General features: G+C 45.6%; 3 protein-coding genes across 15 annotated transcripts; 1 reads left to right on the top strand and 2 right to left on the bottom strand.

The window, feature by feature from the left end:
• The first annotated feature begins 40,575 nt into the window (after positions 1 to 40,575).
• Positions 40,576 to 50,464, top strand: LOC309654406 (uncharacterized protein). Its single transcript, XM_082448310.1, has 2 exons — positions 40,576 to 40,843; positions 46,164 to 50,464. The coding sequence occupies exon 2, from the start codon at positions 47,597 to 47,599 to the stop codon at positions 48,473 to 48,475; it is 879 nt and encodes a 292-aa protein (XP_082304436.1). The 5' UTR covers positions 40,576 to 40,843; positions 46,164 to 47,596; the 3' UTR covers positions 48,476 to 50,464.
• A 13,983-nt stretch (positions 50,465 to 64,447) lies between these two features.
• Positions 64,448 to 138,375, bottom strand: DICER1 (dicer 1, ribonuclease III). Of its 11 annotated transcripts, none has more exons than XM_082448295.1 (30): positions 131,823 to 131,937; positions 116,329 to 116,454; positions 113,433 to 113,496; positions 112,348 to 112,448; positions 108,266 to 108,454; positions 107,454 to 107,616; positions 106,339 to 106,469; positions 105,267 to 105,401; positions 104,646 to 104,806; positions 102,607 to 102,775; positions 100,843 to 101,315; positions 94,981 to 95,113; positions 93,504 to 93,746; positions 92,760 to 92,914; positions 90,029 to 90,161; positions 88,983 to 89,058; positions 87,840 to 87,979; positions 85,948 to 86,127; positions 85,507 to 85,720; positions 85,151 to 85,304; positions 83,973 to 84,155; positions 83,589 to 83,694; positions 82,976 to 83,151; positions 81,201 to 81,981; positions 78,248 to 78,403; positions 74,364 to 75,252; positions 72,145 to 72,413; positions 69,495 to 69,657; positions 69,328 to 69,403; positions 64,448 to 68,973 (listed from the first exon to the last, which is right to left on the bottom strand). In XM_082448295.1, exons 5-30 carry the CDS (start codon positions 108,407 to 108,409, stop codon positions 68,808 to 68,810), a joined length of 5,769 nt encoding a protein of 1,922 aa, XP_082304421.1. In that variant the 5' UTR covers positions 108,410 to 108,454; positions 112,348 to 112,448; positions 113,433 to 113,496; positions 116,329 to 116,454; positions 131,823 to 131,937; the 3' UTR covers positions 64,448 to 68,807. The 11 variants fall into 11 exon arrangements, with proteins under 11 accessions (XP_082304421.1, XP_082304419.1, XP_082304422.1 ...); XM_082448293.1 differs by lacking the exon at positions 131,823 to 131,937 and adding an exon at positions 131,662 to 131,784; XM_082448296.1 differs by lacking the exon at positions 131,823 to 131,937 and adding an exon at positions 131,662 to 131,784 and having other exon boundaries at positions 112,348 to 112,443.
• A 23,782-nt stretch (positions 138,376 to 162,157) lies between these two features.
• CLMN (calmin) lies at positions 162,158 to 285,961 on the bottom strand. 3 transcript variants are annotated; one of them, XM_082448301.1, is made up of 15 exons: positions 285,491 to 285,961; positions 206,960 to 207,021; positions 203,425 to 203,520; positions 200,632 to 200,715; positions 194,652 to 194,744; positions 192,711 to 192,901; positions 190,710 to 190,903; positions 188,661 to 188,743; positions 181,957 to 183,579; positions 178,623 to 178,819; positions 174,404 to 174,464; positions 173,722 to 173,792; positions 173,213 to 173,309; positions 171,543 to 171,710; positions 162,158 to 167,155 (listed from the first exon to the last, which is right to left on the bottom strand). In XM_082448301.1, exons 1-14 carry the CDS (start codon positions 285,570 to 285,572, stop codon positions 171,546 to 171,548), a joined length of 3,099 nt encoding a protein of 1,032 aa, XP_082304427.1. In that variant the 5' UTR covers positions 285,573 to 285,961; the 3' UTR covers positions 162,158 to 167,155; positions 171,543 to 171,545. The 3 variants fall into 3 exon arrangements, with proteins under 3 accessions (XP_082304427.1, XP_082304426.1, XP_082304428.1); XM_082448300.1 differs by lacking the exon at positions 162,158 to 167,155 and having other exon boundaries at positions 168,960 to 171,710; positions 285,491 to 285,960; XM_082448302.1 differs by lacking the exons at positions 162,158 to 167,155; positions 173,213 to 173,309 and having other exon boundaries at positions 168,960 to 171,714; positions 285,491 to 285,959.
• Between the last annotated feature and the right edge of the window lie 2,397 nt (positions 285,962 to 288,358).

Genomic DNA, 288,358 nt, shown 5'->3' with positions numbered 1-288,358 from the left:
TTATTGATGGCCTGGTATGTGTCAAGCACTCAGCTAAGATCTGGATACAAAGTCATCCATTTACTTAGTCATTCATTGAATATATATATTTTTGAAAGCTTCCTAGTCAGGCAGTACAGTAGGAAGAAGGAAGCAAAATTGCATGTTAGTAAATAATACCAATGTGTAAAAAAAGGCTGGAAGGAAAACACACTAAAATGTTCATAGTGATTAACCCTTGGAGTGGGATTCTGAATAATTTTTATTTTATTGTTTATATTGTCCGAATTTTCTGCAATGGATATTTGTTACTCTTGAAATCAGAAAAAAAAAAAAATGATGAATAGAAGGAAATTTAAAATCAGAAGTAGGGCATAGTTGTGAACATGAGTTTGCAGAGAGTTTTGCATGGGGGACAATGAACTCAGATGCAAACATTGTCCCCTGGCTCCAAAACAAGTTCCTGCCCATCTCTGCTTCCTTCTGACACCAATGGCATTTGTTTTCTTAATGAATGGGGTTTAACTGTCCTTCCATGTCGCAGCTAGTTTTCTCTTTGAAACAGAAAAATCACAGAACTTTTCAACAGATCTGAATTTGGGCCCTAGCTCTGTCACCTACTAGTCAGGAGACCTGGAAAGAAAATTGTTTAAGCTCTCCGGGCCCCTACTTCTGGATCTGTAAAATGGGATGATAATAGTTCCTCCTTAGCTGTGCATGCTGGGTAAGTATGTAACGCACCTGGTGCATAACTGAGAGATGTTCATCACATCTTATTTACCTCCCCGAAATATCCCCCATCCTCCATCCATTCTGGAAAATACCAGGAATTCTGATATGGTATTCTAAAATATATTCAAGAATAATAGACTTATGAGAAATATCCCAGGAGTCCAGAGATAGCTTCCAGGGTGGATACACCATTTCTGTGATGTCCTCATGGCCAGGATCTTTCTCCCTGCCAGCTAAATGGGTGGCTCCCATCCTCTTGGTCTCAAAACCACTCCTTTTGAAGCCAGAAAGCAATAGTTTTCCCAGTAATCTGAAGTTACAAGCTGCTGTTTTCTCCTTATTGAGTCAAAGGGCAATGCCAGCTGCAAGGGAGTCTGGGAAAGTAATTTTAAACTGAGAACATTGCTACCCTGAACAGTATCCGAGGTTCTGTTTATAAGGAATAAGGGAAGAGGGTAATGAGTAGGCAACTGTGTCTGCTGTGGTTTAATATCCTTTACCAGGAATGTGGCTCTGGGACTCTGTTCACAAGAAGTAATCCAAAAAGACTTGATGTATAAAGACATTTATCGCTGAATTATTTTTAATAGTAAAAAGTTGAAAGCAAATTAAGTATCTAAAAGAAGGGATTGGTTAATCAAGTTATAAGGTACATTCACTCGATAAAATATTATGCAGCCACTAAAATTATTCTTAAGGAGACTAGGAGGCAACTGGAAAAATGCTTATGCTATTATGTTAAGTGAAAAAGCAGAATATAACATCATCTCTACTCATGTCTAAAACTATGTAAAATATCTACACACAAAGAAAAACACTGAAGGGAACCACAGAAAATGATAGCAGCCCGGACCAGGTGACGGTGTTGTGTATGGACAATTTTTTTTCTTTATTTCAAAGTTTTCTGCAATGTTACTCGATTATTTTTTCCAATAAAAAAGTTACCCATCAAAAATCAAATTATCCGAAAAGCCTAGCAGAAAATACAATCAAATATTTGTCAGACTCCAGGAAGGGTGGTGATTTTCTAAGCTTTGAAGCCAAAGAAAAAACTTGCAAAGGAAAAGACATGCAAGTCTGATGAAACAAAATATAAACATTCTGCCAAATGCAAGCTTTAACCGATACACTTTATTTAGCAAAAGAAATTATTTTAACAGTACACACACTACTGGCAATGTTACGTTGTAACCCTGGGCTGGCTGGCAGGGGAAAATGGCATGATGTTTTTGGAAGGCAATTTGGCAACATAAATCAAGAGCTGTAAATACCATCACAGATTTTGTCTTGGCATGACCACCCTGGAAACAGTATGCTGAAGACACAGTTCAGTAGAAGATAAAGCTACATGCAGGTAGATTTTCCTTGCAATGTTGTCTATAAATGCCACTCTTGTAAAGCTCTTCGTGACATGCCAGTGGCTTAGAAGAGCATACATGACACTTCCTGCAATACTCTTCAGCCTTATAGTATGAAGACAGTGCCGTAAACTGGAAACGTGTTTTGCTATAACAACAGATGTTAAAGAGTAGAGTGGACAGGGCCGCAGAGGCCACTTATTCAAGAAGCATTTATTGAGCACCTACTGAGTACTAGATGCTGAAGCTAAGCACAGGACTTTGGGAGGGTGAGTGGAGGGGAAAAGTGCAGAACTTCACCTAGTCTGGTGTGCAGCCATGTGACTGTGTGTAGGTGTGTGCACATGTGTGTGAGGTGTGATGCACTGTGATGTGGAAGGTGTGTACAGGGCTGCATGGGAATGTGCAAGGTAAGATTATGGGTGATTTGTTTTCTCTGTTCAGAGTTTTATTATAGTTGTTATATTACTTTTAAAATAAAATTTTTAACTTCTAAGCCCAAGAAATTGAGAAAGGGCATGTGTCTGAGTCATTTAAAAATGCAATCTTCATCCCCAAAGTTGGATACTTAGACAATTGAGAGCAAAGTTTCAGCCACCACCGTTTAGAAATGTAACAAGTTAAGCAACAAGGACCTACTGTATAGCACAGGGAACTATACTCAATACTTTGTAATATCCTATAAGGGAAAAATATCTGAAATAATATATGTAACTGAATCACTTGGCTGTACACCTGAAACTAACACAACATTGTAAATCCACTACACTTCAGTTTTCAAAAAAATTTTAAAAAAGAAATGTAACTAGTGCTGCTAAGGACCTGAATTTTTAATTTTATTTAATTTTAATTAAATTAAAAAACTGAAGCAGTATAAAATATTTTCTGGTAAACACTCTGCTATATTCATTACCTATCATTATCATTAATTAAAACGAATTTTACCTGTTTGCCTTTCCTTTTCTATTATGGCTACCAAAAATTATAAAACTCATACATACCTTCCATTATATTTCTATTGGACAGTGCTGTTCTAGATGTTAATCTTTGGCAATTATGTTTTACAAAAATCTATTCTAGTTTGGAACTTGTCTTTACACTGTTCATAGTATCTTTGAGTAATCAGAATTCTCTACCTCTATCACTTTTAGGTAGGGAAAGATTTCTTAAAGATGACCCCCAAAATCACAGGCCTTAAAAGAAAAGATTGATAACTTTGACTTCATCAAAATTTTATCTTAAATTTTATTACAAAACTTCAGAATTTTTGCCTGTCACTTTGAAATCCTTGATCCATCTGGGATTAATTTTAATTCACGGCGTGAGGTAGGGATCCATTTCTTTTTTTCCAATATAAATTGCCATTTGTTTCAGTCCCATTTATTGACCAGTCCAACTTTTCTTTCCCTCAATCTGTCAGCCTCTCCCATACCAGGTCTGCACAATGTGCTAGTCTGTTCCTACATATCTCCTCTGTTCCTTTGGTCTATTTGTCCTTGTTCATACACACCGCTGTCTTAATCACAATCATTTAATACTCCTAACACCTGCCAGGGTAAGCTACCCTGACTGCTCTTTCTTCTTCAGGAGGGTCTTTGTTATTCTTGGCCTTTGGATCTTTTGTATAAAATTTAAAATCACCTGTCAAATTTCTTCAAAAAAATAGTGGGGAAAACCCCTGGGAGTTTGATAGAAATGGCATTGGATCAATCAATCAATTTGGAAAGAACTGATGTCTATCAAATAATAAGTCTTCCTGTCCATGCAGATGTACATCCTTTCATTTATTTAGATATTTTTCATACCTCTCGACACATTTTTACAGTTTCTGACTTTGTCTTGATCTATTTGGATTGTTCTATTTATTCCAAGATACCTTAATTTTTGTTGCTGCTGCAAATGATAACCTCTTAATGCATTTTCTAACTGTTCATTGTTGATATGTAGAAATGCAATTAATATATGCATATATTGCTTTTATATCTAGTTTATTATTCTGCTCAGGCTGCCATAACAATACCACAGATTGGATGGCTTAAACAACAGAAATTTATTTTTTCACAGTTCTGGAGACTGAAGTCTGAGATCAAGGTGCTGCCAGAGATAGTTTCTGGTGAAGCCTCTTTCCTTGGATTGTAGACAGTTGCCTTCTTGCCATGTCCTCAAATTACCTTTCTTTTGGACACACATGGAGAAAAATCCCTGGTGCCTTTTTCTCTTCTTAGAAGGACACTAGATTAGGACCCCACCCTTATGACCTCATTTAACCTTAATTATCTCCTTAAATGATCCGTCTCCAAATATAGTTACATTGTGGGTTAGGGCTTCAACATATGAATCGGGGGCTGGGGAGCACAGTTCAGTCTATAACATCCAGCAAACTCATAAAATCCCCTTATCAGGTCTGATAAATTTTCTATAGATTCTTTTAGATTTAGGACAAGAATATCATCTATGAATAAGGACACTTCTGTTTCTTTCTTTCCACTATTTACATCCTTTATTTCTTTTCTTATTTTCTGTTTTGACTAGGACCTCCAGCCAAGTGTTAAACAGAAGCAATGACAGAAATTTTTGTCTTATTCTTGATTTTAAAGGGAAAGACTTTAACATTTCACTATTGAGTAGGATATTTGGTAGAGGTTTTTGGCAGATACTTTTTGCCAACTTAAGGAAATTCCCTTCATAGCTGCTAAGAGTTTCTACCATAACTTGAATTTAATCAAATGCTTTTTCTGGAAATACTGAGGTAATCCAATGGTTTGTCTCCTTCAAGCTGTTAACATGGTGAATTTTCCTAATATACTTTCTAATGTTAATTCAGCCTTGCCTATCTGGCAGACATCTAATTTCATCATAATTTGTTTTCTTTTTTTAAACATTTCTGGATCCAGTTCACCAATATTTTGTTTAGGATATTTGCATTTCTGTTCATGAATGATATTGACCTGTAACTTTCCAAAACTTAGCAGCTTAAAACAATAAACATTTATTATCTCACAGTTTCTGTGGGTCAGGAATCTGAGCATGGCCGTAGCTTCAGTCTTATCTGATGGCTCAAGTGAGGAAGATATGCTTCCAAAGAGATCTTAGTGAATTGGATCCGGAAACGTATCTGATCACAAGGAGGAAATGATCATGATCAATGGCTACTCCTTCTCTCCACGGAGTGAGTTCACCAACAGCAGGGTCCCCCATTCCTCTCCCTCCCCTGCTCTCAGCCACAAAGCAGGGATCCTGGGTTTTATTATCCCAACAGCATTCACTAGCTATGTGACTTTGGGAAAATCATTTAAACTCACTCTCTTTTCTAGGTGGAAAATACCTTGGTCTTTTGAAGAAGCACTTGAACGTGACAGATCAGCCTCAGATCAGGTCTGAAAAGAAAAGGCAGAAGAAAGGGATAACAAAATGACTCTGCATAAAGAAACGGCCTGGGGGTTTTGTCCCTGAGAAGTAGAGGAAAGACAAGGGCTCTTATCAACAAGAATAACTAGTATTTAATTTTATGCTCTTTATTATATAAGCAAATCTGACTCAATAAAGTCTGACACCCTCAAAGGCCTAAGGACTCTGTGTGTGTGTGTGTGTGTGTGTGTGTGTGTGTGTGTGTGTGTGTAAACCAAGGAAAGGAGATGAGGCCCACAAGGGAGCCGGGTGCACATACAGAAGAGAGACAGTCTCTGAACTGGGTCAACTCAGTCAAGGCAGCAGCTCCGAGCTTGAAGGCAATATGGAAGCATAGCCAGCTGGAGCCCCCAGAAACCTGGAAGGGGGACTGAGTCCACACAGAACACGGAAGGAAATCTTGAGTCCATCTTTGTGGTTCTTTAGCGGCATGCAGTCCCAGCTGTCATGGCGACTGGGGGGACCTGACAATGCTTCCCTGAAGCAGGTGGCTTCCTGGTGGCTCTTCCAGCTTGTCCCCTGTTCAACAGCCTTTCTGCAGTGAAAAGGGAAAGATGGTGTCTCTCCGTATGTGCAAAGAAGTGTCCTTCTCCCTGAGAAACAGGACTTGGGACCATAAAAGTTTTGGGGAAGAAAGCACAGGGTCTGGAGGGTGAGGAGGCCTCCTGGTCATCAGGGGGAAACTGGGTTCCCGACAGCTCCACACAGCCTGCTTCTGGAGTCTTCTCTCCTCTCTTCTGGCTTTGGAGGTCTGAGCAGTCCTGGAGCCCCGTCTCTCCCTTCCTCTGGACAAAGGTGGCCTGGGCTGGCAGCCATCGAGTGGGACAGGGACCTCAAGTTAAGGCCCATACACACAGCCCTGGAAATCTTAAGCTGCTGTCTACAGGGGAGCAGCTGCCCCATGGTTGGAAGCCTCGGTCCGGGCTCCCCGAGAAGGGCTGATGCAATCATGGTGGTTGGGAACATTCTTGGAACATCTCTGTTCCATCAGAGTCCTCAATTATGGCTGCTGGGGCTTTGTCTGAAGCTGTTCCAGGAGATGGCCTGCTCCGTAATTGCCCCGTTTTATCTCAGGATGCAGATCTGGAGGCTGATCTCCCAGACTTATGAAGTTACAACCAACGCAATGCTTTTTCCATTTGCATAAAGCAAATCTGAAACATGCACATACATACATTTTTGTCTTGAACTTGTGAAGATGTACAAACCCCAGCAACTCCAAGAGGACTAAACTCCTGACCATTTTATTAATCCAGGTTGTGCATCCCAGACCATCTGGGGTGGCGACGGACCTGTTTCAGTATTCCAGCAATTTCATGGGAATGTCTTTCATGGATCATGTTGGGTTTTCCCTGCTCCAGCCACACACATTAGTGGATGGCGGGCGTCCCTGAGGGACAGCCGAACCGTGCCCAAACCATGCCACCACTATTCCACAGAGTCCTGTGAACTGGCTTGTCACGTTCACAGTGTCCCCCTCCAGTCTAGGACCTTGATATTTTGTCTTCCTGCTCCACAACCTTGAAAGATTCACATATGTGAACACACGGTGCCTGGAAGCATTGCCATGTAGCCCAGCACTTCCCAATCCTATTCCAAAATTGTGGTTCATAGGAAGCTGACTAGTGAGCTTCAAAACAAAACAAAATGAAAGTGTTTATTAAATGCTGGGTTAAATTTTTTAAGAGTTCTTATCCTTTTTCTGCAGGACTTCTCAGAGCCTTTAGTATGCCAAGGTGCCTTGTGAATTTCTAAGAGGGGGATACAGTATGTAGCATTTCCCAAACTAAGGACCACAAAGCCCTTTTGTGGCAGGTGCAATGGGAAATTCCTGGCTTTGCTTTCCCAGCATCCCTTCCCTCTTTCAGCAACAGATTATTCTTGTTTCCATGGTGGTTTGAAGGGGCTGAATCTGAACCTCTGCCATTTCCTTCATCACAAAAGTAAACAGGTGATTCAGGGCTGGTCTAAAAGAGTCCTCCTTGGAAATTCTCTGCTAGCTCTATTTGTGAAGAAGTTTTTTTTTTTGTCGGAGTTACTGACCTGATAGGATCAACTATCAGTGGGACTTAAAGCGAAGAGGCACAACATGGTCAGGGTCTTTGGATCCAGCCATGCCTGAAGCCTTCTCTTCCTCAGACTCAGGATTGGGTTTTGTCCCAAGGAGCAGGAAAAGCCCTAGCTGGCACAGAGAATAAGCTAAGGGACAATATTGGTACACACTTCAGAGAATGCCTGTGTTGGTCAGGATGCTTCCAGCTGCAAGGAACAGTCGCACCCGCTCAAAATGGCTTCACCAATACAGAACATCGATTTTCTTATCCAACCAGAAGCCCCTGTAGGGTGGCCCCTGGTTTGGTGAATCCAGATGCTCAGTGTTGCATCAAACAACTGGTTCCTTCACAGTTTCCATCCAGGATGTGGTCCCTTTAAGAAGTGCCACTTATACTGGTGCCTTCACATTTCCAAGCCTCAGTTTCCTCATTTTTCAGGCTAAAACCTTGGAGTTATCCTTGATTTCTACCTCTTTCCCCTTCTCATCTGCATCCAACCCATCAGCAAATGCTTGGAAACAGCTGTCTAAACTGCCTTCTTCCCACAACTGTGATCCAAACCACCCTCATCTCTACCCTGGAATTTTTTTAAACAGCTTTATTGAGATGTAATTTACATACATTTCATCCATTAAAGTGTATCATTCAGTTTAGTGTACAAACATCACCACAATCTAATGTTAGAACATTTTCATCACTCAAAAAAGAAACTCCCTACCTGTTAGCAGTATCCAGCACCCCTATCCACCACCAGCAGCTCCAGGTAACCACTAACTGGTTTCTGTCTCTATAGAGTTGCCTATTCTGGACATTTCATATAAATGGCATCATACAATATGAGGTCTTTTGTGACTGGCTTCTTTCACTTAGCATAGTGTTTCCAAGGTTCATCCACATTGTAGCATGTGTCAGCACTTCATTCCTTTTTATTGAATAATAATATAACTAATAATATAAATAGACCACATTTTGTTTATTCATTCATCAGTCGATGGACATTTAGGTTGTTTCCACTTTTTGACTTAATGGAATAAAGCTGCTATGAACATTCACATATAGGTTTTTTTGTGGACGTATATTTTTACTTCTCTTGGGTATATACCTAGGAGTAGAATTGCTGGGTTGCAAGGTAACTCTGTTTAACCATCTGAGGAACTACCAGATTGTTTTTCAAAGCAGCTACACCATTTTTCAATCTTCTTAACAATGTATGAGTGTTTCATTCTAATGAGTGTGAGGCAGTATCTTCACTATGGTTTTGATTTGTATTTCCCTGAGGATTAATGATCTTGAGCATATTTTCATGTGCTTATTGGCTATTTGTATATCTTCTTTGGAGACATGTCTATTTAAATTCTTGGCCCACTTTTTAATTGAGTTCTTTGTCTTTTTTAAATTATTGAGTTATGAGAGTTCCTTATATATACTAGATACAAGACCTTTGCCAAATCTGATTTGCAAATATTATCTCCCACCCTATGGGTTGCCTTTTTATTTGCCTTTCCTTATCCTTTGAAGCACAAAATGTTTTAATTTTGAGGAGATCCAGTTTATCGGGTTTTTTCTGAGGTTACTTGTGCTTTTGCTATTGTATCTAAGAAGGCTTTGCCTAATCCTAGTTCACAATAATTTATTCCTATATTTTCTTCTCAAGTTTATAATTTTACTTCCTGCATTTAAATCTTTTATCCATTTTGAGTTAATTTCTATATAAGGTGTGAGGTGAGGGCCTGACTTCATTCTTTTGCATGTGGATTTCAAGTTGGCCCGATACTGTTCATTGAAGACACTATTCTTTCCCCCATTGAATTGTCTTGGTATCTTTGTTGACAATCGATTGACTATATAGTTGAGAGTTTATTTCTGGACTCTCAATTCTATTCCATTGTTCAATATATCTATCCTTCTGTCAATGCCACACTATGTTGATTACTGCAGCTTTGAAGTAAGTTTTGAAATTGAGAAGTGTGAGTCTTCCAACTTTGTACTTCTTTTTCAAGATTGTTTTGGCTATTATGGGTCCCTTGAATTTCAACATGGATTTTAGGATCAGCTTGCCAATTTCTGAAAAACACCAGCAGGGATTTTGATAGGGATTGTATGGAATCCATAGATCAATATGTATAGTATTGCCATCTTAACAATATTAAGTCTTCTGCTCCATGAATGTGGGATATTTTTCCATTTATTTGAGTCTTCTTTAATTTCTTCAACAATGTTTTGTGCCTTTCAGAGTATATATTTTATACTTTTTAATTAAACTTCTCCCTATTTTACTTTTGTGATGCTATTGTAAATTGAATTGTTTTTTTAGTTTCATTTTCAGGTTATTCACTGCTAATTTATAGAAATACAATTGACTTTTGTATATTGATCTTTTACCTGCAATGTGGCTGGACTTGTTAAAGAGTCTTAATAAATTTTCAAAGGATTAGTTAGGATTTTTATATACAAGATCATGTCATTTGCAAATACTGATAGTTTTACATCTTCCTTTCTAATCTGGATGACTTTTATTTCATTTTCTTGCCTAATTGCCCTGGCTAGTACTTTCAATATAATGGTAGATAGAATTGGCAAGAGAAGATATCCTTGTCTTCTTCCTGATCTTAGGGAGAAAACATTTAGTCTTTCACCATTAAATATGATGTTAACTGTGAGATTTTCATAGATGCTTTTGTCAAGTTAAGGAAGTTCCTTTCTATTCCTAGTTTGTTGAGAGTTTTTATCATAAAAGAGTATTGGATTTTGTCAATGCTTTTTCTGCACTTATTGAGATATTCATGTAGGTTTTTGTCCTTTATTCCATTGATATAACAATTGATTTTGGATGTTGAACCAACCTTGCATTCCTAAGATAAGTCCCACATGGTCATAGTATATAATCCTTTTTATATACTGCTAGATTTGGTTAGCTATTATTTTGCTGAGGATTTTCCATCCATATTTATAAGAGATATTAATCTATAGTTTTCCTGTAATATCTGTGTTTAGTTTGGTATCAGGCTAATAGTGCCCTCACAGAATGAGTTGGGAAGTGTTCCCTCCTCTTCTTTTTTAGAAGATTTTGTGAAGATTTGTTATCAACTCTTCTTTAAGTGTTTGGTGGAATTCACCATGGATCCTGAGTTTTTCTTTGTGAGAAGTTTTTAAATTAGTAATTCAATCTCATTACCTATTATAGCTCTCTTCAGATTTTCTACTTCTTCATGACTCAGTTTTGATAGACTGTTTCCTGGAATCTGTCCATTTCACCTAAGTTATCTAGTTTGTTGGCATAGTTATTCATAGTATTCCACTGTAATCCTTTTTATTGCTGTAAAGTTGGTTGTGGTGTCCTTCTTTCATTCCTGATTTTAGAAATTCAAGTCCTTTTTCTTTTTCTTTTTTTTTTTGGTCAGTCGAGCAAAATATTTGTCAATTTTGTTGATCATTTCAAAGACCCAAGTTTTGACTGCATTGATGTTTTTCTATTATTGTTCTAGTCTCTATTTCACTTATTTCCTTTCTAATATTTATTATTTTCTTCCTTCTTCTTGTTTTAGATTTAGTTTGCTCTTCTTTTTCCAGCATCATAGGTAGGAAGGTTAGGTTATTGATTTAAGATCTTTCTTTTTAAAATATAGACACTTACACCTATAAATTTCCATCTAAACACTACTTTAGCTGCATTCCTATGTTTTAGTATGTTGTATCTTCAATTTCATTAGTCTCAAGGTATTTTCTAATTTCCCTTGTGATATATTCTTTGACCCATTGGTTATTTAGGAATATGTTGTTTAATTTCCACATATTTATGAATTCCTCTAATTTCCTTCTATTATTGATTCTAATGTCATTCCACTGTGGTTGGAGAACATACTTTGTATTATTCCAACCATTTAAAAATTTATCAAAGCTTGTTTTATGACCTAGCATATGGTCTATTCTAGGGAATATTCCATGCGCAGTGAGAGGAATGTGTATTCTGCTGCTGTTGGGTTTTATGGATGTTTGTTAGATCTAGTTGGTTTATAGTGTTGTTCAAGCCTTCTAATTTCTTGTGGGTCTTCTGCTACTGGAACTTCCACCTTAAGAGTAAGCTGGTGACTGGAGCCCCGGTAATCTCGTCCTGCTTTTAGCCTCAACTGGGAGCAAGGGGGTGAGGGATCGATCCTATATTCTTCACTCCACTCACCCAGAGTAGAGCTTTTGTCATGTTAAGCTGGGAGTAGAAAGGAGGGGGTGGATTGTACATCCATTGTCACAGATTTAATAGCTTTTATTGAATAAATGTCTCTTTATTTGTTGTATGCCCTTAGAGCAATTTCCAGAGATTTTAATGGTTGTGTTTTTATGATTTTTCACTAGTTATCATTATTTCACTAGGGAGGGGGTTTGCAGAGCTTCTCACACTGCCATTCAGGAAGCCATTTCCTCTGCCATGAATTTTTGCAACAACCTGGTAACTGGGCTCCCCATTTGCACCCTTATTCCCCTACACCCATTCTCTACCACCAGCCAGATTGATTCTCAAAAAGCATAAATCAGGTCATGTTACTCCCTTACTTATCACTTTCCAAAGTCTTCCCATCAATTTTAGAGTATCAGTGGCCTCTTTATTCCAGAATATTCCAGCTACTGTCTATCCCTCTAACCTCACAATGCATCATTTCTCCCCTCATTCTGACCATACGAGCTTTCTTTCTGATCTCAGAATATGCCAGACTGTTTCCCATCTCAGGGCTTTGCACTTGCTCTTCCTTCTGCCAGGAACACTTTTCCCTCCAACTGTCACATCACTGGCTGCTTTGTTATTCAGGTCTCAGCTGAGATGTCACCTCCCCAAAGAGGTGACCATCCATTCTATCAAAGTTGCTCTCCCTCCACCCAGAGCTGCATGTCACTTCGCTTCATCATATTGTCCTGGTCCATTTTCTCCATGTCTCCTCCCACTCCCTGAACTTATCTTGTTCATGTATCTTTTCACTTTCTCATTATCAGTTTTCCACCAGTAGAGAATCCGAAGCCCTGCTATCCTATTTCCCACTTTTTCTCCAGTACTTGAAACAATGCTGGGCATGTTGGAGGGGCTTGGCAACCAGCCAAATTCAGCACTGGATTTTATACTCCTTTTAGGTAGTTTGATAGGTGTGACAGTTAATTTTACACATCAGCTTGTCGAAGCTATGGTGCCCAACTGTTTATTCAAACATCAGTTTTGATGTTGCTGTGAAGGTACTTTTTAGATGTGATTAATCCTTAAACAAGTAGACTTTGGGTAAAGATTAACTTTTAAATCAGTAGACTTTGAGTATAGCAGATTACCCTCCATAATATTGGTGGGCATCATCCAATCAGTTGAAGACATTAAGTACAAAGACAGGTTTCCTGAGGAGGAGGAATTCTGCCTCTAGACTGCCTTTGGACTTGAGAATGGTAATATTAACTCCTGCTGGAATTTCCAGCTTGCTGGCCTGACTTGCAGATTTCAGACTATCAATCCCCACAATCACATGAGCCAATTTCTTAAAATAAATCTCTCAATAGAGAGATAGAAAGAGAGAGAGAGAAATACACACACATATATACATATATACACACATACATCTTATTGGTCTGTTTCTCTGGAGAACTCAGACTAATATGATAAGAGTCGGTCCTACTTTAGGAGAAGGACTGAGATTCCTCAAAGGCAGGAACAATAACATACCACACTTTCCATTTCTCCATGTCTCCCCAGCACCCAGAGTGACACCAAGCGTACAAGAGCTCCTCCATGAGGCCTTGATGACTTGACTAATAAATCAACAAATATCTCTGGGTCTTCTTGCATATGGACCCTTCACAGCTGTGCAAGAAAGGGAAAAAGAAAACCTATCTGTGCCCCAGGTTTCCAATCTGTTTCCTTTAAAACCAATGAAGTTTATATTATACGGGAGCCTCTTAAAGACAGCAGGCTTTAGCCCATTGAAATTGAGTCTGTAAATGCAAAACATTAAGAAAATAACGAATTGGTATTTGATATTCCTATATTTCAATATTCCTTTGATATTCCAATATGAAATTGAAACTGCTGGGGTTTTATGCATTCTTTGTCTTTCCTTTGATTTGGCAAACTCATTGCTTTGAATATGTTTGCTTTAATCACTGGACCATGGAGCAGGAGGGATGTGCATCTTGTTTGGGTAGGGGCTGGACCGGGGGGTGGTGCAGCCATCTGGGCGCAGAAAATGACTGCCTTCTGCGATTCACTGCATCTTCCTGCTGGAACGCGGCTGGTGGGGATTGCCAGGCCCATGGGGAGGGGCGGACTTCCCTGGCCTTGCTCCAAGGGGGACACTTGAACCTCTACCTTACAGTTCAAAGGCGGAAAAGCAGAAAGAGCAGCTGCGGCAGGGTCCCTGGCAGGTGTCAGGACTGGGGACAAGCTCCTGGGACATCTGATTGGCCACGAGTGTGCCAAGTGCACGCTGCCAAGGTTCTGTGCAGGGGAGTTGGGGGTTGGGGGGTGTGTGGAAATATGGGGGAATCTCTCCTCATTAATCAGGCAGGCTTCTCCTAAAGAGAAGACCTGACTTTGATGATCACGGGGTGGTGATGGTAACAGTGTTGATGATGTAACAGGGGAATGATATAGCTACGCTGGCCCACGCTTATTAAGCCTTAACTACATGCCAGGGATGGTGCTAAGCTCTTGAGATGGACTGCCTCATTTTACCCTCAAAATAACGGTTTCCATTTGCATTCCCTAAAAGCAGACCCTGAGACCAGGACTTGGGTGAGGTTGTTTATTTGGAGGCTGTCCCAGGAAGAGTAAGTAAGGGGTGGAGGAGCCCAGCAGGGCAGGAAGTGTGTGCTAATGCATTGGTCGCCTCTACAGGCACTGGGGCTCCACCTGGATGGGAACCCTCTCGGGAATTATAGAATGCACCTCAGAATTGTCCCATTGGAGGACGTGGAGGCTGGTGCATTTATCCACGGACCCCCCCACTCCCATTGGTGGAGGGTTTCTCTGAGGGCAAGAACTTCCCTGCAATTCTGGAGTTGCAGTAGCCAGCTGGGGACAACCCTCATGGTGACCGGAGCCAGACAACGCCCGCAGGCAGGGCAGCAGAGCGACCCAGCCTCTTGAGAAGGCTGGACCCAATCCTCCGCCAGAAACAGTCCACCACAACTCAGCTGAACTTGGAGACGGGCCGAGGAGATACAGGACCTGGCATCAACAGAATCTGCTACAGCACTTTCTGCGTAAGTATTTTTATTAACCCCATTTGCCACAGATGAAACTGAGGTTTAGAGAGGAGACCAGCCCTTGCCCAGGTTTGTCTGGCTACAAAAAGTACATAAACCTCAGCAAATATTTACTCACCACCTACTGTGTGTCTGACAGGGTCTGAAGGCTGGGAAACAGATATGAAGACAGTCCATGTCCCCAAGGATGTCGTGCAGGACGTAAGCAAGCAAACCCCCAGTCCTGAGTGACACATACCACCTGAAGGTAAGTACAGAAGTAACATGGGGGAAGGGGGGCTCCTACTCGGCAGGTGGGAGCTGGAAAAGCCCCCTGGAAGAGGTGACAGCTGTTATGAGGGTGGATTTTGCTGTATATAGTTTAATTATATGTCAAACCATCCCGTTTGTTAAAGAACAATTGAGAAATATCTATAAGCAAAACAAAGCTGGGAGACTTGTGCCTGGGCCTGGCTGAGGTCCCGGCACCCTCCCAGCCCTGGGCCTTGGTAACCCTACCCGCCTTCTGCCAAGAGGAGCCGAGGATGGCCGGGGCCCTCACCCCCCTGACAGCCAGGCTGCCCCCTTTCTAAGCACTGGTTTCTCTTCAGAGGGACCCCAAGCAGCCTGACGGGCTAGCATGGAGTTGCCCTGAAGGGGGACAAACGAAGGAAGAGTAAGGACTCCGAGAGCGGAGCCCTGATTTCCAGGGCTGGTTCCACCATGTGACCAGCCACGTGACCCAACTTTCTTCGCACCGAGCCTGACCGCCCAGCGGATCCACTCTGCAAGAAAGAGCCCCAAGGCCGGGTGCCGTCTAAGTCCCCATTGTACACTTGGGATGCCCTTGGGTGCAAAGGATAGAACCCAACCCAAACTGATTTGGGCCAAAAGAGGGTTGATGGGTACCTGTAGGGGAGTTCAAGGGTGGCTCCGGTACCGGGCACAGGCTCCCTGGGAGCCCCAGGGTGTCAGAGGAACACGGCCCTCGGGCTGGACCCTGCATCCCCCGTGTGGGTTCACCCCACGCAGCTCTGGGTCCTCAGTCCACCAGCGCAGCCAAGGGGACGTCCTCCTTCCGGAAGGTTCCAGCCAAAGGCTCCCACTGGCCGAGCTGGGTCATGTGCCAGAAGGAGGCTGGCCTCTGCTTTGTCTGACCTGGCTCACTGTCTGGGGTCCACGGTGGGCCCAGCCCCAGCTGAACCCTGTGTACTGAGACCGGAGAGAGGCAGGTCACCAAAGAAACAGGCTGCTGACGCCAGGAGGACCGACATGTGCGGGGTAGAGGAGGGAAGTGGGCTCACAGGCAAAATGATGATGCTTCCAGAAGGGGACACCCACCCTCACTCTCCCGTGGGGAGGAAAAGAGTGAGAGGTGTCCTTGTGGAGGTGTGTGTGTGTGTGTGTGTGTGTGTGTGTGTGTGTGTGTTTGAAAGGACATGTGTGGGCGTAGTATGGGATGGGGGTGAGCACCGGGGCGTGGGGGCGGGGGACGGGGGAGGGGGAGGGGTCTGAGGGTGGCCGCAGGTGCCCATGGTGGCAGGAGTCTGGCCAGCCAGGAGGACACGCAGCGGGGTCCTGCCACTCCCCCGCCTTTCCCTGAGGCTTCCAGATGGCCCCGAGGACGCAGAGCCTCAAGTGGACACAACAGGCCACCCACATGCCTCCTCGCTAGCCAGACAGGATGGGCCACGCTGGCCAAGGCTACATCTAGGAAAGGTCGGCACCATGGCCGGGCAAGGGGCTTGAAGACAGAGCTGCAGTCCTGTTCGGCCCTGGGCCACCCTGTGGCCCTGTGTCCTCACGCCCGGGAGGGGACTGGGCCATCACACGTCCCGTCCCAGAAGAGGGGCCCCGAGAGCAGGCGGCCCAGCGCTAGATCTCAGGCTCCCAGGCCGGGTCCAGCCCAGGACCCCTGGTCAGTCAGCTCCGCCACTTTCCTACGCCCAGACCCCTCACTTTTTCCACTGAGGGTTTCAGCCTCTGCTGGAAAGACCAGCTCCAGCCTAAATCCACCCCTGAGCTGGAGACTTACCCTTTGCTTCTCTTTAAACAGTACCAACCATGCCCTCGGGCTCTCCAGGTGTTTACAGGACAGAAGAAAAACCAAACAAACATTCTAGAAAAGGAATGTGGCCCAGGCTTGAGCAGGGGTCCCCAAGCCTTTGGTCTCCCAGATAGTTTGGGCAAAGGTAGGGGGAGCGTTTGTGCTCCCGGGAGGGGTGCTGTGTGCCTGTGTGCGTGTCAGGATATGTGGCAGTACGTGGAGGGGTGGAGAATGCCGGGTCGGTGGTCTCGGGACCATCCCACACCCTCTCGCCTCCTGACTTACCACTCATAGCCCTGGACCTTGACCCTAAGGATGAGAGTGACACAGAGAGCATAGAAGCGAACACTGTTAGTCAATTTATCGTGCCTGGCTCAACACCAAACAGGATTTGGAGCAGCATGAAAAGATGCATAACATGTAATATAAAAATGCTGTGAAGAAATCAGCCAAAGGGAACCAGAACAGGAGGAACAAGACGAAGCCCAGAGTCAGATCAGGAAATAAAGATGAAACTGAGGTCCCGAGCACTTGGGCCGTGGTGGCCTGCAAGTTGGACTTGCACCTTCCAAAGAGCAAAGTTCTCTACAAGTCCTGTCTCCAGGAGCCACAGTATTTAAAACAGATGGAAGTGGGTCTGCTCTGAGTGGGGGAGGGGAGCACTCAGGAGCCCAAGCTCCACCCCCTCCGCTCCCACTGCCCTCACAGCTGCCCTGAGCCACCCCTCAGACCCCCAGTCTCCAGATCCCACCATCTGGAAACCTCTACACTGGTTGGCTCTGTCTCCTGTGCGCTCACAGCAAACCCCTGGGGCTGGAGCAACCCAAGCTCTGCCTGGGACTAAAGGAAGAGAGAAATGTCCCCCTTGGGTCCTCACGGGACATGCTGCCATGAGCCGATCCTGACAACGTAGAAGTGGGTTCTAGGTCTACTTCCCTGTCCTGTGAGGCCCTTGCCGTGCCAGGCACCTCCCCATCCCTTGAGATGGGCCCTGTCCTCCCCCCGTCAGAGAGGAGCACATGAAGAGTGACAGCCCGGGACTCAGACCCACGCCTGGCACTGCCCCCTCTCTGAGGGTTGTCCTTGGGAAAAAAGAGAGGCTGGCCCAGTGGGTCCTCAAGCCCCAGAACTGAGACCAGGAGGGCCAGCCTCACGGCCAGCCATGTTCACAGTCAGGACCACCCACAGCCGGGTGTCCAGCACCACTGACCTAGAGCAGCACAGGGGACCAGAGGCCACAGGGTCAGGGGCTCCCACCCACCCCGAAGCCCTGTGCACCCAGAACCCAGAGGTTTTCTCCCTCCAGCATCCCTTCACCTCCCCTTCTACCCCACACATCTCGACACCCAAACAGGAGCTTGTGCCCTTGTTGACCTGGATGCTGACCTCTCTCGGAGGTCATCTGGACCCCGCCCTGTTCATTAAAGCACAGCCATGACTCTCCACCACCAGGGGACAGGGTGCAAGGGAGTTAGTTTCCTCTGACTGGTCGCCTGGCAACGGGCATCTCTTTTATGCCCTCTCTGCGGTGCACATGTCATTGACGGGAATTCCTCTCCTTTAACAGTTTGCGTTGTCAGAGGGCAAAATCTGATGAGTAGCAAATGTCTCTGAGTTCATCAGTAATAACCCCCAGGAGATCACGCTGAGGAAGTTATCTGCTACCAAATAATAAAATATCTCCATCTACTTTCAGAAGCTTTGGACGGCAAAGAGAGACCGCCAGGGGACTCCGAAAACCTTCAGACAGGATCTGTCTGGCTCATCCAGCCTAATTCACAGTGACTTAATACATCATGGGGAAGGGGTGGCGGGGCCAGGAAGCCTAGCACAGCCAGATTTCCTCGATATAAAATACCATTAACTGAAAGATTTAACAACCGTTCAGCGAGGGGCTGGGGGGTGAGTAGCCACACAGATGCAAGATGAACCCTGACTTCAAAAACGCTGCAAAGTAGGAGGAAAGAGAAAGATCATCCACTTCAAATGAAGGAAATATGGTAGATTGCTGCCTCTTTAGACCTGCAAAGTCTTTGTTTCCGGCCCCTTTCCCTGGGTCATGCTTTTTAGAGGTCCCGTAGCCAACGTGTAGTATGAATCACACACTCTAAAAATTAAAGAGAGAATGTTCCAGGCCCAACACATTAAAGGGTCCCAGGCAGTCCAATCCATCCCCTCAGCCCCCTGTACTGCCACCCCCATGCCTCACAGCCACCCAGCACTGTCCATGTGTCCCCGGACAAGGAGACTCTCAAGGAAATTCAAGGAAAGGGAAGAAATGAACAAGCCTTTATGGAGCACCTGCCCCGGGTCAGGCACTTGCTGGATGCTGGCGTGACCAGGCTAAATGAGACCCAATTCCTGCCCTCAAAGAGAGGAGATGAGAAGATGATGAGAACCCACTGAGTGCCTGCTTCATCAGCCACCGTGCTTGGTACCACGCACAGCATCCCATTTGGTCCTCGCAACAGCTCCTGTAGGTAACGATTATACCCATTTTACTGCTGAGAAAATAAAGGCTGAGTGAAGCTAAGTCACTTCAAGCACAGGTCACCAATAGAAGGTGTAGCCAGAATCTGGACTGAGCCACTGTCCCCAGAGCTTGTCTGCGTTCTTTCTACCACCCCAGGTAGCCTTTTCTCCATAGCCTCAAGCCCAGAGCGGCGTCGCTTAGCCCAAGATAGTGTCAGGCCCTGAGGTAGCTCCACACACAGATCACATCTCTTCCACCTCCTGACTATCATCAGCCTCTCCAAGCTGTCCACCTGTCTTAACTTCCACTGCCAAAGACTTAGACCAGACCCCCATGGTCATGGTCTCAGGAGGCCACCATTACCTCCCAAAGAGTCTCCTGGCTTCCCTTCTCACCGCTGTGGTCCAATATCCACACCCCAGCAAGCACGGTGTTTGTAAGACACAAACCATACAACATGTCTCCTCTGCTTAAATGCTCTGAAGCCTTCCCCTTGCCCTGGAGATAAAATGCTCCACCTACGAGGTCTCACATGACCCAGCCCAACCTGACCTCCACCCCCTGGATCATGCTTCAGCACCTCTGCGTTCCTTCTGCTCTTCCAAAATGTGCACTTCTTTCCAGCCTTTGAGCCTTCGCACATGCTGTTCCCGGGCCTGGAATGCCATTCCCCTCCATGAACCGACACCTCTTCATCTTGCTGGGAAAAAACTGAGGCATCCACGCTACCCGAAGTTATCTTCTCTCCCAGATCCTGGCTCTTTTCCTTAAAGGCCTTATCACAAGGTATAACTATCTATTTTCCTGTTTATTGATTAAGTATCGTCTCCTTCACTGAGCCATAAGTTCACTGGCCTCTGGAATTGGGTCTCTTCTTCACCGTTGAGTTGCTGACAACGCACAGAGTCGGTGCCGAATAAATGCACTGATTGAATGTGCGAATTAGTGAATAGGAAGAGTGTTGCCAGTCACCGTGGTATGTCCTCTGCTGACCGGCACGCGGCTTGGCCATTCCTTGTCCCCGTGTCTCAGGCAGCTACCACCAACTGGGCAGGCTCAACAGTTTTGATGGGATGCAGATGAAACAGACCATGGTATGTCCACCCCATGGACTACGCCTCGGTCATAAAAAAAGAACTGGCTTGAATGGATCTCAAGGGCATTGTGCTAAGTGAAAAAAGCCAGTCTCAAAAGGTTACATACCATATGGCTCCCTGATATGACATCCTCGAGGTGACCAAATCATAGAGATGCAGAAAAGATAAGAGGTACTGGGGGGTCCAGCGCGGGGAAGGTGGGTGTCACTCTCCCAGGGAAGCAGGAGAGAGTTCCTTGAGGCACACGGTCTAGATCTTGATCTTGGTGGTGGTTACATGAATCTACAAATGGGATAAAATGCCATAGAATGATACACAAAGACACACAAAAGTAAAACCACGTGAACACATGTAAAAACCGGGGAAATCCAAGCAAAGCTTCGAGTCCTGGTCCCTGCAATGTGCCGAATGATGTGCTGGGTTTGATATCGCACGTGAGTTGTCACCACTGGTAGAAGCTGGGAGAAGGGTACACAGGACCTCTTGGGACTATTTTTGCAACTTCTTGTGGGTCTGTAATTATTTCAAAATAGAGAGTAAAATAAAAATTAAAATTAAAAAAGATAGGGGCTTCTCTGGTGGTGCAGTGGTTGAGAATCTGCCTGCTGATGCAGGGGACACGGGTTCGAGCCCTGGTCTGGGAAGATCCCACATGCCGCGGAGCAGCTGGGCCCGTGAGCCACCACTACTGAGCCTGCGCGTCTGGAGCCCGTGCTCCGCAACAAGAGAGGCCGCGATAGTGAGAGGCCCGCGCACTGCGATGAAGAGTGGCCCCCGCTCACCGCAACTAGAGAAAGCCCTCGCACAGCAACGAAGACCCAACACAGACAAAAGTAAATAAATAAATAATAATAATTTAAAAAAAAAAAAGGAAGACTTTGAGCTGTCATTTAAAAAAAAAAAGATAAATTGACGTGTGACCCCAGACTCAGACTCTCCATACCCACGTTTCTCCCCCTTCCTTCCTTGGGACACCAGGTGACACCTGCCCCAGGTGGTTGCCTCCCAGCCAGGAACTTGCAGACAACCCAGGGCCGTGGACCAGGCTCCCACAGGAGGAAGGGACTGGACCCCTCAGGCCCACCCCCCGGTGTGGTTGGACAACATGTACGTAAGTCGGGCACCCTACACAGTGTCTCTTTTTTTTTTTAAAGTATTTGTTTATTTATTTATTTATGGCTGTGTTGGGTCTTCGTTTCTGTGCGAGGGCTTCCTCTAGTTGTGGCAAGCGGGGACCACTGTTCATCGCGGTGCGCAGGCCTCTCACTATCGCGGCCTCTTTTGTTGCGGAGCACAGGCTCCAGACGCACAGGCTCAGTAGTTGTGGCTCACGGGCCCAGCTGCTCCGCGGCACGTGGGATCTTCCCAGACCAGGGCTCGAACCCGCGTCCCCTGCATCGACAGGCAGACTCTCAACCACTGTGCCACCAGGGAAGCCCCAGTGTCTCATTTTTGCACCAGATTCTGAGGGAGGATCCCATATGTTTCTGGTGTGATCTGAGGTCCAGTAAGAGAAAATGCTCCTCTGATTATTTGTTGCTCACACCCGAAGCCCTGCCTCTACGTCTCAGAAGCAGCATTTGGGGAAATGGCCACATGCAAACCCCACACTGGAAACCTTCCCTGTAGATCCCTCCCCAACAATCTAGAAATGAGGAGTCTTTAACTGAACCGCTTTGTCCCAAAGAGGCCAAAGCTTTTATCTATCAACTGTGTCACAGGCCACAGGCAGAAAAGCTGCTGGCTTTTGTTGAGGGTGAACCGTTGCCTGTGCTGGCTGCGTTAGACCATAAGAGAGATGCACACAGAGGCCTGCTTGAGTTTGTGGCTCAGAGATGGCGGGTCTGGTTTGAGTTTGGTCCAGGTTCTAGTGGGGAAAACTGAAAAAGTAAAAGTAAGTTCCCGGCTTGTGGCCACACAGAGAGCAGGGGCTGCGTCTACACTGACACAGGGCTGTGGGCACAGTGTTGCCTTAACCCTTGGCTAGACTGAGCACTGATGTCTACACAGGCAAAGTGCGGGCAGAGACGGGGGTCTCCGGGGTGAAGCAAGTGACTGAGCTGGCCTGGAGTAGGAGAATGCTCACCGGATAAGGACTCCATGGGGTCCTAGCCCCGGCTCTGCCCCTAATTCACCATGTTACCCTCCATAAGCCCCTTCCCCACCCTGGGCCTCAGTTTCCCCATCTTCAAAGTGCCCTGACTTCTGAGGTCCTCTTCAGAGCTAAACATCTACCTGCCCCAGGGTTTCTCAATCTTCACACTAAGGACACTTTGAGCCAGAACATTCTTTGTTGGGGGGTGGGGGGAGAAACAGTGAGCCCTGGAGGATGTTTAACAGCATCCCTGGCTTCTGCCCACTAGATGCCAGGAAATATGCCCCTCTCCCCCTACAGTGTGATGACCAAAAATGTCTCCAGACATTGTCAAATGTCCCCTGGGGGTAAAATCGTCCCTGGTGGAGAACCACTGCCCTAGACTCACGGACACTCAAATCAAGGAGGATTGGAGAGTCCAGACCTGCCTGAGGGTGGAGCCTGTATACCTCCTCCATCGGACCATCTTCCTTCCATCTCGGCTCCAACATCCTCTGCTCTGGGAATTCTGGAGCAAAGTCCTTCCCTCCAGGACAACATTCCCCAGTGAAAAGGGCTCTTTGAATTGAACTGTAGTGTCCATCACTGTTTAGGACCATCCAGAAGTGGTCTGTGCAATCCCTTGTGTTCCAGGCCACTGTCTATTTGAAGAGAACCATGATTTCCCTTCTCTTGTCCAATGCCACACTTGGGAGAGGGCAGGCACATGCTGGTGGGAGGATGGATGTAGAGGGGAAGAGGTGACCCCACTGGGCTCCGGGAAGGTGAGCCCGCCCCACTGCTCCAGAGCCTGACAACCAGAAATGGCACCCGCCTAATGTGAAGGATCTGCTGCCTCACTGCTAGGTTAACAACCGACCTTGGAGGGTCACTAACAGCCTCCCTAGGTACAGTGTCCTTACCTGCCCTGACCTCTACATGGGTCGATGTGAAGTCCTAGAAACGAGTATAAACCAAAAACACTGTAGAAATGGGTGTGATTCTTTCAGGGCTTTCCTCTTTCCCCACAGACTTTTTTTTTTTTTTTTTTTTTTCCCCACAGACTTTTTATTGCATCTAAAATGCCCTGATCTGGGACAAGAAATAGTCACAAACTACCCAGGACGGATGACCCAAGAAATCCTTTATGTCAGCAGGAACAAAGCCTTATTAGAGGCGCTCTGCTTGAACACTCCCAGCCTGAACTTTATCCTAAACTCTGTCCTCTCGCCCTGCTCCATCTTTCTCCTTGGCACTCACTGTCCCCTGGCAGGGAGTACACATCACATTTCTGTATCTCATTCCCCCTTCAATGTCAGCTCCATGAGGCGGGGTCTTTGTCTTGTTCACGGCCGTCTCCCCAGTACCTCGAGTAGATGTGCAATACACTCTTTTTTTTCGGTATTTATTTTCTTTATTCCCATCATGAGAATTCGTTTGTGTTTCCCTTGGTGAATTTTATTTTATTTTTTAAAAATTTTTATTGGATTATAGTTGATTTACAATGTTGTGTTAGTTTCTGCTGTACAGCAAAGTGGATCAGTTATACATATGCATGTACCCACTCTTTTTTAGATTCTTTTCCCATATAGGTCATTACAGAGTATTGAGTAGAGTTCCCTGTGCTCTACAGTAGGTCCTTATTAGTTATCTATTTTATATATAGTAGTGTGTATACATCAATCCCAATCTCCCAATTTATCCCTCCCCCCACTTCCCCCCTGGTAACCATAAGTTTGTTTTCTACGTCTGTGACTGTATTTTTGTTTTGTAAATATGTTCATTTGTACCGGTTTTTTTAGAGTCCACATATAAGCGGTATCGTATGATATTTGTCTGTCTCTGACTTACTTCACTCAGTATGACAATCTCTAGGTCCCTCCATGTTGCTGCAAATGGCATTATTTCATTCTTTTTTATGGCTGAGTAGTATTTCATTGTATATATGTACCATTCTTGTTACATGAATACAGAGACACTGAGTGAGTTTTCATTGGGGAAATGGCCAGTGGAAGGTGGCCAAGTGAAGATGAAGGACCCAGCCTGAAGCTACCAATGAGCTGGGGTGGTGAGGATTGGGGTGAATAGGGTGACATTTAGAACATCGGTGCTTGGGGCTTGAGACACACAGGGACAGAAGAAGAAAACATAGAATGCTAGGGTTGGCAGCAAACTTAGAGGCTCCAGCAGCCACTGTTATGCACACGGGATTATATATGTGTCAACTACTATGGCAACATACATTAGTACATGAATCAATATATAAATACAACTTTGAAAAGCATTTAATTTATTTTAATATATGTGTGTGTATGTACACAAACCAGATGATATTAATTATAGTAGAAATGGCTCAACAAATCATTCTAACAATTACTCAATGGACGGTTGATTCTTTTTAATTTTTTTAATTGAAGTATAGTTGATTTACAATGTTAATTTCTGCTGTACAACAAAGTGACTCAGTTATACATATATATACATTCTTTTTTAAATATTCTTTTCCATTATGGTTTATTAGGAATGGACGGTTGATTTTTAACAATTGTTGAATGATCCTTTGACCTGGCTGTTACTAACTAAATGACAGCCCTGTCCAAGCCATGGTTTGACATGGGGAACCCCTGTCAAACTAAGGCCTTAGTCAGCCCTGGCTGCAATCATGAAATACCCCTGACTGGGTGGCTTAAATGACAGATACTTATTTCACACAGCTCTGGAGGCTGCAAGTCCAAGGTGCTGGTAGATTTGGTTCCTGGTGAGGCCTCTCTTCCTGGCTTGGGTGTCCGTGTACATTGTGTGCTCACAGGACCTCTCTGTGTTTGAGCAGAGAGCGAGCTCTGGTGACTCTTCTTAAAAGGGCACTAATCCCATCCTGCAAGTTCCACCCTCATGAGCACATCTAAACCTAATCACACCTCAAAGGCCCCACCTCTTAACACCATCACATTGGGAATTAGGGCTTCAATATACCAATTTGGTGGGGGGACACAAACAGTCAGTTTATAACACCCCCAAACTCTCCCAGGGGCCTGCCATCAAGAGACATTAGGACCCTGGTGCCAAGCAGGTGGACAGTAGCACCATCTGTGTGACCGGACCACACACCCACCTGGACACCTGACCCCACGTGACCCCACCATGTCCCTGACCTCGTGCCCATCACTGTCCCCTCACCCCACCCCTGCCTGCACCGTCCCTTGACCTTTGCCTCCGCTGCTTCCCCTGCCTGAGGTCCTCTTCTCCCAAGTACATACATGTACTCTTACGTGGAAAACTAGGTGGGTTTTCACTCCAAGGTTAACTTCCCAGTTAAACCTGCCTTGGCCACCCTTCCTGACGCTTTAGCATCCCCACTGCCGACAGCCCCTCTGCCTCGTGTTCTCCCTGCATGGGGCCCCAGCTGGCCTTCCATGCTTTGTGAGTTGGGAAGGAAGGAACAGAGGGTGAGGTCCTCCTTTGGGGAGCCAAGTGGATGCCATAAAGTGGCCTATGGCCGCCACAAGAAGGCTGTTCCCCAAGGACTACCAGGTCCTCCGTAACGAAAATAGAACAGGATTTTAAAGGAAAGGGGAGGCCAAAGGAAAGGAACGCTCCCGAGGGCCCAGCGCCTTCTGTCTATTATCTCTTTCATTCCTCCCAGGAACCTATGAGACAGGTGTTTTCACTCCCACGTTCCAGAGGTGAAATCCCAGGCTCAGAGGGTTGAAGCTCAAGGTCACAGAGTCATTAAGCAGAGTCAGGACCAACCCCAGGTCAGCCCAGCTCTGAAGCCCGGGTCCCCTCTCTGCACAGCCTCTGCATCTGTGAAGCAACGAACACACAAGACAGAAACCAAACCCTTTCGGCAAGGAAGCCTTCCTCTATTCATGTCCAACCCGGGGATCCAAACGGCCTGGATCTCAGAGTCTTCAGAGGGATGTTGGCGGCAAAGACCTGACACTTTGGAGCCACAAGCTTGCGTCCTCCCACCGAAAGGAACCCAGACCCTGTGCCCTGCTCTGTGTTCCTGCCCGTCAAAGCTGTCTGCTCCCATCAGGACAGGGCCCCTGACGTACAAAACCCAGGCCCTGCCTCGGGCTGGTTTCAGGTTTCTACAACACAGTAAATCGGCATGTTTTTATTTCTCCATCTGTAAACATCTCTCCATCTAATACAGTAACTGCTGTTTATACAGAGCTATAAAAACAGAGGTCAGAGCACAATAAGATTATAGTCTTACTTCAATACATCCAGCCCATAATAAAATAAAATCTTACAAACCATCCAGAGGACCCGTCGAGGCATTCTTTAAGAATTAACGTCTGTCGTCTGTAAGGATTCTAGTTGGGCATAATATTTTCCACAGCTGTCAGGACCTATTTAAAAGGCAATATCCTTTTGCTGGCATTTGATTTAGACTCTGTTTATACCATGTGGAGGATTGTTAATTCTGCGACATCTGACTCGGGTGTTTGATTACACTGAGGCCACCGCCAAGGGGACGACGCATGATGTGGTGTGAGGTCGCGCCGCAGGACCGCGGCCCCCTTGCTGATGAGGTGCACCTGGGGGGATGGGACCCAGCAGCGGGGAAATGAGACAGCCTGCTTTCCAGGCAGCGTGGGCGGGTGGCTAGAGGAGATTTGGAGCGGGATGGGCAGGATGCAATCCAGTCACATGCCGGTGACAAGCCTTGGGCGAGGTCATTCGCCACTTGGAGAGTCAGTTTCCCAGTTAGTAAGTGGGGAACAAGCCTGTACCTTACAAAGGGTTATGGGCTGAATTGTGTCCACCCCAAATTCATATATGGAAGTCCCAACCCCCAGTGCTTCCGAATGTGACTGTGCTTAGAGATAGGGCCTTTAAAGAGGTGGTTGAGTTAAAATGAGGCCATATGGGTGGGCCCTAAGCCAGGCTGGCAGGTGTCTTATAAGAAGAGGACATAGATACACATGGAGGAGAGACCAGGTGAGGACACAGGAAGAAGACAACCATCTACAAGCCAACAAGAGAGGTCTCAGAGGAAACCAATTTATGCATGTGTTTCCTACTGCTGCTGTAATAACAAATGAGCACAAAAATAGTGATTTAAAACAATACACATTTATTCTCTTACAGTTCTGGAAGTCGGAAGTCCAAGATGGGTCTTACAGGATTCAGAGCGAGGTGTAAGCAGGGCTGGTTCGTGCTGGAGACTGTAGAGAGAATCCATTGTCTTGCCTTTTCCAGCTTCTAGGGGCCACCCACATTCCTTGGCTTGTGTCCCCTTCCTCCGTCTTCAAAGCCGGGAGTGGGGCAAGTTCTAATCTCGCCCTCCCTCTGACTCTGCTTCCTTAGGCCAGCGCCCGGCTTTCCACTGACTCTGCTTCCATTTTTGCCCCTCACAGTCTCTCCCACTAAGCAGCCCAGTGACCCTTATAATATGCATTTGGATCCTGACCCTCCACTCTCCAGGGGTTCGACTCCTGGGAACTGAGATGGCCTGGGGTGGCCTAACAGCCTCTCAGCCTCCAGCTCCCGATGCCTCTGGCCTCCTCCCCTGCCAGCCACCCCTTGCTAATGCTGTTCTCCTCACGCTGGCCTCCTGGTTCTTTCTGGATCATGCCAAGCAAGTTCCACCTCAGGGCCTGTGCCCTCTGCACATTTCACCCAGAGACCCTCACTGCCTGCGGAGTTTGCGGAAATGCCCCTTTATCAGAGAGCTCCTCCCTGACCCTACTACCTAAATAACAACCCAATCCCCCCAGCTCCCATCCCCCCACAAATCTCTCCATCCTCCTCCCTGACCACATGCTTCTGCATAGGATTTATCATTGTCTGTCGCACATTTATTTGCTGATTGTCTTCCCCACGAGGGTGTAAGCTCCATGGGAACAGGACGTAGTCTGGCTGCATCCCCACAGCTGGCTGGCACAGGAGGCCAGGTACACACAGTCAGGGTTGAATAGACACCTTTGAGTGATCTGTGGTTGACGTTGAAACATGAGGAAAATCATTAAGTGGTTCTTGAACCAGCGAATGTCTGAGCTGGAAGGCCGTTCAGGATCGCCCTGTCCTGCCTTGCCCCGCCTTGCCCACCCAGAAACCCCCTCAGCGCTGTGTACAGCAGGTGGTTCACCTGGCCTCAGGTTGAAGAGCTGAATTTCCCCGGCTCTCCTAGGATTCCCTCAGTGACAAGGACAGCATGGTCATCTTTTGAATGTCAGGATTCCAATAAAGAGCTTGATATAGATTGGGCTCTCGTGCACGTTTGAAGGATAGATAGATGGATAGTTGGGTAGATAGAAGGGTAGATGAATGGAAGAAAGATAGTTTGGTGAATGGATAGATGGATGTGTTAGATGGTTGGATGGATAGATGGGTGTGATGCAGAAGATAGATGGGACCCAGGCTGAGCAGCAGAAATTTGTCCCCTGTGGACAGATCCTCCAAGATGAAGAGGAGAAGAAGCTGAGCCCTGCCCGGATAAAAGATAGAGACCACGTATTTCTCATTCTCGAGGTCAAGGAGACCTTCCTGACTATATGTGAACAGAAAGGCTCCTTGGACGTCAAAAACGGAGTAATGTCAACCTACCCATAGACATCTTCGCTGGAATCCAGCTTGGCTAAGAGATGCGTGTGCACACATGGAAAGACCCTGAGATAAACCAAATACAGACTCAGAACCAGGCAAAGCAAGATGATTGGCCAAAGGAAACCTGGAAGAAATGTCCCACATAAGTGATTCAAACTACCACGAGGGCACGACTCTCTCTCTGAGCCCACCAGTGTGTCTATCCACACGTACTCTTTTTCACCCTAATAAGCACTTTATTTGCTTCACTACTTCCGTTTCTTTGTGGAAATTCACTTTCTACAAAGCTGACAGGCCAAGGGTCTTGTCACTGGCCACCGGTCTAGTGGCTAGGATTCAGCACTCTCACTGCCGCAGCCTGACTTCAATCTCTGGCTGGAGAACCGAAATCCTGCTTCAAGCCGCTGCAGGCCAAGGCCACCTGGGATCAGGTGGATGGATAAATGGTTGGTTAGATGGATGAATGGATAGACATATGGTTGGATGATTGGATGAATGGATGGATGGATGGATGGATGGATGGATGGAAGGATAGGTGGGTAGATACATGGATGCATGGACCAAAGGATGGATGTTTAGATAGATTGATGCATGGATAGGTAGATGGGTAGATGGATGGAGGGATGGATGGATGGATAGATTGATGCATGGATACATGGAGGGATAGGTGGGTTGATGGATGGATGGATGGATAAAAAGATGGATGCTTGGATAGATGGATGTGTGGTGGATAGATGGAAGGATGGATGGATGGGTGGTTGGATGGATGGATAGATGGGTAGAATGATGGCTGCTTGGATGGATTGATGAATGCATGGATGGAGAGGTGGGTGGATGGATGGCAGGTTAGAGGGTAACAGGCATGGTTGGATAAATGAATGAAAATCAGTGACATAGAGCTCATCACCTCCGAGGCAGCCCTTGTCCATTGGAGAGAAGTGATGGACACAAAGCCCTTCCCTGAGTTGCACTGGAGCCCATTTCCCTGTGTTGCACTGGAGCCCATTTCCCTGTGTGCCACACTGCTGTTGTTCCAAGAGCTGTCTTCTTTTCATTTTCAATGGATTCTGGGGCAGAAAAAGAGAGTGGCAAGGTTTGTTATCCCTCCTCTGCTCCCAGCTAACACCTCTGGCAGAGCACCACCTACTGGGCCGTGGCCCGTTAGGTGCATTTCCTCCAGGCACCATGGGCTCTCAAGGTCCAGCACAAAACTCAGGACATCATGCTGCAGTCACGTAGGACAGCAAGATCCCACCCCATACCTGCCCTGCTCGTTCATCCTGTGGTGACTCCATTCTGAAGGAAGTGCCCCCACAGGGCCATAGGGAGCCAAGGGAAGATGGAGCTTGTGAGCCTATAAGAGGAAAGCAAGGTCAGATACTTCACATCTGCCCATTCCAGGAGATCAGCAAGAATCACTGGTGTGTTTTTTTACAAATGTATAGTAAATATCAGGCCCACAATCTCACCCACTTAACCTTCAGAACAAACTAGTGAGGTGGCATCACTGCCCCATCCTGTAGACTGGGGAAATGGATGCTGAGTTTAAACTGCTCTGCCCAAGGCCACACAGCTAGTACAAGGTGGAGCAGGACCTGAACCCGGCTCTCCTGCCAACCCTGTCTCCACAGCTCCACACCGTGGGGAGGGAGGGGCGGGTCACTAGCTGGGGCCTGTAGAAGGAGCTGCAGGCAGGACAATGTGGGCTTTCGTGGGGTCCTGATTTCTGCTCTGTTCCTCTGGAGATCTTTGAATATTCCAGACAGGGAGATTCCCAAAGACCACCTGGTACACAGGGAGACCAGCACAGATGGGGAAACTGAGGCATGTAGCAGGAAAATGCCTTGGCCGTGGTCACAGAGCAAGAACGTGGCAGAGGTGGGCCTAATCTCGGGCGTTTTGCCCTCTCCCTGCCCAGACACCACCCGTTTTCCTGCTCTGTTCCTACTTGCTCTGGAACCTATTTCACCCCTCACAGCTCCCTGGCTTGACCCCCTTCCTGGGCCATGCAGGATGCCAAGAAGCCTCCATTTGAGTCCATTTCAGGGTGCCCAGTCCTAGGCTCTTACTCCTATTGTGACTTCACTCCCGAGAAGATGTCTTAGTTAGGGTTTTTCAGATAAACAGAACCAATAAGATATCAATATATAAATATGTATATATATGTGAATTAACTTGCACAATTATGGAGACTGGCAAGTCCAACATCTGCAGGGTGGGCTGGCAGGCTGGAGAACCAAGGATGCCGATGTGCAGCTCAAGTCCAATGGCAGTCTGCTGCAGAATTCCCTCTTGCTGGGGGAGGTCAGTCTTTTGTTCTAGGCAGGCCTTCAACTGATTGGATGAGGTCAGTCTTTTGTTCTAGGCAGGCCTCCACATTAGGGAGGGCAATCTGCTTTACTCAGAGTTCACCAATTCAAACGTTAATCTCATCCCAAAATACCCTCACAGAAACATCTAGAATAATGTTTGGTCACATATCTGGACACCGTGGCCCAGCCCAGCTGACGCACAGAGTAACCATCACAAAAGGTGCAATCATCCCTGCAACAAGCAGCTGACCCTCACACAACAAGCAGCTCGAGCTAAGGGTCCACCTGCAGCGCCACTCCTCGCCCGCAGTGGGACCTTGGAGAAGTCATCTCGTGTGTCCACTGAAGATGGGCGTAAGAGTCCTGTACCTTGAGGCCGGGGCGGATTGAATGTGACGGTGTTGGTAAGAGCTCGGCGGGTGGCCAGCACACAGGGACATCCAGGAGGCGCTGTTTCTCTGCAGCAGCCTCATGGCCCCCTTGGCTACTGTGCCGAGGGTCTGCCCTCCACCCTCCACGCCCCTACTCCTCGTCTGCTGGCCCTCTTTGCGTCTCACACCTGACCTTTGCTGAGCCTTTAGCTTGACCCCCTGCCCTCCTCCTTGGGGGCTGATCCGTCACTGCTGACCTTCTCCACTCAGTTCTGGGTGCTTCAACCACTAGCTTCTGATTCAGCCAAGCCCTTTGGACCCCTCCCTGGCGTCTGTCCATGTGGCCACCAACACAGCCCACCCTGGAGCTGATCCCCATTCCCCCATCACACACATACACAGCCAACACATACACACATAGGACATGTACACAGAGGCACCTAAACACACACATGGGCACATGACCCAACACACACACACACACACACACACACACACACACACACACATAAGCACACACAGTCCAGAACTGGGCAGCTCTCCTCTCCTGATTTCTAAAAGAAAGCGTTTGGTGTGTGAAATCCCCTTTTATCTCCAGGTTGACATGCGAGCCAGTCACATCCAGCCCTCTTAGAGGGCTGTCATCCTGGACTAAATGGTTCTAAATATTATACAGTTTCGTTCAAAAGTTGTTTACAGAGGCCTCCTGTGTGCCCGGGCCAGCGCGGCATTCTGGGTGTATAGACCCAACAGTGAGAATGCGGGACGTAATCTTCTCAGCGTCATGATGTTACTTTCAGGGATGATGTGCGAGGAGCAGACGGACGCTTAGCACAGAAAAGGGGCCGATGGCCAAGGCACTTTCCTTCATCCCGCGGTGACTGAGCCCCTACCCACGTCCTGGGGGCTTGACTGACCCCTCTGAAATTTCCCACCTGAGGATGTCATGGTCCCAGCCATGAGCTGCCCCCTGGACAGGGCCCATGGGCTGTCCTGCCCCCAGCGTTGCAGGAGCCCCAGCTCCAGGCATGGTCCGTGACCGCCTCCCTCCTCTGCCCTGGGAATGCTTCTCTGCAGAGCCATCGCCCAGAGAGCGGCAGGACCCTCTATCAACGTCATCTATGACTAAGCATCATGAGTGGCAAATCTGTACCAGGCCCAGGGACACTGAGATGCATCACCGTGGCCCTGTCCCCAGGGAGGAAGATGGTAAACAAACCCCCTTGGATTATAGGAGGTGATCTTCAAGGCCACTCTGGCTCTATTAGTCCTATACACAGGGAATGTTCTACATTCTTTCCAGACTGGCAGCAAGCTGTAGGTTATGAAACTTTTACAGGTAACTTCATCCTAGAAAACTGCTAGAAACCATAGTGACACAAAAAATGTTGACAGAAGAACCCAGGGTTTGTCCCAGGCATGAATTAGGGCCTCAGATGGGCACCACAGTGTGTAAGAACCCAGCCTCTGAAGTCAGACAGACCTGGCTTCTAATCCTGGCTCTGTTCCTAGCAGGCTGTGTGACCTTAGGGAAGTCACTTGACCTCTCTGGGCCTCATTTCCTTCATCTGCAAAATGAAACTGATGACAATCACACTGACCACAGAAAGAGAGGTGAGGGCGAAAACATCACACAAGAACTTACTGGCAAACTGCCAGACAAATAATAAGTGCTTCCTACATGCTTGTTGTTGTTATTATTATTGAAATGTGTTCCTGGACATATTTCACATACGAAACCCCATCCACTGCAGCCAGCCAGCCACAGGGCCGAGCAGCACACGGCAGCATTTTGCCTATAAAAACATTTTGGTGCAATTTTCTGACCCGCAAAAATATTTTTACAGTGAAAACGCACGTCTGGCTTGGACTGCTTAGTCTCACTGGCTTGCGTAGCTTCTCAGGAAAATAAACAAAAGTGAATTTGCGGACACCAGGGGATGGACTCAAGTCAAACAAACGTGGCCCTGGACAGCCCCCAGCGTGGCCCCTGCCTGACCCGGCTGAGCAGAGGAATCTCAGACCAGGTCGCCCGACCCAGTCTCCTGAGAGGCCACGGGACGCAGAACCTCACAGCCTGATGGCGGCTGGGACCCCAGGGCAGAGCCCACCTCTGGCTTCTCAGAGGAGGTGACAAAGCCCAGAGCAGGAAGGGGACCTGCCCAAGATCACACAACAAGATTGAGTCTGCTCTTTTCTTCATTTATTTGGAGATTTGATATTACTTATTGAAGACACAATGATTTTTTAAATTAATTAATCAATTAATTTTAATTGAAGTATAGTTGATTTATAATGCTTCAAGTGTACAGCAAAGTGATTCAGTTATACATATATATATATTCTTTTTCAGATTTTTTTCCATTAAAGGTTATTACAAGATATTGAATATAGTTCCCTGCACTATACAGTAGGTCCTTTCTGTTTATCTATTTTATATATAATCATGTGTATCTGTTAATCCCCTACTCCCAATTTATCTCTCTCCGCCCTTTTCCCCTTTGGTAACCATAAGTTTGTTTTCTATGTCTGTGAGTCTGTTTCCGTTTTGTAAATAAGTTCATTTGTGTCATATTTTAGATTCCACATATAAGTGGTATCATATGGTATTTGTCTTTCTCTGTCTGACTTACTTCACTTAGTATGATAATCTCTACGTCCATCCATGTTGCTGCAAATGGCACGGTTTCATTCTTTTTTATGGCTAATATTCCATTGTATATATGTACCACATCTTCTTTATCCATTCATCTGTTGATGGACATTTAGGTTGCTTCCATGCCTTGGCTATTGTGAATAGTGCTGCTATGAACACAGAGGTGCATGTATCTTTTCGAATAAGGTTTTCCGCACACCAGTTTCTTAAGGAGGCCGTCAGATCACTGTAGGGAAGGAAATGCAGTTTGGGGAGATGGCCTGATGTCCCCAGGGTCATCATGTCCAGGGTCCAAGCTTCCTTCCTTCTCTCTGCACTTGGGGAGCCTCTGCCTTGCCCTGGATGACTGTTTCCCAATCAACCTACTTTGTCCAGAAAGACAGTGGGAAGGTGAGGAATAAGCACAAGTTAGGACAGAAAACAGTTTCCAGCAACACAGTTTATTAAATGTGTGGCCGCAGACATGCTAGTAAATGCCTCTGCGTTCCACCTTTGTCCTTTGTAAGATGCCAGGGACAGACAAACAAGCAGTGACAGCTCTGTACAGTGGAATACTACACAGCCACGAAAAAGAACAAACCGCCCCCCCACAACACACACACACCCCCGACGTGCTGAACCTCCCAGACATGGGTGGAGTGAAGGAGGCCAGGCAGAGAAGCCTGCTCCGTTTTGTGAAACTCAAGAACAGACAGAACTCTGGGGGTGATAGGGGCCAGAACAGTGGTTGCCTCTGGGTTGGGGCAGGGGCTGAGAGGATGCCCACAGGGGGTGGGCCTGAAATACCCCATATCTGGGTCTGGGTGCTGGTTCCCTGGCTGTTACATGTGTAACAATGCGCCCAGCTCTGCCCTGAAGTTTCCTGCACTTTAGTATTTGTAAACCAGGCCTCAACACAAACAATTAAAACAAAATGACAACGACAGAAGCGGCTGCTGTGGAGAGGTCAGTGGCACTGCTGACACGCTGTGGGGTATTTCATTTATTGTCTTGATCACTACCTCGAAATCGCACATTTTTCTCCTGCGTAGATTCCTTCGTGACTCAATTGTTCATTCATCCACTCAGTGGCCCTTGGGCTCCGCAAGGGAATTTGGTGCAAGGCACAGCGCGATCGGGCTGGCACCTCAGCCAAACCACTCTGGCGCCAGTGGAGAGGGGTTGCTGGAGGAGCCAGAGGGGAGGCTGCAGTGCCGACGGTGCCAGGCAGGGGATGCAGGAGACAGGCACACCTGGCCTCTGCCCCCCTGGCATATGCCAGTCTCCAGCAGGTGCACACGGCACTGCAATCAGCACCGTGACAAGTGCTGCAGGGGAAAAGCAGGGACGCAGGACGCGAAGGTCAGGAAGGCCTGGTCTTGTCTGGGGTGCAGGAAGGCCTCCCGGAGGAGGTGGCATCTCAAGGATGAGATAGCAATTGACCAGAGGAAAAGGGGAGTGGGGGAAGGTGCGCCAGGTGGAGGAAACTGCATGGACAAAGGCCCTGCACGGGTAAGGGGTGCGCAGGGAGCACTGGCGGATGAGAGGGGTGTGGTGCCTGCCAGCGGGGAGTGTGGGCAGAGCAGCACGAGATGAGGCAGGGCCAGCTCAGGCCTGGCCTCCAGGCCCCGGCAAGGATTTGGGTCCTTCTTTGAAGATGGGCCAAGGGGCTGGGTCTCTGAGAATTAAGCAGGAGCCTGACTCGGTGGGAACTAGAGTTTTTAGCATCATTCTGCCCACCACGTGGAGAGTGGCCTAGAGGAGGTAGGTCTACACAGGACAGGAGAACTTTAGGGCCTATAAGAGTCGTCCAGGCAAGAAGGAGAGGCTGACCATGGAGATGGAGAGAGAACAGACCTCCTTTACAATCCCCAGGGCTTGGTGACCAGGCTGGGTGGAGGGTCAAGAGAAGGAAGGATTCCGGGTGACACCCAGGTTTCTGCTTGGAGCACCTGGGTGGAAGCAGCGGAGGAAGACAAGTTTGGGGCCCATGAAGACCAGAATATTCTCCTCCTGACATCAGCCCTTGCAGACCCCCGTTTGGATCGGTCACCCCAATTCCTGTGGAAAACCCAACTGAGCTAAGAGGCACTGGAGAAGCAAGTCCATCCATCCTGCTACCCTCCCCGTCCCAGGCCCAGAGCCTCTGCAACACCACATGCCTGCAAGTCACCGGACATCTTGGTAAAATGCAGGTTCTTGTTAGGTAGGTCTGGGCTGAGCCCGAGAACCTGAGGTCAAACAGCCACTGCTCTCGGTCGGCGACCTCACCCAGTAGCGAGGCATTTGCAAACCCCGCCTGGGCTGAGCGGCAGGCTGGCCGGCCCCCGCCAGGAGCACAGTTACCACCAAACAGTTTTCCTCTTGCCTGTCCCCACCCTCAGAGACAGGCCTTCCTCCTCTCTCTCCCACCCCCATCCTTGGCTGCCCCCGGGAGTCCCAGTAGGTTGGCAGTGACATGCTCAGGACCACGCCCTCTTGGCCACTGGGTGTCTGCTAATTTCCTGCTCACCTGCTCCAGGAGCCCGGAGCCACCACAGGAACACGACCGGGTCCTGCTGCAGGGAAGTTGAGCTGCGGGGCCCGGGGATCATCCAGGTAGACACAGCCAAGTGGTACTAAGGTAGGTGTGCGTGGCGGGTGTGAGCCGTGAAGGGACCCTAGCGCAGGCCTGGAGGTGGATGTGTGCATCAGTGTCCTAGGGCGGCCGTAACAAAGAACCCACACGCCAGGAGGCTTAAAACAGCAGAAGTGTATTCTCTCTCATTTCTGGAGGCAGGAAGTTCAACATCAAGGTGTCGGCAGTGCCATGCTTTCTCTGAGGGCTCTTGGGAAGAATCCTTCCTCGCTTCCTCCATCTTCTGGTGGCTCCTGGCAATCCGTGGTAGTCCTCGGCTTGTGACAGCCCAACTCTAATCCTCGTCCCTGTCTTCACTGTGTCTCTGTGTCTTGGCCTGGCCTTCTCATCAGAACACCAGTCACGGGACTTAGGGCCCATCCTACTCCGGCGTGACCTTGTTCTAACTCAATTACATTTGCATAGATCCTACTTCCAAATAGGGTCACATTATCACGTATCTGATGTTAGGACTTCAACACATTTTTGAAGGGACACATTCAGCCCACATCAGTGGGAGGACCCCAGAGACTGTGTCAAGCCGGGCAGGAGCCAGGGGCCTCCCGGAGATGCCCAGCCAGGCGGCCCCAGCGGCAAGCACGTCCCTAAAGTGTGCGGGCCGGCTAGAAATCTGCTCTCTCCGCAGCCCCTCAGGGCCACCAGGCAGTGAAGTCCTGGCCTGTCAACTCTGCTCCGTTGGCTGTAAACTGTTTGTAAGGTTTTAAATAAACAGCCACAGTCCCGACGCCACTCATCAGGGCTCTGGCAGTTGTCAGCAAACTCCACAGTCCCAGACCCTGAAAACTAACCAACGGGCAGAGCCACCCACAGAGGCCAGTGAGGGGTGCCCGCGGCGGCCGCCCAAACCGGGCACCTCCCACGGCCCTGCCGGGGCCAAACCAGCAGTGGGGATGCCACCAAGGAGACCGGGGACGGTGGGTTCCTCTCTGGTTCAGACGCTGCGTGCAGGGTGGCAACTCGGCACCTCCTTGCCCCGCCGGCCTCGGTTTCCCGGGCTGCACAGGGAGGTCCCGTTCAGCCCACATGGGGGTACCAGCAAAAGGCTCCATCCCTCAGGCGGCTGGTCCAGGAACGGGTCCCTCCCTTCTCCGTGACGGAAGTCGGGGGGCCTCGGAAACAGAGATGCCTGTTTATCCTCGTAGCCCTGGGGCTGATGGCATGTCTCAGCCAGGGTCACCCGCTGGTGGGTCCTGGGCAAAATTCAGCCCCCAGATGGGGTTATTTGGGCTACTAAATGGTGGATTTTAAGCATTTGTAGATAGTGGCCAATATTTTAAGGTGAGGAAATTTCATATGGAAATCTGGATTTCAAGTTTTTCATAAAATATCCCATCTGGCCGAGTGGAGCCAGCATCACCTCCCAAAAGGCCACAAGCATCCGCCCTTGTGCTGGGGTTTCCTTCCAGCAAGCTGAGAAGACGGTGGGATGGTTCTCGTGCCCTGTGCCTGTATCAAGTGGGAAGGGAAGACATCAGTTAGAAAGGCAATGTTTCCTCCTGGGTGTATATCCGGAAAAGAGGAAAGCTCTAATTAGAAAAGATACATGCACGCCAATGTTCATAGCAGCACTATTTACAATAGCCAAGACATGGAAGCAGCCTAAGTGTCCATCAACAGATGAATGGATAAAGAAGATGTGGTACATATATACAATGGAATATTACTCAGCCATAAGAAAGAATGAAATAATGCCATGTGCAGCAACATGGATGGACCTGGAGATCATCATATGTGAAATAAGTCAGACAAAGAAAGACAAATATCATATGATATCGCTTATATGTGGAATCGAAAAAAAATGATACAAATGAACATATTTGCAAAACAGAAACAGACTCACAGACATTGAAAACAAACTTATAGTTACCAAAGGGGAAAGGTGGGGGAGTAGGGATAAATTGGGAGTATGGGATTAACAGATACGCACTACTATATATAAAGTAAACAACAAGGACCTACTGTATAGTACAGGGAACTATATTCAATATCGTGTAATAACATATAACAGAAAAGGATCAAAAAAAGGATATAGGTATATACATATATATATGTATAACCGAATCACTTTGCTGTACACCTGAAACTAACACAGTATTGTAAATCAACTATACTTCAATTAAAATAAAAAAGAAAGACAGTGTTTCAAAAAGAGTAGTGGGATGGGAGGGACGGCCTACGGATTTTCTGGGCTCGTAGGGCTCCTTTTCAACAGCCGCAGGTGTGCCCCGCATCCACGTGGAGACTTCCTGGATTACAGCCCACCAGCACTTTCCCCGGCAATGCGCTTTCCAGACAGTTCCACCAAGGGCACCAGTCAAAGTGTCTGTTTGCCTAGAGGTTGCAACGTGGGCTCTGACTCTGTAGGAGCTGGAATACCAGCTCCACTCTCACGGGCTGTGAGGCCTCGGGCAAGCGTGTGACCTAAACCTCAGCATCTTCGTCTGTAAATAGCACCTACTGCCGGGAAACGAGAGTAAGTGAAGACGATGCATGGAAAACGGGGAGCGGGCTAATTGGCAGCTATTTTTATTGTTGTTACGGTGTTTTTCTTGCTGTTGCTGTTGGTAGGCATCCCAGGTCTCAGTTTCATTCTCCCAGAAGCAGACTCTGAGATCAGGAGGCAGATGGTTGGTGGGAAGGAAAGATCCCAAGACACACCATGAAGGGGTGGTAAGAGGAGACAGGGAGGCCAAGGCAGCCAAGAAGGGGTGCATGATTAAGCCCTGTATCATTGTGGGCAACTGCCCCACAATCTTGCTGGGGGCTCCGGGACCAATGCAGCCCACAGAGCTCACAGTGTCCACCCTTCTCCCCACCACCCGTGTGAGCCTGGGAGCTGTGGTGTTGACACACCCATGCCTGTTGTTCATAGGTTGAGCCTATCCCCAGAGACTGCTCATCTCCTGGCCTGCATGGGGGTGGGTGGGGTGGGCTTCTGCAGCCAGAGAAATGCCGGTGCCAACATTTGGGAGTTGAGTGGTCAGACCCGAAGGACTAAAGGTGAGGAGATCTGGGCAGGACACCAACCGCATCTGCTAGAGCTCATGTTACTCTTTTACGTGGATGCAAGATTTGTATTCAATTCCATAATAGGTCCGTGTTTATTTTAATATAAAAATATTTGGGAAAATGTATATATTGGGCCCCAAGAATTGAGCAAAACTGGCATTATTAAAAAGTGCTTCATTTTACCCTGCAACTCTTTGGACTCCCTGGCACACGGATAAACACACACACACACCCCAAGATATCCATGACCCAGTTTGTGAAAATAGGACCAACCTCACCTCGTGTGAACCTCACACCAATCTTGTGCATTAGGCATATTTTATCCCCACAGATGTGGAAATGGAGACCGAGGGTTTGGGGTGACTGATTTGCTTAGACCTCAGCTAGAAAGTAGGTGAAAACCTCTGGAAGGTGGCCCTGCAGCTGCAAGACCGTCTGTCACACAGGCTACAGAGGGGGGCTGCCGAGACAGGTGCCCCAGCTAGGCTCAGAAAGAGGACCAACACCAAGAGCTCTAACAAAGAATTGGCAGGATCGGGGCTCACCGGATTGGGGGGAGGGGAGGGGGGGAGGAGGGGGGAGGAGGGGGGAGGAGGAGGGAGGGAAGGAGCATGCCTCCCAGGTTTCCAATTTGGAGTACCGGCTGGACAGGGGTGCCCTTAGTTACGACAGGAAGCCCAGGAGGAGCGGCTTTGGAGGGTCTGAGAAGACAATGGGGCTTCATGAGCTGATGCTGAGGGCCATCTGAGGGGAGAGTCCAGGAGATGGATGGATAGATGGGTCTGGAAGTGGGAAGACTGGTGGGACTGGGGACTCAGACCTGGGAAGCCCTTGCCACTGAGAGTAATTATGACCGTGAGGGTAGAAGACATCACCCAGAGCAACAGTCAGCTCTACCCACCACCAGAGCCTACCATCAAGCCTCTTAGATAGCCTCAACCACCAGAGGGCAGAGAGCAGAAGCAAGAAAAACTACAATCCTGCAGCCTGCGGACCAAAAACCACAGTTACAGAAAGATAGAGAAGATGAAAAGGCAGAGGGCTATATACCAGATGAAGGAACAAGAAAAAACCCCAGAAAAACAACTAAACGAAGTGGAGATAGTCAACCTTCCAGAGAAAGAATTCAGAATAATGATAGTGAAGATGATCCAGGACATCGGAATAAGAATGGAGGCAAAGATTGAGAAGATGCAAGAAATGATTAACAAAGACCTAGAAGAATTAAAGAACAAACAAACAGAGATGACCAATACAATAACTGAAATGAAAACTACACTAGAAGGAATCAATAGCAGAATAACTGAGGCAGAAGAACGGATAAGTGACCTGGAAGACAGAATGGTGGAATTCACTGCTGCGGAACAGACTAAAGAAAAAAGAATGAAAAGAAATGAAGACAGCCTAAGAGACCTCTGGGACAACATTAAACGCAACAACATTCGCATTATAGGGGTCCCAGAAGGAGAAGAGAGAGAGAAAGGACCAGAGAAAATATTTGAAGAGATTATAGTCGAAAACTTCCCTAACATGGGAAAGGAGATAGCCACCCAAGTCCAGGAAGCGCAGAGAGTCCCATACAGAATAAACCCAAGGAGAAACACGCCGAGACACATAGTAATCAAAGTGGCAAAAATTAAAGACAAAGAAAAATTATTGAAAGCAGCAAGGGAAAAACGACAAATAACATACAAGGGAACTCCCATAAGGTTAACAGCTGATTTCTCAGCAGAAACTCTGCAAGCCAGAAGGGAGTGGCATGATATACTTAAAGTGATGAAAGGGAAGAACCTACAACCAAGATTACTCTACCCGGCAAGGATCTCATTTACATTTGATGGAGAAATCAAAAGCTTTACAGACAAGCAAAAGCTAAGAGAATTCAGCACCACCAAACCAGCTCTACAACAAATGCTAAAGGAACTTCTCTAAGTGGGAAACACAAGAGAAGAAAAGGACCTACAAAAACAAACCCAAAACAATTAAGAAAATGGTCATAGGAACATACATATCGATAATTACCTTAAACGTGAATGGATTAAACGCCCCAACCAAAAGACATAGACTGGCTGAATGGATACAAAAACAGGATCCATATATATGCTGTCTACAAGAGACCCACTTTAGACCTAGGGACACATACAGACTGAAAGTTAGGGGATGGAAAAAGATATTCCATGCAAATGGAAATCAAAAGAAAGCTGGAGTAGCTATACTCATATCAGATAAAATAGACTTTAAAATAAAGAATGTTACAAGAGACAAGGAAGGACACTACATAATGATCCAGGGATCAATCCAAGAAGAAGATATAACAATTATAAATATATATGCACCCAACATAGGAGCACCTCAATACATAAGGCAACTGCTAACAGCTATAAAAGAGGAAATCGACAGTAACACAATAATAGTGGGGGACTTTAACACTTCACTTACACCAATGGACAGATCATCCAAAATGAAAATAAATAAGGAAACAGAAGCTTTAAATGACACAATAGACCAGATAGATTTAATTGATATATATAGGACATTCCATCCAAAAACAGCAGATTACACATTCTTCTCAAGTGCGCACGGAACATTCTCCAGGATAGATCACATCTTGGGTCACAAATCAAGCCTCAGTAAATTTAAGAAAATTGAAATCATAACAAGCATCTTTTCTGACCACAACGCTATGAGATTAGAAATGAATTACAGGGAAAAAAACGTAAAAAAGACAAACACATGGAGGCTAAACAATACGTTACTAAATAACCAAAAGATCACTGAAGAAATCAAAGAGGAAATAAAAAAATACCTAGAGACAAATGACAATGAAAACACGACGACCCAAAACCTATGGGATACAGCAAAAGCGGTTCTAAGAGGGAAGTTTATAGCTATACAAGCCTACCTAAAGAAACAAGAAAAATCTCAAGTAAACAATCTAACCTTACACCTAAAGAAACTAGAGAAAGAAGAACAAACAAAACCCAAAGTTAGCAGAAGGAAAGAAATCATAAAGATCAGAGCAGAAATAAATGAGATAGAAACAAAGAAAACAATAGCAAAGATCAATAAAACTAAAAGTTGGTTCTTTGAGAAGATAAACAAAATTGATAAGCCATTAGCCAGACTCATCAAGAAAAAGAGGGAGAGGACTCAAATCAATAAAATCAGAAATGAAAAAGGAGAAGTTACAACAGACACCACAGAAATACAAAGCATCCTAAGAGACTACTATAAGCAACTTTATGCCAATAAAATGGACAACCTGGAAGAAATGGACAAATTCTTAGAAAGGTATAACCTTCCAAGACTGAATCAGGAAGAAACAGAAAATATGAACAGACCAATCACAAGTAATGAAATTGAAACTGTGATTAAAAATCTTCCAACAAACAAAAGTCCAGGACCAGATGGCTTCACAGGTGAATTCTATCAAACATTTAGAGAAGAGCTAACACCCATCCTTCTCAAACTCTTCCAAAAAATTGCAGAGGAAGGAACACTCCCAAACTCATTCTATGAGGCCACCATCACCCTGATACCAAAACCAGACAAAGACACTACAAAAAAAGAAAATTACAGACCAATATCACTGATGAATATAGATGCAAAAATCCTCAACAAAATACTAGCAAACAGAATCCAACAACACATTAAAAGGATCATACACCACGATCAAGTGGGATTTATCCCAGGGATGCAAGGATTCTTCAATATACGCAAATCAATCAATGTGATACACCATATTAACAAACTGAAGAATAAAAACCATATGATCATCTCAATAGATGCAGAAAAAGCTTTTGACAAAATTCAACACCCATTTATGATAAAAACTCTCCAGAAAGTGGGCATAGAGGGAACCTACCTCAACATAATAAAGGCCATATATGACAAACCCACAGCAAACATCATTCTCAATGGTGAAAAACTGAAAGCATTTCCTCTAAGATCAGGAACGAGACAAGGATGTCCACTCTCACCACTATTATTCAACATAGTTCTGGAAGTCCTAGCCACGGCAATCAGAGAAGAAAAAGAAATAAAAGGAATACAAATTGGAAAAGAGGAAGTAAAACTGTCACTGTTTGCGGATGACATGATACTATACATAGAGAATCCTAAAACTGCCACCAGAAAACTGCTAGAGCTAATTAATGAATATGGTAAAGTTGCAGGATACAAAATTAATGCACAGAAATCTCTTGCATTCCTATACACTAATGATGAAAAATCTGAAAGAGAAATTATGGAAACACTCCCATTTACCATTGCAACAAAAAGAATAAAATACCTAGGAATAAACCTACCTAGGGAGACAAAAGACCTGTATGCAGAAAACTATAAGACACTGATGAAAGAAATTAAAGATGATACCAACAGATGGAGAGATATACCATGTTCTTGGATTGGAAGAATCAACATTGTGAAAATGAGTATACTACCCAAAGCAATCTACAGATTCAATGCAATCCCTATCAAATTACCAATGGCATTTTTTACGGAGCTAGAACAAATCATCTTAAAATTTGTATGGAGACACAAAAGACCCCGAATAGCCAAAGCAGTCTTGAGGCAAAAAAATGGAGCTGGAGGAATCAGACTCCCTGACTTCAGACTATACTACAAAGCTACAGTAATCAAGACAATATGGTACTGGCACAAAAACAGAAACATAGATCAATGGAACAAGATAGAAAGCCCAGAGATTAACCCACGCACCTATGGTCAACTAATCTATGACAAAGGAGGCAAAGATATACAATGGAGAAAAGACAGTCTCTTCAATAAGTGGTGCTGGGAAAACTGGACAGCTACATGTAAAAGAATGAAATTAGAATACTCCCTAACACCATACACAAAAATAAACTCAAAATGGATTAGAGACCTAAATATAAGACTGGACACTATAAAACTCTTAGAGGAAAACATAGGAAGAACACTCTTTGACATAAATCACAGCAAGATCTTTTTTGATCCACCTCCTAGAGTAATGGAAATAAAAACAAAAATAAACAAGTGGGACCTAATGAAACTTCAAAGCTTTTGCACAGCAAAGGAAACCATAAACAAGACGAAAAGACAACCCTCAGAATGGGAGAAAATATTTGCAAATGAATCAACGGACAAAGGATTAATCTCCAAAATATATAAACAGCTCATTCAGCTCAATATCAAAGAAACAAACACCCCAATCCAAAAATAGGCAGAAGACCTAAATAGACATTTCTCCAAAGAAGACATACAGACGGCCACGAAGCACATGAAAAGCTGCTCAACATCACTAATTATTAGAGAAATGCAAATCAAAACTACAATGAGGTATCACCTCACTCCTGTTAGAATGGGGATCATCAGAAAATCTACAAACAACAAATGCTGGAGAGGGTGTGGAGAAAAGGGAACCCTCTTGCACTGTTGGTGGGAATGTAAATTGATACAGCCACTCTGGAGAACAATATGGAGGTTCCTTAAAAAACTAAAAATAGAATTACCATATGACCCAGCAATCCCACTACTGGGCATATACCCAGAGAAAACCGTAATTCAAAAAGACACATGCACCCGAATGTTCATTGCAGCACTATTTACAATAGCCAGGTCATGGAAGCAACCTAAATGCCCATCAACAGACGAATGGATAAAGAAGTTGTGGTACATATATACAATGGAATATTACTCAGCCATAAAAAGGAACGAAATTGAGTCATTTGTTGAGACGTGGATGGATCTAGAGACTGTCATACAGAGTGAAGTAAGTCAGAAAGAGAAAAACAAATATCGTATATTAATGCATGTATGTGGAACCTAGAAAAATGGTACAGATGAGCCAGTTTGCAGGGCAGAAGTTGAGACACAGATGTAGAGAATGGACATATGGACACCAAGGGGGGAAAACTGCGGTGAGGTGGGGATGGTGGTGTGCTGAATTGGGCGATTGGGATTGACATGTATACACTGATATGTATAAAATTGATGCCTAATAAGAACCTGCAGTATAAAAAAACAAACAAAACAACTAATACTAAACTTTCATTGGGTTATTTGTATGGAAATATGTTAATATAAATGTTTCAGACATTACATGAAATTCCTAAAAATCTTATATTTGTATTTGTATGGAAATATGTATGGAAATATGTTAATATAAATGTTTCAGACATTAAAAAAAAAAAAAAAAAAAAAAGAAGACATCACCCAGGGAGAAGGAGGAGAGGGCAGGGGAGAGCAGACCCCAGGGCAGAGGAGCTCCCACATTCAAGGCCAGGCAGAGGATGAGCCAGTATGATGACTAAGGGTGGTCACAGTGGCCAAGGGACAACCTGGATCAAAAAGGACAAGGTGGCCGAGGGCAGAATGTTAGGGTCCCCAGAGCCTCCCTGGGGCTGGCACACAGTCTTGCTCTAAGATGACTTTTTTTTTTATTGAATGAAAAATTCTTTAAATTCTGTAGTGCTTCACAATTTTCAAGAGTTTCACACACATGGTTTCATATAATCCCATAATTACCCTTTGTTCCCCCTACCCCTGTCTTGCCCCTCCCCTTTCCCTCTCCCCACTGACAACCACTAGTTTGTTCTCTGTATCTGTGAGTCTGCTTCTTTTTTGTTTTATTCACTAGTTTGTTGTATTTTTTAGATTCCCCATATAAGTGATATCATACAGTATTTGTCTTTCTCTGTAAGACGACTTTTTTGATTGAAAAAGTGCGCGAATGAATTGCATTTCCTTAGTGCTTTGCAGCTTGCAAAGTTCCGCCGTAGCTCTGGGCCCATTTGACCCTTGGAGGGGGCAAGCAAGACTGACCCCAGGGCTCCAAAAACTTTCTGTTGGTGGCAAACTGAACTTATAGGTGCTTCATGGGGTAATTTCTCCTGCCTTCAGCTGGGCCAGACACTTGGGCCCTTCCCTGGCTCCCCAAGGCTCTGTCTGGCCCTGAGGGCAACTAATCGGTGCCCTGGGCTTAAGCGCTTTCCCAGAGCCCCCGTCTGCCCCCCTCTCACGCCCCTAAACCCCAGGCTGGTTACTTGCACCGAGCGGGGCTATTTGGTGTGTGAGAGCTGATTGGTTTTTGACAAATCCAGTCTGGCCTCTTTTTAGCACCTACTCATCCCCCAGGGGCAGGAAACCTGATATTTTAATGATTTACTCCAGACCCTTTGGGGCGTGGGGTGGTGATTGTGTGAAGCCAAATTCCCTGCGGAGGCAGGCCTGGGAGATGTAATTAGCAGGTGAGGACTCTCTGGGTTGGGAAATCAGGTGCTGTCAGCGCACAGTGGGCTGTGCCGTTGTTACCCCACTTCCATTCCAGCCGGAGCAACTCTTCATCTCCCAGAAGCACAGGGACAGCCTTCCCGGTCCCGGAAGGAGAGAGGCTTTCAGGAGAGGGGGCTCTTTTGTGCCATGACTGCACAAACGTTTCCTCTCTGTTTCTGTTTGTTTGACCCCCATTTGCCTGTTTTCCCCCAACCCTTTTTCTTTCTTCCCTAAAAGATTTTCCTACATTTTGCTGATCCTTTCTTTGGATAACAGAAGCTCAGAGGAAAAAAGAGGCAGAAGTTCAACCTCTTTGTTTCATACATGGAGAAACTGAGGCCCAGTGAGGATAAAAGACTTACCCAAGGTCCTACAGTGAGTTAATATGATCAGTATCATCGCCACCACCATCATCACCATCATCCCTACCATCGGCCTCACCATCGTCATCATCAACATCATCACCATCATCACCACCACCACCACCATCATCATCATCATCATCACCATCAGCAGCAGCAGCATCACCATCATCAACAAGATCACCACCACCATCATCATCATCATCACCACCATCATCATCAGCTCTACCACCACCACCACCATCATCATCACCATCATCATCATCAAAATCACTGCCATCATTATCACTACCTCCACCACTGCCATGGTCATCATCAGCATCAACACCACCATCATCACCACCACCATCAGCAGCAGCATCATCACCATCATCAACAAGATTACCACCACCATCATCATCATCATCACCACCATCATCATCACCTCTACCACCACCACCATCATCAACATCATCACCATCATCATCACCTCTACCACCACCACCACCATCATCATCACCATCATCATCATCAAAATCACTACCATCATTATCACTACCTCCACCACTGCCATAGTCATCATCAGCATCAACACCACCATCATCACCACCACCATCAGCAGCAGCAGCATCACCATCATCAACAAGATCACCACCACCATCATCATCATCATCATCACCACCATCATCATCACCTCTACCACCACCACCACCACCATCATCATCACCATCATCATCATCAAAATCACTGCCATCATTATCACTACCTCCACCACTGCCATGGTCATCATCGCCATCATCACTACCATCATCATCATCACCACCACCACCACCACCACCACCATCATCATCACCATCACTATCACTATCACCATCACCATCATTTATTTGTTTATACCCAACATTATTTCAAAAAGGATCTAGGGCACCTTAGCCACCATGATCTTGGGTCTAGAGACTCCTTCCTTGGGGGTCCTCCTTCCCCCATCTTATCCCCCTCTCTCTTTCTGCAGGTCTTACACTGCCTCTTCCTCCCCATCCTCCCTTCCCCACACCAGGAGATGCCTTCTGTCTGTCATCTAGGAACTTCCCTCCAGTTCTCTTACCCCCTTTCCAGTTATTTCACATGTATGACCTTCTTTTCAAATCCCCTCTGTCTCTACTTCTTCCTTTTGCTTCGGGGATGCCGAAATAGAAGGATCCTGGAGAAGAAACATATAAAACACAGAGGATGGGGGCTGGAGTGGAAATGAAGAAAGTAGCACGTGGTGTAAAGTGAAAGGGTCCCAGGCAAGCTGCTTCTTCAGCTCCACAGCCAGGTAGGTGGGGACGCGGACGAGCCACTTCCCATCTCTGCGCCTCAGTCTCCTCGTTCAGAAAATGGTCTGAGGAGAAGGAAGGAAGGACTTTGCTGGAAGATCTGCAAGCCCCATGCAGTTTTCACATTGCACGACTCCAACAGCATGAGAAGGAGGGAGGAGAGAGGGGGCCCCTAGTCTGGGCGTTCCTTGAAGAGGGCAGAGGAAACTGTCATCACAGCCCCCAGCCTCTAAAATCTGGGCTGCATCTCCACACCCCACTGGGGGATTAGGGTTTCAGCTCCCAGCTCTCCTGACAGGCCATTCCTTTCTCTGGACGCCTCTCACTGGAGCCTCCTTATGCGGGGCCCCGCAGGCCCACTTGTGAAGGCATCAGTGCCCTGATCTGTGCAGGAACAGCCACCCCGGCAGGGTCACCCTCTAGGCTGTGCCCTTCTGGGCCAGCTCCTGAGTGCAGAAATCTCCAGCCTGTATTCTTCCTGCCTCCACCCTCTCCACGTCCTCTTCCCTACACTCCACCCTCCCAGCCTTGCTCTCTGCAGCCTGACACTTCAAAATGCAGGGTCCAACTTCAGCTGGATTTGGCCAGAAAATATGCATCCATCACAGCTGCGTCTTTGGAAGGAGAATGAAATTCACAAACTGTCCTCCAGGAGCCTCCCAGCCGGGAGGAAGGCGGCTCCACTCTCCTCCCCAGAGTGATGAGCGAAGGGACAGATGACTTCAATCTGCCTGGGGGGCCCCCTTGAGCCCAGGGCAAGGGGCCCAGCCAAGGCCTGAGTTATGCCGGGCAGAGCAAGTCTGACAGGCCGGCCAGGCCGCCTTTCCCGAGGCGGCCTAATGAGGCGCTTCCAGTGAACGGCTGCAAGGAGAGGAGGCCAAAGCGCTGAGGATACCGGGGGACCAACTCAGTCCTGGAACAACTGACCTGGCCATGCCTCGTTCCAGCAATCCATCCCCAGCTCAGCCTGGCAGCTCCAGTCTGCTTGGACGTTCATGGCTCCCAAGGGCTGCGCCCTTTCGGAAAGAAGAATGCAAGGTGGCCCCAAAATAAATGGAGGTGCAGCTAAGAGCAGCGCCCTTCCCCTCACTTGGGGATGATGGAAAGGGATGCATAGTCGTCTTCCAGACACAGATGAGACTTCAGGAAGGATAGGCACCTTTACTGCACACGCACTGTACCAGGCCCTGTGCTGGGCACTAGAACTCCTGCTATGGTGCGGTCATGGTCACTTTCGTGTGGTGAGGTCAGACAGCTGCTAAGCAGAACAATCTGGGTTCGAACCCAGCCCCGCCTGAGTCCAAAGCTATGCTTCTCCCTATCATGTCATGTCGACTCCAACTCCGACCATTCGCTCCAAACAACCCACTCATCACAGCGATGCAAAAACCGAAGTCGGGGGTAAGTGGCTTCCACAGATCAAATGGATGGGGCCTAGTCCCGTGTGGTCCACGTGAAGGCGGGTGGATGGAGAGGAGGTGAAGGAGGAAGGCTGGAGCCAGGCAACGGCGGTGATGGGCCAGCTGAGGAGTGAGCCAGGAGGCCAGGGGGCCGGGGTAGGTGGGGTCGGCGCAGGAAGAAGAGAGAGCAGGCGGAAGACGTTTGAGGAGGGCTGGATGTGATCTGAGCTGTTTCTGTCCAGAAATTTTGCCAGCTGCACGGGACAGGGATGGCCGGAGAGGAAGACTGAAGACGGGGCTGTGGCTTAGGAGCCATGAGGAGGGCCCAGGTGGGCCCGAGGGGAGGGCAGAGCCCGGAATGGTCATGGAGGGAGGGCGAGGCTAGGCATTTCGAGGGAGAGGTGAGGACAGGAGCAGGGCAAGGTGGCCTGATGTTTCTGGAGATGGAGAAAAGCAGGTCCATCAACCCAGAAAAGAAAAGCAGAGGAAAAATGGGTCACCCGGGCACAGGCTGGGTTTGGGGAAAGCTGGGGAGGCGTTGGGAAAATCAACCTGGGGCTTAAAGTCAGGGCGGGAATGTGGATTTAGGAGCCACTCTGCACTTTCAACATTCCTTCCTTCATTCATTAAATATGCATTGAAAAACCTCCTGTTTCAGGCTCTGGACTAGACGATGAGGGAGACAAAGATGACTTTGTAATGGTCCTTGCACTGCAGGAGCTCAGACGTCCCCATGCCCGCAGCAGGGAGGACAGCTCAGAGTCCTCACCTTCTCCTTCCTCTGAGACAAGACCCAGGACGTCCTCATCTCAACACCCCCCAGCTCGGTCCGTCCCCCTCTCCATCACCCCATAGCCATAACCCCCATATCCATTATCCCATCTCCATCATCGCCTTCTCCATCACTCCCATCTCCACCTATCCCCGTCTCTATTCACCCTCCATCTCCATCACCCCCACCTTCACCTACCCCCCAACCTCCATCACCCCCTTCTCCATCCATCCCCATCCCCATCACCCCCATCTCCATCCATCTCCCATCTAGACTCCTCCATCTCCATCTACCCCTTTCCCCATCCATCCTCTTCTCCATTCACCTCCATCTCTCTCATCCTCATCTCCCTCATCCCCATCTCCATCCATCCTCCATCTCTACCCATTCCCATCTCCATCCACCTCCATCAGCCCCCATCACCCTGTCTCCACCTATCTCCCATCTCCACCACCCCTGTCTCTATTCCTCCCCCATCTCCATCCACTTCCATCTCCATCACCTTCATCTCCCTGGTCCGGGTATGGGTTTCGTTTCACTGCATCACCCTCTGGTTGCCTCTGTGCATCACCTCCCCAACTGGACTGGCGTCATCTCTGTGGCAGGAGCCACCCCCCCACCAACACACACACACACACACACACACAGGGCCCATCGCACAGTAGAAGTGCAGCAACCAAATAAGATAACCTTGATTACTATGCTTCTTTGTTCCCTAATAAAGATCCCCACTGACAAATAATCATTGAACTGTTCCAAGTTTTGTTTTTTTTAAAAGCAATGTAACTTCCCAAATTTGTGGCTGAAGATAGCTCTTTGGGATCAGCTCCCCCATTTTGTTTTCACATTCATTCAGCAACAGACGTGGCCACCCTGAGTACAGATACAGAAATGAATCTGCCCCCAAGTGGCTGCCAGGGGGATCCAGGAATGCAAAGAGTAAGACTGATAACATGTGATAGGTGTGTGTGGCAGGCATACACAAGGAATGGTTCTGCCAAGAGGAGGAATCCAGGAAGGCTTCCTGGTGGTGGTGGTGTGTGCGTTGCGGGGGGGGGGAGGGTTCCTTGAGAGCTGGGTAGGGCCAGCCAGGTGGAGAGAGAAAGTTGTTCTGCAGAGCAGAAGCCAGGAAGTTGAGGCTGTGACCGTGGCGTGTGTGGGGAGGCTGAAGAGTATGGATTTGCTTGTTTGGGGGGTGGGTTGGGGCATCTGCCAATCTGTTCATAACATATGGACCAAGCTAGGCTATTAGCCTTATTGGATTCTGGAGTTTCCTAATCACATTGTCATTCCAAATCAGTTCTTCTGGGCAACATTCCCAGCCCTTAAACCGTCTGGCACGGATGCCCAATTGACTTCCGGAGTCTGAGCTTCCTGGAAAGCCCGCTCCTACCACTGCCCCAGGGTCCTGCCAGCATCCACCTCCCTTCCCAGGTGCCCCCCGATTCCGCCTCCACCCACCTTCCCCACAATCCATCACTCCCTTCTAACTCTGGGACCCCTTTGGTACCTCCCTTGGGGTGCAAACTGTGTTCTGGTTGGTTAGTCGGATGTTCAAATATTTCCTTACCCCTTTGTAGGAGGCAGCACAGCATAGTGGACGAGAGTGCAGGCTCTGGAGTCAGAACGCTCCAGTGGGAGGGCAAGGGAGGAGTTGGAAAGCTTCCTGGAGGAGGTGACCAAACTATGTCTTGAAGGGTGAATAGGAGTTTGCAAGATGAAGAAGGAGGGAGGAGGGAAGAAAATTCAGGCAGAGAAAGTTCCAAAAGCAAAGGGTAGAGGTATGAGAATATTTGGCGTATTCAGATCCTGGTAAGAAGTTGGGTGAGGCGAAGTATAAGATGTTTGGCTGACTAGGACACGGAGTTCCTAGGGGCTGGATCAGATGAACTGCCCATAGAGTATCTAAGAAGGCAGCCACATCCGAGGCCCCCAGCAGATGCTGGCCGTGCAGCCACCTGGATGACACGATACCTTTAAATGTCTCGACCCTCCAAAAAACCAAGGCATCTCCTAAAGAGTTTTCTAACTGACCCTACCAGTGAGGAGCGTTCTGGCTGGACCCCGCCTAGCCCTCCTTCTCCCCTCCTTTCCCAGCGCTCCAAGTCTGCAATCCTATCTGTCATCTTTTTTTTTTTTTCATTCATTCACTCAGTGATCATTATCCTCCACCCTTCCGACGCTTCAGACAGGCCGTCCATTTAATTTTGTAAAACTAAACAGCATGCTGAGTTCTTTCAGGACGCATTCGGAGTGTGATATGTTCTGGGGAATGTTTTTCCGAGCAGTGAAAAATTTAATTTTTTCCCCCAGCATCAAGATGTGTCAAACATAATTTATGCCTGGACATAATTCATCCCTAAAGATAAATATTGAAACCCAAGAGAGGAGAGACGGCTGCAGAATTTCCAGGGGCAGGGGGTAGGAAAGGGGGTCTCCCTTCCTGATCCCACCACTGAAGGGGTGAAAAAGTGTAAACTAAACGCAAGCAAGTAGCTAACTCCAGGTCTGGTCCCAGTCTCCTTCTACAACTGCTGCAGACTTTTTTTTTTTTTACCAGCCTCTTTTGTGTCTGTTGAACTGTTGCTCTGTCTTGCATAAAATCTCTTGCCATAGAAGTCTTCAATTAAAGTCACCTGCTGGTCTTTGTCAGCTGAGCTTGATGCTGTCAAATCAGGCAGAGCTCCTTAAGCCAATACAAGTCATTAAGGAGGAGGTGAATTAGAGATCCGACACGGCAGACAGGAGCCATCCATAATCAATTGATATCTTCCTCTGCTGGAGGCGGGGTCTCGGTGAGCCCCCTCCCCATTCGCCTCATCCACCGGGGCCTCTGCCCCTGGATCTAATTAGGCTGAGGCTCAGCAGGTCCGAGGCTGTGCTGAAAGGCCATCAGTAGGCGAGCCCATTAATAACTCGCCGGTGCCCTGCGTATTGTACTTGTCAGGCTGCAATTTACAGTAATCCTCCGATGCAAAAGCCTACATGGCCGCAGCTGATTGGAAATTCATACACCCATCTGAAAGAGAAAAACGCAAGATGCATGGGTTAAAAGGCCAAAGCATGCAAGTGTGTGTGTTGAGTGACAGACATTTTAGTACTAGCCTGGGACCATATTTTAAAAGGTCACTGAAAACTCTTGGCTTGGGCCCTCTGACAAACAATGAACGTTCCATATATTTATTTGCCATCTCTTTGTTTTTACAGCAAGCAGAATAAATGAGTTAAATGACGTTGTGCGGGCCTGCATATTGTCAGCACAGGTTATAAGTCATTATTAAACTCCATCAAATCAAACCAAACCCGGTCAAGGCAATGAGACTAAAAGTTATTTGCATTCCTTCTGTCATAAAAAATCATATCCCCTTACTCAAGACTTTCGTTTCTTTATTAAATGCAGCCACAAGAGTATTTCAGGTCTGGCAATATAAGCTCAGGGAAACCTTCTCGGTATAACTCAGTGTAACTGCTTAGACCCGATTCCACTAAAAAGTCCCAGTTGAGTGTATCTGGGCACTCAATCAAGACATACATATTACTTTTAAATAAGATTAGCCTTTATATTTTGCTGCTTAAGTTAAAACTTTTCATGTCATTCTCTACTTTTATGTAAACTCCAACATAATTCTGTTTTAGCAAAATACTTCAAACAAATTAAAAACCTCAAGTCGAGCGTGTCCTTAACAAAAACTTTCTTAATGGCATCACAGTGTGTTTGCTGACACTAAAACACTTTTAAATAAGATGGATTTTCCCTCCATTTCCCTGCATTTGTAATTACTGCCGTGCAGAGCCAGGTTGCAATGGCAAAAGCAGTTATCTGTACTGCAAGTATTATTTGACCAATAACTTAACCAGTGACCTGCAGCAACTGTGTAAAAATTCGTCTGTCCCTTTCTGTCTCCAATTGGGTTCTACATTAGCTGTGAAATGGAAAGTGATGGACAGGGACCATTTTGGGGAGGGGTACCAGGAAGCCAGAGGGTAGGTAGGTGGGGAGGAGGGGCAAATGCGTCCCACTGAATGGCCCTCATGTGGCAAATCACAGGGTTGTTGATCATGGTGTCTTTCTGAACCTGGTGAATGGTTGGGAGGAGATTAGGGGGTCAAAGTAAACAACGGGACACTGCAACCATTCCCAATCCAGAAAAGATGTCAGTGGTCATTATTAAGAGTGTGAGGATTTGGAAAAGCAACTGTTTTGAAAAGCGAACTATAAGCAACTTCAGTGCCCATTCAGGTCACTGATCAAATGAAAAGGAACTGAAGATGTGTCCATGGTGTCTTCATTTTTACATCCACTCAGTGTATTCAGTGGTACCTGCAGCCCAAAGCAGGTAATACTCCCCACATCTTATACTTCCACTCAGGCACCTCTGCCTGCCCGTGGCATGCAGCACACTGCCTGTGCACCGCACCAGGGGCTGCCCAGTTTACCTACTGATTTCCTACACATTAGCTCATTGAGGCTGCCAACGTCCCTCCAAGACAGGTAGGAGTTACCATCCCCATTTGACAGTCCATCAAAAGGAAAGCTAAAGAGGCGAAGAGACTTGTGTAGGGTCACATCTGTGGTGTGGCAGGCAGAATTCTAAGGTGCCCCCGGGATTCCCACCCCTTGGTATACACACCTTCTGTAATGCCCTCGTCTTGAGCGTGGGCGAGACCTGGGAATACGATGGGACGTCGCTGTCATGGTCAGGTTATGTCACATGGCAAAGGTGCAAGGATTTTGCAGATGTAATTGAGGTCCTTAATCCGTTGACTCTGAGTCAGTTGATGTTCTCCTAGGTGGGTCCAAGCCTTCCCCGAAAAGAAGGACTGACGTGGGAGAGAAGTTCTCCTGCTGGCCTTGAAGCTGCAAGCTGCCAGGAGCTCTGCATCTGCAAGAAAATGAACTTTGCCAACAACCACGTGAGCCTGGAAGCACCCCGAGCCCAGATAAGACCTCAGCCCAGCCAGCACCTTGATTGCAGCCTCACAAGACCTGAGCGGAGGACCTAGCTAAGCTGGTGCCCAGACTCCCGACGCACAGAACCTGATAATGAATGTGCATGTTTTTAAAAAACAATTAATTAATTAGGTTGTGCTGGGTCTTGGTTGCTGCGGGCAGGCTCCTTAGTTGTGGCTCGTGGGCTCCTCAGTTGAGGCATGTGTGTGGGATCTAGTTCCCTGACCAGAGATCAAACCTGGGCCCCCTGCATGGGGAGCGTGGAGTCTTACCCACTGCGCCACCAGGGAAGTCCCAAATGCATGTTGTTTTGACCCATCAAATGCATGGTTATTTGTAGCAGTAGAAAACAAACATGCGTGACTAGTAATGAACTCAGGGCCTCCCGCCCACCAACCTGGTAGACTTGCCCCAACATCTAGGCTGTGGCCGTATTTCCACCCCAGATGTGTACTCCTTCCTCATATTTACAGTCTACACATCAAATATAAACTTACTTTTAAGTTGCTCTTATTCAGCCATTTTCTTATCCTAAAATATACTCTGAAGTATACTAAAATCCACTTCTTGATTTGGCTATTACTGTGAATATTACCGAAGAGCTTTCTTATAATTCAAAAAAAAAAACTACAATACCTTTGTCTTTTTTCATTTCAAAGGCCCGCAAACAGCAGCCTTCTTGACACCAATATGAAATTTGCTTGTTAAGCCCATAAAAATTAGTACCTTATGAGTAAAATCACACCTTTAAAAACACCTGACTAAATATTTCATAAATGCAACACACACCAAATTCCTACAGTAGATTCACTGGATTTACAACCATCAAACTATATTAAACTTACAATATCAAGATTTATCACCTATTAAATGGAGCCTCATTTTAGTAATATCTCACATTTGATCCCAAAGGATTTCAAATACCTTTGACCCTTCACCAGGGCACTGTGCTGTAATTCACAACGAGGTAATCAAAACTCTCATTGTAATGCAGCCGCTGCCACATTTGGGAATTAGCTCACCTATCAAGGCAAGGTAGCCAGATCTGGGAGAGAAGGCAGCTGCTCTACAGAGTGCAGAAATGGTACCAAGATCCAGCCCTCGGGGGAAAATCCCCCAGAGAACCACAGATGTAGAGTCAGAGGGTCCGAGCAGGCTTCTGGGCCAATGGTGTTCAAACATGAGTTTTGGCAGTAGGGCCCTTTCTTTCCACACAATGTTCTAAGAAAGCTCAGTGAATAGAGCAGAGCCAACTGGAATGGTTCTGGCCGAGGAAAGAAGCAGGGACCTCACCAGCGTTCCGCAGCACACCGGGGAGACCCTGCTTCCGCTCCCGTGGCCCCTCACCTTGGCTACACATTAGGATCATCTGGGCAACTTTCTTTTAAATGCAGATGCCCGGGCCTCACCCCAGACATTCTGATTTCGGTGTGATACTAACTCAGAATCACTGGTTTGGCTGAATACCGCCCCCAGCCCCGCGACCTTACCTCTGAGGAACCTAAGACCGTGAGATTTGCTGAAAGAAGTACAGGTTTAAAGCTCCCACCCAGAAAAATATAGCCTGCTCTCAGAACGTCTGCAGGAATGTCATTAGCCACATCGACATTATAAATCTGGGTTAAAATATGTGAGTTAATTTTGAAGACTTACAGTGATCACTCCCTTTAAATAATTCCTCAAAAATATTCAGGGCTTTATGAAATGGCCATATAACATGACCCACGTCTCAGGAGCCCCCCTGGATCCATCATGCCAAAGAATTACGTGGCCTATTAAAGAGCCTGCAAATATCCACGGTGCCACGGACCAACAGCTCCCACAGGGAGACATTCTGTGAGAACTTCTACTCATCCCTCAAAACCCAGCTCAAGTATCGCCCCTTCCTTCCGTAAAGGTTCCATTCATCCTCCAGCTTTTTTCCACTTTGCCCTGGTCAGTGCTTCATCGGAGAGGACACGGGATTGAAGTTATTTGGTTACACACAATTGTCCCCACCATAAGCTGAGCCCTGAATGCAGCGTCTTGTGTTTTACTCCTTTTCAAGGACGTCAGCAGCATCTCTGCATATCTTTACTCATCTGTAAACTGGTGGTCGAACCTCCTCTTGTATGAGCCACAGGGACAGTGCTTAGACCAGTAAGCACTCAATACACGTTATCTATCTTGTAATCTAACCTTGGCCACACCACTCCACATGCCACTCGCTTCCACTACCTCGTTTCACTGTCTTCCAGGCAATTATTCTCCAAAACTATCAGATTTCTTTCACATCTGTCTTTCCTCCCACCCCTACCCGACTGGAATATGAGAGACCTAACTGGCTGAATCCCATTGACTTCGGGCACCCGGACAGGGCTTTACCGTAGTGGATGGTGAAGCGACATTCGCGGATGATTGCACAGCTGATGAGTCGAGTGAAAGAACAAGAACATGGCCTGGGCTTCTAGGAATTCATGATCTTGACCAGCCATGATTCAGATATCTATTACTTCTGCATTTACAAGTTCAAGTTTTGTGGCTTTATCAGCTGTTGGATCCTTTACTGTATAGAGAGGAGCCAGAGGCCTTGGGAGGCCAACGACCTGGCCACAGTGCAGGCCCCCGAGCACCAGCTGACTGGCTCCTGTCAGCATCCTCGGTACAGGAGGGTTAAAGCTGGATCACCCTGGGGGCGTGTCTGGGACCCAGGAATCCCCGATGCCTAGAAATGCTCAGACCACTAGCTGACAGTACCTCCCCTTTGTCAACAGAATTGGTTTTAGTGAGCTTAAGCTTTAGTTCTGGAAAGCCTCGATTTTCTATTTATAAACACAGCCTCAAGCTGGAATTCTGGCTTGTTAAGAGGACTGATTCAGCCCTTTATTCCAAAATAGGTAAATGTAAGTAAAAATAACTAACCACCAAACAAAACCCAAAGTGGCCTTACGGCTCTTAAGAGAACTTAAAGCTCAAACACACTTTCCCATAAAATCAACTTGTGTCCCACTGTGTCTGCCCACATTTGAGCCTGGGCTCGGGAGCCGGGGGAACACCGAGAGCACGACGCCCCCTGTCGTGGGAGAACACGGCTGGCCGTCGCCTTGCTTGTCTTCACAAAACAGCGTGTGGGCTGCGGCTGTACCCATTTAACAGGCCGGCCCACTGGGACGTCACAGCAAAACCAGAACAAAGTTCAAAGCTGTGACTCTACTGGGCTACCGGCCTTCTCAAGAACTACCTTAACTCATTTAGGTCAGCTTCATGCCGAATACTTAGTAGCTGCTTAATGCATATCCTGGACCAAGGCGTATCGATATGCTTGTTACAGCCCATCTTATTCCCAAGATCTGTGGCAACGACTGAAGAGATGCTGTAACAGGATAGGATGGAGACTTAGGGGGATGAGGGCAAAGGGAAATGAGAAACTAATACAAACACAGGGTTTTATTCCCAGAAAGCAACTACCCGTTGGTTTGGCCGTGGAATGTGACAGCCTGTGATGAGGACGAGGCCTTCGTGCCCCTCACAGCTCTGTCCTCAGTACCTGGAAGAGTGCCACACACAGACTGTGCCCACAAATGTTTCAGTGAACGGGTGACCCATAGGCCTGCTGCAAATCTGGCTCTGAGTTGCCGAGTAGTCAAAGCAAAAAGAGAAAAAAGATCAGTTACAAGATCAGTGTCCATTCAAACCAGATCTTCAGGAAAAGCACAGGTTCTTCCAGACATTTCTCGGCTGGGTTTTCAGCTCTGCATGAACCAACTGTGTCCGATGGACCAGAAGGCCCACTCTTCACCCCAGACTAAGACACGACAGTCAGGAGGACCCAGGTCCCATTCCCCTCAGTGAAGACATTGTGCAAAGCAGGGATTCTCCCCACTCTCTTCTCTGCTGCCTCCACCCTCACCCCTCTCCTGACCCTGCCCTTCCTCCGTCTCTTGAAGAATCATTAACACCTGCAGATAGAGGGCACACAGCACTGGGCTGAGATCAGCACATACTGAGGCTCTCCTGTGGTCCAGTGGCATCTGGGACCCAGAACACATGGTGGTGGTGGTTAGGACACGGTCCTTTCATTCCAGAGGCTCGCAGACGTGTGGAGAGGGGGGGCAGCGGTGTGAGATGTGCTGTGAGAAGGGTAGTGGGCTGTGGTGGGGACCTGGGCTGAGGGTGGGCTGGGTATGGGAAGATGTCCCAGGGGGCCAGGGGCCCGGCTCTGTCTGCAAGGAAGGGTCGCACTGGATGAATAAAAAAGGTGGGGAGAGGGCCAGGAGAGCTTTAGGCAGAGTCAACAGCACACAGAAAGGCCTCCCTGAAAGCTGCAGACTTGGGACGATAGGGAAGACAACATCCATCACCCTGAGATGGCCAAGGTGCAGCCCTCAGCAGGAGGCAAATGTCCTGAAGTGTGTCCTGCTCTAGGACTGTCAGGGACCAACCCCTGCACGAGCAAAACTCGCTTTAACAGAAAACACATCCAACAGGAGCGTGACTTCGTGACTGCCAACGGCAAGTCACATGTCGCCAGGACAACAGGACTTGGACTCACCTATGCCTGGGGAGCCAAAGTGACGCAGTGAATAAACCCTTAGGGTCCCGCACGGGCTGCCTGTCACCTTCATGTGACGCTGGCTGACCGACCACAGGCTGCTGGGTTCCTGGGCACTGTCAGAGACACGGTTCACCAAACGCCCGCATGCTTGGCAGGACAAGTCTTCAAGTGTGTTGCTCAGGATGCTGGTACCTAAGATCTACTGTGAAGGTGTCTGTGGTCTAATAAGTTTGGGAAATGCAGCCCTCTCTCAGGCCCAAGGCACTTCAGCATAATAAAGGACCTGAGAAGCCCTGCAAAGAATCCTGTTCAACTATGTTGAACCCATAAGTGCCCAAACTTAGCGAACCATGCAACTTTTTTTTGCCATATCACATCTACGAACATCCCTGGGATCTACTCAAGTCTCCATCGCAAAGGCAGATTCAGGCACTGATAGGAAAGTGGGGGTGGGTAGGGAGTGTTACGAATGAAAGGCAATGTTCAGAACAAAAAACCCAGCAACACTCAGCACTAGTAAGCGGCTCATCAAAAATTATTCCCTAAAACTGTTAGAAAAAAATTTCAAGACACACATAGCACTCTAGTACTGCTTCATCACCTGATCACTTCCTAGTTATAGATTCGAGGTTGTGCACACATCAACCACCACACTCGACCCCCCAACCACGGAAAACTGGGAGGAGGTCACCAAGATCAGGGAACATCCCCTTCACTTTGCACGGCATAAACGCCATCATGGGCCACACTTCTGTTGCAAGGGTGTGTGTGTGTGTGTGTGTGTGTGTGTGTGTGTGTGTGTGTGTGTGTGTGTGTGTGTGTGTGTGTGTGTGTGTGTGTGTGTGTGTGTGTGTGTGTGCGCGCGCGCGCGCACAAAGAACACACACTTTGGACTGCAGTTCAACTTCACTCACTCACTTTGGTCCTGTTTTAATGGCACCTTACAGCATAACGGGAGTGGCTTTACTGAGGTAAAAGGGCTTTCCTTTCTTTTCAAAATACAGTGAATGCAAAAGCAGGAGGGAAAAAAGCAAAGAGGTTAAAATAAACGCTTATTTCTTGTTGGACCAGGAAGAGTGTTATTTAAAACGGGGAACCAATGGCTTCTCTTACCAAGACTACTGGCCTCATGCACAGCCCTTAAACAGCCACTGGGCACATCCCTAGTTTTTCAGACTAATGTGAGTTGGGTAACAGAGTAATGGTAGGTTTTAACTTGGGCTCTCTAACAAAGACCATGAATTTCTCCTCAGGAGCTACTAGGGTTACATACAAAACAAAGAAAGAAATCCCACAACTGCCGCCCATGTTCATTATGAGTCACCATCTGGTTTTCTTCTCAACGTGAAAAATCTATGACACACATACACATACATTCACATATTTTAATTTCACCTTTATCTTAAAGGAGACACATAAATCAGGGAATTGTTGAATGATGGTTAAACACTCCTTTTGATTTAGGTAGATGGGTGTTCAAGGGCCAGCCCTGACTTGCTGTGACCTCAGGCAAGTTACTTCCCTTCTCTATGCCTCATTTTTCCCATCTGTAAAATGGGGATTATAGTAACAAGGAGCGTTCATTACGGGCTTAGGATGTGTGGGGCCCTGAGCCCAGCGTTTTACACCAACCCTCACTGAAGCCAAATGACTCTCCCTCATTGTAAAGGCAAGGACGTGGGGCTAAGGGTGGCTTAACAACTTGCCTGAAGTTGCACAGTGCCGGAAGCCAGACATCGTGACCCCAGTTCTCAGTGTGATGCACTATGCTCTACTTCCCTCCAAAGGCTGCCATTTCTGTAATCGTGGTGAGGAGTAAATGGCATAAAATGTGTAAAACATTTAGGACAGATCAGGCACCTCGTCCGTGTTCAATAAATCTTAGTTATTACAGGTCCGAGAGCCCTTATAATCCTTGAGGCCAACGTGTCTTGCAATTCAGAATTTTTCAAGACAGAATTTTCAAGGGAGTAAAAAGGCAACCCACAGAATGGAAAAATGTATTTGTAAATCACGAACTTGATAAAGGTTTAATATCCAAAATATATAAAGAACTCCTTACAACTCAACAACAAAAAACAACCCAATTCAGAAATGGGCAAAGGACTTGAAGAGATATTTCTACAAAGATATACACATGGCCAATAAGCACAAAACTACAATAAGATACCACCTCACACCCACTGGGATAGCTATTATCAAAAATAAAAATAAAGAGTTGGTGAGGATGTGATGAAATTGGGATCCTTGTGCACTGGTGGCGAGAATGTAAAATGGTGCAACGCTGTGAAAACAGTATGGAAGCTTCTCAAAAAATCAAACAGAGAATTGTGATCTAGCAATTCCATTCCTGGATACATACGTTAAAGAACTGAAAGCAGGGATTCAAACAGGTAAATGTACACCAATGTTCACGGCAGCAATATTCACAACAGCCAAAAAGCGGAAGCGTGAAAGCAACCCAACGCCCATTGGCAAATGAATGGATAAACAAAATGTGGTCTATATATTACACATACAACGAAATGTTACTCAGCCCTAAAGAGGAAGGTAATTCTGACACATGCTACAACATGGCTGGACCCTAACAAACAAGCCAGACGCCAAAGGACAAATCCTGTCTGATTCCACTTATCTGTAAGTACCTAAAACAGTCAAATTCAGAGACAGAAAGCAGAATGGTGGATACCAGGACTGGGGGACGGAGCAGATGGGAGTTAGTGTTTAACGGGGACAGCGTTTCAGTTTGGGATGAAGAAAAGTCCTGGAACTAGATGGTGGTGATGGTTGCAGAACAATGTGAATGTATTTAATGCCATTAAATGCTATAATTAAAAATGGCTCTGTGGTGAGTTTTCTGTATAATTTACCACAAAAAGAAAAAAGAGAAATAAAAAAGATCTACGAGCTGTCCCCACATTGCCTCGCACACGGGTCGGGAACGCCCCTGGCCGCGCGTCTACCGCGAGGGCACTCCCTTGCCCCTGGTGTCTCCGCGGGGACCACAGCTCAGTCCACGGCGAAGCGGGCTGCTACCAGCACCCACCGTTCCATCCAGTACCTACATGATACACTTATGGATCCGCAAAAAGAAAAAAGTTCACTTCCGTCCGGATCCTTTTCATGCACATCACAACCTGCAAGCTGATCTGCCTGGCCTGGCCTGCCTGTGTTCCCTGTTCCAGCCACAGGAAGGGAGGGCGAGGCGGCGGGAAAGGGCTGTGGCTCTCAGGCTTGGCCTGAACCACGCAGTGAATTCTGGGCAGTAACACCAACGAACGCAAGCACGTAGAACTCAACCAGATTCCTCAGGATTAAAATACGTATACTTTTTCCTCCTTCAGTTTAGAGAAGTCAGAGTGAGGGGAAAGGAAGAGATTAATTTAAACTCTTATAAAGGAAAACTGAATTTTTTTTCTCATTCTAAGAAACTTATACTCACCATCTTGTTCCTACAGCAAAGGCATTCCTTTCAGTGCTTGGTTTACTGAGTTACAAAAAGATTAGGTCAAAGATTGAAATAATGGAATTCTTTCTTAACCAATACTATATTGGAAGTGTGTCCTAAAAACCTGGAAGCCGAACATTCTGTCCACTTGACTTCAGAATAACCAAATTCACTTAAGGAATGTGTCAAATGTGTCATAGATAATCCAGGACCTGGAAAACATCAGTCAATGTGGCAGAATTTCAGGCAAACACACTGGTATTATTTAAATCAGAAAAGAACAAGGCAATTGTTAGTAGATAACTCCACCACTAGATGCGAAGCATAACTTGGTAAAAAACATTTTATCATATTAAAGTATGCATTTTCAGATGACCATGGAATTAAAACATTTTAAAGACATTTCTGCTACAACTATTTAAACTTGACCTGAATCAAAACAAGAAACGAAAAAGACAAAAGGACACAAAGTGAACTGACCATAACTTTATTGGAGATTTACTTGGCTACAATTATTACAAAAAAAAAAAAACGACTAAAGGTAATTGTGACCCATAAGGTGCAGACTGCAAATTTCTGCAGCATGATTACTGTATGAATGAATTACATCATGTTCCTTAAAAACAGCTGCAGCATGTGATGGTAAATATTTTTTTGTCAATCAAATTATATATGTGTTAGTTTTACTTGATTTTAGTCATTCTCCTTCACTCTATTTACAGCAGAAAAGCCAGAAATTTCACTTCCTGTTCACCTTTGCATTTTTGCTATGTAACCTGCTGCTGCAGTGAATTCTGAGTGCATCTATAAAATTTAAATTGTGGGTGATGTCCAAATAAAAATGGACTAGAGAAAAAAAAACAATTAACGATTAAAATATATTTACAAGTTAGCTTCAAAAGATCATTTTCACTGCTAGTGGAAAATACAATAGTCTCAATGCAAATTCCCTAGATATTGCTACTGGCGAATCCAACAACTTTTAAAATCATTTCAATATTCTTGGTCTTAAAACATATCTTAAAAACTTCTCATGTACAATATAAAATAAAGAAATTTATTTGGAAATAATTAGGTTCCTGAAAAGTAATCAGTGGTTGAAAAAATATACCTATTTAAATGTAATTAAAATAACCATATAGGTAATAAACAAGACATGAGTTTCAGTTCCGCAGCTAACACAAACTGGTTCGGGGCACTAAAAGAACTTCAGATGCAGTTGAAATGAAGACATCAAGGTCTCCGTTTGGTGGCTTAAATTTTGTGTAAAAGGATTAGACACCCTAACAGAGGAAGACAGAAAGTTTTAAATCAACTGGGCCTTAAGACTGAACTGTGGTAGGTCTGGGTCTCGATTAGTCTCTGCACTCTGCAGTTACACAGGCTGATGTCAGGTAATGACTAAAAGAGCCGACTGCTGGGTGAATAATTGTATTTATGAACTGAACCAACAGAACCAAAGTAGCCTCCAGTCTCTTGCTATTTAGGCAGGGCAATTTGAATCTTTCTGAGGGCAAGCTATTATTAAGAGAGGAAAAATATTAGTATTTTAAAAGATAATTACAGGAGTGTTAGAGGTCATTCTAAATTTAATCACTTCACATAATGTAAAAGAGAAAAGAAAAAAAAAGTAACAAACATCTTTAAAACATAATTAAGAGTTCAGTTAACAAATCTTCGTCATACTTTCACAAACAGTAAAAATGCCACAGACAAAAATGACCTATTTAAGTTGTGCAAGTATATGACACATTGCAGGCATTATAATTATCTTTTTCAAATTCGGTAAATCAAAACAGCAGCGAGGCCAAACCACATTTTTTCCTCTCAGTTAAGCATATTTTCCTTGAAATGAGGTAAAGCATGGTACCAAGTGCAATGCTTATCTGTGCTACATGAACAGAACAGAGGGGAAAAAAGCTATTACAAAACGCAGCATAGTCAGGACTGCTGAAAGTGTATTATAAAAAAAAAAAAAATCAAAAAACATTTACAATGAAGGTTCATGCCAACTAACCTCCACACAATCATCGTAAGGAATTTCTGCAGTTGCTTTTCAAAACGCGCCTGCCCAGTCCTTCCCGCATGTGCTGGCCGCACAACCACACCAGGGGGGTTTCCAAATCACACTCAGTCTCACATGGCAATCACAGGAACAGAAGGATGACAGACAAGGTGGTAAAGTGGAGCGACAAGAGTGATTTTTTTCCTTAATTAATGGATGGGAAACATTGCAATAAACGAAACTAGGGGAAAGTTTACGGCATTAAAAATCAGCAGCACAAAAGCGTTCATAACCATTTCATATGTCTAACTCATAGTTTTTATTTTTTAACTTAGTAACCAGGGGATCACAGATTGCTTCAAAGCGTGAGTCACAAATTAAAATCAGCTATTGTCCTCCAACCAAAAAAATTTAAAAAGCAATAGCTAAAGTTTGCCGTTGATAAAACATTTTGAATGGTAGCAGGAAATCTGAACCCCTGAGACTGTGTGACCTAATCTCATCCAAGTCTGAACTTTTTAGTATTAACAAAAAATACTCGTCTTAAGGTTACAAAATATATTGAGGCATTTTTCTCCCCACGGGAATTGTAACTGTGAAACAATCTGATTTTGGTGCCAGGAGGCCAGTGAATCCCTTAACACTGGGATTAGTGCATTAGACACAATGCAAGGCCCTAAGCTCCTGGCATCAGGTAGTTTATAAATTATCAAGAGATTTGTGATACAACTTTATCACAAATCACCCTCACAAGTGAAATTCACATCCAGCCTTACTTGTTAATTGTATACATTTACAGTTACATAATCCAACAACTGCTTGGTTTTAAATTGCCAGGAGATCTTACATGGAGGTTTCTTAAAAAAACCAAACAGAAATCTAAGGTTCCAAATCAGAATTAAATATTTTAAAAACATGTCCACCCAAACTGATTTGCTCTCAAGCGCATTTAATAATTTAGATCTCAACTGAAGTTTAAGATTGGAGACAACAAATCATGCTGGAGAAGCTTAATGCCCCCTTCACTCAGGTCTCCTTGGAAAGCAGAGCTGACGGTTTTCCGTGTGCACTCGCGCAGAGGTGCTTCTCTGGGGGTGGGTGGTGCAGATAAAGCAAGAAGTACAGTATTCAACTGCAATTTCAAACATAAAGGCAGCATTACATGAGGCATCACGTTCAGAATGATGTGCTGGAAATTACTTAGACACCTCTGCTCAGCTTCTTGAATTTCAAGCATAATTAATGGGGCAAATTGCAGCAAAACTCTACTGGTATGTTGGTGGGAGTGCAAGACTGACCCACAGCTTTTAAAAAGGTAAATTAAGAGGTATTATAGTTACAGTGCAAAAAAAAAAAAAAAAAATTAAAATTTCAAGCATAATACATAAACATAGCACCAAACAGGGGAAAAAATGCATGCAAAAGAAAAGAACTGAGGTATTTAAATGAAGAGTGCCTACAAGTCTAATTAAAGAAACTTAGGCAAATGCCTAAAAATGCCTTTTTTCTTCCTTTTCCAAAGATGGAAACAATGAGCTAGTTTATCTAAATTAATGGCCTAAATCACAGATGTATCAAAATTACGGCAGTTTATCACAAACGTTAAACTTTCATGGCATTGACAGCACAGCTTTGGTAGGTGAAATATGCATGCAACACTCTGAAAAGTACAGTAAGAAATGTATGTGAGAAGAGTAAGGGTAAGGTGCTCTGTTTTGCTTCTTTAAATAAGTAACCAATCCATTATAAAATCTGCAGCATATTTTAGGTGTGATATGTCTAAAGTTTATTTTGTTAGAGCAACAGCCTACAGGGCAAAATTATTTGCCACAAACAATTTCCATCAGCGGAACTACCTAGCAGGAGGTTTTCAGTAAAATTGGGTATTTAGCCAACGACTATTTTTATGATGGTATTTTAAAAACTCCATAGACTACCTATTCCGGTTTTGAAAACGTCTTCAGTACACATATGACAGAAATTCTCATATAATCCCGTCATAAGTTAGGTTACAACTATACTAGTGGGTTTTAAGTATCACGCTCTCTCAAGGTCTAATGCATAATAACACAATGAAGGGAATGTAAAACAGTTTGTTCCAAAAAGATCAGAAATGAAAGAATATCCATGAGGGTTTTACTCTTAAGGCAAGAACCTCTTTTATGCAAGACAACATGGCATGAGAAAACTAAAATGTGATTTGCCAACATGCCAGCCAATGTTAATTAAAAATCTGTCCCTTACTGTTAAGTGCAACAGCGACCAGGAAACATCATCTTACACGCTATAATGTGGAAAGGAAAGACAACACTGGCACACTTCTCTCGCAAACTGCATCGCTCTACTCAGCTTATCAACTATGCAGGACTGGCACTTCCACACACACCGTCGGGTGTCAAGAGCTCTCAACAGAACCCTGGGGGCTATTCCAGGTTTAAGCTCCTTGGCCTCCGAACACTAAGCAAAGCTGACAGAATTAAACTAAAACAAAACAAAACAAAACAAAAACTCTCAATAATTTCTTTGAACACTTGCTAAATGTCATCAGTAAAGCACTCTTGTGATTTAAACAAAGCAGAAGTGAGGAAAGAAGACAAGATTGTGTTTGCGCAAAAAACTAAAACTACAGTTAGTTCCAAAACTTTTATACATATGTTAAATGTTTTATTCTGTAACCTATCTTGTTATCAAACTTTAAATTCTGCCTTCAATTCATTCCACTCACTATCAGTTTTAAATCATCCTTTCCAACTTAAATATTTTCCACCTTAATTCTGCTTTTTTTTGTTGTTTTTTTTTTTTTTTTTTTAATTTTAAAAAGGGGTTTCAGCTGTTGGGAACCTGAGGTTGATTAGCTTTGAGGCTTCGTAGGGCTCTTCTTGCTGCTGCAGATTTGGCAATCCTGTAACTTCGGCCAACACCTTTGAATTTCCCCTTTCCTACTACTTCCACGGTGACTCTGACCTTGCCATCATAAGTTCTCTCAGCCGGGCTGTAACAAAGCCAAACAGCTTGAGTTAGAAGTCAGAAGTATTTGTTGTTATAGTCAGTCAGCACCAAGGATGTACTCTCAGGCTGAGAGTCCCCGATACAAGCTGACACGGCACGAGGCAAACACGCGTTGTGACTGCTGCATGCTACCAACAGGCACGGCTGCCGCTCCTTCTCTAACTCAGCGCTACTTTACAAAACAGAAAGAGAAGTCAATCAGGCTACAAACAGCAACTGCATAAGAGCATGTCCCAGGGGAAATATTTTTCAAAATCATTAGTTTACGGCATCTTTGAGAACTCTTCCCCCTTGTTTTTCAGTAAGTTAATTGTTTTCCCTGCGTATTTTTGCTTACCTAAATTTGGCGGTTTCTGGTTCCATTTCAAGCAATTCTCGCACAGGGGAACGGGGCACATTTGCAGAAAATTTTTCTGTAATCAAAATGAAAGAATGATGTGATTAATACCCTTGAGGTTGTTTTTAATTGTGATTCTGCTTCTTTCGAAGGGGAGCCAACTGTACCTATCAGCGGCCGCATCATAGGATAGTACACCTGCCAAACCATCTCCAGCGACATCCCGCTATCCATGTAAATGGCACCAGCAAGCGACTCAAAAATATCCCCCATGGCCTTTGGAACTTCAATATCCTCTTCCTTCTCTTCATCCTCCTCAGATCTCCTAAGCTATTATAGGGAGAAAAGTGACTTGTAAGCAAAAAGGCCACTTTGAAAGGCAGTCTACAGAGATGTGTTTCTTTTCTTGGATACGACTCTTACTATATCTTTAACAAGGGTAACAACATCAAACATTTATGACATGCCAATTATACTGTAATAGGTTCTTCACAAACATTATCTTACCTTAAAAAAAAAGAAAAAAAGAAAAAAAGCCCTTCCCTATTTAGTATTCTATATTCAACAAAGGAAAAAAGATTACTTCCAAATAAAAACAAAAATAACCCTAACACAAACTGGCAATAGTCAATAAATTGATGAAAAAAATTTTCAAATTTCACTCATAATCATAGAACTGCACACTGAAACAGGTCTACCCCCTGGCGGCTTGGCAAGGAGCAGGCAGAATACTCAGTGCAGTGCAAGCAAGGGTGTACACTGCTTTGGGGAGTGTAAACTGCCACTTTTTTCACAGGGAAATTCTATTTGGAAGATATTTTCCTCCAAGCTCCCCTTTTACTAAACCACTTACTAAACCATGTTCACTATGACAGAGATCCTGACACAGAGTAGGTATTCAAATTAATAGAATAAAAACTCACATATGTATCAAACGCCTTTTAAAAGTTCATAATTCTTTGATGTGGCAATTCCGTCTCTAGGAATTCATCTTAAGGAGGTAACTGGATATTTAAGTATATTTACCGCATCCATGTTTATTACAAACCCTAACAAAAAATACCTTAACCGTCCAGTCGCAAAGGATTGTTTAAACATATTACATTATAGCCATGTACTCACTAGCGTGCAGCTACTGAAAGCTGTAATCCCAATTATTAATGATCGGGAAAAGTCATCCACAATATATTAAGTGAAAAGAATAGGGTATGGTACACTATGCATGCTATAATTTCATTTTATATTGTACATAACTTTATGTCTATGTACATTAGCAATAAAACATCACAAAATGTTAATTTCGGTTATTTGTATTTTCTAAAATACACACACATTTCTTGTGAAAGAGAAATAAAAAGGAGGGGGGATAGTAATTTCTAAATGGATGGTTTAGCCACACAAAGTTCTATATAATAGATGCTGACTACTGGAAAAAAATCAGATACTTACTGTTGTAGATGGGAATTTTTAAACTTATCAAGTTTAATTCTCTCCTTTTACAAATGAGGAAACCGGGGCCCAGAGAGGTGGAGAGACTTTCTTAAAATCAAACAGTAAGTTAGAGAAGCCAGACCATGACATTCCCAATCAGTTTTTGTAACTTCTATCCATATGTTTATATAAACAAAGGGAAGGAAAAGAATGAACAAAAACTAACAAAGCCAGTATGTCCAACTGTCATCAAAAGAGAACTTCAGGTTTAGCTAATTCCTCAACTTCTAAGCTTAAATATTTCTACAGAATGAGACTGGAAATAACACTGACTATATCTGAGACGGTTCTGATTCCTGGTCTCACTGCTCGCTGTGCTCCAACTCAGACCACTAATCTTGGGAGAGTGTGCAAGGGTGAAAGGGGAGAGGAAGGGCACTGCCTACTGATTCCCCTTCAGCACATCCTCCATCCCGTGCAACGTGCTCGACCCTTCTGCCCTGTGGCTACACCTCAAAACCCAGGCTCTTCATTTCTCTCACAGGAAGCCAAGGAAATGCACTACTCCCTAACGACGGTGTGTGCGATTAAAAAACAGGAAGGTACAAATTAAAGAAAGAATAATTAAAATGGCTACCAGAGTTATGAATGAATTCTATGACTTACAAGAAATCCACAGAAAGAAGAACAAAGGAATCAGAATGAGGAGAAGAAGAAATGAAAGTGCTCTCCTGGGTACCCAGGTATGTGGATGGATGTTAGTGAAGGATTAGAGGAGATTAGAAAGATCTCAGCAAAATCCTTTCCTACAAAATTTCAAAATAGTTCACAAACACATTAGAATTAGCTCCATCACCAGAGAACCTTTGGCTGAACTTACAGTAGAAACCTCTCAAATTCCAGTCCTTAAAAATCTAGAAGTTTTGTTTTTAAATGAGATTTTCCCATCTCAAGTAGAAGCAGAATATACATTTGTGATGCTTATCTGAGATATTAGCAAATACTTCTGACCTATTTTAAACAGAAAGAAAGACAGAACCAACCAGGCCGAGCTTGCACTGAGGTTAAAGCTTCTCTGGGGGCAGGGGGAGGGCTGCACCTCTCCGGCGTGCCTAAATGCCGGGAGCCCGAATCAAGGACTGGGGGTGGTGAGGCAGCTGAAAGCCCCTTGGCTCCCTCTCCTCGCCAGAATGACCACAGCATGAGTGCTCAAGTTGAAAAGGCCTCCCTGAAGACTGCGACCCGTTCAGTTTTCCCTGGAAAATGCAGAGCGCGCTGGGGACCACAGCCCTGGCCTTCGGCTGGCTCTCCAGACAGCTACGTCGAGAACCCGTCGGAAGGCTTATTTTAAACACTGAATTCAACATATCTTAAAATGGCACTAACCTCAGAATCCATCCCTTGCATTTCATTCTTCTCGAGTTGAAACTGCACAAAATCATCGATGACGTGGAAGAGCTCAGGAGAAACTGCTTTAAAGTACTTGTGGTAGTCATACTTCACAGCCAACGATGCAAAGATGGTGTTGTTGACCAGAGCCGAGCGCAGGTCAGTCAGGACCCCTGGGGAGTGCTGCCGTGGGTCTTCATAAAGGTGCTTGGTTATGAGGTAGTCCAAAATTGCATCTCCCAGGAATTCTAAGCGCTGGTAACAATCTGAGGGAAGATCCAAAGTGAAGCCCTGAGCTCCGGCAAAAACATTTACACAATTTTCAAATAATAACTCAGATAAAGAACTGATTCCCCCAGACCCACTGAAAAGACTTTTATTGGGATTCACTTTCATATATATTCTTCAGTGACAAAATTATTTGACGTCATATGGAAGCCTCTGGAAATTAAATTCTGATGACAAATTAAGCATATTTCTTACATAGAAATTGGGGTCATAAAATCTTTAAGTGGCCAAAAGACTAATGCTCGTTAAGAAAAAAGCATTTCCCAAGTGACATCATCACTGAACCCTCTTCCTTCGGCACTGTGCTGGCCAGGCAGGTGCTGGGGCACCATTCTAAAGGCTCCATCACACATCGTCACCTAGCAACGAACGCCAGACCCTGCACACAGCCCTTCCCCACGCTCTGCTGTCACCCCTGCACACTGTCCACTCACACTCTGGAAAGTGTGGGAGTGATGCCATGCCTCGCCACTCCTGGGTTACATTTGCTACACGAGATGACAGTTAGTACAAGACAGTTTTCTTCTCAACTTGAATGAAAAATGTTCAATTTGACACAAACCAAGAGGCTGAGAAAGGAGAGTCATGGAGGCGAGCAAAGACCTTTAGCAAAAATGATCGATGTCAAAATGTGAGAAGTTATCGACGCTGATCAACACCTCTATCTTCTCACAGTGATTAAAAAGAAGCTGTTCAGGTGGGATGAACTGGGAGATTGGGACTGACACATATACACTATTGATACTGCTATAAATATAGATAGCTAGCGAGAACACACTGCATAGCACAGGGAACTCTACTTAATGCACTGTGGTGACCTAACTGGGAAGGAAACCCAAAAAAGAGGGGAGATACATACATATATATATGTGTGTGTGTGTATGTATAGCTGATTCACTTTGCTGTACAGTAGAAAGTAATACAGCATCGTAAAGCAATAAAAATTTAAAAAAGAAGCCGTTCAACTGTGGAAACTGAGGCGGGAACAGAGATAGTGAGCTGCCCCCGCACAGCCGATGAGCTCAGAAGCAGGGGCCGAGGCAGACTAGAACCCAGGGCCCCTGCCAGCAGAGCGTGGTAGAAAAGGAGGCCTCGTTTCTTCTCCACAAAGAAAAACAGGTTTTAGTTTCACCAGTCTTTCTAGTCCAGAGTCAGATAGTTTTTCACTTCTGGTTTTACATTTTTCTGATCATCTTAACCTACACTGTTTTTCTTATACAAACTTTATACTCGGCTTTGGTTTTCTGAATTCAAGCGCTTATTACTCTGACACAGAAAAAAAATACAGACTTTAGCTGTTTCGAAACCTGAAGCCGATTTTGGTTTTAGGCGCCTATTCTCCCTTCTAATCGAATGGATTGGGAGCCTATTAAATAAAGGAGGGAAAAAACACGGAGCACGGCGCAAAGCAGGAGGTGACAGCAGAGTCAGAGCGATGAAACCTTCCTGTGAAAGAGTTTCTTTTAATCGGTTCATCTTTAGATTTTAAAAGACCTTAAAGGGAGGGGCCTTTTTGTTCAGGAAGAACAATAAAAAGATGTGGAAAGACATCCAGAATATACGAATAAATTATTCAAGAACCAAAAGCAGCAGTGACCGGGTATCAGAAGGACAAGGGGGTAGCAAAAAAATGGCAAAAACACAGCAAAATACTAAGGCCCGAATCTGCCTCACTGTGCTGCATGTAAAATGCCAGAGACACGAGTAGCGAAGATAGCTCTGCTCCCAACTGTCAAAGTTAAGGAACAGTGCCTGCTCCCAAAAAGAAAGGCTTCTTTCACTTTCTTGTGCTTCCTCCCCGCACCATGCGTACTAAGCTCTAAGGCTGTGCACGCACAGATTATTCTTTTTACATCTTTCTACAGAACAATCCAATTAACACAAGGTCTCATTTTCAGAGCAGTGAGCTTCGGTCTGGGGCTCCTTACCAGTGATAGTGTTGTAGTGGTAGGAGGCGTGTGTAAAAGCCTGTAGTAGGTAAGCCTTATTCTTGAATCTGTAGTTGATTTTCTTTTCGAAATTTTCAAAACCCGAGATAAGGTGACTCAGTGTCCTATCTGCATCTGGGTGATCAAACATGCATCTCGGTGGGATCTCCAAACACCCATACTCCAAGTCTTTCAACACAGAGGAGCGGGAGCCAGCTCCAGAGGCGGCAGCGCGGCTCCCTGAAAGGTTCTTTTGTTGGCTGGTGAAATTCTCCCTGGTCGGGCACATGGCCTTTTCCCGATCAGTCCTCTTAATTACCGGGAGCACCTTCAGCCCCAGCGAACAGAGGAAAAGCTGAGCAGCCCTCTCGCCACAGCTGGTTAAATAGCAGCCCAGCAGGGCTTCCACACAGTCGGCTATGCTTTTGTCAGCAATGCACTGCTCGGTGTGCAGGTCGTAAGAAATGGACTGTTTCCCTGTGTCAACACCACAGTTTTCTTCTGATGGATTCCAGAACCCCACCACAAAGTCATCCTCTTCAACAGCTTTGCTAGGATCCAGATAGCACATTGCATCCCAAGAGCTATAGTCAAAATCCTCAAAATCTGATGAAAATGGTATACTACCTAAGGAGGACTTTTTGGGCATTTTCCATTCATAGGCAGAATCAGTGGCTGAGAAAGCAGAAAGCGAGATCTTCTTTACAAAGGCTCCTGACCCCATCAGCATGTTGTCTATGAACTGGATGTGCTCCTGATCGTACTCCAGGAAGTCATCTTCGTCATCCGCGTCCTCCTTTGGAGCCCTCCACATCAGGTCCTCCTCCTCCTCCTCCTCCTCCTCCAAGTCCGCGTCCAGTTTGCCATTAGCCAACATGCAGTCTTTTGTCTGAAAGAGGGAGAATGGGGAAGGAGGGGAGACATAGCTGCTGTTTTTAAAAGGGCTTGAGACTCAATAAAAGCAAGGGTTATGGATAATTTCAAATGACAACCACAAATACTAAAAGGCAACTTTCAAATCATGGCCATTTGTTTTCAATTAACATAAAATAAGTTATTTAATCATATAAACAAAGTAAAACACGTTCTCTGAATGTTCATTTTCTAAGTTATAAAATGACCTTTATCCAGTATGAAGCTTTAAGTCAAGGATTTTATACATGGATATAAAGTTTAAAATTAACCTCCACAAGGCAAAACTTCAGCTAAGAATTCTAACTGTAGCAGGAGACACAAGGAAAGCTCTCATATGCTGATCACAGAGAGCTTCAAGTTGGCTGACAAAGTTCTAAAATGTTTTTTAAAAGGTTTTCAAATTAATAAAATTAAATTCCAGATGTAGAAAAAGCATTATCTTTGCAATTAAATAAGAGAATAATATGTAAACAGATAAAATTATTTTCTTTATAACATTAAAAATGGACAGTGGGGTTTCATAATAAAGTTTTGGTCCCTATTTCCACTTCAAAGCTCATTCGCTACAATGTAAAACTAAACTACTTTGCTTGGAAACTAAAAGTGATCACTATGAACTAAGCGATGAATTTGAGAAATTATGCTTTTCCCTTCCGGTGAGCTAGAGTAATCAGGGGAACAGATTATAGCATAACTGACAAAAACAGAAGACAATTTAGACTAACATGAAACACAACAATCCAATTTCTGTCAGAAGATCTTTGCTAATTCCAATTTCTTTGGCAAAAGCTTATTTGTGAATGACAACCTTAATAATGGGCCAGGATTCAGTAATGATGTAACTTTTTTGCAATGCTAGAAAGATACCAAATGTCTGTTGTGCAATACAAAAATAAATAAACAAGACTTTACTTGGGGGGGGGGAAAGGCGGGAGGGAGTGCTTCAATGAGGGTGTGGTTCAATTTCGATAGTGACAACTTTGCAGAGTATTCTGATAAAAAGGTTTTCAAACTTTGTCAACCATTTTTTTAAATACTGCAAATATTCTCATTTTAAGCCAGACTCAAAAGAGATACAAACGGTGCATCTGTCTGAAAAGAAATAAGTGGAATGAGCCAAGCCATCCATATATCTACAACTATCTGTCTGTATATTTTAATTAAAAAGTTTACAAATTTTTTTCAAGAATAAGGAAGAAAACCAAAAGAAAAACCTAAAATGGTGGACGCCTCTAGGAACTATTACGTAATAAAAATTACATTTTCCCAAGGTAACGTGAGATGTTTTTGACTATCTGGTCCTTAAGAAAAAAAGGCCAGATTTCAATTAAAAAAAAAAAAAAAAGACTAAATAATATTTTTAATTTTAAAAAATCCTTATCTATCTTTAGTAAGATGCTACCATAACCAGACACTGGCAAAACACACAGCAAGGGCTGGGTTTTTATCAACAAATAAGCTGTGTGATTTTGGGCAAAGTTCATTAATGCCTTTGGGTTTCGGGGTTTTTTTATCTGCAAAATAGTGGGATTCTACCTCACTAAATGGTTTCCAAGAGCACTTCAACCTCTCCAAAAAACAAAAAAACAAGAAAAACAAACACAAACAAAAAAACAAAACCACCAGCATGAAACTCCTTTTACAGTTCAAGTTCACTTTCCACCTGAGTTATTCCCACCTTCGGCGTTTGTATGCAAAGTTTTCACTTAAACCTATTTGCTGAGGAGCGAGGCAGGTAGAATAGGAATGGATCTAGCATATGCTTTCCAATATCATATAATGGTCCATTTCAAGAAGTAGAAATTATTAAATGAAAATATAAACAGTATTTAATGTATTCTAAGAACCAAAGTGCCAGGTCATTTGAAATGTTAAGGAAAATAAGAACTTTGTATCTTAAAATTAAAAAAATTTTTTAAATTAAAAGGACACGTTAACATCACCTTTATGCTAAATTTTTTTTTTAAAGCAACAATGATATTATGAAACAGGACTTATAAGGCAGGATATGTGTTACTGGAATGTTTTTCATAGAAATGCAGTATTTTCTCTAAAGTTCTCAAAATCTTACACATCTTCCTCTAAGGTTCTATCTACTTCTAAATTAATAACATAAATAATTTTTCTAACCCAACTTGCATTGAAATATTCTAATGATTTTCCAGATAAGTTCAATTTCTGTAGTAAGTCAAATACTGCATGAGTTAAAAATATACTCAATGAATAAGTAAAAATCAAAATAGAGTCACAGAGCATGCTACCTGGAAATGAAGTAACAACAAGCCAGTTTATCATTAATGCAAAATAAATGTCTGAAAAATGAAACTGCCTGCGAGATGGCCTCCCAGCCAACCACACTGGACAGACTGCTTCCACAGCTCTCCGGCTCGCAAGGCCCTCCAAGGTGCCCTCTGGTGGCCTCTGAGACAGGACAAAATGAAGCAGCTGCAGCTAACGTTTGGAGACTTAAAGTCATTGGCAAGATTTAAACTATTTCCAGAAAACTACAACCTTTATGTATTTTTTTTTTTTAAGGTCACAAGAGGAGAAATAGTCCTGAGAAAGCCCTGAGCTGCAAAAGCAAGATTTTACTGAAATTATTTCACATACAGATTGGAGATCATAGGTCACTGAAAAGTCATTTCACTGAACAGAGCTAAGGATCTACAATAAATCGTAATATGTAATATTAAAGTGAAATGTTACAGAGCTTTGCTTTTTTTTTTTTTTTGAGTCACAGCATCAGATACCCTTTTGCCTTTGGAAAAGGAAGATCACAGAAATTGTTCTCTATCAAAATTACAACACTGTTCTAAATTCAATGAAAAGACATCTGTTTAAAGGAATTAATTCAATATATTGAATTTCTACTCTATTATAAACACACCAGGGAAAAGAAACAAAAAATTAATAGAACAAGACTCTGCCCTTCACCAAAAAATAAATCCATCCAGTTACCAAAAACTTACTATTTCATCTTTTTCCCATTTCTCTGTGTTACTTTTGTCTTGATTTACTACATAACCAGGAGGAAGCCAATTCACAGGGGGATCAAATATTGACACCACCATGCGGCTGGGCAGCCCCTTCTTTTTTCCAAGCCGATACAGATTACAGTTGCTGACCTTTAGCAGAAAAAATTTATAAGACACTTATCCATCAACAGTCACTGCTGAAATTCATATAAGGCATTAACATAATTTTTAGCTAAATATTCTTCATATTCCATGACTGGTCATCAATTATTCAGACTGTATAGTTTCTCTACCTCTTCATGATAGGAAATGTTAAATTCTCATGTAATCTGATGATATAAAATTCAAATTGTTAATTGGGACTATCAAAATAGAAAAGAATACAAATCCACATAAGTCTAAGATGTCACAATATTTTCAATGAAATAAAAGGAGGAAATACCATAAACTCTAGCTATAAAGTGAAAACTGGCACTGAACTGAGCTAAAATAATTTTATGTTCCTAGGGCCTAAGCTATAAATATGATTTCGACTGCAATGCTTTCTCAAATATTATTCCTTAGTTTTGGATGGCATTTCAAGATATTTTGTTCAACCATTTTAAAATAGAGCAAAAGGCAATAAAGAAAAACTCCGTGTTTACTGTCATCAATAAAACAGCTTTACTGTCTACCCTCTAGTCTGTTTTTCCTAAGGCCTCCATCTCCTCCTTAATTTACTCAAATCCATACATTTTTACTTGGAAACCAAGGTCTAGAATGGTCAATCTCATTTTCATTTTCTAAAAACTGGGTTCCTTTTTATTTAAGTACTTCACGAGCCTTTTTTCCACGTAACTCAATACCCCTGAACAAGCACCCATGTCGGAGAGGCGCTGCTGGGCAGCGAGACAGAGGAGCGGTCCCTGGAGCCCGCAGGCTGGGCTGGGAGCCCCCCGTGACGCTCACTCTGGGCCGAAGCCCTTTCCCACGCCGCCTGCACGGCTTAAGTACACGCTGGCTCCCCTTTCCACACCACGGGAACACAGCATCACAGATGCCAACCAGAGGATAAAGTGCGACAGGGACGTGAAAGGGATAGAAATCACATTCGAAGTCGGCAGAAATGGTCCACCGGATGGAAAAGGAAGAAAGAGCTCAGCAAGGGCCCATGTGAGGCACAGGGTGGGGCAGGCCGAGCTCAGCCCGCAGAAACGGGGCGAGCAGCGGGGAAGGGGCAACAGCAGGTGTGTGCGCGGGTCCCGGGAAGGACGGCCAGGGGCACCAGCCCCGCCGGGACACTTGGGGGCGGGGGGCACCCTGAAAGGGCCTTCACCACCGTGCTGCGGGAGTGACAGCGATTTCTGCAGCACGTAAGGAGTCAGAGCTTTCTGAGCAGACAATGGATGAACTTTCAAAAAGGAAAAATAATTTCTTTCTTACCTAAGAGTATGCTGTTACTTTATGCTCATTCTCAGCCTCTGATACTTTCTTCCTGCAACCACCCCTGGGAAATCTCATTGGTTCTCAATTATCACTCTTACGAAGACTGTTTGCCCAGACTGCATCTAAGTCCTAAATTCTTAATTACCTGAACATTCCACTTCCTAGTCCATGAGGTCTAAAAACGCTAACCCCAACTCCCACTCCTATACTTCTGTCTTCCTCAGCACCAGCCCCGTCATCGCCCCAGCTGCTATGGCCGTTAGTACTGCATCACCCTCTCTACCAGGAGGCAGCAGGGAAGAGTGGGCAAGGCTATGCGCTCCGGCCTCAGCCACGCTCCTGACCATCCCAGACCAGCTGGATGACCTGCACGAGCCAATGAAACTCCCCAGGCAAGAGTTTTCTCAACTGCAAAATGGGGACATGTCATCTACCGCTGAGGGGCACGTAGAGAAGACTGGAGAGAGCAGGTGTGTAGAACACTCAGTGCAGTGCCTAGTGTCACAGAGAACTTCGGAGGGAGGTCAGTGTAATGGTCAAGAGTGAGGTCTCTAAAGCCAGACTGTCTAGGCCGTGCCACGTACTTGCCATGTTAACCTGAACCAGGTAATCTCTCCTGCCTCAGTATCCTCAGCTATAAAATGGGGATGATTAAAGTATACACAATTACAAAAAAAAATAAAATAAATAGAAGTATACAGAATTAAATTAGGCAATTAATATATGTAAGGTGACAAGGGTAGTGTCTGGCTAGAGTAAGCACTCGTAAGCGTCGGCTAAAATGCTTCTTGCCTCTGAATCTCACTCCCCTCAGTGCTCTCCTTGCTGCCAGACTCTACATCTGTCTCATTTTCTGCTTAAGCTTAGACTTCTTCAAAGGCCCAAATGATCACTCAGCTTGGTTTGGTTTTGCTTTTCAACTCATGCCGCATTCTGCTTCCAGCCTGACCATTTAAAACTACCGCTTTATTAATATTAATAGTCCCTTACACAAGAAGTACCCTCAACATGCACCTCGTTCAAAACAGTGCCGACTCTTCAGCCTGGCACTGAAGATCCTCCATAATACAGCTTCAGCCCACCCGCCTCTTTAAGTCTTTTCTCGGATCTCTCCACAGTTTATTCACCGAGTCCTGACATGCTCTGCCATGTGTTCCCTGTTTACACACTACAAACGCACCTCTTCTGTTCATGCCTCCCCTGATCACAAGTGATATTCCTTCCTTCTGAGCGCTTAGCAGTTTTGTGTGTTACCTGTCAAGCAGGTGCATGGCGCCTTGTGACACCTCTTTTATCATCATTTAAATATTTATCTTCGTTGCCTTTCTTCCCTCAATCTTACTTCCACACTAAATTTAGTGTCACTCCCACGCGGGTACACAGGAGGCTCCAGCTGCCCTGTCGGGTGTGGCAATCCCTGCGGCAACACTTTCCTCCGCCTCTGAAATTTATCCGATGCTTGAAACCACTTTTATGCACGCTGAATAATATAACTGCTCAAAATCAAAGGACGCTTTCTTACCTTTTTGCTTCTCATATAGGAAAGGCGGCCCTCGTGAGCATCGGGATAAGTGCAAAAGAGATACGTGGTGATGGCATGCTTTAGAAAGGAGTCGCCAAGCATTTCGAGCCGCTCCAGGTTAAATCCATCACTAGCATTTGAAAGGGTCAAAGCCTGAAGAATAAGTCCAGGGTTTGGGCCAAGCGTTCTCGAGGAGTACCCGGGAGAAGGGCTCTGCTCAGAAGCCGTCCTGTCCGTGAGCGCCGTACCAGTCTCTGTAGTACCAGGCACGGCGGCCGTCGCGGGACTTCCATCTGAGGTAGATTTGTTAGCATTTCCATCAAGGTATTTATTACTCAGTAGAGTACATTCATCGCTGGGCTTGGGCTGGTTCTCATAATTGTATAAATTCTGAATGGGATATGAGGTAGTTGGTTGTACAGGTATTTCCTGCTTGTAGTAATTCAGATGGTTTCCTTGGCAAAAGTCTCTGTTAGCTAAATCGTAACTGCCATTGGCAAGATTTTTATTGTAAGAAAGACCATTAATTGCTGTAAGATCTGCTGAAACTTCAATTTGGAGCTTACCCGGTGACTCGAACAACGTTCTGCAGTTCACAGACATTTGGTCGTGATTTTCTAGACAGGAGGTTCTGTTAGCACCTTGATGTGCAGCATTTTCAGGGACGACAATTGTGCTGTGCTTACAGTAATTCTCATTTTCAGCTGAAGAGGAGTTAGCAACTGAGATGAAAGATTTGCTATCAATAGATTTTTTCCACCCGAAGTCTAAGTTGGGGTATCTGAAAGACATTTTTATAACTTTTCATCAGATCCTTCAAAAAGGCTAGGCTTAGAGCAAGAGCAATTTGAGTAAAAGTTAAATACATGAAGATCCTTATAAATATATTCCTACCTTAGAAGACAAATAAGTTTCCAAGGCAGGAATCAACACAACTGGAACTCTGCACAGTGTAACCATCAAGTGGGACATGGGTCTCTGCACAGTGTGGGGCTTAGCTCATGAAGCCTGGGGCCAGCCTACGGGACCTAGAGCCACCGACTGCGAGGGCTCGGACCCCAGGCCAGCCAGGTAACTAGCTGGGTAACCTGGGACAACTTACTTCACGTCTCTGTACCTCAGCTTCCACACCTGGAAGAGGAACTAACACCTCTTACGCCACAGGATCCTAACAATGAAATCATCTGACATGAGCTACAGCATTTAAGCCAGTGTCTGACGCTGTAGTAAGTACTCAATAAATGTAGGTGTGATCATTGCTATTATTAAGTTCCTCATTTCCTGAACCATCTTGGTCTTGCCAACTGGATAACCAAAATAAATCTTGAGTGATTAAACCAATAATTTCTTTAGAATGCAGAGACCTGACAGGTGAGAAGAAAATAATGAAGACAAAGACCACACAGAGGCAACTGCTCTTTCATGTACATTTGATTTCATAAAAAAGGAAGCATCTTAAAATGTCAGCAGTGGGCAACAACTGTTCTCATTTTCACTTTAACTGCCATCTCTGAAGGGGGAATGACTGTTTTTGACCTCAGGCTCTCCTCTCCAGCTGTAACTTCCCAAGAACGTTAGACTCATTGACCCAATGTATAGATTTTCACTTATGAGTCAAACGATGCATTTATTTCACATATTAGATAGGCATCCACGTTTTCTTTCTGATCTTTTAAAAATTATTCTACATACAATTAAAATGTGAACTTAATTCCACTCCTCTGCCAGCAGGACCTCAGGAGCCGAGCTCTTCCTGGCCCACAGCACAGGCGTACCTAAAATCCGCAGGCAGTGACCTCACTCCCACACCAGCGTCGCCAGCTGTCTGCGCTCTTAGCTCCTCTGCGGTCAAAAGGCAGTGAAGGCGATAAAGTATGCTGGGGAGACAAACCGCTTTTCTCCACAGTGATGCTGGAATTGGATGTATAGCACAAAGTTCTGGAACCAGTATCTTTGAGTAAGCAAAAATGTGGATAAATATACATTGTGGATAGACAAATAGAAAGCAAACACACAAGAGAAGAAAAAATAAAACTTAAGACCAATTTCACTAATGAAGAAAGACAAAAACCATAAACAGTAGCAAAAAATCTAAAAAATATTTTTTAAAATAATCCTTTAAGGAAAATGGGATTTATCCTAGGATTTACATGGATAATTTCATGATATAATTGCTATCAGTGGATCAAGTATAAAAGCCAAACCTCTCACACTTACCAAAAAGACATTCAAATGGAAGTCAGTACATCATATTAATTAAAGCCAAACAAAACGTAAGGGCTGGGCAACTTCCAAAAACCTCACGAATCACTCAATTCACTTGATAAAATAAAATTCAAACTTATCTTTCAAAACATTAAGTTATGCTAGTAGCAATTAACTCACTACCTGTTTATTCTGCAGACTTTCCCACTTGGCTTTCCTCTTTTCAGCACTGCTCAGAGGAAGAGCCTTCCCCTTCTGATTCAAATGGCGAGGTGTCAAAAGATTCAGTCTATAAAAATTTCAAAATAATTTTATCAAACAGACAAAAACAAGTACACTCTCACAGTGGTTCTAAAACTTCAGTGTGCCTACAAGTCACCTGAAGAGCTCATTTCAACTGCAGACCGCTGGGCCACACTCTGGGCAACTCTGTGTGCAAAGGACCTCCTGAGTTCACAGCCCACATACAGGTGGGCTGCGCGGACTGTGAACCTCCACACCTGCCTACTGACCTCTGGAAATAATGCCACAAGTAAAATCAAAATGTCATTTCTAGAGCTCCTTTACCTTGAAGATGTGTGGTCCACATCCAGCAGCGGCTGGTTGAGATTGGTCAGGTCAAGGTTATACTTTGTTTTATAATATTCTGCAAAAGTTTCATATTCAGGGGAAGGAAATTTACTCAGGGGGGTAAGATCAGTGTACACATCAGCTACATAAAATCGATGAGGCTGATCAAAATTGCGATATCTAAAAAAGAAAAACAATCAGTGACTTTCTGGCTTAAATCAACTATTCTCAAAACACAACTGCTTTTAATATGGAAATGCAAATTATTTGATTTTAAAGGTTTAAAAACCTTTTAAAGGTTAAAAATAAGTAACATTAATGAAACTTCAATTCTAAATAATACGTTTCAAGTGGATTTAAGATGAGAAGAACTATATTTATATCAAGTAAAAACTGACTCCGCATTTTCCCCTATTTTACTACTGTCCTTGTGCTAAATATCTATACTTTGATAACACATGAAAGCTAAATGGCACCTTTAAATATCTCTTAATTTCATCAGTATAAATAGTATAGAAAACTTTCAATATCCAAACAACCAAGTAAATACTTTGTATATTACTAACGCTAAACATGAAAGACACTTGCCACATAAAATGTATTACTGTGCCATTTATGATATTGATAGGTTGGTGTTAGCTAACATTTAAAATATGGCTTTGAAGTACACAAAGAAAAAAGAAAACAAAAACAAAAACCAAAGACTGAATTGCAGCCAGTACTTTAATTCTTTAAAAAGTGCAATGTTTAATTTTATTGCTCAAAAACTCCATCCCCTAAATTTTTACAAAATAAGAAACAAAGCATAGTAATTTACTGTTTTCACTGCACTTAATAACACTATGCCTTTTAACAATTCTAATAAACTATTATTTACACCCAAATTCTTTTAAGACTTTGGGGATTAAAAGGATGGAGGTTTTAAGAAGAAAGCCTATCAAACTCATTCAGATGATCTGACCTTCACAAAGTAAAATCCCTTCATCAACAGTGTTTTAGGTTTTGTTTTTTAAGTAAGTAAACTGGAGAGAACAGGTCCACCATGAAGAGATACCTATATTTCCTATTAGTAACATCAGTGCCAAAGTCACAGGTCACTTACGTTCCCCATATGAACAAGGGAATCTTCTGAAACGAAGTATCACCACCACTTAGCCTTCCACTTAAAATCTTACCTTGGAATGATAACTGCATCTTGGTAATCTTCTAATTTAAAAACAAAGGGAGTTTCTTTTGAATACTTTGTACTGGGAATGCCTATGCGAGCTTCAGATTTCTCGATATCTTCCATGAATTTAAAGTCAATGTCCAAAGTGCTGGAGTCATTAACTTAGGGAAGAAAAAGACCCTTTAGCTTGTTAAAATACAACAATACAGGTAAGATCTTTACTCAAGCTATATATTCATTATATGTGTCTAATTCAGAGTTATCAAAGATATTTCTGTAGTATACACAATAAGCTCATTGTTAAGCAACAGTTTGATTTTTTAGCTAGTATACAGAAACACTTCAGAGTCTCTGGGTCCTTACCAACATTAAGAGGTAGAACACAGTATGCTGAGTCAGCGTCTGTGGGTTTAAATTCTAGTGCAGGTTTTTCAAGCCGAAGAATATGTGAGAATATATACTGGTGAAGTCTTGTAATCAACTCAAGCATTTGTAGAGATAACGTGAAACCAGACTTCTTCAACTCAATAGATATGGTAACCTCTCCAGAGCGTGTGTACACAGGAAAGTGCGGAATCTTAACAAAAGAAAAATAATGCACCTCCAAGGTTAGCAAATGTTTCAGTCCATTACAAACATTTAACTTCAGAAAAGGAATGGTGCTTTGTATCAGGGGAACAGAAGAGATACCTTAATTTTAAAATATTAAACATTCTGAGGTAACAAAAGATAGTTAAAGTAGCTTTTCCTTTTTTAAAAAAGAACAAGACAGTTCAACATAAACAGTCATTATGAAATGTCTACCTGAGGTATGGGTTTGGCTGTCAGTATTCCAAAGCATCTTGTGGTATCCTCAGGGGGATAAAGCTTCCGCCTTCTAAAGTTGAGTTCATCAGGTAAAGGTGTCGTTAGAACCATTCCTATCACATACAGGTAACAAGGCTGATCGGGCTTGGGGTAGCTATCCCTCAAACATTCTGGAATCTGGGATTGGAAAGAAAAATTAAGCATCAAGTTCAAGTGTATTAACCTCTTTTCCAGATGTTGGCAAGACAACAAATTTATTCCTGGCTTTACTTAAAGCTGATGAGAGAAAACTGAGAAAATATCCAAGGCAGGAGACCTCCTAATTTCTTAACCTCACTGGAAAGTCGGCACTTCTGGGTCTGCAAAAGTATATAAAACCATCAAACACTGTAGGGCCTTTCAACACAATACTGTGCATTTGATCTGTTTCTTTTGACTAGAGAACAAACTCTTTTCTTTCTTGGGTTTCTTAGTCTTTACTAGCTTGTAGAATACCAGAAAATAAAGGTAGCCAAATTTTTTAAATCCCATGTAATCCTGAAACCCAAAGATAACCTTTATTAACACCGTGATATACTGTATCATCTTCCAGACTTTTTCTGGAATAAATGTATACATTCCAGAATAAATGTATATAAACATATACACATATGTATTTTTCATTACAAATGGAATCACAAAACAAAGACTGTATCATAACCGGATTTTTATCTCCAGTTACTACAATGAGAACATCTTTCAGGGTCAATACAAATCAGTATCATTTTTAATGGCCATCTCATTGAAGGAGTAAACCATGACTTAAACTAAGATTGCTTCTAAACTTTCAATATTCATACAACCTCACCCAATAGTCTTGCAGTTTCTGAGGCTCAATAATATAAATAATTATGTCCACAGTTAAAAGGTACAGAAATGCTGGCTATGGGATAGTTATAGTTAATAGAATATCAGATAATACAGAATGCACCTATTAATTAGACAGGATGCAAAGCAGTACTATGCTTCTCAAAACACTTATTAGTGATAACATGTCATATGAAACTCGTCCAGTAATCTCTAGGATAAATGTTAGAGCAGGAAAATTGGATATGAGGAAATAAGCATTTCAGAAAATCGGATAACTTAATTCATGATTTTTGAAAAACTGACATGATTTTGAATCTTGAAAACGCTTAGCTGGGTGCAAACTTTTTAAAAAAGTAAAAACTCAATAAAACTGCAAAAATAAAACAAAAAAATCATACATTTAGGCCAAGATGAAAGCACACAGCAAATTTTTGCTTCTGTTTGGGGTTTTTATAAGGTAAAAATATTGACAAATATTTTTTAAATAAGTACTTCAGCCCAGTATGGTTACAGCTAGAACTACGCCACAGATCCCGCTAGACACAATACGTTGAAAAAACTAATTTTAACTCCAGTCAAGCCACATCCTAACTCCCGACAAGTAACTGTGCTTGCACCTGCTGGTGTGCACCTCATCTGGATGGGCACTTGCCTCTTTTATCATACACACCCTCTATGTTTTAGCTCCAAACATAAGGTAAAGCAAGAACCTTGACACTAAAGTGAATGAAACAAAGAACGTCTCTTTAAATGAAATTAACGCACTCTGGATAGAATCTGATAGATGAGTCCAGGAGGAATCCTTTTGAGAAGAAAAACAAAAGCAATGTCTGAAATGAGAAAGAGTACACAGTGTACACATCACAGCGAAGGGGCTGATCTGAGAGAAGCTGTGAACGAGGGAGGGAAACAAGCTGAGATCCACAGAGTGGGCTAAATTACAAGGGTTTTGGGAAGCCAAGCAAAGGAATGTGGACTTGATATAGCAAGAAATAAAGTCAGAAAGGCTAGATTTTTACTCGGTTCTAACCAATACTAACTGCTTTTGGGTAGCACTGTCTTCGTTTTGTGGAGCCTGGTCTCCCTGGAACACTTGTCTCTTCTTCATCATGTAAATCAAGCTCTTCTTCGTATTTAACAGTCTCTTTCCCAACTGGCATCAAATGGTCATCCAGTTCGCCTAAGAAATTTAAAGAGAATTAACAAACAATCCTGATTTTGCCTCTCTAACTCATCAGTGAATAATCCAGAACAGCACTATGTTAGGAAGCAACCGGAAAAGTCATGAAAACTAAAGCATCTGTGCTTTTAAAAATACAAGGGCTTCCCTGGTGGCGCAGTGGTTGAGAGTCTGCCTGCCAATGCAGGGGACACGGGTTCGAGCCCTGGTCCGGGAAGATCCCACATGCCGCGGAGCAACTAGGCCCGTGAGCCACAATTACTGAGCCTGCGCGTCTGGAGCCTGTCCTCCGCAACAAGAGAGGCCGCAATAATGAGAGGTCCGCGCACCGCGATGAAGAGTGGCCCCCACTTGCCGCAACTAGAGAAAGCCCTCGCACAGAAACGAAGACCCAACACAGCCAGAAATAAATAAATACATAAATAAATAAATAAATAAATAAAATTTTAAAATGTTCAAAAAAAAATACAGAAGTAATCAGATGTGATACTTAAAGCCAAGTCTATTTTGACATTTGTATATTCAATATGATCAGGATTATAAATTCTGTTCTAAGATTAAAAAATAAAAACATGAACAGGAAAATAGCACATGTCATCCCTTTACAAATGCCACTGGAAAACGAGTCTTCCCATTAAAAAAAAAGTTTTAATTTGTACACTAACATAGACTAATTTGAGAGACCAATACATTAAAACACAAAACACAAATGTTCATGATTCAACAGTTACTAGAAGACCTTTATGTATTTATATATTTAAAAGAGGTCAGGAAATGGGAGCAAATAAATTGTAGCTGTTAAGCTGTGGGAAACAGAGCTCCTCCATCTTACACAAGATCTTCAGTTACATCATACTTACATCTATCTTCACCAAAGCACACCAAGAGCAACAAGTTCACAGCCCGCAATATCCTTAGGCACCTATAAAGCCCTTGATGTGCTTTTGTTTTACAGCGTTTTTAACTTTATTTTTATTTACTTGTGCCTTTCAAACACTCTTACCAATTTTGTGCAGTTTTTCACAGCAAATGAGAGCTACGACTCTTTCAGCCAATCGTATACAGCTCATTGGGGGACCCTGAAAGTAACAAAAAATGTGCCCATTATATATGCATGAAGCTGTATTATCATTAGTGCGTAAAACATATATGAAACCTTCAATCTTTAAAGTTGAAATTTACCAGAACAAAGTTTCATTTTGAAAAACGTCAGCAAGTTTTAAAAAATCCTAATCTCCATATTTGAAGAGCCATCTTTAAAAATCCAGCCCAGGGCTTCCCAGTGGCGCAGTGGTTAAGAATCCGCCTGCCAATGCAGGGGCCAAGGGTTCGAGCCCTGGGCCAGGAAGATCCCACATGCCACGGAGCAACTAAGCCCATGCGCCACAACTATTGAGCCTGTGCTCTACAGCCTGCGAGCCACAACTTCTGAGCCTGCGTGCCACAACTACTGAAGCCCATGCGCCTAGAGCCCGTGCTCCGCAACAAGAGAAGCCCCCGCTTGCCACAACTAGAGAAAGCCCGTGCGCAGCAACGAAGACCCAACGCAGACAAAAATAAATAATTAAAAGAAAAAAAAAGCCTGCCCAGTAAAACCTACATAGTTATAACTAAGATTTTACAATTTTGATGAATTTAAATTTTAGTAAGAATTTCATATATCCGTATTGAGACTAAGGATAGCAGTTACACAAAGGCTGATTTTCAAGTCAACAACGAAATAACTAGAGCAACCCAACTGCATTTAATGAATTCTGTGTCACTGTAAGTATCTAAGCCACAGCTGAATGATTCTGCCAGAAATGTTTACAGTAGTAAGATCTTACAGGAAATTTCAGAGGTCATCTAATCTAATCCTGGGAGTCTACGACTTATACAGTCTATTGAAGATTTGAACATATAGTTGACTACAAAAGAGATTTACAAATTTACTTTTTAAAGTAGATTTAAAGCCAAATTTACCTGTAACTTGCATAGCCTTAGAGAAGCTGAAAACAAATCCATTAATGACATATTTTAAGGCACAATCATTTCTTTGTCTAAACTTACAACAATGGAGGCTCGAAGAGGTGAGTTAATTGGCAGATAAAGAGTTGAATAAAATGTACCATCAGGCAACTCTCGGGTTCTACATTTAGGAGCCAGGTGAGTAAACGGATCACTTGGTAATCTAGCACAGTATCTGTGAAGAAAAAGAAATTCTGATGCTGAGTCTACAACTGAGAAACAGAGGAAAGAATTTCTACTGATATTCACATTCTAAAGTTTGATTTTTTTTATGCCCCTCTTCCCCTCTACTGGATTGGTAGTTATATGTGGAGTCTGAGCTTCACTGCTTCAAACTTTCAATAAGATGGAACAGTACGTTTACATACATAATGGAACGTTCTGCAATGATGTTCTTTCTGTATCTGTGCTGTCTGACAGGGAGGCCACTGAGCACGTGCAATGCGGCAAGGGCAGCTAAGGAACTAAATCTCTCACTTTACGTACTTTTCACTAAAATTGAAATTTGACTGTAAATAGCCATATGCGTCTAGTGCTGTGACTGGACTGTGCAGAGGGTGTTGTTCAGGATCCGTTAAGGGAATAAATTGCCAGTGTTTGTTCCTTAAGGATCTTACATTTGCCGACAACTACTGGGGTCTATGCAAGGAAGGCATCAGAAGCGGGCCCAGTGTTCACACAAAGGAGGGCAGCAGAACAAGACGACCACCCAGCAGCAGCACAAGGAGAGCAGTGCAAGCAGGGCAAGAAGCCAGCCTCGAGGGAGCCGGGGCCCAAGTCAGGAGGGCGCTGGGACAGGAAGCCAAGCCAGCGGGGGCCAGGACGCATGCAAGGAGGGCACTGGAATGGGCAGCAACCCTGCAAGGTCAGGACCTGTGCAATGAGGGCACCTAAACATGGTGGCAGCCCTGCAGACTGCCACATACAGGGAGACTGAACAGCCAAGTAATTATTCTGAGGACAACGGGAATTAGATTCCTCACTATTAAAAAAGCCAGGAAAAAAGATGGAAAAAAGGGAAGCTGGAATAAACCCTCTGGTGTCCTACTAAAAAATGGAGTTAACAACAGACACGTAGTCAGATACAGAAATAACTACAAACGTGTATTTATATAAATGTTTATATAAATATAAACGTGTATGTGAATAGGTATAAACATTTTCTAGCTCCATCTACTAAACAGCCTGGTAGCAGTAATACTCCAGAGGCAATGAACTCACCTAGCGTGCAGATCTTGGTTTCTAAACACAACTCATTCTCCACTAAAAGGAACCAGGACCTTTTGGAGAAATAGCCAATATCTAGGCTGGGGCAGGGAAATTATGAGTCTAGAACATCTTAGTTGCCATAAAATACAGAAATGGTCAAAGAATAATGGTGACATGTTAAAAAGACATAGAAGCTAGAATGAAGGGGCCCCCACCAGCCAAATTTTACACAATTTTAACAACAAAATAAATGATAGTAAAAGACTATAAATGACTGAATAAAACAGGAGCCCATTAGTTCACATTGGATAAAAAAAAATAAAAGGAACAAATAAACGGAGAGAAGAGAAAGCTCTTCCTCACAGTAAAATGACAACTAATAAATACAGAAAGAATAATGCAATCGGAAAATCACCAATTTGCAGACATCACAGAAATAATCAATTCAGGCAAGAAATATCAATTGAGTACTTACACTGATGGGTGAAACTGGGAAGAGGGATAAATTTCATATAACCTCAAAATATCTCCCCATGAAATAGTCACTAATTATAAAGGGGAAAAAGGCAACTTTACAGTAGAGAAAGCTGGCAGACCTTACGTAAGTGATCAAACTCACCACCATAATAAGAGGACAAATAAACACCGAGTGACCCCATTAGAGAGAATGAAAGGAACGCAGCATCACTTCCATGATATGCTGGCCAAAAACACATAACCTGGGTCTAATCATGAGAAAATATCAAATAAATCCAAATTGAGAAATGACTGGCCTGTCATCTTCCAAAGTTGCAAGGTCATTAAAGTCAAGGAAAGACTGCAGAATGGTTCCAGGTTGAAGGAGACCAGAGAGATGAGGAAAATGGGTACAACCCACGATCCTGGACTGGACCCTTTCACTCCAAGAACATTCTGGTGAAACTTGAATGGGTCTCTCTGGGTGAAGGGTATATGTGAGTTCTTTGTAGTACTCTTGCAATATTTTAAAGTCTAAAATTGTTTCAAAATAAAAAGTTAAAAAGAAAATCTTATGTTTTCTGCTCCTTTATTTTGCCTCTGCACAAAATTTATCCTGATACATAATCTAGCTATGTATCTGCTTTTCTTAGTTCTTAGAAATGTTACCACCGACTCAGGACAAAGTAAAACAGAACATACTCCAAAAAAAAAAAAAAAGTTAATTTATCATAATCTTCCATTACTGCTAATGGAAAATTCAACATCCACCAACATTCATGACACAAAACAAGTTTCAAGATTTATAAAAGAGTGAGTGTTGCAAAATTAATTTCAATCTAATTAAAATATGCATGCCTTCATTATGTCAGCCTTGCCAATGAGAACTAAACATTTATTACTACGCAACACTGGTTTTGCCTTCTGACAAAAAAGAACAATGAACAAAAAAAAGCAACTTCTTTTCCTTCTCTCATCAAAGTATCACAAGCCATAAGTAGAAAGACTGGTGATTGTTTGCAAAAGGTAAACAACACAATACTCATAGGTTTAGACTTTAATCTCGCAATTCTCACAGGCTTTCCATGCAAATGATTTGATGCCATACCTATTGATGTGTCCAATGGCCGTGTTGATTGTGACTCGTGGACCACCATCATCGGGCCTCAACACGTATGGTGGGAAAACATCATCATCATCCACAACAGGCTCAATGTCAGTCTCACCGCTATCAACTGACTTGGAACATTTGTTTCTCAAGATCTGAACATTTTAAAAACAGAATTTATGAGAACAAATGCTTTTTCTGCCATTAGTTGTCTGCCTCTGTACCTACAGAAAAAGCTCTCTTGACATGAAACATCTCTCCTAAATACACTTCAATACTCCATAGTTGCCTGCTGCTGAAAATTTCTCCTAATTAGTCCTTTCCAGCTCCAGTCATGTGGAGAAGTTCCCCATACAGGTAACAAGGCTTAAAAGGCACTGTACCTACCTACCTACCTACCTACACACACACACACACACACACACACACACACACACACACACGTGATCCCCAGCCTTTCATGAGTATAGGGGCTATGTCATCACTCTCAAATCACTCTGCATCTCAAACAATCAACTGTGACTACACTGTCCACACAAACAGGACACTTTCCAGGTCTTCTTCCCCAATAATCCATATGACCATTTTCACTGCTATTTTATTGTAAAATACTGCTGGCTCTGTGTAATTACTCTCAACTTTCTAATAGTGTACACACTGCACACCTCTGTTGAGACTATTCTCTGAAGATAAAACTATTTCTATACACATAAACACAACTTAAAGATAACACATGAATCTTACCTTTTCAATAGCTTTGTATGTTTTAAGGTCTTCTTCAAAACTTTTTATTTTGTCTGTATCTGCTAACATTACATAATTAGAGATCGGTGCCCTGGCTCTTCCCTTAGATTGAACATAGGATCGATACTCTGTGGGCAGATCAAAACGAACCACCAAGTTGCATTTCGGTATGTCAACACCCTCCTCCACGATACTTGTTGCAATAAGCAGGTTGGTTTCATGTGCTCGAAATTTCCTAAGTACCTGAAAAAAATCCACCAAGGATAGCAATTCTAAGAAATTTTCCAAAGAAAACAATGTAGTAAAATTAAGGGACAACTGTCATTTCTGACAATACTCTGAGCACGCTTAAACCAGGCCAGGCTAAAGATGATGACAACATCACACAAAACTCGAGACGTATGAACACGTGACATTTTCAACTGAATATGACTTGAAAAATCAAAGTGCCTTTCTATTTTACAGAAGCATCCACGTACAAATCACAGCCTTCAAGATGAAGGCGCTGGCTTCTTTAATAACCAAAGTGACCAAACGAATCCACTTCTGGAGTCCCGTTGCTATTCTGAGCCTCTGTAATGGGATATTATGGCTGTGAGTTTGTGCCAACATCCCTCCAAAGATGTCAAAACTCTTTCACTAAAATCCCTAAATCACTTGGAATTAAAAATTACAAGCAAAGCATTACTTATTTTCTGGCATCCTGGGACACATTTAAGGGATCAGAAATGATTTTTTCTTAAAGTGAAAAATTTTTTCATACTAGATTTAAGGTAACATCATTTCCCAATCCAGAATAAGTTAAATACGAAAGTAAGTTGGGTTTTAGACTGATCTGTCAGACTCTGGCTATTAGACTCCCCAAACTTGGAATATTATCAAAGAGCTATCACATAGAAATGACTTCAACGTGAATTATTCTGCTACTTTTAAGTTAAATAACAAATTTTAAATAAAAAGTTTTTATTTGCAAGCTGGAACACTATATTAAGTTTTAGCATCTTTACAATGCTATTTCCTATATCAAAATCTTAAAAAGCATGAAAAAAATTAGGCCAAAATCTTTAAAATATATTGTTATTTTTAAAGGACTCAACCAAGGCAGGACTTTAAGTAGAAAACAAAACACTCTCTAGGAAAAAATTTCAGTTTGTTGCTTCAGAGTCATTTGGAGTCAAAAGGAGTTAAGTTTACGCAAGCTTTCTTTTTCTATAAAATGTAGTTGTGTGCCATCAGCCCAATAAAGGAAAACAAAATGGGTGATGGCAATTAAGACACAGAACTGATTTTCCAGATAGATTCTCAACGTATGAATCACTATACAGCTACCTCAAAGGAGACGGCTAGTTTCTAGATGAACAAGTACTCTACATTACCAAAAAAATGCAGAGGAACTACAAAGAAAGGAAGTTCCTATGGGCAGAGTTTGTATATGTTCTGAAAATTGTTATTGTACAATTATTTGAACTTAGGTTACCTCTTCCTGTTTTCGGAATTCTGCTTCCATCTGTTTGTTACGAGGCTGATTCTTTCCAATGCCATGTCCAGTTATAAAATTGCTGCTGATGTAAGCCAGCTCTGGATCTTGTTTGCCAGCTTCCTTTATCAATCTAAGAAAATTATATACATTTGGAAGTTAAGCACTGCTGAGGGAAAAAAATTTAAACTTTTGTTTGTAAGGTCTCCCTTAAAATGGAAATACATATCCTTTTGCCAACATACCTAACAAAATAGTCTTGGTATTTTTTTTTTCAACTAGCTTAAAAAGAAATCACTGTCGCTCTTCTCTGCGTCGATCTGTGGACCAAATACTTATAACACCAAGTACAAGGCTGATTTACACTGATGAATGAAATGGTCACAGTACCTCAAACTTTCTAATTTGGCAGTGACGACCTTCACAGAAATGTGGCCCAGCAGGGGACAGCGCTGGGCAAAGAGAAACATGGATTCCTCATGTATTTTGGCTTTAGTCCAAGTCTTATAATGAAAAAACCACACACACTCTTTCTCAACGCACTTCCCTAAGCACACACAGAACTTGCAGCAGTGGTCATGCCCTCGTCTCCACGGCCAAACTTAGGCAAAGTACCAAATACCCCAAAGGAATACTTCATTCTCCTCTGCATGTAGTAAGAGGGTTCCAGCTGTGCATGAAGAGAAGTGCGTTATTTCTTGTAGTTTTACCCCAGCACCCGGTACCACTGGAAGCACGGCTCTCGGGAAAGGGATCCCTCCATCCGCTGCTAAGCACCTCCATTCCCAACACTCACGTCCCTGGGCAGGCCGCTGACCACAGTTCTGCACAAAAGGCCACTGAGCTTCGGCGCTGCAAGGCCAAGAGAGCTCCCACCCCAGCCTGTCAGGAAAGAGGACATACTCCCGAGCTCATCCCCCTTTCTGCCTGCACCTCTGTTATTAGCCCAGAAAGCCTGTCCCCTCCGACGGGCCCTCCACTAAGAAACGGAAAAGAGCTACGGGACGGGCTCACGTTACATGGGTGCAGAAGGTTAACAGTTAGTGTTGCCATTACAGCTATTTTGGAAATACCCACATTCAAAAACTCAGCACACAGGATAAATGGTTCCACACCTGACCTAAGCGATTCCATATGGTTCTTCTGAAGTCATACAACATAGTATAAATTCCTAATAGAAAATTGCATTTTTAAGTCAAACCATTCTTTTTTTTTTTCCCCAATAAGTACATGAAACAGGCTAATATCAAAGCCCTGGAAGAAACCTTGAAGGGCCATCTAGAATATCTTCCTGCCTCCAAATCAGTAAAACACTTGTGTGTCTAGGTTAGTTTGAGAGTCTGCTCTATAGTTTAAGTACTTAAAAAGTTCAAAATCAGAAACTTCTTTAATATGTTCCAAGATTCGTTTAGTTATTATAAACTTATGATGTCAGTAACAGAAAACAGTGCTACATGCCAACAGCATGCCCCAAAATCTAAAATATGAAATTAATTATCTTAGAAATAATATGTACTTCCAAATTTTAGTTTATGTAAATTAGCATCAATTTGAACATAACAGAGGTTTAAAAAAATGCATTTCAAGTTACTCCTAATTAGGTAAAGAGTGTATTTTAATTTGCCTAAAAAAATAAATCTGGTAGACTTCAACTGGCTGAGAAGCAGAAGCACTACAAGTGCATTTACTTCTCCTTAACGAGACTCTCATCAGTGCTGCCGGGAAGAGCAGAAACAATGTGCACATTAATAAAAAAAAAAAAATCTCTTGTAAGCAATAATTGAATTCTATATACCTATGCTGATAACGTTTAAAGAGAAAAATTTCTCTATCAGATAAATTTAAGGAATCCCTGCAAAGTTATGGGCTTCCAGAGAAACAAAACAAGGTCTACTGTTGTCAGGGAGCTTGTTACTGAGTAACACACACTGCCTAGAGATTTCACAGTACCACAGAATTGCTGGGACAGAGTCTTATTTGTTTCTTCTAATTTTATACTGAGTTTATGTGAGTTGTTCCGCAAGCAAGCTGTTTGATAAAGAATGCTGTTCTCTAGTGCACAGAGCTTCTCAAACAATGTATAGCAAAGAACTGGTTATTTTTTTCCTAATTTCAAACTCACCTGAAACCAAAATTTTTGTAAAATTCCACGAAAATTAACTACTAAGAAAATGTAACTTTAAAAGCATTAAAATTCAACGGCCAATTGTATAACATTCAGCAGACATAAAAAACTAAGAGTTTATGAATATAACTGTATTACATTCAGCAGACATAACTTACTCTTAAAACTAAGAGTTTATGCTTACCCTCAATCTCTGTATCTTACTCAACGCCGCTGGAACAGACCCAAAGGTCACAGTGCATGTGTGTGCATACAGCCTCCCCAAGTACAATGTCAGGTGGTAAGGCTGTCATTTTTATATACAGTGTCTCTTATTAACAACCCAGTAAGAGAGGGAGGTATTATTACTCTTTTACAGATGAAGATGCTGAGGCTTTAAAAAGTTAAATAACTTGCACAAAACATACACCTAAAAAGTGAGTAGAAATAAAAGGAACCAGGGCTCCTTGGAGAAATGGCTGATCCTATGCAAGAAAAATCCAAGATGAGCCTGGAACATCTTGTAGTGCCAGAAAGTAAGGAAGTGTTCAAAAAACAAAAGGATGAGGGCATGTCAAAGGGACCCAGGAGCTAACCTCAAACAGCCCCCAATGGCCCAGGGTGGAACAACTTGTACAAAAAACAAAAAACAAAAAACTAGTATCAGATTATAACTGAAGTATAAAATAAACAAACACGAGTTCATAATGATAAAAGAACATGATTCAACAAATATAAACAGATAAATCAGATAAAAGAGACACACTTTCCTTACAGAAGAATTTCTGTAACATACATATATATATGCCCCTCTCCAGGAATGAAGTTGAATCCCTCCTTCCCCAGGATAAACTAGATTTGGTGACTTGCTTCCAAAGAATTAAGTAAGAAAAGAGAAAAACAATAACTTTACAGTGGAGAAAACTGGCAAACGCAATCATAATCACATGATGAAGTTTAACATCACCAGTGATGTTCCGTGTTAATACCATGAGTCCCTCTGAGACGAAGTGACCAGAAGGGCACTTCACATCTGCAGTTTCTTCCAAATCCTAAAACTCAGTCTAATCCTGAGAAAAACATCAGACAAATTCAAACTGAGAGGCATGCTACAAAATATCTGACCAGTACTCCTCAAGAGTGTCAAAGTCATCAAAAACAAGGAAAGAAGAAGCTGTAACAGACCAAAGGAAATTAGGGAAATATAACAACTAAATGAACTCTGGTACACCTTGAATTAAAAAGAGGACATTAATAGGGATTTCCCTGGTGGTCCAGTGGGTAAGACTCTGCGCTCCCAATGCAGGGGCCTGGGTTCAATCCCTGGTCAGGGAACTAGATCCCACACGCATGCCGCAACTAAAGATCCTGCATGCCGCAACAAAGATCCCGTGTGCCGCAGCTAAGACCCAGTGCAGCCAAAATAAGTAAATAAATAAATACATAATTTTTTTTTTTTTAAAAGAGGACATTAATGGAAAAACTGGTGAAAGTCACACAATACTAGTAAATTACACAGTGAAAAGAGCTCTAGACTTGGAGAGTGGAAACCACTTTCTGCCACTTGATACTTGCATTATTTTAGGAGGTCACAAACTGAGTGTTATTTTCCTCATCTATGATATAGTAAAAACATCTACCTTCTTCCCTCATGGAGTGTTCTGAAATTTTAAAAAATATATAAAGGTAAATTATAAATGATAAAGCCCTAAACACAAAAGGCAAAAGAAAAACTATAAACAGAGACTGTACACATACTACATTATATATAGAAGTAGCTGTGATTTATTTTTTTAATTAGGAGAGTAGAAAACTGCCTGTGTATTACAATAGCTTGTACTCCCATGAAACTGTTCACTGAAGAAGGGTTTTTCCTCCCATTAAACTGATGGAAGGAAAGAATCTGGATTTCAGGAAGTTTTTCAAAGCTTATTAAAAAGCTTACTGGAACAAGACCTCTATTGTATATTTAATTAGCTGTCCATAAAGCCAACCCTCAAACCGCTCCTGATTCATCGTCCAACACTAAATTCCAGCCACACTTTATGAAAGTTGATCACAACTAATCTGATCCTCAAAGTCAATAGGAAGTAACATTGACTTCTGATAAACCTTTTCAGGCTAATATTCCTGCAGTGAAAGCGGATACATCTCTACACTTAAAAACGCATGCAGAAAAGAGAGGAAAGGAAGAAAATGAACCCCGACTTCTCTCCAAGCCCCAGAAAATTTATTTAATTCTTAAACCATCCTGTATGGGGGCAGGGAGTACGTCTATTACTCGGCTTACAACTGTGCCAACACTAAACTTTTCTGACCCCCAAAATGCCTTTCCCCCATTCTAAGAAATAACCCGAACAGATATGCACTCCCTGGACTGCCTCCTGGCAGTCTTCCCACTGGAAAGCACTGGTTTTTAGTGTTCTGCCATACCCAAGGGCATTATGATTATACAAAAAACTGGAAACTAGGAGGTAGAATATCAGGATTCTAGAGTTGTCTCTGCCACTGACTGGCAATTTAACTCAGAGCAAATCACTTTTCCTCCTGAGGCCTTTCTCTTTTTTATAAAAGTGGGTTGGATTAGATAGTCAGTGAAGTCCCTTTCCAACCTTAAACTTCTGATTCCAATGTAATTCACTACCTAAAGTTATTTTACTTCATATTCATCATAAGGATCAGGCCCAATGACTATGAAAATTACCAGACTGAAAACCGCCAGATGACTACCCCAGAGTCCAATTTCTCGTTACTCAAGTAAGTTCTCAAGGCCCCCAAACAGTCAGAAGCAGTTTGAAAAAAAAAATCCCAAATTACCTCAGGAAACAAAGCTTAATTTCTCCTCAGAGATCAATACTTGCAGAAAAGGCTCTTAGGGATCAACTTTGACCAATTAATGGATCTTGTAGAAAAGTAGATTGAAGTGCAAAATAAGGACCCTTTTTGGCCCTTATAAATAGTAGAGCATCCATCCACAAGTCAAAAGAACCATACATTAAGTGACCATTTGACACAAATCTGAAGTGTAGCTCCTTGGCTGGCTGGGTCTATATTCAGGAAAAATACACTTCTATTGAAGAAGGGAGTAGGGTGGGAATTCACAACCTAACTGGCATTCGCTGTCACCTTTGCCAATATCCTCTGAATTCCTCCCTAACATTTTTATTTTCTTCTGATTCAGAAAATTTTAATATGTAGTCTATGAACCAATCCAAATTTCAAATCCAGTTGTTAAAAACTTTTCACTGCAAACGTGCCAACCTGAATCGACATCTGGTAAGGAAAAAAGCTAACACAGAAAAATTAGCCACAGTAATACCCTGATAAAATTTATCTTTAAGATTACCTGAAGGAGAAAGCTTGGTGTGAAAAGCTCAACACAATGCCTAACACATCACAGTCACAGGTTAATAAATATCTAACTGAATCTAACAATTAATGTAAAACAAGGAATGCTTTACTTTAATGTAACAATTTTCCTACACTTGCACTCTATTTTAATGGATTAGAAAAGATTAGCATCCTTTAGGGGAAAAGACCTCAGTCATGTCAAATCTAGCCTTTGGGGAAAGCTATTGTATATATAAACATCCTGTCAATCCCAGTGTAGCATAACACATGAGTTATGATGATGGTGCCAAGTACAGGACACTTACATAAGCCTTCTGGTAGCTCTTAAAGCTATTACAACATATCACTTCACAAAACAAAAAGCTGCCTGTTCTACTATGGAAAAAATGTTAATCTTAGAGATTTACCTGTTTAAGACAACTGCTGTATATCTTCTTTCCACAAAAATAATTCCACACAAAATATTGGTAAATGGAGAAGGAAAATTTGTCTCTGGCTTTTCTTTTTCTTCAATTTCTTCGTCCTCCTCATCATCCTCAGAATCACTCCAAGACACGTAATTATCCTGATTCCTATTATTATACCACTCAACGCTTTCAAACTGCTGTCGCTCATACGGTTTATATTTGCGTAAGATTTCAAGCAGTTTTATTACTTTAGGAGTTACAAATTTCAGGTCAAGTGAGGCAGGTGAGAAGTGCTCTTCACATAGTGCATGGATTTTCCTTAGGAAAGTGTCTGTAAACAATAGAAATTTCCTGTGCAGCTCCTCTTGCTCGTGTTTGATGTATTTCTGTAGTTCTCTTACCATCATTCCAGCGACTTTATCCGCACACCAGGGTCCCAGAACTACCAGTACCGCACGACAGTCTGAGAGTATCTACAAAACAATGTAAAGGCCCAAATGCTAAACAATAATCATGTAGTTATTTTCATATGTAGTTTAACTGGGATTTAAGTTGTCTTTAGTCTGCCCCTTCAAAATAAATTTACCCCTCTAATATAAACACTGAGGTTAATTCCCCAAGGTTAGGGGGAAGGGCCAATGGTCTCTTCAAGCTCTACTTTTTCATATATATGCCCAGAACCATCCTTTTGTTTTCCCCAGTGAAAATAATCAAATAAGAGAAATTAAAAGATGCAATTGTATACAATTAATAAAGCAATTTTAGAACTGTGATTAGTTAGAAGTACAACTGAGTCATTTACTTCTAGGTAAATATGCAAAGAACTATGTAGCAGAATATACATATAAATGTATATGCAACAGAGTATGTAATTTTATTTTAGGTATCAAAGAAAAGCAAAACAATTTTCCTTGAACTTTATCTATGCCCAGAGTGCCACATCTTACAACCCTAGCTCAGAGCAGAATATAAATCCATAGTAAGGCTATAAACTAAGGAACTGCCAGTTCTGCAGGCAAATAAAAGACACACTGGGTTGAACATGGACTTAATGAGAAGACAAGTGCTGAGCAGAGCCTGGGCACTGCTGCTCCAGAAAAAAATCAGCAGGAGAGAATTAAGACTTAGATTCAATACAGTGTCAACATTCACAACTGGCTGCAAAGTCCTGGGACAATGGTTCTCAAGTTTTAATGGCATCGGGATAACTGAAGGGCTTGTCAAATCTCAGACAGCTGGACCCCACCCACAGAGCTTCAGATTCAGCAGGTCAAGGGTGGGGCCTGTCATCTGCATGTCTAAAAAGTTCCAGAGGGAAGCTGCTCATCTAGGGCCCACACTTTGAAGACCACTGTCCTGAGGAATTGCTTCTCAAAGCTGCACTATTCAGGGATGACGAGCTCATATCCAGTTACATACAAAGAAAGAGCAGAAGAATTCATTCAGCCCAGGGGTTTGATCAGGAACTAATTCATCTGACCAAGAAAAAAAAAAAAAAAAAACTGGACTCACTTCTTATACTTAAATAATCATGACATCTCCTTAAACCAGGGAGGTCTATATTTAATAATATAAATGTCTGTCAGGTAATAGTAAACTCAACCCAATGCGATACATTCAATGAAAAATGTCCAGAGATAAGAAGGTAAGGCCTTAAACTAAAATGTATATAAAACAGCCTCATTAGAAGAATATTCATTTCAACATTAAAAATAAATAGAAGCCTTTTATTATACTCCCCATACTTACTTTGTATATGCTTACCTGTTTAGAAATTAAAGTAGAATCTCTTTCTTTTGAATGTACAGATATGTTACAGTCATTGATAAAATTAAGTGCTTCTTCTAATTCCATCAGCAGTCTTTCATAAAGCCCACTTCTGTCAGTAAATGGTCCACAGTCTACCACAATCTCACATGGCTGAGAAGTATATCTTTAATATCCGAAACAAAAGTTGTCAATACACAATACACAATAAATTCACTACAGCATTACGATCCATTATATATTTAAACCAAAAAAGAAACTTCCTATTTCCATCTGGAATAACAAAACAAGCAGGCTCACAACAAGCATTCCTAAAGTGGTACTCCTTCTATCCGCACTATGTTTGCCTGTTAGGTCTCAATATGAATTTTGTTACTGCATTATTATCCCAGGTTTTTCATTTTGTTTTTTAGGTTTAGCCTTTCATCTTTTGCCCCCTTAGGCATCATCCAGAATGAGAAACAATGTTAGTCAAAATACTCAAGAAACTCAATAATGATTATTTCTCAGAAGCAGAAATAGGGAAGGGGGAGGGGAGAAGATCATAGGGAGGAAGTGTTATCATTAAATTTATCCATTTCCATACTATTTGAAAACTTTTAGCATTCGCAAGCGTCAATTTTATATTTAAGGTGTTTTTAACATATCTTCATGAGGAAAGCTCCCCCAAATTTCCGTCAATTACAGTATCATTCCTTGGATCTTCCATGACTTTCATAATACGACAACCAGAACAACACATAAAATCCTAAAAGCATATAATAATTCATTAAGGAAAAGAAATACAATAAAGATATTTACATACTACAGTTTTCATTATTCCCAAAGAGAATTTTTAAGAGTCACATTTTGAGAATTAGGGAATGCCAGACTCAATAGATTACTTACCAGTTTTACCCAAACACTCTAATACCACTGCTTCTCCTAAAGACTTCATGTAGTACAGGCCTACCAATCTAATTCAGGTCAGGTAAAAGCAAAAGTACAGCCTTTCACTTCTACATCACAGACTGTCTTAGCTCAGGAAAATCAGAAACAGCATGTCCTTAAGGCCGTGAGATTTGTATTTCACCTTACATTTGGATTCGTAAGTTTCATGAATCTACAAGTTACCTTTTCACCTCACTCCACAGAGAACTCTTTCCAAAATCCTACTAAATGACAGGTATACCGCAAGGTGTTTTCCTTCCATGTCAATGTAACTGACCATCAAAGAATCCCTTGAAACCACTAATGCCATTTTACAGGCTCAGGAACAATAAATGACTCACTTGAAGTCACATGGCTTACAATTAGTGGAGCCAGTACTCAAAACCCACGTGTGACTTAATTTCATAACCTGAGAAATAAGCCATCTCTACTATAACTGTTCTAAGAACCACCGCTTGGTAATCTTTAACCTTGTTAAAGGCTATATCTAATAAGGGTATTTTAATATGAACTGAATTAGTTATACTTATTTAAAAACCTCATGTATATAGGCTCACTTCCACCAACTTAGATCAAAAAGGCTGTTTGTGTCTGCACGTTTTAATGAAACTCGAAATAGCAACCCCTTCGAAAAGAGACAAACCTCAAAGTCATAAACATCTTCTTAGAAATTCACACCCACTTTCAAAACTAGAGGGTGTTTCCTATTATTTTAAAGCAGGTTGTAAAATATTGAATCCTGTAAATAAATAATGCCCTTTCAAGCATCATGTGGGACACGTGGGTGAGAACAACGAAGTGTACACACTGACAGAAAAAGACACCGATTTCCTGAGTTCCCAGTCCTCGTCAACATCAGCAAATAGGATGGGCCCATGCTTATGCAACATTTCCTCTTAAGGCAGAAACACCTCCGTTACTCTCTGTGGAAATAACGTTCGATTCTTGCATTCGAAGATGACTGTCCTGATAAGGAATTCTTAGTCTTGCTCTTTCCTTTTAACAGCCATTTGTTCTCTTAGAGACTATCTGCAAGGCACTGAGACTGAAGGCCTAAAACTGTCATAGCAGGTCTCATTAAAGCCAAGTCAATACTAAGTGCATACCTGTCTAAGACCACCAAGTCAGTTGCAGTTTCAGCATTACTCTTAAGAATTTTCTCCAGTTTCTGAATCTTTTCTTCCAATTCCTCTGGATCACATTTCCCATTTAAAATGGAAGCAGTTAGTCCCAAAATACGAGGACATGATGGACAATTTTCACAGAGCTAACATAACAAAAGATACTGACAGTAAGGAATTCATTTTGCAAGGCCCTAACCAAAGAGACAGCATCCTAATAAAACATGTCAAGAAGACCTAACAAATACTAAAATTATCACTTATAGAATTACTGTAGCTTGTTTAAAAGCTCAGTTTATCAAAAAGGAACATTTAAATATGCTATGATGGATTATGTAATTCACTTATGATAGATCATATAATTTATTGATTTATATTATGTTTAAATTTTTATTATAGATTTAGAACTTGTTATAAATTTATTACAGTTTAATGTTATAGGTTATAGATTTAAATGAACATTAATTTAATATTCATTCATTCATTTCTACACTGGAACCAAGTTCCCAAAACTGGTAACTAACACTGCTTTTGATCTATAAAAACATTGCTTATACTCAGTAATTTGACCTGCATTATTAAGACTGATAAAATCTAAAAACTTACCTTCATAATTTCTCGGTAGGGGTGGTCTAGGATTGCAAGATGACACTCATCAAACACCAAAAGGTTAATGTCTGATAGTGATAAGTAACCATTTTTCAAAACATTCAAGGCGACATAGCAAGTCATAACGAGAACCTAAAATAAAACTGCTATCAGTATACAACACATGCCATTCACCTGCCTGGACACACTTCTATGAAATCAGATTATGGAACCACTGTATTTTAGGTGAAGATTAAGAAACTCATCAGTAAAAATTAAAACCCAAATCCTCAATGTATGGAAGCTGGTACTTGAGAACCAAGATGTAAAATTAGGAAAACATGGAAAGAGACAAGAAAAAAATTTTTGATAATGGAGACCATGTTTTTATGATAAATCTACTAAATCTACTTCAGGTTTTTAGGTTCCTACAGCCATAATTTTGAATGATAAGACCTATCAGTTTTATCAGGTCACAAAACAATTCGCACAGTTTTTCCCCATCAAACTGACAAGGTTTTCTGGAAGAAGATAGGGACTTATCATTCTGTGGATTTTACATGCTTTATTAATGAGGGCTTAACCCAATATGTAAGACATTCTAGCAAACTGGGGACTGCTTGAGGTTAGTTAGGAAGCATCTCTTAACCACTTCAGATCCAACACACGAAAGGCCCTCAACACAAGCTGGCTACATGGAAACGTCTATGAGGAAGTCTTCCATCAAAGACGCTAAGATCTCAACCAAGAAATGTCTTCAGTTTCAAGACATTTAACTCAAGAGTAAACTTTCTGAAAGCAAGTTATCTGCAAGATGGAAACAGGTCATAGGAATTTGTGTTTTTCAAGCAAGTAAATCATACTGTAAAAGCTGTTTCTTTTCTATCGAATAAGAGCAATACATGTTAGCAATTTATTTGGCTTTAGGATGAGATTATAGTAAGAAAATGCATGAGGGCTAGCTTCTAGGCTGACAAAGTACAGAAAAGTAGAGTTTTCAAACCTAATTCAGACAACCAAGGCTACAGATCATCTTACAAACCAAGGACTTGTACAGATTTATTAAGTGAAAATTCTCTACAAGTCTTACCTGGTGCTTAGTAAACTCTTGGTTCCATTTCTCTTTTGTCCAAGATGCACTTACTTCCAGGTTTGAGTATTCCCCAACCTTGAGATCTGAGTGAGTTCTGACAGCTGACACTTGTTGAGCAACCTGGTTGGCTAATTACAAATATAATATGCCATGTAAATATGAGAACTCTTCCCTAAATGGCTCTCTGGACTACTAACAATTAAACAGTTAAGGAAATCCTTATTATTATATATTACACCTAACCACCAATTTTTTAGATAGCCAATTTAAAATCATATTTTCACAGTTATCTCCAAAACACACTTATTAGACTCACCACCCCACCCTCTGTCATTCACTTCAGAGAGCCTTATACCACCTTTCTTCTTTAAAGGTGATTTTCCCCAATCTAAGAATATAATTTCTAGGTTGGAATGGCAACTACTCCACATCCACCCTTCCTGTTTTCTTCAATAAAATCAGATTGTATCACCAAGAAATAAGACAGACTAATATGTATTTAAAGCACATGAGAACATCACATGCTGAGACAATCTAAAAAAAAAAAAAAAGAAGAGGAGTGACATGGTTATATTAGTACCTGAGCAGTTTATGTTCACATTTTATACTTTTTATTTTAATACCTAATCCCAAACACATAAAAACCAGTACTTTAAACTCTTACTGAATATCTAACTTTTAAGTTAAGCATCTAACTTTCTTTCTACAACTGGTATAGCAAGACCATAAATCAAAGTTACCTATTTCATAATCAAGCACCTTTTGATACACTTTGTGAAGCTAAAACATCAAAAACAAAAATAACCACTTAGATCAGATTATATTCCGAAAGTAATCCTTCAAAAGAAATGCAGAATGAGAATTAAACGCAATTACGTTTTAGAAAAAAGCTGAAGTTTAACACCTATGAAGTAAGATGACTAACATTTAAGAGAAATACTATAAAGTTAAGAAATAAGACAGAATGATATTTCTGCTTCAACAAACACATTATTCATCAACCTCTCTATACTTTCAAGAGTTTAACTTAATACCCACAGAAAAAATCTGCTTAACCATAAAATCTCATCCAATTTTCCTCCACACAATTTGATAAAATAATTTTTTATTACCAGAGTTGACCAAGAACACCGTCCTTTTGCCATTTCTGTTGAAGTCTCCCCTGATCTGATAGGACAGCTCTTTAGTGAGTAGTACTGCAATAAACGTCTTCCCTGAGCCAGTGTTTAAACAGACTATGGTATTATGATCCAGAGCTGCTTCAAGCAGTTCAACCTAGAAATACAGTGGGGAAAAAAAGATTATATACACTTCTTACCTAAGTATAGAATTTAGAAAATTGGATTTGTTTTAATTCAGAAAATTTCAGTTTTCTAAAATCTTCCTCCAACAAATCTGTCCCTTCAAAAAGCATACGTTCTACATCTTTATATAAGAATAATAATCAGAGGCATTAAAATACCGGTTACACATAGCTGTGCTGCGTAAATGTGCCTAAATGGCATTTACAATTTCTTTCAGAATTATTTTCACAGGGACAGAAAACTTCTCTAGAACAATATGAACTGAAATGACTATAACCATGGTTCTTCTGCCAGTCCAAGGTTGTTCAAACCAATCTCAATTCCTACCCAGATCATGAGGACAGACACACCCAAATAGATACTAAGGAACAGTGAGGTTTTCACAGGGAAAAAAAAAAAAGAAAAAGAAATTTCACCAATGAAACTATCAAATAAATCAATTACCCAGCAGATGTTAGAAAAGAAAAGGACTATTAAGAAAAAAAGTATCTGGAATGAGAAAATTAATCAGAAGAGGAAAGCTTGAAAAGGTAAAGGAGTTTTATATAAGTTGTGTCAACTATATGCTAATTTATTCCATTTTAGTGAAAATGCTCCAGTATTAGTGTTCTCATTAGTACCTGATATTTTCTTGGCGTATAAATGTTATCATGAATTGCTTCTTGTTGCCATGGCAGTCCAAAGAAAGGACCCATTGGTGAGGAAGCAGGGGTCATGAGCTGCAGGCCTGCCATGCTGAGGGGTTGCAAAGCAGGGCTTTTCATTCATCCAGTGTTTCTTTCATTGCATTTTTGTTCTAGCACAGCTTACTACAAAAGGGAAAAAGAATACCATTACACAACCATGCAGGGTTAAAAACAAAAGAAAGCACGGAAACAAGAGAAACATCAGAATATCATTCCTATGGGCCTTTTCAAACTCTTCATAATTGTTTTAGCTTTTTCGTGATCTAAGAGGATCGTTTTAAAAGTCAAGCATTCTGTACTCGCCAACCCAGCAATTCTACACCTAGAAACCTGTCTAAAAGAATTAGGCAGCTGCACAAAGAGGTAAACACATGAATATTTACTGCTGCAATATTACTTAAGAACAAGAAATAACCTTAAAATGAATTAATCAAAAATTAGCTAAGTAAATTATGGTCTAGTCTTAAAATAGAATACTATGAATCCATAAGATAATACAGATCTGTATTTACTGACATAGAACTGTGTCCATAATATATCTTTAAGAGAAAATATGTACAGTATTGATGTCCTTTAAAATACATGTGTATATATACAAAACATGTAAATACATACGTAAACATATTTCAAACATTCTTTGTAAATTCTAAGATGCTACTATTGATAAAATAATGAGAAAACTGTATGGAAGGCACTTCGCACTGTGCCTGCACACAGGAAGGATTCAAACGCCTGCCAACATCTGGTCATTTTATCAAAGGACCATAAACACAGAAGGTCATTCTTCTCAATTGACAACCTATCACAACTGCACAGCTGATCAACTATTTACATATGTATCTTTAAAATTATTCATATCCTAGATAAATTAAAACAAGGCAACACCATTCTGTGAAATAAAAGTTATTTCATGGTATCTAAGCACCCTTCTATATTGCATATATTCTTCCCCAAAGATAAAAATGATTATGTAAAATGAGAAAATAATAATTCAGTCTTTTTAAAATTCCTAACCTGCAGATAGAGGGTTAGGGTTTCAAATCTCTACGTGAAAGTCCATCACCAGCAGAATTTACTTGCCTTGTAGAAGGGAATTTTCTCCCTTGTACTGCTTTGCAGTGTTCATTGTTATTACTCTATGACACTGGAAAGAAAGAATCCCCACTCTTTGTTCCTTGACAACAAAAACTCTGAATCTCTTGACATGTTAAATTTATAACCATTGTACAACACAGTGACTTAAATTGTTGCAGCTAATCCAACAAGAAGTCTCAAGAGTAGTCTCTTTTATGCATAGGTATAATACCAAAGTCTGATTTCAGAGCTCAATTCAGTTGACGAGAATTCAACATCCAGCTAATACAAGTAGGATCTCAAGTAAATGGTACAGGGGCAAATGGCTGCAGGGCCAAGGACCTCAGCAAGGCAGGCGTGTCCGTGGACCAGACAGCAAAACCATTCTCATTATCCCTCTCAGAGGAAGATGGCAAGCACAGCATTCCAGAGTACATTATGAAAAACTATCAAGTCATTATTTTGCCTGGGTCAAGCAGAACTATGTCTTTCATGTGCTCACTCTCTACTGAATCAAAGTCCCAACAGCCTTTCCTTTTACCCCTTTTACACTCAGCATTCACTTCTCTCAATTCTACAGGCCCACAGGATAAACACCCTCAGGCTGATCATTCAAGCTTCTTAACACCGCTGCAGAGAACCTGAAGCGGAAGGCTGTTTTACCTAACTTCCTAAGATCCAGAAGGTCACGCTGAAGGCCCAAGAGATTTGCAGGCACTTCCCACCTGCCTACCGTTCTTGGGATAGCTCTACGGCCTCCTTATCCGCGGGCTCCACACCCGCAGGTCGAATCTATCGTTGGTTGGATGAATCCAAAGATACGGAGGGCCAACTGTACTATGCAAGGGACGTGAGCCTCCATGGATTTTGGCATCTGCAGGGGACCTGGAACCGATTCCCGTGGGTACTGAAGGACAACTGTACTTCTCCTTCATTACTCCAGGCTGCTTACTGGTAGGATGACTTATCATTGTTAAGCCTGACACCTCACTTTTCACCCAACCCAAATGTTAATCCAAGACCAAACAAAGACATGGTGGAAGGGATCAGGAAAGGAGCCTAAATCCTGCTAGTGGATGGAAATTTTAAAAGGAGAAAAGAGCGCAGCAATGTAAATCCCCCAACACACTTCTTCCACCTCCAGAAACCAAGTACAGCGGGAACCCTCCTTCTTACCACTGTCATCATTTCTTTTCACGTAGACAACATTCATAATAATGACAGTGCCAGAAAATAGTCTAAAAAGTAAATGAATGTTCTATTTTTAGAACAGTCTAAAAAATAAAGTCTAAAAAAATACTCTATAAATATTTAAATACTTAGTTAAAACTTCATTATAGACTATATAAAGTAGTTTAAAAATAAAGTCTATTTTTAGAATAGTCTAAAAAAATAGAAGAATGTTCCTTTTTTTGTTGTTGTTGTTCCGTTTTCTTAAGGGGGAACTATATTCTTCAAAATTATCAGTATCAGTACAAAGAAAAACTATGAAAGTGTTCCCGATTAAAGAAGACTCTAGAGACATGACAACTAAACGCAGTAACTGACCTCAGACTGGATCCTTTCCTGAGAGCAATGCCATAAAGACCATTACAGAGTCCACTGATAAGGCTGTAGATACAGCAACGTTACGTTCACTGAGTTGATAACCGCACCATGACTATGTAGGGGAGCTTCCTTCTTCTTGACAAACAGACAGTGAAATATTCAGGAGTAAAAGGGTCATGACGTATGCAACTTATTCTCAAGTGGTTCAGAAGAAGAAACTACACGCAGATATACAGAGAGAGAATGGCTGCAACTGATAAAGCAAATGGGGCAAAATAGGTAAAGCACATATTCTTCGTCCTAATCTTATTTTCTGTCAGGTTGAAATTAATTACTTCCAAATAAAGAGTTTTAAAAAGTAAATAAATAAATACGACCCATTAGACTAGGATCTCCTTGAGTACAAGAGCTGTATGTCTCACACATATTTCTACCACCTACCGAACCAAATCACACCCCAGACATGGCAAACAAAAAATACAGGTTTGTAAAATGCAAATATTGTCCACGTGCGTGACATAAAAACCTTCAGTTTCTATTTGCCTTTCATAACTTATATCACATTGCATATATTCACAGAGACACATACATACACGACTTATTCTTTTACTGGCACACTGGCAAACATGCTCCACGAGAACAAGATGTGTGTCTCATTCTTTGCAGCTCTTAAATTTCCTGGTATAATGTACCATATGTACATTTAAATAAATATCTGATGAACTGAATCAGAGATTCATGAATGTCCACACAATACCATACAGAACTGAATCATAGTTCAAAAGATATTTCTACAGTATTTGGTTTGGAAACCCATACCCGCCCCACTCCTACTCACCCTGAAGGGTGGATACAAGAGAGAAAATTTGCAGGGAAATGGAGGACGGCAATTGAACCCTCCCCATTACATTTCCAGAAGGTCACAATATTTAAATTAATTTTCATTCACTTTGTACACAGTGACTGGCCCCAGCGATACACTATCTATTTGAAGAAAGCAAATCCAACATTAAAAACTCAACAAGTAATCCAATAATATGAAAACTGAAAAACCTATAATTTTGCCAATTTTTACTTTCTTTGGCATGTTTAAATAGATTTTTTTTTTTCTTAACTTGGTCTTAATGAAAAGCTCTGAATCCCTGCTGGTAAGTGAAAGTTCTATAGTTTCACAGATTAACTGACTAAGGTTAACTGCTTCAGCAGAGCCAACAGAGTAATCCACATGACTATTTTCCAATCACAGATTTCAAATTTCTGGTCAAACAATTAACACTCATGAAAGCAGTGAGGTTGTTTCATAGCTTTCGTATGATTCATTTAGAAATAACTTAGCAAAACACATGAATAAAAACTCTCTTCCTCTTTCCACATACGATAAAGCCCAGATTTACCGTCTTAATGTTTGAGATCTCTGTGTTGCTGTTGTCTGAACTGCATTTTGACATTGTGATAGCAGTTTATTGGAAAATCACAGCATACCCAAGCTTCTGCTCTAAAAATAAATGCAAAAATAGCCAAGTTTAAGACTCCTGTACTTAAACTAAATATAAACGCATCTACAAGAAAGCCTTATGGACATGAAAAGCTGAATAAAAGGCCATTACTTTGTATTAAAATTTAAACAAAAGACATTTGGGTTATTTTAGGATACTAAGTCTTATTCTAAAACAAAGAACAAGAGAATGAGCTATAACAATAGCATGCCTAATTCCCAGAGACTGGGGTGGGCGTGGGCTGCCTTGAGAAAAGTTAGAGGAAAGATTTAAAAATGAATACAAGGAAATCAAACAAAGTACATAAATTCTAAAGATAGTGATTAGGGAAATGGAAAAAATAAATAAATAAAAGGATAGAGATGTGTTATTTCCTAAATTCATATATACAAAAGAAGTAAAGAAGATGACCAGAAGAGGTACTTGGCTGAGTAATCCAAATCACCTGGCAGTAAGTTTTCACTACAAGTATGAAATCTATCAGCAATTTCAATTTCTCAAAGGAAATTAAAAATACAAACTCAAAGAACAATTTAACGATAAACTCTTTTATAAAATTCATTTATGAATAAAAATTTAAGAAAACAGTTCAACAATGTCAATACTGTGGAGAAATTTAAATTTAGGGGAGGTCCTAAATAATCCTAAGAGATTATAAATCAAAATCAAAATTATAAGTCAAAAAGTAAGGAAGCGTAAAGTACTGAGATGAAAAGCTTGATTTACTCAACAAATGTTGCTTTTTTTAGATTTGATACCGGATTTCATTTATGCTCCTTAACTGCAATGCCTCTACTACCACAAGCTCAGGAAAAACAAATTGGCAGTGGTTTCTTTTCACTTATTTGTGTCTAGTCTAGTCTAGTCTATAGTGCGTGCGTGGAGGTTAAACTTTCTCATTTCATACACAAATTGGTTTTGCTAATAAGTTAACAAAGCAGAATGGGGAAACCTTAACACTACTTTAGTATGTATATATTTACCTCAAAATGCTGATTCTAAGTTCTTTCAGTTTCCAAGTCTGTATTAATTCATACCCTAGGTAACCTAAAAGCAATCAGAGAGAATATTTTAGAACATACAACTCATTTTTAAAAAACAGCTTTAAGAAATTTCCTACTTGACAAAATTTTCTGATATTTATCTTATCAGAATAAGATCTCTGATAAAAACAATTTTTGTATTTATCTATTGGGAATCAAGAAAACAGTATATGTATGAAAGGGCTGCCCTTTAAAAATTAGTATTTATTATGTTCTATTACAATTGGGAATTTTTAAAAGTTGTTAGTACAATCAATCCAATTAGATACAAGGAGAATTCCTGGAAGTAAATTACATTTTCCCCCCAGTAAAATCTGGCTTTAAAAATACTAAAAGACTACAGTAAGTCAGTATCATGCTTTACATGAACTTATAACCCTTTACTCTCCTAATGATTAAGTTCGTGTTTTCAAAAACTACCTCATGCTTTGACTTTTAATTCCATTCTGTACTGCCACCTAGTATGATGCAAATGCAATACACCAACTTGGCCTGATGTGTCACACTCGACATCTGTCCAATTCATATTCCCCTCTTTTCTAGAAACACCGTAGCCAAAATAATAAGCTGATAATCCTTTAAAATTTAATGCAACTCCACTATTACAAAATTATTGTTGAGTTATCCAACTTACTTCCCTAGACAATTCTGTATAGAGATAAATTAGAAAGTTAACATGCCAAGTACAATGACAACTTATGTTCATACTACGGAGCCAATAGGTCAAGTTTTCTAATTTTAATTGATGACTACGATTTAAATTACATACATGAAAACTCATGTTTGATAGGTCCCTTTAAGATAACTCTGAAAAAGACATGCCACATACCAGATGCTCGGTCAAGTTCTAGTATAAACCAACAAACTTAACCTAATTAGCATCTAAATCCCGTATGTGGCTGTACTCTTTCAAAGGCTTGTAACAACAGACAGCTAACCCTCCTAGTCTGAAGTCTAAAGGCATCTAGAGCTTCCTCGTGCATATTTTCAAAATTGGTAACAGAAAACTTCCAACTCATTCATTGTATTATGTGTCACAGATTCTGATACTACTAACTTTACAAATATTACTGTCCAGATTTCATTCCTACTCTCATGAAGCCCAAAATGCACAACTACCATGAAGTTCCATAGTGAACAAAAGAACACACCCACACAACATCAATGTTGTGACATTAAAACACTTTCAAAAATACTCCTGGAAGCTAACAGATAAAACTAAAAAAGTCTGAAGAACTTTTAGTCTCTAATACAGTAACAAATACGCTATGGAGATCCAAGACATTAATTTAAACTCCAACCAAAGCCTAAATGCTAAGAGCATCCTTGGCTATGGATATAAAATAACAGGTTTATAATACAGGTTGCTGACGCGAGGGCAAATTAAAAATAAGCGGTTCAATTCTCCCGCTTGAAAATAAAGGAAAGAGACTCCTTCCCCTCCTTTTTTTTTTTTTCAGAACTTCTTTTCCAGTCCTTTTCTGCTGTACTTGAATCTTTATAAAAGCCAAATAAGCCTCTAGCCAGTCTCACTTCTCAGGAATGTTTCCTTAAGATATGTCATCACCAAGAAAGATAATGCCCAATCTCCCAGTTTCCTAGGATGGCCTAATTTGGCAACTGACTCCAAATTGCAAAACCTACCACCAGTCATAAAGATACGAGAAAATTAGCAATTTTATCTTGAAAACATGGATGTAAAGTGTTGTAACCACTTAGCTATACAAAAGAATAAGATTTCTGTCTTTGCAATCTCTTTAGTGGATAGCCTGAGATACACATCACATTCTGGTTTAATGCTGACTCAATAAAATTCTTCCTTCCCTTCTACTTTTTTGGAGAGATTTTCTGGGTTGGGAGGAGATTTTGTTTTTAATTATATTTCCCCAACATTAGCTTTAAAAAAAAAAAAAAAAGTCCAATTCTCAAAAAGTATTCACGCCAAATAACAAAATCCACTTCTTGAAACTTAAAACAGTTGAGAAATCCTAAAATATACTGCTCAACTGCACTGGAGAGAGCAGTTTTAAAAATGAAGACAGAGCTTAAGTGCGCAAACACCCCCTCCTGTTCCTAAAAAGGAATCTGCACACAAGAAGGATCCAAGGTATTTACAAATAACTCCCACCAACCTCCCTTTTCTAAATTAAAGTTAGAGGAGAAAGAGAGGCGGCTGTTCTAAGTTAATTCCTAAGTCAAGCCGATGCTCTCACCTCTTAATACTTTGGAATATAGTCATTCCCTCCTCACCGAGGCCCTCTGATGTGGGAGGGACACTGGGTACGGCCACTGGGGATGGAGAAAGCAGACTTTTCTTTCTCTTTCTTTCCTTTTAAGTATCTTTCATTTAAAATAATCCGAATGCTAGCAGAGTCCAGTGTCAGGAAGACCAAGGTTTATCAGACTCCACTACCTCTCTCTAAGGTTGTTTCCTTGCCTATAAAATAGAGAACTATTACGAGGATTAAGTAATTAAACGCACATTAACCTTGGTAGAGCAAAAGTGCTTGCACAGAAAATGTTCAATATACGGTAGTTTTAAAGAAACCACACTACCATCTCTATCTACAACCACTGTTGTCATACAATTCTTAAGACTTTAAGGAACTCCTTAAAGAACCTAAAATGTTGTATCAATCCTAAGATTCAATATAAAAAAAGTATTCTCATACAAAGTTAAAGTACTATACAAGATTTTATACAGTATTTTTAATCAGATGAACCTGAAAAACCACAAACTCCAAACTACCTAGTCATTATGAATTTACAGTACAATGAAAATCAAACAAATTTAAATCACAAAACATGGTATATAATGTAAAATGAAATTAAACACCTTTGTGTCCACTAGTTCTCTTTAAAAGCAAAACCCAAAAAATACTACGTGCTACTTCTGTTCGGCTCCCCAGACATCACTGCAAACATGACTGAACTGTTTCTTAGGCAATGAAATGGTACACAGCTGGGCAAGTAACCGTCATCGTCATCATCATCATCATCAGACAAGTTTTGAAAATATAAAATGCAAGAAAAGAGAAAACAAAAAGATAGGAAATATCCAAAATACCCATTGTACATAAAATAAATATTTCAAGGATTTATCAACTATTATTTGGTGAATATAGATTATGAAAAGACTAAGGTCAAACCAAAGAGTGACAGACCAAAGAGAAAAGGGATTAATAATTTCAAGAATTTAAACACTGGAATTTTTAGTCTTAGGTAGTTAAATACACAGCACAAGAGAAATATTTCCATTTTCACTTTTGTCATATCTGTCATTATTAATTAGAAATCCCTGCATATAAATCTAGCTTACAACATTAACACAAACTACATTCAGATATGCACCCTTCAGCATTACCATTTATAATAGCAAAAAATGTCCCTCCCACCTCCCCAAAAAACTCTAAATGTCTAACAATGAATGAGGGAATGGTTTGGTAAACCAAGGATGGCTCACTTTATATGAACTACAGTTCAACTGAGCTATTAAAATGATGACAGTTTATAATAAACAAAAATGCTTATGTTATGGGATTCAATGAAAAATCTTTTATTTACAGCAAGATCTGATTGTGTCCTCAAGTTAAAAACTAAAGAAAAGAAGAAAGGGAGGAAGGGAGGAATGGAGGGAAAGAAAATTCCACCCAAAATTGAGGCTGGGATTACTACCATAAGTAATTTCTTTCTCCTTAAAACTTTTCTGCATTTTAAAATCCCCTACAATTTGAACGCTTTATTACTTTCAGAATTAAACACACTCTTAAACTGAGGATGAAGACAATAAAGATATATGACTCTGTCTTAAGTATTGGGGGAAAAAACTCCCTTCTTAAGCCACTGAATGTGGTAAAATTTACCCCAGTTTCTATAACTTAAACCACAAATTCACCAGCCTTCTTTTCCTGCACTACTCTATGAACCAAACAAATTTCTGCATTTCTCTAAAATCTGTAACATAAACATATTATATTTACATTTCAATGTAATTATGCCTAAAATGAGATTTGTCCAAAATTGAAGTTGAATACAGGTCAAATACCATTTTAACAAATTCCATCCACCCAAATCTCCATATAGAAAGTAACTCTAGGCTGCCAGCCAATGGCCCACTTACTTGGAATGCTTCTTAAAAAGACAACATTCCAACACATCAAAATGGCACAGATACCCGCCCCTGCCCTTCAAGTTACCTATAATGACCCTCACTTTTCAATTTTGTTTTCAGAAAGGTAAATATTTAATACATCACTAGCTTTCAAGGTGAGTTTTAAGGTTAATGTTTGATTCCAAGTTTCTGTACTTCACTCAAAAATATTGTTCAACAAGTGCTAGAATGTTACCCAATTCTACCTTTTACAACACATAAGAAACATCCATGAGGGAAAAGGGCCCACAATTCTCTATGTCAAGCTGCTTTAAGATGCTACAATGCGAACATTTCACTACTAAAGAGAGGTCAGTTCTGAGACAAAATGAGCCTAAGAAACGTATGATGACTATGGATGGACGCTTAGTCAATGCCGAGTCAGGAAGCAAACATATCAAAGTTCCGGGTGAGAGGCAGAGCCTACACCACAGACACGTGCAACCACTCATGCTCTCTGCTTTTCCTGTAACTCCACGACGAGTGTACCACAGTTTCCACAGATGAGTAGTACAAAAAGTGATATTTAAAGTGGTTTTCCCCACTTAAAAAACTCTCATTGCACCTCCTGCCCCTTAAATTATCTGTTCATTCATTCAACATGTATTTATTAAGCAAGACATCCCTAATGCAAACTTGTATTCTGGAGAATGTGAGAACTTGAGCTCAGTTTTGAAGAATGTGTAGTAATAGCACTGGTTAGGGAGAAGATAACAAAGGACCTCATGGGGACGAGGAGACAGCATGTGAAGCAGCATTTAAACAGAAACCAGGCAAGTCGAGTGGAGGGGGTTACAAGCTGTGTGCTGCAGCGCCGTGTCCCACAGGAGAAGAGCAAGACCATGAAAGTGGTAGGATAAGCAGGGGCGAGACCATAAAGGGCCTTATACACAGCTCTAAAGGGATTAGAATCTCGTCCTGTGGGCCTTTTTAGTCTCAGCATACACCAAGGGTTGTCACGTACTTAATCTCAGCCTAAGAATGACTCTCTATCAAGGCCCATAGACAAGAACATCTGAACATAACAAAGTAAGAGACTCCTGAACTTTACTCTTTCCTTCACAGGGGACATTCCTTTTCCTGGTTACGATCGTTGCCTCTATGAATACAGGTTTGGCTGGAGCTGTCCCTGTTGCTGCACTGAAATCCCTTGTCCCAGGAACCACCCACCCACCTAGTCCAACCACGGAAGAACCAAGATGGCTGGTCACCCCATCTCTAGCTCCAATGCACTATCCCCGACTGCCTACAGCACATTTCCACTTGGAGATCCGCACTTGCCTCTCAAAGGAACTTCTCCAAAAATTCCAAAAATTCAATTAATCTAAAAAGAAAGATGAAGATCTGCTACTGCTAAATACAATTAAAAACACACCCCCTCACACAACCATTCTTACAGGAATTCCAGAGATGCTTCAAGAAAGAGAAGCAGCATCAACATAAACGCAGTCTCCTAAGGTAACAACTCTTATTTCACTCAATTATGTTACAATTAAACCCAATATACATATATTATAGAAAGAATCCAGATAAGAGAGGAAAGGAAGTAGGCTCCAAAGTCAGAGTGGTGAATGAACCGTTAGCTCTAAGACTGCGGGCAAATGACCTCATCACCTCTCACTCGCAGCCTCATTTCTATAATGGGACCTACACAGAGGGCAGCCCCTTGGCTCCTCTTTCTCCCCTACATAATCCCCAACACATACATTTAACTCATTAGCTTAAGTCAACTATGCAAATCACTAAAAAAAAATAGGTAAGATGTTTGTTGTGGAAAAAGGAATTGCACATACTGGGGAGAAGAGGTGAGAGACTGCGGGAACCATGCTCAAAAAGACTCTCAGAGCCTCTCCTTGAGGGTCAATTAAGAGTATGCTACATGGTTCACAAATTCTGGGACTACTGAGAATGGGAAGAAGAGCAAGAACCAAAACTGTAACTGGTCCCACCTTCCAGAATTTTTAGAGTCCTCTTTAAAAAAACAGGCAAGTACCCACATTGGACCAAAGGACAAAACTGGCGGCTACCGTATCCTGCAAGCTAGTGCTTTTAATCCTACACTGTCTGAACATGAGCAAAGCCACCAGGATACCCCATATATATCTGCTTACACATGATTGCAAAGATAAAGTCTGGAACCTCTAAGGGGCCTACTCAGTAAGTAAACTGTCTGAATGGCAAATAGACAATGTGACTGAGACACAGTATCCAACACTAAGAGCAGAAGAAGTAGCTGTCATTTGCCAAACTCAACCTCTTGCCAAGGACTACCGACAAGCATCAGTCCCAGAAAAAAAACAAAGGGATTAAAATCAGAAGTAGAGTACTCATGGAGCGTAAAGCTCCAGGTGACTCAGGGTACGAGGAACGTGATGAATCAAACCAGGACAGCAAGACAGCTCGAAACCTTCAACGAATTCCCCTTGCACTTAGGATAAAATCTAAAACCCTTACTACGTGTGACCCTGCCTCTCCCTCTCCCTGACTGGGGCTGGGTAACTCCCCCGTCTCCCACCAGTCACAGGGCCTTAGGCCCTCCACCAAGCTCTTTCCTACCCCAGAGCCTTCGCACACACCATCCCCTGGCCATCTGCTCCTCGATCTTCAAGTCTCAGCTCCAGTGTCACATTTTCACAAAGTTAACAATATCAGTTAAAAGACAGTAATGTAATATATATAATCCATATATCCAGAACCAATCCGAGTACCAGGCACAAGCAGGATCTATCTGAATAAATGAAGAAAGGCTGACAAGTCTCACCACTAATAGGCAACTCTTAGGTAGAGGCCATTTGAATACTGATTGCCCCCCACCTCCCGGAAACTTTTTAAAATACTACTGTTTCATACCTTAACTACTTATTTTTGTTTACTATCACTTAGAAACAATCCTTCCAAGACCAACAAAGAATATGTTAAATTATAATTCATTAGTCAAGTTTATCCAGAGTGAACTTTGGCCAAAGATTAAAAATTTAGCTTCCAATCTAATTACAGATGTCACATACCAACAGCTTTTGAATATCATTTTCATGAAACTAACTCTGTTAGTTTTCAGGGAACTAAATTTGTCCATATAAATCATACTTGTGCCTAAATTCTAAGGACATAAAAAACCTAATTTCAGTGACATTAAACACTTCTATTCTTCCATACACCACAACAAAGAGTATTTTTTTTTAATATTAAATCATTAAATGACTCTTAAAAAGTTGTAATTTTTTCCACATAGAGCAAAGTTTTATCTGGTTATGTTTTAATATCAATTATATCTTACTCTGAAGAATACTTTGGATGATACGGACAAATTCCTTGAAAAATACAATTTACCAAAATTAACATCTAAGAAAGAGAAAATGTGAGGAAGGCTATAGCTTTTAAAGAAATTGAATTGAAAACTGATTATGAAATACTCCAAGCCCATTTGTCTTCACTAGTAAATTCTTCAAAACATTTAAAGAATAACCCCAATCTCAAAGACACACTCTTCAGGAAGACAGAAATAAGAAGGAATACTTCCCAACTCTTTACATGAGACCAGCATGAACTTGACACCAAAACCTGAGTACAGTACAGGAAAGTAAAATTACAGACCTGTCTCTCAAACAAAAAACGTAACAACACTAAATAAAATATTAACAAATTGAATTCAGAAATATATACAAAGGATAATGCATCGTGAACAGCTATGGTTTATCACAGGAATGCAAAGATGGCTTAATATTCAAAAATCAATCAGTTTGGGGCTTCCCTGGTGGCGCAGTGGTTGAGAATCTGCCTGCTAATGCAGGGGACACGGGTTCAAGCCCTGGTCTGGGAAGATCCCACATGCCGCAGAGCAACTAGGCCCGTGAGCCACAACTACTGAGCCTGCGCGTCTGGAGCCTGTGCTCCGCAACAAGAGAGGCCGCGATAGTGAGAGGCCCGCGCACCGCGATGAAGAGTGGACCCGCTTGCCGCAACTAAACTAGAGAAAGCCCTCGCACAGAAACGAAGACCCAACACAGCCAATCAATCAATCAATCAATCAATCAATAAATAAATATCAGTTTATTAAAACAGCATGGGTACTGGCACAAGAACAGACAATGCAACAGAACAGAATGTAAAAACAGACCCACACCCATAAGGTTACTTAATTAATGGCAAAAACAATACTGTAGCACAGTAGGGAAAAAAGATGGTCTTTTCAAATAAAAGCTAGGCTAATTATGTAGCTAGGTGGAAAAAGGGTTTTTGTTTTTGTTTTTTTTGGAAAAAGTGTATCTTGACTCCTGCCTCACATCATACACAAAATCAATGCCAGCTGGATATCTAAATGTATAAAGTAAAATAAATTGATTAGAAAAAAATAGAAGAATACTTTCCTGTTCTTGGAGTGAGCAAAAATTTATTATAAGGAAAGAAATTAACAAGCTGGACTACATTAAAATTAAGAACATCTGTTTAGAAAGTGAACTGATTAAGAGAGTGAAAAGCCAAGCCAGAACAGGAGATATATAATCAACTGCTACAAAGCAATAAGAAAAAGGCAGACAAGCAAACACAGAGCAGGCAAAGGTCTTCAAAGCACAGGATACCAAAATGGTCAATAAACTTCATCAGCAATTAGAGTAATGCAAATTAAACCACCAAGAGCTACTACCACACACCCATCAGAAGAGCTAAAATGAAGACAGACAGCATCAAATGATGGGGAGAACGTGGAGCTTAGAGAACTTTCACACACTACTGGCAGCACTGTACACTGGAAGTGTCTGCTACGGCTGAATATACACGTACCCCCCAGTAACTCCATTCCTAAGTGTATGCCCAACTGAAATATGTACAAATATTCTCCAAAAGACATGCACGAGAATGTTCATAACTGCACTATTCATGATAGCCAAAGCTGAAAACAAGCCAAATCTCCATCAACAATATAACAGATAAGTAAATGCTGACATATCACATAACTAAGTGCTATAACTCAATGATGCAACACAGAATGAATCTCACACTTAAAATATTAAGTAAAAAAGCCAAACACAAAACCTTACCATATAATTTCACTACATAAAATTAAAAATAAGGAAAAGTAATTAAGTCAGAATGGTGTTTACTCTTTTTGGTGGGGGCTGGAGGGGAGAGAGGGAAGTGCCTGGGAGGGGGAATTGAGAAGACCTTATAAAACACAGGTCAGGGCTTCCCAGGTGGCGCAGTGGTTGAGAGTCTGCCTGCCAATGCAGGGGACACGGGTTCGAGCCCTGGTCTGGGAAGATCCCACATGCCGCGGAGCAGCTAAGCCCGTGAGCCACAATTACTGAGCCTGCGCGTCTGGAGCTTGTGCTCCGCAGCAGGAGAGGCCGCAATAGTGAGAGGCCCGCGCACCGCGATGAAGATGAAGAGTGGCCCCCACTTGCCGTAACTGGAGAAAGCCGTCGCACAGAAACGAAGACCCAACACAGCCATAAATAAATAAATTAATTAAAAAAAAAAAAAAAAAAAAAAAAAAACACAGGTCATACCTGTTCCTTGATCTGGGCACTGGTTACCGGTACGTTCACTTTGTGTGCCCCTGCGATATATGTACTTTCCTGTATATCAATTGAAACTGATTTCACTTAAAGTTTATTTTAAAAGAGAAGTAAACAATCCTTAATACAATGTGTAAAAATTCTTCATATACCATGGCAAGTATGAAATATCAAAAGCTCCCAGAGTAAGGAAGGAAAGGGAGAAAATTTACCTTTATTGAGCACTTATATTCTATTATCTGGTTTAATCCACAAAGCAACACTAAAACAAGTTGTCATCTCCATTTTAAAGGGATTTGAAATAACTTGCCCAAGGCCATTTGACTAATGAATGGGAGAGGTAGAATTCTGCTTAAAATTTTGTCTGGTTCCTATTTTTATTTCCACAATACACAAAACACTATGGTCTCAAAGGAAGTGTCTATTTACACTGATCTGCCGGTCAAAATATGTATCTGCATATGTTCCTTTTGATCTCCTCAGGGGGTTGAAAAAGAATGGACCCATTTTAAGATTAACAGATGCCCACTGAATATTTTACTTTTAACTGAATCTGCATAAACACATATAAGTAAATATTGCTTTAATTATAAAGCCTTAGCAACTGAAATCAGCCCTGACTACGGATATTTCTCTTGGCCTTTTTAGTCTAGGTGCTCAATAAATACACAATAACAGACTATATATCTCACCATTTTTTTCAGTACCTTTATTACATTTAGCTGAAGACTAAACGTGATTTACTGCTTGACACAGAAACTACATAATGACTTCCTTCTCTAGTGAAATGAATTAAGTGCTACCTTAAGACAGATTATTATAAAGGAGGTTCAGGCATAGTGAAATAAACTAGATAAATGAATATTATAGAAACTACAATGTACCATGTAACTTTTTCTTCACTCAATATAGAAAACACAGGTAAGCATTTTGCCAGAGCATTTGCTGCTGAGGCAAAACACAGATTTCATACATGTATATATGTATGTATAAGTGTATGCTTTGCATGTGTACATGTATGTGTGGGTGCATGCGTGCATGTCCACATGTATAAGCGTGTGCATGCTAAAGAGACCTTAGGAAAATTATTTATTTCCCTACTCCTGGCCAAAATATGGACCCAATTCATATGTAAAAAAACTTCCCGGAATTCTCCTAATGTTCAGCAACAGAAAAGCTAGAGATGTACAAAGATTGATTTTAAATAATAACAATAAATATTCTCCTTCAGAATTCTGTCATATGTCAACAAAATTTTTTTTTTACAAATTATCCCCAAAAGAAAGCACCCTTTGACAATGCTTCATTTCACATATTTTATTGAAGAAGGGTTGGAAACTAAAGTCCATGTATTATATAAGCAATAAAGAATTACTCTTTTTAAGCACTAATAGCATTTGGAAATTATAGCTTTCCTTAACTCCAGTAGAATGTACACACTACATTTAAATGCCTAATATAGGTTGTTCTATTATTTGTTCGTATGTTTTTAATCAACAAAATTCTGCATTTTCCTCTGAACACCAAAATTATGTTTGGTCTAAGATAAATAAATTACTTGAGTTTATTATATGTAACAGGTACAAATAAAGATTTTAAAATTAGGGTTTTTTTTCTTTTTAATGTTTAGCTATACAATATACAAGACCCTTGGAAAAGGTAGGTAATCCCGGTAGTGTTATATACAAAATATAATAAGCGCTTTTTTTTTTTAAGATTTTTTTTTTTAATGTGGACCACTTTTAAAGTCTTTATTGAATTTGTTACAACATTGCTTCTGCTTTATGTTTTGGCCTTTTGGACGTGAGGCATGTGGGATCTTAGCTCCCCGACCAGGGGTGGAACCGGCACCCCCTGCACTGGAACGCATAATCTTAACCACTGAAACGCCAGGGAAGTCCCGTACAAAATATAATAAGCTTTTAAAATAAAAATACGAAGGTGCCTATCAAACACTTTTTTCCTCTTTAATAGTACCAGAGGCCTCTCAGTGGGGTACTTGCTCTTCGTCATATTGATCAGATCAAGAGTTTAAACAGTTCCTATCAGACTCTCATTCATTCACAATCATTCACTAAGCTGTACTAGATGCAGAGATAAAAGATGAAAAGACTCAACTGTCTCTGAAAGATCTGGCCGTCCTTTCAAGGCACAATCCGACTTGACCTACTTTCCAAGCCTTACTTCCCATGGTTTTCACCTTACCTTTCCTGCTCAGAACAGCTCACAATTCCATCACCTACTTTCTCCTAGTCACTACATACAAACCTCAGTAAATGCAGCCTCTCTTTCCCAAGTCTCACATGTAGTTTAGATTCAGCTTGAAATGGAGAAGTCCCTGAACTGTACAGGTGCTTCAAAGATTACCGACTATAAGATACCCTGGAGCCTTACAAATGTTCTCATTTTAAAAGTGAGAAAACCAAAACTAAGTCTAGAAAGGCCAGGGTGACCTGCCCTTAACGTATCTAGTTATTTAGAAGCAAAGCCAAACTAGAACACAGGTTTCCTAACCACTCGTTATTTTACATTGTTCATTCGTTCCACCAATCATGTCTGCTTCAATTGTCTGAAATTTTTTTACCCTTGGTTAACCTATTACTTGTCTTTATTTGTGTTCACATAGCCTACATCAGCATGTGAGGATGGGGCTCAGCAGGGGTCCCTGCACCTCCTATAACTGTATATAAAATTCTGAATATGCACATGCACATTTTTCTGGGGATAAGAGTCATATCTTTTGTCAAATCAGGAGTCTCCAAAGAATAAGAATCACTGGACTATATCAAGTACATATGATATATATATAAAAAGTTTATGCTGCTTCAAAATATAGATTCAAGGATGATGCATTTATTCATACATAATAGAAGAATGATAGTTATATAGGGAAATTTAGCAATACTTAAAGCACTATTATGCCTGGTCACTATTACAGGGACCCAACTAAGGTAGCTGAACCATTTGATCCAATACAGACAATCCTCATATAGAATACTTGTCTGTGAAATATTGCACTCAAGCCCTCTTTTCTTTTTCATCTTCCATTATAAAGCTAAGCATAACATCTCAATATTCCTAATTCTGGGGGAAATCACAATATCATCAAATCACATAAAGAATAGAGCAAAATTTCCCCTAATGTACATATCTGAAGCAAAATAATATCAGCTAAATTTTATGAAATGGTGATTATGTGATAGAACTGGGTTAAGAGTTTAAGAAACTCATTTTTTCCTCACAACCTCAAGAAGTAGGTACTATTATTATGACGGGATTTCAGATGAGGGAGCTGACTCAGAAAGGGTGCCAGACACCCTGTGCTCCTCAGCTATAAACTGGAGGAATCAGAATTTGAACCCTGGTCTCCCTGACACCAAAGACTTGCTCTTAAACATCCTTATAATGCTTTGATAAAATACTAATATTTAATTCTGCAAAATGGAAAAAGCTTAAAATACCGCTAATCAGAGCTACCCACGAGTGATGGCAGCGTAGCAGGATGGGCAAGAGGAGAGGCCACGCAAAGCTCTGGGCTCAGCATGTTAAAGTCGCCCTCTCAAAAAAAAATCTCAAAATATCTCAAAGTCTACTGCCTTTCTCTTTCCCTTCAAACAGGGTTACTGATCTAACTCCTTAATCAAAGAGCCTTTCTACATCACGTCAAAGATCAGTTCTTATATTGAGATCCTTCTCTCATTATCTGAGTTCTTTAAGCACATTATTTTTAAAATTCTGAACTGGTTTGCTGACATATTCTAATCAAAAAAGAATTTCCAAATGTGTTTTCTAAATTCTTACTTTATTGCACACATTGAGCTGTCACCTGAAAAAGAACAACCACAACAGCTATCAGGGTTCGCCAGCTTCAGCAATGAGAAAGCCTACAATACCAGGAAAACTCCCAATTTCATAGCCATTTTCTTCTATGAAATTCTTACTTCTCTCCATCCACAATGTCTCTAAGTACCTAGTAAGTCGTCACTAATGAAGAATGAGGCAGCATGATTTGCCCAAAATCGGAATAGTAATGATCTTTTTAAAAGCCTTAATATACAAGCAATATTATTTTCCATAAAACTGTTAGCTTCTAAGTCCTTTAAAAACTAATATAACTTATTCACTCAACAAATATGAGGACCCCTTCATGCCAGCACCGTTCTATTCTACGCTTACTAATCCTTACCATTCCATGAACCTTAACACAGCACATTTAGTGTCACTATGAGCTTCAAAAATCAGAACAGTAAGGCCAAAATTCAAGTCTTTCGTGTCTTATTTCTAGTAAGTCTTACTGACAGCCTCAGACGATGTTTTCTTGTGGCATCTTCTTAGCCACCTACTTAAAATGTATAGCAAATTTGCATATTAAAGGAGAACCAACAGTTCACTGACAATTCTAGGAAAACAGGAAAGCCATTTTGTACTCAAAATTTATCTTAACAAAGGCCTTCTTACATGACTGAAAATTTCAATTTCATCAGCTGGACCTCAAAAATAAGGCTATACCACCATACAAGCAATCCTACTTTTTAGACCAACACACATTCCTAAAGACTGGCAGACAGAATCTGGAAAATCCTGACTGCCTATACTATCCAGAAAAGAGTACATTGTGAATGGATTATTACTCGGCATCTGTCAAAAGCCTGAATGAGACAACTGATATATGACGGACATCGTCTGAAAGAGAAATTAACTAAACTCTAATGAATCAAATCACCAGAACATGTATACCTACATTACTAAAGCTTTTCCATTATGCCTGAGGCCTTTATCCAGTTTCTCTAAAATGGCATGTGAAAAATATTTCTCCATCATTTATAAAATGTAAAACGTTTTCTCCATATATTGTTAATGTCATTTTACATAAGAATTCAAATGCTTATTCATCATACAAGAGAAAAGTCTGCTTTTCCTGATTAACTGCTATACTTCCTTTCATTAATCAATACCAACTATAATTAGTCCTGCTTCCTCTTTTGCTTTGACTAATAAAATAGTAAAAAAAAAAAAAACCTTAGTGACATGCAGACGCTAATTATCCTTGCGCAGAGCTTCTCATCTAATTCCCTCCACACTCTACCCCTCAACCTTCACCACTATTTTCACTGTCCTCTCAAACATCTGTCTATCATAAGACCATCTCAAATCCTTTCTCAAAGGAGACAAATAATAAAACATATACATCCATCGGGCTTTGAGAATGAGCTGAACTCTTGAGTGTCCAAAATGCAGAGCACAAGGATAAATCACTTGACTCCAACTTACTATTTACACAAGTTAAACAGGGACCTGACCAGTACCTTCCTCTGGCATCCAACAGAGCAGAACATGGCTCCATGATGGATCAACTGAATGAATTCAGTTACTTGCCAAACACTGGTAGGAACCGAGATCATAAAAACAAGTAAATCCTGGGCCTCAAAAAGATTAAAGTCTTCTATTAACAAAAAGTTCCTATTTGTAGGGAAGTATAACCACCTGGAAAAACCCTGAGAAAACTCATACTGCAATAAGTTCTGAGTCCAGTGTTCTGATGATCTAGAAACAATCCGACCACTTCCAGGTATACCCAAAAGCAGCGGAAGCTGGGGCTCAAGCAAGTATTTGTATAACTATGTTCATAACAACATCACTCACAAGGCCAAAAAAGTACCAGCAACCCAAGCGTCCATCAAGGGATTAATGGATAAGCAAAATGTGGTGCATACGTATAGAATGAAACAGTATTCAGCCTTAAAAAGGAAAGATATTCTGACACATGCTACAACACGGATGGATCTGGAAGATGCTATGCTAAGTGAAACAAGCCAGTCACAAAAGGACAAATGTTGTATGATTCCGCTTCAATTAGGTTCCAACAGTAGCAGATTCATACAGACAGAAAACAGAATGGTGGTTGCCTGGGCCTGGGGAGGAGGGTGGAATGGGGAGTTAGTGTTTAATGGGTACAGAGTTTCAGTTGAGAAAGATGAAAAAGTTCTGGAGATGTATGGTGGTGATGGTAGGCAAACAATGTGAACGTAATTAATGCCACAGAACTGTACACTTAAAAATGGTTAAAGTGGTACATTTTGTTATATTTTACCACCACAAAGGTAAAAAAATCTTAATTATTCAGATAACCAAAGGTCACCTGAACATTTAAGACAGAGTTCCATTCACTTAACAAGTATTAACTAAAAACTTACCTGCAAGTTACACAGGTTTTTCCCCTAAAATCCACTTGGAACAGCAATGCAACGTAAGGAAGACAGCCCACATGCAAAGATTTTGAAATCAAACCATGATTCAATCCTGGCTCTGCCACTTCTAGATTCATAACTCTCTGAGTCTTAGCTTCCTTGCACATAAAATAAGACAATACTAAGTCTGTCTCAGGGTCACAGTGAGGATTAAGTAAGAACACATATAAAAGCACCTGAAACATCTTGGCACACAGTAAGGAGGAAGTTCTTATGAACAAATGTTTTCCCTTCTCTCCTTTGCCACAAGTAATGACCACAGGATGTTAGGGTCACAAGGGAGAGAATGTTGATGAAATACCTATTTTCTCAAACGAAACAAGCCATCTCACACATCAGACAGTGGCAGGGAATAAATCTCTCAATGCCATAAAAGTCATCCTTCTTTGAAGGCAGCACTACACTCAAAAGTACTACCCACTATAGAATCATGAGCCACATCAAAATAAAATGTCTTCTAAATCAAGACAATAAAATTCAGCAATGGCAAAACCACCTCACTTTACAACACACACACGGTGCCACAGATACATAATACAGTAGACAGAACTTAACCTTTAATCATGAGATGACAGCATAAAAAGTAAAACAAGCCCTTATTAAAATAACTACAGGAAAAGAAGGTCTTTTCTCCCCAAATTAAATGTGCACATCTTTTCTTAAAACAGCGTTTTGATGCCTTGAGTAAATCCATTAACCAACACTGCCATTTAAATGTTCATAAAGATCATATTAAAAGCAATCTTTGTAGTGTTTCTAATCTTTAAAGTTTTATAAACTATGTCCTAAAATAAAATTTTGAAATAATTATATATGTAAGTATATACAGCATATATTACATATAATATACATATGCCACAGATAGCTACTAGCTAGCTTTAAAGACAACACTTTGCAAAATAAACTGATTACAGCAACCTAGTTCCCAAAGATATTAACACTAAAATTACTATTCACTAGCAGCCTCAATCAGCATCTTGTACCATCATCCACCCTCTAATAAATTATTGGAGCTCTGGGTTAAGATGGGTATTTTTATTTCAAAAATTTAATGTTTACGCCACTATATTTGCAATGGAGTTAACCTTTTATTGAAGCACATTTTTAAAAAGTATTTTCCGAGTGACTCCTAATTTGTACCCTTTTCCATTCACTGAGTGTGCTGCATTTGAAAAAGAAGCAACACGAAGACAACTGAAAATCAGGATTGTGAAGATTCAGAAAAGTCAAAGACCAAAGCACGTCAAGAAGCAAAGACTTCAAAGTAATATTCTTTAATCAGATGAATGTTTTTTAAACCGTGATAGTCACAACAATAGACTTATCATCTGGGTAAGTAACGTGTCCCCGTAAGCATGACTTTCTTCACAAAAGCACTGACTAAACACTCTACAGCAAAGAGCCCCACTCATCTCAGTCTTTGCAAATCTTCAGGCCATTAAAGATACATTAAGTGGTCTGTTAGTTCTGTACTGCGGGCAAAGCCATGGGGCAGCTCAGCTTTTCTGGAAAATCTACAAAAAATCTGCCGTGCCAACTTAAAACATACACTGATTTCCCCAAAGATTGAAAACCCTCAAGAAAGCCTCCTTTGCAGAGTCCAGGCGTGCTGGCACAAAAACACCGGAGAGGAGGGGCTTAAAGATGGCCTCGGCCACCCATCCCTGGGGACCCAGATCTGGTCACCTGCCAATAAACACGAACAATCCTCGCCGGGCGCGCCCCTAAGTCTCGCGCTTTCCTGCCAGCGCGGACGGCCCGGCTTCCTTTCCTCCCGCCCCCTCGAAGGTGTCCACCCAGGAGGCCCAGCGCGGCCACCGCCACCAAGCAGGCTCCCGAGGATGCTCCCGAGACGCGGCGGCTGACTCCGTACCACCGTCGTGTGCGTAACCGGACCTGTCAAACCCCCGCTCTCCGCGGGCCGGGAGCGAGCTGCGAGGACCCGCTCCACTCCGGGAGCGGAGGCGCCCGCGTCCCCGTCCGGTGCCAGGGCGACCACACAAAGTCCCTGGGAAGCACCGACTCAGGATGGGCGCTGGGGTCGGGGAGGCGCAAAGCCCGGCGGCGTGGACGCCCGGCCCGCAGGCCGCGCCGCCCGGGACCAGGCGAGGCCGCGCCATCTGCCCGCGCGAGTCTCGCCACCGCAGGCCCCGGGCCGGGCGCCCACGCGGGCCTCGGAGCCCAGGCAGGCGCGGGGCCAGGCGGGGCCGCTCCCCGCCCCGGACACAAAGCGGCTCCGCGGGAGCCCGCCTCACCTGCAGCACGGGGCGCCGCGGGCCTTCGAGAACCATCGGACCCCGCTCCGGCGCGCGCGTCACAGCCCAGGCCTCCCGGTGCCGCCCGGCGCCGCCACCGCCGCCGCCATTTCCTCCCGCTCGCCGTCGCCTCGTCCCCGCTGTCAGGTTACTCCATTCACCTGGGCCTGAAGCAGCCTGCGCCGCGCTGCGCCGCGCCTCCGCCGCGACCCCTCCCGCCGGCGCTTGCGGAGACTGCGCAGCGCCCTGCTCGCCCGCAGCCCGCGCACGGCCTGCGGCAACGGCGCACAGCGGCTTGGAGAATACCACGGGCGCCCGCACCGCCCCCTCCGCGCCCCCACGCTCCACTCGCCCCGCGCCGGCATGAGAGCGAGCCTGTGATTGGACAGAGCGCGGCGGTGAAAGGTTAATCCCGGCCCCCCAGCCACTCAGGAGCCGGGAGACAGTGGACGCGAGCGGCGGAGGCCCAGGCGGTGTTTGCGGCCCAGAGCCGGGACGGGATCCGGACATTCCACGGCCCGCTGCTCGGCACCTTCGCCACCATCCCGGGCCCGCGCGCGGGGGTTGCGGACGCTCGCTTGAGTCGGCAGAATCTGCTGGCTCTCGGAATTCGTCCGCCTCCATTGTTGCCCTTTCTGGCACCCACGGCCCCCTAAACGAGGCCCTTCCCCATGGTCGTAATTGTTGTGCGCAGGGCTGGGCTTTCCTTTCGCCGCCCCCGCACCTTTTTTAAAGGACCGTCCCCCTCGCCTGCTTTTCCCCTGCGTTAGTGGTCCAGGGCCCTCCGCATCTGGGGAGACAACTAATCCCACCCCCCAGCCCCACCCCGGAACGGGGACAACCAGAAAATGAGATGGGGGCAGCGGCCCCATTTATGTAAATTGTTCATTTGCATAGGTCGGAGCCGTGTAGTTTATCTTGCAGCTGTGAATTAAAATACAGAGATCCAGTAAGTGACTGGCTAAAAGAAAGTTCTATTAATTTATCCCCAAATGTAGGCCTGTCTTCCGGATGACTCACCTGATAGATTGCTTTGCTCCAGACGACGTGTGGTGGCAGCAGCCATGCTTCTGCTAAGAGTTAGCCCTTAGCACATGCTACGTGCGAGACATGTCTAGGGCGGCGCTGGTCCATACAGCAGCCGCCAGTTCCATGTGGCTACTGAGCCCTTCAAATATGGCTAGACCTAATCGAGATATGATAGCTGGAAATCAGATGTATGTGTTCTTTACCAAAAAAGAATGTAAACCATCTCAATATTTATTATATTGATTACGTGTTGAAGTCATAGTATTTTTGACCTATTGGTTTCATTTTTTTTTTTCAATGTAAATACTAGAAAGTGTTTAATGTCTTCTGTGGCTCGTATATATTGCTATTGGACAGGCTGTTCTAAGCTTGGATTGTTATGTGGACCCTGTGAGTAGATGCTGTGATTGCCCCCCATTTTAACAGATGAAGATAATTCATAACCTCCAGCAAGTAAGCTGCTAATAAGTGAACAACTGAGATTTGAACCCAGGCGGTCTGGCTTCAGGGCTGGTATATTCAATCACTACGATGCTCACATTTTGGTCATATATTTACTGGGAATTGGCAAGACGTTTCACATAAACAGAATGTTCGTGGGCAAAATTAGGAAGTAGTCAGAATGCACTTGGCGGACCTCCATAAAAATAACTTTTCTTATGTATATCCAGCGCTTATATTGAACTGTAGGCAGAAGACCTCCCCAGTAATATAAATAAAGCCTTTCTGGAGATAATCCTTTATGAGAAGGATGGCATCTTAGGGTGGGAATAGGCACTGGGGTTCACTACAGTGGAAATTTGTGGGCAGGTAAAATTTCCATCCCCTCCTAGAGTCCTCTCAGTCTGTCAAGACTAGCTGAGCTACTCCATCAGCAGGTTTGTCTGATTTTCATCCATTTTTTGAATTTTTAAAAAGAGGTATATATGTATGGTTCATTAATTAGAAAGCATAAAAAAGGTATATAGTAAAAACAATTCTCCCCACACCTGTCCCTATGCTCCAAACAGGTAACCACTGTTTCTTGCTCATTCTCCTAGAGAATTTCTTTATGCAGTACAAGCCAAGACATTCCTCATTTACAAAAGTGATAGTGTGCCATACACATTTACTATACCTTGCTATTTTTTTAACTTAGTATATCAAGAATAGATGTCTATAGCAATATATACAGAACTCCTCACTGTTTTTTTCAGTCCCCATAACATTTAATGGCAGGGATATGCCTATAATTTATTTAACCAGTTCTCTATTGATGGACATTTTGACTTCCAGTCTTTTGCAGTTAAACATTGATCCTCTTGGACCTGATTCAGTATATGGCGTGAGGTATAATCCAAATTTTTTTTTTCCAGATGGCTACATAGTTTGCCGTTTATTGGCCATTTGTTGAAGAGTTCACTTCTAGATTCTGTGTTTTCTTCCAGTGGTCTATCTATTCATGCTCCAGTTGCTGGTTTGTTTTAAATCTGTAGACATAAAATCTTGTAAGGGATAGTGTTTCACACTTTGTTTGGATCACAGGAAATCTTAGAGCTAATATTTCAGCGCATGTTAAGCAACAGTACAGTACCATGTGGTATGCGTTTTCTGTGGGCTAATTTTTTATTTTCCCTTTTCCCTGATTATTTCCACAATTTGTTTTATTTTTTGTAGAACAAGCCAGGATATAAATATACCTTTGTTTAAGATATAAATATACCTTTGTTTAATATACCTCTGTTTGCATGTAACAGAAACCAACCTGAAGTAGCTTAACCAAAAGGGAAGAATTTATCATAAGGATGTAGGAGCTTCTCACAAAAGCTGCGAGCAGGCATACAGCTGCATCTTAGCAAAAGGCTAGAACCAGGAGTTGGAAAGCTTCCAGGAACCCAGAAGGTACTCTCTGTGTCCTTCTTCTGTGATTATTTTCTGTGTGCCTGTCTCATCTGTGCATCTCTCTCTAGTGACTGGTTCTCTCTACTCTTCCATCTACATAGGAGAGTATAGGCACCCCCATATTCAGCTAGGAAGTCAGCTCAGTGTGAGGGTCAGAGCCCAAACAGGAGGCGGAGTCGGTCCTGCAAAATCAGGTGACTTATCATGTACAGGGAGACTTCGCAAAGAAAAACTGTGTTAAGAATAAGGCGAGCCAGATTTCTCACTGTTGGAGAAGGGCATTAAAATACAGAAAGGGGAACAGCAAGAAGGCTTGAGTGATTGGATCAGAATTGTAAGTATTGATGTGAATTCAAAGTTTTCAATATATATAGATATAAAAATAAATATACATGTGAAAGCATCATATATAAATAAGCCTGGAACACCTTATTGTGCTAGAAACTATGAAAATGCTCAAGGAATGATGGAGAATTTCAAAAGGACAAAGCAATCAGCTTGAAGGGGCTCCCGCTGGCCAAATATGGGACAATTTTAGCATCAAAATTAATTATGATAGTAAGAGATTCTATCCCATGGAATAATATAGAAGCCGTGAGTCCACACTGATGTTTTTTAAATGAATAACCAAATAGGGGGGAAAGATAACTCTTGCTTAAAGTAGATCGCAACTAATAAATTTAGCAGGAATAATAGAATTAGAAAATCATCATCTGGCAATCATCAGACAAGAAATATCAGTGTTTGCTAAATTTAGTGGGTAAAAGTTGAACAAAGACTGAGATATTTACATAGGTTCAAAGCATCTCCCCATAAAATTCTTATTTAAAAAATGAGAACTTTACAAAAGAGAATCTAGCAGACACCACCTTACTCAAGTATTCAAAGTTAACTGACATACGAGGAGTCGCAGACACACACCCCCACTAGTGCCGTGTGGTGCAGCTGTAACATGGGGCTTATTGAGGGAAACTTACATGCAGACAAGGGTCAGGATGCACACAATCCCCTGAACTTTCCTTACGACACAACATAGTCCAGGCATAGCTGTTATGTGTGTACCATGGTCAAGTTTGCAGGCCACAGTTCCAGCAGGACGAGGCCTGCCTTAGCCAGCAGCCAGACGGACAGACAGAGCCAGAGCCCCAAACAGAAAGCGTGCCCCACGCCCACACTGCATTAATATTTATATGTTAGCCTAACTGGGGTTAGGGAATTCCTAGTTTCTCTAAATAGCAAGGAATACATCAAGGGAAACCCCGTGTCCAGTGCTAGGAAATAAGCATACCAAGGGCAAAGGTCTGCTCAGAGGGTCCTAGGAACAGCTTGGCCTACCCAGCCCAATGTCTTGTCTCCCCACAGCCCTGCTCAGTGCAGCTCAGCCAGCTCTCACCTCTGCTATGAAAAGAGGGAAGGAAACGAGTCTCCAGAGACATCCAGATTAGTCTCTGAGCATTAATGTCACAGGGATGGGACAAATCGACACCTGGTGCTATAGCATCACTTCTGCAGTATTTCTGCCAAAAATGCATATCTTGAATCTTAATAGGAAACATCAAACTCAAATTGAGAGATAGTTTACAAAATGACTGGCCTATAATCTTCAAAAATTTTAGATTATGAAGGTCAAAAAAGGACTAAAAAACAGTTTTAGAATGAAGGAAATTGAAGATACATGACAAGTAAGTACAAAGTGTAATCCTGGTTTGGCACTTTTTGCACTGAAAGATATTATTGGCATCACCGGTGAAAGGTGAATGGAGTCTCTGGGTGAAGGGCATATATGAGAGTTCTTTGTTCTTATGTATTAGTCAGAGTTCCCCAGAGAAACAGAACCAATAGGATATAGAATAATAGATGGATGGATGGATGGATAGATCAACTGATCAATTGACAGGTAGATAGATAGACAGACATAAGAGGAGATTTATTCTAGGAACTGGCTCCATAATGCAGTTATGGAGATGGAAAACTCCCACAATCTGCTGTCTGAAGCTGGAGAACCAACAAAGCTAGGGGTATAATTCAGCCTGAGTCCAAAAGCCTGAGAACCAGGGGGCTGTTTGTGTAAGTCCCAGAGTCCAAAGGCCCAAGAACTAGGAGCTCCAGTGTCTAGGGCAGAAGGTAGGCGTCCCAGCTCAAGAAAAGAGAGGGAATTTGCCTTTCCTTTGTCTTTTTGTTCCATCCGGGCCCCCAACAGATTGGATAATGTCTATGCACATTGGTAAGGGTGAGGGGTCTCTTTACTCAGTCTACTGAATCAAATGCTAATCTCTTCCAGAAACACCCTCACAGACACACCCAGAAATATTGTTTTATCAGCTCTCCGGGCATCCCTTAGGCCAGTCTAGTTAACACATAAAATTAAACATCACAAATTTTTTGCATCTTTTATGTTTGGAATTATTTTCAAATAAAAAGTGAAAATTAAAAGCAAGGAAAACTGTAGAAAGTTCTAAATAATTAGCAAAAGACCTTCTAGAACTAATACATGAGTTCACCAAGATCACTGGATACAAGGTTAATATGCAAAAATCACTTGTATTTCTATATAGCATCAGTAAAGAATTGGAAATTGAAATTTTAAAATATCACAGTGATCAAACACATGAAGTATTTGGGGATCAATCTAACAAAATATGCACAAGTTTTACATTGAAAAATACAAAACATTGATGAGAGAAGATAATGAAGGCCTAAATAATTAGAGATACCATGTTCATGGACTCAGTATTATGAAAATGTCAGTTCTACCCAAATTGATCTATAGATTCCAATCAAAATCCCATCAGGCTTTTTTCGGGTAGGAGTTTACAAGTTGACAAGTTGGAAGATGCAACTACCTGATTTCAAGACTTAACTATGAAGCTGCGGTAATCAAGGTAGTATGGTACTAATGTAAGGACAAACATCTGGATCAATGAAAAATAACAGAACATCACACACACACACACATAAAAAAGACCCATACATATATAGTCAATTGATTTTTCCCAAAGATGGCAAGGCAACTCAATGAAGAAAGGACAGTCTTTTCAACAAATAGTGCTGTGACAATAGACATTAAAAGACAAAGAAGAAAGAGAGGGAAGAGTAGGGGGATTGGAGAGGGTAAAGAGGAGGAGGAGGAACTCAAATAGATCATTGGCTTAAATGTAAAGCCTAAAAGGGTAAGACCTCTAGAACAAACCATGGGAGAAAATCTTTGTAACCTTGGGTTAGACAAAGGTTTCTTTGATACGAAAAAACGGTAAACCAGAAAAGTTTTTAAATTGATAAATTAGACTTCTCAGAATTTTAAACTTCTGCTCTTTGGAAGATGCTGCTAAGAAAATGAAAGGCAAGCACGGACTGGGAAAGATAACTCTGAAGTATGTACCAGATAAATTATTTGTATCCAGAATATATAAAGAATTCTTACAACTCAATAATAAAAAAGACAACTCAACTAAAAAAAAATGGGCAAAATATTTGAACAGAAGCATTATCTGTGAAAATATACAAATAGCAAAAACATAAAAAGTTCCTCAACATCATTAGTCATTAGAAAAATGTAAGTTAAAACTCCATCGCATACCTACTAGAATGGCTAAAAAAACTAACCTTATGGCTAAAAAGACTGACCAGAATAAAGAACAATTAGAACTCTCATACATTGCTGATGGGAATTCAAATAACCCCTTTGGAAGACAGTTTGGCGATTTCTTATAAATTTAAATATATACTTTCCACATAACCTAGCAATCTCACTCCTAGATGTTTACCTTAAAGAAATAAAAACAAATGTCCACGTAAAGACCTGTATGTGAAAACTGGAAACAACCCAAATGTCTGTCAGTTGGCAAATAGAGAAACAGATTGTGGTTCATCCAGAGAACGAAAGACTATGCAACAGTAAAAAAAGGAATGAGCTATTGATATAGGCAGTGACACTGTTGAATCACAAAAGTATTATGCCAAGTGAAAGAAACCAGACACAAAAGGTTACATCCTATAGAATTCCATTTATACGACATTCTGGAAAAGGCAAAACTATAGGGAAAGAAATCACATCTGTGGCTGCTGGGGGCAAAAGGTGAGGAGGAGGGGATTGAGTACAAAAGGGCTCCAGGGAACTGAAGTACTTAGTAGCCAGGTAAAGGATAGGGAACAGTCCAGGTAGAAGGAACAGGATGCCCAAAACCCAAAGACAAGGAGTTACGGCTCATTCAAGGAATTGAAAAGCCCAGTATTGACCCAAACAGAGAGCAAGAGGTGAGAGATAGGAAAATGGCACCAGAACACAAAGGGACGTGTGTATCATGTTAAGGATTTACTGTTTCATAGAAACCATAGAAAAGTTTTTAAGCCAAAGGTGACGTGATCAGATATACACTTGAAAAAGTTAACTTCATTCAGCCAGTGTAGAAAATGGAGAAGAACAAAACTGAAGTGTTCGTTTGCAATAGTGTGAAAGATGTGGTGGCTTTGATGAGGTTAGGCTTAATGGGAGAGAGATGTAGCTGAATTAGACATATTTGGTAGGTAAAAATGTAAGTGTTTTACTCTCCCTTTTTATAGTTGTGGTTTCAAGACCACCAAGGCTCTATTTTCTAGGAAGTTGAAGGTGCAATTAGAACATTGCCAGGCAGTAGAGTTTTTCTACCTGACCAAAAAGCCTTGCTAACTGTGATTAAGATTAGCAGTCTTAAGAAGATACACAGATTGCCAACAAACACATGAAAGAATGCTCAACATCATTAATCATTAGAGAAATGCAAATCAAAACTACAATGAGATATCATCTCACACCGGTCAGAATGGCCATCATCACAAAATCTAGAAACAATAAATGCTGGAGAGGGTGTGGAGAAAAGGGAACACTCTTGCACTGTTGGTGGGAATGTAAATTGATACAGCCACTAGGGAGAACAGTATGGAGGGTCCTTAAAAAACTAAAAATAGAACTACCATACGACCCAGCAATCCCACTACTGGGCATATACCCTGAGAAAACCATAATTCAAAAAGAGTCATGTACCAAAATGTTCATTGCAGCCCTATTTACAATAGCCAGGACATGGAAGCAACCTAAATGTCCATCATCAGATGAATGGATAAAGAAGATGTGGCACATATATACAATGGAATATTACTCAGCCATAAAAAGAAACGAAATGGAGTTATTTATAGTGAGGAGGATGGACCTAGAGTCTGTCATACAGAGTGAAGTAAGTCAGAAAGAGAAAAACAAATACAGTATGCTAACACATATATATGGAATCTAAGGAAAAAAAAAAAGTCATGAAGAACCTAGTGGCAAGACGGGAATAAAGACACAGACCTACTAGAGAACGGACTTGAGGATATGGGGAGGGGGAAGGGTAAGATGTGACAAAGTGAGAGAGTGTCATGGACATATATACACTACCAAACGTAAGATAGATAGCTAGTGGGAAGCAACCGCATAACACAGGGAGATCAGCTCTGTGCTTTGTGACCACCTAGAGGGGTGGGATAGGGAGGGTGGGAGGGAGGGAGATGCAAGAGGGAAGAGTTATGGGAACATATGTATATGTATAACTGATTCACTTTGTTATAAAGCAGAAACTAACACACCATTGTAAAGCAATTATATTCCAATAAAGATGTTAAAAAAAAAAAGATTAGCAGTCTTTGTCACAGGATTAAAATTTTGTTGTTATTTTGCTTTGTTTTTAACAAAATACTTAAAACAGCTAAACATGAAACTTAATCTACTCAAATAGAATCTTCAGTTAGAATAAAATGTGGGAAAAAAATATACCAGTTGGGGCACATTCAATATGTTTTTCATTGCCCCAGATCATAATTATATCATGCCTCTCTTTAGACTTAAGTGAAATTAACTCAGTATTTCTTGGCATCTCCTTTTTCAGGTTGACTTTTACTTCAATGATGTCTTTTGCCTTCACATCAATACTGAATCCCTGAGGCTTAATTTAGAACTGAAGAACCTTGACCTTCAGAGTATGCAATCTTTTGCCAGGAAGTTATCTAAAACTACTTTCTGCTTTTCCCAGTACCTTGAATAGCTCTCCTACAGAGTTTCAGTATCTTTTCACTCCTACAGGGGAAAATAAAACAACCGAAAAATTACAGCCATGGGTACTCACATCAGTGTCACAGCATTTGATTGACTTTTCCCACCAACTGGAATAAAACAATTTTCCTCTACCTTAGCATCAGCTCTTTTTCATTTGGAAAACACGTAATCTTAATTTATATTGCATTTTACTTAGTAAACAACATTCACGCGGTGTTAGTACTTCTGATAAACGATTTTCCGGAGGAGCTAAGAATTACAAAATCAAGTTTGCCCAGATTTTTTTAATGTGGTTAAACAAAACTACAGACCTTAAAATTGATTTTAAATAACTTTATCATTCTTTCTCGCTTCACTACCCCTCACCAACCTATTTTCTTAGACAAATTAAATTTATTATGGGTTTTCCTCTTAGTTCTCATCCTCACAGATTTTCTTCCCCGTGTGACATGAGCCAAGCAAATCAGAATAAAAACACTACCAGGGTAGTTACCTGCTGTGATCTGAATGTTTGTGTCCCCCAAAATTTATGTGTTGAAATCCCAAGTTGATGGGTTTTAGGAGGTGGGCCTATACAGGTGATTAGGTCACGAGGGTGGAGCCCTCATGAATGAGATGAGTGCCCCGATAAAAGGAGCCCCAGAGAGCTTGCTCTCACCTTCTACCATGTGAGGACACAGTGAGAAATCGGCAGTCTACAACCTAGAAGAGGGCTCTCACCAGAACCTGGCCAGGCTAACACCATGATTTTGGATTTCCAGCCTCCAGAACTGTGAGAAATAAATCTCTGTCATTCATACGAGCCTGTGGTATTTTGTTATAGTAGTCCAAACAGACTAAGACTCTCCTATGTACATCCAGTATCTGGGAGAATTTTGACATACTGTATGTATTAGCTTGCTAGGGCTGCCATGACAAAATACTACAGACTGGGAGGCTTAAACAACAGAAACGTATTTCCCAAAGTTTTGGAGGCTGGAAGTCCAAGATCAAGATGTTAGGAGGTTTCGTTTCTTCTGAGGCCTCTCTCCTTGGCTTGGAGGTGGTCACCTTCTCCCTGTGTCTTCACATGGTCTTTCCTCCGTGTACCCACACCCTTGGTGTCTCTTTTTGTATGTCTAATTTCCTCTTCTTGTGATGGCACCACTCATTGAATTAGGGCCCACCATTATTTACCCATTTTACCTTAGTCACCTCCTTAAAGGCCCTATCTTCAATACAGTCACATTCTGAAGTACTGAGGGTTAGGGCTTCAACATACAAAGTTTGTGGGGACACAGTCCAGCCCATAACACTATACAATGCTTCTGCCATCAATAAGGTCTCAGGATGCACATAACTGACCCCTGGAATGCCATCCCGACCTGAACACTGGCGGCAGCCACCTCCTTTGCTTGTTCAGTGTCCTGTTATAATCTTCTCTCTTACCTAATAATTCAGAAGAAAAAGAGAGGCTATTAGGTGTGAATTCCCTGAAATCTCTGGCACCTAAAAACTCATTTCTTTCCAGATCTAGGGGCACCTCTCTCTATGTCATATACCACATTGCTTCTAGACCAGTTTTTTTCTGACACAGAGATCTGATTGGCTCGTCTCACTGCTCAAACTCTTCAGTTGCACCCCATCCAAATTTTTGAGCATGGCACTCAAGCCCCCCATGACCCAGCTTCGATCTGGGTTTCTGGCCTCCCATCCTGCTCCCTGATCTCCTTGTTGCCTAGGTTCCAGCAACACTGACCTCTTCGTGCTGCTGGGAAAACACTCTCCTTTCCAAAGGCAGGGTGTTTGGGTCCCTGTGTTTTGACTTATTAACGGAGTTATTCTCTAGGTACTTGCTGGAAAACCTTCTCTTCTCTCTGTCTGCAGAGCTCCTTGTTCTTCAAAACTTTGCTTGAGTATCACCTCATCACGTCACTTCCCTGACTCCTCTCCTCCAAAGCGAGTTCATGCTTCCTCCTTGGTCCCCCAGCCCACTTTCCCGCTAAGCCGAGCTCCTCAAGGACACAAATAGTGGTTCTTGTGTCTTACTCATCCCTGTATCTCCAAAGTCCACACACAGCAAAAGTAAAAAGAAAGAAACAGAGAAGGGGAGCGAAGAGGGAGAGAGAGAGAAGAGAATTCAAGTCTTTGCATGAGTGGCACTCACCACTCCCTTTGCGCTGTGTCTCCCCGCCTGAGCTGGCAGCCCCTTGGGAGCAGGAAATGTGTCACATTCCTCTGTGTACCTCATGCACGTTGCACCATTCCAGGCACAAAGCAACAGCTCAGTAAAATCCTGCTGAACGAATGAACCCTGAAGGCAAAGACATCTGTCCTTTCAAAGTGACCGTCACTGAACCAGCTTTTGAACAGATACCAAAGAATATAGACTAGGCTGGAAGCAGAAACAAATGCATTTCCACAGACTTCATCCATGGCCGCCTCTCGTGAAGCCCCAGGTTTCAGCTGCAGGCTTCCTTCCTGAAGTAGACCCACTTTGCAGAGCTCCACTGCATGCGCTGTGGAACCATGAGTTTTTAGGGTGGTGAAACTATCCACGTCTTGTCTTTCCTGTGAGGTTTGGCGACTGAGCAGTGGAAATGTTTCTCCAATTTCCCACCCACGGTCTCTCAGCAAAAATCCAGTAGCGTCTCAAGAATGTGCATCTTGACTCAAATTGACATTTCCTTGAGGCCTGCCCCCAAAATGAGCTGCACCAGGTCCCCTTTGACTGTGCCAGGCCAAGGTGAGCTACTTCCTCAGCAGTCCAGCATTGTTAGGAGTTTTGCTTTGGGAATGGCATTGCAGCTCAGATGTGCTGCAGAGCGGCTTCTGGCGGGAACCGTTGCTGTCTGCTTTAAAGCCACAGAAGCCTGAACTGGTGCTGCCAGAAAGGCTGCAGCCCAGTGATTTGTTGCAGACACGCTGTTTTCTTAGTTGATTGTTCATTACAGCTTGTCTGTATCAATCAATTTTGGGAGGTGGCAACTAATAAAAACCAAAACTTGCTACCTTAATTGACAAAGGGATTTTGTTGGAAGGATACTGTTAAATCCCACAATATATCCCTGTTGTATCCGAAGGATTGCTGAATAATCTGGGGGGAGGGCAGGAAGCAGGACAGGTATGAGAAGCTTGGCCGCAGAAGTTCGCACACCATCTCTCTGGCATTCTGCCGTGTATGTGACTTAACACCCACAAGTCCCAGCTCAAAATTCCACAAACCTGGGAGAAAGAATGTGATTGGCCCAGCTTAAGTCATGTGTCCACTCTTAGACCAAGTGAAAGAAACAAGGCTGTTGAGTCTCCCACTATGGGTGGGTGTCTTAGTTTCCTATTGCTGCTGTAACAGGTTACTGCAAATTCAGTGGCTTCAAACAGCAGAAATGTATTCTTTTACAAGTCTGGAGGTCGGAAGTCTGAAATCAGTTTCATCGGACTAAAGCCAATGTGTTGGCAGGGCTGGTTCCTTCTGGAACCTCTGAGGGGAGAATCCATCTCCTTGCCTTTTTCCCCTTCTAGTGGCCACCTGTATTCTTTGGTTCGTGGCCCCTTCATTTATCTTCAAAGTGCATCATTCTGTTCCCAACATTACATAGCCTTCTCCTCTTCTGTAGTCAAATCTCTTTCTGCCTCCCTCTTGTAAGGACACTTATAATTACCTTTAGCATTGACCCAGATAATCCAGGATAATCTCTCCATCTCAGGATCCTTAACTTAACCTCATCGGCAAAGTGCCTTTTGCCACATAAGGTAACATTCATAGGTTCCAGGGATTCAGACTTGAATATCTTTGGAGGTCATTATTCAGCCTACCACAGTGAGGTAGGAGGTTTTCAGAGAATGACAGGTGGACAAACCATCCCAAAGATACCCACTACTGTGGTATCAGCTGATGAAATCAAGTGATGGCTATGCCCCAAGCATTATGCCGAATACCTTACATGCATTAATTTATTTGACCTTCAGTGCTGCTTTTAGAGTGGCCGTTATTGTTACCCCAATTCTGCAAATAAATTGGCTCATAGACAAAGACACAGATTATCAATAGAAGATTCGGTAATTAAGGACATAGACGCCAGTTAGTAGTGGACTTGGCATTTAAACCCAAGACTGACTTCATGGGCTGAGTCACTAGACTTTTTACCCCTAGGCTATGCTCTCCCGAAGCCAATCCATAATGTTTCCGGGTTCATTGACATATGGGAGACACTGGGAGATTTGTAAGGAAAATTCTAAAGTGGACAAAGTTGTCTTCAACACTCTTTATGGCATTTTTTCCTCCCCAACAACATTTTCCCAATACTTCATGCTGCTCCTTGGTAAATTCAATCCTTCCTCCAGATTTCCCCTCCCCAAATAAAAACACATGCTCCTGACTCATCCCACTTCGTCAAGGTGACTATTTAATTTATTGTCAAAACCTGGGCAATAGTGAAATAGGACACTATTAAAAATAACGTCAGAACAATACTTGTAAACTGGCACTGTCCTAGGCAAGCTGGGTGTATAGTCAACACACACTTGTGTGTTCTGTGATTTGTCTCCTCAGGGCCCCATTTGCAGACAGCTCAATGAAAGCAAGAAGGAACTAGGACACTGCAAACTTTTAATAGATAATGAGGGGTTATTATCCCTCTCAGGGGTAGGTATTAGTATTCTGAAAGAGATTTCTGGAATCACAATGATTTTCACTCCAAAAGGGAAAATCACAAATGATAGTATTTCCAGTATTGAGAGAGCCTGGGGGCTAGGTGTGTGTTTGGGGTGGAGGAATGATGACACAGGGGAACCGAAGAAGGAAAGAATATTTTAGGTGGAGGTATTTCTATACATCTCATAAAAAACCACAACAGTAGAAACTCCTCTGCATTCCCTAAGGCTAGTCTTAGTCTTAGAGCTTCCCACCTTTGCAGTTGGCTATCTGATGCCCTTAATGGCAAGTCATCATGGGTCTCAGCAGTGGACCAACGGGAAAAGGCAGAGAGTAGGAACTGGATGGGGGTCGGGGTTTGTGAGAGTAGGGCACCTGTAAACTGGAGTCAGTGAGGTTCCCAGGATGCAAAAGATGTTGACAGGTCTGGGCTTGGTCCAAGAGGACTTAAATGTGTTGCGTGGGGCCCAGTAGCAGATAAGATTCTCAGACAGCATCACGACTTCTCATAATTTCCTAGTTTGTGATTAGATTCCAACTGGTAAGTGAGGATACTTAGATAATAGTATGGGGCTCCAAGGAATGAGATAGAAAAGTCTGGGCAAAGTATCCAAGTTCTAGCCTAGTTGGCAGGATCCAGGGCTGTTTTTGAACCTTTGCTTAGAGAACCAGGAGACAAACTAAGAACTTGGGCAGAAGCCCAGAACCATAGATTGGGGGCAAACAAGGCTGGAATATGGAGCAAATTTTCAAATTGGTGATCAAACAAGGACTACTGGCAAGCCATCCAGCTTAGAGCATTACCAGTTACAGCAAGGCAGGCAGGGCCCCCAGCTCCCAGCTCTCCCAGTGCCCAGCCTTGCAGCTGTAGGGGAGGAAAAATAATTTTCTTTCTACCTTCTGAGTTCTTGGCTGAGACCCCTGTACTAAAAGGCAGATTAACAAGAGAAAACAAATAGTTTGTTAAAACATGCAGCACACATCACGTGGGAGAAACCTAAACCAAAAGTAACTCAAAGTGGTGATTTAGAATTCCAAAGATATGGCATCTTCAATAAAAAATAATAAATTTGTAGAGAAATGACAGGACAAAGGAAAGCAGTTTCAGGCTCCCAAGGAAGGCAAACTTGGAAGGTGGGAGGGTAAATACATAGGAGGAAATGAATGGACTGATGTTCATTTGCAGATTCCTCTGGTGCTACCTCTGCGCTGATAAGAATGTCTTCTTTCCTCCTCATCCAGGGAGGGTACCTTTCACATAGGAGTTTTATCTCCTGCTTTTAGGAAGAAAAAAGGAGGGTCAGAGTGTCCTTATACTTGCCGTTTCTTGAATGCTTGTAATTCAAAATAATCCATATGCCAAAGTGACATATTTTGGGGAGACACGTTCTGGTTTCCTTCACAGTGTAAGAAGCTTTCCCAGAGCCTGGCTTCTGCAGGGCACAGTGGTCAGCAGCGCCTAGCACCTAGCACCCAGCACCTTCCACTGGTGGTTTCATAGTGCCTCCGTGAGGTACCTCTCCAAGAACAGCTTTCCCAAGCACCTAGAAGATGGATTTCCAGCAAGTTCTGCCAGCGTGACACCACAGCAGCTACTCTGACATCCAGTAAGCCTGCCTTGCCCTCTGACAATTTCCAGATATCAGCTCTCACCCCTTTTTATACCTGCAATTCGTCTATCCTTTAGCGTTCTCTTCTTAATAGTCAATCCCTCGTGACACCAGTCCCTGTAATAGTTAATAATTCTTTATATTAAAATTTCCCTTTCAGGGACTTCCCTGGTGGCACAGTGGTTAAGAGTCCACCTGCCAATGCAGGGGACACAGTTTCGATCCCTGGTCCGGGAAGATCCAACATGTTGCAGAGCAACTGAACCCGTGTGCCACGACTCCTGAGCCTGTGCTCTAGAGCCCGCGAGTCACAACTTCTGAGCCCGCGTGCCACAAGTACTGAAGCCCGCGCGCCTAGAGTCCGTGCTCTGCTACAAGAGATGCCACCACAATGAGAAGCCCGCGCACCACAACAAAGAGTAGCCCCCACTCACCGCAGCTAGAGAAAGTCCGCGCTCAGCAATGAAAACCCAACGCAGCCCAAAATAAATAGACAAATAAATAAACTTACAAAACTAAAAAAAATAAAAATTAAAAAAAAATTTCCCTTTCAAATTCCTCTGTGGTTTCTGTCTCCTCATTGAACCCTCATTAATACAGAGAGTATTGATCACAGAGCCCGGGCATGTACTGAAATGGGACTTGTGGCGCACTCTGTTAACGCCATCCAGTCTCCATTCTCTTATTCTGTTAGTGAGGGTCCTTAAACTAGGTTAACAAACCCCAAAAAGCCTTTGAGTAGAATTCAGGGTGTCCATGCACCAGGCTGAGAAAAAAATCACATCTTTGTTTTGACTACCCTCTAACTGAAATTTAGCATTTCCTTCAGTTATGAATGTAGGTGATGGCCACGGTAGGATTAATACCGCCTGTGACTTTGTCACCAGAAGGAATCACAGATATTTTTATATCACATTACGATCGCAGATACCTTGAAGTTCTGTTTATGCTCATCATGACTTTGAAGTTATCGTGGTGATTAAACCTGCTGCCGTATTTGTTATCAATGCAATAATAAGAAGCACGGTTGCAACTACTTTCACAATTATTTTTAATGCAAATATTTTAAACGTTTTTTAATTTAAAATTTTGTTTGAGAATTCTGTGAAGCAGTTTCATCAGACTGACAAAGGGGTCCATGGCATAAGAAAGGCTAACAACCCCTGCTCTAGAATGATAGAAGTTTTAGGGAGGCACATGGATAGCCAACTAAATGCTTCATTTCCCAGCATCCCTGGTAGCTAGTTGTGGCCATGTGACCAAGTTTTGGTTAACGAGATGTGAACAGAAATAATGTGTGCAACTTCTGGGTCAAACCTTTAGGTATGACCTCCTCTTTTCTCCCTTTTTTGGGACTAAAATAGGGTAGGGCATACAGTGGTAGGGAACCAGATCTGTCGTTTTAGACAAGACGGTAGAAGCTGCATGTTGAAGATGACAGAGCTTCAAGATGGAAAGAGCTTGGAATCCCAGTATCTTGGAGCCACCGTTGAGTCTAAACTTCGGTGAGAAACATAACCTTGTACCTTGTTTAGATCACTGGCATTTGGGGTTTTATTCTGGTAGAGGTATCAATATCCCAACACAAAAATTCTGTGAAGTCTGCAGAAAAATCTGAACAATATTAGAAACTGAATCTAAATTATTTGGGCTAAAACCTGCCCTCTTTGATGAATCTTGCTAGCTGAGAAAACTGTTCTGGAGATGGGGGATGTAGGTGGCTTTACTTCAGCTGCTCCTGGGTGGGCAGCTGACTGGCCCTTGTTCACTGTGGGGTCCAGTGTGTCTGGCAAGGATTCATTCCACTCCTCCCTCGGCTGAATCGTTTGACCAATTTCAAGTATGACACACATTATATTTAATCCAAAAGAAGGGATTTTTTTTCAAGGATTTAATTTTTTTATTGTTCCATCCATCCATCCATCCATCCATCCATCCATTTATTTATTCATTCATTCTTCAACAAAAGTCTTTGGAGCACTGGCCGTATTCTAATATTCCCCTAAAGACTGGGGACACAATGGCAAATAAGTCCTAGTGTCTGACTTTGAGAAGCTCTCAGTCCAGTGTGAGGGCAGGAGATGAAGGTAAACTAGGTGTAGTATTACCCTAATGCTTTGCAGTTGCCTTATGGGGCAACATTGAATAGACTAAGTTACCAAGGCTCTGATTTAAGGTTTAATGATCTTGTATGCAATAAAACAGGTTTTCTAGTGATCTCTGTGATTCTAGTGATTGTATTTTGCTTAATATAAAGAAAGCCAGTTATATAACTTTCCTACAAAGTATCTATGAAAATGAGTATCTGAAAAAATCAACAAAAGATGACTTAGTTTTTGAGATAAATAAGAATAGTAATAATAGCGGTAATAATAATAGATTACGTGGATAGAACACTTTTTATGTGCCGTTTACTGTGCCAACAGGTGGATCATAATCAAATACCTGATCACTCCTTCTCTGAACATCCTGTCCTGTTTAAGATGTCACCCAAGTCCAGTTAGTGGCCTAGTGCCATCCATTGCAGAGGTGAATTTGAACTCCTTCTGAGATTCTGTTTCGTCCTCTTTATACTGTCACTGCCCTGGTTCTAATCCTCTCTTTCTCTACTGAACTCGTTATAATAGCTTCCCAACCAGTCTCTCTGACCTCTAGTCTTAACCTGCTACAGTCTACCTCCACTTTGCTTCCAGATGACTGTTCTCTTGTCTCTGCCCTGCTGGGAAGTTCTCAGTGCTCCCCAGTGTTTACAAACTTATCACCCTGGAGTTCCAGGTCCTGCAGAAGCTGGTCCCTGCTTATGTATCTTCTTGCCCCACCATCTTACTAAGCTTCAGCCAAGCAGCCTACCCTGTTTTCTAAACGCATGATGAAATTTCACACCTCTGTGCAGTACTTCATGCTGTTCCTCTTGCCTGAAATGCCCTTCCTCTCTTCCTGTGCCCTTACAAAGCCTCCTGAGGTCACCCCATTCCAAGACCTGATGCCTCTCTGCTCCAGCCCCTACTCCCTGCAGCAGAACGAAGTCTTCCTTCTCTCTCCTTTCAAGGCACATCGCATATACTTTTATTCTAGCACTTATTACAGGGTGTGGTGACCTGGCCCTGCATGGAACCATCACCTCTGACCATGTCCTTTTGTTACCCTGAAATGCTGGTCAGCTGAGGGTAACTGAGAACACCATTGGCCTCGCCTTACCCTCACCCCTAGATTTCCATTTCCCTCTCCTCTCCAGCACTTTCCAAAAGTCCTTTCCCCTCTCGAGGGTCATTTAATTTCATCCCATCCCAATGACTGTGGCTTTAGGGAAAGCAGAGTAATTCCTTTTATATCTTCAAACCTCAGCCCTTCTTGGGCAACACAGGATCGGCAGATCACCGAATGTCAGCCTGGGCTGGAGGCCGCCTTAAAACTGTTCAACTGTTCAGAGTTCCTGAGGGCAGCATCCTCGTGTTAATTATGTTTATATCTCTCAGAGTCTTGCAAAATGCTCAGAGCATGAAATCATTTACAAAACTCCTAAATGAAATTCATCATGAAAGCAAACTAAGATCCATAAAGTACAAAACTCAGAGATATCCAATTCAAAGTATTTACAGTAGATGGAGCTATATATTTCCACTGTGATCTACTCTGTACTTCATATATCATGTGAAATTTTTAACATTTCGGCAGTTACTCATCAGTTCTTTTTGCTTAAATAAATTAAAAGCCATGGGACTCACTTGCCCTGTTTATCCATGTTAGCTATAAATTGTTAGAAAATGTTATTGAAGAGTTTCCCTAAAAACTGTACTCTGATTAAAAGCATTTGGAACAAGTAATAGACATTATTAAAAGCCACTGATAAACCCTAATGTAAACTATGGACTTTGGGTGGTCATGATGTGTCATCAGTTGTAACAAATGTACCTCTCTGGTATAGGATGTTGGTAACGGGAAAGGCTGAACGTAGCTGCAAGGAAGGCTGGAAAATTGTCTTTACTAAGAGGCGAGGTGCTGAGCTAAATACCTACAACAGATAGTAAGGTACTGCTAATAGTATGCCACAGTAGGATGTTTTAAAACTTTTTATTATGGAAAATTTCAAGCATATAAAAGATGTATAATGAATTTCAAGGTGCCCATCATAAATCTTCAACTGTTAGCCAACCTTGCTTCATCCTGCTCACTTCCCCACAACCTACAGTTTTTTTCTGGATTTAAAAAACAATTGTGGTAAAATACAGTCCCGTGGTATCTACTGGGGATTGGTTCCAGGATCCCCATGGATACAAAACTTCACAGGTGCTCAAGTCCCTTGTATAAAATAGCATAGTTCACTAGTGGCAAGACGGGAATAAAGACACAGACCCACTAGAGAATGGACTTGAGGATATGGGGAGGGGGAAGGGTAAGCTGTGACAAAGTGAGAGAGTGGCATGGACATATATACACTACCAAACGTAAAATAGGTAGCTAGTGGGAAGCAGCCGCATAGCACAGGGAGATCAACTCTGTGCTTTGTGACCACCTAGAGGGGTGGGATAGGGAGGGCGGGAGGGAGGGAGATGCAAGAGGGAAGAGATATGGGGACATATGTATATGTATAACTGATTCACTTTGTTATAAAGCAGAAACTAACACGCCATTGTAAAGCAATTATACTCCAATAAAGATGTTAAAAAATAAAATAAAATAAAATAGCATAGTTCAGTGGTCCTTTGTATCCGTGGATTCTGCATCTGTGGATACAACCAACCGCAGATGGAATTCAGTCTGCAGTTGGTTGAATCTGCAGATACAGAAGGCCAACTGTGTATGTACATAAAAGCTGGATTATCTTTAGCATGACATCTTACCCATAAATACTTCACAATGCCTCTCTGGTAATGACTTTTAAAAACATAATCATCTGCCATTTTTATACATTACAATATTAATAATTTGTTAATATCATCTAATTTCCAGTCCATATTAAAGTTACCCCAGATACCAAAAACGAACAAACAAAAAAACCCCATCAGGCTTTTTATAGTTGTTCATTCAAATCAGAGTCCAAAGTCCATACACTGCATTTTGTTGTTATAAGTCTCCTTTATCCTGTAACATCTCCCCAACACCTGCTTTTTAAAATGTCATCAATTTATTAGGGAGACAAGGCCATTTTTCCTGAGTATAATATCCCACAATAAGTTGATAACGTCTGTTGAATTAGGTCCTCAGGAAACGTTCTTTAGAATAAACCTCTAGAATTTTCTGGTCCAAGGGCATGAACCTCTGTGTGGCTCTTGCTCACCACACTTACAAGCAGAAGTGTTTCTTCAGTACCTACCTAACTGCCACTGGTTAGGTATTATTATCCTGTCACATTCCTCACAGCTTGGTGAACACCAGGGCGCATTTGAAACTGTATGCTAATTTAGCACGTGTAAAATAATACCTTTATTTACATTTTATAAATTTAACACGCTTAAAGTAGCACTTGTAAGTTACGTTTCTTTGGTTGCCCTTTCCACCCGCGTATCTATTTACAGTTCATGCTCTCTCTTATGTGACTTGATTGTTCGACTCCTCTAATCCTCTAATGCTGCACTCCTCTAACCCCTCTAGGTAATTCTGTAGTAACTCCCTGTTATAATCATGGCTGTTCCTCATCTTTTGTTTTTAATTAAATTTTTTTAAAAGTTAGTACACTTTTTATTTTGTAGAGCAGTTCTTGGGTTAGGGAAAAATTGAGGAGAAAGTACAGAGGTTCCCATATACGCTCCTCCCCCTTCCAGTTTCCCCTATTATTGACATCTTGCATCCATTTGTTACACTTGATGAACCACAGTTTACATTAAGTTCACTCTTTGTGTTGTATAGTTCAATGGGTCTTGACAAATGTATAATGTCAGATATTCACCATTAGAGTATTGTACAGAATAGTTTCACTGCCCTAAAAATCCCCTGTGTTTCCCCTATTCACCCCTCCTACCCTTCCCCATGAACCTTGGCAACTATTGTTCTTTTTACTGTCTCCATAGTTTTGCCTTTTTCAGAATGTCATGTAGTTGGAATCATACAGTATGTAGCCTTTTCATTCTGACTTCTTTCACTTTGCAATATGCATTTAAGAATCCTCCCTGGGGGCTTGCCTGGGGGCGCAGTGGTTGGGAATCTGCCTGCCAATGCAGGGGACACGGGTTCGAGCCCTGGTCTGGGAAGATCCCACATGCCGTGGAGCGACTAGGCCCGTGAGCCACAACTACTGAGCCTGCGCGTCCGGAGCCCGTGCTCTGCAACAAGAGAAGCCGCGATAGTGAGAGGCCCGCGCACCGCGATTAAGAGTGGCCCCCACTTGCCGCAACTAGAGAAAGCCCTTTCACAGAAACGAAGACCCAACACAGCCATAAATAAATAAATAAATAAATAAAATATTAAAAAAAAAGAATCCTCCTTATATTTGCATGACTTCGTAGCTCATTTCTTCATAGCTCATTTCTTTTTTTTTTTTTTTTTTTGGTTGTGCCCCATGGCTTGTGGGATCTTAGTTCCTCGACCAGGGATTGAACCCAGGCCCTCGGCAGTGAAAGCATGAAGTCCTAACCACTGGACCACCAGGGAATTCCTGCTCATTTCTTTATATTGCTGAATAATATTTCATTGTCTGGATGTACCACAGTTTTTTCATCCATTCACCTCTTGAAGAATATCTTGGTTGCTTCCAAGTTTTGGCAATTATGAATAAAGCTGCTATAAACATTCATGTACAGGGTTTTTTGTGGACATAAGTTTTCAACTCACTTGGGTAAGTACCAAGGAGCATGATTTTTGGATCTTATGGTAAGACTATGTTTAATTTTGTAAGAAACTGCCACTCTGTCTTCCAAAGTGGCTGTACCATTTTGCATTCTCACCAGCAACAAATGAGAGTTCCTGTTGCTCCATAGCCTTGCCAGCATTTGGTGATGTCAGTGTTCTGGATCTCAGCCATTCTAATAGGTATGTAGTGGTATCTCATGTTGTTTTAATTTGCAGTTCCCTAATGACATATGATGTTGAGCATCTTTTCATATGCTTATTTACTACCTGTATATCTTCACTGGTGGGTGTCTATTCAGATCTTTTTCTCAGTTTCAATTGAGTTGTTTGTTTTCTTATTGAGTTTTAAGAGTTCTTTGTATATTATGGATACAAGTCCTTTAACAGATATGTTTTTCAAATATTTTCTTCCAGCCTGTGGCTTGTCTTTTCATTCTCTTAATGCCTTTTACAGTTAAACTTTTATTTTCAGATAATTGTAGGTTCACACGGAGTTGTAAGATGTAATACAGAGAGCTCCTCTGTACCCTTAACTCAGGTTCTCCCAATGGTAACATCTTGCACAACTATGGTACAATATCACAACCAGGATACTAACATTGATACAGTCAAGATACAGAACATTTCCATCACTGCAAGGATCCCTCGTGTTACCCGTCCCTCATCTTTTGAATGGTCTTTCTACACCTAGAGAAATCCCCGCCTATGGAGTCCTGCTCCCAATATAAGAACGAGAACTCTTATGAGAATTGAAGCTAGAGTATGGCATGGACACACCCATGTAAAACTGATTTGGAAGTGGGCAAAGTGAGAAAACAGGCTCTTGTATTGCTGCTGGTGTGGTGGTGATGGGGGCATCTGGCTTTGGGGGAGGCAACCATGGTGGGGGCCTGCAAGGTTGAGCTCCTTGTGTTGAATGGGCAGCGGGGGTCAGGGGCTGGTGCCTTTCCTGAGGGCTCAGTGGGGCAGGACCCCTGCAGAGATTTTCTCATCAAATTGGGTATTGTTCTCCAAGCTTTAGCCTCAAACCTGGTTCTCTACCCCTCCCAACAATTCTATGAACAAGCCCATATCCTTTTATTTACTTATTTAGTTTATTTTGGAGGACTTTATGGCTAGTTATACAAACGTAATAAATAAACAACACCCTCCCCAGCCCCTCCCCAGCATTATTCCTACTCCATCCCTATCATCTTAATTTACGTCTTTCTGCTTAATCATCCAGAATAAATTTCTTTTGCTTGGCACTAAGGCTTCTCACTGATCAATTTCCTTAAGACTCAGGTTCCACTGGACTCCAAGAGACAAGTGAACTTTCAAGCACTTGTGTTTACAGGAGTTTTGCTACAAAAATATCTGTGGAAACCAAAATAAAGCAGATGGCCATCTGAGACTGCGTGCCAGATTGTTTATATCAGTGAGTTAACCCATGAGACAGGCAGCAAAGGAACATAGCCAGGATACAAAAGATGCTGAATTTCGAAGAATAATCTTCAGCATGAAAATCTCTCAGCCCCAGCCCTTCCTCTGAAGCAATCATCAAGATGTATGTTCAGCTACAGTGGAAAGTTAGATTTTAGGGACAGAGACATCAGGGTTAAAATTTAGATATTGTCATCAATTGCCTGTGTGCCACCTTGGACGAGGCACTTGATATTTCTCAGTCTCCATTTATTTCTTCATCTATAAAATGGGGAGGATAATAATCTACCTTCGGGGTTATTATTGTGAAGGTTGAAGGAGAACATGAGCGTGAAGTGTCTGACAACCTTTCTGGTTTATGATAGATACTTAATTAGTGGTCATTATCATCAGTTGTTCCGTTGGGAAAATAATGAGCTAAATCCATTTCCCAAGATGGATAAGAGGAGGCTGGAGCAGACAGTCCTCCCCAGGATTTGTTCTTTCTTTCTTTATCAACATATTCTTCTTTCTCACGGGGCAGCAAAATTCCTAGCTACAGAACTACGTTTCCCAACCTCCCTTGCAGCCCAGGGCTGGCCATATTTCACAGTGTCGGCTAATGGGTTTTACATGAGAGTCTGGGGGGTCTATTTTATTTTCTGCTTGTAGTTTCCTTTTACTTTCTTGGCACAGAGATGTGAGGCTGGGGCTGCAGAGGCCATCTTGTGACCAGAAGAGACCACGACGGGGAAGCCACATGCTACGATGGCAGAATAGAAGACGGAAGAAACCTGAGCCCTTGATGACATCATGGAGCCGCTGCACCTCAGGACCAACTGCTTCAATGTCCTGTGTGAGAAATTAACCCTGTGTGGTGAAAGCATCGTAGCCAGATTTCTGTAACATGCAGCTGAATTTAGTCCCTAAATGATGTGGAGACCACATCTACCAGGGCCATAGACACAGGGATGAATTAGGTTTTTTTCCTTTTTTTAAAAAATTAATTACTTTATTTATTTTTGGCTGCATTGGGTCTTTGTTGCTGCGTGCCAGCTTTCTCTAGTTGAGGCGAGTGGGGGCTACTCTTCGTTGCAGTGCGCGGGCTTCTCATCGCAGTGGCTTCTCTTGTTGCAGAGCAGGGGCTCTAGGTGCGCGGGCTTCAGTAATTGTGGCACGTGGACTCAGTAGTTGTGGCTCACGGTTTCTAGAGCACAGGCTCAGTAGTTGAGGCGCACGGGCTTAGTTGCTCCGCGGCATGTGGGATCTTCCCGGACCAGGGCTGGAACCCACGTCCCCTGCATTGGCAGGCGGATTCTTAACCACTGCGCCACCAGGGAAGTCCATGAATTAGTTCTTAATAATGACTTTGAAACATGAGTTATAGAATGTGCTAGGGAAGGGGAGGGCAGCCTAGACTTTTATCCCACTTATCACACAGTTGCTAAAAGTGAAAGCTACTACTTTTTGATAGATTTAGAAAAACTAAACATTTTCCCATAGCATCTATGTAATGGGGTGTCCATCTCTGGTTACAGGTCTCATTGGTCCCTGGAGTGCAACGCCAGCTACTATTTCACATGAGGTACATAGGAGGACATTTCGGGATTTGACCCCCTCCCCAGTTTGTGTCCAGGCCTCCCTGAGTGTTTCAAAGGTGGGGAGAAGTCTGGTTTGGTTCAGTCCTGTCTGGTGCCTTGATGATCCTGGAGGATGCAGGTTTACTGAAGCCAGGCGTTCTCCTGTGTCTTCAGGGTGACAGTTGGACAAAATCTCCTGCATCTCTGGTAGCCACAGGCCCTAGACAGTGCCTCGCCCTGGCAGGATGTAATTCTTCTAGTGGCGGGCCAGCCTACTTGCCAGAGCTGTGTTCGGTGAGGGAGGCTCATGGCTGGACCGGTCCAGGCTGGTTGGGACAAAACTCCTATGACTCCTTCATCAGCCACTTCCCAGGGCACTTGGGCAGCCCTGGCGCGTATGGGCTTGTGTGGTGTCGGCTACCTCAAGTGGGTGCTGCAGTGGGGCTGCCCCTCGTCCCCCCTCCTCATCAGATCAAATGACCTTTTTCAGTCCAGCTATACCATCAGTCAAATAAGAAATACCACAGGCCTTTATGAAACTTAGAGGGATACCATCAAAACAAAATTAGACCACATGTCTTCAAGTGCCTTGTACTCTTTGCAAGCAAACTGAAAATTATTAGAAAATAAACCAGTCAGCTGTGACCTAGAAGTTTAGATAAGTAGTGACTATTCATGAAAAACTATTGTGCTTGCATTGAGACAAAAACAAAGATGATAATTTCCCTTTAGAAGGTAGGAGGTGCAGGTGGTTTCAGGCAGTGCTACTCATGGGGCTTGTTTCTGGCTTCCTGCAGGCCCATGGGCCTCTACGAGGTAAATTCATCTTCCAGGGATGCAACAGGATAATTTTTGTCTATTGAATTTAATAATAAAAAATTAGGACTTGTATTTTTTATGTCTTTTTTTTTGGTGGTGGTGGGGTTATCTATCTATTTATTTATTTATTTATTTATTTATTTATTTATTTATATATTTATTTATGGCTGTGTTGGGTCCTCGTTTCTGTGCGAGGGCTTTCTCTAGTTGCGGCGAGCGGGGGCCACTCTTCATCACGGTGCGCGGGCCTCTCATTATCGCGGCCTCTCTTGTTGCGGAGCACAGGCTCCAGATGCGCAGGCTCAGTAGTTGTGGCTCACGGGCCCAGTTGCTCCGCGGCATGTGGGATCTTCCCAGACCAGGGCTCGAACCCGTGTCCCCTGCATTGGCAGGCAGACTCTCAACCACTGCGCCACCAGGGAAGCCCCTATGTCATTTTTTAATATCATTTTTGGGGTATTTAATTTGTGTTGTATTTTACAAAAGTTGGTCTATGATAGACTGGAAATAAATACATTTTAAAAATGTCCTTCAGTGAGAGGCCTGCACACCGCGATGAAGAGCGGCCCCCGCTCGCCGCAACTGGAGAAAGCCCTCGCACAGAAACGAAGACCCAACACAGCCAAAAATAAATAAATAAATAAATAAATTAAAAAAAAAAAAAAAAGTCCTTTACCAGATAGCTTGGGAAGGCCTAGATTTTGGTTTTAGGGAACTCTGTGCTCAGATGGGCGGGGCTCCAGTCCTCGGTGCTCACCAGGTTCCGTCTTTGGGTGCACATTCCTGCAAGGGGTGTCGTCTGGGACCCTCCAGAGTCTCCAGGGACTGAGCTAATGTTGGTATTTCTTAGCGAGTAATTTCACATAAAATGGCACCTATGTGATTTGAAAGCGAACTGTACCCACCCCCGCCCCCAAACAGACAATCAACTTACAAGATGAAAGACTACACTCAGCCTTTAGTTTCTTTTCGTGGTCACTACAGACCGGCCAATACAACCCAGTAGGGCTGACTTAGCACAAGGATTCTCAAACTGTCGGCAGTGATGGAGCTCTCTACGTGAATTAATTCTGCCCCTTCATGCCAAATCTCAGTAGCTGGGACATCGCTGCCCGGGGCCAGAGAGAAGTGTAGGGTAGAAACGCTGCTGTCCAGCTAGAACATTGAAGCTGTCAGGACATTTCGAGGGTGATGGCAGTGGCACAAAAGAGTCTGCCAATGATGAATATTGGGTAGGAGGGGATTGAGTTATAAGACAAAGATAATTGGAACTTTAGGACTCTGTTGTTTAAGGGAGAAAGAAAGAAGGATGCTCTTCTACTATCATGAACATTTGTCTTTGGGTTATTTCTTGGGTATTTTCACAGACAGTATCTCATTTCAGGCCTTGCCTTGGGGCTGTTATTGCTATTTCACATTTGAAGGAACTGAGGCCTGGGAACGTTGAGACTTACCTGGGGTCCCTAGGAGAGCTGATCCTGATACAGGGTGGCCAGGGAAGCTCCCCTGTCCAGTTTTCCGCCCCATGGCAGGATGTGGGCCTCAGACTGGAAATGGCAGCTGCTCTCTCCCTCCGGGCCTCTGTGAGCCCTGTCTGGGAGCAGCCGTGGACCCTGTGCCTCAGTTCACGTTCTCTCGGGGGCCATTTCCTGGGGGGGGCACAGAGGGCAGGCTGACGTGATGGGAAAAGTCTGGTGGCCCCATGTTCTTATTCTAACTCAGCTGGGCAGCATGTGAATGAAATCATTTTTCCCACCCTCATTTTTCCGGCCCCCCTTTTTCCCCACCTTCATTTTTTTCCTGCTCCTTCTCATGGGCAGGATGTGGCCACCACCCCACGGGGTGTTTTGAAAGATTTATGATCGTGCAATGAGTTTCTAGTCCAGCATCTGGGAGAGCGCTCCAGAAATGGTAGCAGCGCCCATTGGGCAACGTTAATCATGCTTTTTTAGTGATACCATCTATCCAGTGGTGTGATTTTTCTCCGTGTTTTCCAATGCAATTAAATTCTAATTAAATGTTCATGCTTATTATTTTAAGAAAAGAAAGAAAAGGTAGCCGCCCTCCATAGGCATCACTTTCCTCTCCGGCTCGTCAGAGAGCTCCTTCCAAGGACGGACTTGATCTCATTCCTGTCTTTATCACCGACGCCGAGCCCCGTGGACCCAGGAGGCCTTCCACACAAGACTGTGTGAGGAAGAAACTGCCCACATCTGGCCCAACCTGACAGGCAGGACTGAGCCAAGTGTCACCAAAGCTGCTAGCTGTCCTACAGCCCTCTTCCTGTTAGCAATTCACTGAGCAGCGTGCTTGGTCCAAGGACCCACGTCCTGCCTCCCTGGCAGCTGTGACCAGGGACTCAGCTCAGGCAATGGGATGAAAGCTGATATGTGGTTCTTCTGGGAAGTCTTACAGGCGGGGGGGCCCACTTCCGCCTCTCCTTCCATTCCACAGCACAGGACACGGATGTGTGGTCTGGATGGACGGACGCCATCTTGGACCACGAGGACAAAGATGGTGCTCTAGGGAGGATGCAGCTAGAAGAACACTGGGGGCCGCGGGAAGGATGAGAAGCTGTCCAGCCAACCTGGATCGATGGCCTCTCTCTCGGAGAGACAAGAGTAGAACTTCCATCGGGTGTAAGCCACTGCTTTTGTGGGTTTTCTGTCAAAGGCAGCTAAAACTAATCCTACGTGTTAAGACAATTAATGGAAAGAAAAATATCACCCCATCTTCCTTTGAGCTTTCTGTAGTATCGCCACCTTGTCCGAATTAAGACTCAAGCTCCCAAGTTCAAACATGATTATGCACAGCTGGTTACAGGCTTCAGCGATCCAAGTGCAGGGTCTCTCTTCCTATCATGTTACCCTCCCGCCCCCTTTTTAATATGATCAGATGGTTCGATGTGTTTTCACCCTACACTTTCTCCATTCAAGCACGGACCAGGTTCTGCACATGTCAAGGGAGGTTTATGACGGGCCTTCTGGCATCTGTGTTCGAAAGATTAAAGACAGCAGGGGGAGAGGAGGGAAGGCCTGCCTTGGGGTGGGATGCAGAGCTGGGGGCAGTGACAGAGCACCCAGTCTGGGGGCTCCTCGGGAATGGCCTCCTGGTACACAGGGGACCTGGGCTTCCAAAACCCATCAGGGATCCCCAAGCCTCAAATGCGACATAGCAGCAGAGCAGCTAGGGGCCATCGGGGCTGGGCCATCCCGGGGTTGGCAGGTGACCAGTCACCCCAGGGGCATTCCCCACACTGTAGGACCATGTACACTTGGGAAAGGAGACATCTACCAGTCATCTCAATTTAGCGTGGCAAGTTCAGACTCGAAACCTCTCCTCCCATGTCTCCCCCGTCTCAGCCCAGAGCACCTCCACCCTTCCTGCTGCTCAAGCCAAACTTTGGAGCCTTTCTTGACCTTTTCTGTCACACCCCAAACCCAATCCATTAGCAAATCCAGAGGGTCTGCTCTCGTAGTATCGATATATCCAAATTTAACCACTGCTCATCACCACCACGGTGCCCACCTTGGTCTGTACCATCGTCATCTCTCCCCTGCACTGTTGCAGTGGCCTCCTAGCTGGCCTCCGTACCCTGCCTTTGTTCCCCAGTCTACTCTCATCATGGCAGCCAGGGTGAGCCTGCTAAAATGTAAGTCAGCATGTGCTCAAAACCCTCCAGGGGATCCAGCTCACTCAGGGTGAAGGCCAAGGTCCTTATAACATCCAACACAGCCCTACCTGACCTGCCCCAGTAAAGTCCTCACCTACTTCTCTCCCCTCTCACTCAGTGTACTTTAGCCACACCAGGCTGTTTGGCGCCCCCTAAAAACACCAGCCATGATCCCACCACAGTGCCTTTGCACCTGCTCTTCCCTTTGCTTAGACAGCTCTTCTCCAGTTATTCGAGTGACTGGTCCTGGCATCTCCTTCAAGTCTTTAGTCAAATGTCTCCCTCTCAAAGAGGCCTCTCTTGATTATTAACACTATATCACCTCCCCATCCACCCCCAAACTGGTGCTCCTGTCCCAATCATTCTTACAGCACTTATTGATAGGTATCTGACATACTGTATATGTTACCTATTTTGTTTATGTCTCTCTCCGCCACTAGAATGTAAGCTCTCCGAGTACAAGGACTTTGGTTTCATTTATTACTCTATTCTCAGCGACCAGAACAGTGCCTGATGCCTAGTAGGTACACGATAAATACCTGTTGCACCACTTTTGATTTGCTTTCCCTCCTTCCTTGCCTCACTCTTGCTGCCCTGGGATTGCACCCGTGCCCCCATCCCCCCAGCAATGATGCATAAGCACATAAGGTTTGACTCAGGCTCTGTTTTCTGGAAGACCCAGGCTACTATAGTAACTTGTTACAAATCACACAGTCGGTAAGAGACAGACCCAGGATTCAAACCCAAGCAGGCAGCATAGCTCCACAGCCATAGAGCCACCATCACTCCTACAATAACTGCCACCACCACTACCATTATTGTTCCTTCTTGGAGGTTCACCTGCAAAGGTTCAAGACAAGTTAATAGTTAAAAAGAGTAGATTCCCTACAGTCTCTACAATTCTACAGCCAATTGGTGTCACTTTTACCTGGCAATAGTACTCTTTGTTGGGACAAAGGAAAGATAGAATCATTTCTGGTTGGCAAAGGCACGAACATACGTGGAAATAAGAATTATCGATGAGCTGGTCAATTCATGAAATTTATACTCAAAATTTTTCTTAAGGTTACATGTAATTTTACAAGACCATTCATCATAGCACCAAGCCTAATAGTCCTTAATAGAAAACAGTCAAATAACAAATACTCCAGTTAATTTCCCACAGGTATAAATTATGCAAATAGTCATTTATATCTTCATTTACAATAGTCAATAAATAAGAGTGCATGTTCATACAATTTTTTTTACAAAGATACCTTTTTTACAAAGCTACAGCTATGTATGTACTAAATAGACAAAATAATTCTTGTACTACAAAATAACATTTTGCTTTTTTTTCAATAGTTCTCTTAGAGCTCTCAGTAAAAATATTCAGACATTATCAATTAAGTCCTGCCATGACATTACAAGAAACTGTAGCATTAAATCTGTTAAACGTATTACAGACCTTGAAAAAATAAATACCTATCATCATCCAATACAATACACTTTGAACAAACTCCTGCTTCCAGGTTTAATAATTGTTCCTGACCATGTACGGTAGGGAACAACCATCCTTCCTCTTTTACTCTTTGTCTTTGGCTGATGTTACCAACACCAGTGCAAGTGATGCAGGTAGCTAACTTAGGGTGTAATTTCAAGGAGACAGGGTCTCTGCTTCATGGCACCCCTTCGCCCAGTCCCACTCCCAACCCAGGGACATTCTATACAAACATGCCAGTCTTTGGCTTCAGGGATCCAGTGCTAGAATGGAAGCAGCCTCTGATTCGAGTGGAATTTCTGTGCCTATCTATTTCGAGTCTACGAGGGGACAGGGAAAAAGATGGGAAGGATAGAAAGGTCCAGCTGTTTACATCTATATATGCCTGCAGCTGAACTTGTGAATTTCAAGGAATCCAAGAAAATTGCCTCAGATGCTGACTTAATTTAAGGAGACCAGTTTAGTTCTGGGAGTCCTAGGAAGCAGGTCTCCCACGTTCTACTCCAAACTTTCACCCCACACCTTCAACAGACTACCTTTTATTTTACCAAACCCTTTCCAAAGGCACCTTTCTCAGATACTAAAGCCGGAAGCCATGCCCTAAGCTTTGGAATTCATTTACAAATGCAGAGGTGCATTTATTCTAAGCAAACAGGCCACTTACTGGGATTAAAAAGAAAACAAGACTAATTTGCTAACCTTTGGATTTTTAAACCTAGGAAAGACTTTTAAAAGGAGGTCTTCCACCTTTCCACCCAGAGAGGTAAATGAATTATTCAAGGTGTCACAGCAGGTGGGCCGGAGCTAGGACCTGGGGTCCTGATGACCAGGCCAGTGCTATCCTACTTTGGAACAATGTCAACGCTCTAGGTTACAGACACTTTCAGTTTCCTTTTTTTAAATTTTTGGCCATACTAGGCAGCATGTGGGATCTTAGTTCCCCGACCAGGGATCGAACCCGCACCCCCTGCATTGGAAGGTGGAGTCTTAACCACTGGAGAAGTCCCCAGAGTTTCCTTTTAAACAGTGTTTCAATCCTTGCATGACATTTAAGAATACAGGCATGTGGTGGTTGTCCTCATAGCAAAGTCTTACAGAGAATAGGCTGTTACTGACTTCCGGTGGGTCTAAAAGAAGTCTGAACTTTTGCAAATGGAAAACAAACCTATTAAGAGACATTTTTCTATTCCTTTCTGCAACAATGCAAAAATCACAACTTTTCAATTCAAAACAAAGGAAAAATAATGATTCCTATCTCACAGGCCAACCAGTTCTAACTTCCTCCAAGTAATCCATGGTCTCGTCCCTATTTCACTTGTGTTCTGCCCAGCACAGTGAGATTTTCTTTTTGAAGGAGGAAGCCTCACTTCTACTCTGAAAAGCGTGTGTGAGAAGAAGTGAAGAGTGACTACCTGGGGGCAGTTAATTAAAGTCATTCAATCTTGGATGTTAGACACTGAGGTTATGCTGCTAAAGACCCTTTAGACGCAGTCATTTTGGTTGTCAATTTGCAACCTTAGGTTAAAACCTGAACTTGGGGTGTCCTCAGTCATTTTAAATTTTTTTAATTTATTTTTTAATTGAAGTATAGTTGATGTACAGTATTAGTCATTTTTACCAAATGAGGATGAAGGAGATATTTAAGCAGTGTTGATATGGGTTGGGGGGTCAAAGTATGCAGAAACTTGGGAAGGGGAAGAACGCCAGGTGAGGGTTGCAATACAACTGCTAAACCCGCCCAACTCTGAGATTTCCACCCACGCGTGCCAACAAGGCCAAAGTCACCAACAATCAGAATCGCGTTAAGGCGTAACTTATTTTCTAAGCAGCAAAGTCTAGGGTGGAAATCAGCATTTGGAAGGAAGAGTCCTTTGATCATGGTTCTGCCACTTGCCAGCTCTATGACCTTGCTATCTTTCCTTCTTGTGTTTTAGCTTCCTCTCTGAAAGAACCACCTCCCGTGACTGTTGTTAAGGGTCCAGTGAGTTCGTGGGTACACGCTGGCTTCGGCTTCCTCTCGTAAAAGGCATGAGCTAGCTTTGAGAGAGCAGCTGGCAAGATGGAGGCGGATTGGAGAGAGGCTAGAAGAAGCGATGGTAAACTGAACGAACTGAAAGGAGGTCTAGTCAAAGCTTGGCGAGGAGGGACATGCAGACACGGAGCTACTGAGCATTTTACGACATTATAACAAGCTCACAAGGAAGCTATTACTCACTCAGCAAATATGTACTGAGTGTCGATTCTGCACAGAAGATGCTCAGAGAGGTAAATTTGACCAGTCATCCAGATATCTGGAGACAGAGCTGGGTCTTGAACCTAGATCTGGGTGATTCCTGAACCTGCCCTCTTCCCCTATTCCATAAAACCTTCCGGAGAAGGGAGAAGGGAGTGATTAAAAAAAAGGGGCGGGGGGAGTTTCAGTTAAAGAGATTCCTGCTAGATGAAAGTTGGCTTTGACATCTAAGTGTCAGGGATTTTGAAGTTAGCAGTGGGATCAGGGCGGTAGATTACTGAGTGGTGTGTGTGTTTAAAACCACGTGGTCAAACAGCGTAAAATACTGGCTGTCTTCTTCCCATAAACGAGGATATTTTTCTGGCTTGTTGGTGCTACAGCCCAGGGCTGGGTTTTCATCAAGGTTCTCAGAACGAATTATAAGCACCTAAGTCGGTCTTCCCGCCGCTGAGGGGTCCGGCAATTCCAGAAGAGTCAGAGGGGCCCCGGAACTCTGATGACCTCTGCTGACCCTAGGGAAGTAGGGGCTCAGAGCCTCCAGGCCTTTGCCCCTTCCCAAGCTGGTCGCGCCCACGGGGGTGGAGGACTTTGAAGGCTTGCAGGTCACTGTGGTGCTGTCACACATCAGAGCAAGGAGGGCCAGGGCTCACCTGGAGCCTGAAGCCACGGGGTGTGCATGAGATGGGAATGGAAGATTCTGGGCGCCATGCATGCAGAGTCCACGCTTCACGGGTATTGGGCTCACTTCCCTGCGCTGACTATTGTTCCTCCACAAAGCGCCTGACAAGAGGCAGAGCCGAAAAGATCTATGGGACTCAACATCCAGCAAAGAACCCATGTCTCATTTCTTGGTTCCCTAACACCGGCTAACCGTTAAGGCAAAGTCCGCAGCTATTTCCAGCAAATAAGCGAGTTATCACTCACGCCAGCTCTCAGCCTTCAGCGGCTCAGCCCAGGTCAAGGCCTTCATCCTGAGAGCAGCTGGACGGGCCGGAGGAAGAGCCTGATACTCAGCGGGGACTGTGGACAGCAGCTGCAGCCCCAGGACGCTAAGTCTCGCCCCGAAGGCGGTGTCAGCAGAGATGATGCAATGTCAGGGCAAGAGAAATAACACATCTGCACCCGGAGGGTTTCGTGGGCTCTTGTTTCCTGGCCAGAGTGTCACTGGGAAGGTTCTGAGGAGCCACGTGGATCTGAAACTCCCACATTGACCACCTCGGGGACTTTAGGACGTGAACAGAAATTGCTGGGAAGGTCTCCAAGCCAAAAGGAAAGAGAGGCCACGGCTCCAAACTGCAGTGGGCCTTCTGGAGGGTTAAGGAAAACCGAGCTTGCGTGAAAGAGTGTGTCACAGGGCTGCTCTCCAGTGACACGACCACGGAAAGAGAACAACTCTTAACAAAGAAGCCACCGTGAATTCTGATATTCAGAGATACATCCTTTCCTGGTTTACTCTGGCTTGTGTTTCAGAGATCAGCTCTGCGATGTTCTGAGTCCTTGGTGACGAGGGAAGTGCAGCTTAGCTGCAGGGGCTGGAGGCTGGAGTTCTGTAGGAAACTTGGCATCCAGACGTCCCTCCCGAGGGCACTAACGAGCAATGTGACTAGTCATTTCTCCTTCCCGATCGTCAGTTTTCTCATTTCCTAAATGAGGCACTAGACCCTGACGTGATCCCTAAGGCTATCAAATAACCTATAATTTATGAAGATCGACTACACAGGCAGGCAGCCTCCAAATCTTCCGCCTTCTATGAGCTCGACCCTCAAAAAGATCAGGCCAGCACTGCATGGGGAAGGGAAGAGAGAGCTGGGGAAACTCCGCTGAACCCCAGAAAGGGAGAAGCAGCCTGTGCCCAGGGTGGCTTCTAGGGGGCACGGAGTGGGGTACTCCCTGGTCCCCAGTCCTGGTGGGAGCCCCACTCCCGACAGAGGCCGGGCTTGACCAGGAGGAACTGTTCACAAAGTTCCAAACAGCCATCCACAGAGGGAGCAGCCGGTTTGCTCGCGGCTGACACCAGTGTGGACCGCTTGTTTCCCAGCGAAGTGACGGTGGCAAAGAAAACCTAGAAGGTGCATGACTCCAGGAAGCTGGCGGGGAGCGGGAGCTCTAAGGTAGTTTTGTCGGGGCAGGAGGTGGAAAGGAGGGAAGGAAGGAGAATCCTATCTGCACCGTGGCATCCAGGGGAGCTCCAGGGGCTCTCTCGCCTCTCCTCACGCGGCCCAGCATCATATGAAGGCGCTCGCAGACCATGGCTCAGCAGGACCCAGGGCGCGTTCACAAGCGCGTCCACAGGGCAGCGAGCCACCTAACAAGCAGGGAGAGAGCGAACGTGGGACCTGCGATGCAAGATGGTGTCTTCCCTGGTGAAACCCCACGGAAATAAGAGCAAAGGAATGGAAGTGATGGAATCATAAAGACAAAGGGATGAAGAGGAGATGACAGTAGGCGAGAGATGCCAACCCATTTGTGGCAGGGGCAGAACTGAGGGAGACGGGAGCAGGGCCGAGGAATCCCCACACCACGCACTGCCCGGGCAGAGGAGAGGCACCAGCACCAAGCGGCGTCAGCAGGCGACTCCTCGGGGGGAAGCAGAGGAGCTCTAACCCAGCGACACCAGGCACGGCGAGGCGGGAGCGATTCAGCGAGTCTACACACCGACCGTGATGAGATGCCTGCTCAGAGTCAGGATGCGGGCACTCAGGTGTGTGCCGGCACTCAGGTGTGTGCCGGCATCGCTGGGTACGGCCCTCCAGCCCGTGCACGGCACAAAGGTGCTTGGCTAAAGGGGCAATTGGGAGTTAAAATCTAGCCCTTACTCTGCTCCTCAAGCCTTTCCCTGGAGAAAGAGGCAAAAGATGCCTTCTGCCAGTTTGGCCAAGTGCCCACGGGTGGCTTCTGCACACAGGGGCACCTATTTCTAAGTCATCCATCCACTCAGAGGGAATGCCCTTTTTGAAACTGCATGAGGGCCCTGCATAGGCTAGTAGCAGCTCTGCGTATGTCCCTTTATCTCAGGCAGGAGAGAAGTGGAAATATCTCTAAGGAAACACAATGAGAAAAGACCTGCAAATATTGATATGTGTGGTCCTCTCATGAAGAGTCCAGGTGCCCACCTGGTGACCCTACAGAAAAATCCACCAGTTGATACACAGAACTTCCTACCCATTTTTTGATGTATCATTCTTACATACAAACCAATCCACCGGATCACTAGATATCTGAAGAAAACTTGTAATGTGAAAGACAGAGAGTGCGACTAAGAGAAAGGGAACTTAGAGGAAATAAAGGCAAAACAGAGAGCAGAAAAGAACTTCTCCCAAACCCCACTATCATGAACATCCACAGAGAAATAAGTTCTGCACCCATGAAACAAGAACAGGACACTATAAAATGTTTTGGAAATTAAAAATTAATAAAACATTCATCAGGTATATTGAGAAGATAAAGCTAAATAACTACCCCTGAAAGCAGATCAAAAAAAAAATTAAGAGATGAGAAATAGAAAAGATAAAAAAATATTAGAAGTCTAGCCTGGGAAGTCCAACATTGGAACAACAGGTGGTACAGAAAGAAAGAATGTGAACAATTACAAGAAAATTTAAGAAGTTTCTCATGAGAATCCAGCACGAGGTACACCATCAAGGGTACAACACCATCAGGACAGTTCAGAACACTAAGAATGAAGGGATCTTAAATGTTTCCTGGGAGGGTGGAGAAACCCAAGTCACAGCTAAAGGCCTGGGAATCAGAATGGCATCAGGAATCTCAACAACCACGCTGGGGGGTGGTGGGAGGGTATTACTTTCCACCCACAATTCTATATCCAGCTACACCTGGGTAAGGGCAGAATAAGGATATTTTAAGTTATGCAAAATCTCAAACTATTTACAATAATATTTACTTCCCATGTTCTTTTCTAAGATGTGCCACACCAAAATCATCATCATCATCATCAATCATCATCATCAAGGCGGGAGAAAAAATTTGACGAGAAAGGACGTGTAACTATAGTACACTACTTGGCTCACAAGTAAACAGTCCTCATATGCCCACAATGAAGAGAGATGTACCAAATAACATATCTAACTATACTGGAAAAACAAAGCACGGTATGGGTAAGAGCAAGATCCTTCTCTACCACGGTAGCAAGCCAGTAGATGTTTCTAGATTACTTTTTAAAATAAAAGAAGTATAAGCATGTTATGTAGAAATGCGAAGGTAAATATTAGAAGAAACAGCTAAAACAGGTGAAAGTGTTACTTCTAGAGAGCAACCATAGGGGATTGCTAGTTTTCATTAAAAGTCTTATAGTATTTGTTTCTTTTTGAACTATGAACATGTATTACTTGGATAAGAATTAAAAATAAATTCTTAAATACAAGCCATGGAGTGGTTTGTCCTGCAGGCTTCTTACCCACCTTCTATATCTGACTTCTTTCACACACGCCTGTAATCAAGTGAGATTTTTTTTTTTTCTTTTAAAAAAAAATCAGTTTGCTGCCACCCTGAACCAAATGACTTTCAGGCTTCTTGCCAGTAGATGGTTTTAAACAACATTACACTTTGTAATGGGTGAGAGAAGAAACCTGCAGAGACTTTTCTGAACAAGGTCTAGACCCGTAAAATGAAATGATTAACGTTCGGGTCAGCTCTTCCCTGGCTTTTCAAGCATCTAATTTAGGTGAGGACCGCATGGTGTCCAGGGTTATAAAATATCACACACATAGTCTTTATTATCTGTACCTTTCAGCTTTCAGTGATGCCAGGGAGGTCACTAATTAGCTCATTTTCCATGGGACACTCGGCCTTCGAGATGGAATCGCTCCAAACTCCGAACAGCTTTCAGCTGGGAAGGCTTAGATTCGTTCGTGGAGAGAAAGCAGCCTATAGCCAGAGTGGGTTAGAGGCCAGGCTTTGGCTGTCATCGACTCAGATGCGCTACGTCAATTCTTTTGGCCATGCTGGAATTCTGTAAACTTGAGACCCCCCGTTTGAAATAAGCAAATCCCTGCCCTGCTGAGAGAGAAGCGTGATTCTTGGAGTAACAACAAAACTGGTGTGTCAGCTGACAAGCTGTTGGAGCTGTCGAGGGTATTCCAGAAGGAACAGGCAATGAGCCTGAAAGTGAACAAAACTTCCTCATGGGAAAATCACGAGAAAAAACAAAGGTCGGTGGTTGACCTAAAAATTCTGGTTTTGTTTAAATGAGGACATTCTTATCTATTCATTTTATTATTTTTTTTTCAGGACATTCATGGGCCCAATGGAAGTTCCCTAAAAGAGGGGACAGCTCTGGATGGGGCATCAGGTGGCCTGGGTACACTTGCAAGTCCGCTCCTGGTTGGCTGTGTGATCTTGGTCAACCAGCTCTGCATCTCTGGGTTCAGCAGAGCAGATGCCGTCTGAATGCCCCTCCTGACCTAATAGGCTGTGGTTTTATAAGTCTCACCATATACACGCTTTCTGAGGGGGAGGACAATGGGAGGGGCAAGTAATACACAGGGACGCATGGCCTGCATCTTGGCAGGAAGCAGGGAGCGGAGGGAGCCCAGGGCAGAAGGAAGATGGAAGGGCAGGTGGATGCCTCTGTCCTCTCACCACCTGCCTGTTCTGGTTACTTCTCGGCGTGCTTTCCAGAAACCCTTTTCCTTTTCAAGAAACCCATCATAACTGACCACAAAAGATGCCCGTGCTGAGACTCGCATTGTGAGGCAGGTGTGCACAAAAGCTCTCTCGGAGCAGGAACGTGCTGGACCACTTCCTGCTCTAACATCAGTCAGAGCTCATGCTCAGCGAGGCCACTTCTGCATTCCTCCTCGGGGCTTTCGGGGGCTTTTTTTTGACAGTGCCCTGCGGGGCCTTGGGTACCAGCACAGATGCCTCAAGAGGCACGAGTGGAAGCCAGGAGCTGCCCGGGCAAAGCGAGAGGGATCCCAGGCCTTGCCCTGTGTCAGCCAAAGCTCTGCTTTTCATGTATCAACTAGACTGGCCCCTGAGAATCCACTTGAAAGGAGGATTCCATAGATGGGAAAGGTTTGAAAATCACAGCTTTACCTCAGTTCAATCAATGCAAAAGCAAAATTAAAATGCATGCCCCCCACAAAAAAGAAAACGAGGGTGAACAAGTATGCACTGCAGCTCATGACCTAGCCTTCCTTTCCTCGAATTTTGCCGTTCATGGACGCCCTTTGCTGGACCCGGCAGCTCTGTGCTGCTCTGATATCCCCCCAAAGAAAACGACCAATCACCAGACCACAACAGGTGCGTGGACCCCCAGCACCTTCACTCAGACTCCCCTCTCGGAGGAAAGTAGGGCAGTTTTCTTCCCAGTGGGAGTCTCCCTGAGGCATCCATCCTATTTCTCATCGGGAGGCGAGAAACTCAAGTCCATCTGGGACCTTAAAAACCAGCACGTGGGGCGAGCTAAGACCCAGTTATGAGTATTAATAACAAAGCTTAATACCTGACAGAGCAAGGCACTCAAACAAACCCCACCCAAGGATCTGGCCACACACCTGAGCGTTGAGTCCATAGCCAAAGAGAAAAGCGTGCTTAGGACTTACAGGAGAAAAAGGAAACGTGAAAAAGAAAAGTGGAGAGAGGGAGTCTAAGTTTCCTCGCAGGCAATAAAAGGAAGTAAGGAGACCGCCCACCCCTGGCCAGGATCCTGTCTTTTTATTATGCAGACGCACGCATCAGAGTCTGTTGATGTCCAGCTGGGGGAAGAGCAGCAGGCAATAAACCAGGAGCCAGAGGAAGAGGATAAAGTACATCACGTCTGGCTGCTGGACGAACTGCATCAGCGAGTCGCTCTGTGGGCTGTGGATCTCTTGCAGCTTGGCTTCGCCTGAGTTGTTGGCCTTCCTGCAGGAGGGGAGAAACACCAAGGCAGTCACAAATGGGTCTCCAGCCCAGTGGAGCCCCCTCCCTCCCTGTACTCCAGCCTCACTGCCCAACTGGAGAGCTGAGGGCTTCCCAGTGAGGTGCAGACCCAGGCGGAGGGCTGGGTCCCGGGGTGCTTTGAGCTTTCAAACCCACTCAGTTCATCTTCACAGCGCCAAGAGGGAGGAGCTGTTGGCTCCATTCTGCAGATGGGCAAACTGAGCCTCATGGAGAGGGGGTGGGAGGGGGGCTTGCTCAAGGCCATACAGTGACTTTGTGATACAGCTGGGACCTGGGCCAGGTCTACACCCAGTCCAGGATGCTTTCCCTTACACCGCAGTGCCCTTAACTCAGAGTTAGAAGCTGATGGTTCTTTGTTCTTCCCTAGGAATAGAGGGGACTTCCTAAGGAATCTAAAGAAAGAAATGGAGGTTCCCTGATGACAGATCATTTAAAAACAGCCATCAGCAACAAAAAGACACACCTCTGTACCACCAAGGTTTTGTTTTTGTTTTTGGAATCTAACCTTGCAAATAATTACCAGGTTACCAGCTTTTGGTCAGATGTATCTTTCTTCTCTTATTTTAACAGAAGGTAGTGCTGAAGTGACATTTTAGTTTTGCCTGGTGGAGAAAGCCCAGAAGGGGATTGTGTGGTGGTGACAGGAAAGGGTCAGAAGCCATAATCTGATTGCAGTTGGGCGTGGGGGCCTCTGCTTGCAGCTGCATTTGTAGAACCTAGAGTGTAAGCTTCTCAGGGTCATTTGGGGCTTCTCAGGGTCATCAGGTTGATGGAGATTATGAGAAGCGAAAACTACCTCCTTCTCCCTAGACCATCTCCTGATACAATGAAAGGCCAGGCCAAGAGGGGATTAAACCTTTGCCCTGGTCTGGAAACTGAGCGATTCCCACGCAGATAACAGACAACGGACAGAATTTCTTTCTCCTTCTTAAAACTGTTTTCAGAGAAATTTTAAACTGTATATTTTTATTGCAAGGGTAATAAATGCTCAAAAGCACGGAAAACACGACTGCACTTCTCAACCTTGCGGGTTCAATTTTCAAAGACTCTATCTCATAAAAGCTAAAAGTACTATTTTCCTATGAGGATGTCAAGGCTGGTGGAAAAGGTGAATTAATATTTCCATTTTATGGCAGGGGAGGGAAACAAATCTTGCCTCTTTTTTTAGTAGCCAGACAGGTGGACCTGTAAAGATTACACCCCTGGGTGTTGGGCAATTTTCAGACAAGGTCTTTCCATTCCAATAATCTAAGTCCTTCCAAGCTAATTCAACCCGTGGCAAATACTAAAAAAAAAAATCAATTAAATTAAGTAATTCAATAACTTTAACAGAGATAGGGGCATCTCAGAGTTGTCAGAGTTTTAGATTTCTCTGCCTGCCTATGCTCTAAATGGGCGGTGTTACAGCAATTCGACACTCTTAGTCTAGGTCATTTAGTTCTCCAACAGTAAGAAATACTTTCATAGACATCCTGGCATGTTTGCATTCCCTCTTCATGTCTGTTCTGATGCCATAAAACTGTAAAATCAGCTCAGTGAGCTTCTGAGTATTGTACCTGCAGTGGCGACACAGAAGGAACACAGTTGTCAGGGGCTACAGCGTTTAGAACGCACACAGTATCCCGTCCCTACCTCTTCCGCCTGGCTCTGCCTCAGAGGGCCAGCTTATACCACTGTGTCATCTAAATACAGCTACAGGTTCATGACCCAGACCTGTCTTTGAACCGAGTCATTTTCTGAACCATGCCCTGCCCATCAACATGAATTCATATCCACTTTCCCCTCCCACTCATATTCAATTTCCATTCATTTTTTCCGGAACAGATATTTTCTTTCATGAGCCCAGACTATTAATACTGTTATCCAACACAGCCTCGTTGGAGAATAGCCACCCCCAGAAGGTAGGCTGCATAATTAAAGAAAAAATATCCTTTTAAGCCCCACCAAGCTTGGAGTACTGCCACCTACCTGGTTAGCATTCGGTTTCTTCTGTCATCCAGATCTGCTGCGTTCCTCAACTGAGCATAGTTAAAATGTTCCTACAGTGAAATTTATAAACAAAACCCCGCAACCCAATTAGTAAAGATGAAATCTCTGAAACAGAAAATGAAATGATTTTAAACATACAAAGTCGAGCATGCCATGATTTTCTCAATCTTGCAAACATCTAGTTCCAAAGTAAAATAACTATGCAGTATTATTCTACGTTATTCCCACGGGCAGACGGAAGGGTCCCCTCCCCCGTAACAACCTGGATCAGGGCAAGCTGTGGATCCCAGGGCTTTGGGTCCCAACACATCCACAGCTAAGTGGTTGCGAAGACAAAGCGAATCCTCTGCTTATGTGGCACCTCTGTCTTTGAACGTGATCTTTCTGGATGCGTGTGCAGGGTTGGGGTCTTGGATGCATTTGTTATGACAAAGATGCCTTTGGGCTTTAAAATCATCACTTTATTTACATCCCCTATTGCCCAAACTGCACATCTGATTGGACTATGCTTAGTGACAAGGTTTCAATTTGCTTGTCTTCTATCCCAAAGCATAGCTGTTGCACGTCAGTCATTTCAAAGCTCTGGGCTGGGGAGGAGGAAGGATGGAAAGGAATTGATGAGCAGGGGCCGGATGAAAGAAGAAGAAATTCACATACTAACCGATTCCAAAGACCTATTAGCATGTCGTCGAATGTAAATGCTGGAGTCACTGTGACTTGTCCTGCAAAATAAACACACATTTTGAATTGGTGCCACCAAGAACTTCTTGCTGCCCCCATCCCGAGGCTGCCACGTGTGGATGTAGGCAAGCTCTGATTTCTGACCTAGTGATGGAAATGAGACATGGTACCAGTAGACCCCCCCGGGGTGGAGTGTGCTTACAAACGGCAGGATGATGTGAAAGGGACACACTGAGCCCTCGGCGACAAGAAAAAATAAAAAGAAAACAGTGAGAAAGAATTTCAAATAGAAAGCAGACCACATATTCTTAAAAATCATAGGATCTTGCGGCAGGAAGGGATCTCTTTTTCTAAGTATCCCGAAGTCTTGGGACTCACCAGATGTCCTCTGCAAGCTAAAGTCAGACCTGGGCTGAGACCTGGGACCCGGACTCCCTTTGCAGTGCTCCTTGCTGTGCCCAATGCTGCTGACTGCCTCGCTCTTGGGTGGACCACCTCTTTTCCTTTCATACACGAGGAGGCTAATTTTCTGACTATATCTTTGAGGCTGATGTGTTTCTCTGATCTTCTAATAAAGCTGGCTCACTCAGGGCTAAGGCAAAAAGATACCCAACCAGAGGCCTGGGCTGTCATCCTGTCTCCTGGTTGATTAACTGGCAACCTTGGTCAAATATTTACATCCCTGATCAGTTTTCCTCATCTGTGAAATGGAACATCATTCCCACCCTACCTACTTCATGGAGCTGGCGGGGATACTAGCCTACTGCAGGTCAAAGTGGCCCTGTCTTATTGCTCCACAGGAGAAAGAGGTGTTGCATGTGGATGGGCCTGATACAGAGACAGTCATGTCAGTTTCCTCAAGGCAGACCTACTATGTGGCATTATGGGGTCCAGGAAAGAGGCACCCGACCCACGAGTTTATTCCCATCATTGGCAGCCTTGTTGTTCCCGCCCATGGCTGTCCTCCAGACATCCCCAAGCTCTTCCCTTTCCTGGGGCACGTTTCCAGCTAACAGGTTTTGAGCACCTACTACATGCCAGGGGCGGGGCTAGGCCTAGGGAAACTTCAGTCCTTTTCCTCAATCCAAAGCCTGTGCTAGTTTTCCCTGGCTGGTATCACAGCACAAAAATGAAACAAAATGCACCTACAAAGAAAAAAAATAGACACTGGTGCCTGGAACCCAACAGTGTCCATAAGAGTCAACTCAACAAGTGGTCCTGGAAACGCAGGACCACTCTCCACTCCCCCCACCCCAGACCACGTATCTGTAATGTTTTCTAGTAAAAAAGCTCATCCCCAGAGGGAGGGGATCTCATTTTTCCCTCTCCCCCTTTTTTTCAGTATGCTTTCTCGAAGGTGGTTTTTGTGTTACAGTAAAATCAATATGAGACGTAGTCACGTTTGCATCCTGAACTTCACTCTTTCAGCAAGCATGATGAGGACCATTCACTTATCACCCCCCACAAAGAGCTTTTGTTCTTTGAATGCCGACTATAAGGCAGGTGCCGAGCTAAATGCTGGGGTATGCTGGTGTGCCCTCCCTGCCTCCAGGGAGCTGGCTCACACGTCTAGGGGAAGAGCAGGTGATAAATACATCCTTCCATAAATGATTATAGAAATTATTGCTTTGATCAATGCTGCGGAGAAAAAGAACAGAGGCTATGAGAACACAGAAAGGGGAATCAAAAACAGCCTGGAAGAATCCAAGAAGGCTGCTTGGAGGAAGTGGTAGTGGAGCTGAGACCCATGGGAGCAGGCAGGGGACAGAGGGTCCTCAAGGATGAAGGAACTTATGTTGGGGGGGCATTCCAGGACCTCAACTAAGGCCAGGGTGCTTAGTGTGCTAGGGATGGGGGAGAGGGTGACCGAGGGTGGACGGAGATGAGGCTGGAGGACAGGCCATGAGGGGTGGGGTCCCGCAGGCTCTGGACCAGTGGCCTTTCTGCTGAGACCAACGGGAAGCCAAGGGGGTGACTGACAGCCAGGAAAACATCCTGTGCCTTCCCAGGGAAGAGAGATGCCGGGGCTCTGTCCCATTCCATAGTCTCGGCCAGGCAATGATCTCTCTGAACTCAGTTCTCTCGAGTGTAAAATGGGGAGGGCGGGTGAGATGGCCGTGAGCACAGGACGGGCGCCGGGGTGCACATTCATTCATGGGCATGAGCGCCCCTTTATGCTCTCCGATTATTTCTGGCGTGTAGCTTCTACCTCGGCTAAAATGCTTCATAATAGTTACAGCTTTGCCTGAAGTGAGATGGGATGGAGGAACTGGGAGATCAGAGTAAAACCTTTGCACTGAAAGATCAGCCAGGCCTCACGCCCGCAGACGCCGAAATATCGGTTTACTTTTCCATATCCCTCCCCCACGGTCCCATCTTCACCGGGGCAGGTTTTGCTGGTCCTTCCGAAGCAGCACGCACCCAATTCACTTGCTCTGCCCCACCATGCCCCCTGGTCTCTCCTCCCGTGCCCCCTCGCATTCAACAAATACTACCTGAGGTGCCTGCTACATGACAGCTGTTCCTCAGGCTGTTTCTTCCACTTGGAAAGCCCCTGCTTCCCTCTCCCAAACCCAAATCCCACTCATCCCTCTAGGCGGAATTCAAATGACATCTCAGCACCTAGGCTGCCCTGACCCTCTCCGCCTGCCTCTGAGGTCTCACTGTGAAACCTCACTTGCCTCTCACACCTAAGGTGCCCACCCAGTCCCAGCAGGACAGATGGAGCACGTCTCCTCTCCCTCCAGCTGGGCGACCCTGGAGGGCGGAGCCATGGCGGACCTCTTCCGAAGTCCCCATGTCTCCATCACATAGTGACCGCTCAAAGACTGGTGAGGATTGACCTGCTTAGGGAGAAGCGGGGCAGTCTGGCAAATGACCAGTGGCCCCTCCTGAGTTGTGGTTGAGTAGATGACAGCCCTGGACCACTTGCCAGGAAGTGCTCATCTGCACTTAGAGCGGGGTCGGGTCCAGCGGCACCTGAGACATAGATGTCTGCTGGCTAGTCACAGCCAAGGGCAGGGAGAAGGACTCTGGGAGTCACGGGCTAAGGTGGCAGCTGCCTTCCGTGGTGCCTTGAGCCTGCTCCCCCGGGCTCCCGTCTGCTCTCCCTTTGTCCCCCCACAGCTCAGCACGGGAGCCAAGAGGAGGGCAGGTGGGAAGCAGGGCATCGGCCGGCCTCTCCTCCGGCTCTCCCTGTATGGGCTTCCCCACTCACTCCCCCAGTGCGTATCTCAATCATTTCCCTTTGCATCCAGCATGGCTCACCCAGCACAGGCAACGCGGGGTCACAGAAGGAACGTGGACCGTGGCATCTGACAGGTCTGGGTCCAAGACCCCAGCTCCGCCATCTCCTAAGCTGGGAGGTACCCCCCAAGCTTCCCAATGATGCACAATCCCACCTACCTACCTATCGGGGTGCCCACAAGAATTGATGAACAAATGTATGGGAAATGCCTGATACATAAGGGCTGGTAAATGGTGATCGTTGTGATGATGAGTGATAATGGGGAGAGACCAGGGTCTTCTGACATTCAGCAGCTACATATTTTCCCCGGGACAAATCCGGACCATCCAGTGGCCTCAGAGTGACAGAGCAGATGTGTGCCACAAGCTCCTAGCACTTAGAGCTCACCATCCTCCCTGTCTCCTCCTCCCCTGTGGTAAATCGACCATCCTTACTGCCTTGGACCCAAACTCGTGGGTGAAGCAGTCATACTAAAGTCCAGTTTCCATGCGACAGTGATAAATGGTCCCCTCCACGCATATGCAGTGCCTCCCTTCTGATCCTGTAAGATGCTTATAAAAGGCTAAGTTTGGTCTCTACCTAGCCCAACCGGAGGTTATCAGGGGCCAGAGACAGCCGGCAGAGTCTCCAAGGCTATTACTTTTCATACCCGACCCCTACCTACAGTTCAGCCACCTCTCTGCTCACTGCCAGTTTCCACCCAGAGCTACTTGGAGCGAGGAGAGAAGGCAAAGTCCTTCTGGTTTTGCTGATTACGGGCAGGTCTGATATTGGCTGGGGGCGGGAGGGGGGGAGCCCAGGTGTGAAGAACGAGGACTTTGCCTGAATCTGTTTTCCTTGCTGTCCAGCCCCACCCTTGCGTCCCCCATCCAATCAGAAACCGGAAATGGGATGAGTTCAGAGAGTAGCTTCCCAGCTCAGGCTCTGGGGTGAGAAGTCGTTAATAAAATACCTGGAAAGGACTTTGTGGTCACGGGTGTCTTCTTCCAGGTCATCTGAGGAGTGAATAGTTCCGGGTGCTATAAATATTGAACTTTCTACGTGGTCCACATGTTTTCTTTTTTCCTTTTTTTTACTGCTGATCGGTTCTTCCATTACCTTTTCTTCTAATGGGTTTGCTAAGTTTTCCGAGCTTGGAAGTTCCTGGGACTGAAGGACAAGACAACCAAACACAAATCAGAATTTTATGCTGAGATGTTGAGTGCGTGACACCACCCGGCAGCGCCCTGCTCCACCTTGACTCTGAGGCCCAGCTAGGGCGCCCCTTCCAATCCTGCCTCTTCCATGGGTTCCTTCCAGCACAGCCCACCGTGGAGGAGAAGCCCACCCGAACTCCTGCTCCCTGTGCAGAGTTCCAAATGCTCCAGACTGATGGATCGAAAACAGCATGGGTTTTACAGACCTGGTTTCAAATCCTGGCTAAGTCAGCTATCTGACCTTGAGCAACTGACTGTCTCTCTGATCCTTGGTTTCCTCGTCTGTCAAATGGGTATAATGATTATCAGCCTCTTCCCACTATACCACAGTGCTTCCTATAAAGGATGTCCCTCCCAGTGGACAATGGTTGGACCCTTCACACAACCATCATCCACTTAAACAGAGGAACAAATCCTAGAGGCCAGGTGGGCCAAGGGGTGTGAAGGTGGCTCCTGTGTTTGGAGAGATGAATCTTCACTGTGCTTTTGGCCGAAGGTGGATGGTAGTGCCACCTTTGTAGCATTTATGCGATAAGGAAGATTCTTTGACCTCCACCCCCCACCCCAGGCACTCTGAAACCCACCAGCGACACTCCCACGTGAAATCGAGAAGCGTGAGAATTGCTGGCAGCACCTCTCAAGAATTCTCACAGGGGCTGGAAAAACCTGCTCAACAGGTGTCCCAATAAGAGGATCAGAGTGGCCAGGCCGTACAGCCCAGGAGAACAAAGCTCCCTGCAGAAATTAAAACCGCTCTCAGCAATCTGAAAGGCCAGTTGCTCCTCCATCATCAGTGAGCAAATGCTACCTTTTCTGAAAGGTGAAATGAGGAGAGGGCTTATTTTCTTAAAGTCTAGAAGCAGAACTTAACATTTCCTAGTCCATTTAGAAGATAGTTTTCTCTTTTCTTTTTAAAGAAGGGCCAGGTATCAGAGAAATTCTCCACCCCCTGTCACCCTCTCTGCCTGGAGGCAAGTCATCCCGGGCTGCACCCCTTCCCCTCCCCCGCCCCTGCTCACTCACGGGGATCCAGGCTAGGGCTACACTCGGGAGCCAATGGCAAGGTGTGCTTGGGAGCAGTGGGCACCTGCTCGTCGGACAGGTGAGCGCCAGAGGAAGCAGATCAGAGCTGAGAGATGCGGGCGGCGCCAGTATCGCTCCCACACTGGACCCGAGAAACGCAAGCTCTCCCCCTCCAGCTCAGTGTAAGACGGATTCAAACCTAGGTCTCCCGATCCCACTCCCAGCCCAGGGCTCTTCCAACCCCATCCCAAATCACCTGTCCACATTCTGCCCACACACAGGTGCGCAGCCTGCTTTCGGAAGGAGCGCAGAACAGAATGAAGTGCCTCATCTGCGTGCCCACGGGCCGCGCTCCATCACTGGGGGAGGGGAACTCAGGAGCTCATTAGCCCTTCTAAGTCACACGGAGGGGCAGAAAGGCACCTCAGGCTCTCCCCAACCCCAGGCCCCTTTCTTTTGTTCTAAAAGAGCGTTTGGCCTGTAATAATCCAGAGAATCACCCCAGTTGCTGTTGTCACCCCCCCAACCTGGGGACCCCGAGACCTGATGTCGCTGAGGGGCATTTCTCACCCCGCCGGATCTTCGGGTCTCCCACAGGACAAGCCTGCTCTGACAGACAGCAGACAGAGGGCTAGGGGCAGGAGGACAGGACGAGGTTCCTTTCCCCTGGGCAGAGGGGAAGGCGGCAGGCAGGTCTCTCGCACCTATGCAGCCGCCCAGCCCCCTTCTCCAGCCGAAGACGGACAGAGAGTGGGTGCTTGGCACCAAAGGACAGGTCCGGGCACACGTGGCTTCTGGACTGTCAGCGCCAGAGAACTCTGCTCGCCGCGCTCGGGCAGCTACTCCCCACCGCCTGGAGTTGGCAAACCCATAAATGATGCTTCCGCTTCTGGCCCATCTAAATCCTAAACGTCTTTCAAGGCTACTCAGATCCCCCTTCTCCTGCAGCCTCCCCAGGGCAAGGCTTTCTCACCCCTCCGGGTACCGCTGGGCCTCCGCTGGGTCCTGTCCTGACTTTCCATCACCTCAGGGTTTAATTTACCTGCCCTCCCCTGATACCCCAAACTGTCATGCAATGCACCTTGTTTCCTGTCAGGTTGGCCTCTGGAGCCCAGAGATTAATACACAAATGCTCCCTCTCTCCCAGGAGAGAAAATCACAACCCGCGAAAGCAGCAGCAGTCCACTAGAGAACCGTCGAGAATGTTATCACTCTAGATGGAAGAGTGACCGCTCTGCCTGGAGAGGGGCTGGGCAGGCTCCCGGGAGGGGCTGCTATTGGCATTGGGCTTTGAAGATGAGTAAGTGCTCGCCAAGCCAAGTGTGGGGAAGGGCGTCCAGATGGGGGACCAGCTCCAGCGAAGCCCAGGGGCAGGCTGGGAGGCAGGGAGGAGGTGGGCTTGTCCGGAGGGGAGGGAGGGGAGGGGGACCCAGAGGGACACGCAGTCAGGGTTCCCCAAACCCTCTCACTGCTCACTCTGGGGGGGCCCCTCTGAAGCTGCTGGGCCAGATGACATGGAGACACGAGGTGGCAGAGGAGCACGTGCCCAGCTGCTCCGGCTCAGAAGTGCGCGTCCGCCTTGCCCTGTTGACACAACCCACTCCTAACCACAGGAGCCAAACAATAGCGCTCAACAGGTAAAAGGCCTTTAAAAATCAAGGCTGGAGTCCAGTGTGAGGTCTGGCTTGGTTTTCCCAGGCTGCTGCGGGGCGGGCGGTAAAGTTCACTAAGTGCCTGCTAGGTAGAGCTGCGATTACTACTTAACTGCTACTGCTATGCTGGACCCTCAAGCACCTCAAGCATGACCTCATCTGATCTCCTTGGCAGCCTGTGGGCAGGGCCCAGACTAGGGGGAGGCCAGCGAGGCACCCAGGGTGCAAAATTGACAAGTGTTCCTCTCGGGTGCTAACCCTGACCTTGCCTGAGCCTGAGTTTGTGTCTCCTTCAATTCTGGACCTGGGATGCCTGTGAGGGAAGCTGCCTTTCTCTATTTTATGGAGGAAGAAGCCGAGCTTAGGAGAAGCACAGAATTCCCCACTCAGCGTTCCCGAACCCACAGTCAAGTACCTGATGGCCCTGCACGGGGACACTCTCTGCGGCCTCCCTTGGCTGGTGGTCCTCCTGCGGGGATGGGGGAGTGGGTTCCGAGGCTGGTCTGGCATCCTCCGCGATGCTGGCCTGGGGGTGGTCCTTGCCCAGCCAGCGGAAGCTGCAGCTGCTCTGGGAGGCCTCGGCCTCCTCGGCCTCCTCCTCCCTGGCCCCCAGGTCCGGCAGATACCCCTCTGGCTCTTCGAGGTCCACTTCTTCATTTTTCAAATCCTCCACGCCTTCTGCACAAGCCTCCAAAACCGCAGCCAGGGGAATCTCATAATGCGGGTAGTAGAAAAGGTCATGGGGGATGATGGAGATCCTGGAGAGCGGTGGAGACGGCTTGAAATCCAGGCCTTCTTCGCTGGGGCTGTGGAGGGTCTCCAAGCTGACGCTGCTGCTTGGTGGATTGGAAGGCAATTCTCCCCCAAGGCCCCGTGGGCCCTCGGCTTCCCCTTCCTCCTCGCCCCGATGGCGCCGGGGGGACTTGTGCTTGGCCTTTTCATACACTTCTGGCTTTTTATCCACCGGTGCCTCCTCAGGGGCCAAAGAATAGCCTTGGTCTTCTGGGCCAGGGTCCTTGTGAGGTTCTTGCTGGTTGGGCTTCACGGGGGGCTCATCCAAACCTGTCTTCCTGTGTGCAGATTTACCTCTCCTTTTACCCAACTTCTCAGCACGATCCTCTGACATCTCCTCCTCGGCAGGTGTTTTCTCATGAGGCGAAGGAACCTCGTGGAAAGCCTGGCTGGTGGAGGGAAAATCTACGAGGTCGCTGTTAAATTTCGAGGCTTTTAATGGTATGCCTTCGAAAGAGTCTTCCTTATCCATAGCTTCTACAGTCAGCAGCTTAACCTTGATCTCCATGGAATCGGCCACAATGGTATCCTCTCCCGGGGATGAGGGGGAACGGCCCTCTTCCCCTGGGCTAGCTGCCCTCTCCGACACCCCATTCGAGGAGGGAGAGGTCTGGGAAGTCGGAGGATGACTGACCTTACCATCCACCGAAGACACGTCGCTGGGGGCCTCACTGGAGGCTGCTTCCAGGATCTCTGGGGCCTCCTGTGTCGGTGTTTCCTCAGCAACCTCAGCTGCCAAGACCTGTCCGTCCTGCCTGGACGACTCCTTGGTCTCTCTTGGGCTTCCTTCGAAGCGAAGGTCTGGACTGTAGAAAGGGTCCCTACTGCAGGAGGCAGCCTTGTAGGTGTCAGCTTCAAAGTGCACAGTTTTCTTGATTGGCAGAGAGTTGGACCTCTGGTTGTCCTTTGTGGATGATAAGATGGAAGATTCTGGAGCCAGCTCGCTGGTGCTGTTGATCTTCCCTGGGGTCCCTTGGAGAACCTGGTCAACAATTTGGTGCATGAACTCAGAGGAGCTGTCTGCCAGCTCCCGGCTGGTAACGCAGGGTTCCTTCATGACTTCAGGCCTGTCACAGACGAAGACTTTGGAGGGTGGCGGGTGGCTCGTTTCGTGGTTGACGGTGTAGGCACGCTCCCCGTTCTCAGTCAGAAGGAAGACGGTGCTCTCTTGTTCAGAAGGGGTTTCTCTGATGCGTACGAAGGTGGATTCAATAGGGGCTTCTTTGTCGGAATCCGCAAAATCCTCCTGCCAAGAAATACAGGGCAACGTGAAATCAGCAGAGCGTCTAAGTGCCACGCAGCGTCCCCTCTCAAAACACAAAAACCAAAGTGGAAAAAGCACTTCAGAAGGAATGGAAGTGTTCTGATGCAGATGTAGACTGGCAAATGACTACTGTTCCTGCTGAAATGTGAGAACACCAAAGTTAAAAAGAATGTGTTTTTTTAAAGCTATGGCTGCAAAGACACATCAATGAACTGAACTCTGGAGAAGGATGAGCCCTTCCTAGGTGAGCAGAGATTGTCAGTGACTTCATACCTGTGGGCCGCTGCCTGGTCTGGGCATGGACAGGAGAGCAAACGCATCCGAGATAAGGAAAGATCAGCTAAATATTTATTGATTGTGTGGGCCGGCATGAGAGATTGAATCTAGAAGGGGCCCAAGCACAAAACTAGTTCTCTTCATATACTAATTCTCCCACACAGGGACTTTTGCTAAGTGAGATGCAGCTGAATTATTCACAATAGCCAAGACATGGAAGCAACCTAAGTGTCCACCAACAGAGGAATGGATAAAGAAGATGTGGTGTATATATATATATATATATATATATATATACACACACACACACACACACAGACACACACACACAGACAGACACACACACACACACACACACACACACAAATGGAATATTACTCAGCCATAAAAAAGAATGGAATAACGCCATTGACAGCAACATGGATGGACATAGAGATTATCGTACTAAGTGAAGTAAGGCAGACAGACAAAGACAAATATCATACGATATCATTTATACATGGAATCTAAAATATGATACAAATGAACTTATTTACAAAACAGAAACAGACCCACAGACAGAGAAAACAAACTTATGGTTACCAAAGGGGAAAGGCAAGGGAGGGATAAATTAGGAGTCTGGGGTAAATATATACACACTACTATATATAAAATAGATAACCAACAAGGACTTATTGTATAGCACAGGGAACTATATTCAATATCTTGTAATAATCCATAATGACAAAGAATATGAAAAAGAATATATGTATGTAACTGGATCACTTTGCTGTACGCCAGAAACTAACATAACATTGTAAATCAACTACACTTCAGTTAGAAACAAAAAGATGCAGCAGCTGAGAGCAGGGCTGAAAAGCAGAGAGCAATCTCGGTGGTACTGCAGAGCTTGGCTCCCAATGCACTGGTAGGGAGAGTGGATTGACTTCATTATACAATTACTTGAAACTGGAGGGCTGAAATTAAATAAAACTGCAACAGAACCCTTATCAACTCCTGAGAAGGTCAAAATGATCAGCTCCTCATTGTAGGTCCTTGTTTGGGAAAGGGCTATATTCTCTGGGGGAAAAATGTCATCTACCTCAACTGTACTGCTCTTTTATACACCAGATTTGGCATAAAATAAAAAAATTTAAGACACAAATAAGCAAGAGAAGAGACCCATAATCAGGAGAAACAATAGTCATTAGAAGTAGACCCAAAGATAACTTGGGGTTAGAACTAGTAAATAAAGAGTCTAAAATAACTGCTTAACCTACACTACAAGAAATACAAAGGTTTTTCCTCAGGCTGAAGGAAAGGATCACAGATGAAAGCCTGGAGCTGAAGGGGGGAATGAAAAGTACCTGAAATGGTAAATGTACGGCCAATATAAAAGACTATTTTAAAAGTTGTCTTAAAAAGTCTCCTGTTTAAAGCACAAATAATAACAGAGCATTGAGGATTAAAACATATGCAGAAGAAAGTCAGTGACAATAAAAGCACAAAGGAATGGAGAAGAGGTGAGTGGAATGAAATAGTTGCATATATAAAAATATATAAATATGCATTTTATTTAATGTTGTATTATAGTAATCCATAGTAGACTGAGTTATGTTCAGGATGACTATTATAACCCCTAGGAAAACTACTAAAAAGATAAAACAAGGAGATGTTGTTTTAAAGCCAACAGAGGAGATAAAATGGAAACCAAAAAAGTAATTGAATAATCAGAAAAAAAGTTAGAAAGGAAGGACAAAGGAGCATAGAACAGATAGGACCAATAAAAAACAACAATCAAGATGGTAGATTACATGAAGTAAATGGTAAAAAAAATACACTAATAAAATGACACACTAATTCTTGTCAGAATGGATAAAAAACAAGACCCAACTGTATACTATTTGCAAGAGACGTGCTTTAAACATAAGCATACTCTGAAAGGAGAAAGATGGAAAAAGATGTATCACACAAACGCTAATCATAAGAAAGTTGGTATGGCTATATTCCTGTCAGACAAAGGATACTACAAGACAAAAAAAAATAAAAATAGGGCTTCCCTGGTGGCGCAGTGGTTGAGAATCTGCCTGCCAATGCAGGGGACACGGGTTCGAGCCCTGGTCTGGGAAGATCCCACATGCCGCGGAGCAACTGGGCACGTGAGCCACAGCTACTGAGCCTGCGCGTCTGGAGCTTGTGCTCCGCAGCAAGAGAGGCCGCGACAGTGAGAGGCCCGCGCACCGCGATGAAGAGTGGCCCCCGCTTGCCGCAACTAGAGAAAACCCTCGCACAGAAACGAAGACCCAACACAGCCAAAAGTGAATTAATTAATTAATTAATTAAAAATAAATAAATAAAAATAAAAATAAAATGATGTCATCAGGAAGAGACAACAGTCCTAAATGTTTATACATGTATGGCAGAGCTTCCACATACATAAAGCAAAACCTGACACAACTAAGAAGAGCAACAAATCCACAATCATAAGTCAGAGATTTTTAACTTTTCTCCCTCACACTCATTGAAAGGAAAAGCAAAAAAAAAAAGTCAGTATGTCTATAGGATATTAGAACAGCATATTAACCAACTCAACCTAATTGATATTTAAAGACTGTCAACGCTTTTACTGCACAAGACACATTCTTTGCAAGTGCGTATGGTACGTTTACCCAAATAAACCATATGTCGGGCCATAAAGCCAGGCACAGTGTCTGGTACGGGGTCAGGGCTTAATGAATGTTTACTGAAATGTACTAAACTCAGCTGAATTGTTAAGCTTAAGAAAAACAGTGGTTTAATGGGAGTCTAGATTAGCTGGGTTGGCTCATCTGTATTCCCCTGGGGATGTAAATGGACTGTTCTGTGGTGAGGTACTGTGTTCCATGAGTCAGGATGACCTATTCCAGGTATCATATCTTGTTCAATCTCTCTTGCCCCAGCCCTAGTCTCTGACCCCAGCACTGGGGAGATGCAAGTGTCAGATCTGCTGAATCCCAGCCGTGACCTTGACTCACACAAATAGCATAAATTTTAGTTAATTTTAAACTCTGCCTACAGCTTAAGAGCTCAGGGCTAATAAAAGCCCTGGTGCCTAGTATTTCAGAATTTAGTAATGGCCTATGAAGATTAAATTACAAAATAATATCACCACCATTTTCTGGGCATCAACTGCTGTGCCACGCACAGGAGTAAGTACTTTATGTATCTATTTATTCTTCACGTAACTCTCTAATGTGGGTCATCTTTCCATTTTACAGATGGCATCTCATACGGACATGTATCAGAGAGGTTAAGTAAGCAGCTCAAGGTCACACAGCTTCAAGTGGAAAAACTGACATTCCAGCCCATGGAATGCCTGCTTCTAAAGCACCCTGGAAAGTGATCTGTGGGCCAGAAACAGATGGGAAACACACACATAGGTAGGGACTGGAATGAAAGCCACATCCTGGGGAAGACTCAGTCTGGCTCTTCTGAGCTATGCAAAATGGGGTCTCAGTTTCAGCATATGTTGTAAGGAATCTAAAAGCCTGAACTTTGCAACCGCAGAGAACTGGGATCAAACCCCAGCTCTGCACTTGGTAGCTGGGCAACCCTGGAGAGCTCTTTAAGCCTCTTCGAGTATCTGTTTCCTCTTCTACAAAATGAAAATAATGATACCAAGTCAAGTGGAATCGCAGAGGTGGCAGTCAGCCCAGAGACACAAGGGATGGTTACCTGACAAGCCTCCAGCGAAAAGAGCAGCCCATTCTCCCTGCAAGTATTAGCTCGTTATGTTTGTTCTTTTTTGTCTAGTACGTCTAACTACCTGAAATGATGACGTGTTTGCTGACTTGTCAACTGTTTTCTCTATTAGAACAAAGCTACAAAAGGTCAGGGACCTCATCCATCTTGTTTATTGCTAAGTTCCCCTGAGCCAGCAGTAGGTGTTCAGCAGGTTTCCAATAAATTCAATAAAGGACTGTCGTTATCCCGGTGATCATTGTTACTATCATCTTGGGCGTATGCATGGGTTGGCTGGAGGTTCAACAGAGCCATGACAACTTCTAAAAGGTCTGATTCTGCTCCAAAAAAATCTGTCACCAAGTATACTCAGATTCTGAAAATAAAAAGGCATGCTTTTGAATGGTCATTGCCTATTAGAATTTTTCACATTCTGATAAAATCTGGTAGACTGCTAAAATGTTCCATCTGACATCTAGAAAATCAAGTAGCAGGGCTTCCCTGGTGGCTCAGTGGTTGAGAATCTGCCTGTCAATGCAGGGGACACGGGTTCGAGCCCTGGTCTGGGAAGATCCCGCATGCCGCGGAGCAACTAGGCCCGTGAGCCACAACTACTGAGCCTGCGCGTCTGGAGCCTGTGCTCCGCAACAAGAGAGGCCGCGACAGTGAGAGGCCCATGCACCACGATGAAGAGTGGCCCCCGCTCGCCGCAACTGGAGAAAGCCCTCGCACAGAAACAAAGACCCAACACAGCCAAAAACTAATTAATTAATTAATTTTTAAAAAAAGAAAATCAAGTAGCTGATTCATATTACAAGTGGGCATCTCTTCTAATCTTAATAAGTTTGGGATAGGAAGAGGTTTGTAAGAGGTGTGCCTAACTTCCCACTCTGTTTTTAAATGTCATACATGTTATCTATGGTTTTGAAATGAAAAAGTGGCAAAGCAACGCTCAAGGCACTTGAGATTGAGTTTTGATCCTTACGGCTGTCACACAGAACAACACAGCCCGAACCCCAAGCTTCATGTGATGGCCAGCTGATGGAAATGTATGGTTTCTGAATTATAGGTAAGGAAAACAGACATACGGCTTCCAACTCCGGGAAATGTTCTAGAAACTGAGCCACGTAAGTCACGATGGACTGCTCGTCTGGCGTGTCAACCATGATGTCTGTTAAGAGAGACACAGGAGTTAGAAGGACATGCAAAACACGGTTTTTATTTTATTTATTTAAAACATTTGTAATTAAAAAATTGTTTTCCGGCTTTATTGAGGTATAATTGACAAATGAAAATTGTATATATTTAAGGCATACAACATGATGGTTTGACATACATATACATTGTGAAATAATTCCCACAATCAAGTTAATTCACACATCCATCACCTCACAGAGTTACCTTTTTTGTTTTTTGGGTTTTTTTGGTGTGCTGCGAAACCTCAAGATCTAATCTCTTAGCAAATTTCTAGTACACGATACAGTATTATTAGCTATAGTCACCATACTGTATGTTAGACTCTGCAGAACTCATTCATCTTATAACTGAAAGTTTGTACATTTCCCTACTTTTCCCACCCCACCCCCAACCCCCAGCCCCTGGTAACCACCATTATACTCTCTGGTTCTATGAGTTTGGTTTTTTTAGATTCCACGTATAAGTGAGATCATGCAGTATTTGTCTTTCTGTGCCTGGCTTACTTCACTCAGCATAATGTCCTCCAGGTTCATTCGTGTTGAGGTAAATGGCAGGATTTCTTTCTTTTTCCATGGCTGAATAATATTCCATTGTACATACACACAGCATTTTCTTTATCTCTTCATCCACTGATGGACGCGTCGGTTGTTACCATGCTTTGCCTATTGTGAGTAATGCTGCAGTGAACACTGGTGTGCAGATATTTCTTCAAGACTGCAATTTCATTTCCTTTGTTTTTGTTTTTTTGGGGGTTTTTGGGGGGCCATTTTTTGTTTTTGGGGGGTTTTTGGCCATGCAGTGCAGCTTGTGGGATCTTAGTTCCCTGACCAGGGATCAAACTCAGGCCCACAGCAATGAGAGCACTGAGTCTTAACCACTAGACTGCCAGGGAATTCCTGAGGTTGTATTTTTTTGTTTGTTTTGTTTTTAAATTTCATTTCCTTTGGATATATATTCAGTAGAAGGTTTGCTGGATCACATGATTGTCTATTTTTAATTTTTTGAGGAACCTCCATACAGTTTTCCATAACAGCTGCACCAATTTACATTCCCACCAACAAGAACATGCGGTTTTTACATGGGATCTTGGGGTGCTTGATGGCGAAGGATCCCACAGACCAGGGAGGTTTTTTCTCTTTATTGTACAGTTCAGTAAGTCTAGGCCCAGAGAAGGGGAATGATTTGAGTGAAGTCTCACAAGCGGCTGATGAGCAGAGAAGCTGGAATGAAGAATCCAGCTCTCCTTGTACCCAATATTCTGTTATTCCCTAACTGCCTTAGTCCCTCCCTGCCGGCAGCCAGCTCGCTGCCCGCCCCATCGGCGAGTCTGTTGAGCTGGGACCCTCACACGCTGCCAGAGGGAGCCCTAAATTAGCCTAATCCACATGGAAGGCGATTTGACAGAGATAACCAAGTGCCCTAAAAAGGTGTGTACTTTCTAGCTGTTGTCATTCCACTGCCGGCACCTGGTCCTAGAGGAAATAATCTGAGATGCACACTGAGCTTTAACCAATAAGATGTTCATTGCAGTGTTATATATAAACATGACTATTCTGAAACAACCTTGATGTCCACCAGTAGTAAAGAGCTAAGTAAATTTTGGTACACCCACTAAATGGACCATTATGCAGCCAATAAAAATATGTAAGAAAGACCTCCTGTCAGCATGCAAAATACTTATGTCACAATTATAACGTTAGGTTTAAAAAAAGTAAGATACAAAACCGTACATACACTGAATGATCCCAATTAGGAAAAGAAAATTGTAATTAGATGTAAGGAAAAATACTGGGAAAATGATCTCAGTGGCAGGAATACAGGAGACATAAAAATGACTTCATTAGATGTGTCTGTATTCTCCAGATTGGACGGCAGGTGTTACACACATGGAAAAAAAAAAATTATTACGAAGAAAGAGAAAGAGAGAGAACCACATCTACCTTCTGGCTCCAGGAGCCTGGGGATGTGAAGGGCATCGTGAGCGATGCTGAAAGCCTTCTCTAGATTTTCCCGCATGGAGTCTTCTAGCGCCAGCTTCATGTCGACCAGGCTGGGGTCGATGGCCTTGATCACTGCCAGGAAAGCCAGCCCGCTTCTCCAGCTGCCTGCAAAGTCCTGCACCGCCACGCCATACCTGAGGAAAAGCAGCAGGCTCAGTGCTGGTCAGTAAGCAGACTCGGGGATGCCTCGCTGGCCTCCGAGCGGGGCTGGGAGCTGCTGACCTGGGGAGGCCAACATGCCCCAGGCCCTGAGGATTGGGATAGCTGCACTGAACCATCGGTATTTCCATTTCCAGACAAACAGGATAGGAAGGTGTACGTCACACGAGGAGACATAATAGGACCTTGTGTTTCCCAGTTCCCAGATATATATATATTTATACACATATATATATGGAGTCATTTTATACACTGTTCCTTTTATCAGTGATGTTCAAAATGCAGCATAGACACATTGTGTAATAAAAATGGAGCCCGAAAGACCCAAGTTCACACTCCGGCTGCCCCTCTGTGCTTCCGGTGCTGTGGCCTTGAGTCACAGACCTTCTAAGCCTCAAACTCATTTATAAAACAGGGCAGCTGTCATGGGCAAGTATTAGGTTGAATCCCCCAAAACGGCCACGTCACGTGAACGATCTAATGTGTAATGCAGATGGCACATGAAAGCCACTCACTAAGGGATAGCTAATGTCATGATTAATATAAATAAAATCATAACATTAAAAGTGACAAAGATAGATAATCCTGCCAGGCACTAATTTCCTTTGGACTCCGTCCCTTGAGACCACATCCGTCCCTGTCAATCTCTCAACTGTGATCCCTGAACTCTCTTGTAAAAAAATCCTGTTATTTAGAAATCATTTGAGATTCATAAGAAGTTGCAACAGCAGTACAAAGGGCCACTGTAGACCCTTCACCCAGCTTCTTTCAACGGCAGCATCCTACGTTACCGGCATGTGTTAGCAGAACCAGGACACCGACGTGGGTACAGGGCTATTAAAACCACAGCCCGAATTAGGATTTCATTAGCTTCAGTGTCACAGGGATGGTGTAAGTGCCATGACATTTTGTCACAAGCAGCCATTCCTGTGACCAGTGCCGCAATGGCGATACAGACTGTTCTACTCCCCGCAAAGACCCTTCCTCTCTGTTATAGCCACCCTAACTCCTGGCAATGAGCTCACTTTTGGTTGATTTATTTTAAAATACCATATACTGGTTGCTCACATTAATCAACTCTTTCACGCTTAACTCCTTAATCAAAACCCCAAAGATCCAACTTCTCTCTCATCTTTTATTTTTTCCTGCCATCTTTTATTTCCATACACTGGGGAGCCAGGATCTGTTGCTGAGCACTTACTAAGTGCTGGTACTCTGCAAGGTGCTTTCACAGAGTTGATTTCATTTAACCCTAACTCTCCCATAAGGGGGTGAATGGTAAGTCACCATCTTACAGATGCAGCTTAGAAAGGTAAGAGATTCACCAGGGTCCCCCCAATCTGGAAGGGGTTAAACAGAAGGCCAGGAACTTGGTTTCAGTTCAGCTGTCTCAGTTTTGGAAGGGCCAGACCTGACTCTGATAGGTTGCAGCCTTTACTGTTACTCATTTTTAAGTAGGTACAGACTCTGAAAGATACCCAGAAGCTTAATAATAAATGTGTCCATGTTATTAGGATCCAAGGGCCATCCCCACATTGGGATTTAATGTGTTGAAGGCTCCCGGGATTTCTATTCAAATTCTATCATCAGCTTTCTGCAAACCAAACATTGGGCGAGTACAGTTTTGTGTGCAGAAACAGAAAATGACAGAACTCCCTTTTCTGAGAGTCTATGTGAAGTGCCGGGCACATAACTGAGTAAACGGTGATGCCCCTTTTCTTAGCCCTCCTCCCCCTGCCTGGCAGCAGCACGGAGTGCTGGGGAACAGGGCGTGCGGCTTACTTCCTTGTTTTCCTCTGCACCCATGTCAACAGTGTCCTGATGGCCTTCCTCTGGTCTTTCACCGATATCACCGCACTCCTCTCTGCGGTGGGCGTGGGTGGGAAGCAGGAGTCTGAGTCTGTGCCCCCCGAGCCGGGTGACAGGCTGGAAGATGGAGAATTTCTGCTGAGGTTGCCGGTGAGTTCTTTAATCTGGAAGGAAAACGGCGTTTCAGATCCCAGAGGCAGACCCAGCACGGTCCCTCGTGGACCCCGGCTGGAGGGACCAGCTTGTGCAGAACTGGTTCTCCAGATCAGGAGAAACCCCTTCCTGAGGGTCGTGTGTCAGGGGTCAGGGCAGTACTCATGATGGCCTGGCTGCTTCTTGTGGCTTGTGGTGCGTGCAATGATGCTTTGCAGGGAAAACCGTCTCTTCTTGGAGTCTCTTTAGCTCTGGCCAGAGGCTGCAGTTGAGGTCTTGCTGACCTGACTCCACCTACCCTTACCCCGTCCTTTCATGGCCGTCGCTCCCGGAGTGCATCATGCTGTTTCAAGCCCCACCGCCTATGCTCGCCCAGGTCCTGCTGCCAGGGTGCCCCTCCCTTCCAACACTGAACTCCTGGCTACGCCAAATGTGCTCCTACCGTGGGGTGCCTGTGAGAAATGCAGAAGCGCAGGCCCCGCCCCAGACCTACGACATCAGACTCTGCATTTCAATACCACCCCCATACCAGGTGATTGGTATGCACAATAAAGTCCGAGAGGCACTGGTCTAGCGAACTCCTCCTCATCCTTTCAAACCCTGCTCTGGTGTCACTTTATCCAGGAAGTTTTCCCCTCCCCCGTGCCCCCTCTGAGATAGCTGCCCCAGCTTGGAGCTTTTACAACACTCTGTGCATATGCTGATCATGGCCTGCGCCACAGAATTCTATAACATGGGACTGACTTGTCTGAGATACCAGAAAGTCATGAGAGCAAGACTTTGTGTGCTCAGAGCCTGGCCCGTGGGAGAAACTCACTAGACATTTACCAAATAAATGAACGATGATCCAGAGTGGAGTTAAGGACTTTTTACACATTTCAGGACGTTTCCAGTCTATCAGGGAGTTGAAGAACAAACGTCAGTAACTGAAGCCTGTACATGACACTGTACAACTGACAAAGGGCTTTCCCACGTAGCATCTCTTGGTGCTCACCACGTATTTGGACCACTGCTACCATTTCACAGATGTGGAAACTGAGGCTCAGAGGGAGCCTTTGGTTTTTTTAAGTTCAAGGCTATTGTCTCCAAGCCTTGTTTGAGCTCATTCTTCTCTGAAATGTAAGCATGAGCCTCTGTGCAGATCATTTTTATGCTTGGGAGACCCATTAAGCAATGAGCCATGATTTTCTATTTCAAAAGAGGGGGATTTTAGAAGATAAAACATCAGCTCACTCCCTCCTACTCAGGGAAAAGAACTTGAGCACAGTTTGAAATATCCCCTTCATACTCCAGCCACAGACCCTGTCCTTGCTCTATAAAATCTGCATTTCCAGATAGAGGCTGAGGGTGCTAAGGATGGAAAAACAAGGTCTTTCCTGTCACACACACCTCTTCCTAGAGCTATCTTTGTACAGGCTCGTTAACCGTCTCTGATGAACACAAGTCATTTTAGGAAAAGAACTCTACCAAGTTCAATTTTTGGTTGGAAGTATTCCCCAGCTCTTGTGACACTTTAGAACAAAATTACTTTTCGAAGTAAATATTTAACTCTTCAAGTACCAAGAGGAGAACAGAGCTCACATCACTTTTAGAATCACAGGAATTCAAAATCTTTAGCAACCAGGTTCTTCTAGTTCTTTCCCAGGAAACAGAAAAGTCGAAATCTGTTAGGAATGAAATCTCACTGTCTCCCTCCATCCAGCTCCACTCTTGTGTTGCTGGAGATCATTACCATGTGTTATAGGAAAGAAATGATTTTACCTGGAAGAAGAGGATTATGTTCCAAATCAGCCCGAGAACCAAAGAGGGGTTGCCATCTGCTATTTCTGCCGCGTCGATGCTAACCAGTTTTACCTGGAGAGAAGCAATTTATAAGCTTAATGAGAGTGTCCAAATAGGATGCAACATGTTATTTACTGATGCCGTCGTCGTGGGCCTGTTTCTCTTTCTCACCTGTGCTGTTCGGTGCTGCCTCAGGCCACCTCTCAGGGACCCCAACATGCAAAAGTGTATGTAAGTGTGTCTAATAAACACGTGCACAGTACTTAGCATGCACAGACACTATTCTAAGCTCCTTACAAGTATTCATCCTCACAACAACCCCACATCACAGATTCTTCTATTATCTCTATATTTCTGGTAAAGAAATTCCAGAGCAGTCAACGTAACGTGCCCAGGACACACAACTAGTAAGAAAGTCATCCTTTTCCAAGAACAGATGGTAAATGCCCAAGGTCTGTCTGTGTACTACACGAACACCACCAAACCTCCAGATTTAACACGTCTTTGGACAAACACAGAGCACTGACATCGGCGATCAAGGACCACGACAGCTAAGACAATTATCCATTACTAATTAGAAATAGTGTGTGGGGATAAGGCTGCTACCCAGCGTTTCTGCATCTTTCTGCAACAAAATACCCTACTGACTGGTTCAAATGGGCATATTTGAGAAACCCTTAAGAGACTGGTTATTTATTTAACTCTGTTCTGACCACAGGATGCCTGCCCTTGGTGAATGCCTGAGGCACTGGTTTTCAAAGTGTGGTCCCTGGACCACCAGCAACAGCATTATCACCTGGGAACTCCTTAGAAACGCAAATTCTCCCCCAGACCAACTGCATCAGAAACCCTGGGAGGGGCCGCAATCTGCATTTTAACCAGAGCTCCAGGTGATTCTGCTACACGCTTGGGTTTGAGGGTCACCGCCCTAAGTCATCATTTTACTCCGCAAACAAAACCTGAGTATGTAGATCAGGGGTCTGCAAAGTTCTGTAAAGAGCCAGAGAGTAAATATTGAGGACTGCAGGCCACATCCATCTCTGTCACATTTTCCGCCTCTTCATTCTTTACCACCCTTTGCAAATGTAAACTCCATTCTTCAGGGGGAGGAGAGGAGAAATCAAGTAAGTCAAGGTAAATTTTTTCTTTTCTTTTTTTGGCTGCGTTGGGTCTTTGTTGCTGCACGCAGACTTTCTCTAGTTGCCGTGAGCGGGGCTACCCTTCGTTGCCGTACATGGGCTTCTCATTGCAGTGGCTTCTCTTGTTGCGGAGCATGGGCTTTGGGCACACGGGCTTCAGTAGTTGCGACACATGGGCTCAGTAGTTGTGGCACGTGGGCTCAGTAGTTGTGGCTCATGGGCTCTAGAGCGCAGGCTCAGTAGTTGTGGCGCACGGGCTTAGTTGCTCCGCAGCATGTGGGATCTTCCCAGGCCAGGGCTCGAACCCGTGTCCCCTGCATTGGCAGGCGGATTCTTAACCACTGCGCCACCAGGGAAGTCCCAAGGTAAACTTTCAAATCCAAATTTGATTCACAAAATTCTGCTCAGGAGACTTGGGAAAGAAAACACGAAGAGAGCGTCTCACACAAACTTCTTTCTCTCCTTCCTTTGGGGCTTTAAAAAAAGATGGGTCTCTGATCCTACCAGTTTATCAGGGGTTTCTGACCACACCCATCAGTAGGGCCTGGGCTTTCCTAATCACAGGTGAGAATCCTGAGGCCCTGGCTCAGGTCTGTTTTGCAGGTTGATGCCCAGAGAATAATCCAGAGAGCACAAGCTCACCACTGGCGGGTTAGAGGCTGAAGGAAGTTGTCAATATTGTGAACAACAAAGCCAATCAAATTCAGGCCCAACAGTCCATCCATATACATCATGACCACATGTCCCGTGGGATGAATCACCTGCGGTCTGTGGCTGATCCTGTACCCTGGACCTCTGCTCTGGCAGCTCCCTCCGTTTTTGTGGCTCACTGATCACATCCCAGCACGGGGGGAGTCACATCAACGCACTTAGTCAAGGTGACAATCCTGGCCTTCGCTACCCCCTGGAGGAAGCCCAGCATGGCCTCTGAGCTGAGGTTCATGGAAAGTGTCCCAAAGTGAGAAATCACAGAGCTGCCTTGTAGGGATGTGGGGAATAGGATGGTGCACCCTCTTGGGACAGGGAGGGAAGGGGGGGGCAGGGAGCAGCTGCCACCTTTGGAGAATAAAGCACTCTGCTGGCCACAGGGACTGGGGAGCCTGGCTGAGGGAAGGCGGGGGTTGTGGATATTCCCGAAGACCTTGCCTCGGGTGCCCAGCCACTGCTTGGCTCTCCCTGGCAAACAGACGATGTTAGCAGCCAGACATCAGTCAGAAGCTTCAGGGACAATGCCCTCCTCCTCCTCTTCCCGCTAACTTGGTGGTTTTCACCACACTGACAATAAATGGACCAACTGGCTTCTGGGAATATTCCTTCTCCCCCTCTGGCTGGCACATCCATCGTGGGGCAGTGATAATGGTCATCACGGTAATGCCCTCCCTGGGGAGTGCTGACTTCTGCCCAGTGGTTTTCATGGGTTAGTTTAGTGAATGCTCACACTATACCCATTGCATAGATGAGGAAGCTGAGGCTCAGAGAGGTTGAATGACCTGCCGGAGGTCACAGAGCTGGTCCTGCAGGGCAGCGGGTCTCTGACACAGGAGTGAACACTATACTCTGAGCCTCATAGTTTCGGGGGAGAGAAGGAGGGACAGAGGCTGGCCACACTAACAGCACCTGAATCCTGGGGCAAATGGGACCTGACTGCTGCCCTTCCAGCACCCGCTTGGCATTGATCGCCCAGTTCTGGGCACTCCTTTGGCTCAGGAGAGCCACTGTGGCCCGTCCTGCCTCGAGCTGGGACAGTGGGACAGGAAGGGGCCAACAAGGGCCCAGGAGCGCTCTGTGGATTCTGGCAATGGGATAGAGACCGCGACCGAAATGCCTGTTTCCACCTGCCTCACTCACCGGTGCGCCCCTCCCCACGGGGCCATTCACCTGTCTCACCTGCCGGCCACGGGAGCCAACGGGGCAAAGAGCGGACATAACACAACCACATTTGGCATATTTCCAGATTTTTAAATAGAAAATAAAGGAGAAGGGAGCTTTAATGTTCTTTTGTATCCCTAATGTTCTTTTGCACCATAAGGCAGCTACTGCAGTTGGGGAAACATTTAGGGGCGGATTACAGAAGGCCAGGCCTGCCACCCCTGAGCATGGGCTAGTCCTACCTGCAACGCCCCCCCCCCCAGCAGGCTCCCGGGCTGTTTGTTTTTTCGCTTCTGCAGGATCACTGCTCCTCCCCGGGCCCCTGCAGTGATGAGCAGCCTGCTGTCCGCTGAGGCCTCTTCTGCGAGACTCTAAGCTCCTGGAAGCGGAGATGCTCTCCTAATGCAGCTTTATGTCCCCAAGGCTGAGCACAGCCCGGGGCCCACAGAAGACACTTTGTAAATGCAGGGGGAGAGCTCTGCCTACAGTACAGAGCCATCAACACGTGGCAGCTGGCAGAGCAGGAAATTACTTAGGGGTTCACAAGCTGGAAGGAAGAACAGGGAGTATCCCAGGCAGTGGTCCCAAGGCCCCACGTTATCATAAAAACAACGCGCTTCGGAATTCAGGGGTGGACACTGCCCAGAAGGGCCACGCCTAATGCTCCCTTCCAGGAGGAGACGGTGGAGCTATGGAGCTGGGGAGAGGTAGCAAGAGCGACAGCTAACGAACGCAGCCCACGCCCTGCGCCCCGTGCGTGCACTTGGCTAAACCCCACCTGGACGGGCACATTCCACCCTCAACAACTGTCTGAAGTAGGTTTGGCTCTTATCACCTCTATGTAACAAGATGTGGAAATGGAGGCTCAAGGAGTCTACATCATTTTCCAGGAGTGGAAGCCGTGGCAGCGGTGCCCTGAACGTGCCGTCAGCACCGAGGCGGATGGCGAAACTGACTCTGCAGAGAGGCTAGCGTTTTCACGAAACGGGACGTGCTTTTTTAAAAGCAGCTTTATTGAGAGATACAATTCACATCCCATCCAATTCACCCATTTAAAATATACAATTCCATGGTTTTTTGGCATCACCGTAATTTTAGAGCATTTTCATCACCTCAGAAAGAAATCCTATACCCTTTAACTGTCACTTGTCTAATCCCCCAACCCCTCTCAACCCTGAGCAACCACCCATCTCTTTTTTGACTCGAGAGATTTCCCTGCTGGCCGTTTCATAGGAATCGATTCACAGAAGAAGTGGTCCTTTTTTTTTTTTTTTTTTTTTGGGTATTATTATTATTATTATTACATCTTAAGGAGTGAAACTAATGTACAGAGAAGTTAATTAACTTGTTCAGATTTACACAGCTAGAAGGTAGAGAAACCAGAAATAAAAAACAAGGTAGAGTGGCTTCAGAATGTGTAGTCTTTTTTTGTTTGTTTGTTTGTTTGTTTGTTTGTTTTTTTATACTGCAGGTTCTTATTAGGCATCAATTTTATACACATCAGTGTATACATGTCAGTCCCAATCGTCCAATTCAGCACACCACCATCCCCACCCCACCGCAGTTTTCCCCCCTTGGTGTCCATGTCCATTCTCTACATCTGTGTCTCAACTTCTGCCCTGCAAACCGGCTCATCTGTACCATTTTTCTAGGTTCCACATACATGCGTTAATATACGATATTTGTTTTTCTCTTTCTGACTTACTTCACTCTGTATGACAGTCTCTAGATCCATCCAAGAAGTGGTCCTTTTTGTCCGGCATCTTTAATAACGTTTTCAAGGTTCGTCCACACTGTAGCTTGTATCAGCACTTCATTCTTTTTCATGGCAGAATAATATTCCATTGCATGGACAGACCACGTTTTGTTCATCCCTTTGTCCACGGACGGACATGTGGGTTGTTCCCGCCTTCTGGCTATTATGAATGATGCTGCGATGACCAGAGCTGTGCTTTTTGGCCGTCACCACCTGAACTCCCTCCCAGGTCTGGGGCTTTCCCCACAGTACGGGAGACAGAGTACACCTCCCTCTTCAAAAGCCAAAGGTGCTTTACTCTGCCCTTGGCAGCCAGGACATGGGTGGGGATCCAGGCTTCTCAGCCCAGGCCTTAGAATCTGAATGAGTGACACTGAGAGTTCCTTCCAGCGGCTGTGCTGGGGGCAGGGGGGCAGTGCAGTAAAAACCCCTCAGCTTGCCCGACACATCGGCATGTACAGTAGATCATCACAAAGTGCAATTTGTTTGGGGTTCCTGACGGTAAACAACAGGATCTGATCTGGGCTGATTTAAGCAGAAAAGGAATGTGTTGAAAGGATGCCAAGGAGTCACAGAATGACTTGGAAGACGGGGGAGTCAGGGCTGGGATGAAACCCAGGGCTGCTAAGTGCCAGCACCACTGCACGGCCCCTCCCCCTCCCAATGCAGGGACCCACGTGGTCACTAATTAGTGAAACTTAATGAAAGGGGAACTTTGGAAATTTCATCCCTCTAGGGCCATTCCTTCCCAGTTTGGAAGGACATGAAGCAGAGTTCAAAACACAGAAAAGGCTAATTTAAGTCTAGAAAGTTATATCAAAGGGGACAGAATTATGTAATTTTCCCCCGGCTCATTTAGCCCCCTTTTCCTCCTTGCTTCTCCCATATTCTGAGTTCTAAGAAAAAGTTTTACACCCTGACGTGCTCTTATCCCCCAAAATGAAAAAGAAATGTCAACTAAATTCTGAACATCTGAGAGCCTGATGGAGATGGAGGGGCGGGCAGGGAGCCAGGGATTGTATCTCCGGCTGATGGATTAGCTGCGTGAGTTCTGTTACATTTCAACTTAGTTTCATTCGACCATCTCAGCAGGGTCCCCTTTGCTCACATCTCTTGTGACGAGCATTAAACTTCAAATTATGTCCTTTTTGTCACAGGGAAGTCTGTGTTAACAAGATGTGTTTCAAATACTTACATTGCTATCTTCCAGAAACTTAAGTGCTTTCGCTATGTTGTTCAACCGAAAAATACGATGGGATGAGGATTTGTACTCGTGCAGCTGTAACACAAACCAGAACAAAACAAGCAGTTAAGCCAAGACAGGCACTCAGTCCCCAGCGGTGCCGTTGGATGTGCTTGTCTTTTTCTTTACCTTTTTCACATTAGTCTCAAGAGAAGGTTGGGGCTCATAGCACAGCCCACACGGACCACATCCAAACCCGGGCACGGGGCCCCAGGACACACAACCGTAGCCTCAGGGGCCCCCGACGGTCACCTTATTTATGGTTTCTGGGACCAAACTCACTCGAGTTGGTGAAGGAGGGGAATCCAGGGGTTAAACAAGGGACAGATTTATCAAATTTTTCTCTCTGACCCAGCTCCTGGCTTTTGATATTCCTCCCTCCTCCAGAGACTGTCGGTGACACGTTCTTCTCACTGCACTGATGCTTTTCGTCAGGGCAGAAAGCGTCAGCCGGGGGTGTCACCCACAGCTGCTAAATCATCCGGTAAGCCCTCCCTGGCGGCCGCAGATGTTTCTGTTTTCTGGCCAAGAGCTTTGTGGACATTTATCCCAGGTCAGAGAGAGAGAGAGACAGACAGAGAGACAGAGACAGAAACACAGACAGACAGAGAACAGAGAGACAGAGAAAGAGACAGACACAGAGAGACACAGAGAAACATAGAGAGACAGAGACAGAGACAGAGACAGAGAGAGAGAGAGAGAGGTGTTTGCAGAAGCAAAAACTCTGACAATGCTAGTCGTACCCACTAGGAGCACCGGCAGAGGAAACTCATCCTGAAACTGAAGTCCATCCCCGCTCCTCCAGGTGGGTGCTTTACACTATAAGGCAAGCCAGTGGGTATCACTTCCACATGGTGTGAACTGCCAGGCAAGCTAATGGGTGTGGTCTTGGATGTTCTTGGCTGGGCTCCAGGATCAAAGACTCCCAACAGAGGCCCCGCAAGGACATGGTAGCTCCTGACCAGTGCCCTGGCAACAAAGTGGGAGCCTGGGCTGCTGGGAACATAGAACGAGGGGCTAGAACGCGCTTTTTCAGGAAGCCTATTAGACACTATGCTGCCAGCCCATTGTGAGATGTGCAAAGAAATCAAATACAGTAAGTCCCCTGCATACGATCCTTCAAGTTGTGAACTTTCAAAGACGCGAATGTGCGTTTGCATGTCCAGTCACGTAAGTTAGTTCACGTGTCTGGCGTACATTGCCATGTGCGTGCATCCTCTACAAGTGGTTGTGCTTTTGTGTACTTTACTGTACAGTACTGTATAGAGTACAGTAGTACAGTATCCTTATTTCAAGACCAGGATGTCTGGAAGCAAGCCTAAAAGCAGTGGTATAGAGCCGATTGTGTTAGATGGGTACCTAGGCTAACTTTGTGGGACTTATGAACAAATTGGACTTACACACACGCTCTCGGAACGGAACTCATTCATATGTAGGGGACTTACTGTACTCCTTTTACTGCAGTGGCTTTGCCCTTCATTAGAATTCATAAGATCACTTTGCACAGCCCCCTTGTGGCGGAGTGGGGAGGCTATTGGGAAAGCAAAGGCAAGGAAGGGGTGTGATAGGACTCCAGCCACATTAGATCTGAGAACAGAAGTAGGGGCTCTTGACTTTAAAGCTACAGTTAAGAACAAATCCAGATGGGCTTCCCTGGTGGCGCAGTGGTTAAGAATCTGCCTGCTAATGCAGGGGGACACGGTTCAGGTCCTTGTCCGGGAAGATGCCACATGTCGCGGAGCAACTGAGCCCATGCTCTGCAACAAGAGAAGCCACCGCAACGAGAAACCCACGCACCACGCAGCAACGAAGACCCAGCGCAGCCAAAAATAAAATAAATAAATTTATTAAAAAAAAAAAAAAAGAACAAATCCAGAGAGGTCCACATGAGCTGAGCTATACCCCATTGCGGCACTTTTGTATCAGCCACGCTGGGTCTCTTGGGCCAAATCAAACACTGGACTCTAGAGCCGGTTTCTCAAAATTGACACCACTGGTATTCTGACCAGATCACTGTGACCCCTCAAGGAACCTCTGGCAGTGCCTGGGGACATTTTTGGTTGTCACACCTGGGGGTACTACTGGCATCCAGTGGATAGAGACCCAAGGATGCTTGCTGTTACACATCCTGCAATGCCCAGGTCAGTGCCCCCATGACAAAGAACTACCCCAGCCAAAATGCCAACAGTGTAGAAGCTGTTAAACCCTGCTCTGTGAATTGGGGAGAGAGGACCGACCTATATACAGCAGATACAGGCAACATGGAGCTGGTGAAGATCCAAAGTGGAAGGAACCCCAAGATCAGCTGGTTCAATTCAATTTTGGTCATACTCACAAGAAGGTTCTAGAATTCTGTGTATCTAGTTTTAGCCTCAGGGTGGATTATAGATTTTGGCTGATAAGATGCCTTTCTTCTCCATCTTCCTGACTCTTAGCTCTCATTGTAGGTAATTTCATGGCTGGCCAGCTAAACTGTCATGATTCAGTCATGATCCTTATCTTTGGACTCACAGAAAACATGGGGCATTTATTTATTTACTTGCGAAAGTATATTTGCTTAGTTACACATGATTATATCAGTCTTAGTCACCGAGAAAGGAATGTCACCCTCCCAGGTTTCCCGTCATAGGATTTATGGATGGCCAGGTATATGTACATACACATAGATCTGTACGGAAAAGAACCCTTTGGCAATGTTTTCCTTTGCATTTTAACTTCTTCCTAACCCTTCTGGAGCATACGTACCAGATTTCGCCCAGACAGGACTTCTAACAAAGCCATTAGGATTTTGCCATCTTGTATATCAACGAATAAATCTTTAACTTCTAGAGGCGGGTTGCACTGTGGAAGAGGGGGAAAGAAAGTAGCTGATTAGTGATCTGTGTAAGCCACAAAACAATTTCAGAACTGCAGGTTTCACTGGAGAAAAAACTTCGGGACATCCAGATGTGCCTACAGGCAGCAGGGCCCATCCAAGGAGGTAGCAATCCCCTCTCCCTGGAGGTGGCCCGTGGGCAGTGAGTGCGCTGGGGATCTGTGGAGGAGGATCTGGGTGGAAAACGTCAGAAGCCCCCTGCTTTCCTCTCTGACCTGGGGAGGTCTGAGGGACCTGTGTTGTGTCCACCAAGAGTTTGGCTGGGTGTGGCCTGGGGTCCGTGGGGCCGGCTGGAACTTGTTGGGCATATGTCCCAGCACAGGGATTTCCAGACTGTGCTTCCCAGAACAGAGCTTCAGCAGAGCACTTCAGGGAGGCCTATGGGGGCAGGGGGGTCCCAGACGAAGCTGATTCGCGGCACTCCCTTCGATAGCTCTTATTGGCCTTTACTTAGGGTTCCAGGAAGACTTTGCTTAAAGAAAGATTTCTGTTGACTAAAACAAGCTTGATAAAAACTCCTTTAATGCAGGATGGTTAGGATTTATTGAATCTTGGGGGACAGGGTCCAGGAACCTGCATTTTTAATTAACCCCCCAGCATAAACTCTATTTACTTTCTGGTATTGGGGCATTTGGAAGCATTAGAACACTTACTGCTCTTGGGGACAACGAAGGGGGGTGTTCCCACAGGAGACCGGATTAATTGGGGGACAGGAATGGCGGCTGTCACCAGTCAGAGAGCCAGGGAAATCTTGGAGCTGTGGCCCAGGCACCCTTCCCTCCGGGAAGCCCTCCTCTCCGGGAAGGCCTCCTCCCCATGAAAGCCTAGGAGGGCGCATGTTTTCTTTTTTTATTCGGGAAGGTGGCATTTCCTTACCTCTTATACGAGCCCCCTGACTCCCAGTTAGTCAAAATACCGGGCAATTCCACCCACAGGTGCACAGAAAAGGGCTTTGCTTCAAGGGCAACAGCAACTTTGAACCCAAAGGCAAATTATTTTCTTTGCAAACTCCCCGCTGCTCTGCAGGAACATTCCACACGGAGTATGACGGTATCAGGTTACCAAGACTCTTATGGAAATGTTATTCCTGTTAACGTGGGGCAGAAACGCAAGACCTGAACAAAACAGCCCCTGATAGATGAACTCACAAAATTTCCAGCTAGCAGCCCCGACCGTGGCCAAACCTTGCTTTTGAGCTGAACCTGGAGAATAATTTCCATTGACAGTGTCTGTAAGAGCCTCAGCCCAGCAGCAGCAAGCGGGGCCTTGGCCAGCCTCCATCTGCAAGATGGCAGGAGCAGAAATTGAACCCACTCCAGTGAAAACACTCCTCAGGGCCCCAGACGTTCCATGGGCTTCATGAGATTGGTATGGCCGAGTAAACAGCACCGCCAGGGGTTTCTTCATGATCTAACTCCTTGGGTAAATTAAGGAATTTTTCCAGAAGCCAGAGACCCCGTAAATATTTCTGACAGCCTTCAAATTGCAGTTAAGCCCACTTCCCCAAGGAGTTCCTGGGTTTCCTTTACATGAAAAGTTTTTCTTGAAAGTCTCAAGGTTGGAAACACGGCTGTGAATTTTGCCCTGTTTATTACGAATCAGTTTTAGGTGCTATCTGATTTATCTGTAGAGTGGGTGCTACCCACCTGCCCCAAAAAAGGAAGCAGAAGCATGGCCACGGAGAAAATTCTGGATGCGATCAATGCTAACAGAGGTTCGTTTGGGGGAGGTGGTGAGTGAGTGCGAGGGTATTTGCTCTATTACCCTCTGTACTTTTCTGTATTTATTTTTTAATTAAAAGAAAGAAATACGCTATGGCTAAACTCCGTCCACCAGGAGGAATTTCCAGCTACCCTGATACACATCAGGCATTAATTTAGGAGTTCAGTGAACTCAGATTTTGGGAACGGTTTTCCTTTTTTTCCAAAAATAACACTTCACTGTGTGAGCACTGCCGAAAATGCACCAATAGTCAAAACAACTGGCAAGTGATTTATAACGCTTCATCCATGATATAGAGAGACTTTGCCCTGAAGATTTCAGAAGCCTCCTGGGTTGAGTGTAACCCGTTCTACAGGTGGGGAACAGAAGTGTGGGTGGTCAAGCGTCTGCTCGGGAAATATTATAGGCCTAAAGTTTACGCTACGTGAATTAAAATTTCGGTCAAGTGCTCCACTTCCTAAAAAACCACATTTATTTTCTCTGCTTTCTAATCATTTCAGTGATTTCCTCCAAGAACCTTTCTTTGGGGTTAACTCTAAGGGCAGTTAATATTACTCTTGTGCCTTTTAAGAGGAGAGGAGAGAAGAAAATATAGGTACTAAACTCACGGAAGTAGGATACTTGAATACCACCAGCTTTGAAAGACATGAGACTACTGGCTGGGTCTATTTGGAGAACCAGATAGTGGAATTTAAGAAGACGTGAAGTGAGTAAAATGAATCCTGATAAACCAGCTTTCTTATAATAAGAAAAATCATCTCTCCTCCCCCAGCCCCGGGCAATTTAGAATGTTCTCTGTCGGGGGGCTAACCTAGTGGTGAGAAGGGTTCAGATTTCTCCTCCTCCGAGCTGTTTATTTATCCATTTCACATCCCGCCCCTTCTCTGCTGTTCATCCTTGTGTCCGGTTCAGCTGCTTTTGTTTTTAGGGTTTGTGTGCCTGAGAAGCCGGCAGACAAAATGCGGTTCAATGTTGCCTGGCCAGAGTATGTTAGCAAAAAAAGAAAAAGGGGAGAAGAGGGGTCATGACGTGGAATATGCAGGAGAAGCCACAGGCAGAGCTTTCTTCTCGGTCGTGGGATTGCAGAGAAGCGATTCAATGTCTCCAGGCTTCTGTTTCCTCATTCGTAACAGGATGGGGTGCGGGGTAAGGAGGGTTGTCTTGAGGATTAAAGGGGATGTGTGCTCGATGCACCCAAACAAGCAGATAATATTGTTGACCAATAGCAGCATTACGTGATGAAACAGGGAATCTGGCTTGGTTAAAAAGTGTGAGGAGTTTTTGCTTGAATCAACCCAAATACCTATAAATGGGTCTGCACGAGAGCCTCCCCGACCACCCCAGACTAGAGGTCGAGATCCCCCCAGCCCCATGTTTGGGTTGTGCAACAGTGAATGTTTCCTAACTTGTGCTCAGCGATTCCTATTTAAAGATGGACCCTCTCCTTCCCCAGCTAGACTGATAACCCCAGGAGGTCAGAACCCCATTTCTTACTTACCTTCACGTTCCCAGCACTGAGCTTGACGCTTGGCAATGAGAATGCCCTCAACGGATGTTTAAATGAATGAATGAAAAACAACAACACAACAAAAACACAGAGCAGCCTCACCCCCGCTCTGCTGAACTCTGCTCTCAGTTATGGAGGAAGCCCCCACTTAACGACAAGCCGAGCGCCCTGCTTACCTTCTCCAGATGGAGGTTTATCCATCGAGTAAAAGTCCGCTTCTGCACGTTCTCCCTCTCAACTGAAAACAAAGAAGTGCCATTAGCTGGGTGCAAAGAAATACATGCAAAATCCCACCCTCCTCTTCCCAAGGGGAGAATCTATGGAATCTCTGTAGGATGGGGAGCCCCGGAGGTCCCATGCAGGGATGGAGACCTTCCCAGAAGGAGGCTGGCAAGGGGTAGGGGAGCACCTTGAATCCATTTTCTCCAGCCCAACCCTGAGCATCTTAAATAGATTAAAGACCCATGAATTCAGACACACAGAACAAAATCTTACGCACAAGCTAACGTGAGCATTTGGGCATTTGACTCTCCAGCATAAGGAGCACTGGTGGGAAGATACAAATTTAAAGCACGAGGTGATGGTGCCACACACCTGCCTGGCGGTAGTCAGAGGCGCTGGGATGGAGGAAAGGAGGGGAGGTTAGTGATTAGGAATCGGGAGGGGGCTCGGGAATGTGTGGTGGAAAGAATTTGACAGTCCTGGCTTGGACTCTTAGCCTGGTCACCTCCCAGCTTTGTGTCCTTGGGCCAGTCGCCTATCCCCATATCTGATCTTCCCCATGAAGGTACATGGGTGGACAGCCCACTTCCAGGCTGCCGTAAGACTCACCTGCGATCCTGCAGGTCAAGCTCAACAGGGTTCCTGGCACAATAGCTGCTCATTTTTTTTTTCCTTTGTAGCAATTATTTTTAGAGCCAGGGAATACTTTGTGCCCCCCAGGAGGGGAGAGCTCTGCAGAGCCCCAGTGAGCAGGGAGGACGGCAACCAGACACAGACCCCTTCTCCCACAGGACAGAATTTCCCAAACAGGTTTCTTAGGAGGAAAGGTCTTTCCTTTTCAAGAGTTATTGCCATCTATCTACCCAGCACAAATTGTGTCCTGGACACTTCGTTTCCAATAATCTTTAATCCTGACAATACCATCTGCGAAGTAGAAACTAGTATTCTATAGATGAACAAAATGGGGCTCAGAGAGGTACCCTGACATGCCCCGGACATCAGTTGGAGAGGGACAGAGCTGAGCATCTGTCTGTCTGCCCCTCATCAGCCAGCACCCTGGAAACGGAAGGCTTGGGTTTGAATTCCATCTCTTCCAAAAATTACGACAAAGGCATCTGCAGTAGTAATGATAATGATTTAAAAAACATTTACCGAACACCAGCTATGCGGCAGTTACCCATCTAAGCACTTTACATGCATTCACTGATTGAATCCTTCCTTCAACCCTCGCAGGGAGGGAGCTTCAAGATGGGAAAACTGGGGCACTTGCCCAGCGTCACGCAATTAGTAAGCGTATTGTTCCTATGAGGAAACTGAGGATGAAAGAGCTAATAAGCCACAGAATTAGGACTTGGAACTAGAGTCTGTGCTTTCCCCATTCGCTCCTGGGCTCTGTGGCATCCGCTGGCTTGGCGCCCGGGGACCCGGAGGGAGTTTCCGTGATAGGCGGTGGTGCCAGTGCCTGGGTCTGGGCGCCCCGGGGACCATGGTAGCAGCCCCTGTAGCTCAAGACGCTACGCCTCTCAGGAAGCTTCCTGGAAATGTCGGAGCCAGAGGACTCCTAAATTACTAAGTTCTGGATTTCAACATATTGGAAGAACATATCACATATGCTTAAAACCATTTCATATTTCTTTAGCAATAAGGAAATGAGAGGCAATTTATCTCCTGGCGGAGAAAAAAAGGCTACGGTTTTCTCTAGCGACTGTGGTTCTTTTTTTCTCGCAGCCTCATTATTAGGTAGATAGTGGTGCCCATACATCAAATTTTAATATTGTGCCTTTCAATCTTTTTAATTGAAGAGCCAGCAGACAGTAATTATGCATATAACTGCTTCTCTCTCATTTTCCTCTTTTTCTGTCAGGGAAGGTCACTGGCTAGTAGGCATAAGGATGAAAGAGCTCATTCTAGTGAACTGTGTTTCGTGGGAGGCGGGAGGAGGGAGAAAGGAAAAGAAGCTGATGGAAACGGGGCCAGGAGGGGGGCATGTGCTGAGGGCCATGAGTTACAGAGTTCCAGAACTTCCCAGAAGATGGGAGAGACCTTTCTGCCTCTGCAGCTTTTTCCGTAGTGTGGGTCTTCCCATAGTTTAGTGTCTGTCCCGCTGTTGATGGACATGGGCTGTTTCTGGTTTTTTACTGTGTGGAGCGGTGCAGTAGCCAGCACTCTGGCACAGGCAACCTGGCATGTGAGTCTCTGTGCACAAACGTGTGACTATAGTTCTTACGCCTGACGACTAAAAGCGGAACTGCTGGGTCTTAGTAGTGGGCACATTTGAAAATTTAATAGCTACTTCCAGACTGCCCTCCCAAAAGGCTGCCCCAGTTTATACCTTCACCCCCACCTGTCTTTAAACAAGTTTATGGGGATTGTAAAGTATTTACACACACATTCAAACACTCAGGCTGGTTTCTCCATATGGCTTCAGAGAGAGCAAAGTCTGTCTCCTGAAACAGAAGTGCATTCAGTGAAAGCCTAAGAGAACCAGGCGTAGGCTGTTAGTTTAACTGTGCGAAAGGGTGCAAATGAGGAAGTGGGTGTAAATGAGGAAGTGGGTGTCTGTTAGTCTACATATGCCTCATCTATCTGCCCACTGAGCCACCTATCTGTCCATCCACTCACCCATCCACCCACCCATTAGTCCATCCATCCATCCATCCATCCATCCATCCATCCATCCATCCATCCATCTATCCATCCACCCACCCATTAGTCCATCCATCCATCCATCCATCCATCCATCCATCCATCCATCCATCCATTCATCCATTCAGCCAGCCTTCCAGCTGATACTTACTCAATGATTACTACTTGCTGGGAACTATGCCCAACCCTGTGGGCAAAATCAGAGATGAAGAATTAAGCATTCATGGAATCTTGCACTCCAAGAATTCACAGCCAAATAGGAGAGAGAAAACACGGATGCCGCAAGGCACATAAACAAGGAGAAATGAATTAGAAATTGCAAGAGCTGATGGGATGGGAGGAGGTGATTTCAGACTCCACGGGGGACTCCTCTGGGGGCCCTAAGATGATCCCCCCATAGAATTGGGACACGGAGGGATCCTGAAAGGCAAAGACAGCATTTTAGCCCTGCCCTGATCCACAGCCAACCTCTGGGTGGCTTCACTTCCATTCCAGCCAAGGCCAGTGGGTGAATCCGGGCACAAATCAGCTTCAAGAGCACAGTGGAGCCATAGGAGGGCAAGGTGATGACTGAAGACACCAGGGGACTGTGAGACTAAGTCACAAATAGCAGATGAGTCCCAAACAGAAATAGGGTACGGAGACCATACTTTCTGTTCCTGAAACTAGGACACGCCGCTCAATACACAGGAGAGAGAATGCGAGAATTTAGCCTGCCCCAGAAGGCCCACCTAAGGGCCACACACCTTTAGACCATTAGCTGACCTTGGTCAAGGTCAGAACTTTCAAAATACCTTTGTCTCAGTCTCCCCTCTGCAGGATGGGGAAAACGGTGCCTCCCTCCCAGGAATGCTGTGAAGATCGAAAGGGATCTGCCAGAACAGCATTCCCAACAGCTGTTCCAGAAGGGCCACCTTTCCCCCAGCCCCATGGCACACCGCGTGTCCTTGGGGTATTTTATCTGGCGTCTCCACACAAAGGTCAGCCGCCCTTTCCGGGCCTTCTGCATTTCCAAACACCCACCCCCATCCCGCAGGCCTTTTCTACTTCTGGCCCTGCCAAGACTATAAACTTTATATAGTTTCCATAAACCCAACAGCCCCTTTTGTCCACGGCACCTATCACGTTGTAAAGGTGTAGGAAACCATTTCTCAGGAAGGGTCTGGCCTTCTTGCAGAGTGCTTGTGGGGCCTGGTGTGGGTTTACTGGGCAACACGGAGTAATAACAGCGCTGTAAAATCGCCATCCCAGCTCTGCCTGGCCGGCCAGGGTGCTCGAGCACCGGGGGGGTGGAGAAGGAGGGGCTGCCAGGCCCGGGACTCCAAGGGCTCGCACAGAAGGGGCGGCCCAGCCTTCTGGCTCAACTCCACCATCCCAAATTCCAAGGCATGACTTTGGCGCTGGCTTTGCCTAGAACAGGCAATTTGAAAACAGGAGGTGTGACATTCCTTCCTTCTCAATGGCAGGCTCAGGGGGTTGGAAGCCACAGAAAAAGGGATACTAGCTCTGGGAGTTAAAATAGACTCATTTACCTTTGTGGCTGTCTTTCCGTAGGTCCACATTTCCCTCAAACCTACTTCCTATATCATATTTCCTCTATAACAGTCTGCTCTTCCCCACCCCTGGGAAAGCCTTGATGGCTTTATCTGTTGATGAAAATAATATGCTCATCATAAAAAATTAAAATATAGAAAAGCATAGAGAGGGAATTCCCTGGCAGTCCAGTGGTTAGGACTTGGCACTTTCACTGCTGTAGACCCAGGTTTGATCATTGGCTGGGAAACTAAGATCCCGCAAGCTGCCTGGAGGGGGGGAAAGAAAGAAAGGAAGGAAGGAAGAAAGGAAGAAAGGAAGAAAGAAAAGCATAGAGAAATATATCTCAAATCTCTTGAAATCATTACACCCAGAGATCACCAGTATTGCCATTTTAATGACCATCCTCCTAGAACTACACACACACACACACACACACACACACACACACACAGGCTCAGAGTTAATGCACGTGGGCGCTCATGTACACAACTGCAACGTGATCACCTAAAGACTCAGTATTCGTCAGAGCATTGCCCACGGATCCCTAATATCAAGAGCTTCTGGGCTTCTGGGGTGACAGTTAAAATGCTAATTCCTCGACCCCAGCCAAGACTTACTGGGTCACACTCTCTGGGGCTGGGGCCTGGGAATCTGAAATGAACCAGCTCGGGGGTTATGATAGTACACAGCTGAAGAACCTGGGTCTTCCTGGGAAGAGACAAGTGGCACAGTTCCTTGGTCATCTTTGGGCAGAGTAGAGATGGCAATGGGACGTCACCTGGCGGAGGAGAAAGGGCCAGCGTTCTGGAGCCAGGCCCGCAGTGCCACCCCACACCCTGAGATGGAGACGCGGATAGGGCTCCCGGGTTGGCTACAGTATTGCTCATTGGCACCGGCAACAGAAATTCCTTTCCTGCTTTGTCAAAAATGCTCTTCCTGATAATGCTTTAAGTCACTAAATTCACGCAGTTGCTCTGATACTCCCGAGAGATGAATCAGAGCTCGCCTAGGAGGACGGCAGAGCAGAATCCCGCAGGGGAGGCTTAACCTTCGACGTCCATCCAGATGCGGCAGCTGGGGGCACCTGTTTCCAGCTGCAGGGGCACTGCCCGGGCGGGAGGGAGGCGGCTGGGGCCAGCTGTGGCCGCACCTCCAGGAGCTCAAAGCCCTCGCCCAGAGCCGGGCACAGCGCATGTGCTGAACAAACGCAGCTGTAGCTGTTATCGCTAACCTCTGACAAGCTGCTGAACTTTTCTGAAGTTGAGTTTCTTTTCTGTGTAATAGAGACAACGCCTTCCCCTACCAAATGAGACGATGATGCCTGTGCGTGTGTGTGTGTGTGTGTGTGTGTCGGACACACAGAGGACCTCAGTAAACAGACTTGTTTCTTCTCACAATTCATAGCATTCCAGGGACCCATACGTGGGCCCTACAGACAGCTTTCTGTAGGATGGGGCGCGGCTACCCTGGTGACAGCTTGGTGGGCCCTCCCCGTCCCCAGTGGAAAGGTCACTGAAGTCCCCCACTCACCCCTCTCTATCCAGGAGGCAGGGTGGCAGGAGGCCCCGTACTTTTCAAGTTTTACTCCTGTTTTGTGTGAGGGCAGGACCCTGGCACGCATTGGCTGCTGCGCCCCAGGCCTTGTTCGCCAGAAGCCCGGGTCTGTACAGAGGGCCATCTCAGCTCCAGGGGAAGCCACAGCCCCCGACGGTGACAGTCTCAAGGGGTTCCTCCGATAGCATCCTGGTCCAGAAACCTCTTGCCCCACCTTATATGAGCGACGTCCTGAGACACTCACATACACTTTCCCATTCTGGGTCTGAGCTGACTTCCTCCACTGGCTGGGAAAGCCACTATCCTTCTTGCTTCCATGGCTCAGACCCCCACTCACTCTAAGTGTCCCCCTTGGCTCCCTTCAGCTGTGCCAGCTCTTTCCATCATCTGGGGATCTTTAACCCAGGCTCAAGGGCACCCGCCGCCCCACGGACAGCACACAAAGAAGCTAGCCCTCGGGGCGAGCCCCTGCATGCCTGGCCCCCGCCCAGCCTTTGGCACTGCTGGACCCCCAGGAGCCTGAGGCCGCCCCCCGAAGAGGCCGGGTCCCCCACCTCATGGTTTCACTCCTTTCCCCATCTTTCAACACCTCCCAGAAACACAACCTCATTACATGGCCCCATGCTGGTTCATTTGAGAAATAAAACTCAGAAACAAATTAAACGGCAATTTCTTTTTCAGCAGGAGGGGAGCCAGACTTCAGGAGTACCAGGCAAGCAGCCTTCGGTTCCGACTCCTGGGGGCTACTTCCCGCCATCGGCTCTGGTGGTATTAAAAGCCGAGGCCTCCAAGTGGTTTGCACCAGCGGTGATTTTGCATTTAATTTCCTTTGTTTTTCCTCCCCCAGTGTTTGCTCTGACCCAAGTCCCTTTTATTGAGACTTTGGTAATAAAATGCAAAACCCTCCTTGGGACCACAGGCCAAGGAGCATGCAACTCTTACCAATCGGTGTGCAGGGAAGTGGCAGGCAGAGCTGGCAGGGCCCTCTCACCCCCCTTCTAGTTCCTCTGCTGCCTTTTCTCCTTTGTCCCTTGTGGGGCTGGGGATGTGCCGATGGGCCTCAGGACCAAGAGTGAGTCCAGGCTCCAGCCGGTGCGAACCGGTGGTCTCCCCAATATGCACCCGGGGGACTCCAATAAAACTGCCAAGCTCATTCGAACTGGGGACTTAAATCCAATTATCTCACAGGTCCCAGAGGCCACCAATTAACATACCATGTCCTGCCCCACCATGCCCCTGCTTCTTAGCTGCTCCAAAACACATAACCCAGGGCTCCAAAGAGCTAGTCCCAATTACACACCAAATTAAGTTTTAAGCTATATGTATATATATATAGGGCGGGTGCCTGTGACTAACATAAAGAAATAAACCCACTCTAGTTTTTCCTGTGAGTGATCCTGTCTAACCTCAGTGCTCAACCTTGGTCCACCTTGATTTATGACAGATGACGCCAGCCAGCCATAAAAACCAAGGTTGGGAAAAGGGATTTTTAACATCCACCCAGATGGGCAGACCAGGTGACATGACCAAGTCAGGCAGACTGCCCGGACACATCCAGTTGAAACGGAGACGGAGATTTTAAATGGTGTCAGACAGATCATTCACACAGCCATCCAGGAAGCAAATGGGTTGATGCTTACACTCAACCATGGAAAATAAGAATGTGGACCCCGTCCTCATGGGCTTCCTTTGCCAGGTCCCACAAGGAAGGATGGAGAGAGGGAGGGGAGGAGGGAAAGAAGGAAGGAAGGGAAGCAAGATAGAAACATATTCTCTTCCCATACTATGGAGACCGTGATTCCTGGGGGACTGAACTCTCCCTTGTGGACCACAGATTTTGATGATTTTCTTTTTTCTAATACCAGCATTTTCGGGAAAGTATCCTGGCTTCTGAATACTAACTTGAGTAACTTCTAAAACAGTGTTTTCCAAACCACATTCTGCAGAGGACTAGTTCTAAGAGGCCTTTCAAAAGAGGAACCCAGTAAAGCTGGGAAATAGTGCATCCTCTGTTTCCTCTCATGGATATATATGATCAGTATTTTTAAGGCTCTGATAAGTCCTGCAATAAAGACGTGTTTCACTTGGTCTCAACCAAGCTCATCTGAAGCCAGACCCCTTTTCTGGGTAAAACTGATCACAACTTTCTTGTAGAATCCTGCTTTGGAAATAGAGAGAGATGTTCATTCATGGGGGGGTGTCTCCACTGGGTCCTCACAGCCACTGAATTAGGCAGCCGCACTTCCTGTGACAGAGACTCCCATGTGTTTGCCAAACCCTGTTTCCTTTTTCTCATGGGCACATAGCCAAACTACATTTCCCAGCCTCCCTTGCAGGTGGTGGGGACCTCATGGCTGCGTTCCAGCCAATGGTACGCGGGTAGGTGCAAGCATGCCACTTTCAGACAAGGCCAGGCCAATGCTTCATGCCTTGTGCCAAGGATGTAGAGGAGGACCGAGCCATAGCAGGGAAGGAGTCTGGACTCCCAAATCCCCACTGGGACAGGGATCACCCAGTAGTGCCACCCCATGAGGAATACCACTGTGGGACTGTTGAGTGAGTGAGAAATACACCTTCACTGAGTTAAGCCAGAGTCCTTTGGGGATTGTTATTATAGCAGCTGGCCAACCAGGCTTATACCTGCCTTAAGTGAGAACCAGCCTCCCCTGTGCCAGAGAGGAAGGGGAGAAGGGAAAAGTCAACATTTCTGCAGCCTCTTCCAGGCACAGGGAGAAATACTCCGCCACTGAATCCTCACGGCAACCTCAACAGGTGAGCGATGGTGCTTCTGGTGCAGATGGGGAAACTGAGTCTCAGAGAGGGGAAGTGACCTACTCCGGTGCTTGGCTGCACAGCCGAGGGAAGAGTCTAGCCTGGTGAGCCAATACCCTCTCCACGGCACCTTGCTGGGCTGGTGGAACCCTTCAAAGCAAACATCTTATTGAAGAACCTTCACAAAGAATCGGTTTCACACCCAGCTGAGCTCGGCAGAATACAGGCTGACCTGGTGTTTTGTCCCCGAACAGAGCTTAAACAGGCCTAATAAGAACTAGCTTGACTTCTTGGGTTCAGCTCTTTTTTAAAAAGGAGATTAAAATGCTCAGCTGCATACACATGACCTTGATTTGCATTTTTAATAAAGCCCCACACTCACCCTTCAAATACCAATGTTTTTATGTACATGCAAAGGCCAATCAGCTGCGAGATTCTCTAGAATTAGGGTGACCAACTGCCCTGGTTTGCCCTGGATCGAGGGGGATCCCGGGACACAGGACCTCCAGTGCTAAAACTGGGAAAGTCCCAGACACACTGGGATGAGTTGGCCATTCTAAGCAGTAGACACAGCACTGTGTCCTGGAGAGCAGGCGGGAGGGGACAGCTGCTGGGAGGGGCAGAAGGCCCTGGGAGCCACGTGGGAGACCAACACAGCGTAGCTCAAGGTGGTTAATATTTGCTTTAAATGCCAGGGACAGAACAAACCCTGAAATTCCCATTTACAACTTTAAACTACCAACGAAAAGTGACACCAGTGTGAATAGAAATTCCCGCCCTGAGCAGGAGAGGTAACATTGGAAACTATGATGGGGAAAGGCAAGAGGTGTCAAATTCTCCTGAAGCTGGAAGTGTCTCCAAATTTCCTGTTAATTATTAGCCTGAGAGCCCAGAGGCTGCCAATGTGACAAATACAAATGCTTCACACACCATGGGTTCCTTTTTGAAATGCATATGTTTGAAAACAGACAAAGGTTATCTATATACACAGACCATCCAAATGCACACACTTGTGCATGCCCACGTGTGTGTGCATGCCAGAGTGTACACACACACACACCTCAAGGTAATGTGGGTCACCTTCAACCTTCTTCAGGGACCTTTAGTTCCCAGGGTCACTGGAGGCATTTTGTCATTGCAAGGTCTCCCTTATGTCACAGCCATAATGGTTCAGACCTTAAGGACTGCACTCACACTGAGGTCAAGGGCAGATCATTGCCACTGAGTAGAACCCTGTAGAATGGCAAATTCCAGTTCGGTAATCCTACAAAACCCACTGAGACTAGACCCGTGATGCTCAACCCTCACAGTCACCTGGGGAATCTTTAAAAAAAATCAGAGATGCCTGGGCTCCATTCCAGACTAATTGAATCTGAATCCCTGGGGGCGGGGCCCAGGCATCTGCATTTTTAAAGCTCCCCAGGTGATCCTGACACTGAGCCAGGGCTGAGAACCACTGCTCTCAGCCAGGAGTTGGCAAATTTTTTTTGTCAAGGGCCAGATAGTAAATGTTTTAGACTTTGCAGGCCATATGGTCTCTGGCAACTAGTCAACTCTGCAATGGTGGTAGAAAGCAGCCAAGGCGATACCCAAACGAGCATGGTGTGTTCCAATAAAACTTTATTTGTAAGAACAGCTGGTGGGCCGCAGCTTGCCAAGCCCTGCTCTAGACTTCACAAGCCCCATTGCCTGATTTAATCAGCCATTCTAGACTTTGCTGGTGGCCATAGCCTTCACGGCCCAACTTTTAAAAGTCAGTTTGGGGCTTCAGGAGCAGGGGGTTGTTTGCATTCTGTTTACTGTTATAAGAAAAGCAAACAGCAGTGGTGGGGTGGATGGGGCAGAAGGTGTATGGTAAATAAGAGTAGCAGAAAAACTGAGTATTTGGTCCCTGCGAGTCAGAGAAATCCACTTGGATTTTCTCCTCCCATCACCAAAACTGTAAGAAAAGTCACATTTGGGCAACCAGACTTTTAAATAATTCTTGTCCTTATTTTCCTTCTTCAGCAGCTGGCCTTTTTCAAACCAAGTCCTATCACCTAGCCTCTCCCTCCTCATTCCCTGCTAAATATCCACTTTGTCTGAAGAATCCAAGGGAGCAAACACGGAGAAGGAAAACAACCCCACACAATCATTATTTGTTTTCCTTCTTCTTTTGTAAAGTTTAAATGGAAACAGCCTTAAAAAAAAATCAAACAGAGCTACCCGTAGGCAAAATTTCTTAGCAGATTAAACCTTGTCCAAGGAGAGTAATCTCCCTCACCCATTTTCTTAGCACCGCAAGGAACCCAGAATTATTCTGCCCGTCAGAGCACTTGGCAGTTCAGTGTTCTGGCTGGAGAGGCCATTAAATACTTAGGGTAGCTTCTCATCCAACCCTGCCATCGAGGCAGTCGTCCAGGGTCTACTTGAATGTGTCCCAGGATGAGGCACTCAGTACCTCTCCAAAATCAGGCTTCCATGATCTCAAAGCTCGTCTTATGGCAAAGGGGAAAGTGCAGTGGGTACAAGTTAGGAGCTAGAGGATGACAGGTTTCGGTTTGATATCAGGAAGCTAGGCCGTCAGAGCTGACCGATAGTGGGATGGGGTACCAAACGTTTCCAGCTCTTCAAATCTTAACGTTTTAGAGGAAAACTAAAAACACACAGATGTTCTGAGATTCTGGCTAGAAAGCCCTGGCGAATGTTTTTTCAGGCTGTTGGAAAATCTGGTGAGCTGGAAGAAGGTTTTGCTACCTCTCCTGATAACTACTGTAATTCCTCCAACTAGATACGCTATGAAAACTAGTTCTTGGAACAGGTTGGTTAGGGGTGAATTTTTACTTGAAAATGGCTCCGTATATTTATGTAGGAGATGGAAACACACTAATTCACAAAAAGATGGGACACAACCCTATCACTAACAGATTCTTGAACAGGTTCTTATACAAAGGGACAGGGGCCACTGCAAATATTCCTCTTTGGAGGAATCTCATAACCAGTTCAATTTCCTTTTTCACTTTGCCTTCAGGAAATTCTTCATTAAACTTGAAGGCCAAGTTTAACAAATGAGCGGAACGGTGGCCCGCATGTCTGGATACTAACTTTCCCCTGGACCTCAATTTTTACAAAAATATTACAGTCATACCTTGTTATCTGCAGGGGATTGATTCCAGGACCCCCACGGATAACAAAATCCGTGGATGCTCAAGTCCCCTTTATAAAACACTGCAGTATTTGCATATAACCTACACACATCCTCCCATACACTTTAAATCATCTCTAAATTACTTACGACACCTAATACAATGTAAGTGCTACGTAAATAGTTGTCCCCGTGGCAAATTCAAGTTTTGCTTTTTGAAACTTTCTGGAAATGTTTTTTGGAATATTTGTTATCTGAATCCACAGACGCAGAATCCACAGATATAGAGGGCCAACTGAATTTGATACAGATTCTTTTGTTTATAAAATTTTAAACTTTATTTCATGGATCAGGTAAACTACCTTAAATGTTTTTGTTCAAGAAAGTAGAGTATAATAAATGAATGAACAGACATGTGAATGAGTAAATCCATAAGTAAACAGAGTGTCTTACCATCCTCCATCCCACCCATGCCTGGTGTGTAAGTAGAGATGCTTGTTGAATCAATCAATCAATCAATCAATCAATGGAAAACCCACCTACCACGGCACTCATTGCATCTGGCCTCCAAAACCACCATGCTCATCCTGATACAGCCTGGATCACTCACTTCCCAGCTGCGACCCTGACCTCCAATCTGTCCATCTAACCTCACCAGTGTGGCTCTAGGAACACAAACTAGGTCTTCTCCCTTTCTGTACCTGCAGTTCCTGCTCACAGTATCGCTCAGGCTGTTCCAGTGAGCCAAGTCTCAGGTGGAATCTATAGGACTGAACCAAGAAAGCCCGGATGAAGATACCCAGGAATCAGTATGGGGACCAACGCTGTGGTGCGCTGGCCTGGGGGGCTTACGACCACCTGTCTCTGGTGGAACAGATCACCATGGCTCTATCAGTGAGAGTTGGATCTGGATTTCTCCCAGGTTCAGGTATCAAGAGAATAAGCCTGACTGCAAAAGGACCACCACCTGGCCCACCTTCCCCTCGGGAAGAAAAGGGGTGCCGTGCCACGTGACACCACTGTGCGTGAACTAATCTTCATGATTCCTAAGAGTTTTTGGTGTCTGCTTTTTGTTGCTAAAGCTGCCACATTTTTTGGGCTCACCGTGTGCCCTGTGCTACACATGGCTCAGCTCTTTTCTCTGATCCGTGACCCTAGGGGACGGGTACTGTCATGGTGGTGTGCACGCCGGAGCGCCCTGCAGGGCACCCCCTGGTGTGGGGATGCTCCTCCCTGGGCATTGATTCAGGTGGTAAAGGCAGCGGGACCCTGAAAGTCAACGACACGGCCACTGGATCAGGGTTGGGCCTGAGCTCCTTCTTGGGAATCAGACTGGGTCTGATTCCAGCCTCCATCTGACTGGTCCCTTGAATGGAGCAAGCGGCACAGGGGCCATTTGCTGCCACTCGGACTGGAGAGCAAACAGGTCAATCAGGAAGAAAGAGAGACACGGAGATGAGAGATGGGGTGGGAAAGACGGAGAGGGAGAAAGCGTACAAAGGAGAGTTCTGTTCTGGCCTATTTTCAAGGCCCTGCTACACACACCCTGGCCTTTGGATTCAGTGGGACCCCTGTACTTCTCTTAAAGCAAAGGCAGCTTTTTAGCTTAATCACGCTCTTCTGAGTTTCTGTTGGTTGCAGTTAAAAGCATCCCCACTAATTTCTTCAACAAGCAAAGTGCAAATTCAAAGAGAGAGATGAAGGGACACCGATAGATTAAGATAGGCTCAAGGGACCCCCTCGGATTGCAATGTATGGCCCTTATTTGGATCCAGATTAAAACACATTGTTATGAAGATAAAATAATTGTATTCTGGAAGTTCAAACACATAACTAAAATAAATTCTTAGCAAATTATAAAATGCCAAAATCAGGGCAAGAAGAAATAGGGAATTTAAATACATCAATAAATGTTAAAAAAACAACAACAGGGCTTCCCTGGTGGCGCAGTGGTTGAGAATCCGCCTGCCAATGCAGGGGACACGGGTTTGAGCCCTGGTCTGGGAGGATCCCACGTGCCGCGGAGCAACTGGGCCCGTGAGCCACAACTACTGAGCCTGCGCGTCTGGAGCCTGTGCTCCGCAACAAGAGAGGCCGCGACAGTGAGAGGCCCGCGCACCGCGATGAAGAGTGGCCCCTGCTCGCCGCAACTAGAGAAAGCCCTCGCACAGAAACGAAGACCCAACACAGCCAAAAATAAATAAAAATTTAAGAAAACAACAACAACAAACAGTCCTTAACTTGAACATTCCTGATTCCCATTTTACAGACGCACTAACTGAGGCAGGGACGGGTTTGGCCACCCATGTGGTCAGTAACAGAGCCGGGTTTCATACTCAGGCCTGACCCCAGAGCCTGTGTCAAACCCAGCCTGCTGGGCACACTGCCTCCCGACCTCAACCCTGACCGGGACACCGGACGCCACCACCACTCCCAGACTTCGCAGTAAACCAGGGCGGAGCTCATTAGCAGAACTATTCTAAGTCCTTCCAATTTAGGTCACTACCACCTCCTGCCACGCTGTGTGCCACCTTGGCGGGTCCCTCTGCAGAGGGATGCCTACTTTCCGAGGCTGTGCTATTAGCGATTTCATATATTTTGTCAGTTCTCCCACACTAAACCACATCTTCTACCCAGGAAGAACCCTATCTTCAAGAGTCTAAAACCTATAAAAGCGCTTCCCGGTAGAAGCGGGCCTGAAAGTGCAGACAGCTAGGGAAGGAGACTACAACGTTTATTACAAGCTTGTCTGTATATTTAATTTTTTAAATGATGTCCATACATGTGATAGAAATTTTAAGCTTTACTTTAAAAGATTTGCTATGTACCCAACCCTGTGCATAGTGCAATCTTTTTTCATCTTTTGTCCTTAATACCACTGGGGGAAATGTTTCCAAACGCCAGATCTGACAAAAGAATTTTCTGTTTGTAAAATTAATAGATACCTAAAACACAAAAAAAATCAGAAAATACAATGGAAAGAAAAAAGTCACATGGATTCAATTATTCCAAGGCAAGCTTATTTCCTTCCATTCTTCCTCTACACGTTTTTTATTTTTGCTTGCTTGTTTGAACATAATTTCGACCATATTATATATGCCATGTGGTATTCCGTGGGGTGGCCACTGTTGTTTGCCTGCTCAATATCTTTTCTCACCTTTCCTGAATGGTAGTAGTAGTAGTTATTATTATTATTATTGTCATTATTATTATTATTATGTCATCAATCTTGCCCCTTCTCCATCACTGTGTCTTGGCTGTGTTGGGAGAGGGGGCAAATAACTTGTCTTTTAGTTTATAGGTACAAGGAACCAGACAGACACTTTCAAACCTGATAGGCAACTGGCAGAGCTCTTCATGATCCTGGATTTTGAGCCCTGGCTCAGAGTGAAATTTTCTGACTTTTCCTTGGGAATGTTCTGATATGGAACATTCATATGAGTTCTGAGATGGAAAAAGGTATGTATGGATGGTGGGTAGCTAATGGAGCAGACTGTAGCAACCGCTGGTTGCCGCCCCAACATTCATCCTTCCCTTCTTCTCAACTAACGGAATGCTGATTTTGAGCCAGCAATCTGCCTAGTTTAAAAATGATCACTTGGGGCTTCCCTGGTGGTGCAGTGGTTGAGAATCCACCTGCCAATGCAGGGGACACGGGTTCAAGCCCTGGTCTGGGAGGATCCCACATGCCGCGGAGCAACTAAGCCCGTGAGCCACAACTACTGAGCCTGCGCGTCTGGAGCCTGTGCTCTGCAACAAGAGAGGCTGCAATAGTGAGAGGCCCGCGCACTGCGATGAAGAGCGGCCCCCGCTTGCCACAACTAGAGAAAGCCCTCGCACAGAAACGAAGACCCAACACAACCAAAAATAAATAAATTAATTAATTAATTAAAAAAAAATCACTTCCCAGCCTCCCTTGCAGTCCAGGGGAGTCATGTGACAAAGCTTGGCCAATGAAGTGGAAGAGGAAGTTAGGGGGTGGGGTTTCCAGGAGTGCCCTGTAAAAGGGAGCAGAAAAGGCTGAGGTTTACTTTGCCTTTAATCCTCTGGCTTCCAGTCACGAAACTATGAAGCTAGAAAACATAACAGCCACTGCTAGGAATGACTGAGCAGTGAATAGAAGCAGCTGGCTCCACGACGGCTCTACTGGGCCCCAGAACTGGTCCCAAGCTGCTTATCTCCAGGCTTCAGATAAATAAATCCTATTTGATGAAGTCACTGTAAGTTGGGTTTTTGTTACTTGCAGCTCAACACGATCTTAACTGACACAATACACATCCTCTTGTATGACGTGATAAACCCAGTGTAAACTCTTCAACGCTTACTCAACCATATCCCTACTGTTGGATAGTTAGGCTAGTTCCAAGTTTGGGGGTGCTGTTAATACTTCAGTAATAAGCACATTTATGCATAAGCACCTGTGGGTCCTTACGTTTCTGTAGCAAAACTCTTTCACGTTCATTCGCTCACGAAGCCAGAGGAAAATGATTCAAGATAGCATGGCTCAGGGGCCACATTATAGGCACCAGGTTTTCCATGATGTCTTCTCTCTCCTTTATGTTTCCCCCTAACATGTATGTTCTGTTCAAAAAATCATCCAACTTCAGTAAATGGTGGCGGCTGAATCCGAGTGAGAAATGAGAAACAATTCCAACTTGTGAAGAGCTAGGGATATGTCATCCAGGTTCTAAAACCCTGCAGATTAACCCTATTGCAGGTCATCTCGCGAAGCCAGGAAGCCTGTCTCTAACCGCAGGGTGCAAAGAACGAATGACTGCAATACATTAAGGCATAAGCAAAGGCTCAGGAATACTGTATATTGTTTGGGGCCTCTGAACAACATGGGGGGGGGGCATGGGACAAAATCCTCAGAGATGATAGCCGATGTTTGCGTGTGTCGGGGCGGGCTGGAGGAGCAGCAGGGAGTTTGGGAAGGTGTCAGAAAAGGTGGCAAAGACTATGAGATCTTGAAAAGGTATTAGGAGAGGGCTGCTTCTTAACGACAATACAGGAAATCTGCTCCAGGGACCACCTGGAACCAAACATCACCCTCTCTAACCTCTAGGTTTCCTGAGGCCCTTTTTATTTCCCATGTATACGTATATGCATTTGACGTCTGCACACAGCGATCCCACATGGGGGGGGGGGAGTGGGAGAGCACTGAAGGGCCAAAGACAATGCCCATCTTCTTAGTTCTCAGGTGATGATGATAAAACCACCACCCGCCATCTTGTGTTCTGGAAAACCTTGGTGCCTCTGCCCCCTGATGTTAGTTTTGTGGATGGGGTCCAATCACTCTGGCTGTAAAACTGAATCCTGTATTCTCACTGACCGACCTTATAAAATCAGAGATGTAGTAAAAGAGACTCATCTCCCAGTCAAGTGGTCTTTGTACTCTTTTAAACACATTTGTTCCCTATGTGTCCAATCCAGAATGTCTTCAATTTTATAAATAGAACTCATTTATTACAGAACAAGGACTTGACATCCTGGCATTAAAATCACAAAGATCCTCTCTTACCCTCAACTGTGAAAACTAGGACCCTATATTTATTGAGTTCTGGGCTCTGTGCTGGGCACTTGTGAGGTGGGTATTAATATCTCCATTTTACAGATGAGGAAACTGAGGCTCAGAGAGGTGAGGGAATTTTGTGTTCAGGATCAGACAGGAGGAAAAAAAAGGAATTCTAAATGTCTTAAGCAAATGTGCTCTAAATTCTAGAGCGAGCAGTGTCACAGAGACAATTGTTGGGTCTTTGTTGGTGGGGGGCCCCCTCCTCCCTCCCTTCAATCGCTTCTTTCATAAGGAGCAGTTGGAACTCTTCCGGGCCTGGTGGTTTTCTGAGACATTCCTTTACTTTTGCTTATTCTCAAAGCTGCAGGCCAGGTTCTAAACTCAGGTCCAAGGGCCGGGGCCAGACCTTGGAGTCTTCACGCAGAGAAGAGTTTTCTGCCCTCGGCCCCTGCAGAGGGGAAGGATTAGCAGGCAAAGCCCAACTTGATTGAAAAATAACTTCCCTCCCGGCTGCTTTATGGCTTTGTGTCTCTTCCTCCCAGCTCTGGCTGAGCCTGGCCCCAAGACCACTGCACTCAGGGTGGTCCTTCCTTCTGCAAGGGGTTGGGAATTACCAAAGGAGCACCGGAGGGGTGCTGAGCGGGCCATCTGAAGTCGGGCGGCAACTTACTCATGTTTTTAAAAAGTTTAAAAATGAACGCAGCAACAGTAAAGGCCCGAGGCATTCTGATGCCACCACGTACCAGCTCTGCACTGCTGGGCAAAGTGCCTCCCCTCACTGTCCCCATCTGTAAAGTGGGGGGACAGTCCAAAGCACCGTGGGGTTGGCATGAGGATGCAGTGAGAGCAGGTGTTTACAGAATGCTTAGAACTTGACACATGGCGGTAACGGCAGATGGGACAGCCCCAGCCCTGTGATACGGTGTGCACGTTTACATCCATCAGGCCAGCCAAAGCTGGTTCCTGCCAGCACGTCTGAGTAGCACAGAGTCTGACTTTGGCCAAAGAGAGGACTAGCCTTTACCCTTGGCTTCTGGGAGGTGACCTACGCCATCCAGCAGGAGTGTCCTTGTTTAGGGCAGGGGCTGACCACGCCAGAGAGACCAACAGTGTGACCTGGGATGGGGGCTGTGGGTCACATAGTACCAGTGGGCCTGGAGACTGAGTGCAACCACGTGGGCCACCAATCAATCAATCAATCGATTGATCAATCATGCCTACTTAACAAAGGCCCAGTAAATACCCTGGGGACCGAAGCTCACACGAGCTTCCCTAGTGGGTGATGTCTGTGCGTACTGTCACACATCAGTGCCAGGGGGGTAACGTGAGTAGAACCGCTTTCAGTGAGCTCTGTTGTCTTTCTAATGAATTATCAAACCTGAGGGTGGTTTGGGAAACCCCTCGAACTTTGCAGTTAGTGTCAGAAATGAGGGTGAATTCCAGACAACTTCCCCGACACCAACCTTCCTGAGTTTCATGTCCACTGGGACCCCCAACCACCCAAACTGGAAACAACTAAGTGGAGCGTGTTTCAGATGCAATCTCATGGGCACCTCAGCTTCCACATCTGTAAAATGGGACGCACAGCGCCTACCTTTCCAGGTTGTGAGCTGCCAGATCAGGAAGGACTTCATGGAGCTCCCTACATCATTTTAAACCCAATTCGACTGACAAAAGAGCACAATCTGATCAAGCTCATGAGTGTTTAGTGGGAAGGAACTCTCTCCTGGTGTTGTCAGAGACGGTGAACCTTGCCTGAAGAAACGGCCACCACTCAGTCGCTTTGTGATTCAACAGAGAATTGCCGGGCTTAACACTTAGAAAATGACTCCTTTATGAGCTCTTTGCTTCCTGGGAAAGGCCAGCCGCCTAGAGTAACCCCCACCTGCTGTGCCCCTGGGAGGGCATCTGCCCTGCGCGCTGGCTGAGTACCCAGTGAGGTCCCAACACCTCTCTTCCCAACCATCTCTTTTTTTTGTTTTTTATTGCTTTAGTTTAAAATAATTATTTTATATTTATTTTTAATTGTGGTAAAAAAACATAAAACTATCTTAATCATTTTTAAGTGTGCAGTTCAATAGTGTTAAGTATATTCACATTGTTGTGCAGCAGATCTCCTTTTTCATCTTGCTAAACTGAAACTGAACACAACGGCTCATTTTCTTCTCCCCCTCAGCCCCTGGCAACCACCATTCTACTTTCCGTTACTATGAAGTTGGCTACTTTAGATATCTCATAAAAGTGGAATTGTACGGTATTTGTCCTTTTGTGACGGGCTTATTTCACTCAGCATAATGTCCTTAAGGGTCAACCATGTTGTAGCATGTGCCAAGATTTCCGTCCTTTTTAAGCCTGAACAATATTCTATTGCATATATACCACACTTTGTTTATCCATTCATCCATCAGTGAATATTTGGATCGCTTCTACCTCTTGACTATTGTGAATAATGCTGCTATGAACATGGGTGTATATGGACCTAGAGTCTGTCATACAGAGTGAAGTAAGTCAGAAAGAGAAAAACAAATACCGTATGCTAACACATATATATGGAATCTAAGAAAAAAAAAAAAAAGGTCATGAAGAAACTAGGGGTAAGATGGGAATAAAGACACAGACCTACTAGAGAATGGACTTGAGGATACAGGAAGGGGGAAGGGTAAACTGTGACAAAGTGAGAGAGTGGCATGGACATATATACACTACCAAACGTAAAATAGATAGCTAGTGGGAAGCAGCCACATAGCACAGGGAGATCAGTTCGGTGGTTTGTGACCACCTAGAGGGGTGGGATAGGGAGGGTGGCAGGGAGGGTGGCAGGGAGGGAGATGCAAGAGGGAAGAGATATGGGGATATATGTATATGTATAGCTGATTCACTTTGTTATACAGCAGAAACTAACACACCATTGTAAAGCAATTATACTCCAATAAAGATGTTAAAAATAAATAAATAAATAAAAATTCACTGATTGAAAAAAAAAATTTAATGGTATAGAATAGAAAGGAATATTGCTTTTTTGCATTAGCAGTTAACTTTTAGAACCCAACTTTTGGGTAAAATGTGACTCCAGTGTAAACATTAAAATAATTCAACCTCACAGTAGAAGTAAATAGAGATAAAACAAGATACCATTTGTCTAAATGGGACTAAATCAAACTTAAAATTGCTGTACATCAAAGGATACAATCAACAGAGTGAAAGGCAACCTACAGACTGGGAGAAAATATCTGCAAATCATACATCTGACAAAGTGTTAGTATCCAGAATATAAATAGAACTCTTATAACTCAACAACAGCAACATCAAAAAAACAAATAACCCAATTTTAAAAATAGGCAAAGGACTTGAAGAGACATTTCTCCAAAGATGATACACAAATGGTTAACAAGCATATGAAAAATGCTCAACATCATTAATTACTAGAGAATTGCAACTCAAAATCGCACACCCCCCTCCCCAAAAAAAAGCAAATTAACAGGCATTGGCAGGGATGTGGACAAACTGAATCCCTTGGGCACAGTGGATGGGATGGTAAAATTGTACAGCCACTGTGGGAAACAGTGTAATGGTTCCTCAAAAAAATTTTTAAAACAGAACTACCATTTGATCCAGCAATCCCACTTCTGGGCATATATCCAACCATCTCTTAAATATTCACTCAAGACGTTGAAATGACCAGGTGGCTCCTGGTTCCTTCATTTATTCATTTAAAAATGAAACTGAACAATGCACTGGACGCATAATGTGTGTCTGTGTTGGCAGGAGAGAAAAACTGCTGAATACAAGGGCCCGATCAGCACCCTGCCGGGTACACAGACACAGGGAAACTCAAGGCTCGGAGAAGGGCTCTTGTGGTGGATGGAGCCTCCGATCAGGAACTTCCCGTGTGGGGTGGAGTTGGAGCAGGAACTTGAAGGTCCAAGGTCAGCAGAGAGGGAAGGGGGGGGCATTCCCTGCAGGGGGACAGAGAAGGCTGGAGCGTGACCAATAACAAAAGGTAGGTTCTGAGACCTGTCAGCCCCCAGCTCCTGGGCAGGGAGAAGTGGGGCAAAAATGGGGGTGGGGGGGACACTCGGTGAGAGAGCCTTGAATGCCACCCAAGGGGTTCCTTTGGACCAAATATGCAATGAGGCCATTATTCCTATGGATTCCTTGAATTGGAACGTGTGATCTTTCATCCCGGTTGCAGTGTGTGCGAATTAGATTTGAGAAGTAAACCAAGGCACAGGCCAGAGTAAAATAGATGATTTATACTTTGTTCATCCAGTGAAACAACTGTCGAGGACCTGCTGCCAGCTGTGTGTAGACGAGGAGCTATTTGTTACTGTTTTTATTCTCTCTTCCCTCTTTATCTTCCACAAGTAGTAGATTCCAAGTCATTCTCTTGGATGTGAAGGATGCCAACTGTAAATAAGGTGTCTATTCATTGACAAAGACCCAGCGGGAGCCACTGAAAATGTTTTGCTAATAGAGTAACTGTGTGCTTAAGCGTTCACAATATTTGAACTGCACCTCATTAATCCCAATTAATCTCCTCCAATTAACTGGCACTACCTCAGGGGCGGGTGGAGCGGAAGGGAGTAACGAGAGCCAGGCAGTGAGCTAAGAGTGTCACCACCATCTCGTTTAATTTTCTCAACCACGGTGTGTTCAAACTCTGTCTTTGGGAGACTGCCCACTTGCTCCCCTGCCCCTGCCCCTGCCACATGGTTATAAGGGGTGTGGAGCTACTGTGTTCTGACCCTGCCACGTCTCAGGACCCTGCCCCTCCCTGATCACAGTTAGATTGACTTAAAGGCCACGGGAGCCCAGCTGAGCCAATGAGCTACTTCCCTGGGAGCTTTGGACTTGGGACTACAGAGGCCATCAGAGATGTCCCTCCCATGACTGAAGCCGTGATATTTGAACTTGGGGGCTCATGGAGACCACATTTCCCACTTGGTGGAGAAAGCTGGTCTAGAGCATAAGAGAGACTTAGTCAAAATGCAGAGAGGAGCAAAACAGTTGGTGATATTTGAGTCCCGGATTCCTTTACTCCTGGGGCTCAGCCTCACCCCGACCCTGCCAGTGGCTTCTTTGGTTCCTCTTTCTTGAAATGTAAAAGCAGATTCCTTCCCTTTTGTGCTTAGATTAGTTCCAGTCAGGTTTCTGTCACTTGCTACCAGGAGTCCTAAGAAGCAGGTGTTATTATCAGCATCTCACCAACGAAGAAACAAGGCTTGGGCGCTTGCTGGAGTTTCAGAACTAGAATTTGTTGGGTATGTGCAACAGAAGGAACAGTCTCCATGCCTGACCCTATGGGTCCTTCTGGTTGGAATGCAGGGCATCTCCGGAGTTAAGGACATAAAGGCATCAGCAGGGATGGAAAGGTTCTGTTCTGTTCCATCCTTTCCCATCAAGTCCCCTCACCCCCAGCAATGCCCACAGAGCCAGGGAGACAGCCCTCTCCAAGAAGACTGCTATTGGGTTCTGCTCTGGCCCTGCATGGCCTTTGCCAGCTGGGAGATGTTGGTTTCTCTCTTAGCTCCACCAGCCAGCTGTGCAGTCAAGGGTAATTTGCTTAACTTCTCTGTGATGGGCTGAATTGTGTCCCCTCAGAAATTCGTATGTTGAATTCCTAACCCCTCAGGATATCAGAGCTGACTGTATTTAGAGATGGGGTCTTTACAGAGATAATTAAGTTAAAATGACATCATTGGGGGGGTCGTAATCCAATAGGACTGGTGTCCTTACACACACTCAGGGGAAGACCACGTGAAGACACAGGGAGAAGACGGCGGTCTACAACGCGGGGCCTGGAACAGAGCCTTCCTTCATGGATCTCAGAAGGAACCAACCCTGATGGCACCTTGATCTTGGACTTCTGGCCCCCAGAACTGTAGGAAAATACATTTCTGTTCTTAAAGCACCAGCCTGTGGTACTTTGTTACGCAGCACTAACAAACTAATAGACGCCTTGACATTCATTCTTCCCACCTGTGCAATTACTAAAGCAACACCTGTGGCCCCAGGGTGCAGGGCGTGTTGTGATAAGAAGGAAAAAGCAGGCACACATGGCAACCGCGTCATGGGCACGCCTGCAGCGGTAGCTACTTTTTCTGTTCTAACAGTCACACTGCCCCAAGAGCTGCAGAAGTTTCTCTGTCCTTCGTTAGTCCTTCAAGGAAGCCCGTTGTTTCCTTGACAACAATGTTCCGACAGGAGGCGACACATTTCCATCTTTCCTGAACAGACTGCTCTAAGCTGAAGGGCTGGTGGGAAAAGCCAGCCGGCTCTCTACGTACGTGGGACGAAGAAGCTTCCAGGTGTGGGCTCATCCCCAGAGAAGAGGGAATGAAGTGTGCGTGGTTCACTGGACGCCCCCAAAGAGCCCAGTGTGGAGGGACGGGGCGAGCTCAAGTCCGGCGGGGGGGCAGGTGCCCGCCCCGTGTGGTGCGGCCGATGGTAACAAGCGCTGGCGGGGAGCCTCAGGCCAAGGGGCCTGTGATAAAGGCTCCGAGAGACGAAAGACACAGTGCTGGGAGGCAACACCCGTGAGGAGACAGGGAGCACGAGGGGGCCAGCCCTGCAGCCTCGCAGCACAGCACCTCGTGTATGTGTGTGCGTGGGGGGGGTCTGGTACATGTGTACTTGTGTGTGGTGTAGGGGTGTGTGTGTGTATGGGCGTGTGATGTGTGTAAGGGGTGTGTGGTGTACGTGTATGGGGTGTGCATGAGTATGTAGTGTGTGTGGTACGTGTGCTGTGTGCACAGGGGTGTGTGGGGTGTGTGATGTGTATGGATGTTTGTGTACAGCGTGTGTATCTGTGTAGGATGGGTGTGTAGCGTGTGGTGCGGGGGAGGTGGTGTGCGTGTGTGGTGTGCGCGTGTTTGTGTAGTATGTACATATTTGTGTATGTGTATGGCATGTATAGTACACGTGTCGTGTGTTTGGAGAGGCTACGCCGTGTGTGGGTATTTTTGTGTGTCTGCTGTGTGTAGCACATGTGGTGTGCATGTGCATGTGTGTGAGTAGTGTGTGTGGTATGTTGGCTGTGTAAAGGTAGTGTAGGGTATGTGATGTATGTGGATGTTTGTGTATAGTGTGTGTACTTGTATGTGGTGTGTGTGTCTGTGGTGTGTGTGTATCTGTGGTGTGTGTCTGTGTGGTGTGTGTGTGTCTGTGGTGTGTGTGTCTGTGGTGTCTGTGTGTCTGTGTGGTGTGTGTGTGTCTGTGGTGTGTGTGTCTGTGGTGTCTGTGTGTCTGTGTGGTGTGTGTGTGTCTGTGGTGTGTGTGTGTCTGTGGTGTGTGTGTGTGTGTGTCTGTGTGGTGTGTGTGTGTCTGTGGTGTGTGTGTGTGTGTGTCTGTGTGGTGTGTGTGTGTCTGTGTGGTGTGTGTGTGTCTGTGGTGTGTGTGTATCTGTGGTGTGTGTGTCTGTGTGGTGTGTGTGTGTCTGTGGTGTGTGTGTCTGTGAGTGTCTGTGTGTGTGTGGTATGTGTGTGTCTGTGGTGTGTGTGTCTGTGAGTGTCTGTGTGTGTGGTGTGTGTGTGTCTGTGGTGTGTGTGTCTGTGTGGTGTGTGTGTCTGTGGTGTCTGTGTGTCTGTGTGGTGTGTGGGTGTCTGTGGTGTGTGTGTGTGTGTGTGTGTGTGTGTGTGTGTGTGTGTTTGTTCAGGGATTGCTCCTGGACCTGGAGGCATGAGCGGCTGGCCCACCAGGGCTGGGAAAGGAGTGGGAGCCGGACAGCGCCCCCCGAGGGCAGAACGGAGGGAGGTGACCATGTGTGGCTGTGACACAGGACAAAGCGGAGAGCTCGGATGCTGGCTGGACGCTGGCTGGGCCCTGGCCGTCCACCAGCTGCCCCCACCCCAGGCCTGACCTCAGAGCAGGGAGGAAGGGCAGCATGGACCAGCCCAGCGGGTGCCAGAGAGGGTCCTTCACAGGACACAGGAGGATGCCCCACCCCCACCTCTGCCCAGCCCCTCCTGGGGTTTCAAGAACCAGCTGGGAAGAAGCGAGAGGGCAGGGCCGGGCCGCGGTTCCCACAGAGCTGCTGGGAGCAGGACAGAAAAACACGAACTTGACCTGCTTGGGGATCCTGTTTTTACACCCAGCCAGTGGGGCTGGGACAGGAGTTGACTTGCCTGTGCCTCCCCTTCCTGGGCGTGAGCTCCCTGAGCCCCTGGGACACCTTAGTCCTCTGACCCCACCAGCCAGCACAGGGTGGATACCTGTTCTGAATCATGTGCACGTGCTGCTGAGCCAATTAAGGACCAGAGCATCACGCCTAACCGCAAACCCCTGAGTGTTTAACCCCCCAAAGGCCCTTCCTAACTCAGGACTCCTCAGTGTGCAGATGCGAGGCCGCGGGGGCCCGGCCCACCTGCCTGTCGTCCCCTCTCCTCACTCCCGCTCTCCCCTGCTGCTGCACGTCTTGTAGCTCCCTAACACGCCTGCCCACCGTGCCTCTGGGCCTTTGCACATGCTGTTCACGCTGCATGGAACACCCTTCCTGCCCTTCTCCACCTACTCATGACATTCCTCTGGATGTCCACCCTGCCCATCTTAGGATGGGGAGGCACCTTCTCTCTGTTCCCCACAACTGCAGCACCCGGGATTCTTTGTCTTGTGACTTTCTCATCATTACTGCCTCCCGTGGGTGCCTGGCATTCAGTGAGCACATCATTCCTTCCTTCCTTCCTTCCTTCCGTCACTCTTGCATTTATTTGCTCATTAAAAGGATGAATCCAACATGCAAATCAAATTAATGAATCAAATATCTGCGGAAAGACTCAAACACACTCTACTATGAGCAGTGCCCAAAGAATTATAACAGACGCATTCCCGGCTTTCAAGAAGCTCGTGCCATTGTCACTCTGTAAGATAAATGTGTGGGGAAAATGACTAATATCTTACAGCCAATGTCACGTGTCAAATCAGTGATAAATAATACATACTGTGGGGTGAGATGGGGTAGGAGAAAGATCTCCGGAGGCTGGAGAAACCAGAGGAGGCTTCCTGGAAGGCGTGGCTCTGCGTTAGGTCTTAAGTGCCTATATGACCCAGTTTATTCCTATTGACCAAAGGTAATACAGTTGATTCTCGTTATTCACAGTAGTTACATTCTAGAAAGTCACCACGAACACTGAATTAGCAAGTACTGAATTCTTGCTCCTTGAGGAAACACGGGTTTGGGTTCCTGAGAACCTCTGGCCACATTTTTGTCAACCAATCAATACATACCTTATTTTATGTGTGTTTCTGTATAAAGACACCTTGCTTAATATATACTGTTGACTCATTAACATTGGACTCAGGGGACTTCCCTGGTGGTGCAGTGGTTGGGAATCCGCCTGCCAATGCAGGGGACACTGGGTTCAAGCCCTGGTCTGAGAAGATCCCACATGCTGCGGAGCAACTAAGCCCGTGCGCCACAACTACTGAGCCTGGGCTCCAGAGCCAGCGAGCCACAACTGCTGAGACCGTGAGCCACAACTACTGAAGCCCGTGCGCCTAGACCCCATGCTCGGCAAAAAAGAGAGGCCACTGCAATGAGAAGCCCATGCACCACAACAAAGAGTAGCCCTCGCTCACTGCAACTAGAGAAAGCCCGTGCACAACGACGAATACCCAATGCAGCCAAAACCAAATAATAAATAAATGTATTAAAAAAAAAATGTACTCAGCGCCAATACTGCTATAACTCACGCCTGAACAAAGCTTATCTAATGCGTGTATTTTCTCCTTAAGGTACATCACAGCCTTCTTGAATTTTAGCACGATGTGTGGGGGGCATTTTAAACAATGAGATCACCAGCGAAAAGCACAAAAATGCTAAAAATGTGGCACTAACTAGACCTCGAAAGGACACTTGTTGACAGCATGAGAACTGAAACAAGAAGACAGACTGATGCTTTGTTCCATCTCAGCTGGAACATGTGCGTTAGATACTCAAATTTTTTGCCACTCTGTGGGTGTCTGCAAATGACCGTGAAAGCACCACGAGTATTGATTTGGGGGCTGCAAATAAAGTTAGCAAGTAGGCGAAGTGCAAATACGGAATCCGTGAACAATGTACATGGAATGTAATTAACAGCTTCCCCTTTCACTCTCCGCAGTTTGAGAGTCACCAGGGTCTTGAGACCTGTGCCTCCGCAGTGGGCCCAGCAAAGCACATAACTGCTGTTGGGCAGGTGGCTCTTCCGCCCCTGGCCACCCTAGGCTGACTGCAGGTGTGCTGGCTCCCCCATCCCCCCAGGTAACATGGGGATCCCCACAGCCCGTCTCCCATCCACAGCAAGAACCTGGAAGCCATCACCGTCCTCTCACTCCCAGGCCTCCTAAAGCACCCGTCAACTTCGTTCTGATAAGGAATGAATCCTGACAACCTTCAAGTAGCTCCTTCTCCAGATGTGTTTCCTAGGAATTCCTCCTCCGAGCAGCAGCTTGGCTCGGGGCCCAGGAGAGCCAGCATCAAAAGCCTGGATGACAGGTGCTGTGACTCAGCCAGCATCCCCGCCTGCATTCCCAAACGTCCCGGGAAATCAGTCTGAACTCTCCACGTGTCTCCCCACCTCGCACGGGGCATCAGCAATCAAGTGTCATCACCTGTTCCAGAGCATTAAAGCCAGTCTCAGAGCCGGCTCCGGTGACTCTCCTGAAGTCCACATTTTCTCAGGGCCCTGTATCTGCCCTGTGGTTAACCCAGTTTTTAGCCGGGCTACTGAATATTTAGCCTTGCCGCAGCTGTTCTGCTTACCAGAAGAGCAACCCTATCTCCCTCCACAAAAGACAAATACGTTCCAGTGACCGGAGGACAGCTCAGCAAGCTACGACCTGAAAAATGATCTAGAGCGAGCAGAGAATCAGCCAAGAGATATCCACTTGGCATTTATTAAATGCCTCATAAAAATAGAAAACTGTTTCTTGGGGCTTCCCTGGTGGCACAGTGGTTAAGAATCCGCCTGACAATGCAGGGGACACGGGTTCAATCTCTGGTCCGGGAAGATCCCACATGCCGCAGAGAACTAAGCCCGTGTGCCACAACTACTGAGCCTCTGCTCTAGAGCCCGTGAGCCACAACTACTGAAGCCCGGGCGCCTAGAGCCCGTGCTCCGCAACAAGAGAAGCCACTGCAATGAGAAGCCTGTGCACCACAACGAAGAGTAGCCCCTGCTCGCCACAACTAGAGAAAGCCCGCGCGCAGCAACGAAGACCCAACGCAGCCAAAAATAAATAAATTAAAATAAATAAATTAAGAAAAAGAAAAAGAAAACTGTTTCTTGAGCGCTTGCTGTGTGCCAGGCAGGCAGTCTGCTACACGTACTTCAGAGATACTATCTTATCCAATCTTACTAAATTCAAGGTAAGGGTTATTTTCCAGATTTTCTCACCATTTTCTGGGTGAGGAAGTTGGGCTTAGGGAGTCAGGAAACATGCCGCAGGCCACGTGGCTGGTCCTCTGGGTGGCAGGATGTAAAGCTGGGGATCATCGCCACTCCCACCTCATGGGGTTGTCATGAGGACTGAATGAGTGTCTGGGAAGAGCGTAGACAAATGGCCGGCACAGCAAACACCAGTAAGAAGGTTGTCACCAACATCATTATGGCCTTGGACTCTCCAAGTCCAGAATGAACACCACCATCCCCGAAGGGGCCTTTTGAAAAAAAACCTGTTACTGATTGAGCACCTGCCAGGGGTGGGAGTCAGACCTGGATTCCAGGTTCCACTCCTCACCAAGCAGCTGTATAACCCAACCCTGAGCCAGTCCCCTAAATGCCCTGTCTTTAAACCTGGGGAGAATCACGAATCCACTATCCTTGGTCAGAGAAGGGGCTCAATAAATGGCCAGTATTTTTAAGACCACAGAGGCTCAGAGAGGTTACAGTTACCTCCCTAGAAAATTCAGGAGGGAAGATTCACACCCAAGCTTCCTGGCGTCCATGCACTTTGCAGGCCAGCCCACCACTTCTGTGAGCATGTTTGTAATAAACCTGGTGTGATGGTTAACTTTATGGGTCAACTTGACTGGGCCATGCACCCAGATATGTTGTCACACATCATTATGGATGTTTCTGTGAAGGTTCTTTTTGAATGAGATCAACATTTAAATCAGGAGACTTTGAGGAAAGCAGAATGCCCTCCATAACATGGGTGGGCCTCATCCAATCAGCTGAAGGCCTGGAACAGAACAAAAACTGAGCTCCCCCAAGTTAGAAGGGATTCTGCCACAGATGGCCTTTGGACTTGAACTGCGACTCTTCTGTGGGTCTCCAGCCTGACGGAGATTTTGGACTTGCCAGCCTCCATGATCACATGAGCCAATTCCTTAAAATAAATCTCTCTCTATATGTAGACACATTCTGTTGGTTCTGTTTCTCTGAAGAACCCTAATACACACAGGGCTGCCCTGTGGCATGCGTGAGTGTAGGAAAGTGGAGAAAGTCACTACCTGCGAATCAGACCTCCTGGCTGCAACCGTTTGCCATTGCTCCAACCATATCAATTTCTCATTTTCATTTCCAGTGAATCATATTCCGAGCAGCTGGCTGGGATCAGAAGGAACGAGGCATTCTTTTCACGCTCAGACACGGCCCTCTTGAACATTGGCCTTCCGGTAGCCTGAAGTAGGCAGAGGGAGGGAGGGAGGGCCTCCCTGTGACATTCTCCAGCCTTGAGGAAAAAGAATATTCTGGTTGAATAAACTTGAGTTTGAATATAATCACATTTCCTCTATAGCAACAGCCCCACAGCACAATCCTCTTCGCAGCTGTGAGCCATCTCCTGGTGAAACCCAGCTCACGCCTAGGCCAGGGGAGAAGCCTCCATCAGCGTCTGAGACAGCAGAGCCTTGTGGGACGGTCACATCTAGTCCTCGGCTTCAGACCTGAACGAAGTGGAGGAAGCAAGCAATGCTACGGTCTTTTGATTTGGGAGTTCATAGGTGTTCCTGTAAAAATATGCTTCCCCTCTGATTGGCAGATCTCCTGAAAGGTGGTCAGATGGCCTGACCCTGGCAGAACTGAAAGGACTTCATCCCAGCTCGTGACTCATGATAAAGGTTACAGCACTTTGTGTTCATATGGTGCCTTTCAACTCGCCACAGGGCTTGTACTCATGGTCTCACTGGACAATGATGTGGCCTCTTGACTCCCAGGCTCCCCTCCTGCATCCCCCAGCCCAGCTGCCTGTCCACCAAGGTTCAGGCTCCCCTTTCAAAGTGTGGAGACATTCCTGGGAGGTGACTGCATCTCCTGGCCCCTGTATCTAGCTGGGGTCATGTGACAGAGTTCTGGCCAATGGATGGGGTGGCAGGATGTGTGTCACTTCCGGCCTGGTCATCCGCCCTCTCTCTCCCATCCCATCTACCGGCTGGAGGGCAGTATGACTTGGCATGAGTAAGAAATTAACTTCTGCTACGTGAAACCACTGTGACGTATGGGCTTATCTGTTAGAGTAGCTGACATTCCCCTAACACTGGTTTCCATTTTATGAAGAAGAAAACTAAACCCAAGGAGTAAGATGACTTGGCCAGGGTCAAACAGCCTGCAAGGAGGGACAAGCCCAGGATTCAGCCTGTCGGTGGGGACCCTCCCCCTACAACGTGCCACATCTTGGCCAAACCATGGTCCAGTTAATGCTGTCTTTGTTGACCATCATCACCTAATTCAGTGTTTTCCAGGTAATTCAATGAAAAATAATTAATTCCCCCTTATTATTTGTCAAATGCCTCACTCATTTTTTCGAGGTATAATTTACATACTATATACTTATTTAAAGTACAGGTCCATGGTTTTTAGTATATGTGCAGAGTTGTGGAAATGTCACCACAATCTAATTTCAGGTCACTTTCCTCAAAAGAAATACTATACCCATTAGCAGTCATTCCCCATTCCCCATGCCCCTCCCTGCCCCAGGCAAACTTTAATATACTTTCTGCCTCCCTTAATTTGGGACATTTCATGTAAGTGGAGTCATATAATATGTGGCTTTTTGTGACTTGCTTCTTTCATTTAGTATAATGTTTTCGAGGTTCATCCATGTTATAGCATGAATCAGTGCTTCACTCCTTTTTTACTGCTGAATAATATTCCATAGTACAGATACACAACATTTCATGTTGCTGGACATTTGGACATTCAGTTTTTGAATAATTCTGCGATGCTGCTATGAACATCCATGTACAAGTTTTTGTGTGGATGTATGTTTTCATTTCTCTTGGGTATACACCTATGAGTGGAATTGCTAGATTATATAGTAACTGTTCGGAATTTTGAGTGACTGCCAAACTGTTTTCTAAAGCAGCTGCACCATTTTACATTCCCACCAGCAGTGTACGAAGGTTCTAATTTCTCCACATTCTTGCCAACACTTGTTATTGTCTGTCCTTTTGGTTTTAGCCATCTAGTGTGTGTGAAGTGGTATTTCACTGTGGTTTCTATTTCATTTCCCTAATGATGTTGAGCATCTTTTCATGTGCTTTTCGGCCATTTGTATATCCTCTTTGGAGAAATGTCTATTCCAATCTTTTGCCCATTTTTAAATTGGGTTGTTTGTCTTTTTACTACTGAGGTATAAGAGTTCTTTATACATTCTGGATACAAGTCCCTTATCAGATATATGATTGGCAAATATTTTTTCCCATTCTGTGGGTTGTTTTTTCACTTTCCTTTGAAGAATAGAAGTTTTCAATGTTGATGAACCTGGCTCATTTTTATAAGTTATTCCTGATGAACCAAAATATTCTGAACAATTTGATCCCAGAACAGCAGCCTCGCTCTCCTGGTCTGTCTGCAGAACCATATCCCTGAGAAGCACAAAGATGATGCCAAAGACATTGGGTTTTCCTTCTCCTCTTACATCATTTCAGAAGGATTTTCTACCAGGGAACAAAATTGGTCTGAAGATACAAATGAATCCATGCAATGGAATACTATGTAGCCACTAAAATTACAGTGCAGATCTACACAATGTCAGTATGCTTAAACAAATGAGGTGAAAGTGTCAGGGAACAGGGCAGCACATAGAGCACAAGACTCTCTTTTTTATTTCCTCCAACTGAAGCGTATTTCAGTACAACAAAACATACAAAAGTTAGGTGTACAGCTCAATGAATTTTAACCTATATCTATATCTGTATAATCCCCACCCAGATCAAGAATGTAAACATTTCCATCGCCCCAGAGAGTTCTCTTGTGCCCCTTCCCAGTGCATATCCAAAGGTATGCACTATTTTGACTCTCATTCCCATAGATAAACTTCATATAACGGAATCACAGAGTACAGAGTCTTTTTTGTGTCTGTCTTCTTTTGTTCTGTTAATGTTCATTATTCATCCATATTATTGTGCGTGTCAATAGTCTGATCTTTTTTTATTATTATTATTTCTGTGTATCATGTTATTCCACTGTGTGACTAGTGCACAATTTGTTTATCTGCTCTCTTGTTGATGGGCATTAATACTGTCTTCTTTTACCCTGAATAGCCAAAGCAATCTTGAGAAAGAAAAATGGAGCTGGAAGAACCAGGCTCCCTGACTTCAGACTATATGACAAAGCTACAGTAATCAAGACAATATGGTACTGGCACAAAAACAGAAATATAGATCAATGGAACAGGATAGAAAGCCCAGGGATAAAGCCACACACCTATGGTCAACTAATCTATGACAAAGGAGGCAAAAACATACAATGGAGAAAAGACAGTCTCTTCAATAAGTGGTGCTGGGAAAACTATACAGCTACATGTAAAAGAATGAAATTAGAACACTCCCTAACACCATATACAAAAATAAACTCAAAATGGATTAAAGACCTAAATGTAAGGCTGGATACTATAAAACTCTTAGAGGAAAACACAGGAAGACCACTCTCTGACATAAATTGCAGAAAGATCTTTTTTGATCCACCTCCTAGAGTAATGAAAATAAAAACAAAAATAAACAAATGGGACCTAATTAAACTTAAAAACTTTTACACAGCAAAGGAAACCATAAACAAAACAAAAAGTCACAGAATGGAAGAAAAATATCTGCAAACAAAGAGACTGACAAAAGATTAATCTCCAAAATATACAAACAGCTCATGCAGCTCAATATGAAAAAAACAAACAACCCAATCAAAAAATGGGTGGGAGATCTAAATAGACATTTCTCCAAAGAAGACACACAGATGGCCAAAAAGCACATGAAAAGATGCTCAACGTCACTAATTATTAGAGAAATGCAAATCAAAACTATAAAGAGGTATCACCTCACACCAGGCATCAAAAAGTCTACGTACAATAAGTGCTGGAGAGGGTGTAGAGAAAAGGGAACCTTCCTACACTGTTGGTGGGAAGGTAAATTGATACAGCCAATATGGAGAACAGTATGGAGGTTCCTTAAAAAACTAAAAATAGACCTACCATATCATCCTGCAATCCCACTCCTGGGTGTACATACAGAGAAAACGTAATTCGAAAAGATACATGCACCCCAATGTTCATTGCAGCACTATTTACAATAGCCAGGACATGGGAGCAACATAAATGTGATGGACAGAGGAATGGATAAAGAAGATGTGGTACATACATACAATGGAATATTACTCCGCCATAAGAAGAATGAAATAATGCCATGCATGGACCCAGAGATTGTCATACTGAGTGAAATAAGTCAGAGAAAGACAAATATCATATGATACCGCTTATATGTGGAATCTAAAAAAAACAGTACAAATGAACTTATTTACAAAACAGAAATAGAGTCACAGATGTAGAAAACAAACTTATGGTTACCAAGGGGGAAAGAGGGGGAGGGAGGGATAAATTGGGAGATTGGGATTGATATATACACACTACTATATACAAAATAAATAACTAATAAGGACCTATGGTACAGCACAGGGAACTCTTCTCAATACTCTGTAATGACCTATATGGGAAAAGAATCTAAAAAAGAGTGGATATATGCATATGTATAACTGATTCACTTTGCCGTACAGCACAAACTAACACAACATTGTAAATCAACTCTACTCCAATAAAAGTTTTTTAAAACTCCTGTCTTCTTTTAAATATAAATAGGTGAATGGAGAAAAGTGTGGAAAGAAAAATGTCAAAATGTTAAGTCAGGGATTGTCCTTGGGTAGAGTGAGGTACTCAGTCCACCAGTAGAAAAATAAAGAGAGGAAGGATGAGCAGGGGGCTAGAGCAGGCTGTGAAGAAGAGGGGGGGCTGAGATGGAGGAGAAGTTTGCTGGGAGGCTGCTAGCTGGGGAGGCGAGGGCAGGGGAGGCCACTGTAGGAAGAGAGGATGAGGGGGTATAAGAGTCATGCTCACTGCTGTAACAGACAACGCCCAAGCCTCAGTGGGGCCTGGGAACAGAATGGGTGAGGGAGACTCCAAAACGCTTCAGAATGAGGGGAGATGAAGTTATCCGTTTACACACTCAACAGATCTCTCCTGCACACCTACTAGGTGCCAGGCCCTGTACTGGGGGGCCCGGCACCTTGGGCATTTCAGCAGTAAATTCAATGGACAACCGTGAGCTCCATGACATCCAGAGCAGTGTTTAAAGTGGGTAGTTTGGTGGCTATAGATTCAAGTTCATTACCACAATACACCAGCCGCATGTCCTGAGTTAGTTCATTCTTTCTTAATTTATCCAACCATCAAGTCAGGCTGTGTGTCCAGGCCTGTACCAGATACCAAACAACTAGGCTGACCTGGGCCCTGGCTGCGTGGAGTTCAAATTCTAGAGGAGAGAAGAAAGGCCAAATCAAACGAATCCATAAAATAATTATAAGCTGCTCATTAGTGCTCCGAAGGGAAAATATTGGGGCCGAGGTTGTGAAAAGCCTCCCTCACAATGTAAGTTCGAATAAACCCTCGCCTGGTTCAAAATTCAAAAAGTATAATAAAAGTGAATTATGAAATAATAAAAGTGAAGTCTCCCATCCCTCTCTCTCCAGCCAATTTCCCTCCCCCAAAGCAAATGATTTAGTTGCGGTTTGTGTGATTTCTTCCAGAAATATTTTAGCCCTTTATAAACAAATGCACATATAATATCCCACCCTCCAATCGGCAGAATCTAAAGGACTGGGCCCTGCAGAGGCTGGCAGAATGGTGGGAGAAGTTTCCAGAAAGAGGGACAGCAGGTGAAAAGCCACCAAGGATGTCCGGAAGGCCCAGAGGTGTAGGGAGGATGGTGTGGGCGTCTGCTCTGAGGACATTTCTGGGGTGATTTGCACCAGTGAATCCCCCCCACCCCATCCCATCAGAGGTCACACATCTGGGAGAAGTCATCCCTCACCCCTGCTCAGGAGGGTTCCTCATCCGTGTGTCTCATCGGGGCCTGGTGCTTATCAGCAAGGAGGAGGAGGTGGCAGTGCTTATGGGAGTATAGTTCACTTTTATAACTGGGAGCTGCACATGGCCAGCTCTGCCATCTGATTGGGCCTGGCACCCCAATTGAGGTTGGCTCACACCTAAATAAATAATACTCCCAAAACAACGAGTGTGTTCAGGAAAGGCCCCGAAAGGCTCAGTGGTGTTTGGCACGTATCGGTAACAATCATACACTTAGTGCACCCATACACTCACTGCTACGTCTAGGGAATTTAATAACCTTGACTATCTTAGCCCGGGGCAGGGCGGGTAAGTGTGAGTGGGCATTTGACCTGTGGTTCTATAAATACCACCTCTGCCCTCACCTACCTGGTTTCCCCTCTGACTACACACCTTAGTCAATAACAATACTAACAGCTACAAATTTCTGTTTGCCAGAGCTGGCCCAACAGTAAAATGATCGCATGCCATCCTCAGAACCCCTCGCAAAGGCCTTCTACAGAACCATCTTCCATCCAGCCAAGCCTGCACTCAGAATCTCTCTCTGAACTCAGCTCAGCTGTCCAATTTTGAACGCTTTACCCACTTCAGTTGATAAATAGAGAACAGATTCTTTACCCACGTGGCTTGAGAGTTGTTTTACTTCCTTTTCTCTAGGCACGTTTATGGCAGAGAAAGATAAGGAAGAGTTTTACCTTGTTCTCTTCTTGGGTTCATGACTAGGGCTCTGGCTTACTGATCAGTTTCACCCCATCCTTTATTGCAATCCTTCTATTTCCCAATTATTATAATTTTTCTTCCCCGCATTTGCAGTGCAGTCCCTGCCCCCTGTTTGTTTTTTTTAATTTTTTAATTTAATTTTATTTTTTGGCCATGCCATGTGGCATGCGGGATCTTAGTTCTCCAACCAGGGATCGAACCCGCACCCCCTGCATTGGGAGTGTAGAGTCTTAACCACGGGACCACCAGGGAAGTCCCTCTGCCCCCCTGTTTTTTTGCTCCAGCTTGTTTCCTCTTGGAAATGCTCAGCTCTCAGATCTACACACCCATAGCCCTCTCTCCCTCCTCTGGTCTTTTTTCCCCATTGCTCTGCTTGGAAACGCCTGTTTTCTTTGTTTTCTCCCCATCAGACCCACACTGCACTAACCACACCTTTCTAACTTCTCAAGGCATCCAGGACCATGAAATCAGCCGGTATTTTAATTGCCACCCCTGCCCATGCTTGGCAGTCATGGACCCGTGATTAGCTGTCATCATGCCATAATGTGGTCAGCAAACATACCCCCTAGGAAGCTGCCTTCGTCTCTGCCCGGCAGCGGTGGCCAGACGTCATTTCCTGTCAGTCTCCTGGACACCTGGGCACATGGCCCTGGCCACTGGTTGGGAGGGAGGCGTGTCCTGAGCTCCAGGGAGCTGGTCCCAGAACGCCGCCGTGGAAGGATGTCTCCAAACCTGCAGCTCCTTGTGGGGGAGCCCCTGACTGCCTTCTTCCTCCTGTGTGTGTCTCGCAGTATTGTTATAAAACGATCACTTGTTCATTCAACAAACAATTACTGACCCCTCCTATGGGTCAGACAGTGGTCTAGGCCCTGGGGAAACAGCATAGGAGGGTATCTTGCAAATGATGCAGATAAAAGTCCCAGATGCGTGACACTTGAAAGTCTGATATGGAGAGGCTGACGATCAACAGGATAGATACGTAAAATGTCTAGTCTGTTAGCTGGGCATAAGGGCCAAATAGAAAAATGAAACATGAAAGGGGAAGGGGGATGGAGATTGTGGGTGAAGGGGGGGATGGATGAAAAGCGGTGCTATCTTATTTCTCCCAATTAAAATTAAAGTCGATAGTACTCATTCTGGCACGATTTTGCCCGCAGGGGACATTTGGCAATTCTTAGACACGTTTTTGATTGTCACACCGGGGGGAGGGTGCTACCGGCATCTGGCGGGCCGAGACCAGGGAGGCTGTGAAACATCCTCCAATGCACAGCACAGCCCCTCCTGACACAGAATTATCCGTCCCACCATGTCTCTAGGGCTGAGGTCAAGAAACCCTGGCAAAGGAAGCTTTACTGAAGAGGTGACATTTGAGTAGAGACCTGAGGGGAACGGGGTGGCAGATTTATATGATCACATGCACACGCACACACAGGTGAGCACGGATTCTGAAAGAGGTCAGGCACGTTGTACGTATCTTTTCGGTGAGATTCACTCTATATCCCTGTGTCAAGTTCAGTACCACAGACACCTGTGGGATGTTTAGAACACAAACATACCACGGAAAGGCAATAATAAGGCAGGAACAAGAAGACGCTTGTTCGGGGAGGTGGAAGGCCAGGCGGAAGCTGAAGGGAAGTAGTGTAGCAGAGGCCGGGGAGCTCACGCTGGGGCCGGGCTGGCTGGTGGGGCAGGAGCGGCACCGATCCAGCTAAACCCTCCAAGGATTTCTGAGCCTCTTTCAGAGTTCTCTACTAAAATACCTGTGGACAAAAATGATCTGAGGTCTGCGATTTGCTTCAAAACAACCAGAGCAGGTGGGAGGGGCGGCCTGGGGTCACAGGTGACACACGAGCAGTTCGATCACTGCTGAAGCTGCAGAGGGGAAAATGTTCACTGTCTTATTCTTTCTACTTTGGTGAATGCTTGAAATATTCTATAATCACTTTTTTTTTAATGAATAGGGATTGAAATATATAGTAGCTCTAGGAAAAAGTTTTGGGGGAATCAATTTCATCATCCCCTCCTGGCAGGCAGAAGTGGGTGAGGGAATCTATCTTGGGGTCCTGAACGGGTACTTCCTGGTGTCACGGATACAGGGACATAAGGGGAGGGAGGGGCTTGTCACTGTGTCGAGGCCCCTGCTGCTGGGACCCTTCACTATCTTCCCCACTGATCAAGGCCTTAACCAGAGGCTAGCATTTGGGACAGGCCTTCTCAAGGTGCTCTCAGAATAAAATGGAGTTAGTGCCAAGAAGCCTTTGCCAAGTGCCCCTCTCCCCAAGTCCCGGGCCACCGAGAGTATCTTACAGGTGGGGACCTAGGCCAGGTCAAAGAAGAAGAATCAAACTTAGACGTCAGACTTCTGATTAATTTACATTCTGGGGATGTGAGCAAATCGGGAGCCAAAGTCTTAGGTGCAAGTTCATGTTCCACCTGTGACCCCTTTGAATCATTTCAAAGAACAGCGTTTAGGCAGGTCATCAGGACAGAGCTATTCTAAGTCACGCAGGCTCTAGAAAACCAAAGCTTATCTCTTGATTATCTAAACTCCTTTTGATGGAAATCTTGGTAAGCTCGCTAACTTTCCTTCTGATGTTTCAAATAGAAAGTGGCAGTCACTTTGGTACAGCAATTCAGGGCAGTGATTAGAGATTAGTTAGGCTAGTCAAGAGCAGAAGAGAAATAGGAAGTGAAAAAACGAAATGGGGAGATGAGGTCAAAGCATAGAGAGTCAGGTGGGGGCCAGGGATTCCCCCAAATCCAGACTAATCAATCAACGAGTGATTACTTATTCATTCAACAAACCCTGAGCACTAACTCTGTGCCCAGCACCGTGTTAGACACAAGAAATAACAAGATGAAAACACATCCTCCCTGCCCTCCAGGAGCTCATGGTCTAAAAGCGAATAAGCCCAAGTGACCATCTCCAGGAGAGGTAAGCGCCTCACCCCCTTGACTGGGGGAAACCAAAGAAGGTTCCCAGAGGAGGTGATGCCTCGTGGGGCTAAGCTTTAAAAGGATACATAAGCGCTTTCCCGGGCAGTGTTCTGGGTCAGTCTGAAACTGCCAGCATCAGGAGACCTTTGGATGCACGAATCCCTCGGTCTTGAAAATGCGAAGTGGTCTCTCTGCTCAGAGATGCTCCATCAGGCCAGGGGAAATAGGTGGCAGGTATTTCATGCTCACACACAAGTAATCTACTATGCAGAACCAGAATGAAGTCTATCACTGGGAAATACTCCTGAGAGTTCTTGTAATCTGCTATGACAGCATATCTTGGCTTGAAATTAAGATGGACCCATTCAAAGTCATTCTTAGCTGAAATCTTTCTATCCACGTATGGACATTTGGAAGCAAGTTTTAGAAATTCTGACTTCCAACCCCCGATGACCGTTTGTGACAACACGCTGTTTCCTTGCACAGAGATGGGCTACTCCAACACTGGCAGATGAAGGGAGAGAGGGAAGTGGGTAGGCGTGTGCTCCTCCAGCCCCCAATTTGCCAGAGAACTGCTCCACCCTTATCTCCTGTGGGACACACCTTCTGGACTTGGTTGCGTGTCCCTGGTCATGGGTAGTAATTTTCTTCAGAGCATCAGCTGCATGAGATGAGAATATGTGAATTGGGTTCTGAAGGATGAATAAGAGTTCACCAGGCACAGCTGTTGGAGAAAAGAATGTGCAGGGAACAGTATGTGAAAAAAGCATGAGCAGTTTGGTCTTGCAGGGGCAGAGGATGGGCAGAAGCCAAGTGCCAGATCTTCAACCGTTTTTCTTGTACTAAGATTTGGACTTCTACAGAACCATAGGGATTGGCCAAATCAGACTGTGTCAGAACATCACTCTGGCAGCCTATGGAGAGGAGGCTGGCGGGAAGCAAGTACAGGTCAAGAAGCCAGTTAGGAAGCTGTATCAGTCCAGGCACGTGTGATGGGGGCTTGGACGAGAGCAGGAGCTGGGGGCTGGGGGGTGGGAAGGGTCAGATCTGAGGAAAGTCCCAATGAGTTGTTCAGAGTTGACCCTGAGGCAGTGGGGAATGGGGTGGGGCAGGCTTAAATGGGCAGCTGAGTCCAGTATGCAGGGGCAGGTAGGCACTGAAGTGGCTCCTGGGGGTCTGGGGCAGAGTCAGGAGACATGATTTCCAGGGCGTTTCCTGCCTCAGTCCTGGAAGTTTTTACGTTCCTCCTGGTCAGGGGCAGCCAGGCATATAAGAGGCCAGAACAGGGTGCTGACAGGGAAGACGGGCTATTTCTAACCACCTCCCTGCTTCTTTTGCTTAAAGCCCTCACTTCAGCAGGACTAGCCCCTTCTTTGTCGGAGGCAGAGTGGAGGGCCATCATGTGCCCTCCACTGGCAGGGGGATCACTGATCACGGAGCCTACGCCCGTTTATGCACAGGAAGACACAGACGACCAGGGGATGGGGGGCAACCCACCCAAGGTCGCAGAGCAGAGCCGGGGCGGGAGCAATTCTTGGGGCTTCAGCTCCAGGGCTGTTTGCTGTTGCATGATGCCACAGCTTTCAGAGTTTGATTCTGAATAGGATGAAAAATTAAACCCTAAACCACCTATCCTTAGCTGGTGCCTGAAATTATACCCATTAGAATCATTCCTTTAGGTCATCGAATTCTCTCCAGGAAATGAGAGTATGAAATTCAGGTGTGTGTGAGTGTGTGTGTGCGTGTGTGTGTGTGTGTGTGTGTGTGTGTGTGTGTGTGTGTGTGTGTGTGTGTGAGAGAGAGAGAGAGAGAGACAGAATATGAATCTGAGCCAGGAAGGCAGGGCCCATGTCTGAATGCTGAGGCTTCTGGGTAATACTCTAGCTTTTTTTGTGCTGTTGATACAGTGCTGGGGAGACTGAGTAAATTGTGGAAGATGGCTTCTTCCTCTGGAGACATAGGACAGGACCCATAAAGTCCAACAGAGTTAAAGATTAATTATGACTGGAGGACCTGGGAAGGTTTCAGAAGAGTGGACTTTGAGCTGGGTATTAAACAGGCCAAGATCTTGGGTGGGTGGGAGGGTGGGTGGAATGTCAGGGAGCATGTACAGGTGCCTGGATTCCTGGAATAAAGGCAGAGAGACTCTCTAAAATATGTGGCTAAAGTAAAGGGTCCATGGTGCTACCACATCCTCCACTGGTGCCCATGGCAGGCATCACTAATCAACCAACGCACTTTCCCACCAATCCCAGACTTGACCTCAAAATACTTCTGCACTGCGCCCTCAGGCAGCCACTGACAATTGATCCACGTGGAACCACATGATAAAGTCGATGTGAGATCTTCGGTCTGGGGGAGGAGGAGGAGAGGAGACGAGGTAAGCTTGCGTGCCAAATGCCAGGCTGAAAAACTGCTTCCTCTGGCTCCTTGAGGATATTAAGGAATTATCATGAATTGTTTTAGGTGTGACCATGATATTGTGGCCACGCTTTTTAAAAGAGTCCTTATCTTTTAAAGAAACATACTAAAATATTTATGGATAAAATGGCACCATGTCTGAAATTTACTTTAAAATGGTAAGTCCCAGATAGTGAGATGGGAGAATGGGCAGGGGAGATGTAATAAGCATACTGTAGACTATCATTCATCCATAAGAACAGATGAAGCACTGATACACAGTACAGCAGGGACGAACCCAGACAACATTATGCAAAATGAAAGAAGCCAGACACAAAAGGCCACATATCATATGATTCCACTTACATGAAATATCCAGAATAGGCAAATCCATAGAGACAGAAAGCAGATTAGTGGTTGCCAGGAGTTGGGGGTGAGGGTGGGGATTAACTGCTAATGGGTGTAGGGTCTCCTTTTAGGGTGATGAAGATATTTTGAAACTAGATAGCAGTGATGGTTGGACAACACTGTAAATATACTAAATGCCACCGAACTGTACACTTTAAAATGGTTAATTTTATGCACTTTGGTTAAAAGAAAAAAAAGTCATCCTCCAAAATAAAAATGCTATATTTTCAAATAAAAAATAATAATAAAATAAAATACCCAGGAGTTAAACACGTGAAGATGAAGCGTCTGGAGACGGGGGACCCCTTTCCTCCAGGCAGAGGGAACAGCAAGTTCAAAGGCCCAGACCTCATGGCAGATCATCTGGGATCACTGAGGTTTCACTCATCACCCTCCGCTTGCCATGTGAACCCACAGAAAGTCTGCATGAGGTTTTGCAGATAGACAGACACGCAACGTAAAAGGCACATCTATAATTTGGGAGGAAGCATGAGCAACTAGCAAAAAAAAGGGCCAGTGGCTATACCTTAAGCTGCCTCCCAGGTCATGTTCCCCCAGGGTTGCTGCATTTTGCTTCCATCACCCTTCCCAGAATCCCAGTACCCGCCTAAGCCAGCTCCTTGAACCTCCCCTTGGACACTCCTCTCCTGTGAATCTGCAGAAAGAGTGAGAGGCAATTCTGATGGGCTGACTTTGCAAACCAGGATAATCCTGTGGATTTGAGCATCATGTCGGCATCTATACAAATAAACAAAAACCTGTCCGCCCACGCCAGCCTTCTCTGCCCACAAACCCTCTGTCTGATAGGCAGTGCCTCTGTGACCTCCTAACCCAGCCCCGTGGTCAGTCTCCACCGAAGCCCAGTGCATCACACAAGCCAGAGGGCCAGGTGTGCGGGGCCGGCCTCAACCTGCCTGCCCTCCTCAGCACAGGTCTGGGACCTCGGCATCTCTGGGGAGGCAGCTGCATCAGGAGGCAGCAGCCGGATGTGTATTTTTCAGTGACTCAGAGAGGGAGAGAAGGGTCTGTGTGTGTCCCCATTCCCGGAGTGCAGGGGTTGTCAACCCTGGGCGCGCATCCAAATCACACAGACTGCCCGGCCCCGCACCCAGAGTCTCTGATGCAGGGGTCTGGGGTGGGGAGACTTTCCTGGATTCTCTGGATGGGCCCAATGTCATCACAAATCTTTATAATAAGGGGGCAGAAGGAGATCTGACCCAGAAGACAGAAGAGAAAGCCATGAATGGAAGCGGAGTCAGAGACAGAAGATTAGATACTGCTGGCGTTGAGGGTGGAGGAAGGGGCCGAGAGCCAGGAAACACAGGTGGCCTCTAGAAGCTAGGAAAGGTAAGGAAACACATTTTCTCCTGGAGCCTCCAGAAGGAATGCAGCCCTGCTGGTCCCTGGGCAGTGAGACCGCGTCAGACTTCTGACCTCCAGAAGTGTAAGATAATAAAGTTGTGTTCTTTGCAACTACGAAGTGTGTGGTAATCTGTTACAGCGGCCATAGGAAACTCACCACCTCCTTAAGATGCTGTGAGGTACTGAATGTCAGATCAGCTTTGCTAGTCTCAGAATTTCCCAGCCCCACCCAGTGGAACGGCCGTGGGTGCCCCCAGTAACACCAGTTGTATGAAGGGAGTATACAGTGGAGGTTAGAAGCACAGATCTTGGAGACAAACAGACCCTGGTAAGATCCTGACTCTGCCCCTTCTCAGCTGGGTGAGCTTGCACAAGCTAACCTCTCTGAGCCTCATCTGTAAAATGGGTGTCATTTTATTTTATATTTGTTTTGTTTTGTCTGTATTGCTCAGATTCCAAGAGCTCATTGGCGGGGGGTGGGGGGCAGGGGGTGGTGTTTGGTACAGGACCAGTAAGTCTCAGCAGTCCAGGAATAATGATGCCCAGAAACTAGGATTACTAGGGGCATGCATCCCATATGGTTGCAGGGGAGATCACAGGAAAACATGCTTGGAAAGAGCGGAGCTCTCTGAAATATTCGCTGTAGTTGTCATTATTATGAATAGCCTCTTAGCTATGTGCTAGGCTCCAACCCAAAAGAAGAGGAACAATTTAAAAAGAAACCACCTTGGGAAAGGCTTTAGCTGGCTGGAGCAGGACTGGGGCCGCCTCCGTGTCCCTGGTTACTGATGACAATATCCACTCACTGAGCGGGAGGCGTGGCGCCTCCTGCCTGCCTGGAACTTGGCTCGCCACCCGGGAAACCACCTGTTGCAGCCACGTTAAATGGGAGCCCAGCTGCCTAGCGATGGCTCTGTAAACAGATGCCTCCCCTGTCCATGCCAATCTGCATCATCTTGTCCCCTCAGCTCCTGCCCTTCTCGCTTTCTTGGAGCTAATAACTGGGGTTGCATACTGCCGATGCCAGAAAAAAAACAAAAAGCAAAAAATGGACACCTGCATCCTCCCTGGAAATGTTATTAGCCAGAGTGTCTGCCTCTCATCCACAGAGGCTCCTGGTTACAGGCATTGTTGGGGATGGTTACTTGTGCAAATAAACATCAAACCCCACAGAATGCTGGTGAGGGGAGGGAGACTGGTCCTAGCAAAGCCGTCTAGGGAATGTAAAGCGGTATCACCCTCCTGAAAAGTAATGTGGTCTCGCGTTATCGGGAGCCCCAGAAAGACGTTCTTGTAGCCTGTGACCCAGTATGTTTGCACGGCCGTATCTGTCCTAAAGATCATCAGAAACCCGGAGAATGAATGAATGGGCAAGGAACTTCATCACAGTGGGATGTATCAAAACCAGTGAAAAGCTGGAGAAGACCTGAATGGTCAACAGTGGCTAAATAAGTCATAGGGAGAACTCTCACCGACCACAGAAATGATGTTTATTCAGCTTTTAAGACACAGGGAAATTCTGAGATCTTAATACAAAATGAAAAAGAGCAGGGTCCAAAACTGTGTATACGACTGACCAAAATTGCTAATGGCGACGACAAGCATTTATTGAACGCTTACTGTGTGCCTGGCGCTGTGCTGGGGCCCAACATGTCCTTTAGCCTCACTGCAAGCCCGTGAGGGAGGTCTGACTTTAGGCCCATTTCACAGAGAAAGGGATTGAGGCATGGAGGGAAGTCTTTAGTTCAATTATTACTCGGCTTGTAAGCGGTGACATTGGGACCAGAATGCAGGTCCAAGTGACTGTGCGTTAACCCATTTATGCTCAAACCAACAACACATTTACGGGAAAAAAAAGCCTGAGAAGCAAATGTAAGGAAATATTAATTGTAGTCATTTCTGGGTGGTGCCATTTGAGATGATTTTTATTTTCTTCTTTATATTTTGGATATTTTCCAAATTTTATACAGTGGACATGTGCTACTTTTAAAACCAGAAACTGTGCTATTTTGAAAAGCCTCCAGAGATGCCATAACCTCCCCTAGAATGGTTTAAATAACAACAACACAAACAAAGACCAGTAATGAGAGACCTGCCCTCCCAGGACTCCCCGCCCCACTTGCTATGGGCAAAAGCCTTACTGTCTTACACATTGATTTTCCTTCCCAGGAGATGATGCCCTTGACTTTAAGTAGCTTCAGGTCAAAAGCCTGAGAACAGCTTTTCCCTTCTGCCCACTCAGGGGGCCGAGGGGGGCTGCTGGCTTCACCTGCTCTCCAGGTTCCCAGGCTGCCTCATCTCCCACCTTGCTAAAAACACCAGCTTTCCCGGGAGCCAGGATTTGCTGGGAGCAGGAGAAAAATCGAGGATTAGCACAGACAAGCTCGGGAGGGCAAGATAAGGCTCGGAGAGGTCAGGCCTGTGAGAGCACAGGATGCAGTGGGGACAGGAGGCCCGGAGTCTGTGCCTCTCCAAGGCCACGGCGAATTCAGTCCCAGCTCACCCAACCAGCCATCAGACATCATCAGATGGAAGCAACCAAGTCCCAGGAAAAAGAAGTCGGTGAGTGACGCAGAGCAGAATGCAATTTTGCACGTAGCCTTTTATGGCCGTGAGAACAAATAAAACTGTATTTGGGAAATGATTTAAAATGAAAAAAAAAACCCATAAAAATGACAATAATTATATCAGAGTGAATGGGCTTGAAGGTACTTTTCTTTCTTTTCCCCCATATTTTCAAAGCTTCCTCTAATTTATTTTTAAATCAAATCAAATGAACATATATATTTTTGAAACTCTCCTGGGAAGTTTGCCAGGCTCTGGTCTTCACTGTTCCCTCTGGACCATGCCCAGGAACAGTTCTGAACTGGCTCTGCATCAATGCCAGGGGGGAAGGGCAGAGCCATACTGGTGCACTGCCCCCAGGAAGCCCTCACTGCTTTGTGAAATGGAAAAAGAAATCCGTGGCGACAACACATCCCCGGGCTGCGAGGTTGAGAATGGGGCCCAGGCTCCTTCCCTCCCTCCTCGGGGCTATCAGACAAACCTGATTTCCTCAGAAACCAGCCCTGGGGTTCCAAGTGGTAAGGAAGGCGGAAGCATAAAGAAAGGAAGAGGAAAAAATCCCTCCCACTAGTCTCTCACCTAATGCTGCAGCCAAAGCTTGTTGAATGCCAGCAGGGAGGGTGCCAGTCCCACGCCTGGCTGGGGGTGGGAGAGGGCCGACCACACCCGCACTAAGAACAGACCAATGGGATGCCGAGGAGGAGGGGAGGGAGGAGAAGGAGGGTGAGGCAAGAAGTCTGGCCCTGAAGAGCTGCCCTGTTGCCCCAGGCAACACCCTCCCACTACACCCCAAGCAGCCAGGACAGCAGGGTCAGCCTGCCTGCTGAAGGACCTGCAATGAATGGGTAGGATGCATTCATATTTCCAGAGGTATTTACTGAGCATCTATTATGCGCCAGGCACTGGATGAGGCAACAGTGTTGAGCAAGATGCCTGGTCCCTGCTCGCCTTGGGGAAGCAAGAACACACAACCAACCGTAGAATCACAAAGTGCGATTGTTGCAAGGATGAAGAAAGCTAGGCTCTAAGAGACTGAAGCCCGGGACGCCTCTGGAAGGAGGTGGGCTGGGGTGCTTGTCCGGCAGGCACCTTGCACACAGTGGGTGCTCAGGGACCCAAGCCCATTGGCAACTGGGTGGAAGGGTCAGGTCGAGCAGAAAGACCCGGGAGACAGACCTGCATCTACATTGCAGCTCCCTCCCTCGCCTGTTCCTTCCCAGCAGCTCGATCTTGGGCAAGTTACTCTTGCTCTATAATAACATAACATGCAGGAAAGGATGCTTATTTTAAAGTGCTGGGTTGAGGATTAGGATGCACGTTCCTGTGCCGTTTAGTTTCCATTTGCCTAACCCCTCCCTCCAATTCATGCCCCATCTGGGAGGCGGACCCCTCCTCTGAGCCTGCAGCTCTGGGCACCCCTGTCCTCTGGCCACCTGCTGGGTTTGACCACTGGGAGATGCTGGCAGGACCAGATGGGGGTGGAGAGGGGCCCGATGATTCATCCCCCTGCTCTCATGCTGGCCTCCCCGGTTGTTGTTTCAGCCAGGGCTGCATTCACCCCCTCGGCCCACAGCTCCCGCTGGGGGCCCCTCGCCAGGCTACGGCTTTGGGGGGTTCCCTCAGTTGCACCCTTCTCCTTGCCTGGAACAGCTCCCCACCTCTGCTGTGAGTCCCCGAGGGCTGCGCCTCCCTTGCTGGGGCCCTTCTCCCGCCCCACCCCTGTAAACAGCCCTTCACCAAACCCTGCAGACTCTCCCCTGTGAGTTCCCTGCTGGGCTCCTGGCTGATAAGGCCCCGTGATAAGCTCAAGGCATTTTTTGTCCTGATTACAGGGTGGAGGACACTGTCTCCGGGGGAAAATGTGTTCAGGCTGCCACGCCCACAAGCTGGTGAGTTCAGGCTAATCCAAGAGGTTGGTAGCTGGAGAGGGTAAGCAGGAGGCTTCAGAAAAATCAGTTCACAGGTCAGAGCTCTCAGGTACTCAACAAATGTTTCACCTCCTGCACACCAGGCATTGTACCAAGTGCTAAAGATAGGAGAAAAAGAGACAGCTTTTCCTCCTGGGGAATGGCCCAGCAGAGGGGACAGATGTATAAACAAGTGACTGATGCAGCAGAATAAGGATGATGAGAGCCGAGGGCTGAAAAGGGGGAAACTGTTAGTCTGTACAGGGGTGGTGTCAGGAGGGGCTTCCCAGAAGACATTGGGTTGGGCCTCTTTGGATGAGTAGGAATTCGCTGGCTGAAAGAGTACGCAGGGCAGAGGGAAAAACATGAGCAAAGACAGAGGCCTGGTGGCGCAAAGGTCAGAGTTCTCATGTAGATCAAAGGACCAGGTCGCTTCATGTGACAGCTGGCCATGACAGAAGAGCGACCCACAAACGACTCCTACCCCAGGACCTTTGCACTCGCTGTTTCCTAGGCCCAAAGTATTTTTTACTCAAATCTTCGCATAACTGCTACTGCTCATCTCCTTAGAGCCTTCCCATGACCACAAAGAGCTTCCTGTATGAGTTTTCTCTGGCTGCTGTAACAAATCAACACAAACGTGGTGACATAAAACAACAGAAGTTTATCTCATAGTTCTAGAGGTCAAAAGTCTGAAATGAGACTCCCTGAGCCAAAATCAAGGCTCTATTCTTTCTGGAGGGTCTAGGGGAAAACCCATTTTCCTTTTCCAGCATTTAAGGGCCACGCAGGTTCCTTGGCTTGTGGTCTTCTTCCCGCTTCAAAGCCAGGAACAGCTGGTCAAGTCCTTCTCAACCTGCATCACTCCGACTCTGACCTCTCACCTCCCTCTCTCACTTAGAGAGACCCGTGTGATTATGCTGGACCCACCCGGATAATCCAGGATAATCTCTTAGTCACAGCTGCAAAGGCCTTTTAGTCATGGAAAGGCACATATCTGCAGGTTCCAGGAGTTAGAATGTGAACTAATTTGGGGTCCAATATTTTGGCTTCCACATTCCCCTCCCCCCACCCCTCCTTCCCTAAAGCCATCTTAATTTTCCTCCAGGCACTTCTAACATCCAGATTTTGATTATTTGCGCGCTTGTTTACAGTTTACCTCCCCCACTAGGATGCGAAGCTCCAGAGGAGTGGGAGCTCGTCTGTCTGGCCCACCTTGTGTTCCCAGCACCTAGAACCGTGTCTGGCACATAGCAGATGCCCAATCAAGATGTGCTGGGAGGGAGGGAGAGCGGGCAAGTGAGGCCCACCTGACAGCCAAGTCTTGGCAGGCTTCCCCTCCCCCTGCCCCCGCTCTGGGAGGCAGCAGTTTTGAAAGCCTGGCTCCTGCCTCCTGTAGGTCACAGGCACTGAGGCCAGCTTCCTCATGGAGCTGCCAAAGTTGATAGTTCTAGAACAGTCACCAGGGGGCCAATGGAGGAAGATTTACAGTCAGGGGGGTGGGTGCCAAAGACAAGACGGCATTGGGCCCAAGAGCAGAGAGAGAACAGGGGGAGAGGCATTATAGGTCTGCGGCTGGGGTGCTGGGGACCTGGGCATCTGCAGGCACAGGAGGAGTGGCCCGCAGCCATCTGGAAGCATGGCCCCGGCCCCATCCTGGCCTAGAGGGAACTCCTGTCTGAGGGCCTGGGGCAGCGAGCTCCTGGGAAGGAGACTGATGTCCCCACTCTCAGCCAGAGCCCAGTTTTTGTTCTGCACTGGACTCTACCAATTATGTGGCTGGCCCTGGGTACGGCTCATAGATACACAGACTGTCAAAGAGATTTCTGAGACGGGAATTCCCTGGCGGTCCAGTGGGTAAGATCATGCATGCCGCACAGAGTGGCAAAAAAACAAAAAAAAAAAGAGAGATTTCTGAGATAATCTAGTCCTGGGACAGTAAATCCTTCACTCATGTTAAATACCCCCAACCAGCATCACAGCAGACATTGCTAATCAAACCCAGCACGCCATTCCACCAAGCCCAGACTTGGCCCCTCTCCTTACCTAGGCAGGCACAAACCATCGATCAGAACAGGCAGCCAAATCTAACCCTGTATTTTTTTTGGGTGAAGAAACAGGCCCAGGAGAGAATGACCTGCCGACAACTGCACAGAATGGGTAGCTCCACTCTCTGGCTGGCTAACATTTTAGGTTTTCTAGGCAGCCTTTGTCAGACAATGAACTCTGAAAGCAGACGTTGTAAAGCCGATACTCCTTTTGTAATGTGAATTATTCATGAGTTTTAATACATTCCATTTTCATCTACAGTGGTGGGTTAAAATGGAGACAGATGATCTAGTGGGGTGGATGTGTCTGTGGGAAGGCAGGACTGGGGGCGGGGCCCAGAAGGATGTCTCCCATGCACCAGGCAAAATGTTGGAAGCTCATTCTTCAAAACCTTTGCTTTTCTTATTAGTAAAAACTGAACATATTGTTTGTGGAGAAATTGGGGAACACACATGAGTGAAAAGAGGAAAATATCAGACAACCACTGGTCTAGCACACGGAGAGGAACTCCGTCAGCAGCCTGAGGTCCATCCTGGGGCTTTTTTTTTTTAAATAAATTTATTTATTTATTTATTTATTTTTGGCTGCATTGGGTCTTTGTTGCTGTGCGTGGGCTTTCTCTAGTTGCGGCGAGCGGGGGCTACTCTTTGTTGCCGTGCACGGGCTTCTTATTGTGGTGGCTTCTCTTGTTGCAGAGCACAGGCTCTAGGTGCGCGGGCTTCAGTAGGTGTGGCATGCAGGCTCAGTAGTTGCAGCTCGTGGGTTCTAGAGCACAGGCTCAGTAGTTGTGGCGCACAGGCTTAGTTGCTCCACGGCATGTGGGATCTTCCCGGAGTGTTCCCTGCATTGGCAGGCAGATCCTTAACCACTGCACCACCAGGGAAGCCCCCATCCTGGGGCTTTTAAATGCAGCAAAATTCTCCTCCCCGGTCTCTGAGTGAGGGAATTGCAGAGAAAAGGCACTGATGGCAATGTGACTGTCAGTGATGTGGCAATGAGGGGGGCTTGGGCCCCTCTCCCACCTTGAGGACCTGGCTGACCCCCTGGGTGCAGGGGACCTGTTTAAAGGCAGGACAAGGGTCTGGCTCTGGACCCAAGGAAGAGGGCACTATGGACCCTGACATGCAAGGGGGCTCATCCGCAGAGCAGACCCCCAGCCGGGTGCAGAGGAGGCCACAGAGCCGGTAAGGGCCACGGCCAGGACAGTCCAGGGGAGAACAGGCCACTGCCAAGAGGTGCCAGGTGCCTCCTGAGTGGAAACTCCCACTCCTCTCAACCAGGCTTGGTGTAGGGCCCACGATACGGGAGGAAAAACAAATCAGAAGCTCAGAGGGGTCACACAGCCGGCAAGCGGCAGGGCTGGGATTTACATCACTCGGTACCCGCATTGTCAATGACACGCCGCCCACATGCAGTAATTATTCTGAAGACCAGCATTTCAACCGGAAATGGAGTAAATCGCCATGACCTCTTCTAGCCCGCTGCCGACGGCGCACCCCACTCGCTTCATCATCGCCACCTTCTCCCCCTGCCTGGCGTGCCCTCCACCCTCCGCCTACACCATCTCTCTACCCGGCTACTTTTCTTTCAAGGGGGCATTGATCTTGGGGCTCCCATGGCCCCGTGTTACGCACCTGCCCCCCTGCCCCGCCGTCCTGCCCTGATGCACAGTCCGTCCCTGCACAAAGCCACGGGCACCCACGACACACCGAGAGAACCCGGACCCCGCCCCACACTGCCCGGGCTCAAATCCCCCCGCCTCTCACTGGCCGTGTGACTTTAGACAAGTCCCTAAGCCTCTCAGTGCTTCAGGCTCCCCCTGCGCCCAGCAGGGATGGCAAGAGCATCGTTGCCTGCACACAGGGCCTGCCACAGGGTAAGTTAGCGGTGATACTAGGATATAGTAGCCTGGTCCCCAGGGCCCATCAGAGTTAACTGCTGAGTAAATCTGGTCGGATAACTGGATCCTGGGTATCTGCAAAGTGTGTCCCTTCTTTATGGTGTTCTCCGCTGTGCCCGCTTAGCCCAGATGTTAATAACCAGAGACCATTTACAGAAAACACAGTGGGAGTAATAAAAATGGTTACCATGGGGAAACTGTGCCCCAGGGATTTTATATACATTATCTTGTTTCATTTCCAAAACCAGCAAGTGAGGAAGGAGTTATTGTGCTTATTTTACAGATGAGAAAAGTAAGACCTCAAGAGGTTAGAGATTGGTCCAAGGCCCCACAGCAAAGACACGGCAAAACTGAGAGTTGTAGTAAAGACCATTGGTTGCCCCTCACCTCAAATATCCCTTCCCTCTTTTTTCCATAAAAATAGACCCGCTGTTCTTAGGTGGGCACCACGGACTCTATTTCCCAGCCTCCCTTACAGTTAATTACAAACATGTGACCACATGCTGCCAATGAGATGAAAGCAGAAACGCCAAGGGGCAGTTTCTTGAAACTTCCACTAACAGAGAGCTAGAGTCCACCCCTTGACCCTTCTTTATTGTCCCTTCTTCCATCCTGCTGCCTGAAACACTAATGCGATGGCTGGTGCTCTAGCAGCCATCTTGGACTGTGAGGTCAGAGCTACACTGGAAGATGACAGTGCGATGAGCTAGAGGGAGCCTGGATCCCTCAGATTTTTGTGGTGGACAGTTGCCTACCAGCTTTGGGCTGCCCGCGCAGAAACGCATATCTGTTTATAATGCTGTTATTTGGGTTTTTCAGTAACTCGCAGCCAAACCTAATCGAGACAGATCCAGCGTCACCCCCAGGTCTCTCTCGGAGGCAAAGAAAGCAAAGGCAGGCCAGCTAATGTGCTCCCAGGCTTGGTGCCTGCGGAGCCTGGAGTGGAAGGGTGGCTGTCAGACTCTTACCTGCGGGTCTCACTTTACTAGGCTTGAAAGAAGTCTGTAAAGTCTCATTTACAAGGTAAATCTATGCCCAGAGCTCAGTGGGGTCCTGTGGTTTTTATGAGGAAGAGATTTCAAAGATCAGTCTAGAAAGCGCTTACTTACATCAGCGGTCACAGGACCAAAAAAGGCCACTTGTGTGCCGTCCTGTATAAATGGACACACCAGCACTATGAAAACAACTGTGACACAGAGATTCTCAGCTTGTCTGTGGCGTCCCTCTCACTCTCTTTGTCTCTTTTGAAAGTCAGATTTATTGAAGTATAATTTACATATAGTAAAATTCACTCTTTCTCATGTACAACATTGTGAGTTTCGACGAATAAAATCATGGAACCACCTCATTCAAGATACAGAATATTCTATCACCCCACAAAAGTCCCTCCATGCCCCATGGTAGCCAAACATCTTCCTCCAATTCTTGGCCCCTGATAAACACAAGGCCATTTTAAAATTCTGATTATTTTGCCTTTTCCAGAATGTCATTTAAATGGAATCAGAAGTAGAGCCATTAGAATCTTTTTTCCTTCACTTAGCGTGTTTTGGAGATCCAGGCGTGTTACGTATACCAGGAGCTCTTTCTTTCTCATGGCTGAGCAGCATTCCACTGTCTGGAGGTACCATCGCCTGCATCCCTTCACCGACTGAAGGGCATGCGCATTGGGTCCATGCACACGATATAAAGCGGCTACATATATTCCCACATAGCTGTGTGTGTGGACAGGTTTCCATTACTCCGGGTAAATACCAAGGGGGGGAACTGCTGGGTCGAATCGCAGTGTATGTTTCACTGGATAAGAAACTACCAAACTTTGCCGAAGCGGCTGTGCCATTTTGCATTCCCACCGACAGGGTAGGAACATTTCAGCTGCTCCAAGGCCTGGCCAGCACTTGCAGAGAGAGGACCATTGTCAAGGCACAGCATCCTAGACAATCCTTCCAATTGCAAGGTCCATCACCACCCAGACCCAGCCCACCTGGCCACCCCACCGCACCCAATTCCCCACCAGTTCCTGCCTGCAGCCCTCCTCCTCTCCCACTACCCCCCGCCCAACGCCCAACAAGTCTTGTGCCCCAGTTAACCACAAAGCACAACGGGGAGGCTGTGTTCTCTCTTGTTATGGACGGAAAGCTGTCCCTGAGGGTGAGGTGCTGGACTCAGCTTGGCCTGTCCCAGGTCACCCCCCGCTGCCTGAGAAAGGCGCCCCTTTTGGCCACCACAACCTTCTCTTGTCCCGCCTGCCACCCCTGGAGACAAACTGGAACAAGAAGACAGAGACTGTTCAAGGGACCACAGAGTCACCAGCCCGGGGACCCCGGGGGGAGGAAGGGGTCAGTCGTGCAAAGAGATGGTGACCTTGGTGACAGGAATGCGACTCCCCCACTTGTCAGTGTCACCTCCCCCAAACACACAACCTGTAGGAGGGAGGAAGAAGCTCTCCACCCAGGCTAGGAAATCTCGGGCTGAAACACTGGCCCCAGGGTAACCCAGGAGGACCCATGACAGGGGAGCATATGCTTTGCTCACAAAGGTACATCTATGCCCACAAAGAAGGGGCCGCCAAGTTGGCAGAAGCAAACATAAAATGAGACGGCTGTGCAACAACAAGCATAGCCGACCTAACCCCCGGGGATTTGGGTATTTCATCCTCACTTTACGGCACAGCAAAGAGAGCTCAGAGATAAGCCATAACCTGCTCAGGTCACACAGCCAGAGTGGCCAGTATGGGATTCCAGACGGTTTTTCCTGACTCCAAGGTACCTTTGGAAGGAAACGTATTTTAAAAGCTCCTATGGGGCTTCCCTGGTGGCGCAGTGGTTAAGAATCCTCCTGCCAATGCAGGGGACACGGGTTCGAGCCCTGGTCCGGGAAGATCCCACATGCTGCGGAGCAACTAAGCCCGCGAGCCACAACTACTGAAGCCCGCGCGCCTAGAGCCCGTGCTTCGCAACAAGAGAAGCCACGGCAATGAGAAGCCCGCGCACCGCAACGAAGAGTAGCCCCCGCTCGCCTCAACTAGAGAAAAGCCTGCATGCAGCAACGGAGACCCAACACAGCCAAAATAAATTAAATAAATAAATAAATAAATAACTTTTAAAAAAAAGCTCCTATGTTACCATCAGGTTCCAGGTATTTCTATGCGCCATAGAAAGCCACTTCCAGCACTTGCCAGGATTCATTCATTCATTCATGCAAATGTTTTCGAGTGTCCTCTATGTCCTGGACACTGTTCCAAACATTCTGGAAGCATCAGTGAATGAACAAGACAAAATCCTGTCCTCGGAGCACTAATGGTTTGGTGAGCCAACAGGTCGGGGTGGGGCGACGAGGCTGCCCAGGGTCCACCCTGTGGCCCCCCAGTCCCTCTCCCAACCCAAAGAGGCTCATGCAAGTCAGGAGGGAGCCGCTGGGGAAACCCAGAGCCCATAGAGAACTTCCTGGGTTCCTCAGTGCCCAGCCCCCACTGGGATCCACATCAGAAGGGGAGATGCTCTGAAAGTAGGAGCAAGAAGCACCAGGTCCTCAGGCACCAGGTCCCTCATCCTGCCACTCCATGCATGCATTGCAATGTTTGTCGAGCACTCATTCTGCACCAGGCACTGGGGACACAGGAGGACCACAGCAGAGCCCCGGCCCCATAAGGACTCACAACGCGGAGGGGAGGGCTGTCAGCACCCACTCAAGGACAGAGCGCTAAGCACTGGGGCACTGGAAGCAGGATGGGGGAGGAAATCAAGGAAGGCTGCCTGGAGATGGTGAGTGGCAAAGGTAGACAGGCGGGGTATAGAAGGAGGGGCATTTCTCATCGAGGCTTCATCAGACCTTCCCACCGCTCTGTGAGGAAGGCAGGCCAGCCATTTCAAACCTCCATCTCAGGTGAGGAGACTGAGGCCAGGAGGCTGGTCTGGGTCCCAGGGCCTCCCATCAGCTTAGAACCAGTGGCTGCTGATTCTGGAGGGACTGCTGGGCATCGGGTCTGGGTTACAGAGATGGTGGGCATTAATTAATCTGCACTCCAGTCCTGAGGGAGGTAGGAGAACTTCCCCCCATTTCCCACGACACAGTCGTTCGTGCAAAGTCACAGGAGGCACCAAGATTCAAACCCTGGCTTGAGGAGCGTGGCTGCCCGAGACCAGCACTGCCATCCTCACACCGGCGTCTCCTGTCCTCCGAGGGCCCGTCAGGCTTCAGCTGCCAACACCAAACCCCACCACACAAAGGGGGATGAAGGGGCCCCAGGCGGGGGGGGCTCCCGGAAGCACCCGGGCAGGGGGCAGGCCAAGCGACGCCCCCGTCTGAGTCCTGAGGTCCTGCCCAGCCGCCGGGACGGGAGACCAGAGGTCCCCAGAGCTGGCGCCCTGGCAGCCTCCTCCTGTGCCCTCCTGGCCCCCCCTCCCCCTTCTCCTCTGGAGCCTGGGACCGAAGCCCAGGGATCCTCCCCTTCCTCCCTCTGTGAGGCTGATAAGCAGAACTGGGAAGAGACAAAGGAGCGGGTGAGCTCACCTCTTGGCAGCTGCAGGGCCAGAAGGCTGCAGCTGGGCTGAGGGCGGCCCCTTCCAGAGGAGAGCTCAGCCCCCTGTCAGGGGGTGATGTGTCCAGAGACTTAGTGTGAATCCTATTCTTTGAGCCTCAGTTTCTTCATCTGGAAAACAGGGGAGCTGATAAAAGCAGCTCTCTTAGGGGATGGCCGTGAAATGCAGGTGATCCCTTTACGCCGCGTCTGGCGCACTGCGAGCTCCCAAAAGAGCGTCAGCTAGGAGCCTAGGTGATGGCTGTGCGCTTGGCTCACGGAGCCACCTCCTCAAGGGACCAGCAGCACCTGGGGACCTGCTGGATATGCAAATTCTCAGCCCCACCCCAGACCTCCCGGGGGTGGAGCCCAGCGGAGGTTCAGCAAGGCCTCCGGAGGATGCCCAGGCGTCAAAGGCCGTGTGGACGCTCTGGGCTGCATCGTTCTCCGTGGTGAGTGCTGCCCTGTGGGACATTGAGCGGCATCCCTGAGCTCCACCCACTAGGTGCCAAGAGCATCCTTGCAGCTGTGACCAGAAATGTCCCCAGACGTTGCCAGACGTCCCCTGGGGGTCACATCATCCACTGACCTAAAGTTTGAGAACCTCTGTTCCACGGGGCACGAGGCCGACTCCCTCCCTCCAGGAGCCTACAGGGGAATTGTTTTCAGTACCAGTAACCTGCTCCATTGGTGGAGTCACCAGCTGGATGCCAGGTCTCACTCCTTACAGCGGCACCATGTTATTGATGAGGAAACAAGCTCCGAGGCAGAGCCAGAATTCAGCCCAGGCCGTCGGGCTCTGAGCTCCGTACTCTTCATCCCACCCCCCACTCCTGACACTTGCTGGTGTGTCCCCTCCTTCTGTCTCCTCACCACAGCTACACCTGCCCGCACAGTCCCCTTTCTCAGGGAGCTGCCCCATGTGGCTCTGTCCGCTCAGGCTGCCCTGGAGGACTCCTCGGCTTGCATGCCTGGCTCTCCCAGGGCAGCCGTCAGTCAGCGCCCCGTGACCCGTGCCAGCTGGGTCCACTCAAGCTTTGGTTGGACCGTTCTGCTTCATTTGTATTCTTCACTTGACCCTCTCCCATCAGAGCCGGCTTAACACTTCATTTTTCCGCATAAGTGCCAAGTGAAGGGAGTCTGGGGGATCCAGAACCCCACTCCCAAAAAGAAGGGCAGAGGCGGTCCCAAGATGAAAATTCACCGTGAATGTTGATCAAGAGCCACATGATGTTTGACCTGGTCATCATTATTCAGGAACGCTATCCTGAGAATACATCACCCCAAAGTGGAGACGGCTGTACAGAGTCAGATGCTCAAGAAGGCAACTCTGCTTGGAGGGCAACCTCACACCGCCCAGGAGGGAGCTGGTTAAGAAAAGTCCGGCCCGGGTGCTCAGTGGGACGCAGTGTGTCCATTCTATGGGCACTGCTGGACCAGCCCATGGAGGTGGCTCAGACCAGACCCTCCTGCAAAGGGCTCGCGTCTGATGGAGGAGCAGACAAGTCACGGCAGAGTGACAATGAAAGGGCAAGAGCTGATACACGATGCTGAGGGCAGAGGGGTCAGGGGCGCCAGCTCGGGGTGCCAGGGAGGGCACCAACAGCGCGGAAGAAGGCTCTGGATCAGATGCAACAGGGAAAAGGAAAAAGCAGGACTCAGACGGGTAAGGGATACAAGGGTGAAAAATACAAACTCATATGAAAAAGACCAGAAGGGACCACACAAAACTAACAGCGGCAGCTGTGTTAGGGTGGTGGCCCCAAAATGTGATGGTCTGACTTTTATAACCCTGTGCAAACAAAACCAGCAATTGCCACAGATGATTAACCCAGCGGATACACACCGCTGTACCGTGCCAAGGGCTTCGCATACATTATTAATAAGGCAGGACTTGGTTTCCTCTAAGTACATTGGGGAACAGGGCCTGGGAGGTCAGGGGTCTCGCCCTGGAGCCCATGGCTTTTGTGGCACGTGAGGGCTTTGTTTCAGACAGCACAGCCTTCTGTCCTACACCTGCCCACTCATCACCACTGCCCACCAGAACTGCCCCACTGGCACCCTAATGACCATTTTAACTCTTCAACCCCAGAGCTTCTAGATCTGAGCCCCCTGAAGCCCAAAGAGATGGACCAGCGTGGGATCTACGGCCAGCGGAGAGAGGATTCCAGGTACGTACTTGATCCATTTGCTCAGAAGCCTCTGAGTTCCCTGCACCAGGTGCAAAGTCAAATCTAGACTCCAACCCACATCCTGGCCTCCGGGGCACAGGGCAGGGCAGCACCACCACCACCCCCCCAACTTGGAACCAGCAGATCAGCAGGGGGCGGGTGGCTGATTTGTCTCTGCGGCGTCCCATCACCAACAAATCTGCTAGACAGATGAAATGGACACCATCCACGGCAGAGACGATGACAACCGCAACTGGAATCTGTTGGGAGGGTGACAAACATCGGCTACAGAATGTTGAGTAGGGGGTGGGTGTGTGCAGAGCTCCTGCTAGCGTGGGGCTTTACCAACATCCTTTACCAGAACAACCCTGTGAGGAGGGCAAGATTCACCTCCATTTGAAAGTTGAGGCACTTGAGACTCAGAAAGGTGAAACAACTTGTCCAGGGCAGAGGGTGAAGCTGGAGCAGGTGAGTTTCTTTCCTGCGATGGAGTCAGAAGTCAGGCAGGAGACAGGATAAAAGCCCCCCCTAGAGAGTCAACCATAGGGCAAGGAAGTCAAAGGGGGCTTGGGGCTTAAAGACACTGCACAGGAAGAAGAGAGATGCAGGCCCCAGAGTCTGCACATTGAAGCATTAAAAGGCTCTCAGAAATCGTAGTCTAACCTAGCCCTGCCGAGTCGAAATACAATGCAGGTCTCGCGTGTGATGTTACATTTTTTAGTAGCCATGTTGTAGAAGTCCAACGAAACAGGCAAAATTCATTTTAATAATATACTTTATTTAACCTACTATATCCAAAGTATTTTCATTTCAACATCAAAGCAAAATATTTTCAAACTATTCATGTTTTACATTCTTTTTCCAAAAGTCTTCCAATTTTGTAAGTCTTTCCAATTTTCTTCTACATTTTACCCTCACAGCACATCTCAATCTGGACTAGACACAGCCTCAATAGGCACAGGTGACTGGTGGCTACCGTAGCGGGCAGCTCACCCCTCAGTTTACACCGCGGATACTGAGGTCCAAAGAGGTGACTGCATGAGGCCAGAGCCACGTGCTTGTTAATCGCAGTGCCTGACTCAGCTGGGGGATGAGGGTGGCTTAGCAGAAAGAACAACAGGTTTTGGAGCAAGAAATATCCAAAGCCAAATTCCGACCTGGCCGCTCACCAGCTGTGTGACCATGAACCTTGTACTTGACCTCTCTGAGCCTCAATTTCCCTCCTCATACAGTTACAGTGAGAATTAAATATAAAATACCCAACAGAGTTCTTGGCACACAGTCGGTATTCAACATGGAGACATGACAGTGATACAGGTGGTGAATATACTGCCTTCATCATCTGCATCTTCATCATCCCCAACCCAGAAAAATGAAGCTTGAAAGGAGCAGTCTGTCTCAGAGGCAGATCTGCCTGGACTGGGTCAGGGCAGGAAGAGGAAATGAGAGAGATGGGCGTGGCGAGAGGAGAGGACATACCCACAGGGCACCAGTACCACAGTGCCTGCTGTGCCCGAGGCACCCCAACTCTGGGAACCAGTGTGAGAGCTAACCCATGTTCTATCAGCGGTGGGGAGCCCCTCTTCAGAGCTGAGCCTATCTGAAAGCAAGTGATGGACTTCCCTGGTGGTCCAGTGGTTTAAGACTCCGTGCTTCCAAAGCAGGGGGCATGGGTTTGATCCCTGGTCAGGGAATTAAGATCCCACATGCCACGCAGTGCAGCCAAAAAAAAACAAAAGAAAGAAAGCGAATCATAGACTTTTTGGTCCCTGTGATAATGGCCCAGCGCCCCGATCTATTGCTTCGTTGAATGGGAAAAATCCAGAAGCTCTACCTCCAACTCCAAAGACATCTTCACCCAGGGTGGGGCTCAAGGGTTCCGCACACGAGGTGCTCCAGACTGAATAGAGCCCCCAAGCCCACCCCTGTCCTCTCCAGTCAGTAGAGCCGTGTCCATGAGCCATGCTCTTGCCCGCCTCAGCCTCTGGGTGAGTTGTCTCCTCTGCATGGAATGTCCCTCTCCCCCTTCCATCTGGCTAATTCCCATGTATCCTTCTCTTTTCAACTTAAAATGTCACCTTGTCTGAAAGCCCTTCACGGCACCTGCTGCAGGGTTCCCTTGTTGGACGCTCTCACGATTGTCCGCCATCACAGTCATCATTATATCCTGGCGGGACTGCGGGGACCGATACCCTGCCATAGACCAGAGATGAGAGCTGTATCTCCCTGGAGCCTGGGAGAGCAGCTGCCACCAAGCAGGCACTCAACAAACATCTGCTGCAAGTGGCCGTTGCGTGAAGTTCACTCAAGAACCAGAAGGGCTCTGGTTGGTTTGACTTGGAGAGAAAAGAGGCAGTGTTTTGGAAAACAAATAAACGTTGCAGCATCTGCACCTAACGCATTAAGTAATTTTCCACGGAATAGTCCAAAGGGTCATGCATTGTTGCGTCACGTTGCTGGACTCTTCCAAGAACTGGCGAGGATTTGGTTATAATGGACACAATTCACAGAACAACTATTACATCAACCACTGATTTTCCAAGAGCCTCAAAGCTGGAGGTTCCTCTCAAAGAGTCTTTTGAGTGAGGGGCACACGTAGTTACCATAGCTCCTCTGTGTACGAGAGTGGAGATGGCTCTTTGGAAAAGCACAGCTTCCCCCTTTCATCTGCATACATGGTGCCCTGTTAGTACTCAAATGGGTGGTACCACACCCCCAAGTGGAAGGAGATTTCGATCGTCACATGATTGGCATTTTTGTGGGCTCAACCAAGGATGCTAAACCTCCTGTAACACGTGGAACATCCCACCCAAGGAGGACCATCTGCTCCAAAACCCAAGAGCATCCCCCCAATACCTACACATTGTGGAATACTGGCCAGAGGCCAGCCCAGGCCATGTCCCCAGGGTGAAATGGCGGCAGAGAAAAAATGAGTCCAAAAGGGCGCTTTGTTATTAATGAGGATCCACTACCACCGTCCCCTCTGGGCCCTTTTCCCACCCACCCAGGCTGGACCAGTCACCTTCTGAAGACTCCAGCACATTCCTGCCTCTGCACCTTGGCTTGTACCAACCTCCTCCCTCACCTAGAGAGCCAGCCCTGTCAACCTCCACCTAACCATCCTCAATCTCCACCCAACACAAGGTCCTGCTACACGGCCAGCACCTTGCTGGATGGCTCGGCCCCCATCATCTCGCCCACCTCCAAGGGACTCCAGGCCTCCAACTAGACAACTTACTTAGCACTTGTCAACTACTGCCCTGTGGTCTCCATGACGTGATCCCCGAGTATAGACACCAAATCTGACCTCAATATATTGACTAAGTGATGGATTCATTCACGCCATTCAGTTGAACCCCTACCCAAACATCGACCACCATACCAACACAATTCCTCTTTTACTTTAAATTAAAAAAAAGAAACATTTATTCAAAAGGTCCTGATTAGTATCGGGCACTCAGCATTCACAGTTTCACTGAATCCTCCAAACAACCCCGGGAGGGCATTCCTGCGATTGAAGTCACATTACAGGTGGAAGAGATCAAAACTCCACAGGGACACGTAATTTGGCTAACGTCCTACAGCTACAAAGTGAAGGAGCTAAAATTCAAGTTCACCTCTGGTTTCCAACACCTCATTCTGCTGTAGACCAAGCAGGCTCTTCTTTCTCTGGTTTTGTTCTTATTGATCAACTGTGCTTACTCGATAAGGGCTGCGGGATAAAGAGGCATCATTTCCGGGGTTCTGGAGGGACACGTATTGATTCGGTCTTTACTGGACTATTCAAAGGGTGTTTCCCCTGAGCTCCTCCTCCCAGGTAATCCAACCCACTCAAAAATCTAGACTATCAAGTCAAGTCAGCCTGGCAGTGTCTGATGGAGGCTCAGGCAGGATAATCTTTAATCTTGCCATGAAGAATAGCTTAACTTTCAAAGCCTGGCCCCAGCCAATTCTCCCCCAGGTAGCCTGTGGCTTTGGGCTTGGGAAGGTTTTATAAAAGCAGGAAGGGTTCCAACATCAAATAATGTAGAAACCAAACAACCTGTTCCCTTCAGTGGTTTGGTTTTTGTCTCCCGAGGCACCAAGGCAACCCGTGGGCAGCAGAGGCTGCAGCTTTAAAACAAGAACAGCAAAAACAAGCGCATAAAGGTTAGCTCCAGGGTTCTGATTAAAACCCCACCTGTCAAGCTGAGAGGAGCTTTTAGCCCACTGATCAGGGTGTTGAGGCCTGGGGGAATCTCAGTGGCAAGTTCATGGGAGGAAGTCCTTCCACCCACCCAGATCCCTGACCCCCAGGCCTTGGGTCCCCAGCCCCAGGTAACCATAGTGTGTGGCTGGAAAAACAGCCATCAGGTGACTGAAGCCCTCCTGCTATTTTCCCGAGGTCTCCTGGTAACAAGTATTCAGCAGCTGGCTCTGGAAAACAGCCAAAAGGGAAGGGAACATCGCCAAGCAAGCATCTTCACACTTGGAATCTTCAAGGCTAAGGTGAACGCAGCACCCGCCTGCCAGCTTCCTCCGCGGCTGTCCCGAGACACTTGGAAAGGTGAGGGAGTGACTTCTCAGAGAAGAGGACACACAGAACACGGGCTCTAACTCCAGTCCATCTGGAAACTCCACTAAAACCTAGAGTAAAGGGATCTTGTCTGTTGGATGTATTGTGTATATAGAATAGAAACCTTCAGGATGGAAAGGACAGAAGGGGACACAGGGACAAATTCTGCAGGGTGGAGAGAAGACCAGCCTCTCATACCTGATTTACCAAACTCAAGAAATCTATATCCAAGTGGCAGCGAGAAAGGACAAAAACCAACCCAACATACAACGCGGATGTCCCAAAGGTTCAGGAAAGAGTGGTGACAGGTATCTCTAGAAACGCGGTTGGGATGGAGGAATGCAAAAAGAGGATTAGAGGAAAGAACCAGACAGGCCCTGGTATCCCTTCCCACAAGTCTCCTAGCTGGGGACACCGTCCCTCCTCCGTCGGGCACAAGACTGGAAGTTTATTCCCTGAAGAGGGTAAAACAGAAGGTCTCAGTGTGAATTGTACTCAAAACAGGCAGATTAAGTGATTTTACACATATTGGATGCAGACGACCTCCCTGCCCTAAGCCCTCTTCCTTCTTTCAGCTCCCAGACCCCCAGCCCTTACCCCCGGCAGCTTGGCCTTGACCCTCCAGACAGGAGACTGTAAGACCCTTCCGTGGGGAGTCTGCCCACCCAGCAGGAAAAACTTAAAAATAGTGACATCGGGGTTCCCTGTGACACAACCCACAGGGCACCCATCAGAGGAGCTCTAGTCAAGGAGCCCTGCCCCCTGTGCTCAGAGCCTGCAGGATTCTTTTTAGTTCCCAACTCTTAAATATGAGTAGCCAACCAAGGACTGTGAATGAGTCAGCCAGCTAAAGAAAGAAGTTTCTAATGTGAAAGCTCCAGACCAAACAAATGCAGTAAACAGAGGGAGAGGCAAAAGGAACACACACATTTCAGCACATCCAATGTGCATGGGCAGCTCTCAACCCTCCCCGTGTAGTCTCTCCTGTAATCATTGCAGCTCTTGAGGCAGACATCAGTCTTATTATTCGCATTTTGCAGACAAGGTGTTTGAAGAATAATGAGATTAAATAACTTGCTCGAAGTCACAAAGCAAGGAAGTGGCAGAGGTGAGATTCAAACCAGGCCACGTGGCTCAGTGCTCTCAACCACTGCCTTTCAAAGCATCACCCCGGCCACCACTGTCCATCATCACTATTGTCAGTGTGGAAGAGAAGATTCTGGACTTCTCTTAAGAATAAGAAAGAGCTCTTCATGGGGGGTGGAGAGGGGTGTGGTGGGATGAACTAGGAGATTGGGATTGACATGTAGACACTAATATGCATAAAATAGATAACTAATAAGAACCTGCTGTATTACAAAAATAAAATAAAATTCAAAAAGAAAGAATAAGAGAGCTCTTGCAAATTAAAAATGTGGTAGATTAAAATATGGAGTATAAAATTGATGCAATCTCCCAGAAAGTAGAGCAAAAAAGCAAAAGGGATGGAAAATAGAAAAAGATAAGAAAATTGGAGGATTAGTCCAGGAGGACCAATATCCAAACACAAGGAGTTCTAGAAGATTAGAGAAAACCAAGGAGTAGAAACCATGATGGAATAATCCAAGAAAATTTCCCAGAACCGAAAGACATAGTTCCAGATGGAAGAGTCTCACTAAGAAGAGCTCAGCATGACAGATGAAAAGAGGCCAGCACCAAGGCTGGTCACCCTGACGTCTCAGGGCACTGGGGACAAAAAGAGGATTCTCTAAGCTTCCAGAGAGAACAAAACAAGCCACACAAAGAGTCAAAAATGGCTTCACGCTTCTCAACTGCAACCCTGGAAGCCAGAAGGCAGTGGAGCAAGGCTTTCAATACTCGGAAGGAAAATGATTTCCAACCTTGAATTTGATGCCTAGCTAATCTAGCAATCAACAATTAGTGGAGGGACTTCCCTGGTGGTGAAGTGGTTAAGACTCCATACTCCCAATGCAGGGGGCCTGGGTTCAATCCCTGGTCAAGGAACTAGATCCCACATGCATGCCGCAACTAAGAGTTCATGTGCTACAACTAAGGAGCCGACGAACCGCAACTAAGACCTGGTGCAACCAAAAAAATAAATAAATAAATATTTTTAAAAAAAAGAGTTAGTGGAGAATAAGCTGATTTTTCCACGTGCAAGTTCTCAGAAAATTCACCCCCTAGGCACACCTTCTCAGGAAGGATGTGCTCGTGTATTCAAGGGACGAAGTCATACGAGGCAGACAGGAAATGGCAGATCTGACCCAGGAGAGAAGGGAACCACAGGTGATGATGACAGAGGGAGCAGGTAACAGCCAGGTCCCAGGTTTGGGGGACAATGAGTCCAGACTGGAGACAGGTCAGAGGATCCTGAAGTGCTCGGGAAGAGGAAATGGAGAGGATTTACCTGATGCATCCAAACAACGTGAGAGGCTGTCCAGAACACTAACAGACTTTGAGGAAGAATTTAAGCACATATGCCAGCAACAATAGACAATTTTTAACTCCAAGGAAACCAGAAAGTACAGCAGGAGAAGTGATCATAATTTACTCCACGACAAAGCTCTGAATCTCACTGATCTAGTACGAACAGTGTAAACCCCAATTACTGATCTTACCAAAATTATGATGACAATATACCAGGAAGTTGGGAGGACAGGAAAGAGCTGAGGTTAAAAGAGGTAAAAAGGAGACCCACGTCCTTACCTTCCATAGTAGGAAATAGGAGCCTAGAACCAAAAACTCAAGACAAAGGAATACATGCATGTTATTTACAGACATGGAAGAAAATACCAAAATCATCCTCTAAAACAGGGGTCCCCAACCCCTGGGCCACAGGCCCGTGCTGGTCTGCAGCCTGTTAGGAACCGGGCTGCACAGCAGGAGGCGAGCGGCAGGCAAGCGAGCGAAGCTTCATCTGCCGCCCCCCATCGCTCGCGGTACCGCCTGAACCATATCCCCCCACCTACCCCCGCCCCGCCCCGGTCCCTGGGAAAATTGTCTTCCACGAAACCAGTCCCTGGTACCAAAAAGGCTGTGGAGTGCTGCACTAAAATAATTTGCAAGCGATTGCCTCTGGGAAAAGGGGCAACAAGGGGGAACCACTGTTTTTCATATAAACCTTGGAGAACTATAGTCTCATATGACTTGGAAAAGGCAAGGGAGAGGGAAACTGACATTGATGAAGACATGTGACATCACCGAATGTTCTCACAACTAAGAGAAGTTGGGTTTATCCCCCTCTTCACCAAAAAGATATTGTCAGGCTCAGACTATCTACAGCTAGGCAATACTAAAAAGAGGCTAAAACTTAAACCCCAGTTCTGCCAGATCCCAGAATCTACACTTTCCTTTTGAGTCTCCATTCATATATTCAACCAATATGAACTGAGCACACATTGAGCCTGGGACAGGAGGCTAGGCCCTGGGACACAGTGGTGGACAGGACAGGCCCCAGGGACCGATCCAATGAGCCTTCTGGTCTACCAGGGCAAACCAACAGTCAACAAGCCACCACTAATAACAAATCCAAGTGCAGCAGTGCCCACCCTGGGTGGTCACAATCTATCAAGGGTAACACTTGTCTGGTTCCTGGCCTCCCCCTCTGCCAGCCCATCATTGGTCCTGTGGCATCATGGCACCTCATCCCCCCACCGCCCCACAAGTGAGTCATCACATGCCACTACTTAGCTCTTGTCCACAACACTTCTGGGAGCTCAAGAGGCCATCACCCAGGCCTGCCACCACACTGCCACCCAGGTCCAAGGCCCTCAGCTTTGATTTGGAAGGTATCATGTTTCGTTTTGTTTTAGATCAGAGTCAGGCTCAAAGGCCAGACTGGTTCTCCAAGGGAGAGCTCCACACACACAGTCCCTTGTGTACATGAAGGGAAAGTGAATAACCTTGCACAGACCAGCCTCAGCAAGTGCTGGTGGGTATGCAGGTCCAAAGTCCCAGACACCAAAGTGTGGAAGGAAACCTCAGACTGCTGCTCACTAGCTGTGGGACAGGGCAAAGCGGTTGAACTCCGCTGGGCCTCAGTGTCTGCATCTGTAGAGTGGGGCTATGACACCAGCCTCAGAGGGTTCCAGGAGAATGAAAATGATGTAATGGAGATGGCTTTATAATCTGCCATGGCCATAGTACGGCCCAGGATGAGGATGGCAGGCTGGTTTCCCACGGCTGCCTCCAGTCACCTCTGCCATAATTCAAGGTTACAAGGATTTCGTCTTCTCAACCTCTGAAAAGGGGATCCTTGTCCCTGCAATTCCCAGATCTGCCCCTGGGAATCACTAGTCAGGAATCATCAGTTAGGAATTTAGACTTGACTTTGTCACAGTGTGAGGAGCGTGGTATGTCCGTGACTATAAACAGCAGAGTCACCGAGCCCACTCTGATAAGAAGCAATACCCGAGGCTGGCTGACTGCTTGCCAAACAGCCTTTAGCCTGGCCCAGCTTTCTTCCTGGGTTGCAAATCAAGTGCCCTGTCCACAGCCAGCGGGGCCTTGAGCCAGGGCTCATCAAGTCTCTCCCCTCCCCCAAGTCCACATCCCATCAGTCTCCGCTCTTAACATCCCCTCCCCGCAACTTACTCCCTCTTCCCAGACTTGGTTCTGATTCCTGGTTCTACCGCTTACTAGCTCAGTAGCTTGGCATTCATGACACCCTTGCTCAGCCTTAGTTTCTGGGGGGATAGATAATAATGCCCACCACAGGGGTTATTTGGAAGATGCGGTGCAGGATCCAGCAAGGGGTCAACCCCCATCCCCCAGGCTCCCCATAATCACAACATCAATGCCCTATAACCAATTAAGACAACCCCTGACTTAGCTGATTTTTATAGAACCTGTACTCTATATTATACATTTTACGACAGCAATGCCCCAAATTCTCTTTAGTCACTCAAGCTGCGTCTTGGCGAAATCACCCTGACAAGGAAGGGGCCAAGCTACAGCACAGGGGAGCCTTTTAGCTACACTGCCATCTTCATTGTACCACGTGTTTGGGGAGTTACTGGAACATTCGATTGCAATTCATCCTTGTTTTATAAAAATAAGTAGAAAGAGAAAAAATGGAAGTGTCATTATCAATGATCACTATTGGTTTCATAAACAATACCATGGAGCCGATGGAACCAGAGCAATGAAGGTTATGGGGTGACCTTCAACTAAGCAGAGAGGGGAAGTTCAGGAAAATACATGAAATAACAGACGTGCAGTGTGATGTCATTCAGCCACACTTAAACAGTGAGGCATGATGAGAGTTTTCCTTCCATCCTCTGGGAATTTCAGTTCCTCATAATTGTATGTTTAATGCTTGATGTAATGTAGCCAAAAATCAGGAACTGCATATCAGCCAATCCTCTAATGATGCTCTCTTGTTTTCTGAATAGACTTTGATATTTCACATGAAATAGAAGAATGTTTATCCAAAATATTCCAGACTTGACTCACTCGGGGTTATCAGCATTTCTAGAGTTCATGTATCTCAACTCTAAAACAACACAAGGATTAGAACAGAGATGTTATTGGTGTCGGAGCGTGTTGAATCCCAGGGTATGTACCTGGAGGCTGCTGTGACATCACCCGCTTCCTGCTGGAAGGAAGCGGCCAGGACATAGGCCACAGGGCCAGCCCATGACATCGTCCCCTGGTTATTCACAGCCCGGTGTGTATCTCGGATCACAGCACTGCTGCATTTGGACCTCTGGGCGGAGAGTCTCTGTAGGCCCAGGCAGGCGCCCTCTCTTGTCCGCTCAAGTCCTGCCCTGCTGCCCTTGGTCAGGCAGCCTTCCCAGGTTCCACAACCGAGCAGCGCCAACCCTGTGACCAGAGCCCAGGTCTCTGCACTCCTGGCTCAAACTGAGCTCAGTGCCACCACCCTGGGTGTCCATCACATTCCCACAGAACCTAAAGGGTACTCCAGGTGTGCAAATGTCCCCCAGATGTGTCTCTTCCAGGAAAAAGGAGAAGGCTTGATAAGCCACTTGTAATTCATTCATGTATCAGTTTCCTGTTGCTGCTGTCACCAATTACCACATTCTTAGAGGTTTAAAACAACACAAATTTGGGCTTCCCTGGTGGCGCAGTGGTTGAGAATCTGCCTGCCAATGCAGGGGACACGGGTTCGAGCCCTGGTCTGGGAAGATCCCACATGCCGTGGAGCAACTAGGCCCGTGAGCCACAACTACTGAGCCTGCGCGTCTGGAGCCTGTGCTACGCAACAAGAGAGGCCGTGATAGTGAGAGGCCAGCGCATCGCGATGAAGAGTGGCCCCTGCTTGCTGCAACTAGAGAAAGCCCTCGCACAGAAACGAAGACCCAACACAGCCATAAATAAATAAATAAATAAATAAATAAATAAAATTTAAAAAAAAAAACACACAAATTTATTATCTTACAGTTCTGGAGGTAAGGGGTCCACAATGGGTTTGACAGGCTAACATCAAAATTATCAGCGGGACTGTGTTCCTTGAGGCCCTAGGAAAATAATCCATTTCCTTCTCTTTTCCAGCTCCTAGAGGCCGCCTGCATTCCGTGGCTCACGGCTCCTTCCAGCAACGGCATCGCTATGACCTCTGCTTCCATCAACATATCTCCTCTCCGACCCTCTTGCCTCCCTCTTATAAGGATGCTTGTGATTGATGGGACCCACCTGGATAACCTGGGATCATCTCAAGATCCTGTACTTAATCACATCTGCAAAGTCCCTCTTACCTAGGAAGGTAACACATTCCCAGGTTCTGGGGATTAGGATGTGGATAGTTAGGATTAGGATAGTTCAGCCGACAATAGTCTGGCAAACAGTTCTGGCGACCTACCCCGTGTTGGGGGCTGGCGGGACAAAAATGCACGCACTCCTCTAGGGACCTACTCAGGGCTGGGCGGCAGGAGGTCCAGGGGAGGTGGCTGTGAATTCCCCCGAGGCAGGGTATAGGGAGGCTGCCGTAGGTGCGGCCACGGTCATTCTCTGCAGAAGGAGCCATGCAGACAAAGGTACAGGGATGAGAAAGGAGTGGTTTGTGGGATAAACAGGATGATTTCCGGGTGCAGCTGGTTGATTCCAGAAAGGACAGAAGTGAGGGTGCCCAGAACACACAGCAGGGTTTCTGCCTGAGGGCAAAGAGGAGTCTGGGTAGAGGACGGACTTGGCGAGGGAAAGACTTCCGGATCTCAGGGCTGAAGCGGGACCCGGGAAGCTGGAGGCAGGAAAACAGTGGTCCTAGCAACTGACAAGGAGAAGGTTCGCAAAAGCAGGCAAGAAAGGAAAGGTGTAGATGAGAGAGACGCTTGAGGATGCGGGAGGTGAGGGAGGGGCCGGTGGAGGAGCCCATCCGAGGGCTAACTTATTTCACCACCAAACTGTCGGGCCATCTCTGTGCCCTCTCCCCACCTCGCCCCAGTTCCCAACAAGAAGGCCACAGAACGCTGCTGCTTTTTAAGTATGTCATACCATAGAAGATTAAAAATAGTTTAAAAGGGATATAAATATTGCAAAGGCTCCTGCCTACTTGGAGGGCCCCCCAGGAGGGGGAAGCAGGAGTGGGGCATGACGTCATCGGATCCCCAATGTCTTCCAGTTAGATCCCCCAGTTCTGCAGGAGCTGCTTGACACCAGAATGACTCCAGGGATTCTGCAAAATTCCCCAAATCCTCCCTGGCTTTTCCTGGTCCTCGGGGCTTTGGACCGTCACCTCCAAGAAGCAGTCAAGGGGAATGCAGCTGCATGGGTCCTCTGGGACCCACCCCCCTGCACTGGCCCCCCCAACCCTGGCTGCAATCCCACCAGAGAGGCCCCTCCCAAACCCCTACCACACTCCCCTACCCCCTGGTTCCACACTGCCTGCCTTTGGGATTACAGGTTTTTCCAGGCCTGCCTTTGGGATTACAGGTTTTTCCAGGCCTGCCTTTGGGATTACAGGTTTTTCCAGGCCACCACCCTTAAGGCTGCATCACGCCTCCCCTCCCCCCACACTCCTGGCTGCACACACCGTGGCATCCTCAGTCCTAAAATGCTCATCTTAGCCTCATGATGCTCGTGTCCGCTGTGTTCTAGGGACTCCCAGAGTGTCCCATCCATCCCTCCATCCCAGCTCCCAGCATTTCCGGGAGGACTCAATAACTATTATTTGAACAAATGGCCAGGCTTCCAGTGGGGAAGCCCATTTCTAAAGCAGGCGCAGAACCCACTCCAGGCGTGCATCAGCCCTCTGCAAAGAAGGCTGGGCTGTTACACATGCAGCGACCATTCACAAACATCTCCTACTGGTCATATGCCCCGAGTCTGGGTCTAGAATACAAGGTCCCTGCCACCCCACAGGAGGCTCATCTGGATTCCCACATTCCAAATGGGGCAGAGAGTAAATATTTTTGGTTTCGTGGGTCTCCTCTGTCACAACTACTCAATTGCCATTGTAAGTGCAAAAGCAGCCCTGGATAATATGCAATCAAATGGGCATGGCTGTGTTCCAATAAAACTTTATTCCCCAAAACAGGTAGCCGGCTGGATCTAGCCTTCAGACCGTAGTTCACCAATCCCTGGTCTGATAGGAAAAAAAAATTAATAAAAGCGAAGCAGACAGACTAGTGAGGGAAAAAAACTGTGAAAGACTCTTTCAAGCCACACTTGTGATTTTTGATGCTGCCTCTAATTCCTTCTGTGAATGACACAATCCACCACTGTTTTAAAAAATAAGAGGTGCGGGGAGGGGGTGGGGGAAATAAGAAAAGGTTTCTATGGGAACCGGGAGTTTACTTTTAATGGTTCAACCACTAAAAAGAGAATTGCTTTCTTTTTCTCTCTTCCCCTCTGAAGCGGAGCAGGCGTGACCTCTGGCTTGTTGGGCAGGACTATGCCAGTGCCTCAGCTGTTCCAGGCAAAAATTAAATGCCAGAGTGTTCCCCGGGTCTGGGAGGGCGGTTAACGTAATCTGGGCCTCTTGGGCAAAGGGTTGTTTCCCCAGAGCGCTGGATCTGCTCAGAAGCCTCACCTCATCCCGCGGGACTGCTCTGATGGAGTCAAGGTCAACCACGACCGTGGCCACTAACAAGGGATTCAAGGAGAAACCTCTTCCGGGGTCTGCCCTCTGGATGGAGGGCTTCCCTCTCACGGCTGACAAACCCTTTCGGTGAGGGGCTTCTGTTTTACCTGGTCTCGAACGTTCCTCAGCACAAATGTGCATGTGCAGGACGTGCCCCCCTCTGCCCAGTTTGCCAGGACCGTGGGCAGGTCCCTAAACCTCCCCGAGGGCACCTTCAACTCTGCCCAGCTGGTTCAGAGTAGGTGTCCCAGGCCTTTCCTGGGCTCTTCATAGAAACCATAATTAATCAGCCAAGAATAAACCAAGAAGGTACATCATTTACCCACATGTACTTTTACAACAGAGCTCAGGAACTGCGACCTTTTCTACACAGAACCCTTAGTGGTAGTGAGTCTCCTGAACCTGGCAGTGAAAAGAATTCAGGAACGCAGGCAGCTGTGCTCAGCGGTGCCCAGAGCTACACGACGGCCACCCACCCATGTGTTCCGGGGGCTGGGATGACGATGGCTTTACGTGGGCATCTCTGTCCAGGTCCCACCCTCCTTATACCACCTTCGGCGGGGGTGGGCCATGTGAGCCCCTGAGAGTCCAACCCTCTGCTTTTGCAGATGTGAAAACTGAGGCCCCGGGAGGGGAAGAGATCTCCCAGGATCCCACAGCAAGTCAGCAGCAAAGCCAGGACCCAGACCCAGGCCTTCAGCTGCCCTGTCCTGGCTGTGTCTTTCCCAGCTGCTCAAATGCTCCACCTGGAAAGGCTGCTCGAGAAGAATCCACGCCCGGAGGGAGGGATGCAGCCAGGGCTGGAACACAGCCTTTTGTGGGCAAAATCCAGAGTTACCTCAAAGCCAGTGACCTGACTCCAGCTGGGGGGCTGAAAGCAATGTTCTACATGCTGACTCATCCTTTAGAACCAAGCACACAGCCCCTGGGCTGGGCCCTAATGGGAAGCAAGTTCTTGGAGGACGGTGAAACCTCTGAATTTGATTTTCTTTGGTTTTTATACAGAAACCTCCAGCAGCTTGCTGTGCCCTCCAAGAGCTGAGGGAGACAGAAGCAGGAAAGATTCTCTCTTGGCTCCTTGTTTCCTCTGGATGCTGGATAACTTTGACCACGGCGACATCCCTAATCCCGCGGCTGTCTGCACAGGAGGTCTAGAGGTTTGGAGATAAGAATCTAAGGACTGGGAAGGGAGGGTACTGGGTGCGGGGAGTGGGAGGGGAGGCTGGTGTGGCATCTCGAACCAGACCCCAGAGGGCCTCGCCCATCAGGCAAAGGGGCTTGGACTTGACCCAGTAAACCAGTGCAGCCTGACCTTTCTTACATGCCGGCATTTCTGGGCACGATGCTATTAGTGCGGGGTGAACAGGAGCCGCCCTGGGCCCGCAGGTTGGCCGTGGAGACCCGCTGAAGGCATTAGCAGGGACGTGTGCTGGTGGCTGGGTGGTGGGTGGCTTGAAGGAGGTGACACGAGGCCCGGAGCCATAAAGAGGTCATTGCGGAGTCTGGGCAGGCGTGAGGAGGGCCTGGGCTGGGCCTGGGCCGGTGGAAGGAAAGGAGGAAGTGGGTAACAAGGCACGGGCCCATCTTGAGCACGCAGGCACAGTCCTGCCCCCGAGCCTGCCTTCAGGAGATCCCAGCCACCTTCCTGCCTACCAGGTTGTGCAGCACGGAACTCATGCAGTCAAGTTTCTGCTCTGCCCTCGAGGTCTGGTTCCAATGCCCCCACTCTGAGAGGCCCTCCCAGCTCCCAACCCGGAGGCTACCAGCTCCTTCACCCGTGCCGCCTTTGCCCAAGATTTACAGAGCCAGTGGGATGAGAAATGCAGCTTAGCCTGCCCCAGGTTCAAAGCCCAGCTCCACTTACAAGCCCATGACCCTGGGCAAGTCATTCTACCTCTCCACTTCTGAAACAGCCTCAAAGGCTTGCAGAAAGCATTAAACACAGCAGTTTGCGCCGTGCCTGGCACGCAGGCTGCTGGAAGTCGGGTTCACTGTTACTACCTCTGTTTGGCAGTCGATTCCAAGTGCCCTGAGTCACAGTTTCTGTTTGCTAACCCTGGGTGGTACCGCTTCCCAAGAACTTCTGACTGAGGGAGACGCTGAGGCAGAGGGAGAGGGATGATGTTCAGGGGGCTCCAGCCGGCGGGGCCCAGCTGGCAGCGCCGGACACCCCTACCTAGCTGGCAGCGCCGGACACCCCTACCTAGCTGGCAGCGCCGGACACCCCTACCTAGCTGGCAGCGCCGGACACCCCTACCTAGCTGGCAGCGCCGGACACCCCTACCTAGCTGGCTGCCCCAGAGGTGCAGTGGGAAAGCCTTATGTGTGCCCAGCCTAATCTAACTCCGTCCACCTCCAACTCTGGCCAAGTCGCTCGGAACAATGAGGTCAAAGTTCACAGCATCAGACCCAACAGGCGCCAGAGCAACAGGAGACGGTCCCGAACTGAACGGACGTCTGTGCTGCCAGAAGCAGAAAATCCCAACCCCGGTCTGGCCGGGTGCCGTGATGGCTTCACGCTCCTTCAAGGCAGGGACAAGAACCAAGTCTGCATTCCCTGGTGTCTGCACGATGCTAGATGCTTGGCACATGTTTGCTAAGCTCAGCAGAGAAGGACTGTGAATCCTGGGGGTGGTGGAGGCTCCCTACAGAAACGGGAGCATCTTCCAAACCCTGGCCTGACACCTGCCTTGGACCAAGAGTCAGGGGACCCCGGAACTGGTGGAGCATTCAGCTGGACCCTCAGGCCAAGTCAAAGAGGGAGCGGGGACAGCCAAGCGGCCTTGTCATCGGAAGGGCACCGGAGCCCCTGCCGCCCACAGCCCGGCTGAGAACTAAGGCACAGACCTGAAGCGCCGCCTCCAACCTCAGCTCTACCCCATGAGGCTCCAAGGAGGTGGGGGCCACCGGGCGGAGGCTGTCCACATCCCGCAATTCCACATTCTCCCCTCTGAAAAGGTCAACAGCTGGGCCGCCCCCGTTTCCTTGCGAAGGACCCTGTGAGGGTGGCACAGGCAGCTTCGCCCAGATGGCCATCCATGCTCCCTGCCAGGGAGTCCTTCATTTACAGACACTTTTATGAGCCATCGAAGTGAGCACATCAAGAGGACTTCATGTGCTCATGTGTCAGGTACAGCGAGTTGTCACAGCCCTCCTGGGAGAGGCCACGCTTTCTGCCCTGCTCCCGCCGACCTGGGGGATGGTCTGGTGACATCACAGTCATATTTGCATGGATTCCACAATTCTACAGGGCCACAGACAAAAGCCTGATGGAGGCTGGGGATCCGCCTCAGTCCCTATGATGGCAGATTTGTGAAATTCCCCTGTACCCAGCGTCCCATCACCACGACAACTGCTTCTACCTGTGCTCGCGAAAGAAGCACAGAGCTTGAAAAACAACCCTTCTGCCTGGACTCCTGACTACCACCCATGCCGAGTTCAGATGAACAAGGCCCCCCGCCCATGGCCCACATGTCACCCAGATACGTCCAGGGCCGGCCAACACCCACCAGCTGGTTTGGGCAGACGTTCTAAGCATGGCGAGGGCTGCCTTCTGGACCCAGCCCTTTGGCTGGACTTCCTGAGCACCACAGAGACAAGGAGAGAAAATGGTTGTTTAGCATCCTTAAGAGACGGGGATGCCAAGGGAAAGATGGAGAGAGACAAGACAGATTCCTGGCCCACCGCCTCTCCTAGCCCCTCCTCAGCGACGCTGGGCAGCAAGTCCACAGCGCCTGCCGGGACTGACAGCTCCATCCACTGAAGACAGCCCCCAGCTGCAAACCACCCAAACGTCCCTCACCGCAGAACAGATGAACAAACTGTGGTACAGCCTGGATGAACTATGAACAGCCTGGATCTAGGGCTGGGAGCGAGACTGACACAGATGCTGGGCACTAGGGGCCGTTAGCAGGTAATGAAAGTGTTCCCCAACTGCATTGTTGGGATGTTTGCACAACTCTGCAGAGTTACTAAAAATCATTGAATTATAAACTTAAAGCAGGTTGAATTTTACAATATGTAAACCTGCCTCAGTAGTTTTATAAAAACTCTCTTAAAAAAGGAGCTACTGATAAAAGCAAGAAAGTGGATGAATCGCACCAACATAATGTGGAGCAAAAAAAGGCCATTTCAAAAGAGTATATATACTGTGCTATTCAATTTTATAAGAAGTTCTAGAGGCAAAACTACAGCAATAAAGATAAAAATAGTAGCTGCTTTGTTGGAGGGGGGGAGTGGGAAGGCAGACAAAGCATCCATCCGGGGTACTAGAAAACTTCTACATCTTGATCTAGGCAGTGGTTACACAGGTGTATCCATACATAAAAATGTGTTGGGCTTGTACTTGAGATTAATGCATATTTTATATACATGTACATAATCATTAATATACATAAAGTTTAAAAGTTTATTTTTTTTAAACGGCAAAGCCCATTGATGTTCAAATTGCAATTGGCAATTGCCTAAAAGTGAGGACAGTTCACTGGGAGCTGAGAGAGAGGAGCCCACTCAGTGAACTCCTACCCAACCCTCAAGACCCATTTCAAATTGTCCCCATTGAGTGAAGCCTTCTCTCACTGTTCCAGGTGTAACTAGCTGCTCATATTGTTGAACATCCCTTCACAAAAGTCGATCTCCTTTTTACCGAGAGTTGAGGAGTGCAGGAAGTTGTTGCACCAAGAATTGGTTCGTATGTGCTTAATAAACACCCACTGATTGCCTAAGACACACACACACACACACACACACACACACACACACACACAACCTGACAGCCCAAACCAGATGCCATCTCAGCAAAAGATACTAACACCCACCCCCAAAATAGGATGTCAGTTTTCAGGCAACAGGACCCAGACGTGAGGCTTATCGAAAAAGATCATTTTCAGCATCTCCAGCTCAATCCTCCTTGCTTTACACAAATCACAGCAGAAAAAATCAGGGGAGCCCAGAGCAAACTCAGTTTCCAGTGTCCAGTGCACTAGGCTCCCCTCCTCCCCACTGCAGGTCACCTCTGCCTGCACTGTCCTTGCCCAGCCTAGGGGTGGAGCAGGCCATGTGGGCTCCCAGGAAACATTTTATCAGGTGTAATGTTTAAACTTGACTGCCTAGTCACCCCCCAAGACTGCACCCTGCCCGCTGGGGCTCTCTGCCCTCCAGCAGTAATGGCAGGGCACCTGCTTGGGATGAGAGGGGGGGAAACACCGCCCCACCCCCCTCTCTGCCCAGGCCTCCCAGCTCTCTCTGAGCCGCCCCCTGACCCTGCAATCTCTAGAAACCCAAGCCGGCAGAGGAAGCTTCTAAACTTCCCTGTCCAGGTCTATGTGGGTGAAGAGAGGCGGAAGGTGGAACTCTGTCCAGTTCTGCAAAGTCCACATATGAAAAGAGAGAGGCTGGAAGTACACCTCCATGAAAAGCGGCTTTCTTCGTGTGTGTGTGGGGGGGGGTGGTGCATGGGTTATGGGGTGATTGTTGGTGAATTTTTTCCTTTAAATATGTTTGTGCTAAGTTTCCACAATGAACAAACTCCTCTGGAAGATAAATTCGTTTCATCTGTGGCGGCAGACCCCACCACCACCACCACCAGCCCTTGTCAGACCTGCCGGCTCCCGAGAGTCTCTTTCACCTTGTCTCAAGGCAGACACAGGTCCCACCGTCCCGCGCCGGCGGGCGGGCCTCTCGTCCTTACCCCACCCTCCCACCCCCGCCCGGGTGACCCCCGGGCCAGGGGAGGGGCAGCTCCCCGAACAAAGAGGCCGTCTGACCCCACCGATCCGTGCCTCTGACCTCTTTCTCCCGCGTCCACCCCAAGGCGCCGCGCCCCATTCAGTTCCCCTAGCCCCGGAGGTACTTAGGAATTGTGCGAACTCAAACACACACACACACACACGCACACACACACACGCGCGCACACACGCAACCTCACTTTCTCCTCCCCTCCCTGACCTGGGTCGCGCGCACACACACACACGCACACACACACGCACACACGCAATCTCACTTTCTCCTCCCCTCCCTGACCTGGGCCGCGCACATACACACACACACACACACACACACACACACACACAAACACACACATACGCACGCACACACGCAATCTCACTTTCTCCTCCCCTCCCTGACCTGGCCCGCCGCCCCCAAGGGCCCAAGTACAAACTTCTCCAAACTCGCAGCTGCGGCTGGAGGGGGAATCGTGACGCCCCCGCCCCCCGCAAGCAAATGGGATGCTCCCCCCCGACACACACACACACACACACACACACACACACGTGTGCCTCCCCGCCCCCTGGGCCACTGTTCATTTGGCCGGGGCGGCAATGCCGGGGTTTGGGGGAGGGTGTCTCGACCCCCTTCCCCTCCGTAAGTGACAGGACCCGGTCAGGACGGGGCAGGGGGCGGCGCGGGTCGGGGCTTCCTCGGTGGGGGTGGGGGGAGCCGCTCCCGGGGCTCCCGAGCTCCCCCGATCCGCGCCCCTCTCCGGGGAGGCTCGGCGCGTTACCTTGAAGGTTCTGGACTCGGATGTCGCTGATCTGTCCGATGAGCTCCTCGCGCTGGAACCAGTCCCATTCGTGCGCAGCCATGAAGCGCGGGCAGCAGGGCCGGGGCGCCGGGGCCGGGCGCGAGCGGCGGGCGCGGAGAGCCGGGCGGGCGGGCGTGCAAGCGGCACGCACCCGGCGAGGGCGCCGCGGAGCCGGAGGAGCGCGGGCGCGGGCGGGGCGCGGGCGGGGCGGGCGCGCGGTCGAGCCGCCCCCGCCGCGGGCGGGCGGCGGGCAGCGGACGGGCGCGGGGCGCCTGGCTCGCGCTCACTCCCCCATCCGGGGGCGGGGGCCCCGGGGGACGAGGGGGAGGGGCGGGGAGGGAGGCTGGACTCCGGCTGGTTTCTTTTTTTTTTTTTTCCGGGGTGTCTGTTGCTTGGATTGTTTGGTTGCAGACGGGTTGGTAATGAGGCGCGGGGTCCCGGCCCTCCGATTGTGATGTCTCAGGGGGCGGTGGGCCGGGTGACGCAACCCGGGGTGAGCCCGCGGGTCCCGGTACCCGGGGGGGCCCGCCCCCTCTCACCCTTACTCCCAGCTCCTCCTCCCACCCCAGCCCCGTCCCAGATAGGAACCTGACACCCACACCCTTCTACCCCAGGTCCTCTGCCCCAGCACAACTGGGGGAGGCAGCACCCTGCGGAGGGGGGGGGGTCCCCCAAGCCGTGCCCATCCTCCCCCAGGACACCTACCGGCATCGGGAGGGACTGGGTAGGGGGCCAACGAGTGTGGAGATGATGTTGGGGGGATTCGCTCGTTTGTCTCCAGATTGGGGACTCGTGGAGAGAAAGACTTCTTTCCTGGGTCTGGATATTGGGAACCTTTTCCCCGGGGATCCAGTCCAGAGATGACCCCAGATTCTGGGGAGGAGGGAGAAGCAGCTGACACCCCGGGAGCTAGGGTACCCCATGGAGTCCAAGTGAATCTTGGAAGTGACGCTGAATCTCCAAGTGACCCTCTCTGGGCCTTTACTGAAAGTGAAAAATGAGTATGGGCCTTTCCAGTGGGGTGTATTTGTGTGTGTGTGTGTGTGTGTGTGTGTGTGTGTGTGTGTGTTTCTTCACTGTTTCTTTTGAGTCTTGAGAGTTCCAGGATCTTATCTTATTTGGTGCTCACAACGCATACCTTAGGCAGAGTTCTTTACTGGTTTTTAAAACACAGAAAAAAGGAGGCTTTGGAGTCCTGGAATTTGCCGAAGGCTGAAGAATGAGCTAGGGACGTGAGGTCCCAGCCCCCAGCTCAGTACTCTGACCCTTTCCAGAAAACAAATACCGACACACACACACAGAAAGAGAGAGGAGAGGAGAATGGCTTATATATGAGATATTCCAAGAGAGAAAAAATGAGCAGGGCTCAGTGAGCATTTATGTACATGGGCCGTGTTCATCATTACCGTATTCGTGGTACTGAAATACTGGAAACCCAGATGGCCTACTTCCTAATTAACAAATAACTAGGGAGCCCCCGCTGATAGACAGACCCTGTGCCTTTGAGGCATGGCCCTAAGTTGAAGAAGTCTTACCTCAGGCAAATTCCTGGGACCAGTGGACTGCCAACAAACAAAGAAACCAGACAACTGCAAACAGAAGTGAGTTCAAGGGAAAAATCCTCTTGGGATAAGTAATTGGGATGGGGAGAGGGGTCAGCGAAGTTCTGAAGACTGACCTTGGAGCTGAGCCTGAAGGATGAAGGGAACCACCACTGCGACAGCAGTTCGGGCAGGGGGTCAGTGGAGACATCCCCGTGGCACAGCCAGGGACATGGCTGCCCGCGTGCACTGCCTCTGCCGTGGGGGGCGTTTATCCAGAGGGCGAACGGGAATCTGCTGTCAGGGTGCGGAGCTGTAGCTTGCTTTTTTCTTTCTCCTTGTTCTCCATTTGCCAAGTTTCCCACCACGAGCACATATTTTTACAATCAGGCAGAAAACCAATACGTTCTCTTTTAACCTCTGGAGGCCCTTTCCAGGAGTTCCCAGCCTGCCCCAGCTCACCTCATCTGCGGGTCTGGGAGCACAGTGGAGGCCCCGTGATGCCAATGGGGACCCACGGGTGTCCGAACACATGCCCCCAGGCTGAGGCTGGTGCTGCCTTCTCCCTGATGTGATTTAAAAGTGCATGGTCATTTCACACTCCAGGGGGCAGGGTCTGCTTCTGTGTCTGCAGAGTAGGGTGCTAGAAGCCAAACCTTACCTAATTTTGCCCCATCGGCTAGCCATCTCCTGTTTTTACACTTCAATTTATTTTGCATAATTGTTATGGGCTGAAGTTGGGCGGAAAGTCATATTCTTTTCCAAGTAAAGAACCAAGAGAATCAGTCTTCCTTGACCTTAAGATCTCAGGGAACAGAAGGCTTTAAACAAGCGGTGTGGATGTTAGCTGCAGGGATGGGCCATTTTTCATGATACAACGATGTCTGTTCCTGTGAATGAAATGCTGCATCTTTGGGGAACATTGCATAGGTGGCAACAACTCCCTGGCAGGGAGGGGCCACGGTCACCATTGATGGAGTACCAACTGTGTACTGGATGTTGGATCACCAGCCCAAAGAACTTCCTTCTTTGCATCAAAATGGAAAGAGTTTTAGGTGGTTTTTAAAGTGGGATGGGAGCCTGAGTCAGCCCTGAGCGTGAGGCTGGCCACTACAAGGTACTTGAATAGTCATTGAACCAATGTGTCAATATCAGCGCTCTACCCTTCAGTGTCTTCGGACTCTGGTCCTCCCCGACTGGTCCCTGTGCCACCTCCTTGGCCATCAATCCTGGTTTTACACTTTTTGACCACGTACGGCAGGTCATGGCCACACCTGGTCACCTCCAGGCTTTTACTCATTCTCCT

This window comes from Balaenoptera physalus, assembly GCF_965194825.1.
Source record: "Balaenoptera physalus genome assembly, chromosome: 2".
Lineage (NCBI taxonomy): Eukaryota > Metazoa > Chordata > Mammalia > Artiodactyla > Balaenopteridae > Balaenoptera > Balaenoptera physalus.
The sequence above is the reverse complement of the archived record's forward strand: the minus strand, read 5'-3'. Positions and strand labels throughout refer to the sequence as shown.

Coding starts and splice junctions, on each gene's coding strand:
- CLMN (XM_082448301.1), bottom strand. CDS start 285,572: ATGGCTGCGCACGAATGGGACTGGTTCCAGCGCGAGGAGCTCATCGGA. Junction 194,745..200,631: donor AGTTTCTGGAAGATAGCAAT/GTAAGTATTTGA, acceptor GCTTCTCTCCAG/GTAAAACTGGTTAGCATCGA. Junction 178,820..181,956: donor TCCCCGTGCAGGGCCATCAG/GTACTTGACTGT, acceptor CTTGTCCTTCAG/TCCCAGGAACTTCCAAGCTC.
- LOC309654406 (XM_082448310.1), top strand. CDS start 47,597: ATGATCAGTATCATCGCCACCACCATCATCACCATCATCCCTACCATC.
- DICER1 (XM_082448289.1), bottom strand. CDS start 132,285: ATGGAGGCGGACGAATTCCGAGAGCCAGCAGATTCTGCCGACTCAAGC. Junction 107,617..131,661: donor CGCGGCGCCCCGTGCTGCAG/GTGAGGCGGGCT, acceptor CTGTATTTCTAG/GTTGAACTGCTTGAAGCAGC. Junction 85,721..85,947: donor CAGCCAAACCCATACCTCAG/GTAGACATTTCA, acceptor TCTTTTGTTAAG/ATTCCGCACTTTCCTGTGTA.